Source organism: Tursiops truncatus, chromosome 8 (genome assembly GCF_011762595.2).
Source record: "Tursiops truncatus isolate mTurTru1 chromosome 8, mTurTru1.mat.Y, whole genome shotgun sequence".
Taxonomy (NCBI): Eukaryota; Metazoa; Chordata; class Mammalia; order Artiodactyla; family Delphinidae; genus Tursiops; species Tursiops truncatus.
Window position 1 is genome coordinate 7441206 of NC_047041.1, and position 243793 is coordinate 7684998.

A 243793-nucleotide genomic window follows, 5' to 3' on the forward strand; every position below is an offset into this window, starting at 1 on the left:
CCTCACTCCCCAGTGCGGAGCTGCGTGCTCCCTCCTCTGCTCTCGGCCCTGGAGGACACCGCCCCGGTCCTGCCTGCAGGGGGCGTGTGTTCGCAGGTCCTGAGCTCCTTGAAAGAATTTACCGTCTCCTTCACCTTTGTATTTCTTCCAACATCTCTTTCCATCCCAATATCTACAGGAATGTGTGTATCATATTGCTTCAACATTGGAGCAAGGAGGGGGGAAGGAGAGAGAGAGGGAAGCGGGGAAGGAGGGAGAGAGGAAAGGCAAGGAGGAAGTGGGTGTGGAGTGAGACAAAGGCAAAGAACCCTGTTCTGCTGAGGGTCACTAGGGGCCTGGACCAGCAGTGCCTCTGCCTTCCCAAGTGCCCAGCCCCTCACACACACACAGCCAACCTGCTACCTCTTTCCATTCTTCAGGGGTGCAGATGACTAATGAATAGCAAAGCAAAGTGATTAGGTGGCCTTTACAAGCTTCAATACCTCCCAGGGTATCTATAAGTCACTCTGACATCATAAATGCCTTCTCGGAAAATGTAAACAAAAGAGGAGACCCACACAAAAAATGAATGTAATTCTAAAGTGCTTTCTCTCTCTCTCCCTCTCTCTCTCTTTTTTGTTTTGTTGTCTGTTTGGTTTGGGTTTTTTGTTTGTTTGTTTGTTTGATCACCAGTGAGTAAAGTTAGACTTGCCTGGTAGGGGATTAAAGGATTCTGAGCCCAATTCCAACATTGGCATTTGGGAGGGGAGGTTCCCACACCACCACCAATTCTCTGCGGCCCCAGCCGGGGGTCCTCACTCCATTCTGACACTCTGCACAGAGACAGCATCCGACCCCACAGGTTAAGGGCTCAGTCCCACAGACCACCCCCCACTTTAGATGCCCACTGCAAGCAGTATGTCCCCAGTTACCCACAGCTTCTGTCTGACTTGGCCATGCGTCGGAGATTCCCACGACCCCCTCCTCACGTTTGATTAATTAGTCTCACAGCACTCAGTGAGACACCTGCTCATATTTACTAGTGTATTAGAGGATATGATAAAGGATACAGATGGATAGCCAGATGCAGAGATACAAAGGGTGAGACCTGGGAGGGTCCCAAGCCTAGGAGCTTCTGACACCATGGCCGTGAGATGCATCACCTTCCTGGATGTGGATGTGTTCACCCACCAGGGAGCTCTCCAAACGCCCTGCTATTGGGATTTTGATGGAGGCTTCATCATGTAGGCTGATCCATCATTAACTCCATTTTTTCCACTTCTCTCTTCTCAAGAGAATGAGGGTTTAGGGCAGATAATCCCAAGCTTCTAATCATGGCTGTGTCTTTCTGGTGGCTGGCCCTCATCCAGGAGCCACCCAGACTCACCTCGTTAGAACAAAGGACGCTCCTATCGCCCAGGAAATTACAAGGGTTTCAGAAGCCCTGTGTCAGGAACGGGGGTAACAACCAAATGTTAGAACAAAAGGTGCTCTTAACATGTAGGAAATTACAAGGGTTTTAGGAGCCCTGTGCCCGGAACCAGGAACAGAGACCAATGTATATTTTTTCTATTGTCTCACAGGGATGTTCACCCAAATAATGAAGGGACACAATTGGTCAGATGAAGTCATACAGTATTAGATGCAATTTACGCTGATCGTTTCCCCAGTATTTCCCCAGAGCCCTGAGGTTTCATGAAGGTGCCTTAGGACAATTTTGAGTTTGGGGGAAAGTACGTTCAATCGGTAAGTTTTGCCTCCATATGCTTTTATGTAACAGCTCTTTGTGTAGATCTGATTTGTGAAAAGAACTCTTCTATTTAAAATAACAGCAACCTGGGAATTCCCCAGCAATCCAGTGGTTAGGGCTCCAGGCTTTCACTGCCGAGGGGCCAGGTTCAATCCGTGGTCTGGGAACTAAGATCCCACAAGCCACGTGGCACGGCCAAAAAAAAAAAAAAGTAAAATTACAGCAACTTGGAAATCCCTGATCTCATCCAATTCCCTGTTTTAGAGCAGAGGAAATAGGTCCCCAAGGTCAGGGGAATCCCACAGCTGGCCGGTGGCAGAGCTGGGCAAGGAGGCCACATCTGCTGACTCCAGCCCTGGCTCTTTCCACTGCATCACACACTCCCTTCCCCTCGGCCCTGCGCCGTCCATGTCCTGATCCAGGGCTCTGAGCAGCCCGGCCTGAGGCCTCTCCCCGTAAGGGGTCCCACTCACCAGGCATCATGTTCATGCCGGCCCAGGCTGTGGGCAGAGGCCCAGAACCGAACCCTGGGCTCGGGCTCCCATCACCCTGGGAAGGACCTGCGAGGCCCAGAAAGGGACCGGGCAGGAATCACCTTGGGATCCGGTAGACCAACCACAGACCACGGTTGTCTGGGGCCCAGCCAGTGTTTCAAGAACGCATCTTGTTTCTACTCCGAAAGCAAGTTGACCTCCTGAGAGAGAGAGGGCTGCCAGTCCTGCTGAAGGGAGCCTAATTGGAGATTTCGCTGCTCGTAGACAAAACAGAAAAGGGGCTGATGTCAGCACTCCTATTTTCAGCTCCTGTTCTTCAGACCCACTCTCCTGGGTCTCTGTGGTCCCTGTGCTCCACAGCTAGCATGCTAGCTCGTCAGTAACATTGCTCAAACACGACGGTGCGTCAGGCCATGCACTGAGAGCATTACTTACCGAATCTTCTGTTATCCTCCCAACACCTCTTCAGGACAGATACCATCGTGCTTCCCATTTTGCAGAGAAGAAACAGAGGTTTCGAGAGGCCTGGTGACTTGCCCAAAGTCACATAGAGACCCTGTCTGCAAAAACCTCTGTATGCCCCAGACCCCCGGCTCTGAGTCAGATCCAGAAGTTTTTCCCCGTGTGGACCGCAGCTATTTGGGGGAACTCTCCTGATGTAACGTAGTCTGTCATACTTACAAACCATCCAACCATCTCAACATTCCAGTGCTTTAGCATCCCATTTCTGTCTCTCAGATTCAGTTCATGCCCTTGGAAGCAGCTCCAAGAACACTTGTCCCACCCTCTGTCCCAGTTTTGGGGTCGGAAAATTTGGGTCACAGTACCCACATGATACAGATCAAAGGGCTTGACTCTGATTCTCATCTCTAAAAATATCTCATGGAAATATACCTGAAATTCTATCATGAGTTCTATTCTCTCTCTCTGTCTCTTTTTTGTTATCTTCAACATTAACCGCTCCTGCATTATTTTCTTAAAATACCAATACCCCTGAAGCGTAACATGGTAACTTCATAGCATCTTAGGATGATTCAGTATGCCAGGTTTCCTATCCTCTCTGCGAAGACTGATGAAGTAAATCACCACTCAGAGATCATCACTCGTTGGTAGGAAAGGACCCGAAAGAGGAGTGGGAGGAAAAAGCAAACACTGATGTTCTCTGTCTCACCAGGAGCTGGGCCAGATGCTTTGTGCCCATCTCAGTTTATTCCTCACAGCAAGCACATTTTACAGATGAGGGCAGTGTGATTCCAAGAGGCTATGATACCTGCCAGTGTCACCCATTCCAAGCTAGAAAGAAGAGAAGGTGACTGTGGGGCTGGAAGAGATGTTTCACAACTACCAGCGCATGACTGTGTGTCTTGCAGACCCCGCGGGTCTAGTGCCTGGAATTTGCGCACGCCCTCCACGCTGGTTTGTGCCACCCGCTCTTTCTTCTCTTGGGTTCTGGTGACCTTTTCAGTGGTTAGGGGGAGGAATATTTTATTGCTTTGCATCAACTAATAGATAACAAAGAACTTTAAATCTGGGAACAACTGAAGATTTATTCCAATTTTGACATCTGGTCTCCTGATTCCCAAACTAATATTTCCTTTCTTCCTATGAGATGGTATGATGTTTGAAATCTAATGTGTAAAAGAACTCTGAACAGTCTTTCTATGGCATGATTTCATTTTTTTAAAAGGTACATTTGATTTGCTTGCAATGTGTTTCTTGTCTGTCGGGACCTGGGATGCTGAAAAGCAGAGTCCTCAGGAATACTGATCCAATAGTATTAGCCTTACAGTTGCCTTGAAGCACAAAGGAACAGGAGTGGGATTAACATTAAAAGAAATTCAATTAAACAAATAGTGACTGAACACCTACTATGTGTGAGGCACTGCACTAATCCCGGCGACAATTTGCAAAGCTCAGGCATCAACCTCCATGTTATATCACTGATCACGTGTGTGTGTGCGTGTGTGTGCACAAGCGTCTCTTTGTGCACACATTCCCTTGGGCACGTGCAGTTCTCCACTTTTCCCATGGTGAATGGAAATAAATAAATCCCCATAAACTGCCCCCCTCATGAGCAACCTTGGAAATAAGTCCTATTTACAAATATCTCATCAGCCCCCTACTTCCAGCCCCATGTTCCCCTGATGACTGTAGGCAATAACATGAATAAAACTCAGAACGATTTCCTTCTACTGGGCATCAATCCTCGCTTTCCTGGGCAGATAGGTAAATGATTCAGTACCAGGCAACCTGGAGGCATTAGGGAACGTCTGCAAACTCTACAACTCTGGAGCTTGGACCCTAGATAGCCTAGCTAGGGAGAGAATAAGCTGGATCCAAGCGGGGCACCAGGGGCACCTTTGGATGGCCCTGACGTTATTTCTCCCATTTTACCACCTAGGAGGGAGCTACAAGTCCCTTCAGTCATTGCTGCAGAAAAACATTTTGACACGAACTCTCATACATCATGACGGAGGTTACCAAAATGCACACATTTGCCTTAGCCGGTTTCATTTACTACCCTTTAAATTATTCCTCAGCCTTGCAAATCTTGCTGTGACAGACAGAGCAGGGGGTGGGGCGGGGGAACGACTAAGTGTTCATTTTTCACATAATATATTCCAATCCTGTTAGGTCGTGCTGCTGAAGGTAATACTTCTGGCATTCATTTAGTGAAATTGACATTGATGAATGGTTAATTATACAAATTACATTCTTATTAAATCCCCTAGAATCGGTGCCTTAAAATTTTCTAGCTATGGGCTTCTTATGGTTGATAACGCTTTTTTTTGCTCCGAGTAGCTCCTCTGTTGGCTCTGTTGTTAAGACTCACTCTGCATATTTTTCCTCCTCTAAGAAACTTTGAAAAAGCATTAAGAACCCCCTAGTTAAGGCAATTACCGCAGATAAGTTAATCTGCATGGGATGTTTAAAGCCCAGTTCTTGCATATGTTTATTCTGAGTTTTTTTCCCTCTCTAGACAGTGTCTGCCCTGGAGGTGGTAGAAAAGAGGGAAAATCTCTGACTCCTGCTGAATAAGGGTCTGAGGGGCTGGGAGGGGAGAGAATCAGCTGCATAGACAACTCCCTCAACTGGCTGCTGGCTATGCATATACCTGATAAAGTAGATGGTGCGCGTTGGGCTGGTGGGAAAGAATCAATAAGTGGTCCCTCGCATTCGAAGTTATCACTCTGAGATGTGTTACACTGAGAGCAGCCTGCTTCTTGCCCTTTCACTGGGGAATAGAAGGATGAATCGTATCGTTAAGAGAACGTTTCTTTCTGTCACCCGGACTGGTCACCAGACAACTGATAATCTGCTAGGCAGCCGTACTGAGTAGGCACTCGGGGGAATTGGGAACAGTCTCAAGGAGTTCACACGTTTGGGGGACATTCTTGTCAAAGGACAAATGCAAACTTGGATTGTTTCCTCCAACCAGAAGAAGCAACAGAAAGAAGTGTTGCTGGGAGGACCAGACCCGGTTTTCAAAAAGCCATCGTAATCTTTCTCAGTTTTCAAACGCCATGAAGAAGCTGCTTCCTGCTGTGGACTCACAGATAGGAGGGGGGCTCCGCTGGGCTCCACCGGCTCAGCTGGGGGGCTTCTTACTCCAGGGCTCTCTCTGGGGACATTTCTTCTCCTTGAATCCACGTCACTCTGACCATCAAGTTGGCTGGGGCAGGTTAGGTTCTTTTGCCTAATTTCAACCTGTAAGTAAACGTGGCTTGTGTGGACTGTTTGTGGTAGGCTGGGGCAGGGGGGAGTAGGCTGTGTCAGATCAGCAGTTAGACTGAAGCTCACCTTGTTTCAGTGGGTCATGTGGGCAAAACTTGGTTTACTCTGAGTCCTAAGTCAGCCAGACTTTAAGCAACACTCATTCCCAGGCATCGGTGCTCAAGTGAAGCATCTGCAAAGTCACAGAGCATAATGGTTAATAGTAGTAACTCTCTAGAGTCAGAAAGATGGGTTCAAATCCAGACTCTACTCCTTCCTGGCTGTGTGACCTTAATACACTTAAACTCAGTGTCCTTATCTACAAAATGGAGGTAATAAGAGCACCTGCTTCAAAGGGATGTTGAGAAGCTTCCTAACGATGTAAAACACCAAAAGCATGTGCAGCAGCTCAATAAGCGAGAGTCATTTATATTAGATAGGAATGTGTTTTCAGCTGCAAGTAACACGACACCCTTCTGACTGCGGCTTAAACCATAAGGACGTATACAGGAAGCTTAACAAAAAGTCCATGACTAGATGGTGTCAGAGGTGATCTGCCAGCTGAGCTGACTGAGAACCCAGTCTCCCTCTATTTTACTATTCTACCATCCAGAGCATGTTACCTCTTTGGTTTTTTTCTTGGAAAAATACTGTATTTTTAAATTTTTTTTAATTGAAGTGTAGTTGATTTACAATGCTGTGTTAATGTGTGCCATACAGCAAACTGACTCAGTTATACATATATGTACATTCATTTTTCATTTTCTTTTCCATTATGGTTTATCCCAGACTATTGAATATAATTCCCTGTGTTTTGCAGTAGGACCTTGTTGTTTATCCGTTCTCTGTGTAATAGCTTTTAACAAACGTTATTTTTTAGAATAGTTTTGGGCTCACAGGAAAAGTGAGTGAAGGTGCAGATGTTTCACCTATACCCTCTGCGCCCACACACGCACTTGCCCCCCTATTATCAACGTCCACATGTTACCTTTTCATCCTCATTCTCACAAGATGGCTGCCAACGTTTCAAGCATCACAACCACATTCAATGCAGGAGGAAGGAGGAAGGGGCAACACCAGCAAACCTTTATAACCTGCATTTCCTTTTGCTTCAGAAAGAAAAATATCTTTCCTAGACACCCCTCAGCAGATTTCGTTTTCCATCTCATTAGTCAGAACTTGGCCATCTGCCCAGCTCTTTGCTACTGGGTGGGCAAGAGGGCAGGAAGTCAGGAGTGGCTTTTGAGTAGGTCTACCATCAGTATCATCTAATTCAACCTCCCGCCTTCCCGTCCTAGGACATGAAGCTAGGCCCAGCCATCTTTCTTTCTGCTCTTTAAGGGGTGCGTGGCCACCTCCACTGAGACCCTCTCTCTGTGCAGGTTTTGCCACTCTCCTGCTGGAAGGCGTGGGAATGGATAAGACCAGGCAAAGGACCCAGAAGGGTCCTTACTCCTAGAGTCTATTCACTTCTGAAAGGTCACTTCCTTAGAAGCAGAACAACTCTACCACCATGACTCGGAGAGAAAAGTGCCTCTGCACTTCTTGTCTTTGATCGGTATGGCCTCAGATCCCATCCCCATCTCTGCTGGAGTCCGCTCATACAACCACGCGTTACGATTTTAATTGTACAGCAAGGAGGGAGATGGGACATGTTAATCAGGTATGCAAGCTCAGAGAGTGAATGTAATAAATAGACTATTAAGTTAACCAAGTTTTCGCCTTCACTAGTGAAAGCCGCCATCTATCTTGCGTGGTTTTCTGCATGCTTCATTACCACATATAACCGTACTGAAAAAATATGCCTTCTCCTTTGTAATGAGATGATAAATTCTCCACGGCGGGGGTAGCAGAGCCTTGACTCTAAAGGTCCACGAAGCTGGAGCATGGGGAGGGGGTGTCTGTCTGTGTCCCAGGGCCTGACACTGATGCCGGTGACAGGGCAGGGCTTTGGTGGTGACAACAGCCTGAATCCAGTCCTGAACATTCCCAGGGCACCAGGGTGCCTGGGGGCTCAGATCCTGCCACTCCCTCCCCCCTCACAGAGAAGCAGTAAAACAGGGAATTTCACCCCAACCCCGGGCAAACATCAAGTTGTTGCTGGAATCAGCTTCACCTTGATCTGGTCCAGCAGGTCCCATGGGCATCATTCTGGGAGTCCCACTCATGCGACTGCTGGTGGACTCTTTGTCTTCTCTCCCTGACCCATCCTGCCTGCAGCACTTAGCAACTCAGTAGATGTCCATCCCGTCTCTACCGCTCACGGTCTCGGGGGCCTTGGCCAATCCACTTAATCTCTCTAACTTTAGCTCTCTCATCTATAAAATGGGGTTAATACAGCTACCTTTCTGGAGAAGTGGAGAAAATTAAATGAGAAAATGGAAAAGCACCCAGCCCTGTGCTTGATGCCAATATCCTTCGTCCAGAGTGAAGATTCAGTTATCAGATAAGATAATGAAATCTCTTTGACAGTTACAGTAAACCACATATTACATGGTTCCATTCCTATGCAATGTTCAGAACAGGGAAATCTAAAGAAACAGAAAGTAGGGTAGTGGTTGCCTAGGGCTGGGGAGAGGGGGCTGAAGCCAAGTCTAAAGGGTTAGGAAGGCTACAGCGAAAGAATGTAGGGCTTCTTTTGGGGGTGATGAACATATTCTAAAACAGACTGAGTTGGTAGTCATATATATTTGTGAATATACTAAAAAACATTGAATTATACACTTTAAATGGGAGAATTGTATGGTATGAGAACTACTTCTCAATGTAACTATTAGAAAAGAACCATTCACTCTAACCAGGACATGGGAGCAACCTAAATGTCCATCAATGGAGGAATGGATAAAGAAGATGTGGTACATATACACAATGGACTATTACTCAGCCATAAAAAAGAACAAAAGTGGGCCATTTGCAGAGGCGTGGATGGACCTAGAGACTGTCACGCAGAGTGTGCAAGCAAATATTCTATATTAATGCATATATGTGGTATTTAGAAAAACGGTATGGATGAACTTATTTGCAAAGCAGAAATAGAGACACAGATGTAGAGAACAAACATATGGATACCAAGGTGGGGGGTGGGGAGGTGAGATGAATTGGGAGATTGGGATTGACATATACACACTACTATGTGTAAAATAGAGAACTAATGAGAACAGAGTGTATAGCACAGGGAACTCTACTCAATGCTCTGTGGTGACCTAAATGGGAAGGAAATCCAAGGAAGAGGGGATACATGTATATGTATAGCTGATTCACTTTGCTGTACAGCAGAAACTAACACAACATTGTAAAGCAACTGTACTCCAATAAAAAAAAAAAACCTCAATACCTTTAGAGTTGGTAATAAAACATATTTGAAGCGCAAAAGAAGAAAGAAAGAAAACATTATAGTAGCAAAAATGGTACCATGTGGTAGCATGTGGCTGCCTACGGGCCTGAGACATATCTCTGGTCCAGGCACACGGAGTCCAGGACCACATCAGATAATCTTGAACTTGAGAACTCAAAGGCCCCTCAGAATATGTATCCCCAGACTATCAGGGGAAGCTATTTAGAGAACTCTCAGCACCTTTCCCAAACCCCCCAAAACCAACAAACAAGAAAAAATACATGTAGAGTCACTAGTTTGAGAGACTCAGGTCTAAGAGCAGCATGGTGGGGGTCATTCTCCAGAGCCAGCCCAGCAGCCCCAGGGGGCAGGAGAAGCCCCAGGATGGGCGGGGATTCCCCCATGACTGAAAGAGGATGCAGAGGACGGACGTGACGCAATTCCCTCCAGGATATTAATGGCATTTGCTCGGGCTTCTCACCTCCTGGAACTCCCTGGCTCCGCCTGCCCCTTAGACGCTGTGCCCCGACACTGTGTGTTCCTTTTCTGAGGTGAACTCACCTTTGCCCATGAGATCCACTCTCACCCTGATGCTGAATACACCCCCATCTGTAGCTCCAATCAGGTCTCTCTCCAGAGTTCCACACAGAGACCTAGACCCACACCCCATCTCCAATCCAGTCTGCCCCAAACAACACCTGTCATCCTCTCCCGTTCTCAAGCTTCCTTCTCCTACTGGATTTCTTATTCTAGTTTTATCATCATCCATATATTTCTCAAACCAAAAGCATGGAGTTGTCCTCAACACCTTCCTCTCCTTCTGTCTCTCGGTTAACAAGTTCATTCCATTCTGCCTACAAAATAGCTTCCTCTTCTTTGCTTGGCTTACCTCTGTGGCCTCTAAGTAGTTTCCAAGCCTCCAGTCTCTCCTCATTAACCCATTACCCAGACAGCTGCTGAAGTGATCATTTGCCTGCCTTGAATGGCTTCCTGTTGCCTACAGAGTAGAGTTCAGTCCCCCGTGTGTGGCTTACAAAAACCTTTCATGAACTGAGCCTGTGAGTGCATTCTTTCACTCCCCACCTCTGCCATGATGCACTCCCAGTCAGCCAGGAAGCAGCCTCTTTGTTCCTGGGAGTGACAAAGACAGCCGGTGGGCATTGGGATGCCCCCGCAGTACCTGCTGGTGATTGACCCCTTTGTCCCCACCACCTGCAGACCCCCAACTAGAGAAAAACGGTCGAATACTGCTGCCTGCAGGCTTCAATCCCATGACATCCAACTCCTCTCCCAACTCTCCTCCTCCACCCCTAACCCCTACATGAAAGCAGATGTAGGCCAAAGCTAAAAGTTTTTTGTAGTAGCCTCCATCCAAACTTGAGGGCTTTTGACATACAGAATTGAGCCGTAATTAAAAATATGCCGAGTGCATAATCACAGAGCAAAGCAAAGACGGCCCAGCCCGTTAGGTCAGACGTGCTGAGTGCTGTGGAAGAGCAGAAATCCACTTCTAAAGTCATGAACAGTAGCTGGAAAAGTAAAAGGTCAGATCACTGGCTCAGTGGACTTGATTATATGAAACGAGTGTGGAGATAAAGCCCCCAAAGCTGGGATGGTGTGTTTAAGAGATAAATGAAACCGGCAGGAGAGGGGCGATGCTGATGTCATCCCTCAGAGGATCTGAGAGGCCAGCTGGAGTGGGCAGACAGCAAGCCTGGAGGTGAGGGCCTTCCACAGACGCTGAACTTGGGAGTGACCTAGTGGAGCCAGGTGCACCTACCTCCTCTTGACCAGAGGCAGACCCCTTCATGTGTGCACTGGTTGACATCACCTGCACCACTGCAGTCGGCCCCCTACTTTTTTTCGAGTAGAAATAAAACTCACTCCATCTCCTCAAGCCACCCAGTAGTAGAGACAAGAGGGACATGTTTTTATTGCCATCCAGGCTCGGGGGCTGGGGAAGCGTTCAGAGAAAGCAGATCAGCTTCTTAGAATCCATTGATTGTGACCATCTCTGAAATAGAAGTTAAAATTCTTAGCCCCCAAGCAAAGCTCCTGCCATCCTTTCCCACTAACCCCTTCAAATACTCTTCCCTTGAAATTTGGAAGAGAAACAAAAAGACTGTTTTCCTTTTGTGGGTCCCCAAGCAGTACATGGGCTTGGGTGACTGCGTGATTTCTTGTGTGAGCTCAGGAAGGAGGGTGGGTACTGGGCCCCAGTAACCTGTGCAGCAGCACTCCCCATAGCGGTGGCCACCTGAGCTTGTTCAAGCCCCTCCCTGGTGCCATTGCTTTGTCTGGACGTCTCACCATGGAATCAGGACTTACAGGCAAGGGTCTGGTGCTTGGTAGGTGCATAAGAGGAACTTGCAAAGGCCGTGAAATTCTGGACAGAGATTACTTAGCATGCTTGTGACATCCCATCCCCTTGAGATAGAGATTGGGGATCAATCTGACAAAAAAAGGTAAAATATAGAGTCTTTGAAGTTCTTTGCAAGCTACAGAATTCCAAAATATTGCTCAGAAAAGAACTGTCCTTCCCTTCTTTCTATAACATTACAGCAGAGCCAGACCATCCCCAATGCAGACCCTTATAAGCATTGAAGATTAGAGTTTGAAAGGGCCCTTGAAGTCCTCTCATTTGAGCCTCTCCGTTAACGAGTGAGGACGTGGGGACCCAGAAAGGGTTCACCCAAGATCACACAGTTAGTTAAGGGCAGAGCCATGACCAGAAGTAGCTCCATTCCCAGAGAAGCCTCCAAATAGATGAGCCTTACTGGTGTATGCTCTGTTAACCCCCAGCCCTTCCATAGTTAACTCATGGAAAAACCTAAGTGTGGAGGGAGGGAAATACACCCTGGTGTTTAGAGCTTCTTTACATGCTTCTATGAGCAGAGCAAGGATTAATCAATTTCCCAGTGGAGGAAGATCTTACTAACCCCAACCCAGAATTCTTCCTGGATTGGGAGAATATTCCAAAAACTCCTCACTGTTCTGCTTTGGAAATCTCACATAGACACATATGTGATGAGGAAGGCCCTGGGCTCCCATTTGTTTTTCCCTGCCCAGTCCCTGTGCCAGCCCCAACTGTGGCGATGAGTGAAAACACAGATGAATTTTGGAAACATATTAAGAAGCAATTATAGATTCCTTGCATTTAGATGCTTCCTCCTTCCCCTTGGGTCCCAAGAATTAACATAAATGCCTTAGTCAGGAGAAGCTATGAAAATACTACCCATCTGGATCTAATTTTCAGAGCTGCTGGGCTACAAAGCGACCAGAGCTAAAGGTCTATTCATAAATTTTCCTCTTGGTGTCGCCTGCCTGAGCCCAAACTCTGCCGGCAACCCACCTGTCCTGACCAGATAACAGATGGGACCAGCTCAGATTCTGCACACGCAGCACAGCGCTCTGGCTGACCAAGCTCTCTCTCTGCCCTACCCAGCCAAATGTGGCCTTGTTTCCTTGAACTTCGTTTGTCTGGGTCATCTGCTTTCCTGTACATCTTTGCGAGTGTGGCTGTCCAAATCAGCTGAATACAAGTACTCATTGTCTGGACTTGCTTCTCCTTTGGCTATTCAAGCCCTTGACTGCATTGCCCCTTCCTGGACCCAGCTGCACACCTGGGGACCATTTCTTTTTTTTCTTTTTTTTTTTTTTTTAAGATTTTTTGATGTGGACCATTTTTTTAAGTCTTTATTGAATTTGTTACAATATTGCTTCTGTTTTATGTTTTGTTCTTTTGGCCCCGAGGCATGTGGGATCTTAGCTCCCCGACCAGGGATCGAACCTGCACCCCCTGCATTGGAAGGTAAAGTCTTAACCCCTGGACCACCAGGGAAGTCCCATGGGGACCACTTCTATCTTTACTACTTTCCCAGGAGAGCAAGGAGGGCTAGGAGAGGAGGAAACTCAAGCCTGTTTATTATATTACTTTCTGTAATTTGATGAAGAGCAGATTACTAAAAATTGGCTAAAATACAAAGTTTGAGACTTCGAGGTTAACTCAGAGCAATTGGGACACAAAACAATGATTCAAATAGGAATGAGAGAGTTCACTGCCTAACTAGTTAGCTGGTTTGTTAGTTTAGTTAGGTGACAAGTAAGGGAGGAACTCATTGCTATAGATACAAGGAAAGAAATACTCCACCAGTTATCTGGCTAGATAGTAAATTCCCTAGGTACTCTTAGGACTGTTTTTATTATCTTTGTATCCTCCTAGCTATGTGCCTTAAAATTCCCTGTGCTTCACCTATTCAACCCTCTCCTCTACCCAAGCCTTTGGTAACTACTTATCTGTTTACTCTTTCCATAGATTTGCCTTTTCCAGTGTCATATAAATGAAATCAAACTGTATGTAGTTTTTGCAGACTGGCTTCTTTCACTCAGCATTATGTATCTAAGATTCATCCATATATGGACTGATACCTCATTTCTTTTTATCACTGAATCATATTCCATTATATGGATTTACCCAAGTTTGTTTATCTCTTCAACTATTGCTACGAGTTTTTAATGGTTATGAATAAACTTGCTAGAAGCATTCACACATTTTTATGCCCACATGCGTTTTCAAATCAGTTGGGTAAATCCTAGAATTACAATTACTTGATCATATGGTAAGCGTATGTTTAGCTTTGTAAGAAACTCCCAAACTGTCCTCCAAAGTACCATTTGCATTTCCACCAGCAATGAATGAGTGTTCCCATGGCTCCAGATCTTTGCATTGTCTTGTCAGCTTTTACGATTTTAGCCATTCTTATAAGCGTGTAGAAGTATCTCATTGTATTTTTAATTTGCATTTCCCTAATGGCAGATGATATCGAGTATCTTTTCATATACTTACTTGCCATCTGTATATGTTCTTTGGTGAAGTGTCTGTTTGGATCTTTTGCTCAATTTTTAATTGGGCTGTTTGTTTTCTTATTGTGGAGTTTTAAGTGTTCTTTGTATGCTTTGAATACAAGTTCTTTACCTGATATGTGATTTGCAAATATGTTCTCCCAGTCATTGCTGATTTGCTTTCAAAAGATCACTGTTGCCTGCTATGTGGGGCATTTTTAGGGCATTTTAGAGAGACCAGTTGGGTCCACACAAGGGCTGATGGTGGCTTGGACTAGAATGGCAGCAGGTAAGAGAAGTGAAGAGATTCTAGATGCATTCTGGATCGAGCACCCATAGGACTTTCTGGCGTGTTGAATACAGAGGGAGAAGGAAAGGGAGGAATCAAGACAAACTTTTAGATATGAGGCTTGAGCCACTGGCTGGATGGTGTTACAGTGTACCAGCAAGCCAAAGACTGGAAGAGAAACAGACTGGGGGTTGAGGGGTAGGAGTTACAAGCCTGTTTCGGATATGTTATAGTTTTCAATAAGTATCAGACCTCCAAAAAGAGATTCAAAAAGACAGTGGAATAAACAAGGCTGGAGCTCAGAGGGTAGGTCAGGGCTGGATTTATAATTTCAAAAATTGTCTGTATAATGGTATTTAAAGCCTTGGAATTTCATGCAATTACCCTGGGAGAAAAATTGAAGTGGAGAAGAGGGGAAAGCTCACAGCCAAGCCCTGGTGTCCTCCAACATTTGCTGGCTGGTTGGGTAACCCAACTCATAGGAGGGCTTGAGTGAGTCATGCAGAGTTAGCAAGTATTCAGAGCGTGCCACTGAGACCTGTAGCCTTGTGCCAGAAAAGATGGATTGATTCCAAACCAGGAGTTAAAAGTCTAGCCACCCACAATTAACAAAGACACCCTGAGATGCGCATAAGCTATTACGATAATTAACTACAGATACGAAAAGGTTGAGGAATATACTAGTGGGTTAAAAACAGATGGGGTTCAAGAGGGGAAAGTTTCCTGGAGGAGGTGGTCTAAGATCTGAAAGCTAAAGAAGAGACAAGTGCCCAAGAAGCAGAAAGACCATGTAAGCATTTGAAACCACCTTGGGACCCTGGACCTAGAGGCGCCCTTTACTTTCACCTGTTCAGTGCGTCCAGTGACTTCCCAGAGTAACCAAAAATGGGCAGTCCTGCAAAAACAAACAAAAGAAAGATCTACATACCCATGCAGGGGAAGCCAAGCAATAAAGAGCAAGCGAGTTTGGGTGAGACATTTCTCTAGTTAGCTCCGCACTGGGAGTGGGGATGGAAAATCCTAACAGGTGGAGAAAGCTTCAGGACGTCGCTGGAAACCCCTTCCTTTGGCAGAACGTTCCTACTCTGTACACACAACCTCAACCATGGGCGAGAAGGGGAGGGCTGACATTTTTGTTAATTCTACAATAACCGAATGCCCACAGGAATAGACTCTCCGTTGCACACTCAGGGCTGCGGGGTTTTAAATGGACCTGAAAATTATTAAAACCCCAGGTGAACCACCTGGGGCAGTTAAATTTTTGAAAAACGAATGGCCTGCCCACAGCTCTTTATAGATTTGAGACGGCAAATGGCACGGTATTAGCTGACTCTCAGCCATAATGAAAACCAAGCAGGGGCCCTTCTGTCATCTGGGGGAGTCGGGAAGGAACTAATGAGGAGGGGCAGGAGGAAAGGCCCCCATGCTGCCCGGGGTCCAGTGGACAGGCCTCTTCTTCCTGGAAGAGGCAGGAAGCTCCCCAAGCTTGGGCAGCCCGTCCGACCGTGGGGGAAGGGAGGCAGTCTGGGGAGAGGAAAGTCCAGCGTCTTTCTGTAGCCATTGCTTCTGTATCACGCCTTCAGGAGGTGCTGAGGTTTTTCTGAGACAAGCTTCCCCGTATTTGTCATCACGCGTGAGTGTGACCAAACAGTCCTGTCCCGCACCCTGGAGAAAAGAAGCTTCAGGGTTTCTCTCCAGGATGCAGGGAGTCCAGGATTTTAACTGCGTTGTCCCAAGATCAGGAAACAGCAAACCTTCCCAGACCGGCCAGATCCAGGACCTGAGGTCTTTTGTGAAGTGTTCATAGGGTCACTGCACTCCTGCCCAAAGTGAGCAGGTTTCCCTAAATATCATTGGCCTTGTTTGTCCCTGAAAAGAGTGCCACACGCGCACACGCACGCGTGTACTGACACACACATGCACACTCATGCACTTCTCAGAAATGTTAGTTGTGAACATCCCAAATGAGGTCCCAGGAGGGGTCTCAGAATCCAGGTAGGACAACGGTTCCTCTGGGCAGCTTCACTTGAGATTCTCTCTGGGAGCAGAAGCACGGGCTCACTTGTTTGCCGAATCCATCACAGCAAAGTCGAAGTCATTACAGCCATGGCCCTCCAGGGAAAACAGGTGATGAAGAGGCTGCGTTTCTCTCTGTATTCTCCCCCAATCTTCCCTCCACCTCACATTTGGAGTTGAAAACTCATCCTTAAAACACTGCTGCCTTCCAGGCAATTCCCTTCTGCAAAAGTCCATTAAACACATCAGCTACACCTATGTGCAAACAGCCCAGCTCTCTCGAAAGCCACATTATTGTTGTTCGAGAAGCACTTCTAGGCAGGCAGTTCTGAACCAAAATATTTGTCAAGCAACTTAATATTCAACCTTGTGCATACAGTGCTTCTGAACAGTATTTGCAGGTGGAAATTGTTTGTCTAGAATTCAAGAGAATGGAAATGGACTTCCGCAGTGATTGAACTCATTAGAGGCACATTTTCTGACTGTTTTTTTCATTTCTCATAACTCCCAACTTTCAAAGTTATTTCCTTGAGATGCTTTGTCCTACGACATGGAGTCATTTGGAGCTTTTTTTTCTCTTTGCTGTTGGGTTTTTTTTTTTTAAACGTAGAGTGATGTCTTTCCCTGAAATAAATTGGACAAAAAGATAACAGAGCTATTGACAAATAAAAATGCCTTGTTGAACAGGTTTCCTGGTCACGACAGCATTTCCTAGGATGGACGTCAGGTATCTGAACCTTGTAAGACTGGGGGGGAACCCTGACCCCAAGGCTGTCGGTCAGGACCTCTCCCTCCCCAGGAATCCTTCAACAGTTATTCTCCCATTCCAGACCCAAAGTGCATATACCCACACAAGCACTGTTCATTGATCAGCACATCAGCTCAGTGACTGGCTCCTCAAGAACATGGGCTTTCTTATTCCCCTGATGAAAGACCTCACAGTCGATCCAAATAAAAATGGGAAAAGCAAAAACCCCACCAGAGAGAAAAAGAGAGCTGTATTCAGCTCTAAGCGTTAATATCACAGGGCGAGAAAATGAACCGTGTTGGGAGGGAGACCCTGTTGGATAACCAGGCAGCACAAATCACTCCTATTGTTTTCCCTGTGCCATGGAAGTGAGAAAAGTGTTTCTTCATTGTTCCTAAGCGAAGGAAATGGGTTGTTGTTCAATCAGCTTGGCTGTAACTTTCTTCTCATTAGATTTGTCCCATCTTGGTAAACCCTTGGAAGGCTCAGCAGCCCCGGAAGAGCGCTAAGGGCACTCGGCTGTCTATTCCTCAGGAGCTGGTTAGGCAGTGGGTGGATCACACACACGCACACTTTCCTTCTTCCCTTCCCTGCTCTCAAGATCTTCCTTGATCACTCATCGCCGCAGGAAGAGGAAGCTGGTACCCGGACAGGAGCTGGAACCCAAGGCTGTCCGTTGTAGATAGAGCGAGAAGGAAGATAGCAAGATGACTTGAAATGAATTGCCAGGGAGAATTGGATTCCAGGAATCCATGATCTTCCTGATTAGCCAAGATCCCACTGCACTTCTTTATTTTTGATTAAATGTTTCCTCAACTTCTATAAAAAAAAGAAGACAGATGGCTCTGAACCAAGGGTGCAAATCAGCAACTCCTGAGCAGCTCTTTCAAAATAAAAATGCCCAGATCTTCCCAATCCGGGGACTCTGATTCAGTGACAACAAAAACAATAGCATGTACGTGCTCATACTTACATAGCATGAGTAGAAAATTCTAAATTCTTTATATAAATTACTTCATGTAATCCTCAAAACAGCCCTAGGAGACAGGTTCTATTATGGCCCCCATTTTACAAATGGGAAGAAATGGACACACATAGAGTTTAAGAAACCTTCCCAGGGTCACACAGCTGATGAGTGCTGGAGGTATAGGCCTCAAACCCATGTAGGAAGTTTCCAGACTCTATGCTGTTTACCATTAGGGTTTTCTTATATTTCTACTAGAATATCTCCTGAAATGCATACCTGGCTAAGAGCCGCTGTACTAAAACTGATTTTAGATATTCTCATAGTACAACGTTTCCCTCAGAACTTGCAGCTTCAGGTGGCAAAACATACATGTGACACAAAAACAACATCCCACAAACATCACTTGCAGATGGCATGAGCTGTGTTTGGATTTTCTTGTTAATGCACGTCTTATTGGTTTGTGACTACCGATGACTAGGCTCACATCGGAAGGACGTTTACCACAATACAACAAAGTTTTACAAGGAACTACTCTGCTACTTTCCCTGCACATAATACAGAGGATACGTGCTGAGCAAAATATGGTCTCTGCTTACCGTGTGAAGGGGAAAAGAGACACACCCCAAATAATCATAATATCATCAATAACATATGGAAGGCCGTGGAAACCTAGAGTATGATCACAGTTAATTCTGCCTGGAGGGGACAGCATGAGGGCCTTCAAGCTGGACACAAGGGATGAGCTTCAATACCTGCGGGTGAATGTTCTACCCAGGACATTCCTGTCGAGAACATAGTGTTCATGGACCAGGAAGCAGTACCCTGTGGCTGCAGCTAAGGATGGAAAGGGATGCAGTTCAGCCAAGTGTCATTGAATCAACCTTTGAGGGACCTGAAACAAGGGAACCAGTTTCCCAGATGCCTTGCAGGGTGTTTGGTCCTGTCCCAAACATCCAAATGTCTGCTGACCAGATGCTCTGCCGGACATTTGGTCCTGTCCAAAACTCGATAAGATATTTGGTCTATGCCAAAGGGGCCTTGAATTTGGTCCTGTCCAAAATATCTGTGAGCATATTTGGTCCATGCCAAATGGTTTTGGACAGGACCAAATACCAAGGACCTTTCGGAGTAGACCAAATGTCTCCATGGACATTTTGGACAGGACCAAATATGACCAGATATCTGAGGACCTTTTGGAATGGACCAAACATCTTATGGACATTTTTGGACAGGACCAAATGGTCCTCCAAATATAAAGGACCTTTTGGCTTGGACCAAATGCCTTATGGACCAAATGTCTCCTGGATGTTTTGGGCAGGACCAAATGTCTGCCAACCCCAAGGGAACAACAGTGGGCATCTCCAAGAGCTAATTGGCCTTGGGGCAGAGAAGGGGCACAGTAGAGCTGGTAGAGGTGGAGATACTCTGAGTAGCTCTTATATAGAAACGACCCCAAGAGGGTGAATTCCTTAGTCCCTTTCAGCATCCCCAGCCTCCACAGAAGACCTGCTGCCTTCCCTCTCTCTGAAGCTGCTGTACTCCTGTCTCATTTGGAGTAGGCGGTGGGGGGAAGAAGAAGCTTTTCTCAATGCTGAAAAGTGAAGTCCAGCCCATGAGGTTTCATGACTTCCCTCTCCACCTCAGCATAGTTCCGTTTTTATTCATTTCCTGTCTGTCACGTCGGACAAGTGTAGGTTCTCTGTGACCCTCTTTGTACTTTGCCTGCTACGTATAATAGGTGCCGGGGGTGATGATAATAGTGATGGAAAAATGCACATGGTCCCAGAAAAAGTACACATCCTCCCTCTGACCCTTAGATTGGTAATAGAGGCTGGAAGGTGCACTAGGGTTATTTCCACTCAACTTGCTCTAAACGGCTCCAGTATTAATGGAAATTTTAATGAAAAACTAAGCCTTGATTAGGTTGCGATGCAGAATTCCCCCACTAGGCAGAGTCTGGTTAATTTCCCTTGTGCCGGGGGCATGGGTTCACATAACACACACACACATACACACACACACTCAGCAAACTCCCTCCAATCTCCAGGCCAGTGACCCTCATGCTTTCTTCTGCTAGCTTAACCCTCGGGTTTTATACAGGATTGCGGTGGCTCTCCCATGCCTATCATTGGAGCAGGTTCAGAGGTTAGGAATTGCCAGGGAACTCCAGAGGGAACGTCCAAGTTCTCTCAACCTCCTTCAGCTGCTCACATGGAATCTTGAAGTGGCTACAGGGATCAATAGGTTCAGAGGTAGAAATCCAAGGGGCGGCTAGGTGCTGTGCCCCTCTCTTTCTGGGCAGCCCTGGAGTGCCACTCCTCACTTCCCTGGGTACCAGCTATTTTTACAGCTTCCTGAGAAACTCCGAAGCATACACTCCCAGGAGATGTTTTAATGATGACAGGCAGCTCCATCTATCCCTGTGCAGTAGAAACCAGCACCTCCCTAGGGAGAACCAGGAGTTGTAGGAGAGAAGCAGCCAATGGCTTTGTCTTGCTAAAGCCAGACACGATGTGGAAACTTCCTTCACGGCCCCCTGCCGCGTCCAGGCATAGGCCACACTCCAGATCCTCATGTGTCCCATGGGCGGGTGGGCAGGAGCAGTGAGGCACCAGCACTCTTCCCACTGCTTCTTCTTAGTCCAGACCTGAGCAGCACCCTGACACCTGTTCAAGAGCATCTCTGCCAAGGAGAGACCGGTGAACAGGGAGAGTGGATTCCTGACTCCTGTTCTGAGTAGAAATACATGAGTAAGAAGAGAGATGGAACAAAGAAGGGAAAAAGAAAAAAGGAACAAGTAAAATGCAATACTCTAGACAGCTAAAGAGCCTGCTGTTAAGAACCCATTTGAAGCAAAGGTGGTGCACTGGGCCTCTTCTTATTCTCCTCCCTGGAAGTCCCTTCCTTGATAAGTCGCACTCTGCTTTGCCATTTCCAGCTTCACCGCCTTCTGCAAGGGGCCTGCCCCCTTTTCTGGTTTCTTTGCTGGTCAACGGGTAGATTCCCCAAAGCCCCCGGCAGTTGTTAAGGTTATGGGCTCTTGGTCATAGCAGGACGCTTTTTCTTTTATTAGTCCCTAATGCTGCCGTTCACCAGTTGCCCGACTCCTCTGTGATTGCTGATGGAAATACTAAATTTTCCTAAATGATAACTCTTTTCGGGGGTAAGAATAAACACAGCTTTCACCTTTCAGACGCTGGTTGCAAAAAAAACTATTCAGGGAAAATCAATCCTATTTCTCTTCTCTCAATAGGCTTTTGGCTCTCTCTGTGTTTCTCTCTTCCCTTCCTATTCGCACCTCCCTCCCCCGGCTGCCGTTTATTTGCTGGCATCCTAAGGATGAAAAATCCTCTTTCAAAGGCTGGATTTGGTCCTCAGCTTTGTGAATTGAACCAGGGCCTCCTGTTTTCTCGCATATCACAGTAGAGACCTTTGCTCAGGTTTTCTCAACCCTAGTTGCGCATAGAATCTCCAAGGTACTTTTTAAAATTACCCACATTGTGGGCCCACCTTGGACCAATTAGATCAGAATCTTTAGAGGTGGAGCCTGGGTGTTTATTTTTTATGCTACCCCGGGTCATCTTAACGTGCAGCCAGCAGTGAAAACCACTATGTCTGGCGCCACCCCCAAAGCCATAGACAGTTGTCCTCAGAACCCTGTACGTGTAAACCTCACAGCTCACATCCTTTGGTTTTGTTAAGGGTTGGGGTCAGGGTTGACCTGCCAGAAACACAGTCAGCAGACCCTCTGGCTGATTGCGAACCCACTGAAAAGACCTCGTGAATACAGATTGACCCCAGACATAGGCTCTCTGACCTACCGAGTAATGTACCTCCTCCTTCAATTACCTTTCAACCTAGATAATTCATTTCTCATTATTATTTTGGACAGAATACAGACTTGTAAAAGTTGTAGGGGACCCCCTCATGATTCTTGCAAAAGGCAGCTCATGAGCCTGTGTGACAATGGTATCTGTTCTCTTTGTGATAAACAGCATACCACCAAACAATGCTTATCAGAAAACCACATGAGGCATGCCCCACTGCTAGTTGCTATTTATTCTAAGAGACAGAGTCTGTGCCATTTGGGAGCTTATGTCATAAGAAAAATGACACCATCCAAAACACAGTTGCCCGGAAGGCAGTTACAACTCTGTGCTGTCTTTTTTCTTTTTTCTCTTTCTTTTTCTTTTTTTCTTAGGATGTTTTGGTTTTGAGATCTATTTGGAGTATTTCACCAAGATGTTAAATGACAGAAGAGTGTGTCTGTGACACGTAAACAGCGGTGGTTTCTTTGGAGTCTTGGTTTCTACAGAGGCTTATTCCTTCCAAGCCTTTCATCTGGTCTCACACGATTTCCCCATCTCAAATGCGGTCTCTGTCTCATCCTTGCTATGCAAAAGCCAGAGCAAAGCAGAGTCGTTTGCCAAACCCCATCCCCTGTAGCTTCCTGGATGGTGTTAATATACAGCCCAAGGAAAACCATATTGCATCTTTTATTGGTTCTTGGAATGGCTTCATCCTTTACTAACCAAGCCTCATCTGTCTCAGAGTCGGTGCATGTTCTAGCTGTGGGACAGTTTTATGGTTTACTGCCTTGGCAATCAATGTGACATGCTGAACAAGATTCCTTTCTCTAGCCTGGTAACAGTCAGGTCATCCTCAAAAGTTTGCTGCTCCTCCAATGGGCATCTGCCTGAGGTTTCCATCCACTTCCGTGGCTCTCTCGGGAGCTCTTATCATCCAGACAATGGGTTCCCTTCTTGGAAATGGTCCAAAGCACACAGTCAGTTCTCAATTGGCCATGCTAATGAAGGCGAGCAGTGGTGCAGATAATCCGAAGTAGCAGATTATCTGAAAATCGCTTGTATCGGCTTGGGAACAAAGGCAATGATGCAGTGCACGTAAGTGTGTATGCAGGAGTGTGTTTCCCAGCAGCGTCACATTTTCCATGGGTTGTCTGTGTCTTATATGCAGCAGAGTTTGCATTCCCTAAGGTAACATCATTTGGAAGCGAGAGTGAGCCTCCCACCTGTATCACGAGTAACAGAGGGAAGCCAGCCTGGAGTTACAGATGCCCCTGAAGGTATCTCCAGAGGTGACCAAGAGGGCCATGGGCCTCTGTTTCAGTAGTTTTATGGGTATCACCGGGCTAGTCCCTTCCCACCAGGGACCCTGCTTTGCCCTCCATACCCGCCATGGGGTGGCTGGTGTCCACTCTCTGTTCCAGATCCTGGCAGGGCTGTTGGGAGTTACTCCCAGCCACTCTCTCTACAGACTGCACAATTACCCCTGCTTGGTGGCCACACTGAATTTTGATTGCCCCCTTCAACCCTGGGATGCCACCTGGGATGTAGAGCCTGTTCGATGCTGCTGCAGAGTAAGCATCTCACAACCCCAGCCTTTCTTGGAAGTTGATTGCAAGTTCCTAAGGGTCAGCTTGAAAGGAACCACATGGTGGGAAGTGGTTCTCAAATGTTATTGAACATAAAAATCACCAAGGAGCTTGTTTTAATTGCGCATATCTGGGCTCTACTCACAAAAATTCTAGTTCACATGCCTGGGGTGGATCCTTCGGTTTGCATTGTTGTCAAGCATATCACCCTTTGAGAGACTCCCTCTGAGAATCTCTGTTTACAGGACCATCTGACTCTGCTTCTGATTGACAGTGGGCAGTGGCTTGAGTGAAGATGAACATCGGCCTTTTCAGGGTCTTTTCTTCCACAAACCATTATGTTTTCGTCAGAGTTTGACTTGTGATGGGCCAGTAGAGACCATATATGCAGGGTGGGGCAACCCAGTGGGCTGGGCAAAGTGTCCAGACACTTGGGTCAGTGCACCTTCTTCCCAGCCTGACCATGCACAAGCCACAGAGCCTTCTTAAATGATGCAATAATAATAGCTACTGTTTATTGAGTACTTATGAGTTAGCCAGCATTATTGTAAATGTTCCACATGAATTTTCTCATTGAATTCCTTTAATCCTAAGAGGTGTTATTCTTATTTGGGGAGGACCTGTGGAGAAGCTATCTCAGTCTTTGTAGAGCCAATTTTAAAATAAGAGAAAAAAATAAATAAACCCAGCATGTTTGAGATTCTTGAAGGAAAGACAGCATGTAAATCAACTAATTATCATTAACATTCATAACTATATCCTTGCAGGCAAGAGGGGAAAAGTATGATTTTCTGTAGCTTTCTAAGAGATGGTTAAGACTAGAGCAATTAGCTAACTAATTGGCCAGTTGAAATGGTTTTCTGTGATCCTCTTGACAGATGCCCACTGGCCTATTCTCCTTGTGAGATATAAGGGTTAGGTCAATCCAACAGCTGTGACCAACTGCCTAAAATGGGGTTGTCACTCTGGACAATTTCCCATGCTTCAAAGATCTGGGTGGACAGAGTAACAGGTCCAATGGTTTATTTGATCACTGACTTTCTAAAATAAACAGTAAGATTCATGGTCTCCTAAAGAACCCTACTCCTGGTAGATAAACCAAATGTTGTCAGTCTCGAGACAGAACCAAGCAGGGTATAATGGAGAAGCAGGCAGTAAAATAAGGCCCAGAGGCAACAAGAAGAGAAAGCTGTTGACATGGAGCCCTAAAGACAAAGGAAAGGTCTTAACAAGATGCAAATCCCATTCAGGAAAGCTCTCCGACTCAGTAATTAGTCTACCCAGGAATGTAGGGCTGGTGAAGTATAAAAGATCAATAGGTTAAATACTTTAAGTTGTTTAATCAGATACTTAACACAAATCAAATATTACCTTATTGAGGTTATAAGGCTAAATGAGGGCACCGTGGTGGTGAACATTCATTACTGAGATGCCAGTGGATCATGAAAATAGCAAGATACATCCCTGAGTCACCTCCAGCCCTGAGATGAGGAATTAGATCAGAAAGCCTGTGCAAGACTAAAGTGGCATCTGTGCTTTTTCTTTAGGAATAGCTCAGGGAGTTGGGGTTATGAGTTTCCCCAGAGAATTAAAGGTGCCAAGTCCTGACATGTATAAAAATGTATTTTAAAAAATTCCTTGAAGCTGGATACAACTACTGATGTGCAAAAGTGAGGCAGGCATCCACAGTATTCAGGACCATGGAAAGTTCCCCTGTTCTTGTAAGACAGAGCCTTGTCATTCCATGCATTACCATGACAGACAAGGCAGTGTTAGGGTATGAAGCTGCGAGTCAGTCATAGAAACACTTCTCTGAGAAGGGATCCCATGGGGATAAGGGGTCTACCAGACCCGTCCAGAAGTGGGAGAGCTGTGACTGAGCCACAAAGGAGCTGAGTGATCCTCAGGCTTTGGAGATACCGATCTTCACTGTTAAATTCATGGGCATCCAGTGGTGAGAGCTTTGTAGATTGATCATTACCTGTGCTCTGCCAACTTTGCTGGCCTTGATCTAGTCAAATTAAGTCCTTGTCTTTTCCAGCAGATAGTGGTAAAGCCAAGATGGAATTTTACTGAAAACTAAGAGGAAGCAAAAGGGAAAGGAACAATAGAATTATGAATGTATTACCATCACTAAACACAGGGTTCTGTATCGACACAGTCAGATTGCACAGCTCCACCTGACCCCATCTGCAGAAACCCCCACTGGTTCCCACTCCTTCCCAGAGCTGACACAGAGCCGTCTGTGGGGTGGAGACAGACAGTCTCTGTCTTATTGTCCCTCTCCTTTTACTCCACCTCAACGCCCATTCATCTGCAAGCCCTGGATTTCCACAATTCCTGGCCCCTCTCCGGGTGAGAAAAGGAAAAGAGCTCTGCCCATTCTCTTCCAAAGAGTACATCCCTGGGCATCAGTTTCACCATCTCTCACCTGGCAAATCTGTGTCCTGCCCTACCTGGAGGCTTCCCCTGATCACCTCTCTCTGGCTTGGTTTTCTTGGTTCACCAAAACATGTTAACTAGCAGGGTATTAAGCTGGACTCTACTTTTTTGGAAACAAACCATCATTTCTCTTATATTCTAAACCTTTGGTTTTCTAACTGGGGCCCTCAGAGCCTTGGATTCCAGGAAAGTCCAAATTGCCTGTACAATCAATAGGGAGGCTGAGCAAGCAAGGCCCAGGACCCCACCACCCCTTGACACCCACTGCCTGGTACCTTACTGATACCAATTTTATATGTTGAGATCCCATGTAAAACCTCATCTGAAAAAAAAATCTACTACTTAAGAAAAAGAAATTGGCAGCCATTATCCAAAGATTTCTAGAGACTCCAGTGATAGCATCTTTTATTCTACTTCCTTCCCAAAAGATAACAAAACAATCATAATAATAACTAGCAATTGTTGAAGGCTTGTTGTGAGCCAAGGCTTTTCAATGCACTGTCTGATTTAAACCTTTCTGCAAATGAAAAAACTTCCTTCTGCACATGAGGAAGCATAAAGACGATGGTGAGAAAGCAGTGGAAGACCTCACAGGTACGAATGGCAGAAGCAACAAGCATCTCTCCAAACTCTTGGTCCTTCCGACCTCACTCAGCAAACATTGCTCTCATGAGCACCTGCTGTTTCTGGCTCCAGAGACATCTCCAGTTTTTGATTCCTTGGTGGAGCATAGATAATTGACAGCCCAGAGTCCAGGGAACCCACAGGACTTCCCGGCTCAGGTTCTCATCTCTGCCCACTTCTGGAGGATTCTAATTAGCTTCCAACACCTCCTCCACTCTTTCCTGGGTCCCACCCACCGTTTAGAGTCACACTGTTTTATAATGACAACACCTGAGTCAGTAACAAAATGTTAGGGAAAAAAAGAGCAGGAGGAAGTTAATTTTGGCCTCAAAAGCCAAACAAGAGCTAATGTTTGCTATTGCTGCTACTCTGGTTCCCCCCACTTTAGCAGAGTGGGCGGGATTTCCATCACAGTATTACCACCTAGAGACCTCAGCCCAGACAGGACTAAGGAGATCAGGCCACCAGGACTTTCCCCCTCATTCTGTGCCTACTGAAACAGCTTTGACACAGCCTTCATACAGCTCTCCAGGGCAGCCTGCCACCCCCTGCTCCGGAGATGACAAGTGTGTCGTGAAAATTGTACCTCCACTCTCTTCTCAAAGTGGCTTCCCATCCCCAGAGTGAGAGCACGGTAGCTCCCTTCCCTGGGTAGCTCCCTCCTCTGGGTAGCTCCCTTCCCTGGGTAGCTCCCTTCTCTGGGTAGCTCCCTTCCCTGGGTAGCTCCCTTCCCTGGGTAGCTCCCTTCCCTGGGTAGGAAGGAAAACAACTCGAGAGGAGGAGGAAGAGCTTTTGAGTTGACAAGTGAAGTGATTTTTAACCTTCCAAGTTCAGTTGTTTGCGGGGGGTGGGGGGGCGAGGAAGGTATGGGGGGGAAGGTGAAGGAGAAAAGAGGCAGGCATGATTGCTTCAGCAAGTCAGACTTTTCAGAGAAACAAAGAAGGCATTTGTCAGAGCAGAGAGCTGTATAAAGCCACCGAGAATTCAGGCAGTTAGCACCTTGGCAAGCCCCTGCCTTTGCAAGCTGTGACCTAATTTCAAGAGATACCACCTACATTGTCTCCCAGATAAATGCAGGCAACAGTAAAAGCTCTCCTGGATGAGGCTCTGACATCAGGAAAGATTATCCCAACTCAAGTGACTAATCCCCTTTCTTACCCTTTTCCCCATAACCCAACCCTGTCCCCTTCGCTCTCCCTTTCACAAATCTTTGTCAGAGCTACCAGATCACAATCTGCTAACACAAAGAGACAGACAGATGTGCTCCACCACCACCTGTCCACGGTGGGTGAGACCCGTGTTTAATGCAGCCTTGGCCAGTGGGTGAGCGAGGAACGCCTCTCAACATCTTCTTCCATCCTAATTAAAATCTGGCAGCTTGGGCTGTCTTTTTAAAGCCAGGAAAGACCAAGGAGTTACCTCTGGGGTGAATGAATGGCCCTCTGCAGACCCCTGACCTATTACCTAATAGGTTACTAATAAAAGTTAGGGAGAGGAGGCAAGGGCTTTAAAGAAGCAAATCCTTAAAATACTCATGGTTTAGTATAAAATTGAAAAATACTGAGGCAGTGTGGAAGGGAAAGGGTGTAGAGGTTTAGATACACAAGTTTACATTGAGTCCAAGTGTCTGTGATTCTCAGGGGCTGAGACCTCCTGTGGTGTCAGGCTATGTGGCTGCAGTTGGAGAGGTCTGGAGTGATGTGGTCCAAGCTCAATGCCCCCTCCAGACAGATGTGGAAGGGGCTTTCATGGCCATTATGTTGTTAGGTGGGGTGAGGGGTGAAAGATGAGCATCTATCTGAAACAAGGGAGCTTCCTAGATCATACACACTCCCCTTCATCTTTGAGTTAACAGTAGGAAACGCCTTTCTTGGAGGTCTTCCCAGAAAGACCAAGCCTGTCTCCATCTTCAGTATTTTAGAGGCAGATGCATGGAGGTAGGAAAAAGGGACAAAGTATTCACTTATAATTCCTTTCAGTTTAAGTATTCTAGATCCATCTTCTTGGGATTGATTCTTCATCTTATCACTGAAATGGAAAAAGTCCTGGATGTGATGGAGAAAACTCATCCTTTAGCAGCTTTTAGTGATAAAATCAGTATCCCCAGTAGAGCAGGGGCCCTCCACCCTCTGTCCCGGTATCCTAGCCGTGAGCCCTCCTTCATCAGCCTAATGAGACTGAATGCAGAGATCGAAGTCAAAGAGATTCTCAAAGTAGAAATGAACGCATCCAGGCTTCTCTTGGAACCAGAGGTCGACGGTGGGGAGATTCAAGGATGTTGAACTCTAGAATTGAGGGCTGTGGCCTCGCTGTGACTAAGACTGGGATGTGTGCTAGCTTTGGGTCTGGTGTGGTGGAGAATAATAGAGAAGTAAAAGACTCAGCCATGCCCTCCAGGTGGTTCTGTGTAGGGAGAAGTTGGGGGATCTCCCCCTGGATCTCCACATAGGCATTTGCAAGGTATTTTTTCAATTACCCTTTATGGTGCGACTGAGTATGGCTATAATAGAATGGCGTTGTCATTTTCTATATGATAGCACAAGAGACAGGAGAAACTTCAAGAGCCTCCTGCCCCTTCCTACTTCCCTTTGCCGGGTCTCACTGTGCTCCCCCTGTGCAATGTCAGGGAAGCTTCCGGATCAGTTGTAGTCTTACCACATCCTGCCCAGCTTCTCCCACTAGGCACACGGGCTCCGCTCACTGCCCTGGCAAGCAACGTGTCACCCTGAATGCTGCCAGGACAGAGCTGGGACTAATTGTCCAGGTGAGCTAGAATGGAACTCAAAGTGAGGCACCTGGAGATTTCTGTTTATAGGATGCCTGCCTCTGTGGTTGCTTTTCTCACGCGCTATCTGGCGTTTGGATTGCACTTGACATCTTTCAGAGCAGTTCTATATCCATTTCCCTATTTGAATGTCATGACCACCCTGTGAAGTATCTTCATCTTACAGCAAAGAACTGAGACACTAGAGAGAGATTCCCTCAAGGTCAAACACCTAATTACTACCTGAGACCTGGAGCCTGGCTTTCTCACTGGGTCCAGCTGGTGCCCCTTCTGCCATCCTGTTTCTGCCCATCTTTCAAAGAGCAATTCACATCCCACTCCCTCTAGGAAGCCTTCCAGGACCTCGCCAGGCCCAGTGCTGTCTCCTTCTGACTGTACAAAGCTCACTGTCTGCATCTCACTTGCCTGGTATTCAATCACTCTCTTATTTACTTAACTTTTCAGGTGTGTACATATATTCTTCCAAGAAAATTATAAACAAGGTGTCTGGCATACGCTTTATTATACCTGCTCCCTCTCTCCCTTCCCCCGTAACAAAACCCAATTAAGAGTGTAGGAGACATTTAACAAATACCAGCTGCTGAATGCATGAATGAATGGCTTTTTTAATCAGATATAAATTAAACTGGTGTCTCATCCAAAGCAAAACTTCTTTTTTGCATTAACCCCTGTGGAGCTTTTGCTAATGGCAGTAGAAGACCAGGGAGGTGGCTGGTCCTTTTGTAGCTGCTCCACAGAAGGGAACCTGAGGGAGGGAAATCTGAAGACCTCTGACCTGGTGGATTTCCTGTGGAGTAAAAATTTGGTATTAAGATTTCAAAAAAGAATAACTCTTCAAAGTTCCCCATTTGGGGTGGTAATAATAGGGGTAGCACTAATGAGGTTATAATAACATCCCAGATGTTTGGGAGACAGTGGGGAATACAGGAGGCTGTACTGCATAGTGATTAAGTGCAGGGCTTCAGAATCAGACGTCCCCAGAGCCCCAGCCCTGCTGCTTACTGGTTGAATGAATGACTTTGGGCAAGTTACATGACCTCTTGTCCAAAGTTCCCTGACCTGTGAAGTGGAGATAATAATAGTATCTATACCATAGGGGCTGTTATGAGGATGCAATGGTATATTGTATATAAACTGGCAACCACACTGCCTGACATTTAGCATCTGCCCAGTGTACGGTAGCTATTGTTACTATGACCATAGACTCCCTGGGTGAGCTTGGACTGGGCCCCTTCCTGCCCAGGCTCATTGGTCAGAAGGTGCCAATTCCACATTAAAAAAAAAAAGAAGAAGTAGAAGATCCTGGGGCCCCTATCCAAAGAAGCCCATCCTTTTCTTCTGAGGGGCTGAAATCTCAGCTTTCAAGTGACCCCCCAGAAGAACGGGTTCTTCTTAAAGGAATTCTCTGAACGGGTCAGAGACCACGTGTGCCTGTCTCCCTCCTGGCTCAGAGTTAACAAGCCCCCACCATCTCATCTTTTCCCCTTCTGTTAGAACAAGGTCGAACTCCCCTTTTCACCTCCTCCTCCAGTTGGTGTAATTACTTCCTCCACCTTGTCTTAAATATCTGAATTCAAAAACGTTAATTAGGGACTTCCCGCCATTTTATGGAGGTGTCATGATTAGACCTATTATTACCATCCCAAATGGGAAAATTGAACATCGACTGCTTTATGAACACTTTATCACAATTAATGCTGTCTGCAAAGCTTCCCATTTATTGGGTTCCCTGGTATAATCATTCCTTATATGTGATTCAAGACCTTGTACAAGTACAAATAATTTAAACTAATTAGCTTATTATAAAAAAGGAATGAAAACAAATGGCACATGAATGAATTGTGAGGTTTCATATGGAATTAATATCTCCCTAATACCCACAAATTTGGTAAATTCCTTATGCATCTATAATCAAACCTGATGAGTCCCCTAGATAATTCAGAAGTAATTATGCATGAACTGCTGCCACTTATTTTAAAGTGCTACCAAAATAAAAGATTTATCCTCAAGATCCAGTTAGGCTCCAGGATAACTAGCAGTAACCAGACATGTCCCGTCAAAATCAGCCATATAAAAATTACATTGGCTTTGCCTCCCCCCGATGCCTGCACTGACATCTGTAAAAAGCAGACGCGAGCCTCCAAAACATGGAGTTGAGTTTTCATTGGGATTTGTTTGTGAGATTTGGGGTGATGAGAAGGGATCCCCAGTTGGAAAAGCCACCAGGGCCCAATGAAACACTGCACACAGTACGTGATCACCAGCTCCCAAGAGCCAGTCTTGATCTAGTTGAGGGGTCTTGTAACAGGGAACCATTTTCTCCTTTCAACATCGATTGCAGTTTTTTTGGTTTTTTTTTTCTAATACTACATACCCGTAGTGAAATCAGAGGCCTAATTTTAGCAGGCTTATTCAACCAGGTAAAATGAAATTTTCTACCCTTTGAACTACCATAGCTTTTTATTTATTTCCAGCTTTCTTAAAATATAGCTCATTATTTATTTTCAGACATAGCTCCTGTTTGACTGTATGTTTCTTAAAGACTAGGACAGTGCTATTTATTACATATAGTCATGACATATATGTGTGTACATATATATAATAACTATTTACTAAATATCTCTGTGCTAGGCACTGATATATCAATAAGTAAAAGAGACAATATCTAAGCCTTCACAGACTTGACATTCTAGTGGGGGAGACATAAAATAAACAAAAAACTGAGATAAATAATATGTCCGATGGGGATAAGCACTCCAGAGAAAAATAAAGTCAGGAAAGGGATGTGGAGAAAGGGATACAGTAAAAGAGTGGGGTGCAAATTTTAAATAAGGTGGTCAGTCCCTGAGAAGCTGACAACTGAGCAATGTCCTGAAGGAAGTGAGGGATTGAGCCATGTGGGTCACTTAAGGGCAGGACGTCTCAGGCAGAGGCAACAGCTAGTGCAAAGGCCCTGAGGCAGAAGCGTGCCTGATATGCTCAGGGAACAGCAAAGAGGCCACAGTGACTGGAGCAGAGTCAGAAAACGGATGAGTAGGGGATGAAGTTAAAGAGAAAACAAGGAGGCAAGACCAGGTACGATGCTGTAAATCATGAAAGGGGTTTCGGGTTTTATTCTGAGACGGTTAGGGATGGAGAAATAACACCATCTGACTTCAGTTTTTAAAAGCGTCGCCCAGGGCTTCCCTGGTGGCGCAAGTGGTTGAGAGTCTGCCTGCCGATGCAGGGGACACGGGTTCGTGCCCCGGTCCAGGAAGATCCCACATACCGCGGAGCGGCTGGGCCCGTGAGCCATGGCCACTGAGCCTGCACTTCCGGGGCCTGTGCAAAAAAGCCTCGCCCAGACTACGCCGTTGAGAGTGTAGGACAGCAAGAGCAGCAGCGGGGAGACCAGTTAGGAGGCTCTGGAAAGAATCTAGGTGCAGGCTCGTCGTAACTTGGCCTAGGGTGTAGCAGTGGGGAGTGAGAACAGTCAGAGTCTGAGCTTGAACACTTTGAAGAAAGAGCCGACAGGATCTGCTGACAGATTCGATCGTCTTTGTAAACTTTTCGGCTCCCAGAAGCATACTATATACCTAGACGGTGCTGAGAAATGTTTGCTGAATGAGTAGACTAAACACATGTGTAAATTATTCAAATAATTTGGACCTCATCGCCGGGTGGGGGGAGGTGGGTGGAAGGGGGTTTGGGTTGAATTTGATTTGATTAGAGGGAAAAGAACACACCACATACCCCTCAGTCTCTCTCCCAGGGCTGAGTTGTCTTACCTAGTAGACACTCATTAAATATTTGTTGAGTAAGTGAATAAACTAGTTAATTAAAATGGGTGTGCAAAACCTGGGACCTTGTTCTGATTTCCAGCTGAAACCCCAGCAGATAGGCCCTGCGTCAAGGGGGGGCTTCTTTCTCTGGCCCCTGGCAGAGTTGCAGGGGTAAGTCTGGGCTTCATAAATATTGCAAAACGGAGCCGAGGCAGAGCTGCCCAGAAAAGTGCCTGAAATGATCATCTGGCCTCCTGTTTGTCAGTGGTGGGAAACGAGAAATACTTTCTAAGTGCTTAAATGTCATCATCATTACTAAATTGCTGTAGGAATAAAAATTCAGTTTATACTATTGAGGATCATTAAACTCTCTTCTGAATCTGATACCAAAATTGAAATAATTGGCTCGTCGATGGTACAACACGGAATAGAACTATATCGGCTTGTCAGGGGAAGCATTATCTCAACATGAAGGATGGGACAGGAACTTGAGTAGGTAGATCGGTTTGGTTGGCAGAGGGTTGCTGTGTGGCAATTACAATTGACAGCCCAGATCATGATTTAAAATACTTGGAGCACAAATTTAGAGTTACAGGAAAATAAATGGATTTTGCAATTAAACCAGAGTTTGAAATCCATTGGCTTTTCCAAGGCATGGTTAAATTCTGTTTCAGGAGGTCAAGTGCAGATCTGACATACCGATACTCAGTGAAGGGAAGGTACCAAATAAGAACAAAATAAATAATAATAATAACAGATTGAGCTACAGTCCAAGAACAAAGCTGTGTTTTAAATGAACATTATTACTCACAGATGCCGGAGCACAAACCCAGACCAATTCAGTGCTGACTCTAAGGTAGAGAGAGACCCACTGGGCGCTCATATCTTAACCTGCAGATGCTCATGCTGACCTGTGAGGGGAGGGGCAAGTTAATTAGCTGCTGGTTGTAAAGCATTATTGCTTTGCTGAGTATTATTATTTTAATAAAAGAGGCTCATGAAAACGTCTCTGGTGGTAACTCATGAAGAATCATTTCGAGGACAAGAGTACTCATACATCATTCTGAGTGCCGCCTATGTATCTGAGTATCAACAGAAAATTTACTGTTTAAACATAAATCTCTGGAAGAAGTTGAAGTTAATTAAAAAGGTTTAACAGCATATGCATTAGTATTAGCCCTGGCCCTCTTTAGCATGGAAGGAAGGGAAGGAAATAAAACAAGGTATGTGAAGAAGTAGTCAATGTAGGCATTTAATTAAATGTGGTCCAAAGCGTAGGCAAAGATACCACTTTATCTGCCATTCAGAGCCAGGAAAGAGAATGGGAGGCAGGGAATGTTCCCTGAAGAGCGATATCATGTTTTTAATTAACAGAGGCTTTGAGCGTCCTTCCTACATTTTTTTCTTTTGAAACCTAGAATTTCATCTTGTGCCATGATGCTTCTGTTCAGATGGGGGAGGCCTCTGGCCAACAACTGTAGCCCAGTTTAAGTACACATCTTCTGATTTCTGCCCAGCTATTGCTCACCGATTGGTTCATTTATGCCACAAATATCTGTAGAGCTCTGCATGACCCACGGAGCGCTATAAACTGAGGGGCCTGCCGAGATGGGCTGGTCTCTGCGCTCCGATGGCTCACGGTAGAGAAAGACTGGCATGCCAACCAAGAGCACCACGTGGTAAATGCTGAGAGAGACACACATTCCAAATGTGGGATCACAGATGAGAACGTCTGGGTCCATGTAAAAACTGCATGCTTAAGTTGGCCCAAGCCTGTGACTGCAGGAAAACCAACTTGGGAATATTTCGTTGCTTTTGTATTCTCATACCATCAGTCTGCCTGCCTCCATTTTCTGGTTCCACTCTCATTCCTTTGTCCTTCCTAACTCCCAGCCTGCATCCCTCCAATGCTAGCCTCAGGATATGCTACATTCATTCCACTTCTGCTCAGTTATTCTCTCACCTATTGTTCAACATTCTTACCCCATCCCTCGAGGTTCACCCCAAGTCCACCTCTTCCATGACGTGTATCTTGACTCTCCTGAGCTGCAGGGGTGCATAGTAGGAGTTGGAATGTTTGCCATTTGTCAAGAGGGCTGGTCAGAGCACCAGAATCAAACTTTGTGTGGCCAGCACCACACACTGTAGCACTTAAAATAGTTGATGTCTTTATAATCTCTTGCTTATTACTTGATTCAAAGATATCTCTTGACCCTCCGACTTAAGACTTTAAGGCATTTATAAGAAATCAACAAATTTATCCTTTATAGTGCTTTGCCCAGGCTCACTTCAATTTGATCTCTTTGCCCCAATAATTCCATCCATTATAACATCTGTCCATCCTTCTCACCTCATCTACAAGCTTTCTGGACACGACCCCATCTTCCTCTAGGATTTTCGCACCAGGTTCTCAGCCCTCTCCTCTCTTTCTCGTCACCTCCTTCATCCTTGGTGACTTCTGATCCTTCCAAGCCCCTGACCCCTTCAGTTTCACGGCCGCTTCACTCCAGTGACCTCTGTCTCTACCTCTTCTGCATTTTGAAACTCACAACTCAGAATTACTAAACATTCAGATTTTCAATTGTCAGAACCTCTCTCTATCCTTACCCATTTTGTCACTCCCTCCCAACCTACTATCTGGTTTTCCCATAGCCTTCCATCTTTTCCATCTTTTCCTGTTTTCCCACCGCCCTCCCTGGCTTCACTCAGTCTGAACACAACGACCACACATTTTACCTCTACTATTGCTAACATTCCAGAATTTCTCAACTTTTTGTCCTTCTACCTGCTTGACTTTGCAGCCCCCTATTCTCAGGACCCACTGGATCCACTACAATTCAAGCACGCTCATCCCCAAACTAAGAGTTCCTTTATCCCCTTCTCGCTCACACCCTTCCCCACGCTTTCAGTCATCACCCCTAAGAAGATGATTCCACATCCTTACCTCCAGTTCTAGACCATGCCTGGCCTTCAGGTGCATAGTTCTGGCTATATATTGAACATCTGTACCCGGGTTTCCTGCAAGATTTCTAACTGACCACCTAGAGCATAGCTTACCTTCCTTCAAAACCTCTTACCTTTTTCTGTGTTGCATGAACTATAGTTGATGTCATGGTCTTCTCATTTATCTTTCCCTAAAGGTTCAGGGTCAGGTTTAAACCTCCCTCTCCCTTATTCTCTACATCCCATTGGTCACCAGCTCCTATTGACTCTGTTTCTCTTTCCTTTGCTTCTATTATCACTAGCCTTGTTAAGCTCCTCATTTAATCTCACTGCCTCCAAACTCATCTCGCTGTCTCCAATTAATCTCCAGTATAATCCTACTCCTTTGCTTGCCATATTGATTTTCCTAAAATATTGCCACTCCTTTCTCTAACATCTCTAATAATTTACTGTTGCCCAAGGTTCAAGTCCATACTCCTGAGCATAGCAATCATACGCCACAGTAGACCCTAAACTATATCTTTGGTCTTATTTCCCACTAGTCCTTGCCTCTCTGGTGTGACCTACTCTTTTCCACTTCAGTGTTCATGCTGTTCCCTCTGTCTGAAATAGCTTTCATCTACACCTGTCGAAATCCTCTTCACCCTTCAAGATCATCTCAGATACTGTCCCTCCCAGCTATTGGTGAGCTTTCCTCTGTTTCCCTAACATTTTCTTTATTTATAATTCATTCATTCAACTAATATTTATTAAGCATCTACTATGTGCAAAGAACTTAAATATACATTATCTTATTTCATCCTTACGCTAATCCTGTGAGGGAGATATCATTAATATTCTCCTTCTATAAATAAGAAAACCAAAGCTAAGTGAGTTTAAATTTCCTGCCCAATATCATAAAGTCAGTACGGGTGGAGCAGGTTTGCAAACCTAATTCTAATGCTCTTCACATCAGCCCGGAGTTACCATTCCTTTAGTACAATCTGCCTTGCATTGTATGGGAAAAAGAAAGAGAGAGAGAGAGAGAGAGAGAGAGAGAGAGAAATGGAAGGGAGGGATTGGAGACCGTGGTCACCCAAGGAAATCAGACGTGTTCTTCTTAGACTGAGATCTTGCTTGGAAAGGGCAGAGGAGAGGGAGACAACAGAAAGAGGAGGACAGAGTTCACATTGCTGTGAGTCTAGCTTGAGCTTGGCCACGTGGTAATCTGCTCTCACAGAGAGGCAGTTTCATTCCCCTCCTGCTCCCAGTAGGAGTCCAGAAGCAAGCTCAGTGTTATCTCCCAGGAATGCTTTGCCTCATGTGGGTGCAGCCACAGTATTTATAGGGAAACCTGGCACAAACAGAGCCTCTTACTGGTCTCCAAAGAGGGAACAGTGAGAACAAATCACCAACCCTGGTGAGACCAGTGCAGGAAAGAGTTTGAAACCAGGACTAAAAGGCAGGGGAGCATCTGTGAAATCTGTTACTTAACCTGCTAACGAGATTATTGGTGCGCCCTCTGTTCCCATGGGTGGTGGAGATCTACCCTTTCTGGGGGCCTTTGGCTCTCCATGAACAGCCCAGCGGCTGCCCACTGGGACCTGAGCTCCGTCTGCAGCATCCAAGGACATCTGCACATTTCACAGGGAGGCTCCTCCCCACGGGACACCTGTGGTGAGGGGTATCATGAGCATCGCTGCATGGGTCCACGCGGCACCTGGAGTAGCAGGACTGAGCCAGGGAACTCTGAGGTCAAAAGTCAAGGAGGGGAGGAGAAAACAGCAGGGAGAAGAGGTCTGTGACCCAGGGGAAGATGAAAGGAGGGGAACCCAGGAATATTCTTTCTTGCTTGCCTGTCTCAGGGGCTACTCCTCGCACTGAGCTGGGCATCCCTAAACACAAAGGTCCCCGTGGTTCACCCTGAGATTCAGGAAGAATTCAGCAAGAGGATGCCTCTTTAAGACCAAGTTGTGTGGTTCAGACGAAGTGTGACGGAGTGTGTTTATCTGACTCTTGGACCCACCTAGCCACACTTTTCAGGTGCAGGCAGCCCAGAAGGAAAAGCTGGCTTAATTCAGAGGCCAAAGTCTTCCCTCGATCTATGCACGTAACATATGCAGCGAGCAGACTGGAATGATTTTGATGTGGATAATCTGACCTGACAGTCTTGTCTGCTAGTTCCAGATGAGGACATCTTTCAATACTCTGTGTGTCTGTATGTGTGTGTGCGCGCGCGTGTGCGTGTGCGTGTGTGTGTGTGTGTGCGTGTGTGGTGTGTTCCATCAGTCTTGACAGCCTTCTTTCCCAAACCAAAGTGGGACCCCAGGACCCCCACCCCTCCACTGGCCATGGCGGTTCCTCCAGGTGGCCCAAGCCAGTCTCCAGGCTACAAATGACAGGAGCTCTCAGGGACCACTCAGCAGCTGAAGGGAAGTGATGGGCTCAGAAAAATCATAGAACGTCTATGCCTTGTCTTTCTTAGCACAGTGCGGGGAGAAATAAAGCAGTAGTGGCTTGGGAAGGTGGGAGATTAATTGTCTTCTCTGGGCACATTCATTTCATATTCATTGTCACAGTACTGATCGTAATGAAGTTACTTAGTATTCATGCAGATGTCACGTCAAGTTCCTCCATAGATGTTTTACTGTAATTTAGCATAAGTTAATGGATATCTGTATCAAAGTGTTCCCAATTAAGCCAATGGCCTTTCTAGTTTACAGGCCAGATTGGATTGGATAGCCATGAAGTGTAAGCAAACTAAACCTCCCCAGGTCCCAGCTTCAGAGGTCAAATCTGAAATGAGTTTAGCTCCTTCTTGTGTCTGTTTCACAAGAATCCTAGTGGCTCAAATATAGCTTTGTAATTGACTGATCCAGACAGATGAGCTGGAACGTGGGTGGTTGATGGGCCCAATATATTTGAGCAACATCAACACTGGGGAGAATACTAATTACACAAGTCAGGCCAGCCAGCAGAGCGGACACAAGAATAGAGTCAGGATTAGCGAGTCGCATCTCCAGCCCACAGAGCCCCGAGACTTGCGGGAACTGTCCTGGGATGCAACTGGTGGTCATTTAGCATCTGTCTTTGAACTCTCCTAGATTAGAAGCTGCCACGTTAGAAATGGCTTATTGCAGTCAGCGGAGGTACTTTTCAAGGCTTTTCAAGGGATTGGGTTCCATTAAAAAAAATACAAACAACTTTTAAATGAGGTTTGGTCAAGCAAAGGAACTTTTTTTTCTTTTTTCCTTTATGCTTACCCAGAAGTAGAAAAAGAAAAGGACCAAAACATTCAAACAGAAATACAAATAGCTGTCTACACCTTCACTGGAGATAGGACTGATTCAGTTAATATATAAGGTTTCTTTTTTTTTAAATGTTATCAAAAGGTCAGAGCCAGTGGCCTTTGAAGGCAAATCTCATCTGACAGAGGTGGCCCTCCAGAGCTTAAGTCTCCAGATCCGTTAGCACTGAAGCGTTCCTTCTGAGTGGGCTTTTGGATGGTTGGGGCCCAGCCAAGTCACAAAGAAACTGTGGACTTTGGCAACACAGCCCAGGACTAAGAGACACCAGCGGGACCAGTGGAGATTCCTCACACATTACTTGAGAATCTTAGTTCATCCAACAAGAAATTATTAAATGGCACTCTTCCAGGCCCTGGGGACACAGTGGTGAGCAAAACAGAGCTTACTCATTCTAGAAAAGGAAGTGGGTAATAAGTCCATATCCAGACACTCCGCCTTCTGTCTGCGGAGAAACTGGGAGATGCGTCAGCACCTGGCTCTTCAAGACTGAGGTTCTTTGGAACAGTGGTCCCCTCATAGCAACAGCTTTCTCAGCAAGCTTCCTACACTCAATTAATTTCAAGCCCTCAGCCTGGACTTCCGGTCACCAAGGCTGATCCTTGATCAGGACTGGCTGTCCTGGCTGCAGGACATGACTGCAGTTATGAGAAAGTATAGGATGAGTCAGGGGAAAATAAAGAAGAGGGAATTATCATTGGACCACGGGGCTATCCTCCCAGGCCATCTACGGCAAGACAGCTGCCCCACATCTGAGTGATTCTGCTTGAATCGACAGTGCCCCCCATCCATACAGTAATTGTTTCTGCTTATGTACACTCTGGGAGCCCAGGCCAGACCCAGCACAGAATATAGGACAACTCTCATAGCTTTGAGAGCCTAGTTGAAAAGGAGAGTTGGTGAAACATTGGAGGAATTTCTGGCTCTCCTAAGGAGATCAACTTTAGTTGCAGCCAGAGAACAGACAAGTAGGTTTTTCCAGCAACAGGAGATGGTGGAATGAAAGAGAAACATGGTGGAGCTTTGGATTCTTTAAGAACAAGAGAGGTGATTCTATTCCCATCTCTCTGGCAGGGTTTTCTTTTAGGAAAATCCTGTCAAGAGGAAGTCACATTACCTAAATGTTCTGAGTTCTCTGATTCCAAAGCGAAGTCGGTTATTGTTCTTGTCCTGAGCTCCCCATTCTCAGGACATTACAATTCTCCCCACACGTTGGAGCAGGTGTAAGTTTTGTAAAGATTCTGGAGCTTACTGATCCTGGTACCACACGTGTGCCAATGAAAGTGAACACTGCAAAGCTCAATTCTCTTCATTCCTTGATCTTTAATTCAAGTGTGCCCTTCTTCAGAGCAGCTGTCCCTTTCTGCCCCTGACCCAGATGTCTCTCCTCAGGCTCCCATGTATCACACTGTACAGTGATCTCAGTTTAATTCCCAGTCTTCCCACCATCATCTGTGTGTCCCCAAAGCCGGGCTAGGCTTGGTACACTGTAGACACTCTGCAAGTATTATTAAATGAATAACCGGATGGATGGATGGATAGACAGATGTTGGAGTCACTGATTATTAGCTTCTGCTAGCCAAATCTTTCTCCGCACTTCTATCCTTTTTTAAGTGACCGACCTTCAAAGGTAGCCAGCCTGAGGGAGAAAAATAGGTCCCCATTTTCCAAGTAGGATTTTTATCAGCCCAGACAGCACTAAGCCATATTTTTAATCAGGATTTAGACCTGGTTCTTTTTTTTTTCTTTTCTTTTTTTCCAGGAGTAGGAATTGAAATAAACCCATAGGTAGGATTTGCAAGAGGACAAGCTAGCTAAGTGTGCCTGCTGGTTCTGAGCAAACGGGTAGGCAGAGGCAAGGGTAGACAAACGGGTAGGCAGACAAGAGGCTGGAGAAGAGAAAAGAGGAGGCTGCCCGGAGACTGACCCATATAGTGCTAAACAGGGAATGTGGCATCTGCAGTGGGAACATGAGGCCAAAGGCCATATGAGGAGCAGACATTGTTACAAATGCATCTGGAGCCTTTGCATTCAGAGCAAAAGAGAGAAGAAGTGACAAGAGGGTGGTTGCAACATGATTCACCCATGCTGCCACTGCTAATTACTGAAATTTCCCAGGTACTCTGAAATCAGCCCATATGGAAGTCAAAACAGCACACCCATGAGGAAGTTCTGTCCTCCACCCCGGAAAACATGTGCAGCTAAAAATCTTCCTTTAGGCTGGATCTAGGTTTTCCAGAATATAATGAGGAGGTATCATGATGCAGCGAGGGATGAGGAGTAAGGGCTGAGTCGTCTTGGAGGGGGGGCCATCTCACCACCCTGCCTTCCTCCCCTCCCCTAAACAGGCTTCAAGGCCGGGGAAATAAGCGGAAGAAGGGAGGTAACCTGGTATTTACGAAGTACCTATCCTCCTAGGTGCTTTGACACATCATCTCTTTTTATCCCTCCGTAATGCAGTGTAATAGGTGTCACTCTCATTGTACCGATGAGGACACAGACTCGATGACATCAAGCGACTTGCCTAAGGTCACATGGTAAGTAGTTAAACCAGGATTCAAATTCAAGCTCAGATGATCTGGACTCCCTGTGGGAGTCACCCCACTGTCACCCCTGTCACCCCACTCTGAGGAGGCACAAAGAGCTCAGCCCACTGTCACCCCTGTCACCCCACTCTGAGGAGGCACCCCACTGTCACCCCTGTCACCCCACTCTGAGGAGGCACCCCACTGTCACCCCTGTCACCCCACTCTGAGGAGGCACAAAGAGCTCAGCCCGTCCGGCTGAGACCATAAAGAGCAGCAGAGCAAGGACCCCAGGCGGACACTGAGAGTGCTGCAAGAGCGCGCTGTAAGGGGTGTGGAAGCACCACAGACAGTAGTGCTGGGTCCAGGAGGGCGACACGGAAGACCAGAAACCAGCAGAGAAACCGGAGGGCACAGAGATCTGGGAGGCAGGAGGAGGGGCCAACACTCGACATTCTGTTTGTGAGTATAAAAGCGGAGCTGCCACATACCCCGTGGCTTCATACACTTCTCCTGTCAGGGCCCATTCTAAGGTCTGAGCATCACTGAGCCCTCTCCTCACTGATCCTCACAGCTCTCTGAAATGGGTACTCTCTCCCAATTAAGCAAAGATGCTTAGCTCAAGAATCAAATAACAACAAGGTCCACATTTATTAAGTACCTAGTACATGCCATACCTGTGTATACCTGTATATCCCTTATCCCATAACTCTATGAATATCTAAGGATAATTCTATTACCATTCCTGTTTTTACAAATGAGAAAGCTGAAATTTGGAGTTTTCTGTGATTTCCCTAAGATCCTAAAAATAATAAGCAGCAGAGCGGAGATGTCTTCCCGTGTCTGTCACACGAGGGGGCGGGACTTGAGAGCTGATTTTGACTCAGGGAGATCCGAGTCTCATAGGAAATACATCACTTCCTTCGCTGATCCCTCCCACTTCCTGCAGGCCTGTCGAGCCTTCCCGTGACTTAAAAATAGCAAAGTTAGTCACAGAATTCTTTAGTGTTTTCCCACTGGGAATGAGAAACCAGGGAGGAGGTCTCAGGGGAGAAGGCAGGGCCTCTCCTTCACCCCTCATGCCTGGGATACACTCAGCTGTTTATAAGGTATTTTCATACCTGTTGGCTCTTCAGACTCTCACAAAAACCTAAGGTAGGTAGAGCAGGTATTTCCATCCCCATTTTACAGATGAGGAAGCTGAGGCCCCAAAAGGTTTTGCAGCCTGACCAGATATCCAGTTGGCATTAAAGCCACATCCTTGGCCTACGTCTCTCTGGCTCCTGACCCAAGACCTCTGCTCCTTCTGACCTGGCAGGGGTGCTCATCCCTGGGACACACAGTGACCAGCTGAGAATGCAGCCCAGCCTCCAGCCGTCTCCACACTCCCAGTCCCTTTCCTTCCAGCCATCTCCAGCACCAGGCCTTTGACCACTGTTCAGCCCCAGCCCCACTGTTCCGTGGCCCAGGAGCCTGGAGGTGCTAAGGGCCTTGGAGCCCCTCAGTCACATTGGCCCTTTTAATGAGGAAGCTTCTCTGCTCCTGCTAAGCCTTAATGTAACCCTCAAGTCCAACCTCTGTGGGACCAGGGAGGAAAAAAGTGGGGACAGTGATTTGCTCTGGACCAGGAGGGGATATACCTCTACCTTTGAGACTTAGAGGATTTTTGTTTTTGTTTTTTTGTTTTCCAAACCACCACACAGCTTTTTTTTTTTAATAAGCAGATATTCATTATTTATTTATTTATTTATTTATTTATTTATTTATTTATTTATTTATTTCTGGCTGTGTTGGGTCTTCGTTTCTGTGTGAGGGCTTTCTCCAGTTGCGGCGAGCGGGGGCCACTCTTCATCGCGGTGCGCGGGCCTCTCACTATCGCGGCCTCTCTTGTTGCAGAGCACAGGCTCCAGACGCGCAGGCTCAGTAGTTGTGGATCACGAGCCTAGTTGCTCCGCGGCATGTGGGATCTTCCCAGACCAGGGCTCGTGTCCCTGCATCGGCAGGCGGATTCTCAGCCACTGCGCCACCAGGGAAGCCCCTGAGACTTAGAGGTTTTTTAAGGCCAATCCTTAAAAGAAAAAGTGTTTGTTGTGCTCAGTCTCAGACTTAGCATTATTCCTGATCTAGGAGAAGTTTAGGGTCAAGTAGGGCCCAGAAGCTGGAACTGGCCACATTTCCTAACCGAGTACAGCAACTAATACTCTGGGCTACATGAGAGGCTGTTCTGGCTTTCTTCCCTGGATGCACAGACCCTCTCCCCTCCGCTCCCCATAGAGCAATGAGCCCCTCCTGAAGACCAGAGAGGCAAGAGGTATAATGAAAAGAACACTAGCCAGGGCCGCCGTACCCAAGAGGAGCCAGACCTGTCGCCCAGGGCTGAGAGTGCCTTTTTTTTGGAAATCTGATTCTTTACTGAACAGGGAGCAAGTGATACTGACTGGGGGCTGGAAATGGGGTGTGAGGAGGGCTGGATGAGGGAGACTGTGATCCCCCAACACATTCCTGCCAGGTATACCCAGAGCCAGGCTAACCGAAGACACCTGGTTCCCTTTGGTACTTTTTTGAGAAGAAAGACCCAAGAATCAAGCCTTATTTCCAACACAAAGCCCCCCAGCCTCTCCAGCCCAGTGGTCTTTCCTCTCAACTCCAGAGTTGTTCCAGCCCAGCCATTTTACCTGCCCTGTGAGCCATCACCTGCTTCACCTTGATGAGGCCCATCTGTGTCCCAGGCATCAGGAGTGAGGCCAGCATTCACCCAGGCAGGCCAGCAACTACAGTACTGTGACAAGCACAGGCTTGAGTGGAGTCTCCTGGCTTGTGCCTAACCAGCTGTAAAATAGGGAGGAAAGAGGGCACCTTCCTCATTCAATTATTATGAAGACTAAGTGGAATCATTCATGTCAAGTGCTTATCACAGAGTCTGACATAAAGTACATGCTCAGCTGGGAGTACTCACCACTCTTTCTCGGGGAAAGCAAAGTCAGGTCCAAGCCACCTACTCGTTGGCAGAGCAGAATAGGCAACTCATGCAAATCAGCCTTCTACACTGGACCAGAAAAAGAGACTCTTCTCCCTTCAAATAGGTGCCTTGGGGGAAACTAAGCCAGATCACCAAACCAGCTCTCCAGAGCAAGAGGAAAGGGCTCCCGGCGGCCAGGCCTGCTTCACTTGGAGTGGACTGTACTTCAGTCCACTGAAGGAGGCTGGAAACGCATCTGAACAGGGACACTGTGGCAGGAACGTGACTGAACCATGTGAAACAAGGTCTCTGTCGGATACAGCCATCCTTCCTGTCCTTTCCCTATCTACGCCGTAGATAAATTGTTAGCACTCGGGTTCTGCCTAAATAAATATATTGCTGGTACAAAAGTATGCTCTGATGGGTGATGAAAAAGGAAGACAAGATAGTATGAATTTTACCATCTGAGGAATAATTCCTTAAAACATATTTAGACCCCAAGTGGCATAGGAAAAAAGGATCGGTGAGGGGTTAAGTATATTCCTCACACAGGCAGCCAATCTGCAGCTGAGGAGGCTGAAAGAAAACAGAGAGCAGCCCTTAGCAAGCTGGGAGCTGTCCGAGGTGCTGACAACAACCGTCTGTAGCCTGCGTGCCCAGAGCACCAGGAGGCAGAAAGGCGGGGCTCAGATGAGTAACATGTTTCCCCAGAACTGGCCAGCTGGAGACAGAAGCTGATTCAGAAGGATTAAAAGGGGTATAAAATAGGAAACGTAGAGATTCCTACCTCAGCAGGATGCATCGCCCCGTCACAACACTGCAACAGCAGCTGCGTCCCTGTATTGCCTGTGTGTCCAGGTCAGCTCACACCTGTCATGAAGCAGACAGCTGAGCTGTAGTGCACTGCCCCTGAGTGGACGTACAGGTACCTGGAAGAAATGGAAGACAAGGGAGGGTCCAGGGAACAACGTGAACAAGGGTTCAAGCAAGTCCTACAAGGGCTCCAGCCAGGTTGGCCGAGGGGCCTGGACATGCTGCTCTCCCCTGTCTCCTGGGACCCACGGCCCGGCACCGCCGTGCCCCTCCACAGGTCTGCTCTGTAGGCAGAACAGAGAAAAAGTGGCACAGGAACGGGGCTGGCAACAGGGAGTGCGGTGAGCAAGAAAGAAGCAGACACAAGAAAGTAACTGCTCAGTGCTGAGAGCGCGGGGGGGATGGGGGAGAAGGTAATCTGTGTAATTGCCAATGTGTCAGTCACAATTACTCACCAGCAAGAAAAGTAATAAAGTTTCATTATTCACACCTTACGTGGAACAAGCTATTCAATGCTGCCTCCCTCTGAGCCAAATAATGTGATAATTTTGGAGATCATAACTTAGTTGAACAAGGAATTAATAATCTCACGTGTGGACATTTTCCTTTCGTGTGTGTGAACCAAATCCCGAGGTTTTCTTCCCATTCTCTGGGCCACAGAGCAGTCAGTCACGGAAGCAAGACGCAGGCAGATTTCTCACCTCAGGGAGAGACCCACAAGGTGAAGTCTCTCTTTGTCTGGGGTTTCTTTAGCCCAGAATATGAGCCTTGGTGAGAGAAATCCAGTTAAATATCCATAAGACACTGCTTGATATTAGTGGTTCTCGAAGTGCGTGGTCCCCAGTCCACCAGCACGAGCATCACCTGGGAACCTGTTAGGAATGCAGATTCTTGGGCCTCCCAGACCTCCTAAACCAGACACTCTAGGGCGGGGCCCAGAAATCTGTCTGATAGCCTTCCAGGTGGTTCTGATGCCCAGTAAAATTTGAGAACCACTGTTTTATATAGTCTAGGTGGCCTGGAACCCAAGAATGAAGGGTTTCTGGGAGTCTGGGCAGCCAGCCCTTCCCACAAATGGCTCCAAATCAGAAAGTGATGAAGAAGAAAGTGAGGCATGTTGCACAGACCATAAGACCAGGGGTCAGGGACCCAGGTTTTCATCCAGGATCCCCAACTTGGGGCAAATTACATAACCTCACTGAGCCCGTTCGTCTGCAAAATAAGGATAACAATTCCTGCCTCTTCACAATATTGCTGTGGGCATAAAATGAGCTAATGGATTTGAAAGTGTTGTGAAAACTACAAAGTGCTACACAAAATTGAGGGATTGTTATTGTGTCAATACAGGAAGAGGCTGTGACAGCATGACACGTACTCCCTTCTGCTACGGATGCAAATCATTTCAGGGTGAACTGGCTCCGCCTGCACCGCCTCCTTCCCACGCTTCTCCCTCAGGTTTTCTCGCCTCGTCTCTTTCCAGCTCCCTTTTTGCACACACAGTCATACCTGCTCTGAGCAGAGCCCGTGGAAGTGTGACTTGGGGAAGGGGGAGAGAGGGGATCTGCTCAGGACCTTCTACTTTTACATATGAAGGATTTCCAACTGTCTGTGAATAGAAATATTGTGCTGAGGCTTGAGAGTTCACGTGCTTGTAGCATACTACCTGCTTCAAACCCTGGCTCCACCATTTACCCGCTGTGTGGCCCTCAGCAAGCTGCTTAGTCACTCTTTGACTCAGTTTCCTCCTGTGTAAAATGACAATAATAATAGATCATAGCTGAGGAATTCCCTGGCGGTCCAGTGGTTAGGATTCCACACTTCCACTACAGGGGACGTAGGTTTGATCCCTGGTCAGGGAACTAAGATCCCACATGCTGCGCGGCACAGCCAATCAATCAATCAATCAATCAATCAATCAATACGTCATAGCTGATAGAGACATGTGAGGATGCTCAATAAAGAGCAGAAAGGATGAAGGAATGAACAGATGAATGAGTATTAACTGGATGCACAGACAGGTGAATAAAGAGTGAAAATGAAGTAGCCACTGTGTCATATACGAGAAGAAAGTTCTGTTCCATCTATACAAGCAGAAAGGTCCATTCCATATATATAAGAAGAAAGGTCCATTCCATACTTGGGTGTGGGGAACACTGGGCAGGGGTGGAAGCTGACATTTCAGGCAGGACACGTCAAGGAGAGAGCGCCTGTCTCCCAGTCGGTCAGGGGCCTCAGAGTGGAGTAGAGTGGAGTGGAGTGGAATGGAAAGTGAGGTATGTCAAGGGATAATCAGACCAGCAGTGCGGCTGGTCACAAGGTCAGGTCAAGGGCAGGCTCACCTTTTGGGGCCTCTGTGTGTGATAGCACTAACAGGAGTCCGGGACCTGGTGGGGAAGAACACCAACCCAAACCATCAGGCAAAAAGACCAATCAGGAGTCAAAGAAGAGCTCCTTGACTGGGGGCAGGGCACGCATCTCAAAGTTCACCTGTGTGAGGTGAGGCGAGGCACCTGTAGGAGGAAGCCAGGCAGCTAAGCCAAAATCAGAAACCCTACTCAGGGGCCAGCTCCAGAGAGAGGCAGGGAGGTAAATCATCACTGGATAAGAAGGATCCTGGGGACCTGGCTAAGGGACTGTATCTCAGTGGAGTCCTCTCTAGCTCTGGGTCAATGCCCTACTCACTTTCCAGCAAAATCTTTGAAATGAGTCTTCACAGCCAACAGAGAGCAGATAAAAGATGGAAGGACTGAAAGACGGAGAGGTTCCCATCAATTACTAGAATACCTGCTTCAATTCTTTGCTAAATATTAGAGAGAGCACGCCCCTTAAATTCTTGTCTAGTTACTCAACTGCAGTGGCCTTATCTATAAATAAGAATAGCACCTGCATAAGACATCTGGGGAGGAATGAACCCCACCCCCGCCTTGCCCCATATACACACACACAAAGGGCTTCTATTCCACCCTACACAGACTTTCAGATAAGTTTAAGGACTATCATTGGGTCCTGGGAAGCTAACTCACTACCCCTTTTCCAAACCCACTTATCTACCTTGAAATGGGGACGTTTATCATCCACAAAACTTTACATTCTGTTCCATATCAAAGCTGGCACCCCAGGAATAACCTGATGCCAACAGGATCCTTCCGACCATGTGTCCAGTGGGAAGGATGGCCCTGGAAGAGAACAAGGCAAAAAAAAAAAAAAAAAAAAAAAAACAGATGACACACTTGAATGGGGTAATCTGGAGAGTTTAATAAAGGGACTGTTTGCAAGACTGTGTTCAGGAAGTAACACAAGAAAAAAAGAGCCTGGGCCCTTACCGCCCCTGCCTATGGGAACGAGGTGCGGGAGTGTGAGAACCAGGGGTGAGTAGAGGGAGTGGTTAGAGGGAGGGGAGACCGAGGAAAGAGAGCACCTCCTAGAGTAGCCGCCTTAACAAGGAACTGCGAACTCCAGTCAAGAGACAGACCAGCCCCAATGATCTCACAGAGAGAGCTGGAGGAGGAACTGGTTCAACCTTGTTCAACCTCTGATGTCCTGCTGAGGCCTCCTCATTGGCCAGACCCAATCCAAAGCCTATGGCGAGGAAGTCTGCTGATGGAGTCCACACACTTCAGATTCCCAGGGCAAAGGAGCAAACAGGCAGTTACTTTCCAGCACAGCAGTCACTCCATCCCCAGAGAAACAGGGCAAAGCCCTTTCTCACAGCTGCCTTTGCTCTCCACTCCATTTAGCCATTTGGAAAGAAAAGTGTCATGAGTGACCCAAGAAACACCCCTTTGGCCCAGAGGTCCCTCAGCTGGTCCCTGAGCCCTCACCCCAGAGCTTCACCCAGGAAGCTCGGGAGGCTGGAAGCTGCCACTCATTCACGAGCCCATGTGGATCCCCGCTGCGCTTCCCAGGGTGTGGACACCTGCCTGGCTCCTGCGAGCACAGCCCTGACGCACCCCCACCCACATGTGCGTGTCCCCTGTCAAACCAAGTCTGCGTGGCGGGCCCATGCTAGAGAAGAGCGCTACGTCCCCCAGAGAGCAGCTCGGTAGAAGGACATATGAGACACACACCTTTTGCACAGGCCTGTTCCAGAAGTAAGAAATATGCCTCATGGGTGGGGGGTGGGGGCAGGTGCTAAGGAGGGGCAGAGAGGAAAGGGGAAAACTAAAAAAAGAGAAGCCTTGGAATTAGCATCTTCATCCTGCCTCCCGTGGCCAGCCTTCCTGGCTCTCCCCTAGGATGTGCCCTTTAAATGCTCATTACCAGTGATTCACAAATGGTGTGGTTCTGATGCCTCTGCTGAGTCATCAAAGTTTGCCTCCCTGCGACAATTAGACACTTTGACAACATCCTCAGCCGCTCAGATTTTACCCAGGAGCAAGGAGTCCCAACGGGGCAATGGAAAGCCCTGGAAAGACAGGTGAGGTGTGTTCCGAGAAACACCATGGGACTGACCTCGCCTGAGCAAAGAATGCTCCCCGACGTCCCCAGGTTAGAACCATGTTATGGTCTGGTTATATCATAGTATTGTGGGGTTTTATCCCTCAGAATTTCCATTTTCTCATTAGACCCACTCAACAAGCCTGCGAGGTAGGTAGGGCTGCTACCATCCCCATTTTCATAAAGGAGCCTGGGCCCTCGTCTTAAGTCCATTTGGGCCGCTATACAACTTACCCCAGACCAACCTTGTGGCTGCAGCCGCAGGCACGGTTCTGCAGGCTGGAAGGCTGAGATTAGGGCGCCAGCGTGGTTGGATTCTCGGTGAGGACCCTATTCCTGGTCATGGCCTCACATGGCCTTTCCTTGGGCTGTGCAGAGAGATCTTGTCTCTTCCTCTTTTTATAAGGACACTAATCCCATCATGGGGGCTCCACCCTCACGACCTCCTCTAAATCGAATTACCTTCCCAAATTCTACCTCATAATACCATCACAGTGAGGATTACAACTCCAGCCTGCACATTTGGGGCAGGGGGACACCCAGCCTTGCCAGGTGGTGGGAGAGATAGCGTGAGGATCCAGGCCTCCTGATTCCTGACCACACTGCCACCCACCCTGTCCTGTCGCTACACCAAAGAGAAGAGCCCTCCACTGGGCCCCGCGAGTGCTCTCTGATCATCTGACATCCCTCTTATCCTGCCAACAGCCCCCAAAAAGAACATTCCTCCCCCCTGCCCGGCCGCCAATGCCATCTCCCTCCTCTTGAGCTAATGAGGCAGCAGGCCCCACTCGGTGTCCCAGTGACAGCTGCTAGGAGCATGTTTACCAACGCCAACCGCTGGACCTGACAAGATGTGTTAATTAGGAGATGATGTAGCGCGGTAGGACACATCGGCCTCATGGCAGCTGGACGGGCAGCGTCAGTCACCATGGAGCCAAGGAGGCTGCCACGACATCCCTAATTAAGGCGAAGCTTGTCCCCCTCACCAAGTGACAGCCCCAGACTTGGCGAAGTTGGTACCGCTGGTTGTCCCAGCAAGGGCCACCCCGAAACCTGCCCGACCAATAAGCTTTGGCTACAGGGCTGCCTGTGGGACCACAGACAGGATAACAATGCTTCCACCAGGCTTCCAAGGCCCTTAGCAATCTGGCTTCAATCCTGCCACTCCTTCTTGTGCCCCCAGTGATTCTAAGCATCGTGCAATCCATCACCTTTCCCAAGCAGGCCCACTCACACATCTGTCAACTCATTCAGTTCTAAGGCCTGAAATTCTCTGCTCTCCACCTCCTTCTCCTTGTATGGAAATAAAACTAAAACTTAGGGACTTCCCTCGTGGCACAGTGGTTAAGAATCCGCCTGCCAATGCAGTGAACACGGGTTTGAGCCCTGGTCCGGGAAGATCCCACACGCCGCAAAGCAACTAAGCCCGTGCGCCACAACTACTGAGCCCACGTGCCTAGAGCCCGTGCTCCGCAACAAGAGAAGCCACCGCAATGAGAAGCTTGTGCACCGCAAGGAAGAGTAGCCCCCGCTCGCCGCAACTAGAGAAAACCCGCGCACAGCAACAGAGACCCAACAGAGCCAAAAATAATAAATAAACTAATTTTTAAAAAGACAAAGAGTTACTTTAAATTTAAAAAAAAACTAAAACTTAGAGGTTCAGCTCAAATACTGCCTTCTTATAAAAGCTTTGCCTCATTCCTTCACACACACGTACAAGTACACACACACACACACACACACACCCCTCCCTTTGAAGGTGGGTTCAAAATTTTTGTTATTCTTTTTTTTTTATTTTTTATTGAAGTAAAGTCGATTTACATTGTTGTGTTAGTTTCAGGTGTACAGCAAAGTGATTCGGTTATATACATATATAACTGAGTATATATATATATATATATATATATATATATATATATATATATATATATTCTTTTTCAGATTCTTTTCCCATATAAATTATTACAAAATATTAAGTAGAGTTCCCTGTGCTATACAGTAGGTCCTTGTTGTTTATTTTATATATATAGTAATGTGTATATGTTACTCCCAAATTTCTAATTTATCTCCCCCCCCCCCACCTTTTCCCCTTTGGTAACCATAAGTTTGTTTTCTGTGTCTGTGAGTCTGTTTCCATGTGTAAATAAGTTCATTCATATCATTGTTTTAGATTCCACATATAAGTGATATCATGTGATATTTGTCTTGCTCTGTCTGACTTACTTAGTATGATAATCTCTAGGTCCATTCTTGTTGCTGCAAATGGCATATTTCATTCTTTTTTATGACTGAGTAGTATTCCATTGTGTATATATACCACATCTTCTTTATCCAAAAAATTGTGTTATTCTTTAATGAGACATCAGCAGGCTGATATGCACCAGTACAGCATTACCAGGGCCAGTTGTTAAAATACTGGAATGTTTTCATACTGACAGATAAGGAGCTGCTGGCCCAAGCCCCCTCACCCAAGCTGCTTCTACTATTCCCAGACCCTCTTCCATGGCACCTCTAACTGTCCAGCCCCTAAAGGGTTAATTCTTGGAACAAAGGGCTCTGCTTTAGCCCTGTGGCCTGTGTCCATTCTGATTGGTCAATACACTTGCCCTGTCAGTTATTAAATATTTGAATATTAACCCCACTCATCAGTCTGCAGGATTGATATTCAGTCTACATCAAAGCAGGGTGTGCTCTTTCTTCCATTAGAATGTCAGTCTCTATTCCCCTAGGGGTCCATGGTTACACATATGCCCAGGGCCACTGTTTTCAAAGAACTTGGTGGTAAAAAGGCACACATACACACCCTAAAATCCCCAAAATGCTACGGAGTTGAGGTTCTGCTTTTCTGCCTCTAGGTCTCAATTCCACGACGGTCCATCCTTAGACCCAAGGCTGCAGAAATATGTCGGACAGGGCCAATGTGTGTGCCCTAAACCCGACTGATGGCTCCCACCCCACAGCTTTCTTTCTGTTCCAGAACACAGTCCCCCATTCATTGGATAAGCACATAGAGAATACCTACTGTGTGCCCAGAAGTGGGATATAGAAATGAAAGGGGCACATGCCCTCACCACAGAAGTTCAAACTGCACTGGGTATAGACAAGAAAACAAACACAGTACAACAGGAAGGCTGTTATAATAGAGATAAAATAAAGGCTGAGCTGTGTCCTGTGGAGTCTCAGAGGAGGAACTGCTCCTAATTCTGCACAGAGAGGCAGGGGTGGTTCTCAGAGTGGGAGAGAAGAGCTGGCTCTCTTTAAGGATGGGAAGGAATTTCCCAGGCAGCAGATGGGGGAAGATGTTGAAGACACAGGGAATTTCGTGTACAAAATATACAGAGGATACGAGGACACAGAAGGATCAGCAATGACCAGAGTGGCTAGGAACAGGAGGGGCAGGACATCAGCCTGAAGACGGTGGGGGGTGGGGGGTGAGATTGAGGACTGTGCCAACGAGTTTATCCTGTCTGCAGAAGGGGCTGATGGAGGTCTTTACGCCAGGAAGTGACAAGATCAGATTCATCCTGTAGCAAGATAATGTGAGTAACAATATGGAGACTGAATTGGAATGTAGAAAGTTTGGGCAGCCTGCAGAATTTGACTGAAATGGGATTTGTTTGCGAGTAATTGATTTCTTACAATTGCTCTGAGGTTTTTTACAGAGCCTTTTTAGAAGGAAATATCACTTGTTTCAGGTCATATATTCAAATAGCTTGCATCAGTCTACCTAAAGGTAACCGAGAGTAGACCTGGGTAAGAAATTCTGAGACCTAGGTTCTAGCCCAGGCCATGAATACCTCACTGTGTGACCTTGAATAAGAAACTTAACCTCTCTAAAAGCAGTCACTGGGATCATACACTTAAAGCAGTCCCGTGCTCAGATCACAGGGCACGGGGTAGGAGCTGCTACCCAGGGCCCCCTGCTGCAGGACTAAAGGCATTATGTTTCAGTACTATCAGGGGCATGTAGTGCTTCTGGCTGAAGAGGTGGGAAAACCTACCCTATTCTCTGCAACAGGCTAGGGTCTGACTTCCCAGGGCCTGGCAAGCTTTCAAGATAAGAGTGTAGGATACCTGTGCTTTCTAATCATCGGTGACCTTTGTGATGAGTCACTAGGAAATACTGTCATTTCCTAGTGAAATGAACAGTCACCTCTGCTTCACCACCACTACCCTATCCCACCCCAATTCCCAGCATCCTTACCTTGGTAGGTCTTGACAAAGTACAGGCCACCTCCCTAAGCCCTGGATCAGTATCCAAGGGCCCCTTCCGGCAGCCCCGCCCTCATGGTTGGCCTGAAGTCAAGCATCTTGTGGTTGCCCCGCATTACATCATGACAGACGTTATTGATGCCTGGGAATTACTCAGCCCTTTGAAAAATCACAGCCACTATATTTGTCTCCATTAATATCCATGGCAGCACTTCAGTGAATCAATAGGATACTTAATGCTGAATTACACGACATGCCCAGGCAGGCTGCCTCTGTGGAGCATAATCTGCCAGGTGAAGCGCATGGGAGAGTGTTCCAAGCCCAGTGTGACCACACCCAGACTAGGAAGCGGCGACCTGGCATACATATGCATGTGTTTATCTGCTAGAAATGAACCACATTTCTTGGTCTTTCCAATTATAATTGGTTTTTTAAGCCCCTGATTGTGCTTTTCTTTCCTTTCTTGTTTAAGTGAATCATGCTTTGTGGTATGAGAAAGACCTGGAGATTGGCTTTTTTCCTACTAGAAATCAGAGGAGAAGAAGAGAATCACCTGTTTAGGGAAAATAACAGATGACCCAGCTGCACAAACGTACCCCCATTCTCTGATTCCCCCCCAGTGTTCAGGACAGGGCCAACGTATGTGCCCTAAACCCGACTGATGGCTCTTCTACTATTGATTTGACCCACGGTGCCATTTTCCTCGTTAGTAGCCTGACCTGTCCTCCAGGGATCTCCAAGCTCTACATCACCGTCCATCACCAGTGAGGACAGTCCTTCCCAGGCTACGGTTATTGCAGATGAAGGGAAGGGTAGCTCTTCTGTCCTCCTCATTTCAGTGTCTGCCTCTTCGATTCGGACCAGTTCAAGTATATTATTTATTGAATTCAGACAACTGCTCACTTATTTTCTCAATAGGCTAAAATAACTACCTGCCAGCCCCTCCTGAACTGAGGGGAAACAGGGGCATAACTTTTATTGCTGGGTTCAACACAGGCCCCGCTTCACGGCAAAGGACTTTTCCAGTTGGTTGGTTCATTTTCTTGAGGGCCTAGAATTTCACCATACATCTTTGTCTGCTAGACTGATATTTAGTCAGTGACTTTCTCCTTGCCTCCTTTGGCTGCTATGCTCTTTTATTTTAAGAAAGCAAAAGGAATGTCCTGCACACAGCCTAGCCCTGACCCCAGGCACCCTTTCTATCCTTTCTGGCCTATCCCTTAATGCCCCTTTTACCTTCCTTCTCACTCTAGTCTGATGTATCCTTCTTCTTCCTGATTGAAGGTTCACACAGATGCTTGTCTGATCATTCCAGTGGCTGCAAAATCTCATCAGCGCATCAGGCGGCCAACATCACAAAATACCAACGCGGTCCCTTCAAAGACCTTGAAATCATAGTACAGGAGCAACAAACTGAGAAGAGCACATTGGAGGGAGTGCCCATGGAGATGCGAGAGAGGGAAGATGCGTCGTCTTCCCCGCCCCCCGCCCCCGCTTTATCCATTTGCACAGAATCCAGGCTGAGTCCATTTGCTTTGGGGACGCTGCTCCCCGAGGGGCTTGGCTCGTACACTACCAAGGAGGGGGCGTGTTTTCTGGCGAGGCAGACTGCGCATGTGCAGAGAGCCTTGGCTTCCCTTCCACGTGACACATTATTCCATCTTCCACCCTGGAGGTGGGTTTTAGAGAGGGAGAGAGGAAGCAGGCTGTCCCACTAGCAGGTTTTGGCTATATCACCGTAGACAAATGACTACCTACTTCTGTTTTCTTATCTCTAAACTGGAACAGAGGTTGTCAGGAAGATCAAATGAGATAGTTAGTGGGTAAGACTTTATAAATTATAAATGTGATATAAATGGACTCTGAGAGTCACACTGCCTGGGTTTGAATTCTGCACCCACCTCCCTAGTTGTGTGACCTTGTGCAAAACAACCTCTCAGTGCTTCAGTCTCCTCATTGTAAAGCGGGACCCAGATAGTGCCTGCCTTGTGAGATCTGTTGTACGGATTAAAAGCGGTAATAGAGATAAAGCACTTGCAACAGTTTCTGGCATGTACTTAGCACTCTAGAGAGCGTGGCTGCTGTTATTATTTTCCCCTTTTAGAATTCTACCTCCTGGGAGTCAGGATCTAGCCTCCCCTAAAGTGTAATGAAAGTGCCAAGTTAACCGCCTAGGGACCTGATAAGGGTGTGTGAGCTCTTGTGGTGGTCACAGAGGGCACCGATTGCTGTCCTGCCGAGGGGTTATCAGTAGCGGCCCTTCCTCCAGAGAGACCAGGAGTATCATCACTCAAAAGCCAGACCCCGCTGCGCTCCTTCCACCTTCACCAAGATCCTCGTCCAGAGAACGGAAACTCAAGGTTCAATGTGAGATGAAATACGTCACCACTTTTAACAACATTTAGAAGGTGCCTCTGAAGAAGAGTAATTAAAACAGCACCCATATTTGTGATAACTTTTTCTCTAAGAACACAGGGTTCTCCACTGGCCGGTTTAGCACGTGAACAATTACTGTATGCAGAGTACCTTAAAGACGCAATATGAACCACAACTCCCAAGAGAGGTTAGCAACTATAGCAAAATAGTGACACAGACGCAATCCCAGATATGTCCTCTAATCTGTGCTGAGACCCTGATTCCCACACCTGCCAGTGCCCGGCCAGCACATGGACAGTACCTCAGAGCTGTCTACTCCAGAAAAAACACAACTGACAGCCCCAGGGACTGCAACCCCAGGTCCCCAACTCCGCAGCCAAAAAAAGAGCATTTTCCACCCGTGTTGGACAAGATAATTATCTTCATAAAGTTTAAGAAACATGATAATGGATCTCATCTTATATAGCACATTAAGTTTAGAATTTAGTGCAAGACAGTAAAACAAATCTAAAAATATAAGGCACTACAGTAGAATCAATAGGGATTGTTAGGAGCAGAGTGTTATATCGGAGGCGATAAAGCCTTGGAAATCCAAGAAAACAATGTTCTAGTAAAACTACGATAAATGACTGATTTAATTACTTGGTACATAAGTTGGTATCTCTATGGGTTTTATAGTTTCATGGGATAAAAAACATGCACATCAGGGATCCATCCAAGATAATTCTTATAAAGAGCATATCCAAGAGTAGTATCATTTTGGCAATTCATGCTTTTAAATAATAGTATATTATTTTCTTCATAGACCTACTTCTTTTAAGATTTCACTTACCATTAGATGATCACTCTGAAGTTTCTCAAGTCTTTGAGCACATGAAATTACATCACCCGTGCCCTTCTCCTACTTCATAGAACAGCCAGGCTCGGGAATTCCCACGGGAACTTGATATTCCGAACTCTTTTTCATTTAGCTGGGTATAATTCCAAATGTTGGTTTAGAAAAATAGGAAACCATTTTACCTGAAGTTCTTCTCCCCTGTTCAGATAAACCAAACCGAAAGGGGCTCTCCCCATCCCCGCCTCAGAGCTGTTCTGAATAGTCAAACAAAGATTAAACTCTTGATTTAAGTAGCTATATCTGAGCAGTAATTAACATGAACATCAATTTTTTTTTCCTTTGATATGATGTGGTACTGGAATGTAAACCCTGATGAAGGTGCCAAAATTAACTGCAATGGGAAATGAATAATAATTATTTTAAGATGACTTTGCCCTTGGCACTAGCTCACATGGAGCCCTTTTCCAGACTGTGCTCTGCCCTTAAGAAATCTGCAAGTCAGGCACACAGGTCAGTTCCAAGGATCTATGAGTCCAAGGGGAAAAAAGGAAAAACCTCGGCTCTATGCCCGTGTCTCTATAGGTTCTCACCCCTGTTAGTTGGACACACTCGTCTCTTCCCTAAGAAAAAAGCAGAGGTTGTCTTCTCTGGGTTTGGATGATTTATAAGAAGTTAAGGAAGGAATTTCAAGTGGGGTGTGAGGCAGGAAGAAGACATCGAGACCTGTATAGGCATTTGAAGCAGGAGGGAAGAGGATGAATGTGGAACCAGAGAAGGGACTAATTGTAGCTTCTCCTCAGTGTAAACATCCGTTGATTTAACTTCCTAGGGCAGTGGTTCTCTATTTCTGAGAGCAATGAAAATTTGAGACCTGAATGAAAGCCCCGGGCTCACTTCCCAGAAGCGCGCACACAACACACCTGTGCACACACGTAAGGACACCATTGTGTCTGGGGTGTGTGGACCCATCCAAGGGCCCAGAAGCCCCACATTGAGAACTCCTGTACGCTAAGGACTTAGTCTAATACTCTTACTTAGTGACTGTCCATGGAATTAACAGCACCTCTGAATCCTGGGCTTGTCAAAATTATGGGTTTTTTAGATCTCATCCAATTTCCCTTTTATGTACGAGCAATATTTTGCAAACGTTAGTTTTCTGCTTCCCTTCTATTTGTCATATCCATTTACCATGTCCATGCCACAGTACAATACCTGTACTACTACTGACAAAGTTTTTCTTCAAACTAACTTATTCTCCAAAAGAATGTTTGATACTGGATACCGCATTTCGAAAAGGCCGCGGACATGCAGGCTATTATGGTGCAGATCTGGTGGCACAGCTCCAAGAGGCCCATAGTGAAGGCAGTACAACTGCTGGGCTGGATACGAAGGAAGGTACCGTTGGAAATATGGTGATACTGCACATAACAGAAAGTTTCCAAGTGAAGTGACAAGTTCTTTTAAGTGCAGCTGAAGCAGCAGAGGTGATTCTACGTGTGGACAACATCATCAAGGCAGCACCAAGGAAACGTGTCCCTGATCACCACCCCCGTTAAGCATTCCCATATGCTATTGAGCCCTGGACCAGTTCATAGTAAAGTTGTGTTTGAAAGACTTCGACCTCCTGAAAGAAGACTATAGAATTGAAGTTTACCTGTGACTGTTATATCCTTAAGATTGGACATTTAACTGACCTTCTATCTGAACATGGGTCTAATTTATTTGCTATTTCATTTTCCATAAAATTCAGTTGATTTAAAAGTTCATATCTCATACTGTGCATCAAAGTAAAAATTTGAACAGTTAAAAAAAGAAAAGGGGCTTCCCTGGTGGCGCAGTGGTTGGGAGTCTGCCTGCCGATGCAGGGGACACGGGTTCGTGCCCCGGTCCGGGAAGATCCCACATGCCACGGAGCGGCTGGGCCCATGAGCCATGGCCGCTGAGCCTGCGCGTGCGGAGCCTGTGCTCGGAAACGGGAGAGGCCACAACAGTGAGAGGCCCGCATACCGCAGAAAAAAATAATAATAATTAATTAATTAAAAAAGAAAAAAAAGAAAAGGTCATGTATAAACAAGAGATCAGCCAATGAAGAATGACCAGGTGAGGAGGAGTCTAGAATCCAAAGTACTAATTGAAATAATAGGGAAAGTTTAGAAAGAACTAAAGGTAAATAAAACAGCTGATAACAAAAATTCCAAGCGGGAAGTAGCCTTGTTTTGGGTTTCGTGTTGGTTTTTGGTGCAGGAGTCATTACTAGAAGAACCAAGTGTGAACAGTAGGAAAGGGAATAATCTTCCCAACAGTTAGGAGTGCCTCCTTGCCATCCAGTCTCCACATAGTATCTTTTTAAAATATGAACCATATTATGTCACCTTCCCATTCAAGCCCATCTGATGGCTTCCCACCATACCTGGAATAAAATCCAAAGCCCTCACTATGGCAGGTGGGCCCTACACCATCTGGCTCCCACCTTCCTCTCTAGGTTCATCTTCTCCCCATCTTCCTCCAGCTTGATTGTTCTCCAGGCCACTGGCCTTCTTTCATGTGACAAGCTCATCTCAAAGCCTTGCCATGTCCTGTTTCCTCTGCTTCAGATGCTCTTCCCTGGATCTTGGGAAGATGGATCCTTCTTATCTTTTAGATCTCAGCTCAGCTGTCAGGTCTTTAGCAAGCTCTTCCCTAACTGTTCAATCTCAAGTGGTCCCCACACCCAGGCACCCTCTGCCACTGTTTCATTGTCTCCAATGCATTTGTCAGCACCCGAAACTCCTGTTCATTTACTTTTTATTTTCTAATACTTGTTTCCCCTGCCAGAAATCAAGATCCATGAGGACCGGCCCTTGTCTGGCTTGCCAGCTTCTGGAATAGTGTCTGACACAAAGTAGGCATTTATTAAATATTCCTTGGGTGGACCGATGAGGAGTCAAACAGCATAACTTCCTTGTGAAGTGATTCATGAGTCTTCCATCAGTAGAGGTGGGTGAATCCAGTCACAGCCCTTATCAGGGATGCTCTGAGAAGCTCCTAGCATTGAGTAGGTAAATGAGTTGAACTCTAATTTTCAGTGCTGAGGTTTGCATATTTCATAGGCTCACGTCACAGAGGGGAAAGAGCATGACCAAGTCCGACGGGCCTGGGATTAAGTCTTAGTGTTGCTACGTATGCATGGGGGACTCTGGGCAAGTCACTTGATCTCCCTGGACTTCAGTGTACTCCTCATCTGAAAAATGCAAATAACGAGACCTGTCTTGCTGGGCTGTGGGGCGTATTTAAGAAGATAACACGTGTGATGTACCGAACTTGGTGTCATGTGCCTACTTGGGATGCAGCAGAGTTATGCTGCACAGCTTCCTCCACAACCTGTCGACCTTTGACAAGAAGCCTGATTTGTTGGCAATATTCAAGCTGGAAGAATTTGTGGAGGGCATCTTCTTTTCCTGAGAAAATAATATGCCGCTTCAAATTCTTTTTGAAAGTAAATAAGTGTCAATTCTGAAAGACAGACATCAAAATGAATGTGTGGCCTTGTATCTCTGACCCAAAAAAACAGTTTAACCATGGTATTGATGTAGCTCTGAATTTCTCTGTGGTGGGTCTGGGGGTTCTCTCTTCTCTCACTCCTCCCCTGAGGGTTAAATGACAGACAGGGCTATGTTTCTCCCTGACCCACCATCTAATTGCTCATGGACCAAATCCACATCTGTTTGATGATGAGAGCACCCTTCCAACCTGCAAGAGACCCAGATCCACCCATCCTGTGGGCTGAGACTGTGGCCTCAACCTGGGCAGGCCAGGAGGACCTGCTCCCAGAATTCACTTGGTAAATCAGGGTTATTAGCCCAGGAAAGCCTCCTCAGAGGGCATTCTCCTAAGTCCCCAACTTTAGTCCAGACAGCCCTCAGGTATCCCTTCTGGAAGACAGCACGATATAGTGAAATGAACACAAAGGGTTAAGTCATGCTGAGATAAGACTCATTCGCTCTAGTTTCTTATTTCATCTTCAAACCCCCGACTCGAGCCTCAGTTTCCTCATCTGTAATATGGGAACCCTATCACCTGTCCCATATGTTGATCAGCAACTAATGGGATAGTGTATGTTCAGTGCCCAATTCTCGAATGTTTGCACCCGTCCTTCTCCTTACCATCTCATCACCACCTCCCCGCAACCCCTCCAGAGAAAGGGTGACGCCTCTATGCCTAAGAAACTTAACAGGAGGGTAGTCACGGCAGCCAACTAAATCCCCCCTTTCCACGTGAAGTTTGATTTTGGCCATGTTTAAGAAGAATGCCACGACCTTTAATACTATGCACCCTGAGTTAAAGGAATCCCCAAACCCAGCAACGTGTCCCCCCCCCTTTCCTTTTCCTGCCTCTCCTCGCCCTGTGAGGGCCCCTCCCATCCGTTCTCCCAAGCCCCCATTTCACAGTGCTCCTTGTAGCCTTCTGCTAATTGGCAGTGCCATCAGGAGTATTATGTCTCTGCCTTTGGCTATGCCGTCACTTTGAAGAAAGAATTCCTGGGAGCACTCCCTCCTTCATCTGCTGCTTCCACCCCTCCGACTCAGAGCCTGAGCCCCGCGGTAATGCAATCACTGTGTCTATGAGACATGAGCGAAGAAGTAGCACAATGTTTCATGGCCAAAGCAGTTATGCATCTCCCCACCAAGACCCAGGACTAGTGTCTCCATTCTGTCCTGTCACCAGGGACATACAAAGGAGTCTGATTCCCGGACACGTGACCATGGGCCTTAATGAGAAATGCAGGTGGTGGCAAAAGAGACCACAACATCCATTACCTGGAGATGACCACACCTGCCAAGAGAGCATTCCATCCTAGAGCCTGTGCGGCCCAGGTAGTGAGGCTCTCCCTCTGGACCAGACCAACACCTTGCTTGTTGGTGGAGTCTGGGTAGAAGGCGGATGGGAGCAGTAACCAGGTGACCTAGGACTTTAAATATCCGCCTCCTCTGGCCCCATTATCATCTGGGACCAGCCTAGCTCAATCTGTACTCACTGCCGTGGTATCATCAGTTCACCCAAATAGTTGTGTATCTTCAACCTGAGCACCTCTGGGACTGGGGAGCCCTCTATCCCCCAAAACAGCCCACCCAGGGTGCTGGCAGGCAGGGTAACACAAAAGTTAGGAGCAAAGGTTTTGAGTCAGACAGGCTTGAGTTCCCAGCCTGCCTCTGCTACATGCTGGTGGTAACTTTGCACATTACTTGACCACCCTAAGCTCTGGTTTCCTTTACTCTAGACTGGGGTAATAAATAGACCTACCTCTTAAAGCATTGGAAGAATTAAAGGAAATAAGAAGAAAAGTGCTTTGCCTAGTGGGCATTAAAGACAGTCATGAACCATCATAGAAATAATAATAAACATTTGTTGAAGACTGTGTCAGGAAGTGGATCAGGTGCTAGGAATACGGGGTGACAAAGACATGGTCTCAAGGTAGAGAAGACGGTCATAAAAGCAGGTGACAGAGAGTATGGGACCATAGCTCTATATTACAGTTCTTCCTCATAATGCAACAAAATCAGTGTCCCTGACTCTCTACTCACTGGCTCAAGTTCAGCCCCCCAGAACATCTAAAACTCACTCCAAACCCTCTTCCACATGACAGCCTTTAACCTCCTGAAGACCACAAATCATGTCCCCCTAAGTCCCCTCTTTTCTAGGCTAAACAGTCCTAGTTCCCCTCTAAAAATAATAAGCCTGGCTTATCTTTCTACATGCCTTTCTCCAAGGAACAAAAGGCATTTTACCAGCCCCAGCTCATTCATCCTCTCAGCACAATGGGCCCACAAAGAAAGGAAGATTTACCTGCCCTAGCCAGGCCTGATACCAAGAGAAATTTAATTCCATTTGGGATCCCTCCAGGGTCCTTCAGCTGAGACACGTCAGACCCCAGCTCAGAGGCACTATCCAGTGATTGTGACCTTCTTTTCTATTTCACCAGCTTTGGCTGGTGAGACATCACTGCCCAGCTCACAGCATCAGGCAACCAGAAACCCAGAGGAACCTTTGAGATCATCTGGGCCAGGGGTTATCTGCCTGGGCTTCATCATAGACTCTCCTGGGGAATGTTTAATAAAGACACTATTGGACAGCCCCATTCACCCACAAGAAATTCTTTTTTTTTTTTTTTTTCCTGGTCGCACCGCGTGGCATGCGGGATCTTAGTTCCCTGACTGGGGATCAAACCCACGCCCCCTGCACGGGAAACCTGGAGTCTTAACCACTGGTCTGCCAGGGAAGTCCCAAGAAATTCTGATTTAATTGATCTAAGGGCCTAGGCATCAAAATAGTTTCCAAAGCTCCCCACGGCATTCTAATACACAGCCAGGATTAAAAATCCACCCGTCTAGCTCACCATTTCCTTTTGCACTTGAGAAAATTGTCCAAAGAGTAGACATGATCTGTCCAAGGTCACAAACTAGTTAGAGGAGAAGGCAGGATTAGAAGTCCTGGCTCCTGCTTCCCAATCTAGTATCTTTTCCACTAGGCTATCTGGAGGTTAACATCCTGACTTCAAACTAGAATCCAGGAGGTGTGTGCCATGAGATGCTATAGAGAAGTAGACAATGCACCTTACTCTTCCAAGCCCTAAACCCACCGTGTTAATCCCGCCCTCTTTTCTAAGTCTTTCTTCTCCTCCCTCACCTCTGTACTCCAGTCTTAAAATGTGTTGTCAAAGTGACATCCACAAAGGGAGAGCTCTATTCAGTTTTCAGCCAAAAGAATTACACAGGAAAGAACCTCATCGTAAATCAAAAGCCAAAAGCAATTCTTAAAACCAAATTAAGGTCCTAAGCGTTCAGCAAAGCCTCTTTAGAAATCAACCCTTCAGGGTCAGTCCTCTGCTAGAAAAAGGCTATGCAGGGGTGGGGGAAGAAAAGAAACAGTATTAAAATTCCAGAAATGTAACCTGAAATAAATAAGTGATATTTTCTGGCCAAGGTAATGCCAGGGTTTTAGTTTCCAATGTGATAGAGCTACTTTACATTTTAATAAATGCACATTGAGAAAATAATATTATTGCTCTGATATTGGGAGATTATTTGTGAACATAAAATATTAGAACTTGTCAGGAAGGCATTTATTTTCTTTTTCCTTCTTTCTCTACTGCAATATTCTTTCACCTAATGAAAGATGATTGCAAAAATAATTATATCAAACAGTAGCCAACACACACAAAATAAATGGGGGAAAAAAAGAAGGTTATCTGGCACTGGATTGCAAACACAAGAAGGGAAAAGCGTGTGTCAGAGCAAGGGGGGATAATTGCACATCAATCTGATGATTACAGAGTGGGTGGAAAAAATTAAGGCAACTGGTTGGCTGCTGAATGTTCAGTTCCCAGATGGAAATCAGAACATGGATCAGAACTCATTAGTCAAATTATCCATTTCCTGTATCCATGTGGAAAAGCCAAAAATGTAGATGGAGTTCTGTGTTTGAGAAAATACTCTAACCTTAAAATGCTGCCACGTGTGAGCCCGTAATCATGGAACTTTGAGGTCCATAGCCAGTTTCCGATGGCTCTTGAACCCCTGAAATTATGTATATTCATACATACACACTTACCTGGAGAGAGATTCTATGGTTTTCAATATACTTCTAAAAAAGCTGTTTATCAAAAATAATTAAGAACCACTGAACTGCTCTATCCCCTTCATTTGAAAAATAAAATAAAAATAAAACTGTTCCCAGAAAATAGCTGGGGAGTTCTACAAAAAGTTAAACATAGAGTTACTCTGTGACCCAACAATTCCACCTCTAAGTTTGTACCCAAGAGAACTAAACACCTATGTTCACACAAAAACTTCACACAAATGTTCACAGCAGCTTTAGTCATAATAGCCAAAAGATAGAAACTCAAATGTCCATCTAATGCTGAATAAATAAACAAAATATGGTATGTCCTTCATACATGGAGTATTATTCAGCCATAAAAAAGAATGAAGCACTGATACAGGCTACAATATGGATAAATGTTGAAACCCTTATGCTAAGTGACAGAAGGCAGTCACAGAAGGCCACATATTGTATGATTCCATTTATATGAAATGTCCAAAATGGTCTTTTTTTTTTTTTTTTTTGGCTATGCCGTCTGTCTTGCAGGATCTCAGTTCCCTGACCGGGGATTGAACCCGGGCCCTGGCAGTAAAAGCACTGAGTCCTAACCACTAGACCACTAGGGAATTCCCCAACAATAATCAAATTCATAAAGACAGAAAGTGGATTAGTGGTTGCTGGCGGGTGGGTTGGGGATTGGAAGTGACTGCTACAGGGTACAGGGTTTATTTTTAGGGTGATGAAAATGTTCCAGACTTAGCTAATGATAATGGTTTCAAAATGATGTAAATATACTTAAAACCCACTGCACCGTACATTTTAAAAGGGTGAATTTTATGTTAGGTGAACTATACCTCATTTTTTTGAGTGTCCAAAACAAAAACTTATGCACAAGTTCTCCAAGCAGTAGCAGAGCCAGGTCATAGGAGAGCACACTGAGAGCGCGCAGGAGATAAGGAAGATTAACCCAAATTGATGTCATGTGTATTTATTCACTCAAATATTGATGGATGCTCATTATTTATACATGCCAGCACACCTGGGCCCTGCCGACCCCAACTCCATAGTGAAGCAATAGACGTACGCCTAGTCTCTTGGACTGACATTCTAGTGGGAGGGAGATAGCCCACCAAACTCACAACAAATTGTGTAATTACAATAGTGGTGCAAGATGTGAAGGAGAAGCACAGGTGACATGAGTGTGTAACAGACCAGACAGGGCAGGGGGCAGGAGGCCTCCTTGAGCAGGTGGGTCTAAGAGGGTAGGAGCCCAGCACATTTAAGGAACTAAAGGAGATCCATGTGGCCAAGGGCACCAGAGAAGGGCAGAGGGGTGTGTCAGGGTCTAGAGAGACAGCAGTGGCCTCTAGACCAGATAAAGGGTTTGGGTTTTGAGCCTAAGCTGATGGGTCTAGCTGAGACGTGATCTGTTCCTAAAGCATCAGACTGGCCAATCAGGGGAGAACGGATGGAGAGAGGCAGCATCATTGTACGGAGGGCAGTTGGGAGGCTACTGTGGTCTTGTCAGCCAGAAAAAGGGTCCAGGGCCAATGTACCCAACATGCATGCAGGCTGGAGGGTACTGATGGAAAGGAACCAGGAAAACCAATTTGTGCAAATGCTGTTACAACATCTGGGCTCTGCCACACCTTCAGGAAAGATATGAGGACTGCACATAGGAAAGTGAAAAGTGGAGTTGATGAGGTGGGAAACGTGAAGATGCTCGGTTATCCGCAAAGTCCAGTTTGAAGAAGCACAGGCTGAAAGGGAGGTAGCTTCCGTGTATGTGTGCTCACCAGAGGTGAACAGAGACCGTGGAGTGAGTTGAATAGAGAACCACCCTTGACGTTTGAAAGAAGCCTAAACCTGCAAAAGATGTTATCCCTGAAAGGTGTTAGAAGTTGAAAATGTATGTCGGTTATAGAAGGAAAGTAATGAGAAGGTTTCGAAGGTGGTAGTAACAATAACAGTAATAATAGCTAGTACTCACTGAGCATTTCGAGAGAAGAACTGGGCCAAACAGGTCACACGTGTTATCTCACTTAATTTTCCCCCGGGGACCTCCACGTGAGGGATGTCCTGTTACTATGGTCACCTCTCAGATGGAGCCACTGGGACTTCAGTGATGTCACTTTCCCGAGGTCGCAGGCCTAGGAAGAAGGGGAGCCAGACATTCACATGGCAGCCTGCCTCCCGCACTGCCCTCTCGGCCCCTAAGGCCAATGACCTAGTCCTCCCATCTGGGCCTCCATCACAGGTGGGAGAGGCTATCAGATTCCTCCTGAATCTTAGAGATTATGGCTAAGAGTCCCAGCCTTCAGCCCCTGCCCAAGTCAGGCTACGAAGGCCAAGAGGACCTTAGGCTCTGTGAGGACCTGGTATTCCCTGAGGCCAAAGCTCCTGCCAGGCCTGCAGGGACCCGGCAACCAACGAAACTGCTCTCAGGGAGACGGAGAGCCCTCCAAGTGACCACAGAGAAGCGGATTTCTCCAGCAAGTCCTGCTTCCCCTTTGCCCCATCTGCAGTCCAGGCCCTTCCAGGCTCTCCTTGTCTCCCCCGACCCCACTGGCTTATAGGGCCGGAGCCTCACACTTGCTTTACAGCCTGTAGCCCTTCTGTCTACCGTGAGTAGACAGAATAGACAAGGTCAGCATCTCATTACCATGACCACCCGTTATCCTAGGGATGCCCCCTTTGCCCTTGGACCCAAAGGTTCATTTGTTAGTACGAAGCATCACTTAGGGAATTGTTTAACAAGATTCTCTTCCAGATGGGACCTCAAAATGCCCCACCCTCTTGCCACCTTTCCAACGACCTTCTGAAGGGGATGTAAAGTGGCCTAACCGTCTAGGAGCGCAGGCTTTGGAGTCAGACCTAGATTTGCAGCTGAATAAATGAGTGACCTTGGGTCGATTTATTTAACCTCCTTGAGCCTCAGTTTCTTTGTCTGCAAAATAGAAATAATAATAGCATCTTCCAACAACGTTGGGCTGTTCTAAGGTTTCCCTGAAACTACCTACATAAGATCTTACCTCTGTGCCTGTCACATAGTAATACTCAATGAATGTTCGCTGCTCTTGTTAGTAATGGTTAACAGAATAAAGGATCACGATAGGGGGGAGTTAGAACAGCGATTCTGTGTGTTAGACTCGCCTAGGGAGCTTCTAAACCACTCAGTGGGAGCTGCACCCCATACCAATTAAGTCGGAACCTCTGGTGAGGGAACCAGTTGTCAGGGTCTGTCAAAGCTCTCGGATGGGGCTTCCCTGGTGGCGCAGTGGTTGAGAGTCCGCCTGCCGATGCAGGGGACGCAGGTTCGTGCCCCTGTCCGGGAAGATCCCACATGCCGCGGAGCGGCTGGGCCCGTGAGTCATGGCCGCTGAGCCTGCGCGTCCGGAGCCTGTGCTCCGCAACGGGAGGGGCCACAGCAGTGAGAGGCCCGCGTACCGAAAAAAAAAAAAAAAAAAAAAAAAGCTCTCAGATGATTCCAATATGCAGCCAAAGTTGAGGACCCCCAGAACAGGATGACCCGCGATCCCGTTCCCCCCCAGCTCTACCCAGATGAATGTAAGTCAAGTGAGCACCGGAGAGCAGAGGTTCCCCCAGAATGCCCAGAAGGTGCTGAGCTGAAAGTGAAGTCTCCCCTTACTCTAGTTTCAGACACACCCACCCACCTGTCTCTCCGAGCCGCTCTGGGCCTCAAAGTCACTTCAGGTAGGTTGGGAAGGAGACCTTCCTCACACGTCTCCCAAGGCAGGAAAAACTCTAGTCAGCCAGCCATGTTGTCCCTCTAGGATAGACCAAAGAAAATCATAAGTAAGAGATGCTACATAAACAGTGTGCAATTAACCCTCCACCAGCCCCGGGGAAGACACGCGTTAGCTGTCTTGGCACAAGGCTAAGCTGAGACCCGAAGGAAGCCACCTGGGGTTGCACAAGAGTGGCAGCTAAACCTCAGTCCTTCAGAAGCTGCCCCTCCCTCCCAGCCGCCTTCCTGGGGTCCCGGCCTCAGCAGGTGGATGGACGGCTGTCAATTTAGCCCAAGTAAATGTGGAGTTAGAGTTGGCGGTAACTTTAGCCCCATCTCCATCTCCACGCAAGGTCTTTCTTGTTCTCCTACAACACTAATGGCATTTCTCTTCTATAACCGCCCCTCTGGCTGAGTGCTACCCGCCCCGACAGTGATCATTTGTTTCTCAGGGGCTCAACGCATCCTCAGCCTGTCTCAGGAGCTGCCCTGCTGGCTCCCTACCGTCCTGCCCCAGGCTTCACATCCTCACTGTGCATCCTCATGGCCCATGTCGGCCTCAGAAGCACACTCCCTGCACCAGCGCAGTGAGGCCCCAGGAAACTGCAAATCACATGTGCTAGTTACCAGCTGACAAGCTCGCGGGGTACCCTACCTCTGGACCAGCCTCCCCTACCGGTTGAACTCCCGGCCCCTCCCGCCACCGCCATCCCCTTAGGCAGGAGGGCTGAGGAGGGGCCTGTCCTTCGTGGCTGGATCGTCCTGAATGATTACAGGCTGAGAAAGGAGCTCTGTGATTAAGGAAGCCATTTGGGGGAGGGGAGAGGAGGTGCGATCCTAAAACACCTGCCTGGGACCCACTCAAGTAAGGGCAGATGTGCGCCTCCCACAGACAGAGGAAGGGCTCCAGGGGCTAAGCGCAGTTGAAAAGCAAGGTTAGTGAATTTAATGAGGTGATGTTAAGCAGCTTAATGCAGCTCGATAGCCTGGGGCTAGAGGAGGGGCCATAGCAGAAAGTCAGAAGTTAAGGCTGTAGTAATTAGATTTCACAAATGCCATTGTTATTGAGCCTGCCAGGTGGAAGGGAGGCTCCCCGAGGCCGCTTCTGAGACGCCCCACCCAGCTGCCTCCCACCTCTCTCTCCCACCCGGCCCGCCCACCCTCACCCCAGCACCGGTCCTGGACCCGCACCCGGCTCAGACCGCCCCCCCCCGCCCGCCCCTTGGGGTGGTAAAGGGTGTCGGGGGAGCGGCAGCTACCACTCTTCCTCCTGGTGGTAAGAGGCCGGCATGGCAGGCCCGTCAGGCGGCAGAATGTCTCAGGGGACATCATGCCCTGGTCACTGTGACAAGGTGTCAGTCCCCAGCCTTGCAGGGCTTACCCAGCGGTGACTGTCCTGAGCTGAGTGGCGATTGGCCTCAGGGCTCCTATTGGTAGCAGCGCCCTCGCTCTTCACCTGTGCACCCTGCAGAGCTAGGATGCAGAGAGGAAGTGGCCGGAAGGGAAGGGAAGGGAAGGGAGGGGTGGCCCGCCGTGGAAGGATTTGGCCTTCAAGCAAGCAATGGAGGGCTCAGTTTCTCCATCTGTAAAATGGCTCATTGCACAAGGCCCCAGGATGTAGACTGCAGTAGTGAAGGCTCATGTTGACCTTGCTGCTGGAGGTTTAGTGCTCTGAGGACAGGGGAAGCCACCGGGTGCCCACGCGGTAACAGGGAGCCATTAATACTGGCTGTGATAGTTCTTGAACCAGGAAAGCTACTTACCTCCGGGCGGGCGAGAGGGAGCTGAGTTCCTGCTCCCAAGGGACAGCCCCACCTGTGGAGAGGCTGCTCCCTCCAGTGGAAGGCAATGGTTATGGTCAGCGAGCTCGGCCCCCTCTCCCCTCCCTTCCGATCTCGTCTTCAACCCTTCCTCTCCCAGCCTGGAGCTTCACATCCCCACCAGAGAGCAATCCCAACCATCACAGACTCACAGGATCTGACACCAAAATTTGACAAAGGGAGTTGAGTTGATTGCCTCGGTTTCCTTTCCTGTAAAAGGAGGCAATGGGCCCACCTCAGCCCTCCTACCCCATTGTTCCCCTGTGCTGGGGGAGCCAGAACCCCACCTCCTGATGGCCTCCTGGCGGGGCTGGTACTCCTGAGCCCGTGACAAGCCCTGTGGCGGGTTCACAGCCGCCCGCCTGCCTGCCCCTGCTGGGAGAGCCCCCTTGGAAGCGAGCAACTGCTTAATGAGGTAAACACGCGCGTGAAATTACAAAGCTCTGGGATCCAGGCAGGTTCTCAAGCGGCTTATTTCAGCTAGAAATTACCTGCAGCCTGCCCCCTCCCGACACATCCGGGGCCCTCCCCCAGCCCCCAAATCCCTCCCTTCTTTGCTCAGTCTAAGCTTTTAGAGGAGAAAAAAAAGGTGTGGAGGAAAGCAAGCCTGTTGATGCATGGCAGTTCGGGCAAGTTTTAAGGCCTCTGCAGAGTTTGAGAATGTCGCTGGAATGTTAAACATGCCGCTGGGTTCCCTCCGCCACTGCCTTGAGCCAAGTCCTGGGGACTGGGACTCTGCAGCAGCCTTCCCTGCTGCCTATGCTGGAATGTCTAGGGCCTCAGGCTGGCATCAATCCGGGATGCGTAGGGCCTCCTGGGATGTGGCCCTGTGACCAACCGAAGCTGGTGAAATGTGGAAGATGGTTTCCAGGGAGCCTGGACTCTCCTCCCCTGTGGCCCTGTGAAATTGACAATGATGATGGTAATAATCTCTAATGTTTCTTGAATCATTCATGTCTCAGACCCTGTTCTAAAGGATTTGCACATCCTAACTTGTTCGATGCCCACGACAACCCTATGAGACAGGTATTATTATTTCCCTGTATTTTACACATGAGGAAACTGGGACACAGAAAGGTAAGATAAAGTGACTTCTCTAACATCAGAGCCAGTAAGCAACAGACCCGAAATCTGAACCCAGGAATTCTGGCTCCAGAGCCCGCGCTCATAAATACTATGCTAAGTTGTTTCTTCATAAAAATAGTATTTTTAAATTAGTATGACTGGCTCTGATTTGAGCACTTTCATGCTGGACACTGTGCAAAGACCTTGGCGTACCTCACGTCAGGGAATGCTCTCAACAGCCCTACAAGGCAGATGCTATGAACTCCTTTTCCAGATGAAGCATTGGAGGCTCAGAGAGATTAAGTAAGTAGGCCAAAGTCACACAGGTGGTGAGTAGATGAAGGGGATGCCTTCCCGAGTTTGTCTGAATTCACAGCCCGAGCCCACTTGGAGACAGTACCTCCCAGTGCTCCCTTCCAAAGGGGACAGTCTGAGTGCCTCTTTCTCCTGAGCTGAAGAATGAACGCAGGGTCTCTGGGTGTCCCTCTGCCTATGTGCCTCTGATCTGACTCTGGAGAAAAAGTGCAATGAGAGAAATCTCTGCTTAACTCCCAAGAGGAACCAGGTCCCCTGCCCTCCCAGCCCTTGGCTCTCCACCGATATGCCCTGTGCTTGTCACCCTCATCCTTTCCCCCAGCCCCCAGCATCCCTGCTCAACCCAAGCAGGGATGTGCAGTTCCAGGCAAGCATGACGGAAATGTATGGCCAAGAATGGTGATGTATTTATTAAGTGAATCCAACAACTTTCATTAACCCAAGCAGACATTATTAAAACATGCCGGTTGTCTCTGGGAGGGGAAGTGCCCCGTGCAGGCTGCGAGCCAAGCCCCTGCTTGTATGCTCCAAGCCACTGAGTGTGGGCTGGGCCTCCCTCCTGACATCCTGCATCTCATCCATCGCTTTCCATGAGGTGGGCCCCATCCTGAGCCCCCACGGTACTCCCTTACAGCAGTCATCACAGGACACCTCCGTCTGGCATCCCTCTGAGACAGGCATCCTAGACCCAGGCGGCCTGAGGCCCAGAGACCACAGGTACTCCATCCCTCCCCCTGCCTGCACCTGAAGATGGAGCTGCCTCGGGGCCCCTGGGCGGCTACACTAAATGCAGCACAGTAAACCTGACCAGAGTCCCGGCAGCGGCTGAGGAGGCACCACTGGACATGTGGTTTGGGGTGGTCCCCACTTTCTGGCCCACTAGGTAGAGTTATCCCTGGGGGCCCAGTAGGGGCAGGTGGGAAAGCAGGGGTGCCAGAGAAGATGCAAGAGGATGGAGAGGAACCGAGCAGAAAGAGCAGGACCAAGAAAGGCGGGAGACAGGCTGTTGGGACGGGACCTCCCCTGCCCTGTGCGCCGCCTGTGATCATGGGTCTTTGCTGAGGTGCAGGAAGTAGTAATAATCCACGATGCAATTTACAGTGTGCTGTTTTCATAGGCCATCTCCTCTGCTCCTCATAAGTCCTGCTGGGAGGGTGATAGATCGGCCTGGTTTCCCTCGTGTGCCGAGGGTGAGAGGAAGCTCAGAGAGGTTAAGTGACGCAGGCGAGGTTGCGAAGTTGCTAAGTGGCAGCTCCGGGACGGTGCCCAGGCCTCCAACCCGGCATCCAGCCTTGTTTCACGGCCTCACCTCGCAGACGGCTCCTTTTACTGAGTTCCAAACTCTGGTGTCTGGCAGAGTCGAGACACTGTTCGGAGTCCGCCGTTCTGCACAACCTCAGAACCACGCGCTGTGCTCCAGGCGCTCGGGCCACATGCTGTGCACACCTGCCCACCCACAGGAGCTCAGGCCACAAGGCCAGCAAGGACCGTGCTACCCTGACTGGTCACCCGGCTCTCCATCACCTTATCTACACAGTGAATTCTCTACAGGCCCGTGGAGGAGACTAGCTAAACGCTGTGCACGTGTCCAGCACAGCCTGGCACACAGTAGGTGTTCAGCAAGCAACGGCTCCTGGCGTTCTGCTAAAAGACCAGGGCAAAACCTATGCAGTGCGGCCAGGATTTATTGACCGCTCTGGTCTCATCCTGGTTTGGGAACAGCGTGTTGCAGACTTTCAGGGATGGTCTCCTCCCATAAGTACACTCACCCTTGTCACCTCCATGTCCTTGTTTTTGGTTGAGAAATGCAGTCGTCATAATACTGGACACCCTGAGGAGACAGCACAAGGATGGGGCTGTAGCTTATTCATCTTTTATTCCCACTGCCTAGCATCTTTCCTGATGTGACGGATTATCGATACATGTTAACAGGTGGATAGAAGGGAGGGAGGAAGAAAAACTGCCCAGTGAACAGAAAGCGGATGGATGATAAGAATCTTGACATTCTGTGGCTGCTCTACCATCTCAACAGATTCAGTCGCCTCTTCACAACAGGACAGCGCAGGTGCTGCTTGGTCTCCGAGTCAGTGGGGAGAGGGGTATCCAGCTGGGGGACATGGGTAAAAGCCTTGTGCTGGGGAGAATGGGTCCTATGCCTACTCCCTGGCCTGTACCACATTTCTCTTCCCATCAGCAGGCCTGGCCAACCCAGAGCTGCCAGCCCTCCAGAGCCAGGAAAGGTGACGGCCACAGCTCCCCTGCCAGCACGGTGGCTGCCTGACGTCAGGCAGCGCCCAGGGAGCGGCAGGGCTGAGCTGCTAGCAGCAGGCGCCGCCACCTTAATGCTCTGATGCCTGGCCCAGCACAGCTGCACAGGCGGCAGAGACCCGCACCCATTTCTTCCCTCTCAGCTTGTCTGTGGAGAGGAGGTAACAGAGGGGGGCTCCCCCCTACTTCCACACCCCTCTCTGCCTTGGCAGGGCTCCTGTCCCCACCCCACCCCTTCCTCCCGTGACCTCTCCTTCTCTAGGCTCCGGGGCCACTGCGGCTCCCTTATTTATGGGGAACCAGGGCTCTCGCCACAGGGGAGGGGAATATTTCTCTCCAAACCAGCTGCTATGAAATACTGCCAGGAGGGAGCCAGAGCTGGCTGGAGTCCTTACCTGCCTGCTCATTGGTAATCGCTGTGAATTTACTGTTTTAATCAAAGCACTAAGTGAAACAGGGAGCTCCGGTATCCTCACCCTGGCACGGTGGGGATCGGCAGCCGTGGAAATCTGTAGAGGATTCTCAACATTACGGCCCATCCAATGCAAAATGGATTCCCTACTCGGAGTGTGGCCAGAGCCCTCCCCCGCTGGGCAGCAGCGTGATGTAGCTTGTAGAGAAAGGATCTCAGGCTGGTCTCTAGGTCTCAACCACCCAGACTCAGTAATTATGTACTGAGACCCCTGCAGACACAGCCGAGTGAGAGAGGCCTGCATCTCCCTTGGCCACGCTTCCTCGGGCTGCCCCTCGCCGTGGCCTTAACCTTTCCCAGAGCAGTTCTCGAAAAGCTCATTCTCTCTTACTTGTCTTTCTAGCCCACAAGGACTGCCCCAGAACAGAACAGCAAGCTCAGGGTAAACGGGCTTATCAAGACCATGGTTCCCAGGTCCAGCGGAGGGTCCCAAATCGGAACCCCATTGAATGACTCAGGTCCAAGGCCAGGTGGAGGCTTCACGCTGGTGGTGGAGCCACAGTCCTGTGATGGAACCGTGAAGCCAAAACACCTGGATGCAGGCCCTGAGTCAGTCACTTACGAGCTGTGTGACTTCAGGCAAAGCGCTTGCCTCTCTGAGCCTGTCCCACGTGGCCAGATGAGGATGGCTTCGCAGGACGGTTGTGAGGATGATCAAATGAAATAATGTACGTAGATGTCCTGTGTAATCCATGAGGCGTTTGACCGAGGCACGTTGTTATTGTGGCATCGCTGGCGCGGGTACAGAGGGCCCCAGGCCAGGCCTCGGAGAGCGGAGTTGGAAGGCCTGCTTCCTCCCCAGTAACCCCACGCACCACAGGCTCCCAGACCTAGAAAGCTCAGAGGGCTAAGGTCTCCCTGCTGGAGCCGCCTCTGATGGCACACACACAATGCTCCCCTCACCCAGAGCGGCGGCTTCACCGTGCATCAAAAGGCAAACAGAAAGGCTACTGGGGCTGACCTCTCTGTCACCGCTCCTGGGGAAAGACTTTGTTTTGTGAGGAGGGAGGGGAGCCAGTCCCCATCTCGGTAAACAAACTCAGCCTTTCAATTAGCTCCTGTGCGGTGTTGATCCTGCAACGGGAGAGGCCACTGCCCTGCCGGGCCTCGCCAGGCCTCGCTGGTTGCTTCTGTGACTTTGCCAGGAGAATCAAAGAGGCAGCCTTGGGTAACCTTGTTTCATCTCAGATGCTTACAGGATCCCTTGTCTCCTGAAACGCATGCTGTCCTGTGTGCACAGCTCTCGGGCTGAGATGTCCACTTTTAATACAGAGGCCTTAAGGAGAGCCAGATCCTGAGGAAAGAAAGATGGAGCTGGGAGGGAAGGATCTGGCCTTCGTCCAGAGCATCCCGTGTGCCAGTGTGGAGACCGCGCTGAGGGGGACGGCGTGGGCCACCCGCTGGCTATGCCTCGTTCTCTGCTCTTTCCTCTGAATTCAAACATCTCGCATGGGCATCTCGAGCGCGCTATTTTAGAAGATGGGTCACATTTCGGGGGGACATCGGGAACAGAACTCCAAAAACAAGCCTAGCGGCAGAGGTTGTGGTTTGGGACTGAGCAGGAGACTCCAAAGTGGTGTCCAGGACGTTAAGGGGGCAGGATGAATGGCATTGCAGAAGGACAGAGAAGAATGGACGGGCAGCGCAGACAAGGTGGGGAAGACCGGAAAAGGGCAGGCCTGCTTTCCCAGATTATCCTTGGCGCCTGGGGTAGAAGGACTGGCTGAGCAGTGAGGTAGAAGGCTTCTGTTTACAGCCATCTATCTCCCATAATTAGCCATTTAGGAAGAAAATAGCCTTCAGATTCAAAGGTAAATTGACTTACATTGGGATAATAACGTTTGATTGAGCACGGGAAGTTCATCTTTAGAGTATGAGAGCAAACAAATTGCTTTTCTTCCCTGGTGCTTGGGAAGGAACAAGATGAGATTGCAGGTGCTCCCAGACCTGTGTTCCCATCTCCTATAGGCATTATCTGGCCCAGGGCTCGGCCACTGAACCGAGGGTGCCCACGGCTCAGTCCCCGCTGGTTGTTTCCTGATCCTTGTTTTGGAGGGTTTTTAGACTATATTGCATCACACTGATGCAGCAATCCCTTACGATTGTCTACAAGAGCATGAAGAGACATGAATTCCCTCCCTTAGACAGAGGCTGGTTCATAAATACATTTCCTTATTGCTTCCTAGATTGGAGAAATGGCTGTGAGCTTTGGCTTCCGGGAACACAGTGGGAGCAGGGGGAGGGAGGCAAAGGTTTTTAAACTTTGCTTCCGACTCTGGTTGTGAAATCTTGGGTGATTTTCTGTAGACGTCACTGCATTCTGAGCTTCTTAGGATGGAGGATTAGGGAAGGGATGAGAAAGTGAGGAGGGAGCGTATACATCCTGAAAATATGTATCTGATATAGATACAAACTGACTGGGACTCACGGAATAGGAACGCTCCCTGGAGAAGTCAGGTAGTTTTTTGGTTTTTTTTTTCCAGAGGAAGAAAGTTTGAGTCAGGCTTCGAAAGGTAAGCGTGGAAGTGAATTATCAGAGATACACACAGACCCCCAGGGCCTCGTTGGTCAGGCCGCTTCTGGCACTTTGGTTTCTGGCAGAAATTCAGATTATACTTAGGTTACTAAGAGAAACCAGGAATCACCTCAGTAGAGCTTCATCTCAGCTATGTCTTTCTTCCACTTATTCTGATGATGTATTTTTAGAATAGGGGTAAAGGGATGTGAACAGCCCCTAGATTAGAGCGTGTGTGCAGATATGGGTATGTGTGTGTGTGTGTGTGTGTGTGTGTGTGTGCACACGCATGAATGCACTACTACAAGTGGATGTGAAAGGTTTAAGTCCTTGAGTCTAAACATGGAGGAGCAAAATAAAGAAACACATTTTTAGGCTAATAGAGACCTGGGCTTGTAATCTACTACTGTGGAACGAAGTACCCCCAAATTAGCAGCTTAACGCAGTACACACTCCTTACCTCAAAATCTCTGTGGCTCAGCTGGGTCCTCAGCTTCCGTGGAAGCCAAGCCTGCAGTCAAGGTATCGGCCGGGCCTGCCGTCACCTCAAGGCTCTCCTGGGGGAGGATCTGTTTCCACGCTGAGTCCCGTGCCTGTTGACCCCATTCAGGCCTCCGCAGGCTGTCGGATTGACGGCCTCCACTCCTCGCTGGATGTTGGCCAAAGACCAACCTCAGTTCTTGCCCCATGGGCCTCTCCAACAGGGTGGCTTTCTGCTGCAAAGCAAACCTCAAGAAGACAAGACAAAGAGTGTGTGTGCCACCTAGACACACCCAGAAGTTACAGTCCTTTACGACTGAGTTATAGCTGTGACCTCTCACCACTCTGGCCATATTCTCTTCACTAGAAACAAGGCACTAGGCCCAGCCCACACTCGAGTGGTGGGAGTACACATGGGCTCGAAAACCAGGAAACAGGATCATTGGGACCCTGACTTGGTCACACAGGCCCTGGGCTTCCAAGTCAAAACCCCTGAATGTGGACCGGGACAAGGCAAGCCCAGCCAGGGGTTGAATTCAGGAACAGAGCCCCAGTCTTCTGGTTCTCTCCCCACAGCCTTTTCAACTGCAGAGAAGATCACACATGAGAACGGTGGTCAGTGGATGGGCTGGAGCCAGGGGAGTGTCCTGGAGAAGACCACCCAAAGCTTATCTACTCAACAGCTGAAGTAGGTCCCCTGCAGAGGACCGTGGCGATCCCAGAAGTCTTCCCCAGGCTTGACAACCCCCTAGAGGTTTTCATATGAAGGAAAAAAGAGGTTTTCTTTTGGAAAAAAAGTGGGCCTCAGTTTCTACACAGGTCCCTGTCTGCCTGACCCAGATCCAGCCAGATGCCAGGAGAGAAGGGGTGAAGCAGAGAGCCACAAAGGGGGTATAGAGGAATCAACAGCCCAAGAAGAGTGGCCACCTTTTCACTCTAAGAATTCAGGCAACAGAGGAGAGTCAGGGGATGAAATCGCAGGCGCAGCAGAAAGCGCCTGCCTTGGAGAGAGCCGCCAGGGGCCAAGACACCAAGCTGGAAGAATGCAGCTGAGACAATGGACGCGCTGAAAAGCCCTGGAAATAGGGCGCACAGAGTCCCGCTGCTGGGACGTCGTCACAGATTAATAAGGTTTTTGAGGATTTCCGAAAACGTTTCTATGAGTCAGAGCCTAAGAGGGGCCAATGTGGGGCTCTTTGAAGCGTCCTTTTCAGCAGCTTGAAACGGCAAATGTCTCTGCACCCAGCAAGGAGGGGCAAGGCCTGGGCGAGCCAGGAAAAGCTATTGTGTCTCTAGAAAATGGGAGCCCACAAGGGGACTTTATAACAGCCCCGAGCAAGCCATTGAACTTGGAAGGCGGGCACATGCCTTAGCCCGGGAACAATCCACCCCAACAATGCGAGGGAGGCCGCCACTGCTCAGATGCAGAAAATCCATGATCTTCAGACTGAGGGGGATGGCATGCTCAGAAGCCTAGAGTAGGCCCCAGAAGTCTGAGATAATGTTTACAAGGCAAAGCAAGAATTATTATTCCCACTGTAGAGGTACAGAAACTGAAGCTCAAAGACATTTCATGATTTATCCAAAGTCTCAGGAATAAATGATAGAACAGGCAATCATTCTGTATCGTTGGCATTCAATAGTTAGTAGCAGATATCCAAAGCACCAGTGGCATAAGCAAGCTAGGGGTTAATTTTTCTCTCACATAACATGAAGTTTGGAGGTAAGTAGGCAGCCCATCCTTAGCACTGGCTTCCATACTTGGTTTATACCTCATGGTCCTAAAACGGCTGCTGAAGCTCCAGCTATGGCTCCACATTTCAGGCAGGAAGGAAAAAGAAGAGGAAAAAACGAAATAGATGTACCGTCCCAGGTAAATCAGCCATCTTTAAAGAATGGTTTCTGATTATATCTCATTAGCCACCTCTAGCCGTTCAAGGGGGGCTAGGAAATTCATATTTTTTAGTTTAGTTACATTTCCTCCTCAACACTATAAGGATTCTGATGGTAAATAAATGGGAGAATGTATATTAGATAGGCAAATTTTTTTGCTGTAAGATCCAAATTTCCTGAATCTAAATCCAAAATTCTGTCCACTACCTACACTGCCTGTGGTGACCATGGACAGAATGGCCCAGACTACTGACTAATACCATGTCCCCTGACTCTAACACAAAATCAGTGGCTGCACTGAACTATCCAGCACCCAGAGCATTCCGCTGCCCAGCACTGGTGTTGCACGAAGGACCCCAGGAAAATATGACTGTGCCCCCTAAATCCTGGCCCCATTAGCTGTGGGCCAGCCCAGATCTCCTCCCGAAGAGGTGCCGTCTCCTCCACTCGAATGAACTCATATCTCTACTTCTGAACCAGGCACAGGCCTTTGCTGCCGCAGGAGGAATATTGTGGGATGCTGTGGAGGAATGAAGTAGCTGTTGTGTTCCACTCTAGACAGAGCTGGATTTCCAAGTGATAACGGTATCGGACAAGTTACATAGAAACGTGTATGCCGGCATCAGAGCAGAAGAATGGCAGTCAGTTGCATATATGTTTATTAATTCCCCAGCGATCGGGGCAAGCTGCCACGTTCTGCCCCATTGATACCAACTTGTATTCCATGTCAGGGAAGACAAGGGTCCCATTTTTCACTCATGCAGCAAACAGAGAGCCCATAACCAGTCATGGGGGTAGGAACGTGAGCGAGCAGAGTGGGGCCACTTTGAGACCGAAACAGTTTGGAGCTCCCACTGGAAACAGTGACTCTGACGGGAGGACAATGTGACAGGGTCATTCTTCCCACCAGCTTCCTCTTCCCCCAATTCCAAATTTCTCCCTATGACATTTCAAGTTGCAAGGCTCCCATCTCAGAACTTTGACTTTGAATGCCTTTTCATACTGGCCTTGAAGAAGATGGTGTCACCAGTGACCTTTGTAAAAGACCACGGGGACTTAATTAAAACCCAAACTTGGCCACTTAATTCAGACGATCCTGTCGACTCCTGGGTGCTGGAGGGAACTCAGGCTCGTCAGCTTGCAGCCGGCTGCTGGCACTGCCCCTTGGTGTCCCCACGTTGTGGAGCTGCAGAGTGACAGGCAGGCTCTGGCCCAGGCCCCAGGACCACTGATGCCACTCTTGGCGAGAGCGGGGCCCAGCCACTGAGAGCTGAGGGGCTCTGTGGAGAAGGGGAGGAGCCCATCGGGGAGACCGAGGCATCTGTGCAGGGAAAGGGCCTCAGAGGAAGAGATTGGGGGTCACACGGGCTTCCGGTGACGGCGAGTCTAGAGCAAGGGCATTCCTCCTATGTCCTAGCTTTCCTCTGAGTGACTCAGCGGAGGGACTGGAATGCATATAATGACCCCATCCTGCTCCCTCCTCCTGCTTTGAAGATTCCAGCGATGAGCAGATGACTGTGCCCACACGTGTCCCCTGGGCCCTGGAAACAGTACCCTGGGCTCTGCCTCTCTCTCCCAGAACCCATCCCCAGAGGCCACGAACTCATCTGGAAGGCCAGGTTGGATGTAGTTTCTGCTTTTTATACTTTATTGGTACTGGCTTTTATTCCTGCTTCCCAAAAGACGAAAGCAGGGCGCGTGGTGCGAGAGATGCTGTGAGGAGCTGTGTGCTCCTAGGAGAGAGTGGGTGGAAGCATCTTCTCACCACAGCCAGTGTGTGCCTGCCGGGAGATGGGAGGCAAGATCCTTTCCAACCACATCCAATAACTGCATACTCAATGCAACTAAGAAACATGGAAAGAACTTCTCAGAGGTCAAATCAGCTGCTTGATCCTAGGTCCAAGGTCCTCACGTTCCCATCTCTCCCCCTACAGAAGGAAGAGCGTGTAGGGAAAGGAGACCTCAATTCCGGTACTTCTCCCACCACTAACTGTCTGTGCAACCTTGGACACATTACTTAAGCTCTCTGGCCCTCAGGTGCCACCTCTGTAAAGTACAGTGAATAATATTCTGCAGGTGATGAGCTTCTAGGTTTTGTTGCACTTAATTCATTCATTTGAGAGTTTGCTAAGCATCTAGCATATGCCAGGCACTCATTAGATCTGAGCGTAAGACAGTGAACAGAGCATTCTTGCTACACTCCTTCATGGACATAGATGCTGGACGTCAGAGTTACTGGGACTTTCTGGAAGGGAACCCTTGAACTTGGTGAACAGCTTCTGGAGAAGACAGCTCAGCCCCGAGGCGGGATCCGCCACCACTGCTTCAATGGCTTTCCCTGTGGTCCATCAGAGCCTAGGGCAGAGGGATTCATCCTGGGAGGTTTTCCTGCCTTTCTAGGGGCCAAGACCTCGGCTGCTTCCCCCAGCTCCTAAAGGAAGAAACCCTTTGCCAGTCTATGGCTCTGGCTCTTAAATCATAGCTTATTACAATTCTTTATGACCACGCACACACCAAAGAAAGCTTTGGAAAAGCAGGTGGTGCCTGTGCCTGGAGAAGCTTCTGGGAAGAAGCTCCTGGCTCACTCTGTTACTACCCGTCACCTAAGGCTTTGTCATTTCTTGTCATTCCCCTGTCACTCTCAAGGGGGCAGTGTGGCCTGGCTGAGGGGACTGAAGGGCGGGTGGTCAACGAGGTCTTTGGGAAAGGAAACCTCATTCTAGTCCTGTCTTTGTCACATACTGGCCGTGTGACCTTGGGCAAAGCACTTAAGCTCTCGAGTCACAGCAGCGTCATCCATAGATGGTACCAACAGCATATACCTCTCAGGTTGTGGTGGAGATGAAATGAGATGATTTACGTAAATGCTTGGTAACTTAATGAGGCTCAAATCAAAGGTCAAGTGTTAACGATAGGAAGACCCTGACAAGGGAGAAAGAGGCCGAGACTCAAGTCATCAGCTGAGCAGGTATCTATCCAAGGCCTCCCCGTCCGGGTGTCACTTCCTGCATATTCCTGTCCCTGTGTCCTCCCACCAGGCACGGCTGGACTTGGCTCCTCCCAGGGGCTCTGCAGCTGCCCCTGCCCTGTCCCCACCTCCAGTCTCTGGGGGCCAAAGAGGAGGCTAACTTGGGCTCCTTTGTCTGCCCGCAGCGGGCGTCCATTCCTGTCAGGCCCCTCCTCCCTGCTCGAGTGGGTTAAGTGACTTGGAGGGAGAAGAGGAGGTCGATGGCGTAGCTCTCGAGTGCTCTCCAGCCGGGCTGGCGGCCCGCAGACCTTGTCATGGGGGCCACAGCTGCGGGGACACAGTGCCACGGGCAGCCGGGGGGACCCTGCGTCCACGTGCAGTGCCTGCTTGGGAACCACGTGCTACGACCAGGTTCTACAACGGGTCGACCAGGCGCTACGATCCGTTGGGCCCAGGGTCCCAGAGCAGCTGCAAAGTGGCTTTTGCCAGGAAACACCTCTCCCCCAGAACCCCACCCCGCTGGCCCGGAGGGCTGAGAACTGCACGGCGGAAGGCTTGCAGAAAACACCGCGTAGACCCTAAATGCAAGTTCCTTCTCTGTGGCTTCAGAATTCTACATGATCTTTAGGACAATGATTTTTTTTTTCCTAGGTTCTAGTCAGGGCCTCTCTCTTTCTATGAGGACCCCTGGCTAGACAGAGAAGGGGAGTTAGCCAGGAGGATGTGTTAGAAATCAGAGAATTGTAGAGCTGGCAGGGGCCTTAGAGAGTTTCTGCTGCTGCTTCTTTCTACCCTTAAAAGTCCCAGTCATGAGGCCTCTGGGGCCCAGAGAGGTCAGACGACTGGCCCAGACCCTCCAGCGGTGGACAGCCGGGAAGAAAGGACTCTCCCCGCCCTGTAGGGCTGAGCCCTACCCTTCACCTTCCTCCTTAGCTTTTAGCAACTCCCCATCCCTCCCAGCCCACTCCTCTGTCTTCCTCCTTCCCCAGGTAGAGGAGTCCCACGTCCTGGTATGTGGGACACTGCACTGCACAGCCCTGTGCCCGGCATGGGGGTGGGGACTTGGGAGTGGAAGGGACACACACTGTGCCAACACAAGATGGAGGGAAAGGAGTCGAGGGATATGAGTTCTTTTCCCCTTTAAGGCAGAAGGAAAGACAGAGCTCTGCACATGAGCCACTCCTCCATCTCTCCCTGTGATTTGCCTGTCAGTCGATGAGCAAACACCTGCCCATCTACAGGGCACAGGTGATGAAGTGAGGACCTGGCCTTTTCCTCCAGAGGAGGACAGTCAGATTGCATCTCCTGATGCCGCAAGTACCACTGCGATGATGACAAACAGTCCAGTGGGTCAACCTGCACAGCTTCCAGGGGAGACGGATGGGACCGATGACTTCCCAGCTTTTGCCGGGGGGGTGGGGGGGCGGTCAAAAATCCCTCTGAGAATCTGCTAAAAGCTATGGAGACGATCGTTCTCCCTCCCTAAAGCTTTTATGCACATTCACTCAAAATTAAGAAATTGCACGAGTCCTGCAAATCACCCCATCTGTGCGTGCCCAGACCCCAGCTGAGGACGCTGTTCTAGATTGTCTCGCGCATACAGGGCAGTGTGGCCACAGGGAAATGACCAGCAGGCACGCAAGTGGGGCTGACAGACAGCAGGGAGCAGGCCAGGCGGGAGTTCCACTGCCCATCCTGAGCCCAGAGGGGAAGCGGCAGCCTGGCAAGTGCGGGTCTGCTGCTGCGTCCACTTAGCACCCTGCCCTGCTGCCCCCATGAGCAGTAGGGGCTGCGGCTGGGGCCGGGGACAGTGTGACACTCGGCCCGCTGCCGTCAGCCAGAGAGAGCTAGCAGAGTGGAAATGCCGGCGCCCCTGCAGCCCCCCAGGTAACGGTGCTAAATAAAGGTAATTTTCACGTCACCAGCTAGCAATGGCTGAGCGCACGAGCAGTGGCCACAGAGTCAGTCACTCACTGGGCTTGCTGTCGGGCAAGCGCTCTGAAGAGCCACCTGGCCCATGGTCCGTGTCCACACAAGGATAACCTGCAGAGAACAGCATCTTGGTGCCATGGAAAGCCTAGCCCACAACATCTGCTTCTTCAAAGCCCTGGCGCTTTTCCTGTCGGAGAACCGTTCTCCGCAGAAAGGGTGGGCTCCACGGGCTTCTGGCCGAGGAGCCGTTTGTGCAAGCGTCCTAACGTGGCTGGACCACATGCCGCCTCCCCTCGGCCCCTCCTGGCTCCTAGGCACCCACAAGGAAGGCCTGCCAGGCCCTCTGCTCTAGCCAACAGCCCGCTTCTCATTATTTCAGGCCCTTTGCCCCTGTGGCCACACCCAGCTCCCCACAGCAGCTTTCACTCCCCGGAGCGCACACGGCTCAACCTGGGACTGGTTCCAAACGCATTTCCTCCCCGAGGCCTCCACAGATGGACCTGCCAGGCCTAACTGCCCTGGTTCGTTTGGCCCTGACCCAAACAAAAGGGCTACTTACGCCCAGCCCCAGGGAGCACTGCTTCCTGTGCGGTAGGCTCACCTGCCATGATTTCTTTGCCATGGTCCTTCCCATCCTCATGTGCTCTGTCTTTTTCACTGAACCAGACTCCTCAAGGAAACTGCCTCTTCTAGACCCCAGTCTTCTGTGGGAGGCCACACAGTGTAGGGGAAGGATCATGACCTTTGGAATCAGCTGAGACTGTCAAATCCTGGCTCCCCCGCTTCTTAGCTGTGCGACTTCAGACTTTGCTTCGGTTTTCTCATCCCTAGAAAGGAAACGAGGATGCCTGCTTCACTGTGTCCTTTACAAGGAGTAAAACAATAACTGTTGGGAAAATACCTGGAACAGGGTCTGAGACATCATAGGTGCCTAGCTCACTTAAGTCCCCATCCAAGGGGCCTGACAGCAGTTCTAGAATTTTATTCCATGGCCCACCCAGGGCTGCAGACAAGCCCTTAGCCATCGCAGGGACTCATCTCTGGAGAGTCCAAGGCAAAGAGCCCCCAGCTCTAGCATGCAGGCCCCAGAATCTGTCAGTGCCCTGAGGAGATGGAAGGGGAGGGGGTCTCTTGGCCCAGCAAGGGGCCTGGGGCTGCTTGGGCTCCAGGAATGGTGAGCTGTGTGACCTTGGGCAAGACACAGAACATCTCTGAGCTTCCTTTTCCTCATCCTAAGGAAAATCACCCTGTCAACTTCAAGCATTATTGTGAGGAACAATGTCAAGTGGGGCGGTGTCCCGGGCCATATAACCAGTTGGGGTTTACCCTGCCCAGACTCGCTCCCTGCCAGAACGCATGGAAGGTCACCCTGGGATTTATGCCTGGAGGTTAAGGAATTCTCTTGTTAAAGTGTTTATACCCTTGGGTTACGGCTGGTTCCAAGCGTCAAGCCAATTGCTAGAGTTGAACACCTTAATACCATATTAATGTATTAGATCACTTTCTAATAAGGCAAGTGCCCCAGGAGGTGGGGTAAAATGAGACACACAGGACAAGCAAACTGTGGTGAGAGAAGACACAGGGAGAACAGGGGAGGAAGAACCTGGGTGGCGTACCCAGCTAGAGAGGGTCCTGAGAAGCCTGAGCTCCGGGCTCTCTGGTAGGTGGAGAGAGGGGACGAGGTGGAGACCGAAGCCAGGGAGATGACAGGGCAAGAGAAGGTTTTACTCCCTTGAAAACTTTTCTGGCCATATGTCCTGCTTCACTCCGTCCCCATCTTCCTCTCATCCCCCACTCCACCTACACACTCCCGGGGAACATCACGATCTTCAGTTACCGGGTGCAAAAGCCCTGGTTGCTACTTCTTCTCCCCCGTGGACGTGGACAAGCAGGCACACTCCTCCCCCCTGCCCGGGATGACAGAGACTACGGTCTGTGTCCCCAGCTTCCTTGAGCTGGGGACAGCAGCCCCCGCCCCCCAGGCACAGCTCAGGTCCTAATTACACCCTCCATCACTTTCCCACTGAGGCTGAAATGGGGACAGATCGCTCACCAAGCAGTGGCAGCGACCTTCACAGGCCGCTTCACCTCCATCCAGCCCCCGACTCCCCCGGGACCAAGTTCTCTTTCATCTGGAGCGTTCTCTCTGTGCCACAGCAAAGCCAAGTGCAGCCATCAGAGACTAGGGGGCAGGAAAGGTGGGCTTTGGCCACACAAGAGGGCAACGAAAAGGGCTTTACCCACAGTGGCTCATTTCTGGAAGACCTGGGGACTTAGGACTGGCTGATAGTTGCCAACCCGGGGACTTGGGGACCAAGAAAAGTGAGTGCAATCTTAGACTGCATTAATTGCAAAATGATGCTCAAAACGTAGGGACGTGACGTGTCCCTCGGCTTTGTTCGGTCAGGCCACATCTGGAATTTTGCATTCAGTTCTAGAAGTCGGTTTGAAAAGGGATGTTAACAAAACAGACCAGGGTGGTTTAGGTTGAAGGATCATGTCATATGAGGAAGAGGCAGGATATATGCAGTGGTTGAGAACGCAGATCTCCAGAGTCAGCTTCCTGGGCTCACATCTGAGATTCAATAAATGCTCAACAAATAAACCAGCATTAGTATTAGTATGAGTAATTACTATGAGTATTATTATTTGTACCTGTATCAGTATTAATATTTGTATTTGTATTCATACTCATGTTGGTACTGGTGTTAGTGTGGTCACCCAAGGATACTCTGTGCTGCAGTTGGACCCTGGTCGGTATTCGGGGGGAGCCCCGCGCGGAGGATGAGGTGCAGTAGAGAGAGGGGCTCTGGGCTGTAACTGAAACAGGACTCAGCTGGCAGCAGGGCCCAGGGATGGCACCTGCCCAAGCCCGGCGGGGTGAGGACACGGGCAAGGTGAGGCGAGGCGGCGGGACACAGTGGGCCGAGGTGCAGGGCGTTTCTGCAGAGCACAGGTAGCGGGTGCCCCAGTCAGGAACCTGAGGCTGGGGGGTCAGGGGCTGCACTCTCACCCTCCAGGGAGTGTCCACACCACTCGGGGCCCAGAGAGGACACGTGTGCTTTAAGTTCAGAGACGTGGGAGTTCTTCCCCCAGCACTGCCACTTAATGAGCTGTGTGACCCAGTGCAAATTACTCCTCCTCCCTGAGTTCCCGTTTCCTCATCTGAAACTGAGAGTGGATGCTTCAGGGGGCTGTGCGGAAGGGGAGGCACTTAACAGGACCCGCGCACGGCACCGTGATGGAGTGCCAGCTCCCTTTGCACGGCAAGGAGGGAGGAGCCCGAGCCGTCGGCGGTACAGCTGATGCTGCCCCCACCTGCAGGCCCTGCCGCCTTGGCCAGAGTGACGCTGGTCATGGACAAAGCGGCCTGAAAGTCCTGCAAGAGTCAGAGGACAGCTGCGCACCCCACGCGGGCTGGTGCGTCGGTTCCCTCCACGCAGACCCAGCCTAGGCTCTTCAGCTCTGGAGGGCTTGGAGGGCCCTTCATCTGCCGCTGGGTTATTTGTGGTCCCTGTTGTCACGAGGAACAGAAGAGAAATATTGTCTCCAGCTGGAACCGCAGGAGGCAGACACCTCAAGAGGCATCGGCTCGGGGCGGCAGTAATTGCTCTGATTGGAAGGCGTTTCGTCAGGTTGCTAGGAGGGACGGGGAGGCGCAGCCAGGTTGCCGGTGCCCAGGGATTCTGGGAAAATCCTGGGGGCCTGTGGCTCCCTTGAAGAATGGGCGCCGGGCTCCACGCACCAAATTGCTGTTATTTCTTTCTGCCTGCAGCAAACTCCCTGCTGGAGTGACGGATGCCCTGGGTTTCCTGGGCCTCCCTCACCTCAGTTATCTCAGGAGACAGAATTCTAGCCCCGCTCATAAATCCAGTCACTGGACACATATATCCTGAGTGCCTACTAATTGCCAAGTTGCATTCTAGGTGCTTGGGACGTGCCAGAGAACAAAACAGATCCCTGAACCAAGGAGACAGACTCTAAACAAAACATAATAGATAAGTAAATTATATAGAATGCTGCAGTGTGTTAGGTGATGGGATACAGGGTAGACAGAGCAAAATAAGCTGGTGCGAGAGCGCCAGGGCAGGGCACCCCAAGGGAAACGTTCCACGGGGCTCCTCTCCTTCCCCTCCCCAGCCAGGGACGCCCAGCAAGTTTCCACCAAACCACTTCTGGTTGCTGTTTCAGGGAAGGAGAGCCCCGGCCTCCTCCAGACTGCTGTTCCCACCCCGACCTGCCAGGGCAGCCCTCCCAGGTGGCTTACATTTTACAAAGCACTTTCAACATGGAAACTCCCATTTAATCCTCTCCCTAAGGACACCCGAGGCCAAGGGTGCTTATTCCCATTTTGTGGATTAGGAGACAGGGGCTCCCAGAAGCTGAGTAACAAAGACCAAGGTCACACAGGTGTAGTAAGTGGTGTTGCCCAAATATGGCCAGGACGTGGACTCACGTCCCAGCTCTCGGCCACCCTGCAGCGTGGCTCTCACTCCCCGATCTCGTGCCACCCAGAACAATCCCATGAGTCAGGAATAATAAAGCCCATTTTGCTGATGGGAAACTAAGACTCAGAGAGTCTAAGCAACCTGTCTTAAGTCACACAGCAAAGCAAATGGCAGAGCCAGGACTTTTCCCAGATCTGCCTCCAATCCCAGGGCTCTCTCCCTGCCCCACAGATCCTACAGCTTCTTACATCAGCTTGTCCTTCCCTTCTCCGAGCCGTCTCTGCACCCAGACCCTGGCTCTCTTTGCATTCAATCACCCCCATGAACACTAAAAAAAAAAAAAAAGAAAGATGGCAATAAGAATTGTGTTCAACTATTTTACTTAAGTCATAATCATTCCTAATCTAAATTTGCAGGAATGTATTACACAGTCTAATCATTCACATATATTGTACTGCAGTTTCAATTTAGTGAAAAGTGAAATCCATTCAGAAGGCAGAAATACGTTCAATGAACATCGCCCAGATTACAGTCCTGCAGTTGATAAAGCACAGCTGGGTTTTTTTGACTCAGGGGTTGGTGCTGTCTGCTCTGGTTTGGGAGCGTTTCCAGAAGCTCCGCCATGTACGGTTAAAGGCTGAGGGAGTCCAGAGCAAGGTGGACGCTCCAGGCTGTGGGGTCAGGGCAAGGAAACGGCTGTGGGTTTGGACTCACCGCCCCTGATGGCCCAGACACCCGGCTGGGGTGTGCTAACCACTGAGCATCACCACCCCACCCCACCACTGTCCCTCCAGCTCTGCTCCAGTCCAGACTAAACGTGCCTTCACCTGAACAGAACATGCTCTTTCTGACCGCCGGGCCTTTGCACGTGTCATTTCCTGAGCTGGGAACACTCTGCAGGCCCATCTTATCTGCCCGTCTCCCATTTGTCCCTCGAGTTTCAGCTTAGATGTCATGTCCTCTGTGAACCTTCTCCAAGAACCACTGTATCTGGTGGTGACTCTCCTGCACATCATCATGGTGCCAGGCTCCTGTCATCAGAGCAGTGGCCACTCTCTATCTGGCCGCTGTCTGGCTGTCTCTCCCACTAGACCACCAGCTCCCTCATGGCAGGGACTCTGTCTTGTCCCTAAGCCTAGTCCTGGTAGGAGCTCAGTGAATATTCATGGGGGGTGGGGGGGATCAACAGTCCTGAGCCTTTGCACACCGATTCGCCCTCCTCCGACACTTTCAGAGACCTGGCCACACGCCTGCCTCGAGACTTCCCTGTGAGCTCGGCTGGGTGTCCTCCTTGTCTGACCGATGGACCTCAATAAGCCCCCAGCAGGTCAGTGGCCAAGTGATGTGAAAGCCGGGCCTAACCACTGGCTCCGAGCCTCCCCCTGCACTGCCTTGTGATCGTTGCCTGTCAAGACGGGGAAGGGGCAGCGGCCAAGTCCGCACGGCCCAGAAAGGGTGGGAAGGCTAGATGTGGCATCATAAAAATTGACTTGGAGGCCAAAAGACCCGAGTTCAACTCCCGCTTCTGCTTCATCTGTCGCGTGACTCTGAACAAGTCATCTGATTAATCTCTGAGCCTCTATTGTCAGGTTTATAAAAAGGAATGACAATACCTGCTACCTGTCTCCAAGGGTTGTATAAAGATCGAATGACAGGCAAAGGGGGAGGAGGGTTACATGTTTCAACATGGCAGTGCCCGTGTGAGCATAGAAGCCACAAGACACCCCCCAACTCATGTACAACAAGGGGGGCTCAGCCGGACAACCTTGTACTTGATCGTGAATCTCCAGCTCCAGTCAGGTTACCTAGTTGCCCAGTTGCTCCATAAAGATTTAGACCAGGGAGGTGGCAGTGCTCAGCAACGTGAGTCTTACTGATTTGGGCTCTGAGTCCCTCACGAACTGGGACACATGCACGGGGGCCCCTCTGATTCAAGACCTTCAGGTGCCTCTTCCGGGCCAAACATCTTGCTGTGTTTTCCCAAACACGCACTGTCACCTGAGCTCATCCCTCACTTCCCATCATTGAAATGCGGCCCCATCGGGCAGGGATCCTGGGGCTGAAAGATGCTCTCCAACAGAGAGTTTGTTTTTAAAGAGAGGAAGTAATGAATAATGTTCCTGTTCCAAGCTGCTGAGGGAATTGGGAAGGCAGACGGCCATTACTCAGGCCGGAGTCTTGCCAGGCCTTATGATATCATATTTATTTGCCAAGAAAAACACCTCCCTCACATCTCTCAGCCAGTGAGGGGGCGCCAAGGCCCGACCAGTCATGGTTTGGGCGGAAGGTTGAAGACACACAGACCTCGTGGCCTCGTGATAACGGCAGCCATTTCATTAATAAAGTACTGTTTAGCTGGATGGACCCCCAGAGTTTGCCTTGCCAAGCATTGCGGACAGCTGAACAGACGGGCACGAAGGACTAGGCCCAGATCCCTTCCTTCCCTCGAGCCCTTTTTGCCATTTGGCGTGAAGGTGGAAAATCAAGCAGTTTCCTACCCAGTCCTCTGCTTCTAAACACTGTTAAGAAAAATGGGACAGATGAACCTATTTGCAAAGTAGAAATAGAGACGCAGAGGTAGAGAACAAACATATGGACACCACGGGGGGAAAGGGGGAGTGGGATGAACTGGGAGATTGGGATTGACATACATACACTATTGATACTATGTATAAAATAGATAACTAATGAGAACCTGCTGTATAGCACAGGGAACTCTACTCAATGCTCTGTGGTGACCTAAATGGGAAGGAAATCCAAAAAAAGGGGATATTTGCATACATATAGCTGATTCACTTTGCTGTACAGTACAAACTAGCACAACATTGTAAAGCAACTATACTCCAATAAAAAAAAAATAGATCGCAGAAAAAATAAAAAGGATAAAAGCACATCCTGTGAATAAAGGTCCACAGACTGTCTTGGTAAGTGTGCATTCCTTTATGACACACTCCCAGGACCCACACAAAAAATGAGTCCAGAGTTGCCTGATAGCTGATGTATTGAGTTCAGTGGCCGTTACTGGGGTCTGGCCCCCTGCTGGTTGTGAGACGCTCGTGGGACAGACATCTGACCTGCAGCTGTAACTAAGTCATGATGAGGAAGCTCTTCCCAGATCTTAACCAAACCCCTCCTACATCAGCTTCCGTCCAGTGGGAGGGAACGGGGAGAGCTGGTAAGGCCGAATCTGTTATCCTGAGCACGTGGTACCAGAGGAGAGTTGAGCCCATGTGGAATATTTGGAAGAGGCACCTTTGCTGTACTGTATTCTGCTGCCTGGACGGCAAGACTGGGCCAAGCCCGCGATGGGGGCCAAGCCAGAGAAACATATACAAAATGGGTTTTCAGGCCCCTGGGGACCGCGTAATGGGAAGGGAGGAAGTGGGTCATCTGAGAGTCCAGGAGCGTGAGTTTTGACAAGCTCCAGGGTCAGCAGGAAGGGAGACCATCAGTAGGAGTTGCCCGGACCGCGTAGACCTCTTGTACAGGATCTAGATCTGGGCAGCAAAGGGGCGGGAACCCCAGTGCCTGGGCTCTGGACCACAGGCTGGATACGCTCTCCCTAGTAGCCAGACCGTGCTCCCAGGGTCCATGTGTATTATTTTTTTGCCTCTCTTGAGCACACAGCCCATGCCTGCAAGCGTGCACCGGACGCCCTGACCCCCGCCAATCTGCGGTTCTCGAATTTCTGTCACGAGGACGGCTTGGTGGCGGTTACACCATCTCATTTTCCTGGAGGTCCTGAGGGGCAGCCACCAGTTTGCACACGCTAAATGTCAGCTACGTTAAACTAACACATTCACATCATTGGAAAACCCTGTTTACACATAATAAACATGGGGATAGACGCCACAGAGGAAATAATAGAGTATTGATTAAAACAATGGCCTGTAATGCCTTCTGAAAGGCTGGCGATCCCCAGCAGCTTCCGCAGCGGCCCTGCTCACTGGCAGCCTCCCTCCCGGGCAGCCTCTGGCCGCCACTCCCCAGACGGAGGAGGTGGGCGTTTCCGTGGGCCCTCCCCTGAGGAGCCCTCGCTGCAGGCCGGGCACTGTGCTCAGTGATTGATCTCGTTTTATCCCCATAGCAGCTCCTCAGGTGGGTGGTATTGTTATTTTCATTTTCCAAAGAAGGAAGACGAGAAGTTAAATGTCTTGCCTGGGGTTGTGCAATTAATAAATGGCGGGGCTGGGAGTTGAAGCTGGGTCTGCTAAGTCCATAGCACATCCTATCCACATTAATTTAGCCTCCTTTGTGTATTGGTTTTATATCTAAGTATGTAGGTACGTAGACGGGAGTGAGGGAGAAGTGCCTTGTGTTAGGCCGTACATTAGGCGCTGGGGGTCTGGACAAGACTGTTATCGCTGACTTGGCAGTGTAGGTGGCACGGCGGTCTGTGAGCAGCTCCACCTTAGCTATGATCCCAGGTCTCCTGGGCTGGGAGGAAGGCCGGCAGTTTGGCAAACCTGGAGGTCTCAGAATCTCAGAAATGGAAAATCTCATTTTAGAACGGTAACTCGTTGCCCTAGAGCGGCTGGCAAGCCGAGGGCAAGGGCGTATTTTCCCTGGTAACCACAAACCCCCCAGCGCCGAAGGAGTCCACAGCCAGCTGAGGACAGCAGGAGGGTCTGTGACCACAGGTCGGTGGGGCAGATGGAGGAGGCTCCCGCCGAGAGGGCACGGAGCAGGCCAGAGGTGTCAGGGTTGTTTTCCATGATGACGAGTAGCTGGTGTTGGGCAGCGGAAGATGGGGGTGTCTGGTGGCCAAGAATGGACAGCAGTATCCCCCTCACCCCCCGTCAGGCATCAGAAGCTCTTCTCTGTGCTGTCATTTACTGATTGTGTGACTTTGGGCAAGTCACTGACACTGTATGTGCCTCAGACCAGGAATAGGGATAATCCTACTTCTTTGTCAATGTTGTAAGGACTTAGTAGGGAAATGAATGTGACCGCAAGAGGTGCTGACCTGTCGTGCGGTCAGCTCTCGATGGACCTGAGTGCAGAAGGGTTGCTCGGTCCTCATGGGACCCAGGCCTGTGGAGACCCCAGAGACCTCTCTGCATTCAGCTTCCCCCTTCCCCACCTGACCCGGAGCTGAGGGTGTCCGCCTGTCCCTGCCGAGCGGCTGGATTTGGAAAGTAAATGCACAGCGTTTGCATCTGCTGAAATCCTTGCTTCGCAGTGTTTTGCTTTCTTCTGCTGTAGCGGAGGATTTCCACTAAACCCTTCAACTGGGTCTGGATTATTGCTTCCGGCAGCATCAGGGGAGCGCGTTCTGATACCAGCTCACACAGGCAAAACACGGAAAGCAGAAACACAAACCGGGGCTTAGGGAGGCTGGTGAAGGCGGCCACGGGGGCAGCTGGCAACACTCAGCAGCCTCGCAAACAGGCATCCGCAGAGCGGGCAGTCATCGGGAAGGAACCCTCGTGTGACCCGAGCAGGGAGGTCACGGAGAGCTCAACCCCTGGTTGGAGAGATGAGAAGCCTGAAGTTCAGGGAGGTTCAGTGATTTGGTCAAGGTCACCTGGTAAGGCCAGATGAGGGCCAAATAAAGGGGAGAAGTCTGGCTTTGGAATCAGACAGACTTGGGTTACAACCCTTCTGCCACTTAGCTGTGTGACCTTAGGCAGTTTGCTGAGTCCCGAGAATCTGCTTCCCCATTTGTGAAATGAGGCTATGAATACGTACCTCATAGGACCAGGGGGCCACAGGCCAGGTCTGGTCTATCATAGGCCCTCAGTAAGTGGGAGCCCTTTTCCAGCACACTCTCCCCTCTCCCTTGGGGTGTCTCTGCCGCATCAGGACACCAGCAGCTCTCCGTGTGAGATGCTAAGTGTCTTACTCTGGTCCTGAGGCCCAGTCCTGGCTCAAGAGGAGACTCCTGGGTTAGGCCCTGGCCAGGTGAGCTCTGGCACTGAGACCTCCGCTGGTGACCGAATCATGGTGGCTGTGCTGGGGGACAAGCACTGGCTTTGGGTTTGATCCAGATCTGGGTCTCCTGCCCTCTGGCTGTGTGGCCCCAGACAATGGTGCCCCTTTGCCGATCCTCAGTGCTATCCGAGTTAATGGAGATAAATTGCATGAAAAGAACGCAAGGGTACAAACGTGCTCGTGGATGTGGCTGTCCCTTTCCTTCTCAGAGTCAGTAAGCCCAGACCCACTGGGATACGAGAGGCTGGAACTTTCACAGTTTCTAAAGCGTGGGCCTGTTTTAGAGACAGAAGAAGCAGGACATGTGCAGTCCGAGGTGTAGAAGGCTGCAGGGCAGGAGCAGTTTGTCACTGAATGCAGAGGACCCTCCCCGGGGTGGGTGGGTGGGGCAGCGGATTCTGGGCCACAGGAGCATCATTACAGCCCCTCCCCCAGGGCTTGAGAGCAGCAGACACATGTGCACACGTGCTCACTCACACACCCGCACACTCTCACACATGCGAGACACTCACTGTTCACTGCGTGTCCACCCCACAGGGACACGCGTGCCTATCTTCCCAGCCATCCTCCCCTCACGGAGGTGCACACACACACTCCCCCTGTGTGAGATGCCCAGGTGGAGGTCACACCAAGGTCAGATCACCGTCTTTCCTCTCCTACACGTGTGAAGCAAGGATTCCTCCGGGGAACTCCCATTTCGCCCTCCTCCTTCTTCTTGAGATGCTGAGGAAGGAGTAGTGAGTGAAAACAGGGCCCTGAATGTGCAGAGAGGCCAGGGAGCCCTTCCTGGGCTGCTAGCATCCCAGGTCCCAAACTCCCAAGGGTTGTTTCTCTTGCAGAAGAGAAAGACCGTCTGCTCAACTTCTGAGTAGTCAGTTGGAAATGTGATTGGCCTTGTTCTGTGTGGCCCTGGGGGCAGATGTGGGATGAATGAGTCACAGCTGCAGGGCAGTGGAAGACATTTAAGCTAAATATAAAGGAACTTTAAAATGATTTTAGTTTTCCAAAAATGAAAAGCACAGCCTTGCAAAGTAATGAGCTGCCTGTCACCAAAAGGATCCAAGGGGAAACCATGGGACTACTCCTCAGAGTTGCTATAGAGGGGTTCCTGCACCTGCTGTGAGGGTGAAGCTGAGTGACCTCAAAGGCAAGGAGTCATCACTCAGCATCTTGCCCAGCTAGTCTCCCTGAAGGCAAGATTGAAGCCTAGAACAGAGGAAGGACGGCCAGTTTCTAGGATGCTGGGCTCCAGTAAGACCCTCCCCCACCCTGGGTATTGGACCCTCACTGATCAACAGGTGGCCCAGACCTTCTTCTTCCCTGGGTTCTGCCCCCTGTCCCCTGCCATCGACCTGAGTGCAGAAGTCCAGAGACTGAATCTGTTCCAGGGGATGAAATTTTGATGAATTTATACCCAAACTCCCTCAGCTTATTGATCCTAGAGAAAACGTTCATCCTTTAAAGACCACCCAGCTGCGTACTTAATCCATGGGCCACACACCAGCTCGACAGGAAATGCTGCGAAGGCAAACATGTTGCAAATCTTTATGGAAAAGGAGCTTTACGACATTCAGGTCCGCTCTTCCCTCCAGCCGGCAGGACCTCCCTGACACGTGGGGAAGTGCCCACAGAGGCCGAGGGGCGATTAGAGGCGGTCACGGCTTCTGAGCCCACTTGGCTGCTGGCTGCTGACAGCTGTAGGACTGGTAACTAGCATTTACCTGCCCTGAGCCTTAGTTTTCTCCTCTGAGAAATGGCAGACTAACAGAGCCCTCACCAGTTCTGTGTGGAGTAAATGACCTAACTGTGTGTCACGGCGCCCGGCGCACGGAGCAGCTCGCTAAGCCTGGTGCCTCGTCCTCTGGTTTACGTTCCAGCTCAGAAAACCTCATCTGTGGCTCAGAAGTCTCTGGCACCGCACCTCAGCTGATTAAAAGGCCCCAGAAACAAAGCAAGCGGGAAGAGAGGAAGCAGACTGACCAGCACGCATGTGCGTGTGCGCCCACATTCAGCCCAGCGGCCACTCCGGCCCCAGCCTCACACAGGGCCAGGTGTGGTGCCTGACACACACCCTGCCAACGTGAGGTCAGCTCTACGGACAGCATTTTGCAGGTGGTGTTGCTGAGGCCCAGTGACTGGTCCAAGTGATGTGACACTTCCTACCACTAAGTGATGCGTCTGAAACAGAAGCTCGGGAGGGCAAAGCATTGACTGTCTGTTCACCACAACATCAACAGCAAGCAAAACCGACTCAGAGTGAACGCTCAACAGATGTGGAAGGAAGGAATGAGTGAATGAATGGTGGATAGAAAAAAGAATCAGAGATGAAATTCTGAATGACTTGAAACTTAGCCACATAAGTCTGACCTCCATGTAAGGCTGATTCGGGCACGTTTCTGAAAAAGGAAGGGCCAGTGAAGGAAGAAGATGCACAGAGTCCTGTTCTCAAACCACCAAACAAACTCTCAGACCTAAGACCTCCCCTCGGCCCCCAAGACATAAGGGTAGATAGTCCCAACCATTTAAGTCACTCGTATGTGTTTATTGAGTGCCTACTCTGTGCCAAGCTCTGTGCTAGGTAGTAGACTTGCAAGGATCGATGGAGATGGTCCCCACCTACAGCCAACATGGGTGGTACAAAAGATAATACAGCATCCTTGCTTCCACACAAGTCTCATAACTACAGTACTTGCAAGGTAGAGGGGTGCCCAGCTGCATGAATGGGTGAGAGAGGGCCACATGGAGAGGGAGTTCCCTGTGGGAGGTCTTGAACTATAAGTGGGACGGGACAGATGTTTGCAGGGAGTACAGGAATCCCTAGTGGAAGGAACAGCGAGGTCCAAGGCACAGAACTAGTCATCACAACTAGCCCTTTGGTGGAGGAGAGGGCAGGTCAGGAAGCAAGACTGGGGAGGGACACAGGGGTGAGCATCCCCGCCATCCAGGACTGAATGACGCAGCCCTGCCCCTGGTGGCTCTGGGCTGGTCACTCCCCTCCTCTGAGCGTAGGTTTCCTCCTCCATACAAGGTTGAAGGGGGTGATTTCCAAGTTCCCTTCCGGTTCTAACATTCTATGACATTTCTGACTAATGCACAAGATCAAATAGGTACACAAGACCAAAGGCATAAGAAAATACACAAAGAAACGTGGGTTAATCTAGTGCAAACAGAGTAAGACCCGAATAGCGTGGCTACGCTGGCAACTCCTGTTATACCTGTGGAGTCCTCCCCCAGGTGTACATTCTAGTTCCCAGAACCCCGTGGTCCCTCCCCAGCCCTCAAGGAAGGGGAGGTTCCCAGTTGTCCCCTGGGAAGTCTCACCCATGTGAGCCAGATGCCCCCAGTTGGTGGCACAGAAAGAAGCAGTCAGGAGGGCCCCGCCCTCTTCGTGTTTGGCCAGGGGCAGGTGCTGAAAGTACACCTCAGCCCACAGGGCTCCTGACACTGAGAAAACAAGGCTTCGGTCAAGAGTAGTGGAACACTTTCATAGCCCTCAGTTCCCTAGGGTCCGCATCAGTTCTAAGCTACAGTCTCCAAGGAAGGGGCGGTCTTCAGACTCAACAAAGCCAGAGCGCTCTTAGGGACCCCTTTGGTGAGAGGTTATTAGTTTGGACGGGAAAGCACCAGCCCCTTGGACAATGCATGAAAGCCACAGTTTTCTCCCCAGAAAAAATGTCTGCTTACACCTCCAGAAGAGTGTAAGAGCCCCTGATGGAGGTCCCCGTGAGGTCCTCAGACACCAGGTTAAGTCTCCTATCCTAGTTCAAACTCTGTATTTTGCAAATGAGAAAATTGAGGCCCAGAGAGAGTAGGTGACTCACCCAATATCACCCAGCTAATTAGAACAAAGCCAGATCCCCAGGAAAATTGGGCCAGCGTCTGCCCCAAGCAGGGAGGCTCCCAGCAGGGCACAGCATCACTGGCACCTGACCTGGAGCTGGACCCCTAGCAGAGGCCACGGCTCAACTCTGGCAGGCAGCCGAGGAGAGGGGACCACCAGTCTCCCCGGTGGGCAGGTGCTCTCCTCTGGGTATTGGCCAGTCCCCAGAGCTTTTGGCTTCTGCTGCCTCTCTGTCTGTGGTCTTCCCTGTGGCCCCAGGCAGGAGAAGGGACTTGGGCCACGGCTCCCTGGCTCGGCACCCTCCAAGTATCCAAGTGTCCAGCAGGCTCCATCCCACTCTGCACACAGAATGCTCCTTAGGCAAAACCGAGAGAACTGCATCTCCTTGCTGGCATTTGCAGAGCTAGCTGCCCGCATCCCCCATAGTGTGAGCAGGAGACCTGGGCTTGTGAGTGCTAAAATGCTATGGGGTGGGGGTAAGGCGGGGTGGGGACAAGATTTAATAGAACTCAGGCTGTGAAGTCAGACAGACCCAGATTCAAACCCTGGCTCAGCCACTATATAGATGAGCTGATATCTGGCAAGTTATTTAACCCCTCCAAGCCTCAGCATTCTCATCTGTACAATAGGATCACGATGGTACCTCTTCAGAGGAACGGTGTAAGAATTAAAGGAGATAATTTATATAAAGTACTTAACACCATGCCTGGTAAAACATTTTTCTGCTTTTATCACACTTCCCAAGGGGTCCCCAGTGTTGCAGAGCCCCACCTTCAGAACCTCACACCCAGCTACTGGCTGACACCCTGGTGACAAGGGTAGGGAGAAATTCCCCCTTCCCGCTCTTCCAAGTATTTGCTAAAGAGTGCAGCGGGAGGCCTCCACAGAAGGCTGGGAAGAACTTGCCACCCATTGAGAGGTCGTGAGTTTGCACCTACCCTTGGAGATTTCAAAGCAAGTCAGTCCTGACCTTTCCGGAACGGTCAACTGGCAGTCCCGCCAGGTGGCGAGAGAGCGAACACATGGTCTCCCATGGCCCTCTGCCATGTGTTTCTCTGCCTGGACCCGGCAGCCTCGGCTCAATGGTCAGCCAACACAGGATGAGGCCTGGAGGTGTGGTGACTCCCCTGAAATGAATCGGAAACCACAGGTGGAGGCCCTCAGTCACATCTATGAAAGGCCTGGAAGCCAGAAACAGGGTAGACAGCCCTCTCCTCAAATGTTAAGTCTCCGCCGGTGGTGAGCTGGTGACCCTGTTCCCGGGAAGGAGAGTGGGCGGGGGAAGAGCCCTGATGGCCCCTCTGCCGATTGCCCCGGTGTGAATACTCCCCCCGTGGCCGATTTGAGGCTGCCTCTGTGGCATCATGGAACACAGTTGTCAGTGAAAAAAGTGTTGCCTGCCATACCAGTAAACAAAGGATGTTGCAACCATCAAGCCATCCCATTACAGCTGCCCCTACAGTGAGCCCTGAGGGAACTCAGGATGGAAACGTGATGCCCACCATCTAGCAGTCAGCCGCGGCAGTCCTCCCCGACGGTGCGCCCTGGGCATACTCAGGAGGAGACAGCACAGGATATGGGCCTCATGGAGCTGAGGTGCATATCAAAGGAATGAGCCCAGACTTTTGCATCTTCCCATAGAGAGAAAACCAGAAAAGTACTAAATTCCTTAACTTGAGATGTCTGGTTTCCTTTAACTTACTGTAATCTTTTGATGTTCAGACTACCTGGTCTTTTTTGCAAAAACTCCTATCTATACTGGCTCCCCACCAGCCTCTTCCGAGCAGTCTCTCAGAGCTATCTGAAGGGCTGCATCTCAGGTTTAAATCTTCAGTTTTGTCTGCCAAATAAAACGTAATCCTCAACTTTTCTGTCGTGCATTCTTTTCAGTCAACGCAATCATGGGAAGAGATACCCACGTCGTCCCTCCCAAGCTGGTGCTCGGTCCCCACTCCACCGGCTGAATGCAGCCTATATCCCAGGCACACAGGACAGGCCAGGGGACTAGGGTCCTGGGCTCTGGTCCCACCTGAGTCCTTGTGAAGAACAGGCCCTGGGCAGCTTGCCCTGAGACCAGTTCTTCCTTCTACTGAGTTGCCACCTGCCTCCCTGTAATCTGCACCCGCGTCCGACCTCTTGCCAAAGCCCTGCGATCAGTCTCCTCTCTCCGACCTGCCCGATCCCAATCCCCACCTGTGCCTCTTTCGGCCAGGCTTCTAGTCCCTGGCTGGCCTGGCACCAGCCTCCAGGTGCTCCCAGCTTTGCCTGTGTGCCCCTTAAAGGAGGGCTTAGAGAGCTGCGTGCCACCTTCCCTGTGTTCTGAGCGGTGCCAGGTGGAAACTTCCATCCTCTGCTTGCACTGGATGTGTCGTGAGAGGCTTTTTATCTGGGTCTGTCTGAATATTTGTTCTGACTCCTGACTAGTTTCGAAGACCCCCGAGAGCGGGTCTTAACCTCCTTTCCCTGCCCAGTTCCTAGTATTCACCCTGCACTCACTCTGCAGTTACTCACAGCAGCTGGCGAGGTTGGCAATGACCGTCTTCAGGCCTTTTGCTCTTCTGATTCTGCACAGCACCAGCCTGGGACCTACACTACCATGCCAGCCAGGAGTGGCCGCCCCATCAGGACCACCACGACCCAGGGAGCTGGACACAGCCGCCCCCGAGCTGCTATGGGCATCATCTTTACAACAGTTTGGAAGAAGCCTTGATTCAAACTACAGAACCAGAGCCCTCAGGCAAACCTCCTGCCTAGAAAAGTTTATTTTTTTTTTTAATATTTATTTGTTTATTTGGCTGCATCAGGTCTCGGTTACGGCACGTGGGATCTTCATTGCAGCACGCAGGCTTCTCTCTAGTTATGGTACATGGACTCTAGAGTGCACGGGCTTAGTTACCCTGTGGCACGTGGGACCTCAGTTCCCCAGCCAGGGATCAAACCCACGTCCCCTGGGTTGGAAGGAGATTTTTAACCACTGGACCACCAGGGAAGTCCCTAGAGAATGTTATCATTGTCTTGACTTGTAGCACACCCCTGCTCTTTTTTTTTTTTTGGCCATGTTGCGCAGCATGTGGGATTTTAGTCCCCCGACCAGGGATCGAACCTGTGCCCCTGCATTGGAAGCACAGAGTCCGAGCCACTGGACCACCAGGGAAGTCCGCCCCTGCTCTTTATAATGGTATATTATGTTACTGTTCTAACTAACTCTCATGTATGGGGCACTTGCAAGGCACCCAGCCTTGGTTGCGTGCCTTTGGACAGGTAATAGGGACACACCTCTCCTTACCTCCCAGCGCTCTGCATCAGTCTCCAGTCCTCACCACAGACCAGGAGGTCTGCATTCCACAGATCAAGGAAACAATGAAGGTGGACCCTCAGATCAAGAGCCCAGGGACAGCGGAAGGCTCCACACTACTGTGTGACAAGTCTCACAGACCGTGGGGTCAATGGTCCAAGCTTCCTGGGCTGGCTTCCCTTTGTCTCAGGAGCAGGGAGATGACCTGGCTGTCCCGTCCAAAGACTTCCTGCTCAGCAGGCCCCTGGGTTTAAAGGCCCCTCTGTGTCTTAGACTAGCCCACCTCACTGTGCCCTCCAGCCAGAGAACCTTCTCCAGGTTAATCAGAGGTATAAATCCTCCTGCAGGTCAGATCTGAGCCACCAGCCTCCTTCCCATGGCTGTGATGTCCTCTGTGGACTGGCCGGAGCCCGAGTCAAGGTCCCTGGTGGTTTCTTATGGGCAACAGGTCACACCTGTTGGGATCATGGATCCCACCGCCCACGTGTACTGAAACTTCTGAGCTCCATTGCCCCCAGACAAAGGAGGAGTGGTCCAGGTCTTTCCTGGTACCACCCATGCCTGCTCCCAGAAGTAGTAAACAGCCCACGGGTGACCCAGCCAGCAGGTGGTGAACAAATACCATTTTCTCTTGAGGGGAGAATGGTTTAGGTGTCAGCTGGAGTCTGGAATTCCTTCCCATTCTCCCACCGTGATATGCAAGCATGCGCCTTCCTCTCCCTCTCTCACACCGTCCCAGCGACCGCGCCCTCTGCCCTGGCAGGGCAGGGTTGCCAAGTTGATAGCCCCGAATAGGGTCACCTCTCCGGGGCTTGGCTACTGACGTGTGCAGAGCTCTAGCAGCCCCTGGCACGCCTATTAGCAATCAGCCTCCTGCTTGGGCTGGCCTCGTGATAAATAAACTTTCATGTTCTTACTAAGTGATGGCTGGTGGTTCAAAATCGCTACCCTGGAATTGTTTGAGGTTGATTCCTTAATCAAAGCTCTCAGGCTCTCCTCCACCCCCTCACTGCTGAAAGGTTATCATTAAAGAGAAGAAAGGCGCTTTGATTTCTGTTGCTGGGCTGCCAGCTTGGAGCTGGGGCTCTTGGGGGAGGTGGGGAGGCTTGGTTTTACCCCAAGCCTTGTGTGCAAATCTTAGCTCTGCCAGCACCAGCTGGGCAACTTGGGGCAAGTTGCAGAGCCTCTCTGATCCTCTGTACCCTCCTCTGGGGCTGTCTCAGGTATGGTGAGGCTCAAGGAGACCTTGTGTCTGACGGGTGCTTCTAAGCCTGCCAAGCCCTGTAAGTGTGTTAGTCCTGATACCCAGTCACAGCCATATTCTCAGACCCATGTTCAAGTCCCTTAGGGGCAAGGGGCTTCCATGGAGCTTTCTGGAAATAGTGGACCTTCCATAAGGCACCTTGGACAAGAACATGGGATTAGAACCAGCCCATGGCATTCACCCTAACCCACTCCCAGAGGTATCCCCCAGAAAGAGCTCAGCCGGTGGACCTGCCTCACTCTGTCTTCCTCGCCTGCCCCTCTCCTGTCCACATCTGTGCTTTTTGACGGCAAGAGAAACACGGGGCTAGGGCCCCCATGTAGCTAGATAAATAATTACTAAAGAAATAAATGAATAAAAATAAACAAAGAAAGCCTCCAGGGAGCTAGAATTGCTGCCATGCTGACAGGTAACTGGCAGATTCGATTTCATTATAAGATACAGAGCTGTAATGGGGTGTGTGGAGCTCAAGGAGGATTGCAGTAAAGGGAGGACAGCAGCGTTCCCTGCCGTCCCCGCCGGCTCCTCTACAGACCCCACCATCCACTTTCCTGCCTCGCCGGGTGGGCGGGAAACTGGACACTGCCCTGGGGGACGAGGTCTGGCCAAGGCTGGCCCTCCCCTCCTCGCCAGCCTCATCCGCAAAACGGCCCAAGTCACGATGCGCTAGTGGACAGCCCTAGGTCGGAAGTGTGGACGGAGGGGCAGAGTCAGGAGGGCTACACACTCACCCACACTCTCCTCCTCTGCCCCAGGGGAAGGTGTGCAGCTTCTGAATGGACACAGCCCACGCAGCCAGGCACGGCATGGTGACCGGACTGTGAACAAGGCAGCTGTGACTGGCCTGGCCTGGGGACAATAACGTGCCACCACCTGGCCTCCCTCCTGTCCTGCTTTTCTACCCAGAAAGTGGAGGAAGCGCCCTCTAGCTCACCGAGGCTTAGTCTACCCCCTTCCATCCCAAAGACCCTAAAAGACCCTCCCCTCCCCGCACTCCTCGGACACATTTCCCTTCTCTCTGCCCTCTTCCCTTGGGCCAGGTAAGAACTGACGTCTCCCTCCACCCCAGCCCTGTCCAGTGGGTTGTGGGCTTGAGGACAAAGCCTGGCCATCCCCACCTGACTCCAGTGAGAAATGCTTTAAATCCAGCTCATGGCCTTTATGGGACCCTCCTGGTTCTTCCTCAGCCTTTATGATTTTATTTGGGCTATAAATGGGTGACAAGGGGGGGGTTGTAAGCACAAAACTAAACAGCAGCACTGCTCCTGCCGTCCCCCACCCCCACTCCCACCCCTCCATGCTTCCCTGCCCTACCCTCGCCCCCTGCCTCTCTGGAGGCCACCCTTCCTTCTCCAGGCACGGACTCCCCAGGGACCCGGCTCCCACGGGGGCTTCTCAGAGCCCCCCGACCACCTGGCAGTTCTGACCTAATTGGCCAGCACCCTCTGGACACACGTGGTCGCCTTCCTCCCACTGGGGTCTGTGCGGGTCACCTGAGCTGTGTGTGCAGCATCTAGGCTACATCCTGGCAGAAGGGCACAGCCTGGGCTCTGGGATCAAATGCACCTGGATTTTAATCCTGACTCCTCCCCTTCCCAGGTGTGTGACTTCGGAAAAATTACTAACTTTCCTGAGCCCCACCTGATCAATGGGGCTACGAACCTGTGTGAATAGCAAACCACAAATCAGTCTTACATTCACAGCCTCTTATGGGGGCTCTGCCTTCTGGCTTTAGATCTGGTATTGAAGAGAAGGGCAGGGGACGGGGTGGGAGCACGTGGACGTGGGGAGACCTTGCAGGCCTCCCACTGCCCTCAGTCTTAGTCACTGGGGACTTTTTTGGTCCTACTAGAAAAAGGAGAGGAGAGATGCCCTCTTTCTGCCTGGCCTCCCAGCGTAATTAACTGCATGTACCAGGCTGAGCATACCCAGGGGCAGGGCCACAGCTCTCGAGCATCTGCCCCGTTCAATCATTAGTCACCAACCCCCAACTTGCTCTTAGGAAAAGTCTAAAAGCCTTCCAGGCCTATGGCCTTCAGCAGTCCCCGTTCCTCACAGGATAAGTAGACTGATGGCAGGCCAGGGCGTGGAGGGGTGGCCTTCATCATCTCGTTTCTCTGTCACGCTCCTCCACGGAGCAATTAAGCACTGGGATTAGATATCCTAAATCAGAGATGGCTGAGGTTTTCTTGTACATGTGATAAAACTGCTTCCCATAAAACTTCTCCACCAACATTATTAAACTTCCCCCAATTCCCTGCACCTCTCACAAAAAGATTAGACTAGTAGCGCGAAGAACCTCGTTTATCGTCAGTTTTCTTGGCCTCCACATTTACTAGCTGTTTGACCCTGAGTGAATATTTAATCTTTTGGATTACCAGTTTCCTATTATTAGGAACAATAATAGTACTTACCTTACAGAATTTTTACGATAGAAAATAATGCATGCAAAGTACTCAGCCCAGAGACTAAGCAATCGTAAGTAATCAGTAAATGGCAACTTTAATTGCACTGGTGAATGAAGTGAGCTTGGCCCCACGGTGGGTGATACCAGCCAGTGGAGAGGGGCAAGGCGAGGCCACGTCCAGCCCCCAGGGGAGGGGTGGGCAGCCAGTGTCCCAATTCCAGGGTGCAGAGGGGTGTGGTGGACTCTGCTGACCCTGGGGGCTGCACTGATGCCCAAGTGGCCCAGAGGAAGGCCACGTCCGGAGTCAGCTGGTGGCCGCGTTGGAACTCTAAGCAATTAATCAGCTGGGAAAGACCCCCAGGCAGCATCTGAGGGTAGGTGAGAAGTCGTATCTCACAGAGAAGGGAGACCAGCATGGAAGCCACCAGGCACGGAGTCAGGCACACAGGTGTGCCCAAGCTTCACCACTCACAGCTGAGGGACCCTGGCAAACTCCTTACCCATCTAAAATGTCCAGTTCTTTATAAACAAAGACAGGAATAATAATACCTAGCTTCATAACGTCTGTGTGAGGGTGAAACAAGAAGAGGAAAGTAAATGCCCAGGGCTGTCTTTTTCCTGCCCACGAGGTACAGACTCGGGGCAGTGAGCAGAGATTTGGAGAAGCCGGAGGATTGGGGACCACATGGGACCCTGCGGACACATGGGATCTGGGGCCAGGAACAACACAGACAGTCATGGGCCCCACAGCTGGTGGTGAGGAATTTGCGGATATGCTGCCTGCCTTGGCCACACTGGGGTAGGGCCATGCCAGGCAGTAAATGGCACGGCTGTGGCAGCTGAGAAGGCGGGGGCTGGCAAAGGGCTGCCGCGATGCTGGTCCTTGCTATTGTAGGGAGCCGCAAGGCGCTTACCATCTGGGACCTGAAGGAGCCTTGCTCCCTGCAGGAGGTAGTGAGGATGGGCTGGTGGCCACAAAAATTTTTTGGAATTATCACAACGATTGCCAACTCTTCCTAAAAGAGGATCACTAGATGTGAGCTTTTTTTTGCGGTACGCGGGCCTCTCACTGTTGTGGCCTCTCCTGATGCGGAGCACAGGCTCCAGACGCGCAGGCTCAGCGGCCATGGCTCATGGGCCTAACTGCTCCGCGGCATGTGGGATCTTCCCGGACCGGGGCACGAACCCGTGTCCCCTGCATCGGCAGGCGGACTCTCAACCACTGCGCCACCAGGGAAGCCTTAGATGTGAGCTTTTTCTGTAATTCGTTGTTTTAAAAAATTTAATTTAAGACCACGTGTGTTTCAGATTTCTCTTAGAAGAATTTAATTGGTATGTAATAGCATAGTTAATTAAATACAAATCAATTGTTTAAGAGAACTAATTGATACTTAACATGGACAGTGAAAAACTTAGTTCTAATATAATTAACTCATTAAACAAGCAATGAAAGAGCAATTATGTCTTTACAACAATGTAAAGTTTATAGTGCTTTAATAAACTTAGCATTAGCAAGCAATGCAATTCAAAAATTATGAAACAGGTATTATTGGTCTATTAAACATTTATTACTTGTCCTAGAGGCCCCGAGCCACGCACTAGACAGGATTAATAAACCTTTACTATCCCACTCTTCAGGACTCTTTCCTAGAGAGGTTGATCAGAAAACTGTGATCTTTGCATGATTTATGGGCACCCTTATTGCCTGGGATGTGAGTAATTATGCTGAAAACAGGACTAGGCAGACCCAATGCAGAAAGCAGTTTAGCAGAATCATAGTGAGAACTCGCCAAACGTGAGACTCCAGCATCCTGCCACCAGGGGGCTACCACCGGGCAGAACACATATGAGAGAGGCCATGGGTACAGACACCCAACCAAGGCAAACCCCAGACAAATCTGCAGCCCCCCAGGTCCTGTAGGAGGCCCACCCCACCACCTGAGCTCCTTTTTCCTCGTCGGGACCCCTACAGCCATTATTGCCGTTCATGTAGAAATGACTCCAGCCCTGCCTCATGACGCTTCTCTAACTGAACCATTGCTTGTCTTTGACGCTACCTTTTCACAGGTGTGTGCCTTACATAACCAACTGGATCATAATCTCATTGGGAGAGGAAGCTTGTGTTACATATTTTCGTCTTGAGCATCGTGCCTCTCGAGTGTTCGTGGGTTGGGTTTTATAGCTGCTGCATATTGTAAATACTTGCTGGTTATGGAGGGGTGGTAGCCGTACTATAGCAGAGGTTACCTGTATCATCCCACTGCTTTTTACATAATTCATCACATTACGAATTGGTCTACAGACCAAGATATTTGCTCTCCGAGGTCAGTGAAGCTGGTTAAAAATGTATTTCTTCAGATCTGAACTTGTGCTCATGTAATCAACCAGGACCTGTTCACTTGGGGATCCTTCAAATACAGAAGTCCAAAATGCACCGTCGTCACATGTAACCTCATAGGCTTCCTTTGTCAATCACTTCCTTTTTTTTTTTTTTTTGGCTACTTTGGGTCATCGTTGTGGCGTGTGGGTTTTCTCTAGTTGCAGTGAGCAGGACTACCCTTCGTTGCAGTGCACGGGCTCTAGGCACGTGGGCTCAGTAGTTGCAGCATGCAGGCTCTAGTGTGCAGGCTCAGTAGTTGTGGCTCACAGGCTCTAGAGTGCAGGCTCAGTAGTTGTGGCACGCGGGTTTAGTTGCTCCGCAGCATGTGGGAATCTTCCCGGACCAGGGATCGAACCGGTGTCCCCTGCGTTGGCAGGCGGGTTCTTAACCGCTGAGCCACCAAGGAAGCCCTGTCAATCACTTCTGACCCAGCCCCCTCACTTCCTGCAGTCTTCCCCACTAAAGACCTTGTGGTTGCCATTGTCCCCTTCCTCTGCCTAAGCCACTCTGATGCTTAGCCCCATTGTCTCGGTCAAGAACATCTCTCCGAGTCGCCATTTCCTCTCAGTCGCCAGCACCTCTGGTCCTGTGGCCTCGCCTGTGACACCCCCTGGCTGGTCCTCCTGACTCACTTCACTCCTCCAGCCCAGCTGACTTACCTCTGCCACACTGACCTTCAAAGATGCCACCTAACAGCTCATTATATCACCTTGGACAGGGTATTTCACCTCCCTGAGTCTCCCCTTTCATAGCTGTTTAAAAAAAAAGAAAAAAAAGAGGGTAAGGAAGGGGATTTGATGATCTCTAAACCCCAGTCTGATATTCTGTTTCTGTTTCCTGAACTCTCGCTCATCAGTACTTCATTCGAGGAGGCCCTTTTCATCAAATGCTGTCTCCTTGGATTTGCATGGCAACCATGTGAGAAGGGTTTTACTACCAGTATCCATATTTCGTAGATGAGAAAACTGAAGCCCGGAGAAGCCTGAGGACTGTTAAGGGCTGAAGCGAGGCTCCAGCCAGCAGTGGTGGTTTTACAGCACACGTGGCCTCCCCTACCCCCCAGGGCTCCCCTGTGACTCCAGCCAGGTCCAGCTGACGTCTTCTCCACCTGCTCTCTGGAACTATCTGGGGAGCTATTTTCAGCCCCTGCACTGCTCTCCTGTGTCAAGGTGGCGGGGATGTGGAAGCTCTGAATGTCCCTCTGAGAAGCCCAGGGTCCTTTCACCTGCTTTCTCCTCTCAGGCTGTCTTGGGAGAGCAGGAAGAGGGGGCACATGTCATCCCATCGCCTCCTGCCAGGAGTGTTCCACAGTTTCCCAGCTGCGCTCCCTTGTCTGGTCTTACCTTCTCCCAGCCACATCTGCCCCAGTGCTAATATGGTCTTTATAAGACGCAAGTCTGGCCTTTCTTCTGCTAAGCATTCTGTAGGAAAAGTCCAGACTCCTAGGCAAGGCTCACCAGGTCCTCCAGGTCCGGTCCCTGACTCTGTCTCCTGCCTCGTCTCACTTTCTCGTCTCCCGAAATCTTTGCTGTATCCACACCAAACTGCCTGCCCATCATGCTCTATTCTTGTTAGGTCGGCTTCTGGGGACCTGCTCCATCTAACAGCTTCAGGTGGTAAAGGGTTAGTCCTCAGCAGGCACCCCTGAACCACTGTGACTGGGCACGTTGGGGACAGAAGGGCCCCCAGATGCACCGAATAGCCTCAGAAATGATGAGGGATAGCCATAAAAGAGGACAAAATAATGCCATTTGCAGCAACATGGACGGACCTAGAGATTGTCATACTGAGTGTTATCGCTTATATGTGGAATCTAAAAAAAAGGGTACAAATGAACTTATCTACAAAACAGAAATAGAGTTACAGATGTAGAAAACAAACTTATGGTTACGAGGAGGTAAAGGGAGGGAGGGATAAATTGGGAGATTGGGATGGACACACACACACACACACTGCTATATATAAAATGGATAACTAATAAGGACCTACTGTATAGCACAGGGAACTCTACTCAATCCTCTGTAATGGCCTATATGGAAAAGAATCTAAAAAAGAGTGGGTATATGTATAACTGATTCACTTTGCTGTACACCTGAAACTAACACAACATTGGAAATCAACTCTACTCCGATAAAAATTTAAAAACAGAAAGAAAGAAATGGTGAGGGAGAAGGACGTGGTACCTGTCCATTGTCACCAGCTCGATCCGTGGTCACTTCACAGCTCATTTGTTTCTGGCTGGGGCAATAAGCAAACACTCTTCTAGCCAATGTCATCCTCACGCTGGCAGCAGGGATGCTCACAGCATCCTGGGTTGCCACCAAGACCCACAGCTGCCCTCCCTCCCCACCTGCCCTGTTTCCCATCATCTCTTGTGCCACCACCCCCATTGTCCCACCTTAGCAGCCCCTCTGGCCGCTCTCCAATCAGTTGGTGCCTCTCACAAGGCTTCTGAGTGGTCGTGCAATGCTGCTCCCTGCATCCCCTGTGACCAAGGGATGGGAGTCAGAGTCTTGGCCAATGGAAATAGCCAGGTTCTATAAAAGACCAGCTTCTCCCCTCTTCCTGTCTATGTTAGCTTGCTAGGGCTGACGTGACAAAGAGCCACAGACTGGGTGGCTTAAACATCAAAAATGTATTGCCTAACAGTTCTGGAGGCTAGAAGTCCACAGAAGATGTTGGCAGAGTTGGGTCCTTCTGAAGGCTGTGAGGAAAGGCTCTGTTCTAGGCCTCCCTTCTTGGCTCATTGATGGCCGTCTCCATGTTTATATGTGTGTCTGTCCCAAATTTCCCCTGTTTATGAAGACATCTGTCATATTGGATTAGGGCTCCCCATTGACCATTGTAACTTGACTACCTTGGTAGAGTCTCTTTGTCCAGATAAAGGCACATTCTGAGGTATTGAGGTTACGACTTCAACATTGGATTTGGGGGGACACAGTTCACCCCACAGTCCCAGCCAGGACCACTGATCTCTGCTGTCTCTTCTCTGTCTTGAATCATGGCATCAGCAGCCCTGGGATCCCGGAACCTACCCTAAGAATTAGCCAGAAATCAGACCTGGATTCTAGCCTGAGCACTGTCACCAACTGTGCTTTGGCCTTGAGTTGTCATTTTACTTCTCTGAGCCTGTTTCTGAAACCAAAACGGAGGAAATCATTTCCTCCTTGCGTGCTTCACAGAGCTACTGTGAACACCCAATAAGATAGTGAATATGACAGCATCGTGAAAAAATAAGTATCCCACAAATGTGAGGTAATATCACTGCACTATCATTATGATTACTCGTAAGAATAAAGGAATCCTTGGGCTAGAAAAAGTCCCATCCTCACCCTCTGAAACTGAAGGAAAACCATTCCATTTAGGAAGCCATCCCTCTTTATTCCTCCTGAGAGGAAACCTCACGCTTCCCAGACTCCTGTTCTGATGAATTACAATGTTCATTCACTTCAGACCATCTGCATCTACCTAATCCACTGTGCCAGGGTTAAGCCCTCCTGATTCCATTCTGGCCCGGGTCGGGGAGAACTGATTACTACCCATTAAGTCAGACTTTTCCTGATCCGTTGCCACGTGCCAGGCACTGTGCTTAGGGCTAAGGACTCTGAGCCTAAAAAGGCACTATCCTCACCCTTCTGTTGCTCAGTCTAGAGGCCGGGAGTTCCTGGGGTGCAATCTGGACTTCTCCCTAAGAAACACACCGCTTCCCAGGGAATGTTTCATTGTGTAGCAGCATTCCCTAATTCTTTGTCCTCCTGAGACAGCGGCCTCCACATCCCCATCTGCAGGTGACACTGGCCTTCTTTGCTCTGAACTGTCCTTTAAGCCGGGATGACTCCATTCGCGTCCATCATTTCCCATGGGTACCTTCGGTGCATCTGGTGGTTCTGCTACTGATTAGTCCTCAGGCAAAGGCTGCAGCCCCAAAGTCTACGTGGAGAAGACCCCATCATCTTGCTGTTCTAAAATACGCATCTAGGACCCTGACTCCACCATCGGTCCCATGCCATGTGACAAGGAAGGTCGCAGTCTGGTGGCTGGTCTAGATCACAAAGCGAATGATGGATTCACTTTTGATTGATTGACAATCATTGATTCACCATGATTGTTCAACAATGATTGTTCTTTCTATCACATTCTTTCATCTCTCCCGTAATAGCCTGGTTGATCTGGCTTGGTGACGTTTTCCCAAGAGGATGCCATAGGTTCCTGCTTCCCCCCAGCTCTCTCTCTGGTCAGTATCTTTGACCACACCCATCCTCCACACCTGTGTTTCTAGATTCTCCTCCCCTCGCTCACTTTGGCCCCTGGCCTGCTTCCTCATGTGGAAACAATGACCTCTAATTTAGCTCTGCAATATCTCTCCCAAGAACACCCCAAATTTTCATATATGGATAGCTAGATAATTCCCACTTCGCTGATCCCCCAACCTGCTCTTTCTTGCAAAGATCCCAGTGGCTTCTCCCCACTTCTCAGTAAAGACTCAGTCAGAGAGCCCTCTCACTTAATACATTTCTGCAGTGTGCTTATTAGGGCCTTGTAATGTAGACGCCTAAATAATTAAGACTAACCCACAAGTGTCAAATTAAATGAGCCAAATACATTGAGAAATTGCCTGGTCCTCCATTTCTTTTATTAATCAGGTTTTTTTAAAAAACTTCTTTTCCTGCTCATTTGCAAAAGTCAGACATGGTCAGTGAGACTCTTACTTATAATAACCGTGCGTATGTGCAGCCTCTTTCCCTGGGCGATTCCCCCGGGGGCATATTATATATGACATAGGACAGGGTCGGTTGCAGTGGCAGAGACAGCCAGCCCAGATAACACAGAGTCAACAGGTTGTCCCCGGTCTCGAAATCTTTAGGAGAATCGTGCTTCTTCCATTTCCTTGAGAGTCGAGGGGACTGTCCAGGAAGCCCAGCACGAACACGGGTCAAAATCCATCCAGCATCTGCCGCCCTCCACCCCTCAGTGCTCACCTGGGCTCGTTCCTGGACTCAATGCAAGAACCCAGGCTCCGTTTCTCATTAGGAGCTGCTACAGATGTGCTTCAGATGAGCATAAGAAGTCAGTGGAAAATAGAATAGGAATCATCAGCAATTGTATCATTGTGATGATGAACAATATGCATGCAATTATAATGGGCTGGTTAACTCTGCCTGTCGTCAGCATGTTGAGGTTTCAATACAGCGCCAGGCAAGAGGCTATTGTCTGCTGGAGCTCAGAGCCTCCTCACAGCTTGGGCTTCCGCTGGCCCCCTCCTGGCATGCCGAATTCCTGCCTCTTGAAGGTGGTTGTTAGAAAGGATCCACAAATATAGTAAGTAAACATCAAAGGGCCTTTGATCCGCACGGCTTTCAACAGAGAAGGAGCCCCTGAAGAAAGGGCCAAGGCCTTGGATGAGGGAACTTAACATCGTCAATTTGAGCGCCCGAGATGTAAGGCTGTTTGAAGTGAGGGCGTTTTGGCCGTGCCTTCAGACAAGCGTGGAGGGAAAGGAAGAGAAGTGAGTGCCTTTGGAAAAGGCACGCTCAGATCTGCTTCTCTGCTCTTTACTGATAGTCAATAAACCCCTTTAAAGAATCAGGAGATCAAAGCCTGCGACCTCCTTGGGCCATGGCTTCTGCCACCGCCCACCACACTTTGTTTTCCTCTGGGGCTGGAGCCCCTGAGCTCGACTTAGCCGTGTCTCTTGGGCCCTTTCATCCTGCTGCCCAGAGAGGCTGGGCCTGGGCCACAAGAGGTGGGTGGAGGGGTAGTGGGCAGAAAGAGCCCAGCCTCTCTATGCTCTGACAGCCTAGATGCAGACTGTCTAGGGCTCAGAGGAACACCCAGTGTCGTGGGAGAAGCTGCTGTGACACACCCCTCAGGGGGAACCTCCTTCTCTAAGAAACCGATGGAGAGAGTATCTGGGCGTCCAGAAAGCTAGCAAAGCCTGGAAGGAGCTGCAGGCACGTCCCCACCTCCAGAAATCATACCCCTTATCCATTTACCCAGTTTATGGCAGCTGCCACATTTGTACGACTCCAAAGCAAAGAGGGAGGGGCAGGGAGTCTACAATAATCATGGGTAGTCACTTAACATCTTTGAACTTCAATTTTCTCATCTGCGTAATGTGAATAGTAATAACCGATCTGCCTACCTCATGCAGTTGTTGTGAGGGTCAAAAGAGAAACTTGGTGTGGAATTGCTTCAAAGCCCACAAGTGCTGAAGACAGGTGAGGAAGAAAGGATAAATACCAGAGAGGAAATCTTGCCCGGTTGGCTGAGGTACTCCAGTCCAACGCTCACACACAACGAGCACTGATTTACAAAATATCGTAGGGGAGAAAACGGTCTCTTGCTTTCGCTACCTGGAATTGTTGTTCTAACCTCTTGTTCCATTGGGTCAAAGTCTTGTGGGACCAGAGTCTATGTCTTACGTCTCTCAGCCATCCCCACCCCTGCACTCTACACTGTGTTTACACCTCATAAGTGCCGGATGACAATGCTGAATTGCGCCTGAATATAAGGATGAACAGGGATCCCCAGCCCCAGAAATTCACTCTCTCCCAAAAGATAGACTCCTTCTACCTACACCTTGACCCCTGTGTCTTCTTCCAAATTTACCCATCACTCCTTTGGCCACTGTGTCTAGTTGTACTGTTCCATCCTGGACACCGCTGGCTGGACTCTGCCTCTTCTCTGGCTTGACAACAATCTCGGTGTGATCAGAGCATAGTCCCTATGCCTGGGATATATAGGGCCTCGTGAACCTATAGAGTAACGGTTATGAACATGGACGCTGGAGTCAGGCTGCCTGTGTTCAAAATCCCGGCTGTGCCACCTACCAGCTCTTTCACCTAAGGCTGCCTGCTTAATATGCCTGTAAATGGGGATAACAATGGCGTATACCTCATAGGGCTGTTGTGAGGATCAAATGATGAAATTATTGGTCTTATATTATGTCTGGACCATAGTAAGTGCTTTCTAAATGTTTGTTAAGTAATTAAGTAGCCCTGTTTATAAGAGCAACAAGTTTTACATCCCTTGCACTGACCCCTGGCCCATTCCTACCTCACCGACCTCTGCTTTTCTTCCAGAGCTGGGGCTCCAGAAGAGAGGATGCTGTCTGGTGCTGGGCTACATGGCCAAGGACAAGTTTCGGAGAATGAATGAAGGTCAGTGAGAACCCGTCCTCTCAGGGGAAATGGGGAGGGAAGAAGTTATGCCCTACAACTACGGTACCAGGAAAAAGAGCCTGGGCCATTTCAGAAAGGACAGTGGACACATCCGTTTGGTTTCCATGAAGCTGTTCAGCTAGTAACATGGGGAAGAGGACCTAATGCCTGAAGCACTGTATGCTGATTCGCGAGCATGCTTCATGTGCTATCTTCCCTCCTCCCTTGTGCCCCCTCCTTCTCTTCCTCTCTCTTTGTTTCCTTTTGGTCCTCAGCTACCCACCCAGTGCAATTAAATCTGCTTCTATTATCTTTTCTAATCCAGACCTCTCTGCCCTTTTCCTTAATCATTTACATGTCTTGGACGCTTATTGAATTAACGGCACCTCACGGGGCATTTGGGAGGATACTATACAAGAATAAGGCAGAGCTTTGATTCTCAAAGAACTTCCCCTCGAAAAACTGCCCTCTTTTCCAACTCCATCGGCCCTACCTCTCCCACTTACTCATAGGCCATTCTGCCTTCCTCTAGCACTGGGTCTTTCCTCTGAGGTTTGACTGGGCCACAGAAGGCTGGAGGAAGGTATTGACATTGATGTGGAGGCTAGGATGTGAGAGGAGTGCTGTCACTGACGGGCCTGCTGTAATAAAGAGCCAATCTCCTCATCCCCAGCCATCTGTCTCCATGCAGTTCATAAGCCTTTCCATCAGATGCCACAGACTGTCAGGCTTCAAAAGTAGGTAAGCAATGGCTGGGGAGGCCATTTATTCAATAAAGTCAGACAAATGAAACCCTGGCTTCTCACCAGCCCAGCTTGCCATGAGCTGGGCCCCTCTCCACTCAAGGACCAGGGTCCCTGTAGCCTCATTCCCATTCCAGGCATGAAAAAGGCAGCTCACCTGTACCATCTTAGCCATCTTCCTATGCTCTTCCTTAACATCTTCCTTATGCTCCTTAGCTTCCTATGCTCTTCCTTAGCTCTTCCTATGCTCTTCCTTCGCATCTTCCTATGCTCCTTAGCTGGCTCTCCTCCCAGCCCACAGACCATGACACCCACAACCCCATGTGCTCCCCAGACCTAATGCCTCACCCGCTGTAGGTTTGTTGCCAGCACACATCATACTGACAGTTTGACAGCCGTTAAGCCAGCACAATTAAACATAAAGACTATCACCTCCCCCGTTTCAATGCCTGTCTGTGTAAGAAGGCAACAGCCTCAAGAAGCTACTTCCTCTTTGTCGGAGCTCCGTGGCTGAGCACAGCCAGGGTTGAGGGCTGCATTTTCTGCATCCAACCAGTCAGTATCCCTTCCTGACTTTTCTCTTTCGCAGCGTACCCCTCCCTTCCCAACACCACGTTCTTGAGAGCCGAGGCAGTAACATCTAATTTGTAGAAACTGACAGCATGCCTCTGTCCATGGTGCTGAATAGACACATTCTCTTGCTGGCAATGCTCATTAGAGAAGCTGAAATGAGGGTCACAGGGAACAGGGGTGCCAAAAAGTCAGGACTTGGACTGGATTTGAAAGCTCAAGCTCTGAGTGCCTGACCTCAGTAGAAGGATACTGACTCAAGATCTTGGGGCCTAAAAAAAATCATATCACAAGGCTGATGAACACGATTTGACTCCCTCCAAATTTTCACAAGTGACTTGGGCTGCCATAACAAAATACCATAGACTGGCTTAAACTCAGAAATTTATTTTCTCACAGTTCTGGAGACTAGAAGTCCAAGATCAGGGTGCCAGCATGGTCAGGGAGAGAGAGAGAGAGAGAAAGCGCTCTGGTGTCTCTTCTTACAAAGACGCTAATCCTATCAGATCAGGGCCCTACCCTTATGACCTTATTTAACCTTAACACTTTTGTAAAGGCCGTATCTCCAAATACAGTCACAATTAGGGGTTAGGGTTTCAACATAGGAGCAGTGGGGGTGGGGGTGCAGCAGGGGAACACAATTCAATCCATTTCTTTGCCATAGCAGAAATGTACGATGGTAATACTCTGAACCAGAGGTTAGGAAAATGGTAAGAAAAATAAATGCAGCCTTAATATCTCCTTAGACTTTGGTCAAGTAAAGAAGGAAGGAAGAAAGTCAGGGAGGACTAGAGGAGGACTTGGAAACACGACCAGCACCAGATGACTTCTGAGGACAGTTAGCCTTACTTTGTGCAACAACTAAGCTGAGGCGGCATTTTAAACTGTTTTTTTCTTGTTAAAAAGGGAAGATGCCAGAACAATGCCTCTTCTCTCTAAGTGCCCTCTTCAAACACACACAATCCATATAAACGGGTTATTCCTTTCAACTGACTGTGGTCGACCTGGTTAGGAATGCTCTACCCCAATCTATACCCTCCGCCAGTGAAGACAAACTGAGAATCAAGGAAAAGGCAACAGAGACAACGGCAATAGCCAGGAAGTAACAGAACGGCTAAGCCCCAGCCCCGCCTTCCTCTGTGCCTGTGATTCTCACCCCTCCCAAATGCCCCCCCCGCCCCGCACACATTCAGGCTCACACACAACAGCACATACAGTAGCTGCTGCTGCTTCTGGGTAAACGAGGAGACAAGGGGGTGGTAAGCAAGTGAAACCACCATGTGTGAGGAGTTACAAATCTCCGCTAACAGAGGAGACAGGATAGGAGGCGGGTGAGTCACTGGGGCAGAAGGAGGGATGCCGGGGGTGGGGGGGGTAAGCTTTGGCTCTGGAGGGGTGGGAGGCTTGAGGAGGGGAGGCGGGAGGGGCCTGGAAAGGAAAAGAATGTTTCTCTGCTCCCACTTCAGCCAGGCTTACTGCCCCGAGTGCCATATTATACATTTTTTTCTCTTTTCTCAAACTCCAACATGTTTGCACATAAGAAAAAAGCATCGGCAAGCATGGGGAGCTGTTTTATGGTTTATAATTATCTTGTTCCAATACTCAAAATGATTATAACTTCCACATATTAATAATTGAACTGGAATCGCAGCTGTGACATAGATCAAGAAACAGACATCTCTGTCCCCGCTGCACTACACTCCTTGCTGTAAACTGAACAATTGGTAGAAGAGTTTTAAAAATGATAATTTTTTCTCCCGGGTGTTAGAATTAGTGAGACATTGGAACAATTAGCTGCCTCTTCCATCAAAGATAAGGCGGTGAGCATTATATTTGCAATTTAGAATAAAAATAAAAGACCAACTAGTGCTGTATTAAAGCACGTTTGTTCTGTTTAACAGTATCTAACAGGGTGTCTGTCACCCGGGGAGAAGTCGTCCCCTATTTCATTTGTTTCCTTAATTTGGTATCTTTTTATTTTCTTTTCCTTCCACTCTCTCCTCCTCACTACACTCCCCCCAAAAATAACAGCTTGAGAAGAAGCAAGAGAAAAATAATGAATGAACAGGAACTTTATAGATCTGGGGTTTCTCATAAGCTAGAGTAAACGCAACTGGTGCCGTTAAACTACAAAAAGCAATACAAAGAAAACACTATTCAAAGATCATTTAAGGGACTCCCCTGGTGGCGCAGTGGTTGAGAGTCCGCCTGCCGATGCAGGGGACGCGGGTTCGTGCCCCGGTCCGGGAAGATCCCACATGCCGCGGAGCGGCTGGGCCCGTGAGCCATGGCCGCTGAGCCTGCGCGTCCGGAGCCTGTGCTCCGCAACGGGAGAGGCCACAGCAGTGAGAGGCCCGCGTACCGCAAAAAAAAAAAAAAAAAATCATTTAAGGAGGCATGTGATAGCTAATGAGAGGTTTGCTCTATTTAGGAGCACGTAATAGCTTCTCGGGTAGAATCTGCAGCATTTGCAGGAATGGAGGTGGTTGGTAAAACATGTGTGTGTGTGTCCTTTCCTGTTTGGACTCAACACATCTGAGGCGTCAAATGGAGATATGGACAAAAATCAATGAAGGGCTGTCAAGAAAGGTGCAAATAAAGACAGACTAGGCATGGGACTATTCAATTTGTTTGACATAATTATCTTCATGTGATTAAGTACATGGTGCTTTAAGTAGGAACAGCTGGAAGGAGATCATTTATTTATTCATCAAACTTTCAAAGAATACCCACCATAAAAATAATACCAATCTTTCATAGTAAGTGCCAGCCACTGTTCTAAGCACTGGAGCTTTAAAAGTAAATAAGACACAGCCCCTGCCCTCTCGCTCCCAATAGAAACACACAGGCGCATCTCAGTGTTCCTGTCACCTCCACAGGGGGTCCTGCCAGACCACCTTACCTAAAGCAGATACCTCTCTTGCCCCCACCATTGTGCTCCATTGTGACAACCAGCCTATTTACTTTGTGGCACTTACTCCATTAGACTGTCCCACCTAAGAGTTAGCTTCAGGAAGGCAACGGTCCTGCTCCCTCATTTCCTTGCCAGTCCCTGGGCCTTAGCCCAGTGTCTCGCACATAGGGAGTAATCAATTTCAATTTAAGTAATTAATGAGTGCCAGGAGTGGCAATGGAGGAATACCCAAAGCCACCCACAAGGGTAAGGTGGGTCTGGAGAAGGAGCTCAGGAGGCAGAGCATCCTGACGTAGAGCACGAGTCTCCACATCCCCAGCAATTCCATAAGCCTTACCTCTCAGCCTCTCCTCCGAGGCCAGTGCTACAGTCCCTCCGGGGAGGCTGGGACCCGGGCAGGTCAGCCAAGCGGAGGGCTAGGAGGTGAGGCCACCAGTGGGGTTGTCTGTCCTGTACCCACCTGCCCTCCTTCCTCACCCCTCCTACTGCTGGGCCACCTTGTCATCTGGGGCATCACTAGGCAGGTATTTCCCATCAGATATGCAAGGGGAAGTGCCCTAACATGACACACACACACCCCATTCCCTTTCCTCTTTCCATCCTCCCCCGATTACCTGATTACCCATTTCTCCTGAAGAGCCCAGAACCACTCACCTGCTCAATGCACGTTGCTTACCCAGGGCGGATCCTATCCAAGGGCAGAATAGGAAGCTCTCGCGTAGTGTCAGATGAGGGGCTCTGCTTGCCTCTCAGAAAGCCCAGTACTCCTCTCTGTTAGAACCGTGAGCAACTCTAGCGACTGTAGCACAGCCCACCCCCTCAGGGAGATCTGGGACCATGGAGGGACTCGCCCAGGGTCAGTAGGAAGTTGCTGGAAGAGCCAGGACTACAGCCCAGCTCTCCTGACATCCAGTCCAGCCCTCGTTGAATTTGGAAAGAGGAGGCTGAGGCCATGATCGGAGGGAAAGCCCCTAAGGCTTTGACTTGAAAATACAGAGAAAGTGGAAGGGGCAGGAGAAAACGGGGGCAGAAGACAGGAAACTCCCCAGCTGATGTGGGAGAAAATCAGGAAAGACGTGGGGAGGGAGACACAGGCCAGGGAAGACCCTTTCTTTCTATGCAACCAGAAAAGGCTACTGGGCCCTAGGACTCTTGAAGGGGGAAATGAAGGGGAAGTAAGGAAGAGGATGCTTAAAGGAGGAGAGGGGAAGCCGTGAAGCCCTGGCCTCCCTGCCCGGGTGTCCCTTCAAGGCCAAGGTGGGCCTGCCCATGAGGCTCTCGTCCTCTCTCCTCCGGCTGCGCATCTGGTGGGCAGCAGAGTCCCCAGACCTTCAGAGTCACAGGGACCGGCTGCTTCTCCCGGCTCAGTGAAGGGAAAGCAGATATGCCTCCCAGCACTGTCACTTTCATCTTCCCAGAAAGAAACAAGTGCAAGTGATTAGCAAAGGCAGCTTCGTTGACTGGGGGTGGGCCACTGCGGGAGGGGCGGGAGGGGCGGGAGGGGCCGAGGAAGGAGAAGGCCTGCTCCATGGCCACTGGTCCACACAGGCTCAGGCTGCAGCACAGCCCCTGGGGGCACCATCCTCCTAGGCCAGACTCTGCATGCCAACGTCCTTGCCTTTCAGCCTGTGAGGGAGACAGAGCCCTGGAGGATGAGAACCCAGGCATCTTGAGCAGCTCGGAAGTTCTTTGGGATGGCAGGGGCACCCATCCTCTCCTCCTGCACCCCTGTTCCCTAATCCTTAAGAATGAGTCTAACACGTCCACTGCTCCCCGTCTGTCCCCTCACAGAGTGATAATGAGTAGAGGTGCCCCATGGGCATGTGTATGGCCTGGGGCAGATCCCTAAACCCCGGGATGATAGATAACCTCTTAGTGGGCAAAACTGGGTAATGTTGGATATGATCTCCGTTCCGTCTTTGAAATGTGATGATTCAAAAATCTACCCCGGCTCTCAACACCCTGCCACACCCTCTTCTCACCCCCCACCCCATAATTTTAAATGCTTTGGTCACCAAAGAAACCAGCACTAGGAAATTCAGCAGATGTATGTCTGTTTCTGTCTGTCCTTAGAGAATGAATTTGGGCCCGTGTCAGCTGGACCCTGGGTGGGTGGGAGGCCGTCGCGCTGGCCTGCAGGACAAGCTGCACTTTCTTTTTTGGCGGCGTGGGCAGGAGTCCGGTGGTCTGGACTTGGCCCGGGGACCTGACCCGGGGGAGGGTGGGTCGGCTGACACTCGAGCTCCTGGCCCTCTGCCTGTCGTCCCCCAGAGTCTGGCTCATGCCGAGGGCCCACCATCATTTTCCTGAGACAGTCCCTTCACCGCCTGCCAGGGCACCCCGGATACTGGCTAATACCGTCATTTTGTTAGTTGGAGCTTTTGGGTGCATTTCTTCTTATTTCATTTTTCTTACTGATGTGTTTTCTTCCACTGGGGCTGCAAAGCTCATTATTTGTATAACGTGCCTGTTTATTATTTATGGCAAGACTCAGGTTTCCAGGGCGCCTTATGATTGTTATTTAATTAGCTCGGCGCCTTGGAACAAGGAGCCCACCATTTCCATTCTCCTGCCTCCATCTGACGGTGGATTTCGGAGCTTTTCCCCAGACCTGTTCCTCCAGCCACCAGCCCTCCCTGCTGCTCTAAGGCGAGCTGGGGGCCATCTAGACCACAGACCCTGCCAGGCTCCTTTTCAGACTTCAGTTTCCCTCACACCCCTCTCCAATCCTCCGCAAGACCTAGAAATGTTACCTCCCGACTGTCTTTTGAATCCGTCCACCTCTGCCCATCTGACGGCCAGCGCCCTTACCCATCGCCAACGCCCCCTGACCAGGACTGCAGCTGTGCTCTCCTAACTGGTTCCTTGTGTCCATCAAGCTCAGCCCCTTCCCTCCCAGTTCTTCTTCCATCCTTTAGCCACAGCAATAGTTCAAAATGCAAATCTGAAAATGTCACTTTCCTCTTGAAAATATTTCAATAGCTTTCTATTGCCGGTAGGGAAAATACCTAAATGCTCGGCATGTTTTATAAGGCTCTCTGTGACCTAGTTCCTACCAACCCCTTTGGCCTCATGTTGCCCCCTTAATACTCTGTACTCCAGTCACATCAGCGTGCTTTTGGCTCCTCCAACAGGGCATATTCCCGCCTGCCATACAGCCTTTGTCTACACTGGTCCCCCTTCTTAGGATACTGGCCACGCTCGCCACACCCCATCCCCAAACCCTTCACATAGTGACCCCTGCTCAACTTTCAGATCTCAGCTGAAGTGTCACTTCTCCAGTGAGGCATCCTCAGACCCACCCCTCCCCAGTCTCGATCAAGTTTCTGTGTTACATGGTCTCATATTTCTTTCCTTCCAAGGGCTTAGCTCAGTCTGTACATAGAAGTGCATTTTGCAATTATTTAGCTCAGACCTGTTTCCCTTCCCAAGTCTGTAAGTTCTGCTTGGTCTCCATTATCTCCCAGGATAATATTTCATGGCATCATGTTTGCACAAAGTAGACAATGAAAGAAGAGCAAGGACAGTGAACTTCTCTGCCCCTGGGCAGTGGCTCCCAAGATGCTGGGACTGGGCAACTTGAGAATCACAGAGGAAACATTAGAAATCACCTGGAAAAGAGGAAGCCGAGACTCAGAACAGGGATGGGCTTGCCCAGAACAGCACAGCTGGCGAGCGGTACAGCGAAGGCTTGAACCCAGACTCCTGAGCCTAAGTCCACTCCCCTCCCAGGTCTTCCATTTTTATTTTAGGCATTCAAGCTTTGCTGCCTAGAGCTTATGTTTACTTTATAGGTAAAGAACTCTCATTTTCTTGGACCACTTCTGGGGGTGGGGGTGGACCATGTTTTGAAAGAGACAAGAAGCAAGGACCTCTGGAGAAAAGGAAGGGAAGTAGGTTTTTTTGATACAGGGGTATGTTTTGACATGAAACGTATTCCTATGAGCCCAGTACTGTGCCGGGTACAGGAGCTTCAGAGGCTGGATACAGCCTCCGTCCTCAGGAACTTCATCCTCCACTTGGAGAGATTAGACATATTTCATGTCAAGTTGATTTTGGGGTTGTTTTGGTTTTGTTTTTTCTCTTTAGCCTTGTGGTTAGTATGCTTAATGGTTAAGCACTGTGGCTTGGGAGACACAGAAATTTAGGTATCGTCAGGTTTAGAACCATATCTGCAGGTTTAGAACCATATCATCAGAGATTCTCAAGGCCAGAAGGGACCCAAGGTCATCTAGTCTACACCCTCTTCTGATGGCTCAATATCGCTGCCAAGTACCAATCCACGTAAATACTTTTGAGTACTGTGTTGCTGCGTGCTCATTCATTCACCAACCACGTATCAAGTGCTAACTCCATGCCCAGCACTGTGCTGGGCCCTTGGCATGTAAAGACACAGTCCCTGTCCCAAGGGTATCACAGCAATTACAACACAGCGTCCTAATGGCTGTAACCCGGTGTGTAAAGAGCTATGGGAGCAGAGAAGAGGAATCCAGTCAAACTGTAGGCCAGGTGAGCAGGGCCCAGGAAAGCCTCCTGGAGAAAGTGATACCTGAGCCCTGGGAACAAATTTTATTCTAAGAGGCTATTGTAATACCTGCACCCCAATGTTCACAGCAGCACTATTTACAATAGCCAGGACATGGAGGCAACCTAAGTGTCCATCGATAGATGAATGGATAAAGAAGATGTGGTTCATATATACAACGGGATATTACTCAGCCATAAAAAGGAATAATAATAACGCCACTTGCAGCAACATGATTCGACCTAGAGATTGTCGCACAGTGAAGTTAAGTCAGGCAAAGAAAGACAAATACCGTATGACATCACTTATAGGTAGAATCTAAAAAATGATACAAATGAACTTATGTACAAAACAGAAACAGACTCACGGACATAGAAAACAAACTGTGGTTTCCAAAGGGGAAGGGGGGGAGGGATAAGCTGGGAGATTGGGATTAACAAATACACTCCACTATATAAAATAGATAAACAACGAGGACCTACTGTATAGCATAGGGAATTCTACTTAATACTCTGTAATGGCCGATAAGGGAATAGAATCTAAAAAAAGAGCTCATATATGTATACGTATAACTGATCACTTTGCTGTACACCTGAAACTAGCGCAACATTGTAAATAACTATACTTTAGTAAAAACTTAAAAAAAAATAAGAGGTCATTGCAGCCTATGCTTGAATCCCTCCAAAGACAGGAAACTCACTGCCTACCAAGGCCATGGGCAGCTCCTCGGCCAGGCTCTTATAAAGGAGTTTCAAATAGAAAACACCCCTTCAACCCCGAGAGTCTACAGTTTTGTCATTCTGGCTGCACTGGGGACAATGGGACCGAGGGACAGGTAGCAGCCACTGGCCAAAATCCCGGGGTCTCACCCCACGCTACCTATGCCCTAAGTAGGCATCCTTTCCTCTCTCTGCCTCCCCTTGCCCATCCTCAGCCAGCCCCAGAGGCTGCATCACTGAATCCTGAGACCCTCCCTCCACCCTCCTCCCCAGGGAGGGACAGTCTGAATAAATGAGGGTGCCTAACGGCCTGCGGTACCATAAAGTTTTAGAGCTGTGTGCCGGAATGAGCAGGTTCAGGCCGAGATGAATTATCCAGACCTTTTATCAAAGGAGAGTCAATAAAAACCTGACTCAGAGTGGCCGTGTCACACCACCGAGCCCCGTGCTCTGGAAATAGTAATCGGCGGGTGCGTCTCCCCCCAGTCCATCTGCTTTCTTCCCTATACCTTTCCTTCTCCAAAGTATTCGTTTCCATGGTAACTGTGTTGTTACGGGTGTGGGAGGAGTTTAATGACATTCAGAAGTACCAGATCAAGTCCATTTATATAATGGTTTGAAATACACATAATGGCCTGTGGCATATAGGGCACGGTGACAGTTTCAGTAACTGCGTACAGACTGTGGGATAAATAGAGCCATGTGACACTCCCCCCAACCCCCAAATCAAACGTACCAGGAGTAACCACTATTCTTAGTACAAGAGCAGAACTTCTCAACCATTACTCAGGAAAGGGTCTCAAAACACAACACCGAGCTGTTCTCTCGTTGAGGAAGGATGCTGGCCAGACTGTGGGTCCTCTGCACCTGCCAAGGTTTGACCAAGTGTCAGGTGGGGCAGGTGCAGAGGAGAGGAAGTAGCAGCCGTCCTGCCCTGGGAGCCCCGGGCACCCGCCTTGGCCAGCCCGCGCTAGGACATGGGCTTCAGGTGCCTGTGCTTATGGTTCCTTTCTGTCTGATTCAGAAAAGACTCATCAGACACCCACTGTGTGCCTGGCGCTAAGGGTGATGTGGTGATGAAAAACACGTAGCTCGGGTTCCCCCAGAAGCAGACCCTAAGCACGGACTCATCCAGGAGGTGCCGACAGCGCCAGAAGGACGGTAGGGCATTGACAAGAGAAAGGGAAGGCGTCCAAAACAGAGGGTACCATCAGGTCCCTGAACGGGGGGCAGCTGGAGCCTCATCCCAGTGGGAGGCTCTGGGAGGTGCTGTGGAATCCATGCCTCACAGTCAGGCCACCCGAGGATCAGGCTTATCTACAGAGCACTCTTGCCAGTAACCGGCTGAGGACTGCTCGGGTCGGGGTGTTCGCTCCCTGGCACATCTGTCCTGCTCTTTGCAAGGACAGGGTGGCCTCTGCAGCTGAAGAGGAAGAGACCTCAGGAGAAGGGCAGCAGATGCTGGCAGCTGGGAGTCGGCCTGAGGGATACAGGTGGGGCACTGGCAGAGTCGGCTACAGCCCCCGGGGAATTTTGAGTCCAATGGGGAGACAGGCACATAATGAAATAACAGGAGGCAGAGTGGTGGGAGAGCTAGAACCATTGCAGGTGAGATGCTCTTGGAGCACAGAGGTGGCGGGAGCCATTTGTCTGACTGCAGTAAGACTGGAGGGACTTGGGGAGAGCGGCAGAAGGGAGGGGGCAGCTAGCCCGCAAAGCTGTGGGGCTAGAGAGGCACCTTCACACACATGTCGTTAGTCCTCATGACATCACAAAGTGGGTGGTGTTAGCTCCATTTTGAGGACAAAGCAAGTGAGGCTCAGAGAGATTAAGTCATCTACCAAAGGCACAGAGCTAAGATTCAAACCCTGGTCTTCCTACGCCTACTCTGCTTCGGGGAGCTTTGTGTATTTGAGGAGATGGGGATGGGGTAATTCCCTCCGTCACCGTCAAAGGCAGACGTGACCAGAGCCTGTTGTGTATCCGTGTAGATTTCTCCCCTTGGCCATGGACTGCCCACTCCCGTATCTCCCCTCATTGCACTGTCCATGGACCCACACTCAACCAGTCAGACAGCCCCTCTGATCCCGCCCCAGATGTAAGCAGGACTGACTGTACCTAATATTGAGTGAATTATCTGGAACTCACAGCCCTGCGGGTACAGGAAAGAGAAGAGGCAGCCTGAGGGGAGGGCTTCAGCTCTAACGGCCCCGCGAGCATGTCTGCTGCCTGTCGCCCTCCCAGCCCTGCTCCAAACTCCACTGCCTCAGGAAATACGGCGAGGAGGGATCACCGTACACGCATTTCCCTGGAGCAGCATATCTGTAGCAGGTTAATAGTTTTTCTGTGAAATAGAGTCTGCATAGTTAAATAAGGTGGGCAGAGGCTGGGTTAACCCTCATTAAAGAAGTCTCTCCTACTGAACCTCTCAGAGCCTTTACTATGCCAAAGGGCCTGGTGAACCCCCAAAAGGAGGATATGGTTCTCGGAGTTTCCCAAACTTACTTGACCACAAAACACTTTCCCTAGAGCACGTTTTAGGACTAGGATTTCTTGGAATCCACTTTGGGACAGAATGGTTTAAGGCCAGCTCTGCCACTGAGCTTTGTCAAGTAAGAATAAATGAAGCTGCCTCATGAGGACCAGTAAAACCACAGGGATGAAAACCCTTTACAAACTATAAAGGAAATGGTGCTACTGTTTATTCACATAAAGCAAACACACTGAGTTTCCCAGAGAACATTTCATTCGGAGTCCAAAAGAATAGTAATAATAATAATTAATAATGTTTTTTAAGTAATAAGTTCTGCTCCTGACTAGGCATGTGACCTTGACCTTGATCTCTCTTGACCTATGTTTTCTCATCTGCAAAATGGGTGTACTCGCGATGCCAGCCCTCTTTCCTCCGTGAATTTGTTGCAATGATAAAATACGCACAATGGTTGTACGGGTGCTTTGAGAAGGCATAAAGCACCATAAAATGCAAGGCATTATTATTAGTGTTCCAGGTTAATACCCTCAATTCAGTCCCACTTGTGCTCAGACCAAAACAGGAGACGTGTTGGGGGAGGGGATCGGCTAGTGGGAGACATAACAATGACTAATCATTTTCATCCATATTTGTGATGTTAGGAGCCTTGTATGAGCATGTCGCTGAGGGGAGAGAATGAATATTTCATGAGTGGGCACTAAATGTAGTATTAAGATGAGATGGACAGAAAGAGCCCCGCTTGCCTCCGCCTCCAGGTGCAGCTGGGAAGTCAGCACAGGTCCAGGCTCATGAGTGGCTCTGGGGAGCAGGGCACCCAGTCAGGAGGGAAGAGCACAGCCCTCAGCACAGATGGGGAGCCGTCCAGCTCGGACTGGCCAGGGGACTCCTGTCCGGGGAAGCAGGAGAGCCAGCGCCCAGTCCATATTCCAGGTGGGTAGCCTTGGGCAAGTGACTGTCACCAGCCTGGGCCTCCACTTCCACACTGTAAAATGGGGTGATAAGATCAGCCCTGCACAGCTGCAAGGTCTCAATCCAAGCTCGATTGTTTGGAAGACGGCTTTGCAATGCACTCAGGTGGGAAGTGTTATTATTCATGGATTCACTCGGCCACAGCCATTGAACACCTACCATGTGCCAACCACTGCCACTGTCACAAACACTGTTGGCACCATGTGCCAACCACTGCCACTGTCTAAACACTGCGTTCATCACTTTATACACGTCACCTGGTTTAATCATCACCACGATCCTGAGAGGTATCTGTTACTACTCCCATTTTCTACGTGAGGAAAGAAAACCTGGGAAAGATAAATAACTTGCCCAAAACCCTACAGCTAGTAAATGGCAGAGTCCGGGGTGGTATGAAGCCAAAACCCTTCATTCTACACCGACGGCCCATCTTTGTCTGGACTTCTGCAGAACTGGTAGGTACTCAGCCTCCACCCGCCAGCAATTCCCTATTCCATTCATGCCTTGTGCTCCCCCTACCTGCCTCGCCATCCCCTCTTGGCCCTCCAGGATACCCTCCCTTTGTTTTCCAACCCCTACTCCCTTTATCCAAGTCTCTTTTAAAAGGTCTGTCTCCCATACGGTGGTCACCCTGAGGTTCTAATTTCCGTCCCCATCCATCAAGACCTTTGCCTCCCAAGACCCTGGGCAGCCTGTATCTCTTATCTGGACCAGCCATCGAGTGGTGTAAAGATTGAACACCTCCCCCTTAAATGCCCTCAGAAGATGAAGCAAGGATAGATGGGGCCTTGCCAGGGATAAACCCAGCCAAGTCTTCCCCGCCTCCTGACGGATGCCTCTGGAGGAGGCTCCTGGCTCTCTCCATCCGCCCCACAGCATGAGGACTCCACCATCCCTGCAAATCGCTTCCCTATAGGGCATAACTTCCGTGTTATCTCGGCTCAGCCCTCCTCCAGAGATGAAGAGATTGTTTTAAACCTGCCACTCCACTACCTCTGCTTCTGGCTTCCAACGTCATTAAGTTTCATTATAACGAATAAACACCACAATGACATTTATAAGTTACCACTGAGCACAGAAGCACAAATATGAAGCAGATAAACTGGACGTGATCCAAATAATTACTGCAGGCAATACTGGGCTTAGTTTGAGCTGGCAGCCAGGTACCGAGTAATTTATTAGATTGCGTAAGGCAGTGTTGCACGTTGCGTTTTTCATTATTGTGTCTCTTCCCCTCTCCGCGGTCTAAATAGGTTAGAGGAGTTTAGACAGTGCACTGCTGAACAAAGACAGAATTTGCTCAAGCAGATGGAGGCTGGGAAGTGTCCAGGAACGGCTGCTTCCTGACCAGCACAGCACTTGCGAGAGAAGAGAGGGTTTCAGATGATCTCGATTCTGCCAGCCAAGGACAGTTCCCTCTACCCGGCACCCACTGGCCCAGATACAGAAAGAGGCCCAGTGGAGGGAATAAATGGAAGGACTGGATGGAGCCCCCAGGACACCAGGCCTGGTTCCTGCTGCTGGCTTCCTGCTGAGTTCCTATGTGTTCATCCAAAGACCCTCTCTACCAAAAGGCCCTCCAGAGCCCTGGGCAGCCCCGGGCAGCCGCAGGGCCCAGTCCCAGACCTCTCCTGCTACAAAGAAAGGGGAAGGAAGCAGTCTGCCAGCCAACTCTGAGAAACAAAGCAACGAGAGCTGGCTACCAGCTGCCACCTCCCTGCCAAACCCAAACTCATAAAGTTTGATTCAAGGGGTTACGATACCTCCTATTCAGAGTCCCTCCTGCCCCATATTCTCCAGGCTTAGTAAATTAGCCAATAAGCAGCAAGGACCTGTCGTTATTGTGCAGTTAAATGGTATTTGCCCAGTAAATCCTGAGTAGAGTACTAACGGTGATATACAGGAACTAATTACGGACAGGAATTCTCTCCCCAAGACACCAAGTGGTACCGGATATTGTTACATTTCGGGGAGGGGGCTTGAAAGCTGCTCTGTTCTCTCCAGTGAAGCCATGAGTAGCTCTCCTATCAGAGGAGTCGGCCCCTCCAGGGGCACTTCAGGTTGGAAACAGAGACGTCCTGGGAGAGCCTTCTCCCAGAAAGACTCCCATTCGCTGCCCCCAATCCCGTGCCCAGTAGAAGGCTGGGCACCACCTGGTCTTCCTTGGGTCACCTTTACAACAGAGAAGACGCTCCACGTCACAGCGGCTGTTTCAAAGGCCCGAAGCTCCAGCCCTGTAGGACATGGAAGTCATTCCTCACACGGCCCTGGATTGCGCTAAGAAAGCTATTTCAGGGGGTCGGCCTATGCAAAGGGCTTCTGAACAAGGATGCAGCAGGGTGGCCCATGCCTCTGCCTGGGTGTGAATGACTTTTGCCCTAAACTGTCGTTTATGGAGCTGATCTCAGGCCCAGGGGCTCCCCGGGAGGATCAGAGGTTTCTTGGCTGACTGTGGTCTGCAGGTGGGACAGGGCCTGTGACCAGCAGCGAGAAGCAGATGTCCCTTCAGCTTCCTGTGTGTTTTGGGAGCACAGCTGGGGGCAGCTGGAGGACACAGTAGCCAGCCTCTGCTTTCTGAAGAGGAAACCACACAGCTCAAACACTCTCAGGGCTTACCGGGGACTGTCTAGTAAACAAAGGCCCATAACTGGAGTCAGATGGTTCAGACACCAGCCCTCCAGTGCACATGGTGACCTTGGATGGGTTTCTTAACCTCTCTGAGCTTCCGTTTCCTAATCCGTAAAGTGGGATTGATTCTCTCAACCCCTCGGGATTACTGATGTGAAAATATCTTGCCTGCAATTGAGGCTACTGCTTCCAAGGAGTAGCCCATCCCACCCCATCCTTCTGCAACGCCTGGGCTCAGTGACCCAGCCTCAGCCTCCTGGAAAGGAAGACAAGCCCTCAGCCCATCTGGCACCCCCAGCAGCCTGCACACTCCCTCGCCTTCCTCTCAAGGTGCTTCCAGCACAAAATCTCTCCTTTACCAACATCTCCACTTCAAACAATCAAAACAAAGACAGGGCAGTAACTGCAAGTTAGTTTTATTTTGTTTCCTTTGCTGCTGCATTCTCAGGGTTGAAGCAGATAATCGGAGCCCTTCCCAGGGCCACTGTTAGGCGGTGACAGGAGAGGCCGTGTGACACAGAAGAGGGCTGGCATGGGGCATACACTTGCATTAGGACCTTGGCTGTCATCACTTTGAACCTCGACATTCAAGTGTCTACATCAGGACTGATGATAGAATCTTTTTGACAGGATGTCAGGGGAGTAGGTTAAGTAAAATAATGTAAGTGAAGAGCTTTGTGATGTATGAAGCATATACAAGAGTTAGTTGTGGTTAATATCCTAGAGCAGCCAGAAGACAAGACCCAGAATCCCAGGGCTGTGAGAAGAATCGCCTTTTTAATTAGACACATATATAGTCAGCTCTCAGGTATCTTTGGCAAATATCCCCATTCCTGGCACATGCTCTCACGAAGATGCTTAATGAAGTCCTCTGTTAACATTTCACAGCTTCTTATTTTTTTCTTATTTGCATGCAGCCCAAAGGGAATGAAAGTCCTTTAAAGGCAAAATCAGCTAAGATCTCCATCCCCTCCTGAAGAAAGTGTGAGCCATAAAGACAGCAAGCTGGGGAGGGTGAGTGGACGAGTACCAGGGGTGATGTTTTCCACCCAGCTGAGCAGGAGGCCAGAGGGAGCTTCATCGCTGGGTTTTTGTGGCTTTTCATAAGTATTAAAAATTCCCTGGGGCTCCCCTGGTGGCGCAGTGGTTGAGAGTCCGCCTGCCGATGCAGGGGACACGGGTTCGTGCCCTGGTCCGGGAAGATCCCACATGCCGCGGAGCGGCTGGGCCCGTGAGCCATGGCCGCTGAGCCTGCGCGTCCGGAGCCTGTGCTCCGCAATGGGAGAGGCCACAGCAGGGAGAGGCCCGCGTAATGAAAAAAAAAAAAAAAAAAAAAAATTCCCAGGATATCAAACACATCCATATTCAAACATGAATACCAAAATGCATTCCAACGTTGAAAATAAACGTCACTTAGGATTATTCATTATTTTGAAATGTCCATCATTTTGGATTATTCACACCTTCGCTCCTCTCCATTAACAAAGATCATGAAGAGTAGATTGTCAAATCTACAATGAGGTACCAACTCACATCAGTCAGAATGGCCATCCTTAAAAAGTCTACAGATAACAAAGGCTGGAGAGGGCGTGGAGAAAAGGGAACTCTCCTACACTGTTGGTGGGGACGTAAGTTGGTACAGCCACTGTGGAGAACAATACGGAGGTTCCTCAGAAAATTAAAAATAGAATTACCATATGATCCAGCAATCCCACTCCTGGGCACATATCTGGACAAAACTATAATGCAAAAAGATACATGCACCCCTATGTTCACAGCAGCACTATTCACAATAGTCAAGACATGGAAACAACCTAAGTGTCCATCCACAGAAGAATGTATAAAGAAGACATGGTATATATGCACAATGGAATACTAGTCAGCCATAAAAAAGGAACGAAATAATGCCATTTGCAGCAACATGGATGAAACCAGAGATTATCATACTAAGTGAAGGAAGTCAGAAAGATAAAGGCAAATACAATATGATATCACTTATCGTGGAATCTAAAATATGACACAAACGAACCTATCTACAAAGCAGCAACTGACTCATAGACATAGAGAATAGACTTGTGGTTGCCAAGGGCGAGGTGGGTGGCAGGGGGATTGGGGGAGGGATGGACTGGGATTTGGGGTTAGTAGATGCAAACTATTACGTATAGAATGGATGGACAAGAAGGTCCCACTGTACAGCACAGGGAACTATATACACTGTCCTGGGATAAACCGTAACGGAAAAGAATATAAAAAAGAATGTATATATGTGTGTAACTGAGTCACTTTGCTGTACAGCAGAAATGAACACAACATTGTAAATCAACTATACTTCAATTTAAAAAAACAAGAAGAGTGGATTGTATTTGGACTCTAAGAGGGCACAAATTCAGGACATTGCACTGAGATGATCTGCTTCCAATCAGGAAGGTCTTCAGCAGTCAAAAGAAGATTCTCCCATAAACACCAGGTCTGAGTTGTTGTCGCTAATGCAGTGTTTAGTGAGTGACCCAGAAGTAACCCGTGCTTCAAGGCCAGGCTGCCTCAGCCACAGTGTCCCCTGGATCCCCAGGCCTGCTTTGCACCTGTCAGTGGGACACAGCAATGTTACCCTTCCTGGAACACCTGGAGACCAGCAAAACTGCCCAGGTCCTTCTGATTCCGGGAACATTTAACAGAGGGACCTTGGGGTCCACTGCAGGGGCCCAAGGGGCCAGACTCTGTCCTTCCATCTCCACCCCAGTTCTGTCTCCAACCACGTTATACACTGAGGTTCCACACAAGATTCCATCAACAAAAGGGCATGTGCACTAAGAAAAGTGTGGGAGCTACTGACCTCATCCAGGATCTTCACTGTGCAGCTGAGAAAACGACGGGATGCTCAGAGACAGACAGCAGCTTGACCAAGGCCACACAGGGACAGAGCCAAGATGGGAAAGGATGCAGTCCCTCTGAGCCTGGGCTGTTTGCCTACAAAAGTGCTTCTCAGATGTGGACCAAAAACCACCTGGGAAGCTGTGAAAATCCAGATTCCTTGGTCCAGCTCAGACCCACCATCTTGAAATCTCTGGCTTGATGCCCAGGAAACTGTATTTTTAGCAAGTTCCCCAGGTGATTCTCATGCATACAGAAGTTTTAGAACAACCCGCAACTGGCAAGGCCTATACCAACATACAAATGATTTTTTTAAGATGTTTGTTTTTTAAAAAATGGTTTAGGGGTCTCCCTGGTGGTGCAGTGGTTAAGAATCCGCCTGCCAGTGCAGGGGACACGGGTTCGAGCCCTGGTCCGGGAAGATCCCACATGCCACGGAGCAACTAAGCCCGTGCGCCACAACTACTGAGCCTGCGCTCTAGAGGCCATGAGCTACACCTACTGAGTCCATGCTCCGCAACAAGAGAAACCACCACAATGAGAAGCCCATGCAATGCAATGAAGAGTAGCCCCCGCTCGCTGCAACTAGAGGAAGCCAGCGTGCAGCAACAAAGACCCAACACAGCCAAAAATAAATAAAAATAAAAATAAATTTTAAAAAGTGATTTAGGACATAGATATTCCCCAAATAGACCAAATGGTCTTAGGAGATTTGCTTTTACTTCCTTGTGCCTCAGTTTCATTCTTTTGGGCCTTAGCACCCACCCACACACACACAAAATAAGACTTTGGGTAAATCAGAACACAGAACATTAGGGTTGAAAGGGGGAACCTAAGGGATTGACTTCTAGTCTAAACCCTGCATTTACAGATGGGAGTTGAGTCTCAGAGATGGGAAGGGTCAGGCCCCAGAGCACACAGCTAAGAGGTGGCAGATGCAGCACCAAACTGGTACCTTCTGGGCCTGGGTGCTCACAGCTTCCTATGTCCGGACAGCATCTCTTATAAAAGGGAACAGGACTCGCTGGACTTCCTAGGGCAGGATCCGTGGCCCCGCCTCCAGCCGAAGCCGGTGGCTCCCAAGCTGCTGTGCTCTAAGAGGGCACCATAGGAGCTCTGTCTGCCTGTAACTGATGCCCGCAGCTACCTCTCGGGCTAATGACCATCACTGCTCTTCAGCCCCACTTTCTTTATTTCATGCTACTCCCTGAACCCAACAATGGTTCAGTGAGCACATATTCCAATCCCAAAGACACAAGAGCCCGAGACTCAGAGAAATAAGCGGGCTTAGCCTGGGCCCCTGACCAGCCAGCAGGAGGCCTGAGATGTCCTCCAGTGTCCTGGCCTTCAGAGGCTGCCCGAGTGTCTCCCATCTCTACCCTCCCCCATCGCCACCACCTAGGCGCACACTGCTCTGCCCTTCCCATCTCGGTCAGACTCCAGGACGACCGCAGGCAGGGATGGACGGGCTGCTTCACAGGCACCGACGCGCCAGTATTTCCAGCAGCCCATATCAGTGTCTTCTTGGCATCCAGAACTTGGCTAAATGGATGGGGGGCCACCTCTCCCAGCCACTAATGAACTCAGGGCAGGCTCGGGCTGGGGCTACAGGCTGAAAATCAGGAGGCGAAGGATTTATAGTGCCTTTGGAGTCACCCTGCCTCGGCCAGCCCCATTGTTTTTCATTAGAGCCCCACGCTGTCCAGGATAACCTTGGCAGACTGCGTGTCCTAGGGAGAGCCGTGTGAGGTTGGGAGAATCCCAGGCTGCCCGGCTGCCCCAGCTCAGGCAAGGAACGAGGTGGGAGAACGTGCCCACCGTACTTCTGCCCCTCATCCAGCCCGGGGAAGAGTAGTCACTCTCTCCCGTGTAAGCCCCAATAAAAATTCAGCACAATTTTTGGAACGTTCATGATATTGGCAAGCTTCCCCTCACCCGTGTTTCAGAGTCAAGGCTACCAACAGCTGCAAATGGCAATGCTGGGGTTGAAAGTGCGTCCCAGCCTCTCTCCCAGCAGAGGTCCAGGAGAAACAGACAACGGAGAGAAGGCTTGTCTTCCACCCCTGCCTATTCTTCTGGCTTCTCTGTATTTCCAATCCTGGTCCAAAGGAAGGAGATTGACCTCTTTCCATCCCAACAGGGCTCTAAGCCTGTGCAGACCTTGACAGGAGTTAGACGTGCCACCCGAGGCAGTTGCCCCCTATACTCCCAGCCTGGAGCAACCGTGTCCCTCTTAGCCACATCAACACCTGTAACTTTCCAGATTTGCAGATGAGTTCTCAGGTCAACACCCAATGAGAGGACACGTAGCGAAAACCCTTCTCCCACTGCCTGAGCCATAGTGATGCTCAGTAAGTGTGAGTGAATCCCACCTCCTTCCACCAGACACAAGGATCCAACTCCAACCAGGACATCTTCTCTCTTCTCCTGAGTGATTCCGGGCCCCTCTCCACAAACATATTTACAACTGAGCTCACTGCCCTCCCCCAAACCTGCTTCTTCCCCTGAGACAGCAGTGGTTCCAGCAGTCACCCATTCACCCCGTTCTGCAGGCCAGGGAGAGGGGGGCCTTTAGCCCTCTATCCTCCTCGTCCCACATTAAGTGGTATCAACTCTACCTCCGTCGGTTCCTAAATCCATTTCCTTCTTTCCACGGCTGCCGCTTCAGCCTGAGCCCTTAGGAGCAAAACCCTCCTCCTCAGTCTTCCTGCCTTCAGTTTATCCTTCCTCATCCACCCTTCTCACTGTGGCCACTGTGATCATTCTCAAACTCAGGCCTGAGCCTGTGGGTCAAAACCAGTAATGGGGGCTTCCCTGGTGGTGCAGTGGTTGAGAGTCCGCCTGCCGATGCAGAGGACACAGGTTCGTGCTCCGGTCCGGGAAGATCCCACATGCCACAGAGCGGCTGGGCCCATGAGCCATGGCCACTGAGCCTGCGTGTCCGGAGCCTGTGCTCTGCAATGGGAGAGGCCACAACAGTGAGAGGCCCGCGTACCGCAAAAAAAAAAAAAAAGAGTAATGATTTCTCATTAGTGCAAACTTCTTACTGTGCATCCCAGGGCCTACGCAGCTGGACCTACCACGTTCTCTCGATACACATCCTACATGCACAGAGGCCACGCGCCCATCACACCAGGCTCGCAGTGAGAGGGCATGCAGGACCCTGTGCGCTTTCCTCACAGCGTCCTGTTCATTCTCACAGACAACCCAGCAAGCATGATTACCATCCTATGGGGAAACTGAGGTTCAGAGTAACTAAGAAATTTGCCCAGGGTCGCACAGCTGTAACAGCACAGCCAGAGATCACGCCTGGACCGTGTGACGGCCGTGCTTTTATTCCCTGAACGCGTTCTGACCTCCTCGCTTTCCTTACACCGTCCCCATCCCAGGGAACGTTTCCTCCTTGCCCTCATCTTGCTTACCCTTCCAGGCCATTTCCAAAGCCAGCCCTTCGGCAACTCCTTTCCCCATTCTCCCAGAAGGAAAAATCTTTCTTCCTTGGGACTTTCTTTTTTTATTATTATTATATAAGTTTCAGGGGAACACATAGTGATTCACAATTTTTTTATTATTATTAGTTTATTTATTTATTTATTTTTGGCTGCACTGGGTCTTCGTTGCTGTGCACAGGCTCTCTCTAGTTGCGGCGAGTGGGCGCTACTCTTCATTCCGTTTCGTGGGCTTATTGCAGTGGCTTCTCTTATTGCGAAGCATGGACTCTAGGCGTGCAGGTCTCAGTAGTTGTAGCACATGGGCTCAGTAGTGTGGCTCGCAGGCCCTAGAGCGCAGGCTCAGTAGTTGTGACGCATGGGGCTTAGATGCTCCGAGGCATGTGGGATCTTCCTGGACCAGGGCTCGAACCCGTGTCCCCTGCCTTGGCAGGCAGATTCTTAACCACTGCGCCACCAGGGAAGCCCTAGTGAGCCACAATTTTTAAAGGTTATACTCCATTTATAATTATTAAAGAATGTTGACTCTGTCCTCTGTGTTGTAGAGTACATCCCTGCAGCTTACTTACCTTATCCACAGTAGTTCGCACCTCTTAATCCCCTCCCCCTCTCTTGCCCCTCCCCCCTTTGCTCTCCCTACTGGTAACCAATAGTTTGTTCTCTGTATCTGTGAGTCTGTTTCCAGTCTGTGATATTCTTAGGACTTTATACCTCACTTGCGGCACCTTTTATTTTAGTTCCCTGTGCACATATTTGTCGCCTCCAGACACTAAGCTCCTTGTGCAAAATACATCAGTCCCTCCTCTGCATCCCCACACCTGGCCAGGGGTCTTGGAGATTGATGGGGTGGGACCTGCCCCTATGTGTGTGGCCAACAGCACATCCCTGGTACCATTACACCCCGTAATGATCAGTCTTATTATTAGTCAGGGAGCTAGGACATAACCCCATAACCCCCAATTCCGCTCCCCTGAGTAGGTCACAACAGGGCATTCCAGAAATTCCCCAAAACGCATTGTCCTGCATTAAGAGCTGGCCCTGTGCTGAGCCACAGGATAGCAGCAGAAGTCAAGACTTGGGCCGCCAGGCACGGTCTGAGCCACCTGCCCTGGTCCTTTCCCACCTGCCGGGCACTGCTGGTGTCAGCTGAGCGCTGGGCTGGCTCCTGCCTCCCCTCCCTTCCACCCATCTGTTCGCTTCTTGGACCCTGTGCAGCTTCCCTTAATCTCATAAGAGGCAATTTGCGTGCTCCGGGCTGGGAAAAACCTGGCAACAAATAATCCCCGGTACAAGTATTCTTAAGCCTTCCCCAATTGGTCACTAATAGCAGAACAGACGGTGACATTTGCACCTTTTCTGCATGGTTGACCAGGTAGCTCTGGGAGGCTGAAACCAGTAAAGGCAGGGCTGCAGGAGGCTCAGATGCTCACCGCTCTCACCTGCGTGACTCATGGGAAGAAGCAGATTCTAATCGGTCCAACTTCAGATTTGCAAAGCCTCCTTTCCCATCCCTGGGACCCCTCGTGGCTCCGGTTTTAATAGTCCTGGGCTCAGGGAAGACTCACGAATAGTGATGAAAATTAGAACAAACCTTTATGAAACACCTTGTGTGTGCCCAGATCATTTACACACGTGGCCCCTCAGCCTCACGGCAGCTTTGCAAAGTAGGTGTGTCACCCCCATTTTATAAATGGGGAAACTAAGGCTTAGAGTGGGTGAGGAATGTGCCCCACATCATACTGCTAGTGACAGGGCTGGAGTTCCTTCCCAGGCCCACCTGGTTCTGTGTTTTTTCCACTGTCCAGGACCCAGACCCTGGCAGGTGACCCGTTAGGCACTCAAAGTGGGTCCCTGAGGTTACCCGTCACTCACACCTTTGCTTGTAGTTTCCCTGCCACAGAAGGACATCTTTCTTCCATCACATCCCCATACCCTGATTCCTCCTCCAGGAAGCCCCTCTGTTTCTTCTCCCCACCCCTACGCTTGCGGCAGGCCTTTCTTAAAGCCCCAAAGAACTTTACGTGACCCCTTGAGGAGACCCATCACCTTCTCCCTCACAGTCTAGCAACTTGGGTCAAGTGCAGCCATGCACAGACTCTCAGTAAGTGTCGCTGAATGTCCTGGGAGTTGCAGCAAGCAGGACTTCAGCCGGGCTGCCCCCGCATTCAGGAACAGGGGTGGCAGTGACGCCCCCCAGGGCATCACAGGAGTCCTCACTCCACCTGCCCCTGGACCCCAGGGCATCCTCGGGGCATCACTCAGCCTCTCCCTCCTTGCCGTTCCCTCCCCGCTGAAGGAGCAAGTGAGGCTGTGCACTGGGCTCCACAGAAGCCAGGCAAGCTTACCAGGTGGTCCTGACATTCCTGTCCAGGTCTGGCTGGGATTAACGCTAAGGGCAGTGGTCGCCTCCCCTCCACCTGCTACTGGAGCAAAGGCCTGGCCAAAGTGCCCAGAGAGACGGGAGGAAGAGGGTGAGCACACTCCACACCATCTCCCAAGGGGGGTGCAGGGGATATGGGGACATCAGCACCCCTGCTCCCCGCATCAGGCTTCAGTGCAGAGTTTGCCCCGAGGCTGTCTCTCCTGTTACACTAACTAACCCCACAGCCCTTGCTCTCTGCACTAGTGCCTGCGGACCCCACAGAGAGCTGCCTCTCATACCAGCATGGGACCACCTGACCACCAGATCAGTGACTGGGGAGAGGCACAGACTCAGATACCTGTAGGTGTGGCCACAGACTTACGACACTGCAGTACCAGAACGTGTCCCCAGAAGACCTGGGGTTGACAATTATCGGAGGAAGGGATGGGTGAGCGCCATGGTCCCTCTGAGCCTGGCAGGGAGGACCCCGGCCACCTTGGGTGTGGCTCACTGGGCCCTCTTTCTGCCTGTTCCACACACACACACACACACACACACACACACACGCACACACAGGCACAGCCAGAGTCAGGCCGCAGCACCACGAGCTCCTGGAACCATAAAGCCTTAAAGATTGTCCAGACCACAGTCCCTTCCAGGGGTCTCTACAGTGACCCTGACAGCAGAGGGAGGCCTTGGCCTTCTCAGCCTACGTTTTAGTCCCAGAAAAAATTCCACCACGCCCCCCCGCAGAATTCTAAACCAGAGGCTTTCAAAGATTCTGAAAGAATAAGAAGAGTTTGTTCAAGCAAAAGTTTAAGTGGTTGACAAGGAACAGAAGCAGAAAAGGTCTGGCTGGAGAAGGGGTGAGGCCTACAAGTCAATTCATTCAGCCCCCCCCCCCCCACACACACACACACACGTGCATACACCATGGCAGCCAGGCCCCCGGAGCGCGGCTGTAAAGGCATCGCTCAGGGTAATCTGGCCCTTATAACCTCAGCCAGCAAAGTGCCTCTTCCCTCCCCAGGAAGTAACTGGGAATTGCGGGGGGACCTCAGATCGGAGGCCAGGGGTGTGTGAGCTCATAGAGCCTCACGGGGTCTTCAGCGTTTTAAATGTTTTCCTGGAAGACGGTGGGGACCTCCCCAAGCCCGATGGTGATGGTTCACTCCATGCCAAGGTGTGCTGCGGGTCCCCAGAAGAAGACTGAGGCGAGGGGCTAGGCGGTCAGGGGCGGCCCCTTCGGAGAGCCTGGTGGGCTGAAGGAGGCGAGGCAGGGAGCCGGGGGTGGGGCGCTTTGGAGAACAGTCTAGAGAAGTCAGAGAGAGGCGCTGAGCAGAAAGCAGCGGGCAGGGAGCAGCCGGCAGCAGGACAGGTTTGAAGAGAATCTACGCAAGATACTGCCCAGGAGGTTATAGAAAAGGATCATTTGCCTTTCACCTCTCTAGACTGGAAAGCAGGAAGTGAGGGAACCGGTGAGGAGATTCTCTGGACAAGAGCCTGCCCCCGTGGTGGCACGCCGCATCCCCAAGGGCTCCTGAGCCCAAAGAGGAGGCCTCAGGGCCTGTCCCACTGGGCCATCCCTCCACCTCCTCTCCATCCTCTTGCACTGCAGCCTTCATCTCCTCTAGAAGTGACACCTGACTTAGGTTCTGCTTGAGAAAAGCACCTCATGGACTCGAAAGAGAAAAGTGTTTAGTGGCTCGTATTTAATGCACAGAAGTTAACAGTATGCTGGGGACTTCCCTGGCCGTCCAGTGGTTAGGACTCCATGCTTCCACTGCCGGGGGTACGGGATCAATCCCTGTCGGGGAGCTGAGATTCCGCATGCCGCCAGGTGCACTCACTACGCCCGCCCCCCACATAATTTGCCAACCATGTCCTCTGGGGCAGCTTTATGAGACTATCCAGTGAGCCTGTGTCCCTCCAGAAACATTCTTTCCATAGAAAAGCCGAGGGGATGCAAACGAACACAATGTGAAAGCCGAGAAGTCTCTCTGAAGCCTGCTAGGCTGCGTCGGGAGACTAGTCCCCTCGAGGCCGGCTCCTACCTCCCTGCCCCCCAGGCTCCCTTCCATCGGCCCCCACCCCAACTCCTGGCTCTGAGGCAGCCTCCAGGGTGAAATAGTGACCACTTAGTGTCCACCTGCACGCCTGCTTCTGACAACCTCTCCTCCCAGCCCCTCCAGAGCCCGGTTTCCATGGTGACAGCCCCTCTTCTCCCTGGGACACTGCCACACCCGTCACCCTTGGGCTCCTCACCCTCGCCCCAGCCCGCACCTTGGTCTGGGGATGCTTCCTGCACTCCAGCTCTCCGGGTACCCTCACCGACACCAAGAGGAAGCGGGACTGCGGTGGGGTGGCGGGGAGACCAGCCCAGTTCCCACCGCAGGCCTCCCTATTCAGGGGCATTCTGGGGGCTCAGGCTCCACTGCTGAGAGCCAGCTTATCCCAGCCCCCGGCTCTCAGCTGACAACCCGATGCTTCTCTCCGATCACACAATCTTCCGCAGCTACTGCTGCTGTCTTGACACTGTCCTTGCAAGGAAGATGCTGAGACAGAAGAATGCGCTGTGAAATCATCATTAGAGCCTGGAGAAGGAGGCTGGGAGAGGACCGGTCTCCCGCTCACTCATCCTCTCTGCATCCCAGCGTCTCCCGCTCCTCTTCCTCCTCCTGTTCTCCCTCTGCCTTCTCTCCATCTCTCTCTTCCTCTCCACTCCTGCTCTCCTGCTCTCCTCACTCCCCTCCCTCTCTCGCTCCTTCTCTGGTCTCTCCCTCCCTTTCTCCTCTCATCTCTTCCCTCCTTCTCTCTCTTGTTTTGGTGCCAGAAACAGTCTAATTACAACAGGGAACTTGAAGAGACAGAAAGGAAGAAAAAAAAAAATCCCACCCCACCACACATAGCTGATGATAATGTCCTATGAAATCTAATTTATAAAGCTCAAATCAGAATCAAAAGTGTTACTCTCACAATTCAGGGCCGATTTGATTTTTAATGAGATCCCTCAGAGACCCAGCCAAGATCTCATCAGGTTGAAAACTCAGCTACCTTCCCGCCTGCCACAAACTCTCCAGTGTGGACCTCTGTCTCTCCTCCACTGCCACCCCCGGTGCCCCTCGGAGGCACACGCCAGGGGCTCCCTTCTTAGGACCGTCTGCTGCTGAGAGCTTGGCCCTAACCGTGGTCGAAGCCTGGGGCTCTGTGTCCCCAAGTTGGACAGCAGCCAGTGTCCAGGACCTCTGTGGCCACCTCTGACTCTCTCCAGGTGGAGGGGCAGCCTGCCCACCAGGTCCTGTGTATCTGCATCTGCAGAGCAGGGGGTAGGAAAGAATACAGGCTTAGACGTCATGAGCCCCAGGTCAAACCCCACTCATTAGCTGTGTGACCTTGGGCAGGTCACTTTCCCTCTCTGGTCTGGGTGTCTTTACTATAAAATGGGACTAGTCCTGCTCTGAAGTGTAACTACATGGGTACAGGAGGGACAGCATGGGAAGCCCAGATGGTACTGTGGGCCGGGAGCTCAGTGGATGTCAATGTCCCATGTCGTGTTGTCCATTCAGCTGTGGCCTCCCAGGGAACGTGGGTCACATCACCCCCCTTCTTCAGCAATCCCTCCAGGATGAGACATAGGGACCTGCATGCAGTAGATGAGAACATGGTCCTTAGAGCCAGAGAGTCTTGGATTCACTGCCCTGGTCCTGTCACTAGATGCTCCCTGGACAATTTAGTTAACCTCTAAGGCTCAGTGTGCTGAGTGCCTGTGAAAAGGGGTTAATAAGGCTCCACACAAGTGTTGCGGGGATGTGACGGCCACAGAGAAGGCCCACAGGGCACGTGGTGAGTCACTAACAGGCGCAGCTCCTGTTACTAATTTTTTACCTCCTTGGGCCTCATTTCCTCATCTGAAAAATGGGGATAAAAATAGTACCTGCCTCATAGGTTGTTAGGAGGATGAAAATATTAACAGGCTAATATTTGTAAATCTTGGAACAAAGGCTGGCATATTGTACCCAATGTGGGTGTCTCTGTTTAATAAAATATGAACTGCCTACCTTAGATGGTTCAGGGAGGTGTGTATGGGCAGGTGTGGGTTCACACTGATGATTTGCTCCCAGTGACAGAGAGGCTGGCGCAGGGTCTGCTGCAGAAAAGAAAGAGACAGGAGACGATTACCTGCTCACTCAACCCCACCATCCCTCACACTACACCACCCCTCATCCCGCCAAATTTGGCCCTAGTCCCATCCTGGGAATCACTAAAACTATGATATTATTGGTATTTCTTGGATTCTCAGGTTTAACCAAAGCACACCACGCCCTACGCCTGTTGCCCTCTTGAAGCACACCCCGCCCCCCCAGAGTGCTTCCAACTGGCGGTCTGTCTCCTGCCTCTGCCCCCTTGTGGAAGTAGGCACCAGGAAGTGGCGTTAAGGGGGAATAACACGTGCCAAGTGCAGTAGCACATGGCCCGTTTTGGGGGCTGGAGGATGGCTGGACCACAGCGTGAGTGTGCTGGGGATTGATGGGCAGGGAGCCTGCAGCCGGGGCCAGCTCCTACAAGCAGGGGATGGAGCTGGGGGCAGTGAAGAAGCCACAGCTGGGCCCCAGGCAGGTAGGGAGGTGCTCTGGGGGTCCTTGTCCCCCAGGGCAGCCTGGGCTCTGCTTCCATAGCTCGAGGGGAAGCCCTTCCGGCAAGTAACTGACCGTTGCATTCGTTTCCTTCCTAGGTCAAGTGTACTCCTTCAGCCAGCAGCCCCAGGACCAGGCTGTGGTATCGGGGCAGCCGGTGACACTGCTGTGCGCCATCCCTGAATACGATGGCTTCGTTCTGTGGATCAAAGACGGCTTGGCTCTGGGCGTGGGCAGGGACCTCTCAAGTGAGTATCCCCAGACCTCCCCAGGAAGGCCTAGAACCCGCCCCTGCCCTACCCACCCACCCACCCCCTCCTAGGGAACCCCATCTTCAGAGGCATTTGGGGATTAAATCTCAGCTTTCATTGCAGATCCCACGGGCAGAGGCAGGCAAGGCAGGCCCTGGGTCCAGGATGCATGGGACTTTGCGGGCCCCTCTGACTCCTGGGGATGAATTATGAGTAAACCCTCAATTCGGGCGGTCAGTCCTAAACTTAACACAGTGTTGCCCTGGAGGGTCCATTCCAAAGTCAAACATGATTCACATAAAGTCAGTTTTCCAGAAGTAAAGTGTTCCTTTTCCTTGGTCCAACATGTGTTCCCCACTTAAGTCACAAGTTAAGTGTTGTTCTTCCCTCCTTCCAACCATTAAAGGGAGCCAAGTAGATGGAAAACGCGAAGAAACCTGGTTGGGTTTAGGGGTCATCATGTGATGGGGAGAAAAGAAAACCAGTGTTTAAAATAAATTCCAAGCCTCGTTCAGCCCACCACCCAGGCTGGTATTCAGCAAAGATGCGCTGGTGGGCTCCCATGGTTGTTGATGGCTGACGTCTGTGCTGCCTGGTTGGTGCCCACGCCCCATCACCTGTTAACTATTGTAAATGTCAACGCTTAAGCCCACACAGACGTTTTTCCAATCCATCCTCTCCTCTGGGAGAAAAAAGAATGAAATCATCCTCCTGGTCACTCACCCATCAGCCATTATTATTCTCCCCTGAGGAGGGTAGGCATGTGGTTGTTTGCTAGCTTAGCATAAACTGTAAAATGCAGAACGAGGAATGTGGGTATCCCTGCGGTTGGGGAGTGTCTGGGGGTGGAGAAGGAGAGAAGAATATGTGTTCAACTGAGAAGTAGCTTGGCCTCTCTCATGGTGTTCAGCTGCAGGAAAATAAAAATCGAAGTGCACTCAGGAACATGATGGTTGGGAAGTTAATATTTTAAAATGTGAGTTATGTCTTGCCAAAAATGTGTATTGAAACATTATAGCAATGGTCAATAGTATCACAGGGTTTGAGTGCTGCAGCCCAGCTGAGCATGGATAAAATACACAATCACATCTCCAAAATATACTGTGCTGCCCTAAAATTTAAGTATTGTGGGAACCAGCCAATTTCAGGGACTCTGAACCCCCTTACCGCAGAGGAACTGGGGGAATAATACGATCTTCCCAAACCGAGTCCTTCACGCTCCACGAGGCTCTGAGCTGGCCCAGCACTGCTGCTGGTTAAGGAAGCTCTCTGGGTTCCCGGTCAGTGGTTTTCAGCTTCCATCAGGGACTGGGGGCTTGTTGGGTCGGTGAAGAGGAAGCCCCAGGTCACCATGGATGGTTCATAGAAGGGTCATCGCTGCATGGATAACTGACCCTCTGGCATCCACTTCCATGAATGTCTTTCTGGGATCCAGCATTGGGTCCTTCTAAGTGCTGGAAGGCAATGGGATCTGATGAACTGGGATCCTTTTCCTCTCCAACTTGACTCCATTGATAGAAAGAAGGTCAGCCCTCTCCTTGCAGAGCCAATAAACTCAAACTCTTGGTAACGTGTTTTCTCTGTATTTGATCACTTGTCCCAAAATAGCATCATGACAATAATGACAAACGTATGCTCAATAAACACTGTTTGCTTGCCTGATAAGAAAGTGGGTGTAATAGATCTCAGTTCAGTTCAGGAAGTATTTGCCGAGCACCTAACACCGTGGGGGAACTGGGGCCCGTGTTACGGGGTTTCAGCCTGCTTCAGCTCTGCCGGCTTCTATTTTAAATGTGTGGCCCCATCCAGTCTACCAGAAACGATGCCTTAACTGAAGGCCTCACTACCTTTCTGGTCACCAAAGCTGGAAAAAACAGTCGAAGGAAGTGATTTACAAATACACTCCCTCATACTGATGGAACATTTTTCTTCTAAGAAGCTCAAATATTTCTCAGACATTATCTCATAAATCTACAATCATCCACGGGTAGAAAAAGAAGGCTTTTCCCCTTTATTTGGCAGGTAAATAAAATCACAGCTGAGAAAGAAATTGATTCAAACAAATACCCAATCCCAATGCATGGGACCCTGGCTCCTAACCCCAAAAGTCCTTATACCCTCCTCAAAACAGGGACCTCTCTGGCTACCCTACGTCATTGTTATGTTCATTTAAACTAGCATTTATAGACTACTTACTGAATGCCAGGTACTTTACATAGATTATCCTATCTGATCTTCACCATAACTCTGTGAGATACGAGCATTGTCTCCACTTTACTGACAAGGAAATGGAAAGGCAGAGGAGTTAAAGTAACTCACCCAAGACAACAGAGCTAGGCAGCGATAGAGCTGACGTTGGAACCCAGGCAATTTGTCTGTAGAACCCAGACTTCCAATAACCTTGCCTCCCCTGGGAGTAGCGAGAGAGTATTGATGCTGTGGAAGGAGCTAGAACTTCCTCAGAATCTGTGCTTCTGGGCCTGTGCTTTGCGAAGATACTGCCGTCTTTGGGATAGCATCACGGCTGGCTGCCTAATTATGCAAATACAAACAAACCCATCACTGATGTTTTCAGCAGCTTATGAGAGCGGAAGCCTGCTGTTGACGGCTTGCAAGTCAACAAAAACACAAGCTCCGGCCAAGATGCCTGCAGCAGACCAGGGGCTAATCACAGGACAGTGGGATCCAGAGGCTGGGCTGGAGCGCCTGGGGCAGTGAGCCAGCTACGTTGAGCACAGCCGCAGCAGGGTGAGAGCTGGACTAGGACCCACTTCCAGCCCCTCACCCGGCCCCAGGGAGAGCCAACTTAACTTACCCGGGCTCCTTCCCAAAGCCCAGCAGAGGGCAGGCAGGGCAGGCAGGGGGGTGGCCAGGCTCTTGCGGGTACAGCTGACAGCCTTGTAGCATCTCCAGCCAGGCCTGAACAGCTGTGGAGGGCAAGACCACTTGATGGCATGACGGGGACAATGCTAGTCGTGAAAACGTGAGCCTGAAAGGCTCAACCGCACAGGAGGCACCCCAAAAGCATACTGGGGAGTCTGGTGGAGGATCACAGCTACCTCCACTGACCAGAAATGGGTGCTGCTTAACAGCCCACCCCCAGGGAGCCCTGCCCCACCTCTGGAAGACCCTTAGGTTATGGGGGGTAAAAGGGGCCTAAGAGCACCAACACTTCATCCAGGGTAGAAATCTCCTCTGCAGTATTCCTGACAGGCAATCATCCCATGTATGCTTGAATACAGCCAGTGATGGGGACCTCACTACCACCTCTGGCAGCCCAGATCTTTGTTGGACACCAGTAAATTGTTAACAATATTCTAAAGTATTTCCCCACGTTCATTCTGACCCTTGGTCCTAATGCCGTCCTTGGGAGCTACATGAACACATCTAACCCCCACTAAGAGACTTGGAAATATTTGAAGAGAGCTATGGCACGTCTCTCTGTCTCTGCTTCTGTCTCGTAAGCACTAGTCTTCTCTTTAAAAGGCCAAATGTGGGCTTCCCTGGTGGTGCAGTGGTTGAGAGTCCGCCTGCCAATGCAGGGGACACGGGTTCGTGCCCCGGTCCGGGAGGATCCCACATGCCGCGGAGCGGCTGGGCCCGTGAGCCATGGCCACTGAGCCTGCGAGTCCGGAGCCTGTGCTCCGCAACGGGAGGGGCCACAACAGAGAGAGGCCCGCGTACCGCAAAAAAAAAAAAAAAAAAAAAAAGGCCGAATGTGCCCAATTCCCTCCTCCTATGGCACGTTTCTGAGAACTCACTCTGCCCTAGCGAAAGCCCTTCAGAAAGAGGAGCAGTTTGGGGCTGCTGGAGGCTGGATGGGCCTCTGAGGGGAAGAAGGACCCTGTAAGGCACTGGTGGGGGGAAAGCAGAGCTCTGGGAAGAGGACTGATGGAAAACAGGTCCTGCTGGGAGAAACTAAGGAGGTCGAGGGTCCAAGACCCGGGAGAGAAAGGCTCTGCCCGTCCCAGCAGCCACGACTCACGTTGACATTTACATTCAACCCGCAGAGCGTCAGGAAAGCCACTTAAGGATTTATCATTCTCAAGCTTTTATTTCTCTGTTATTCATTGCCCATGGTGTAAGAGGCCCCAAACTTTTAAGTATCCCGAGTGCCTCCTAAGTGTTTAATCAGGCCCTGGGGTTCAGGGGGTCGTAGTAGGAATGACCAGAAAAGAGCCACTTACAGTTCCAAGTGACCAGAGGTTCCTGGGAACTGGTGGGTGGGCCTCGGTTTCTACTTCCTGTCCATCCTGAAACTAAAGTTTTCCCCAAAATGACTCCTGATCCTTTCCAAGTTTTTTTTTCCTTCTTCTCTCTCCTGACTCTGTCTTCTCGGTTTCTACATCTCAGCCTGGGTCTCTGTCTCTCTGTGTGTCTCCTTATTAGGCTGCATGTCTGCTTTGCAAACCACAATACCCAGCCCCCTGCTTTCCAGGGTGACAGCCCGCTGTGTCTGTCCACATTTAGCATCCCTATCTCTACTGTCTCCTTCCCACTCAATAATAGCTTCCCCAGCATTCCTAAACTTAAAACCTACAGTACCCTTGTACACACACACACACACACACACACACACACACACGCTGCCCCAGCCCCCTGGGGAAACTCTCTTTTGTGCTCCTTATACTGAGGTCAGGGCCCTGTGCAGTCACCTCCTGCTCTGCCAGCCCCTAGGACCAGCCCCGGCTCGGGTGTCTCCCCCGTCCCCCGCTGTGCTTGTCTGTCATGCCTGGCTCTCCACCCCCGCCCCAGCCCTCCTGATATGCTGATATGCCTGCCGTCTCCACAGGTTACCCACAGTACCTGGTGGTAGGGAACCACCTGTCAGGGGAACATCACCTGAAGATCCTGCGGGCAGAGCTGCAAGACGATGCTGTGTACGAATGCCAGGCCATCCAGGCCGCCATCCGGTCCCGCCCCGCACGCCTCACCGTCCTAGGTAAGAACCGTCCGTACGCTGGGCTGAGGATGCTATGGGAAGCACCCTGGGCTCAGCTCCAGAAGCCAGGGGCCAGGCTGGAGGGGCCTCCCCACTGGACAAAGCCCCCCGGCATCGTCCCACAGGGCTCTGACCACTGCTGCCCCACTGTGTCAGTCCCTCCCCACCCAAAGGGGGAAAATGAAAGTTCCTGCCCTGGACACCAGAAGGCCAGCACCAGCTGACCTCTGACTTTGCCCAACCCCAGCGTGTTTGACTGCCACTTAGGGAGTTAAAAAGGGCTCCTGGGTGCTTATTTATTGAATCAGGAAGCACGTTCTGCACACGTGATCCATGTGAGGTCCTGTGCTCGGTGACGGAGACCCAGAGAAGAAGGGGACACATCCTCGAGTGCCTTCTTTCTGAATTGCCCTCCCCTGGTGCTGACAAAGCCCCATCTAAAACCCTCCCCTGTCAGACTCAGCATGGAGCTCAGTTCTCTCCATGATTTCAGCGTCCATAGGGACCACCCCGACCCTGCTCCTCCCCATCTTTGCTGCTCCCTGGGAATCCCGGCTCTCCGGTGGAGGCCCGGGCTGCCTACGTCATCCCCAGGAAAAGCCATTTCAGGTTCTTATGCTAAATCACAGCTTTACCCCTTGGTCGTTCTCCATCTTGGCTTCCCAGGAGCCCAGCACCCCTGGGACATCCTCCTGAAGAGGTCCCCGCTCCTGACTCGGGCACACCTGCCTGAGACCAGGGGACGGGCTCATCTACCTCTCCAGCTGCGTCATCCCAGTTTAGAGTTCAGCCCCTGTCAACTGCCTCCTCCGGCCAGATGTTAGCCAGGAGGCAGGCCCTCTGGGAACCACGCCGGCACATAAGTTATAATAGCTCACGTTTGCATAGCGCTGCACAGCAGACCTCTCAGCACCTCCACTTATGTTACCGCGCCTGTTCCGCCCCCGGCCTGCGGGACGGGGACTGTGGCCCCCGGGGGAGGGTCTGAGGCTCAGAGAAGCAAAGGACACGCATGGGGGACGGCACACAGGCAGCCAGAAGAGGGAAGTCCCTCCCACCCCCGCCTCCTGCAGCTGTTGTGAAGTTTGACAACAGGGTCGGCAGCTGGGGTGCTGCCTCCTGGCCGCCGGCTGCTCAGAGATGAAATATTTACGAGGGTGTCAGGTTATCTTCAGATCTACACGGGCAGCGCACGGGGTAGACTGTCTCAAGCACAGCAGCAGACTGACCCTGGAGGACCACTTACCGGGCTCAGAGCTTGGCTTCTTGAGACGGGAAGGAGGAACCGGGGGCCAACCTCAGAAGCCCCCTCCCACCTCTCAGTTTCCCCCCACCTGCGATGGAAGGAATGAGAAAAATAAACCTGCTCTGGAGGGTCAGCAAGTTGGGATTGATCAGGAAGTGGGCCTCCTGTGTTAGAAGGAGAGGCTGCCACCTTCATCTCTCCTGAGATGTGGCTAAAATGGGACCCGGTCTGTAATCGCTGTGGGGATTGAGGGAGGAGAGAGGAGGATTTAGTGCCTAATATATTTTCTGATCTTTAAGGATTGCAAAAGGCCATATAGATTTGCTAAGTGGAATTGCAGAGTCTTCACCCCTTCCCTTGTACCCCTTCTAGAGGGTCCCAGAGATGCTAAAATGAGAGGAACCTGAGCAGTGCCCACTCCTGACTTCACACAGGACGGAAAACAGATGGAGACTTCTCTGGTTCTTAAGTTCACATCCTGATATTAGAGCTTCAACCTGGTCATACCCAGCCTGTCACAGCCTCCTTTCCTCTCTACTATCTCAGGTGACAAAGTCCACATTATCCCAAATGTTTTACAGATAAGGAAGTTGAGGCTCAGAGAGGCAAAGGCTCTCATGGGAGGTCACACAGCTTTATTAGCCCTCAAAATAGACCCCAGATTTTCCAACTCCAAACCACTTATGTTACCTCGCCTCTTCCGATGCCAGCCTGAGGGATGGGGATTGTGGCCCCAAATGAGGGTCTGAGGCTCAGAGAAGCAAAGGGTGCTCTCTGCCCGGTCTCCACATCCCTAAATGCCCTGAGGATTGCCTTTGTCTGGCTGGTTAAGAGCCAGGCTTCTGAGAGCAGGGCCTCTGGTTCTGATCCGAACAGACTTAATTTTGTCTTGGGTCATATCTAAAAGGCATTCACTCCCCAGTCTCCCTCTCCAGAGGCCTGACCTGGCACTGGCTTCTGGCGGTTTGGGGTGGGAAATGTTTCACAAGTCTGGAGATCAGTTGAAGAGGGGGGAGGCAGAGTTTCCAGGAGACCCTAGCAGGATGGCCTGGGTAGAATTCCTGAGGCCAGAAAGGGAGACTGAGCTGGCATTTGTCCATCAGCCTTCCGTAAGGTCGCCACAAAAACCACTCCTCAAGCTTCCCCAGGCTCTGCTACATTCCCCCCTGACTCCTCAAGGCTACCCTAAGTCCCTACCCCCGAGTGGTCCTGTGGGTCCCAGCCCTGGCCTGGCCCTGCAGGACTCTAGCTGAGTTTCTCCATGGTATACAGCCCCACCTACTGCCCTGGAGGGAAGCCCTACAGGCAGAAGCTGTCCCAGGCTTCTGGAAAGGGAGCCTGGTCTATTCATGGTGGTGGATAGACAGGGCTTCTCCTGTCCCAGCAGAGAGAGGGCTGTTTCTACCCTGGGCAGCCAGCTTCCCAGCCAAGATCCCATCTGCTTGGCCGTGACATCTCAGCCTGGAAAACTGTCCCAGCCATTTCCCCAAGGGGGCCGCTGCTTTCCCTGTGTTCCAGGAATGAGAGAGCTTTCTTAATTTAGTCCGTATTTGGCCTGAGATAGATGTTTAATTAAATAAAGTAAGAGCCTGATTAGAACCTGCAGAAGTTGTAAGAGCAGAATCGGATGGTCTTCCAGCAAAATTGCAAAGCAAACACTTTGGCTGGAACAGAGGGAGACCCCCAGGGGTCTTCCATCAAAGCACCAAGTGAGAAGGGCAAATACGACAGATTATATAGCCAACAGATGTGCACTGTTAAAATATGCAACTGCCGGCAGCCTGCTTAGAGAAGTCAGAGGGCCAGCTCAGAGTCTGCCATGCTCCGGGGAGGGCATGGGGACCCGGGCCCGGCAGCCAAGTCTAGAGTCACAGACACATTAATTAGCCTTGTGTTCCCAGCTCTCAGATGCAATCAGGCAAGGAGCAACTGTGAGCTGAGCATTTGCTACCTCAGGGAGACAGAGGGAAGGAGCCAGGGGACATAGAGGAAAAGGGGGAAGGGACAGATGCTGTGAAGTTGAGCGAGGCAAGGACTGGGTGCCCTTCCACCCCACAGAGCACCTCTGGAGTCATGGTGTCAGGGGCAGAGCCACAGGCTTGGAGGCAGCAGTCATGGTCCTGCCATTAACCAGCTGTGTGACCTTGTTACTCAGCCTCTCTGGTCCCAGTGTCCTCATCTGTAAAATAAAGATGGTGATAACTAAGAGGACCTATGACTATGAAGAACCAACCAGCTCCCAGAACGCAACGACTTCTGCAATAAGGAGCCCAACTTGCTCTACCAGCTATTTTCGGAAAATCCCCCACTGGAACCCGAATTCACGTGGTGCCTGAGTCATAGACAGTAACTGATGAGGGTATTTTAGGCAACATCCCACTTTGAGGCTACAGAAAGGACCTTTCAAAGTCCTGCCCAGTGCTGGGATTCTGGCTGTACACCTTAGCCCCAGAGCCCGCCTCCACATCCAGCTTCCATGCACACCCAGCCAGCTCTGCCGGGACGCTGCCCGGGACCCCCAGCACGTGTGCAGAGCTGTGGTGCAAGGGGAAGAGGCGGCGCCGAGAACCAGAATACCTGCCTGCCGCTTACTCACTGTGTGACCTTGGGCAAGGTCCTCAGAGCTCCTTCTGGGCCTCTGGTTCAACTCTATAACCAGTACTTAGTACAGGGTAGATACTCAGTAACGTTGGGGATTTTTAAGGAATGAGTGAATGAACGAATGAGTGATTGAATGAATGGATGGAGTTTCTGGTTCTTCATCTATAAAGTGGGGATAATAAAAATACCAATCTCCGAGAATTGTTGCGAGCAGGAAACTAACACACATGCCACTAAGTGGCATGCACTTTCAAGTTACACACCCATGCACACTGCTGCTTCTCCCACCTGCTGGAACCCCTGAGTGGAAAAATACCACAACGGTTCCAGGGCCAGAGCTGTAAGGGTGATATTGCATGATGTGATCCTTCTAACTTCCTGAAAACCCGGAAGGCAGGGATTTGGGGGACCCAGAGCAGGAAGACACGAGCACCAAGGATTTGATCGACACATATTATGTGCCAGGCACTCGAGATTCATTAGTAAATGAGAGAGAAAAGCACCCCTGCCCCGGTGGAGCTCGTGTTCTAGCAGAGAGAGAGAGACAGTCGATAATAATAAACATTAAGCAAGTACGTTGTGTAGCTGTGTAGGATATCAGATGGTAACAAGTGCTATGAAAATGAGAAAGCAGAGCAGAGTAAGAGGGATTGGAAGTGGGGGGGGAGGATAGTGGATGTCAGGTTAATTATTAAAAAGGGGATTTTCCCAGTATTCCTATCCTATTTCCCTCTTCTTCCTGGTCTGTTCTAATATTAACTCAGCTGTCTTGTGGCTCCCATTAGAAATAAAGCTTCTTACAACTTAAGTGTCCAGCGACAGATGAATGGATAAAGATGTGTCACATATATACAATGGAATATTACTCAGCCATAAAAAGAAATGAAATTGGGTTATTTGTAGCGAGGTGCATGGACCTAGAGTCTGTCATACAGAGGAAAGTAAGTCAGAAAGAGAAAAACAAATACCGTATGCTAACACATATATGGAATCTAAAAAAAAAAAAAATGGTTCTGAAGAACCTAGGGGCAGGGCAGGAATAAAGACGCAGACGTAGAGAATGGACTTGAGGATATGGGGAGGGGGAAGGGTAAGCTGGGACGAAGTGAGAGAGTGGCATGGACATATATACACTACCAAACGTAAAATAGATAGCTAGTGGGAAGCAGCCGCATAGCACAGGGAGATCAGCTCGGTGCTTTGTGACCACCTAGAGGGGTGGGATAGGGAGGATGGGAGGGAGACACAAGAGGGAGGAGATAAGGGGATATATGTATACATATAGCTGATTCACTTTGTTATACAGCAGAAACTAGCACACCATTGTAAAGCAATTATACTCCAATAAAGATGTTTAAAAAAAAAAGAAAGAAAGAAAGCTTCCTAAGTCAACATGAATTATTTAACTCTGATGGAGAGTAAGTCAGTTTAAATGAAGAAAGCATCTTTAGAATGACGTCAAACCCCAAATACTTTGGGCAAATGAATAAGGTCCAAATGTGTCTTCACTTTGTGGGTTTTTCAAAGCCACAAGTGCTGTCTGCAACTCTTTCAGCAGGGGAGCTGCAGGGCAAGGTCTCTAAGTCCACACTGCTGGCAGCATCCCCCAATTCCCAATCCCCTAACCTTCTGGGTAGATGGGTGCAGAGAGAGACGGTACGTAACTCAGGTCCTGCAGCAAGGGAAGGCAGAGCTGAAACAGAGCCCAAGAGCACTGGCTTCTAAATTCATTCTTCCAGAAGTTGGTGGTGAGAAAGCCACCCGGTCACACTTTCAGTAGGGGATGGTCTGAGTGGCTCTTCACGGGTGAGGAAGCATCTCCACAGAACAAAGCCCAAGCTCCCTCCGTGGCACGCAGGCCCTCTGAGGCCTCCCCTCGGCTTACTCTCCAGCCCCCGCTCCAGGATAATGACCAGCTCGCAGCGGCCTCCACTCACCACACTCCTCCCTCCACTCACATGTGCTTCTGCCTGGAGCGCACTTCCCACCTTTCTTCCGTTGGCTGACTCTTGCTCACCTAATAGGATTCATCTTAGATATCACCTCCTCCAGGAAGCCCTCCCTGAACCCCACATGGCCCAACCATCCCGCTCTGCACTCCTTAGCCGTCCATCCACCTCAATCACAAAGCTCGGCACATTACATTGAAAGTCACTGTTCACACGTCTGTCTCCCCCACTGAGTGTCTAGGAGGCAGTGAGCAGCCCTCACGCCAGCACAGCTCAGACACATACCAGGGGTTCAGTAAGTGTCCATCGAGGGACTGTAGTGATAGGGGTGGGGCTGACTAGGGGGATTACACAAAGAACCGTACCTGGCAGACAGTACGCCCTCGATACATGGGAGAGTTGTGTTGTGCTGTGCTGTGTTCACAGAAGCAACACGGCTTCATGGTTAAGAGCCCAGACTCTGATAGCCAGCTTGCCTGCACTTTAAACCTGTGGCGTGACCTTGGACCGTTATTCAGGCACTCTGTGCCTCAGTTTCCTCGTGTGTAAAATGGGGGAATCGTTGTACCTGCCCCCTTAGTGGTATGGAGAAGATTTCATAAAATAATACATGTAAGGCCTTTCTCACAACAGTGCCTGGTGTGCAGTAAGGCATGCAAGTGTTGGCTGTTGTCATTATCCCTCTCGTTGTTGTTGTTACTATTATTCCTGCAACGTTAAGAGACACCAACAAGCAACTCCTCCTTCCTGGGGGATCAGGTTCCGTTTTCTAGAGAAGTTTTCCATCCAATACAAAGGCAGAAATCCACGAATCCTGCAGGCCTCTCATAGCTCGCGTGCCTGGGAAGACAAGCAGAATTGATTTCCTTATCTCCTCATTAAGCCTGCTTTTCCTGGGGCCCAGCCTGGTCTTAGGTGCCGTGTCACATTTCTGCTGTGTGCCTGTTTCCTGCCACATTCATTACCCTGCAATCACCCGCCAACTGGGGCAGCAAACAAGCCAGAGATGGGAGAGAGTAACAGAAAAAAGCATCCTTATCTCCCAAATTTCCAGATGGGAGATGTGGCTGAGCCGCTGTGCACCTCACCCCATGCACACCTGCCCCTGCCGCCGGCTCTTTCCTCTCCCTTCCTGCTCCTCTGCCCTCTCAGGGACCCAGGCCACCCCCAAGGTCCCCTGGGCCAGAAGCGGATTCCACCCTTCCCCCTCTTTTTGGCCAGTGCCCGCCCCTCTTTGATTTCTTGGTTTAACTCTGTGCCCACCTGCTCGCGTAGCTTACGTGGTGGGCGTGGCTTGGGGTCATTGAGTTACCTGGAGCTGACAAATGGTCCCTCTCTTCCAAATTATATTATAAGCTCCCTGAGGGTGGGGTTCTGGTCTCTGAGGTCCACACTTGGGTTCAATGCCATATGGCCTCCGCGTGGCTGCCCATAGCCGTTGTTGATGGGGGATCAGGGGAGATGGAGGATATTCCTGGAGCCCCCTGGAGCCATTGAGTGGAGGTGCATTGACTTCGGAGCTGAGTCACGATGGACCCTCCCTCCTGCTGTGAGCTCACACCGTCACCACCGCACCACCGACAGTCTCCCTGTTCCTCTAATCGTCCATGTTGTGTGGAGAGGAATGGCCTCTCTGCCCACCCCCATCTCCCTGTTCTTCATGTCAGCCTCAGTAGGATGTCAGGAGAGGCCGCTGCTCCCTAGGCAGGGCCCAGCCATCATGGTGGCAAGTGCGGGGTAGAAGGAGACTCACAGATGCTGGGCGACTCCCAAGGCTCCAGAGGGGATGGGGACCCATCAGGGACGGAGGCGAGCTCAGCACTTCCCCTCCTGGCCTGAATGTAGGTGGCAGGGGGTAGGCAGGGGCCTCTCCGAGAAGGAGGAGACCTGATACAAGGACGAGCATCCCCCACCTCACCCCACCCGCCATCGCCAAGGGCAGCTGGAACAGACTCAGCCAATGATGGGAGAGCTAAGTGGTCCAAGTCAGTGGCCTTGCCGAGGTGGCCCAGATGCCCGACACGACCTTGGGAAGTGCTCAGCGCTCAAAGCACCCACACGACCACCCCAGGGCCAGCCCCTCCCCTCCCTGTTCCAGCATCTCTTGCTTTCAACAGCAGCACAAGGGAAGGCAGGGAAGTTGGCAGGAGGCCCAGGTCTGCTGTATGCAAGGCTCTCAGCCCCCTGCTCCTGGCCCTCCACCACTCCATTTCTAGTTCTGCTGACCCTCCCCTCAAGTCCCCCACCATCATTAAGCGACTTAGGCTGTCCAGGGCAGCCCTGCAGTCCTGAAGGTGCCTCCACCATGTCCAGGGCACTGCCACTTCTCCAGGTCCAAGCCAGACAAGGGCTCTGGCCTGGAAGTCAGGAAACGAGCATCGTTGCCCCAGTCCTGCCACGGAGCAGCCGTGAGACCTGGGACCGCGCTGCTTAACCTCTCGGGACCCACTTTCCTCCTCCTTGGGAAAAGCAGGAGCTGGAAGGATGGCATGCAGATCCACTCCACAGTTTGTGCTTCTCCCTCATTCCGTCATGGTTTAGGGATCATTGTTCCCTGAGTTTCTTCCCCTGCTCCTATAGTGAGCGAGGGAAGAAGGACTCAGGGAACAATGATCTTTTTTTGACTGAGGTCAAAAAAGCAAATACACTGGAGCAAGGATAATATGTCCTTCCGCTGCTGTAACCAAGCATGACCCTGGGAGACGCTGAACAGGCTCCAGCGCTCAGCAAAGGGGAGCGTGGGCTCAGACCATGGAGATTTGCGAAAGTCAGGACCTTGATCCTCTGGTGTCAGCCCTTTAGCATGGAACCACCCGCTCCATGGCTACGCATGAAATTCCAGCCACTTCCCTGTAACTTTCAGAATGCAGCTGCCTTGAGGAGGCCCTCACCAGCTCTGCCATCACAGGGCTGCGTCCTCTGACCTGGGCGTGGCCTCCAACATCCCTCCCACCTGGAAAAGCACAAGCAAGAGCCCACCTGTCTCCGGGTGCCCCCCTGGGTCTTCAGTCAGGAAGTCCAGCTGGCCACTGGCCATTTACCAGGCTCCCTGTTTATGCATCCAGACACACTATGACACCGTGCATCAAGGACAAATGCACTGGTGTGCGCGTGTGCGCGCACACACACACACACACACACACAAAGTTCAGAGCTTGGCAGATTCATCAGTGCCTCCACGGTGAAAAGACACAAGAACCCTCAATCAACACAATAGTAACTGTTGGGAAATAGACAAATCTCGGTGACCCCGCTGCTCCTCAGGCCCAGAAAAGAATGGAGTAGGCGAAGCATGACACCCCCAGCAGGAGGCCCACTTCTCCCCTGCTTCCCCTAATGAGGAATGAAGCAGAGGGAGGAGTCACAGCCAACTGAGAGGGGCGAACCCAGCCAGGCCCCCAGGAGCGAAGGGCCTTCTCCTGGCTCCAACCTGTGGGGCAGCATGGCTGTCACCCCCAGGACTCTGCCCGAGGCCAGCCCTGGGGAGAGGCTGGGGTGGACACGGGGACCTTGAAAGGGTAAGAAGAGCCACCATTTCTCCTCTCCGACCTCAGCCCAGGCCCGGGACGAGGGTTTCATGGCCAATTATGGGTTTAAAACTAGCAATGAATCTCCATTATAGCATGAAATGAGAAAGAAAATGCCACTAAGTGGAAGCCTTCCCCCAGCAGCCAATGGGCAAGGGAGGTTAGAGGTGAGGTCACACAACCCAAGGCAGACTCACGGGGGCGCTGTCAAGAGAACCCGCATCCCGGGCCAGCAGAGGAGCCCACAGTGACGGGATGCGATGCCGGCCAGCAGAAGCCGGGAGCCAGTCTCTCCCTGCAGGCAGTTTTCTGCAGAGGAAGGATGCCCAGAGCCACCTTGGGACTGGGAACGGCCAGAGCTTTGTTATTTTGCCGCTGTGCTGGGATGAGCCCTTTGTTGTAGGTCCAGCTAGAGAGGAGCATTTCGGGAATCTTCACCCTCTCCGTCATCCACACAGGGACCTTTTTTAAAATTCTCACCATCTCTGGCAGGCAGGCCCGAGGTCTCCTTTTCGAGATGACACCCAAGAGGCCCATTCACTTGCCCCGGGTCACACCACAACAAAGAAAAAGAGCTAGAACCTGAACTTGGGTCTTTCTGGCTCAAAAACCCTTGCCCTTTCTGCTGTCATGCCCCGCCCCTTTCCCAAAACTCTGTTCACAGTTACTGCTGCCTGACTCCCCCCCTTAGGATCACAAGTCTCTGTCCAGCCCCAGGGAGCTCCAGGAGCCCTGTCTGAGCCCTCTCACTGCCCAGGCCCCCAGAGGCAAAGAGGCAGCCTGCACAACAAACCAATGGCTCCAGAAAACCTGTCCCGACCTGTCCCGGCAGCCCTGTTCTCCAGATGTGCCATGGGAGCCAGGGCCCCTGGACCCGCAGCACCCATTTTCCATCCCCGTAAGTCTCATCGTCAGGGGACTGCCCGCTGCTTCTTTTCCTGTCGCCCTGGGCCTCTAAGTTATTCTGTGCCTGTGGAGGAGGTTTGCCTAAGTGGGAGGTTCGTAGGCACCCAGAAGCCCACACAGCTGCCTCTGTCTCGCAAAAATCAATAGCTGAGCCCTACAGCCCACGAAGGCCGGCTTCCAAAAGAGTTTCACATTTTCACAAGTCCATCAAGGTGTTTGTAAATGTTTGTAGGAAGGGAGAACTTTCCATATGTAAATATGTCAGGAAAGGTGTCAGCAGCTGAGAAATCACCCAGTGCCAGGAACACCACTGCAGCCTCCTGGGTGGAAGGGAAGAAACAGGGGAGCGGGCTGGTGGTCCCACAGCCATCCTCCCGGAAGAGCTGGCCACGCTCTGGCCGCAAACACGCCCTCTACTCGCTTCCCCTCTGTCTACACACAGAGAAAGACACACGTTCAATAAGGTGATCAGGAAAACTTGTTTTGCAGATGGGTCGACTGAGGTCAAAAAAAGAAATAAACTGGAGGCTGCACGATGCCTGGGAAGAGAAAACTAGTCCTTTCTGACTCTGCAAGACAGAGAATGGCGGGCTTTGAGCAAGGGTCACCTGGGACTGCCCTGTCCCTCCTCCAGCCCCAGCCTCAAATACCAACTTGACCTGGGCAACAGTTCTACTAAGGACCAAGAGAAGCTCCCCCAAAACCAAACCTTGATTAGAGAATATTAGAGATATAAGTGTTACCAAAAGTGGTATCTAGCTGCTCGCTGCTCGAAAGCTAATACTCAAGAGGCAAGATTGGCGGAAAGGAAAGTTTGCTTTATTCCAGAGGCCGGCAAATGGGGGAGAGGGCAGACTCTTGTCCAAAGGTCGACTCCCCCCTGTCAATCGGTGGGCAAGAGCTTCTAAAGGGGAGTTTCCAGCATTTATAGGCAGAGGGAGGGGGCTACATGTAGAAACGGCACAGTCAGCTCTGACACTCATCTTGAAATTGGTCATGCGGTCATCTGGTCAGTGTCATCTTGACTGTCTTAAGCACAATTAGTCTTCAGTTCCAGGGTCGGTTTGTTCCCATTTCTTTGAGGCCAGTTCTCAGAATTGTGGCAGCTTATGTCATGACTACAGTCTGGTCACCATGCAGTTAACTTCTTCCACCTGGTGGAGGTTTCAGTATCGACCAGACACCTCACAGAATATGTCTCAGAATATTATCTATAGCCTTTGAGGAGGAATGAAAGGTCCTTAACTTTGCTTAGTGACTAAACTATTATTATTTTGTCCTGTTTGGCTGTTTCCCTTTGCTTCCGCATTTTCTCACTTCTCTGATTAAACTTCTTCTTTGGCTAAAGTTTATCTACAGACAAAGGGCAGGCGGAGGACATGGTGGGGAAGGACCACAGGGTCCTTCTCCGTTTCAGAAGGAACCTGCCAATCAAGCCTTCTTCCCTCATTACGTTTTTCAACATACATCTGTGTACCTTCTGCACACCTGGCACTGTCCTAGGCATGGGAAATATACGTCAGTAATCAAAACAGACTAAAATCTCCTGACTCCGTGGAACTTCTATTCTAGCAAAGAGTTCATCAATCAAAAATAAATACAAGAAGAAAATGTTATAGTTTATTAAAGGTGGTAAATGCTATCAAAAAATGTAGAGCAGTGTATAAGGAGTGGGGTTTCCTGGGGAAAAGAGCAGGGTGAGCACTCAGGGTAGACTTCCCAGAGGAAGTGTCCTTTTTCACCTTCCCCTTTATTTTTTTAAGAGCTTTATTGAGGTATAATTTATATACCATTAAATCCACCCATTTTAAGTGCACAACTCAATGATTTTTAGTAGATAGAGTTATGCAACCATCACCGTAATCCAGTATTAGGTCATTTCCTAGAACGATCCCTTGTCCACCTCTGCTCCCACCTCCAGACCCAGCAACCACCGATCAGCTTTGTGTCTTCATAGGTTTGCCTTTTCTGGATATTTCATATAAATAGACTCAAAATACGCGGCCTTTGTGTCCGGCTCCTTCAGTTAGCATCATGTTTTTGAGATTCATCTGTGTTGTAGCAAGTGTCCCTAGTTCACTTCTGTTTAGTATCCCATTGTATGGTTCGACACATTTTGTTTATTCCTTCATCACATGATGGACATTTGGACTGTTTCCAGTTTGAGGCTGTTACGAATCGTGCTGCTGTGAGCACTCACATGCAAGTCCAAGTGTATGTATGTGTTTTCAGTTTTCATGGGTAGATTCCTAGGAAGTGGACTAGCTAGGCCGTGTGGAAAGTTTATAATTAACTTTTTCTAAAAAGTGCCAAAGTGGCACCAACCTTGAATTCCTGGGGAAAATCCCACTGGGTCATGGTGTATAATCTTTTTTTACGTTGCTGCATTCAGTTTGCTAAGTTGAGGTTGAGGGCTTTCAAAGTTTCCAAAGTGACTGCATCATTTTACTCTGTTCCCACCAGCAGTGTATGAGAGTTCCAGTTTTTCTACATCCTCATCAACACTGGGTGTTGTTTGACTTTTCTGTTATAACCAATCTAGTGGGTCAAAGTGGTGTTCCACTATGCTTTCAATTTGCATTCGCCTAATGACTCATGTGTTAAGCATCTTTGGATCTGATACTTATCCATTTTTAATTTTCTTTGCTGTGTTTATACAAATCTTTTGCCGTCTTATTATTATTGTGTTGTAAGAGTTCTTTACACACTCTGGATACAAGTCCTTTATCAGATATATAATTTGTGAATATTTTCTCTCAGTTTGTGGCTTGCTTCTTCATCTTCTTAATGGTATCTTTTGAAGCACAGAAGCTTTTAATGTTAAGCCCAATTTAGTATTTTTTTTCTTTTATGGATTGTGCTTTTGATATTCTATCTGAGAACTCTGACTAACCCAAGGTCACAAAAATTTACCACTATATTTTCTTTACAAGTTTTACAGTTTTAGCTCTTACATCTAGTCTATGATTCATTTTAAGTTAATTTCTAGGTAATTTGTGAGGTAAGGAACTAAATTCATCATTTTTGCATAAAGCTATCCAGTTGTTCCCCAGCATTGTTTGTTGAAAAAGACTACGCTTTCCCCCACCAAATTGCCTTTGTCAAAAATCAACTGACCGGAACTTCCCTGGTGGTGCGGTGGTTAAGAATCCGCCTGCCAATGCAGGGGACACGGGTTCGAGCCCTGGTCCAGGAAGATCCCACATGCCACAGAGCAACTAAGCCCGTGCGCCACAACTACTGAGCCTGAGCTCTAGAGCCCGCGAGCCACAACTACTGAGCCCGTGTGCCACAACTACTGAAGCCCACGTGCCTAGAGCCCATGCTCTGCAACAAGAGAAGCCACTGCAGTGAGAAGCCTGTGCACCGCAGCAAAGAGTAGCCCCCGCTCACCACAACTAGAGAAAGCCCGCACACAGCAACAAAGACCCGATGCAGCCCAAAATAAGTAAATAAATAAATAAATAAAATATTAAGAAATTTTTTTAAAAAATTAATTGACCAAAAATGTAAGGGTTTATTTCTCAAGTCTCAATTATGATACATTGATCTATATGTCTATTCTTATGTGAGTCCCACACTGTCTTAATTACTAATAGCTTTATTTTAAATTTTGAAGCCAGGAAAGGAAGGTCCTACAATTTTGTTCTTTTTCAAAATGATATTAGCTATTTTGAGTTCCTTGTATTTCCACATAAATTTTAGGATCAACTTGTCAATTTCTGCAAAACGGTTGCTGGAATTTTTATAGAAATTGTGCTAAAGCTACAGACCAATTTGAGGAAGATTGTCATCTTCACAATATTGAGTCTTCCAATCCATGAACATAGAATACGTCTCCATTTAATTAGCTCTCTAGTTTTTCCCAGCAACATTTTATGGTTTTCAGTGTATGTCTTATATTTCTTTTGGTACATTTATTCCTAAGTATTTTATTCTTTTTGATGCTATTCTGAATGGAATTGTTTTCTTAATTTTACTTTCAGATTTTTCATTGCCAATATATAGAAACATGATTGATTTTTACATATGGATCTTGGATCCTGTAACCTTGCTGGACTCATTTTTTAGGTTTTAATAATTTTTGTGAATTTCTTAAGATTTTCTGCGTGCAGTATCATTTTGTCTAAGAATAAAAATAGATTTACTTTTTCTTTTCCAATCTGATGCCTTTTTTAAATTATTGGACTGGCTAGAACTTCCAGTACAAAGTTGAACAGAAGTGGTGAGAGCAGACATCCTGGCTTTATTGCCAGTCTTAGAAGAAAGCATGAAGTCTCTCACCATAAAGTATAATGTTAGCTCTACTTTCTTCATAGATGCCGTTTATCAGGTTGAGGAAGTTTCCATCTGTTCCTACCTTGTTAAGAGCTTTTACCATGAATGGTATTGGGTTTGGTGAAATGCTTTCACTGTATCAATTGAGATGGTCATGTGGTTTTTGTTCTCTATTCTATTAATATGGATTATATTAATTGATTTTCAAATGTCAAACCAACCTTGAATTCCTGGGGAAAATCCCATTTGGTCATGGTGTATAATCTTTTTTATGTTGCTGCATTCAGTTTGCTAATTTTGGGTTGAGGGCTTTTAACTATATTCACAATGGACAATGGTCTGTAGTTATTTTGTGATGTCTTTGTCTGGCTTTAGTATCAGAGTAACAGTGGACTTGTAGAATGAGTCAAGAAGCGTTCCCTCCTCCTCTACTTTCTGGAAGATTTTGTGAAGGATTGATAATATTTATTCTATAAATATTTGATAGAATTCACCAGTGAAGTTGTCTGGGCCTGGGGTTTTCTTTGTGGGAAGATTTTTCATTGTTAATTCAATTTTTTTACTTGACATAGTTCTATTCAGATTTTCTCTGTAGAAGGTGGCTTCTGAACAGACTTGAGAGGTGAAGAATTTAGCTGTGAATCTTGGGGGAAAATCTCTACTTGAAGTGAAAAAGCAGAGTCATTGAAGGATTCTAAAAAGAAGAGTGACATGATCTGACTTACATTTTAAAAGCCCCACCCTGGCTGCTGGATTGAGACCAGACTGTAAGAGGACCAGGGAAGGAGACCTGTGAGAGACTCTTGCAGTGATACAGATGAGAGGTGAGGGGACTCGGACCAGGATGGTAGCAGTGGAAGCAGTGGACCGCAGTAGAAGAGAACAGCAGGAACCAAGGGCAATGCCAAGGATTTGGGAGTGAAGTCTTTTATCCTTATACAACTGGATGCAAATTCCTGAATGAAGATGTGCGTTTCCAGGGAGAGGTTTCACATGTTCAAAGGAGTCAGTCAATAAGCTCCCCAAAACTTAAGAATGGCTAATCTAGACCAAGATCTTCATTTTTAAGAAACTATGGCTCAGAGCAGTTGGGTTATTTCCCCAAGGCCACTCAGCAAACTAGCAGTAAAGCTAGGGCTATCCCAGCTGCCTTGCCCACCACCTCGGGAGTTTACCTAATGGTATGTGTAATCAGAACCTCTCCCCACCAGTCCAATGAGACCCATTCACTCCTGCCTAGGGGCACCTATGGGAGAGAGAAGGAGTACAGAAACGGCCCCTCCTCTGTGCCCAGCTTCTGGTGCTCGCCTGCCTCCCAGGCCAGTGTGCCCTTCCCAGTGCCCACGTCTGCCTTCACAGTCACCTGCCCTCCTTGCCCACAGCCATTGGTCCATCCAGGATCCGCAGGCTCAGAAACCGGCCCCCAGGAAGATATGAGAGAAAGCGTTTCTGCCACTCCCAGCTCCCTTCCCACACAGAATCGCAGAAAATCAGCAGCTTACCTGCCTAAGAGAATGAGAGCCCTTGGTTTTTATCTGTGCAGGAATCTTACCTGAACAGGTTCAGATGACAAGAGTGAGAGAGAAGAAGAATTAAGGGCGAGGCGGGTGAAATGTTGACGTTATTATTACTTAAGTACTGTGACGCTTTTAGTTCATGTTTTTATACCTGTGACACCCAGTGAGGGGAAATCAGCTTGGCCCGTTATCTGAGCCACACACCCACCACCTATAAATCTTATTAAAAGGGTTCCATTGGCGAGACAGAAAAATAATTAAGGCAAAGGGAGGTTCATTGTTGATGTTATTATTGTAATACAACAGTCTGTTCAGTTTCTACACCAATGAAATGCAGCTGAGGGACATCACTTTTCAAGATTACGTTTCCGAGATGCAAATCGGAGCGCAGAAAGCTGGGCTTACAGACGAGCGAGTCAAACCAGGAAACATTTCCAAGGCTGTGGCAGACTCTTAGGGGCTTTTAAGCTCACAATTTACCTTTTGACTGCATTCTATTTTCTTGTGAATCCTTTATTTCCCACTTATTTACTGACCAGAGATACAGCACCAAAAGGAAAAAAAAGGAGAGTGATTCTCCAGCCCCTGGTCCTAAAAATCAATAGCAGATGGTTCTCTGGAGGGAGGATGTTAGCACTCGCCACTGTGAACGGTGCTTAGTTGAATCGCTTTCCCTCCGAGGTGTGCCCGCCCAGAGGGGATGGATTCTTCTAATGGCCACCGGACAGAGGAGTTGCCACATCTTACCCTGCCCCAGGGAGTGGGCTGGGTGCTGTGGGCAGCATTCCCAGGACAGTGCCCTGGGCCTCGCACACATGAGGAGTCTGGAACTCTGTCCAGCAAGATGCGTCAGATGCCTCCTCTGTGTGAGGCGGCGTGGCGTAGGCCAAAGAATGAGAGATATCAGAGTGGGCAGGGACCCTAAGACTCGCTGAGCCCAGGCTCACGAGTGGCAGCTGGCAGGCCAGATCCGGCACACAGCCGCATCTGGTTGGCTCCCAAAGCATCTTTCGAGTTTCTTAAATTCATCGCCAACATTTCAGGTTCTGAAGGGTTATGTATTAAAGATACAGATCCTGGCTTCTCTTGCAAAGGCCCGGCAACATCAGGCCCATTCGCCTGCTTGGCAACATGTGGGATGGCTGCTCCCTTTGGGGCGGTGCAGCTGCCAGCCCCCGCTCACCTGGGGCGCTCCATGCATCCCATTACCTGCACTGAATCTGTCGCCCCTGATCCTGCCAATCCCAGACCTGCCTTCAGGGAGCTCACAGGGAGAATCGAAGGTTAAAGGAGAAACAGGAACGGGAAAGGAGAGGAAGCAAGGCAGGCCAGCCGCACCCAGTCGTGCCAGGGGAGTCACCAAGGGCAGGGTTGAACCCGTTTTAGGTGAGGTTTCAAGTGTGAGAAGAGTTTGGACAATTCAATCAGTTTGGCCTAGAAGAGTAGAAGCCTATTCCTTCCCTGCTAACAGAGGATCTCTTGTAAAGAGCCCAGAGCTTGGAGCTGAACTCTCTTTGCCCCTCACTGCCTGGTATGGAAATGCCCCGTATAGGGTGGGGCTCAGAAACAGGACCCAGGATGGGCTGGAGCGGGGTCTGCTCCACAGGCAGTGAACTAAGCAAAATGACTCATGTTCCTCAACATGGCCAAGGAGAGGCTCTTCCCCGGTTAAGCTTGCATTCCAGTTAATAGAGTTATCATCAACATCATACCCAAATCAGCACCGAAAAAGTAAGAATGCATTAAAAATAGATCCCATTCTCAATTGAATGAATGTGAGTCACCAGAATAACTTGTGAGCAACCTCGTTTGATCCCAAATGGGCTTTGGTTCCAGGCCCTTCGTGCTGCCCTGGACGATGGGTCTCTGAGGACTCCCAGTGGAGCCTCTAGATCTTGCTGTCCCACATGGCCGCCACCAGCCACAAGTGGCTATTTAATTTCCAATTAATTAAAATTAAATAAAACTAAAACTACAGTTCCTCAGTGGCACTAGACCCACTTCAAGTGCCCAATAGCCACATGGGGCTCTGGGAAGGCTCGTTTAAACAGGACTCGGGCGTTCCTGGCCAAAGGCCATCCAATCCTGCCCCCAAAACCCCACAGCATCCAACAGTAGACACAGGTTCAAAGACTTGGACCTGGAGGCGTAGAGGTCAGCTTCCCATCACCATTTGCATTGATGTCATAATGCAGCCAGTGAGTGGAAGCTTCTCATTAATTCACTCACTGCTTTACTCACCAAGTCTTTATTAAATTCCTACTATGTGTAAAGGCATCATGTAGATGCAAAGGGGAGGTATAAACACCGTCTCTGCCCTCAAGGAGTTTATCACCATGGGAAAGAGAAAACATACAAACGATCTAGCAATCATACACAGCAGAAGGAAAGAAGTGTTTGCGTGTGTAAACAAAATACAGAGAAAGTTCGTTTCAACTGAGAAAGTCTGGCAGGCCTTTGTGAGGAAGTGACTATTGAACTCTCCCTTGGAAGAATGAGTAGAATTTTAGTAGACTAATTATTTAAATTACTTGGTAGATTATTTAAAAATAATCAGGGGGCTTCCCTGGTGGCGCAGTGGTTGAGAGTCCGCCTGCCGATGCAGGGGACACGGGTTCGTGCCCCGGTCCGGGAAGATCCCACATGCCGCGGAGCGGCTGGGCCCGTGAGCCATGGCCGCTGAGCCTGCGCATCCGGAGCCTGTGCTCCGCAACGGAAGAGGCCACAACAGTGAGAGGTCCGCGTACCGCAAAAAAAAAAAAAAAAATCAGGGAATTCCCTGGTGGTCCAGTGGTTAGGACACCGCACTTTCACTGCCGAGGACGCAGGCTCAGTCCCTGGTCGGGGAAGTGAGATCCCGCAGGCCACGTGATGCGGCCATAAATAAATAAATAAATAAATAAAAAGACATACAAACTTGAGAACATCTGCTGAGACTGGGAAACTAGAAAGAGTGATGTTGCTTAAAAGAAATAATCATAAGCGGGGAGCCATGGCAGGCGCTTGAGGAAGTTCATCACCAAGTCTGATGGCCCCAAGGAAGAGAACCACACGGTGTACAGGGCATGGACCTGGCAGGGAGGCACTGGCTACTTAGATCCTGGTCAACAGAAGGTAGGACAACCAAGACTTTGCCAAAGCCCTCGCTAGAGACAAAGAAGAAAGAAGTGCCCAGAGAGAGGGCACCGAAGTGGGGGTGAGAGTCACCCCCCTCGATTTCCGTTAGCCAGGGAACTCCTATGAAAGCCTTTCATCCCATTCAATTCAACTATGATTTTAACAGTACATATCCCGTGATGCCTAAGCCATGTACAGTCTCTTTAATGATCCAGAAGTTTCCATGCCGGGCTCCTGAGCCCCTCACTAATTGGCATTTGCTGCACACCCACTGAGGGCAGCCCTGTGGGGTGAGAGACCTCAGCCTCCGATGTGCGGGGAAAAGTGCCACCACAGGTGCCAGGTGACCCGGATGCCAGTCGGGCTCTGTCCCCATGGGTCCACCCACCTCCTGGCCTCTGAGCCACGAGTTCCTCTGAGTCTCTTTACTCAATGGAAGCTCAGAGGATGAAAACCACGGATGTGAGGTCGCCCACTCCTCACAAGCCCCTTCCCCTGTGTCTGTGGCTCCCAGCAGCCCCGGGGGCTGTTAGCACCTCCCTGGGAATATTTAACTGAAAACAATTTCTAGTCAGGAGCTGTTATAATTACTAAGTAGATCTGATTATAATTACCTCTTGCTGCCATCCCTTACCTGGCGCATAAGGTAGGACTGGGCCTAGTGACAATTAACGGCGAGGCTTTCCTGACACACTGGCCGATTAGGAACACAATTGCGGGGTCGAGGGGAAGAGCCTGGCTTATTGGAGGGAGACTGCTCTTTACCGAGGAATGTCACGATCAAATTAGATTAGAATTAACGCGGGGGGAACGCGGAGTGCAGAAATGCACATTTTTTCCCTCAACCATCTCCTTTGTGTCTCAGCTGATGACATCATTTGGAGGAAGAAGCTGAACTCCCTGCTGTGCTCCCCTTCTTCCCCCATCTCGGGTTTTCGGGTTTCAAAGGCCACCCCCACTGCCCAGAGTGACGCAGCAGACATGATCAAAAGACACTAGTGTGTGACTTTGCGAAAATCACCTGAACCCCCTGAGCCTCAGCTTCCTCATCTGTGAAACGGGGACAACGCTTGTCTCTGAGTCAGACACCTGCCGTTACCTGCAGGGCTCTGGGGCTGGGGGCTCACTGTGAGCCAGAGACCACGGCTTAATCATCTGGGAATCTCCAGGCTCAGCCCCAGGCTTGGCTCACAGAACATGCTGGTCACTGAAGGAGGAGCCACAGTGAAGTCCTATCCAGGACCCATGGCGGGGGCGTCTCCCTCCCCAAGAGCGGCAGGCACCGCCAGGAGAAGAAAGGCCAGCGGAGACAGGGTTACGCGCTGCTGGACACTCTCACCCATGCACTCGGCCGCTTCCTTCACCTGCTTAATAAAGTGACACCTTCTTTGAGTGGTTCACCGTGAAGAGAGGAAATCTGGGCTTGAGTATCTTCATCCAAGAAGAGTCTTCTAGGCTCCCTGAGCAGAGACGCTCTAACAGCCCTGGAAGAGTGCAGTGTGGCCACTACACGATCAATCTGGTGGCTTGGGCTGGTGCCCTGGGGAGACCCGAATGATTTTTTTTGAATCTCCCGAATTACCAGGCGGGTCCACCCTCGACCTGCTCTATGCGGGTGAGAGACGGCAGAGGCGCCAGGCCCACAGAAGACAGCCCCTCTTGTTGTTTCGGCAAGAGGGGGACACTCGTACACGCACACACACGAGCACACACACAGCCAAACAGGCCCTAAGCTCAGGTACCTGCAGAGGTCAGCCCCGCCCCATGTAAAGTAAAGTAGTTTATGCAGCTGGTCCGGCTAAGTATTTGACTTGCTACCTGAAAGGATTCTCAGGGGAATCCAGGAGTGCTTGCCTCTGCCGTCACCCCAGCTCCAAGAGTGGGCCCTCTGCTCCCTCCTCCCTCGGTTCCTCACCAGCAGGACCCCTCCACCCTCTCGGGCCCCCAAGAAGGAGCTGGGGATGATCGTGGCACTGGGGTGAGGGCAACCCCCGCTCCCGGGGGGTCCAGACAGAGTTTCCTGGACTTTGGATCTGTGTCTGTCCCCCTTGGCTGACCCCTGCTTCTGCAGCCTGGATACCCATGCCTACCACCCCCAACTTTTCTAAAGGCTCCCTTTCAGGGTGCTGACTTGGAGGACATGGGAGTCCAAGGCTAGCCCTCGGGCCCTTGATATCCACCCTGGATTAACCTCCTTTTCCAGGAACGGCCCCCGTTCACCCAACCTCCCCAGAGTCCTTCCTTCCTGCTGCCTCCATCACACCCACCCTCACTCCGAGCTTGGCCGAAGACTTGGGTTCCCACGTGGTGAGCAGTGAGTTGGAACGGAGACATGAGTGGTAGAGAAAGCATGGACTTATTATCAGATCCCTAAGCCCTAGTACCGCCTGCCCTTGTCCGCATCGCTCGGACTCTCTGACCCTCGGTTTCTCATCTATAAAATGAGGATTAAGAGTACTGCCCTACCAGCCTTCTGGGTTATCGCAGAGAGAAAGGTGACTGTGTACAGGCAAGCCCGTGCCGAGCAGCTCGGGGCCTCGTGATGTTCTGAGCGCAGACATCCCTGCGAAGTCTCTGCCAGGTCTCTATGGCTACATAACAAGTCATCCCCAAACCCAGGGGCTTAAAACAGCAGGCATCAGTTACTAGACGCTCGCAGTTTCTGCAGGTCAAGAAGCTAAACCCAGCTCGGCCGGTCTGTTCTGGCTCCGGCTGTGTCATGGCCACAGAGCCCAGTGGGGCTGGGTCATCTCAAAGTCTTCTCGATTTGCATGTCTGGTGCCTGGGCTGGGAATATGTGAGCATCAGGGGGCTGGAATGCCAGCTCCTTGGCCCCTCTCTCCATCTCTGTGTGGTCTCTCCACGTGGTCTCTCCAGCACAGTGGCCTCAGGGCAGTGAAGTTCTTACACAGCTGCTTAGGGCTCCAAAGCACATGTCCCACCCCCAGTGGCAAATGCACCAGAAGTGCCCTGTTGCCCTGGGGCACCCAGAGCAGGGTGGGGTCTCAGCCACCTGGCCCTTGGTCAGCCATCTGCATGGGGAGCCCGTCTCCCTGACACACAGCCTGCCCCGCGGGCTCCCACCGGCCATGGCATCCTGTGGCCAGAAGCCACGTGTGGGTACCTGCCGACCACACACCAGCCCTGCCCTCTGCGGGGAGTTGCTCTGGGGCTGGGGGCAGGGAAGGCAGGGCAACAGACACCTTTTCTGCCTCCAGTGGGTTCAAGGGAGCCGGGATTTAAGGCCGGCAAATAGGAGGTCAGTTTCTCAGGACCCCAAACCCAAACACGGCTTTGACGGGCTGACCAGGCTGGCATCTACCTCATGCTGCTCCAGATTCTCATAGCAAACTCACAGAGTCTGAGCACGCTCAGGGGACACAGCAGGAGCGGCAGAGCTGCAAAGGCACTGGGGACCAGGAGTGTCCGGCTGAGGACCCGCCTCCCTCCAGCCCCCGCTCTCCCCACTGCACGGTTCCCCCTCACTCATCCTCTCCCAAGAGTTAATCACACGATTCTCTCTCTTCCTCTGTGTGGAAGACGCCTCTCCTCGCTCTTCTCCACCCCACGTGCCACCCAGGCCCCTCCAGGCCTCGGCCTTCCCCGGCCTCTGATTTAGGGTCCCTTCTAGGTTCCCATGCGTCCTACGCTCCCCGTGACAGCCCTCACCACACAGTCCTGTGCTGTATGGATGTCTTCCCACCTGGACTGCGTGTCTCCAGTGGTCAGGGCCTGGTCTCCCTGCCCTCTGCTCCCAGCACCGAGCCCGGGCCCAGCACATGACAGCTGTCAGTAGAGTCCGCAGAACAGATGGATGACCACCAAGGTCACCTATTAGCTAAGGGGGTTTACCTTCCACTGCAACTGCCAGGTCAGCTCGGACTGAGGGAGGAGCGGCCAGAGGACTAAACCAGGCAGGGTGCCCTCCGCTCCTTTCCCTCCCGGCTGCCCTGCCTCAGCTTGGCCAGCATTCCCAGCAGGGACACGTAGCCCTCCCCTCCTACCTTGAACAAATGAGTTCATCTCTGAGCCCCAGTTTTCTCGTCTGATAAATGGGCATAAGAATAGCTGCCCATCTCAAAGGTTGTTATGAAAATCAGACGAGTACTGAATGTGAGCATGAACTGTGAAGGTCTGAAGAGAAGCTCAGGGCTCTCACCCTGGCACAGTGCATGCTGCCCAGAAGAGGGGTTGGCGGACGTCTCTTCCCAGCTCTGCATCCAGGGACGACATGTCGGCAGCTTGTAACTGGCCATAACGGGAGGATTTATACCCTAGAAATGGCCAAACATTACAATCAGGGTTTGTTTGGTGTGTTGTGTAGTGTTTGGAGAGCAGGGTTTACAGATGCCGTTGCCCTGGCCCCTCCCCTGTCTTAATCTGTAAAGTAGGAACAAGTATTCTTGTCTGTGCTCACTATTCAAAGAGGCTATTTGAAATGAATGGAAGCGCTCTGGGCTCTTCAGCAAAACCAGGCTGGAGAAGCCCCAAGAGTGAGCCATTATTTCCTGTAATTAATGTCCCTTAGTATAATCACCCTTCATCATGAAACAGGCAAGAGCAGTGACAGAGCTGTGACTCACATCGGGAACCAGGCCCGGACTGGAGGGGCTGAGGATTGCTCAGCAGCCTCCCCAGGGGCTGGCCTGGATGTGGCCCCCAGAGATCACTCATGATTCAGGCCACAGGCCACCCCAGAGGGCTGGGATGATGAGGCTGAGCCCCAGGGGGCATGCCTCTGCCCCAGGGTCTACCCCTCACTCATAGGTGACCTCAGGCATCTCACTTTACCACTTGAGCCTCCAGGGATGGGCAAGAAGATGAAACGAGATCCTGTGTTGAAAGCCATTGGAAAAGTACAAAGTGCCAACCTAATGCAAAGTAGGGACCATGGGTGCAGAGGGGGCCTTCCAGCAGAGCATGAGAGCTGGACGTGGCCTGATGGGATGCAAGTCCATCCACCCATCTGCAGATGGGAGAACTTTATCCCCCATCATATGCAGCTAGTAGGCGGTAAGCCGTTCGGATAAGCACCTACTGTGTGCCATTGCTTTTCTGAGCACTAAAGATACAAGAGTGACAAAACAGAAAAAGTCACTCTTCTCCTGGAGTTCCCACCAGGGTAAGGAGACAGACAAACAAATACTGTAACGTCCTGAGTGTCATAAAGCAAAACGAAACAGGAGGAAGAAGAGGAGAGGGGTGGAGCAGAGGTGCAATTTTATATGGAGGACCAGGGAGGGCCTATTTGAGGGAGTAACGTATAACCAAAGGCCTGGAGAAAGCGAGGGAGCTAGCCAAGAAGACATTTGGAGAAAAAGCATTCCAGACCTGGGGAGGGCAGAGGTGGGTACAGCAAAGGCCCTGAGGCGGGAGCATTCTTGTCATCTTCCAGGAACAGCGAGGAGGCCTGCATGGCTGACTCAGAGTGAATAAAGGAGAGAGCCATGGAGATGGGGTCAGAGGGAGCCAGATCTTGTGGGATCTTGTAGATCACAGTAACGATCTCAGAGTTTACTCTGCTTAAGGTAGGAACCAGCAGAAGCTTCGAGGAGGGGGAGACATAATGCAAAGAGGATCGTCCTGGCCGCTATTTTGAGAAGAGATCATGGGGGACTGGGGGCGGGGAGGAAGCAAGAATGGATGCAGAAAACCCATTAAGAAGCCACTGTGTGGTCCAGGTGTCCCGTCCTGCTGAGCTGACTGGGATAGCAGTAGTGCAGGTGTGAGAAGGGATGAGATCTGTGTATATTGCGACGGCGGAGCCACAGCAGTTGGAATGTGAGACACAGAGCAAAGTCAAGGGCACACAGAGGTGTCCGGCCTGAGCTGCTGGTAGGGGACAGTTGCCATTTGCTGAGACATTGGGAGGAGAATCCAGTGTCCCACGCCTCAGGCAGTGATGTCTTCTGTCAGGAGAACCCCGAGAGGGGTGGAGGCTCCCACACAGGCTCACGGGGGGACCAGAGCTCCACCAGCCTGACCGGGACCCTGCTGGAGCCCTCCCTCAGCAGCCACCCCTGCCTGCACCCTCTGCACAATTTGAGAGCCACGGGCCTGCGAGCATTCACAGGGTTGTCTCACCCCCAGACATTGCTGCCAGCACGTGCGAGGCTCTGAGAAAGGACCCCGGGTATAAGCCATCGTCCAGGCCCTCAGAAAATTCAGAGTCTGCTGGGGGAGGCAACTTATGCACCCGTGAGATGGCTCCACACAGAAACGAGGCCAGCAAGAACCAGTGGGACAGTGCGGACAGTCAGGGAAGGCTTCGGAGAGGACGCAGAACTTGGGTCTGGAGGAGGAACCGTTGCGGGGTCAGCCGGAGAGGGTGGAGGGCCCTGCAGGTGGGCAGCAGAGAGGGGGTTCATGTGGAGGACCTTTGGTGGCTCGGAGGGCAGGAGAGGGTGGGGCTGCTCGTTCAGCCCTGTTCTGCAGGCGGGGGGCCCCCCAGAGGTCTGAGCAGGCAGACGAGGGTGTGCAGGCCACCGCTAAGCTGTCTGCCTCCACACGCGTCCACTTCCCCCGCTCTCTCCCCACACTCCCTCCCAGCCCCCAGCCCTGCCGGGGTCTGAGCAGCAGGGCGGAGGCCTGCCTGCAAGATGGGCGGTAAGAGGGGCCAGACCAAGTACGCAGCACCCCTTGGAACCGGTCAGTGCCCAGCCCGGCCCCCCTGGCTGAACCTCACCCCTTCCAGGCACCAGCTCAGAGCCTGCAGGAGCCCTCTGCCCACTTGGCTTCTTCCTGCCTCCCTGTTCCTGAAACCTGGGGCCTCCGGGCCTGACTAGGGTGAGTGTCACTGCACTGGGAACCTGATGGATGGCCTCGGGAATGGACGCTCGTCTCTGTCTGTAGAGCCTCAGAGCCCATCCATCTTCCCTTGGCAGCCTGTTCCCGCCCCAGTGCTCACCTTCCCGGGGACTATTCCAGGCCTAGGTGGGTCCCAAGAGCCCGAGGGGTTGGGCTGTGTCTTGTTCCCACCAGGGACAGGAAAGAAGGGCAACTTCGCTCCCTGCAGAGCATCAAAACAGGTCCAAGGTTGGGGCGATGCACAGAATGTAAGGGGCATCCAAAACCTCAGTGATCTAGATGGTATTTTAAGGCAATATTTTAAAAAATCAAAGTTAATGCAAAAAAATTAATTTCTGAAAAAAGTATCAAAATATTGAATAAAGACAGGAAACCGTAGCAACACCAAGCCTAGACATACTGGAGCCTGAGGCAAAAGGAAACAATGTGTGCCCCTAACTCCATGATTCCCTGTATTTTTAAATAGTTAATTTTCTTTTCAGAACATTAAAGTACTTGAAAAAATATTGAAACATTTAAAAGTAGATGTATTTAAACTCACAACGTTATTTTATTTACAGTAGAAACAGAGTTTACTTGGCTTTGATGGAAGCAAATATATCAATAATGATAATAATCTATTTCCCTTTGCTTCTCTCATTTTTCAGTTGAAAAAAAATGGCCATGTTTGATCATTTCTCATGACCAAGTGACCATCTTCTGTCATTTTAAATTAATTTCAGCTTCACGATCCTGTCTTTATTTAAAATCGTGATAGTTTGTGCATCATGAATACTTTTGCATTTGTCTTGGTAATTTTTTTTTTTTAATTTTCATTCAATTATAATTTATCTCCATTTCTGAGGTTTGGGGCACACCCATAAACTTCACGCCCGGCCTTGAGTTAGAGCAGAGGTATTGGACCACCTGCCCCCAGCCTGAAACAGAAAAGGGTTCCAGGACCCGGGGCTGGGGGAAGGGGCACTAGGAATAGGCCAGTTCTGGGGCAGCCAGCAGTCACCGTGCATCTGTCCAGGCGAGGCCAGCTAGGGATGGTGAGTTCAAATTTTGGGTGGCTGCAGGGTGAGGTGCCGTAGGGAAATCTTTCTGGACCTGAAGTTCAGTTTCCAGCTCAGATTCCCGCTGTGTGATGTCGGGCAACTCTCTGATCCCTGCTGGGCTCTTTGCTCCTGAGTCCCAGAGGGCTGTTGAGACCTGCCCTGTCTGCCCACCTCTCTGGGTCATGGTGAGGTTCAAGGTAAATAATACTAATGATCGCCCCGTGCTGGGCAGCCAGGGCACCCGAGGCTATTCCACAGCCTCTCTGGTCACTCAGCACAGTGTCAGAAAGTTCTGCTTCATGTCTGACTTAATTCCTCCACCCTCCCTCCCTGGTCCATCTCTTCTGGAAGACCAGCCTAGAGCTCCCTATTCAGTTCTGCAGCCATTGGCTCCCGGCTGGGGCTCCGAGGCAGCCACCTGAATACCCCTGTCCTGAGCATCAGAGAGGGGGTCCTGGGGGCTCAGAGCAGTAAGAGGCCAGAGTCTCCCCTGCACAAACCGCCTCACAGCCGCCTTCAGCACCTAGATACTTCACACCGTGAACAGCTGGGAGGCATAAATCACTTGAAGGAAAGGCCCTTTCAGAGTCAATTTATCAAAGTTTGATAGGAAGCTGTAAACATTGCCTGGCCGCTGTTCCCCCTCCAGACCCCGGCCCTCCCCACCCCCAGTCCGGCCCCCTCCCTCCCCAGCCCTCGGCCCCTGCTCTCCGCTCCCTTCGTCAGAGAACCGGAGGGGCAGAGGCTAATTGGGGGCAGGGAAGAAACTCCCCTGGCTGTGGGCAAACTAATGAGCAAGGCTGGGAGCGGACACAGCCCACAGGGGCTTTGGGAAGCCATCAGGTCCACCGTCTGCCTCGGGGCCATGCCGCCACACGTATGCAACTCATCCCAGACAAGGGAAGACCAAAAACAAAAAACAGTCTCCGGCCATTAAAAAGAATGAAATCATTCCATTTGCAGCAACATGGATGGACCTAGACATGATCCTGCTAAGTGAAGTAAGTCAGACAGAGAAAGACAAATATCATATGATATCACTTATAGGCGGAATCTAAAGAAAATGATACAAATGAACTTATTTACAAAACAGAAACAGACTCACAGACTTAGAGAATGAACTTATGGTTACCTGGGGTGGAAGGGTCAGGGGGAAGGACAGATTGGGAGTTGAGGATTGACATGTACACACTGCTATATTTAAAATAGATAACCAACAAGGACCTACTGTAGAGCACAGGGAACTCTGCTCAATACTTTGTAATAACCTAAATGGGAAAAGAATTTGAAAAAGGATAGATACATGTATGTGTATAACTGAATCACTTTGCTGTACACCTGAAACTAACACAACATTTTTAATCAACTATGCTCCAATATAAAATTTTAAAAAATGTTTTTTATGTATAAAAAGAAAAACAGGCTCTGGAGAAAGAGAGAGAAGCCCCCTCTCCCCTCCCTAGTTCAGTGCTTCCTCATGTCTAACCTCACTCCCTCAGGCTGCACTTGAGCCCCTCTTCCCTTTAAGTGCAGATGGAGAACATATACAGGCCATCCTCTATGTATCGATGACCTCTCTGTTACTGAACGTCCATTGTAAGTTATCCTCATATATGATAAGCCCCAGGAAACTGAGTCAAGCAAGGATGGGAGCCACTGGGCTCATTTAAGGCAACTAAGAAAATAAAAAGTCCGGATTCTGAAATCACCCTTTCCAAAAAAAACCACATCTGCGCTGCAGGGCACCCAGAGAGATGGGTGCTGGTAACCAAGACCACAATTTAATGCCAGGTGTAACTCCAAAAACAGCCCTGCCTCCCTGGCCCAGTGGCCCATCCACGGAGGCAGTGTCTTAGCCCCCAGGAGTTCTGAGCACCTGCGAATCCCATGCCCCACCTCGTGAACAAGTCCAGGCTGAGGGCTGCTTCGTGCAGGGAAAGCCCTGCCCACCTCTCCCGGGACTGCATCCAGTGAATGCAAATTAACTCTAACTGGAGTCTAAAGTAAACATGGTCAAAAAGGAAAGCCACCTTCCTCCCCTACACACACACACACACGCACACGCACACGCACACACTCACACTCACAGTGTGTTCCAAAGTCAAATGCAAGTGATACTTTCAATTATATACCAAATTTGGACAATCCGTGCCTCTGGCCACGAATGTTAGTGGCCATCACAGAAGCCGACTGTGGCTTTAAGACACATCCAATACATTTCACCCCAAATCCTCACTGAACACCTCACCCCAACCGCTCCTCTGAGCAGTGGATGGGCTGTTCCCCAGCAGCACGTATATATGCAGCACTGACACCCCAGATTCCTTCACAGTAACAGTGATGTAGATCTGAGCTGAAACCCATACATTCCGATCCCAGGACGCTCCCAGCAACTCGGTGCTGTCCTGTCTCTTTTTACAGAGTATACACCGTGCTCAGAACCCTTTCCACAGTGAGTCAATTGCTAATCAAAGGAAAGGGGAAGCCTTAGAAGGGAGCCGGTGAAAAGAAGGATCCAAGGGTAGCTAGGCGTAGCTAACAGGTCCCAGAGAGAAGTGTGGTTGAAGGTGGAGAGTGGGGAACACAGAAGTTAAAAGACTTGTCCGAGGTCTCAAGAAATCCAGGGGACACCAGCTGTCCTGGGTCCCATTTGGTGACTCAAATCCCTGTAGCCAACTCCAAACTAGCAATGCCCTAAACTGGCCTGTGAGTCCCACATGGAGTGCCAATGGGACCAAAGGGGACCTTCTGGAACAAAGTAGGTCCTCGATACATCTTAGTGTTTATTAATGTTTCTAGATCTGCTCCTCTCTAAGCATCTCCATCTGGAGGCTTTGTTTTTTCTACCCAACCCCGCTTCGTGCGCATCTCTTCCTACCTTTCACTCGTTTACTCCACGCTCACCTCTTGAGCACTGGCTCTGTGCAAGCTCTCGGCTGGGGCCGGAGAGACAAGGAGGAAAACGACAGGGCTGCTCCCCTCAGGAAGTCACCCCCAGTCAGGCTCCTGGACTCAGCCACCTGCAAGGTGCAGGAGCTCTGCAGGAGCGAAGGGGAGGCTCTCAGCCAGCTCAGCCCCACGGCACCGGCAGAGGTACCGGGTCACACAGGGATGAGCCTGTCCCCTGCCCCCACCAGCACCCAGCCACAGTGTAGTGGGGGTCACATGGGAGGCACTTCAGCAGAGCTTGCAGGTCACATAGGTGCCCACAAGTCAGAAAAGAAGGATGGGTGTTCCAGGAAGAGAGAGCCGCCCCCTAGGGACGTGAGGGCGACCACGCAATGGGGTAACTGCAGGCAGGGAACCCAGCGCAGTGGCTGCACCTCGGAGGTGTCGGGGCAGTGATGCAGAAGGACTCACACACCCCAGAGGAGGGCCCCGCTGCAGGGCCAGCAGGGGTGAGGGGGGCCAAAGGAGACGGGGAGGAAAACATCACTCAGACTCGGAATAAAGAGAATCTATCTTCCAGCTGAGGTCCGGGCACATACCAGTGAGTGGGATTTTTTCATCCTGAGGGTTCCATCAGGATCACCTTCCCCAAAGGGTGGAAGGGGTCTGAGTGGACTCCGGGGGGTCGAGGAGAGTGGGAACCTGTGGGGTCCAGGCTGGAAGGAGACTGAGGAGTGCATCAGAATCAGGGCCGGGAGACAGCTGGCCCAGGAGGCTACCACCCAGCACGGGGGCGGGGGGGGCGGCCCTCCATCCTGGGGCCAGGGTACCTGAGCCCTCACACTGCCCCAGGCTGCCCAGCCCCTGCTGAGGAGCTGCCAGGTGGAAAGGTCTCTAGACTTGAGGTCAGAAAGGTGAGATTAAAATCCTCCTTCTTCCACTAAAAAGCTCTGAGGCCTGGACACCAGCTCTGATCCCACATCCCTGGAACGGCACCCCTCACCCACCTCTTAGGGACGTCACCCAGTGGGTGACTAAGGCTGCACCTCGTAGGTTTGTAATAATTGACATTGTAAGGTAGAAAGTTAGTCTAAATGTTAGGAATGTCTGGGGAGCAGCCTTCTCCATCCCAGGCCAGAGCACCACCCAATTCTGCACCTTGTCACACTTACCTGCCCCGTACGGCTTTCTGGGCAGATCTGATAAGTCTGTCCATGGCCATTGTCACCATGAGACATCAGGGCTCTTTCCCCGTTGCTTCCCTTACCTTGCACATAGCATTTTACTTGACCTTTTTTTCCCCAACTTTATTGAGATATAATTGACTTATAATAATACGTGAGTTTAAGGTACACAGTGCATTGATTTGATACATTCATATATTGCCTGTGATTACCACCACTGCGTTAGCTAACACCTCCATCCCATCACATAATTACCAATTCTTTTTAGTGGTGAGACATTTATGATCTACTCTGGTGGCAATATTAAAATGTATAATACAGTGCAATTAGCTATAATCACCATGCTCTACGTTAGATCCCCAAAACGTGTTAACCTTATAACTGGAAGTTTGTACCCTTCGACCAACATCTCCCCATTTTTCTCACCCTCAGCCCCTCGTAACCACCACTCTACTGTCTGTTTCTCAGAGTTCAGCCTTTTTCAGATTCCACATACGTGATATCATACAGTATTTGTCTTTCTCTAACTTATTTCACTTAGCATAACGCCCTCAAGTTTCATCCACGTTGTTACGAATGGAAAAATCTCCTTCCTCGTGGCTGAATGGTGTTCCATTTTACATAGATATATATATCTTCTTTCTCTATATTGAAAACGTTTTGCAAACCACATATCTGACTTGAGCTTAGCTGGCACCCTGCCTCAACCCCAGGGAGCACCCCACAAATCAGGAGAGAGGGCAGCCGACCTCAACCTTAGCCGACCCAGCTCACGGCCACCCCTGCCAAGGACCTGCTACAACCCGCGCCGTTCGTGTGCTCCCTCGCTCAGTCCTGCACCACGAGAAGCCCATATTGGCTCCACTTTACAGATGAGGAAACTGAAGCTCGGGAAATTTAGAAACTTGCCCAAGGTCACCACGTAAGGAGGTTCCCAGGTCTGTCTGAGAGCAAAGACGGTGCCCACTCTTCACCCTGACACTGCTTCCCTGGGGCCAGAGAGGCAGGGGTTGGGTGGTCCCAAACCCAGCCCACCGACACCAGCAAACACAAGCTGTGGGCGTGACCAGAGGCAGATGGGGAGGCCTTCCCGGCCCCACCGTGAATCGAACCCAGAGCACAGAGCAGGGCCAACATCTTCTCCTGGACAACTACCCAGCTCTCCTCCGAAAGGGCGGTATTCTGATACAGAGCACACTGGGGCCAAAACCACCCCACGCCGCCGCAATTTCATGAGGAAGAGGGGGCCGCTCTGGGAGAAGAGGCGGCGCCCCCCTCCTGTGCACACCGCCTGCAGTGCACGCTGTGATGGCCGCCTCCACTTCCCTTCCCCCTTCCAGCAGAAGGACTCCTTGCCTCAGCTGCTGGGCTGTCGGGTGGCCAGCTCTCCGCTGAGTCCTCTCTGGGGATTACCTGCGGCCCTAGGGGAGGAAGTCCACTGCCAGTGACTGGGCCCTGCAGGGCACAAAGGCCAGCCTGCCCTCCCGGTTTCATAGCTTCCTGTTGGGTCCGCTGAGATCTTCAAGGTGCCACCACCGCAGTCCAGACTGGCCCCTCTGTCCAGTGCCACCTCCCCGGTTCCCATCAGGGGTGATCCAGAGAGGCCTCCCCACTAAGCGTCCTGAGGGCTCTATCTCAGGCTTGGCCTACAGGACCCCAGTCTGCACCGCCCCCTCCTGCACCCTCCCCAGGACGAGCATGGCCTGATTTCCCTCCGGTTGCAAAGAGGCCTCAGCCTTGTCACGTTCCACATCGCAGCATCCTGGCAGATTGTAAAGAGAGAATGTTCACCTGGAAAGTGTGCCCTCTCCGTAGAAAATGCCATGCAGCGCTCACCAGTTTCTGAGGAGAAATGTGCTCTCTCTCTCTGTGAAAAATGAGGAAGATGCGAGACTTTAAAAATATCTATAATGCTAAAGTACGGAGGAGCGGTGAAGCGCTTTTGCAAGGAATTCTAAAAGAATTGCCCTTTTTCAAATTTAGAGACTTGTGCTTTTCCAAAAACAGGCTCAGAGCAGAAAAAAAAAAACCTTGACTTTCTCCTCTTAAGGATGCTGGCAGATACTGGGTTTGGTAAATTTGCATAAAGTTGAAAGGTACGTTTAGCGGTTTTCTGGGATTCCCTGAAATGAATTTTTGTGGCGAGAAGCCCAGAGAAAGCGTTTTGCTTTTTTCCTTGCCTGGCGCACTGCTTTACAGCTCCCCGTGACGAGGGACAGTGTGTTCTGTCTGCTCCCGTTTACCATTTTCCCGAGTGGATGACTTGCCCATCGCTCAGCTCTGTCTCTTCTCGTCCCGCCTGTCTGACCCTGCGTGTCCCCCTCCCTGAACTCTCTCTGTCACTTCTCCATCCTTCCCTGCGCTTCCTCAACCAGCTACCACAGGGAATAAACACACATTTTTATAATGCAAAAATCAGTGTTGCTAGTGTCTCACGTTAAAAGCCAATTATTAGGATTTCATGTGTTTATTTTTTAAGCCCCTTAAAGAGGCGACCTTTTCCCCGTGCCCCTCAGTCTTTGTGAGACTCCTGAGGCCCCAGGTGTTGGTCGGGGAGGTTCCACCAGCCTCACTTCCCTCCTGAGTGAAGCCACGGAGCCTCTTGAGGACCCGGATTTGACAGATGGGCGCCTGTTGCAAAACCGACCATATCAGTTCTGCTTTCTATTTCCGGGACCGACCCAGACACTCCCGAGTCTCGCGGTGTTCCGCTGGGTCAGGATGGCCTCCTTGAAGCTGTTAACGAGACAAAGACCCCGAGACAGCTTCTCGCACAGTTGCAGCCAGACAGCACTGAGGTTAGGAGAGCGCCGCCAGGCCCCCAGGCGCCTGAGCCAGACTCCTGGGCCCCTCACCGTGAGTTGTATCCCTTGTTCCAAGTGGATCTGCCGCTTTGTGCCTCGGTTTCCCCATCTGTAGAATAAGGCATGAGGTTACTGTGAGGTTGAAACCAGTAAACGGCAACCCACGCCACCACACTAGACTTCTCCCCCGGACCCAGCCATGTTGGACAGGAGAACCCCAACGTCAAGGTCAGGACGAGCCGGAGAGCTTTGGGAGGTGCTGCGAAGCAGATATTGACCTGAGAAGGGCATTCAGCCCGCCCTGTGGCCATCTGCACGGCAGCCGAGCTGGAGAGGGAGAAGTCCCTTCCTCCGCAGGATGACCCACCTCCCACGTGGCAGGAGGGATGTCCTCCCCTGCCTGCCCTCCCGCTCCCCCGCCTGCCCCAGGGTTCCACGTGCTCTCCCACCCCACCCTGTTCTCCTTGCTGCTGCTCTTCTCACAGGTCGCCCTTTCCCATCTGGTTTCTCCCTCTGGCCACCAAAGGGTGCTACACCTGCTCTCCACACACCATCACACATCACCCACCTGCGCCGTGAACACACACACAGACGCGCACACACACACACAGCCCTCTGCCTGCGTGGAGCCCGCCATCTGCGCCCTCCCCCTCCCCCTTATCTCTCCTTCCCTCTGCTCTGCACACATCCTGTGATACATTTGTGTACTTGGGATTAAGGAAGCATCCGTCTCCTCACAGACAGCGCCTCACTGATGAGATGGCTCAGACCCTTTCAGGGTTTCATCGGAAATAAACAGAGTGCACACCCTTCCTCATTTGAGGGGCGAAGCAAGTGACTTTGTTTGACTTTGCCCCTACAGCATCTGTCTCCCTTGCCGCATCTCTCCTCCCTGGGGGCCCTGCCCATCCTGGCCTCTTACCTCCTGCTGTCGCCGTCACCATGGTGATGGCTTTGTTAGTGCTTTGAGGCAAGGTGCTGACCAGGCCACCTAGGGAGGCTGAGGCCAGGGTGCAACACAAGGAGGTAACAGAGCAGGAGGTTGAAACGAGCAATTTCACATGTAACTGCTGCTCTCCGTGTCCACTTATTGAACAGACAGTAATCGTATCGGGAGCTAATGAGGGCTGAGTTCTTACTGTGGTGTCAAGCTCTGGGACAAAGCACTTGTATTAACCCATTTCATCAGCACACAGCCCTGTGAGATAGATACTGTAATATCCATGCCATCCATGCTATCTTGCCCACAGTCACGCAGCCAGGAGCCAGGAGCGGGGCACCTGCCGCCCATCTTTTCCCTGCATAACAGGAGCTCCAGGTGAAGCGCGGACTTCCCAGTGTCCGGACCTTTGCAAGTCGCTGGAGTCAGGGACCCCTGAGCTCAGCTAGTCCAGGGCCCCCCAGGCTGGGGGCAGGGCCAGAGCTGAAATGCAGCCTCCAGCCCCCTCTCCTCCTGTCCTTCTGCCCCCAACCTCCCAGGAAAAGTGTCTGGGCAATGGTGCCACAGAATCTGTGGATGACACATCTTAAAAAGACCCTATTTGCATCTTACCCCAAATCTTCTTTAGGTAGACCTGACTGGGAGTGGAGACGGTCTGAAGAGGGGGGAAGGCACTCACATTTATTAAATTACATATACCTAATTAACACATGTATAGCATTGCCAGGTAAAATGCAGGATGCCAGTTACATTTGAATTTCAGATAAACATACTAAAAATTATTTGCAGTTTATCTGAAATTCTAATTTATCTGGGCGTTCTGTACTTTTATTTACTAAATGTGACAAACCCTGCACGTCTCCCAACTCCACTGCTTACTAGCTGCGTGACACGGGGCAAGAAACCTAACTGCTTTGTGCCTCCATTTCCTTGTCTCTAAAATATGCATGACCACGTCTACCTGTATAGCGTTGTTGTGAGGATTAAATGACTACTTTTATGGCACTGGAAGAGCTCTGGAGTTCGGGCTGTTAACCATATTATTATTATTTGTTGTTGTTGTATTCTTATTACTACACCCAAGGTAATACGCTAGGAGGTGGTAAAAATGCAAAGATGTATTAAGACTCCACCTGGAGCTGTAGGGAACCTGAAACAGGTCCACAGGTCAAGTAACATGGACCACGGTGGGTGTCAGCATGAAAGACTAGTGCTAAGGGAGCAGGGGATGTTTGCTTCCAGCTCAGTGGGATCAGACAAGGCAACAGCTAACCAAGATTTATTGAGGGTCACTCTGAGCTGCACACGGTACTAAGTACTGGGATAGAAAGAAGAACCCGGCAAGGGCCAGCCCTCAAGGCGCTCACAGCGGTCGGGCAGCCGACGGCAATGGCACCAAGGGCCACACGAGCTCATGGAGATGGCACATGGTCTCAGGGCAAGGGCTGAGATTGACAGAGGGCTTCCTGGAGGAGGTGACAGTAAAGAATGACCAAGAGTTAACAAGGCAAAGGTGGCCTTTGAGCTGCTTGGAGAGAGGATGGTATTCCAGCCTGTTAAGAATCGGGATGAGGACATTCTCGGCAGAGGGAACTTCACAGACCCAAGCATGTGGTTGTAAAGGTCAGGCTATCCTTGCAGAGAGGTGAACAGACCCGTCCAAGGAAAGCACACGAGAAAGAGCTGGAGAAAGAAGGCCTAGCTGGAGAGAGCCTTGGACGCGCTCCATGCGGATGAACTGGGTTTTATCCCGGAGCAGCAGGGAGTGATGGACATTGTGAGTAGCAGAGATGGAGCCTGTGGGACTGTCCCCGACCATCACGGAGGTGGAAAGGGCTGGAGCGGAGCGGAGAGGGTCGCGGCCATGGGCCCAGTGCTGGGACTACTACAGGAGCCCAGAGCTCCGAGCCATCTTTCAGGAGCAAACCGGACAGTCGGTTACTACTGAGTGCATCGGTTAGCTTTTGCAAACTTAATGATTCTGTAAGCCAGCGATTTGGCCGAGCCCAGAGGAGATGCTCATCTCGACTCCACACGGGGTCAGCGGCACACGCACGCCTTTGCAGCCGTCTAGCATAACGGCCTCACTCTCATGGGCACAGGATGTGGGGAGACTGGAGAGGGAAGGGGGCCAAGCAGGCAGGGCAGAAGATCACCCCTGGGGAGCAGCAGGGTCTTCACCCCGCGTCTGGTGAGGACAGGGCAGGGAAAGCGGAGAGAGACCTCTGCTTCCCCAAGGAAACAGAGCACCAGACTCACAAGCCCCAGGAACTCTGCCCACCATCTTTCAAGGGAATGAGCCCAGTCTGCTTGAAGAACAAATAACCTCTCTACAACACTGGACCATTGATAAAGTGTTTTCCCACACTGCATCTCACTTGATCCTGGGAGCTACACAGCAAATCTGGTTTTATTATATAGTCTGTTCTACAAATGAGGAAACTGAGGCACAGAAAGGCTAAGAAAGTTGGCCATGGCCACATGCTAGTAAGTGTAGGGCTCAGCATGTGAGCCCAAGCTGCCTGACTTTCGAGTTAGCCAAGGAAAGGGAAAGTGACAATTGGGGAAGAGTGACTTATTCCAGGAGTTGCAGGTGATTCTTATCCATAAGAACAAATTAGAAGTGATGGAAAATGAAGCAGAAGGGATTGGCGAGAGCCACGAAGTTCAGACTTTATCCAGATGGCAGTGGGGGACCTTTGGAAGACTGTAAACAGAGGACTGCTAGAAATGCAGCAAATGGTGAGTGAATGGATGACTGAGTGGATGGGTGAATATCAAACCTTTGCAAAGATCACTCTGGAACAGTGTGGAGGGTAGAGCAGGGGGTGTTAGGTATTGTAACCCAAGTAAGAAACGATGAGGGCCTGAGACAGGAAGACTGCTGGGGATGGAAAGGGAGAGACAAATCTGAGAGAGATTTCAGAGAATTAACCAGGATGGTTCGTAATGCCGGATGCAGGAGAGTGGAATTCGGAAAGACGTGCAGATTTCTAGCTTCAGTCATTGAATGGCGGTGCCGATCCCCCAAATAGAAGTTCTGCCTATTGGGGATTTATCAACGCGCAGATGTTGGCGGCGTCCACAGGAAAGCCATGTGCTTCTCCACGGCTAGTGCACAGAAGGACGTATGCAGGCCTGAGAATCCCTGGGGAAGAACACCAGTTACGGGTGGGAAGAAGACAGAAAGTAGCATCCAGAGAGGATGGGAGAAAACCAGAAGAGGATCCTAGAGGCCAGTTTAGGATTTCTCTATTCCCCCACTTGGTCTTTTTTTTCCTTAGTACTTACTACCAACCAACATTGTATTATGTATTTACCCGTTTATTGTCTGTCTCTCCCACTGGAATATAAACTCCACCAAGGCAGGAGTTTTGCGTCCCCGCTGCTTTGAGCAGGGCCTGGCACATAGTAGATACTCAACATAGATTTTCTGAATACATGTCTAGTGAGCTGGGCCTGAGAAGCCAACCCTTAAAAGCAGGCGCATCCCGGTCGTGTCTTTACAGACTGCGGTTCTGCACTTTGGCCATTAGGTGGCGCATCAAAGTGAGCGAGGAAGCTGGAGGCTGGGATCGCATGGGGCCCAGAACCTGACAACGGGGCAGAATGACAAAAGTGAGCAAAGCGTGGATCTGAACGGCAGAAATCATTCCTCCTCTCCCTTAGCAGACATCTTTCTCCAACACAAACAGCAAGTCAGGCTCGTGCGTCATCGAGCCGTCGGAAATCAGGTTGGGGGACGGGAGTGCGGGGTCTGAATGCATAGGGATAAAGAGTCAGGACTGGGGCAGGAGGGTTGACGGGACGGGCTGTGAGGCACAGCCCCAGCTTCACGGGCGGCTCTGCGTGCTGCTCTGATGCTGGCAGAACATATCACAGGGGAAAACAAACCTGGGTCTCAATCCCAACCCTACCCCTTACCTGCTGTGTTAACCCAGCTAAGTAATTGGCCCTCCCTGAGCCCCAGTTTCCTAGTCTATAAAATGGAGGTCCTAAGAGCACCCGTTTCGAGGAAAACTGAGAATGAAACAAGAGGGCCCTTGGCCCAGTGCCGTCCACATAAACAAAACTAAATGTCATTCTTAAAAATTGAACCTGATAGGGCTTCCCTGGTGGCGCAGTGGTTGAGAGTCCGCCTGCCGATGCAGGGGACACGGGTTCGTGCCCCGGTCCGGGAGGATCCCACATGCCGCGGAGCGGCTGGGCCCGTGAGCCATGGCCACTGCGCCTGCGCGTCCGGAGCCTGTGCTCTGCAACGGGAGAGGCTACAACAGTGAGAGGCCCGCGTACCGCAAAAGAAAAAAAAAAAAAAAAAATTGGGCCTGATAATCAATATTTGTCTAGCCGTTTACAAAGCTCCCTCCTCATTCTTCATATCATAAAGGTAATCCTCAAAACAGCCTGCAGGTATCTTTATCACCCCACTTCCCAGACAAGAGGGCAAACATTATCGGATTACATATGTAATACAGCTTGTAAAGGGATGGACTCGAGCCAGGTTCAGCTCAGCAAACATACATGGGATAACCCTGGAGCGTCAGGTGCTCTGCCAGGTGACGAGGACGGGTGAGGTTGCAGTCTAGGGAAAGACAAACACACTCAGATCATTTCCATAGAAGAGGTTAGATACTGAGACAGAAGGATGCCCAGGATGCTATAGGATCATAGACAAAAGCCACTTGGTCCAACCTGGAGATCCAGAAAGACCTCATGGACTGAGCAACCCCTTAGCTATATCTGGAAGGCTGGGTAAGAATGATCCAGGAGAAGAAGGACCCCAGCATTCCAAGGTAAAGAACTGCCCAAGCAAAAGAACCTGTTATTTTTATTTTTTCAATGCGTTGGGTCTTTGTTGCTGCACGTGGGCTTTTTCTCTAGTTGTGGCGAGCAGGGGCTACTCCTCTCAGAGGTGTAAGGGCTTCTCATTGCGGTGGCTTCTCTTGTTGCAGAGCACAGGCGCACGGGCTTCAGTAGTTGTGGTGCTCAGGCTCAGTAGTTGTGGCTCGCAGGCTCTAGAGCGCGGGCTCCGTAGTTGTGGCGCACGGGCTTAGTTGCTCCACAGCACGTGGGATCTTCCCACACCAGGGCTCGAACCCGTGTCCCCTGCATTGGCAGGTGGATTCTTAACCACTGCGCCACCAGGGAAGTCCCAAAGGGACCTGTAATGAAACACATCCATACTGGGGTCCACCTCTAAATCTAGTGTCTAGTGAGCAGGACGCTACCCCCAGGAAGTCATGGAGGGAAAGGCACCAACCAGCACAGAGGTCCCCACACGTGTTCTCACTGTCCAATGAGCCTTTTCTTCAAAGCACTTATCGGTTTGTAATCATCCTAGGAGCCCTCCAGAGCAGTGTTCCTCAGACTTTAACGTACATACCAGTTATCTGGGTCGTTTCTAAGCGCAGATCCAGATTCAGGAGCTCTTGAGGTGAAGCACAAGCCTGCGTTTCTAACAAGCTCCCGGGTGATGTGGAGGCTGCAGCTCCGACCCGGGAACACGCTCTGAGTAACAAAGTTCACCCTACCGGCTCAAGAGGGCAGGCTGGGTCTGGCTTTACTCAACCAGTATGGGCTCAGATTGGGGTGTGAAAGAGGCTGAAAGAAAGACGTGGAAACATCAATTTCAGGAGGGAAGGAAGGAATGCTGGCCGTGCACCCGGGACACTGGGAGGAAAGAAGGTTCTGGAGTGTGGGAGGTGCTGGTTAGGATGAGCTCGGAGGCCCCTGGGGGTCCTCCCTCCCCTCCAGTCAGCTCCCCCCACTCCCAGCACAAACTCAGTCCGCTCCCTTCCTGACTCCCTGGGGCCTGGGGCTGAACACTGACCCCTAAAAGCAGAGAAAAGCACCATGGAAGGCACACCTCATCTTCCCTCCAAGCCAGAAGCCCTCCGAGCTGCCACCCTGCTTGCAGCAGACCTCTCCCTAGCCTATGATCCAGAGAAATCAGACGGGGGTCCCTCCTCGACCGAGGGGTCTGGTGCTACCGAGAAAACAAGCCGAGAACCCCACCACCCCAAGCCCTCCCGCCTGGGCTCCTCCTTTCCAGAAACGGCAGGAAGCAACCACTCCCCAAGGTCCCACCATAGGGAGTTCCTGTCCGTGCAAGGGGTGGGAGGCACCTCCTCTTTGCCCGCCACCCCAACTCTACCCACCGCCATACACACACGGCATAGAAACTGCTGGCCTCGGAAGCAAACGCCCATGCCAGACCCCTCACCCAGGGATCTTTCATTTATTCATTCAACAAACATTTACTGAGCACCTACTGTGTGCCAGGCACTGATCTAGTGACCAAGAGAGACAAGGTCTTTCTTTGCTGTCAGGCAGCCTCCTTTCCATAAGGGGAGATACAAATGAACCCAGTGATAAAGAAGCAAGGGGGCTGGTGTGACAGAGAGTCATGAGGGGCTGTTACACAGGGTGGCCAGGCCTCGAAGAGGACGTGGCATTTAAGCTGCACCATCACTGACGAGGAGAAGCCAGCAAGACAAAGACACAGAAAAGAACATTCCAGACGGAAAGGCCCTGGGGCGGGGCGTGGTGAGGGCCGAGTGGCTGAGTGGAAGGAAGCCAGGTCCCAGAGGGAGGCCAGGACCAGGGGTGCAGGTGCTTATAGACAACAGAGATGATTTCAAATTACGTTCCAGGGACAGTGCAGAGGCCCCAGAGAGCTTGGAGCAGAGCAGTGACCCAACCAGACTGTGTTTGAACAGCCCACTTGTGGAGAAGGCACTGCACATGAGTTGAACAGGACCCGGGCCTGCCCTCCAGAAAGCTTAGCGTCTACGAGGTGCTCCCGGTACTGATGGGGGTGGGGGGATGGCCCGCTGACCGCCCCACCTCTGCCCCTGGCAACATAAGCTCCGTGTCCGGGCTGCTGGCCTCTGCTGGCAGATGTGTCCCATCCCCCATCTCTGGGGACCAACCATCTGGGCTGACAGAGCATCTGGGGAACCCTGGAAGCCCAGCGGGCTGGAGGGGGCCACTTAGGTGACCAACTGGACTTTGGAGGAGACCCCAGAGCGCTGCCCATGGCCTGACACCAAGAGAATTTTCCCAGCCTGTTCGGGCAAAGTTGACCAACCGGGCAGACCAAGACCAAGGAGTCAAATGAGCTGGGCACAGAGTCAGTGAGCAGTTCCAGAATGAGGCGGAAGCCCTCTAACCCAGCTCCACTCTGCTCTCTGTCCAGCCGATGTCCTGCAGGAAGGAGAGTCAGATGGTCACCCCTAGCACATGCTCTAGTGCAGGAGGCCTTCTGATCATAGGAGCACGTCTTAGAGATAGCTGTGGGGCTGGGGATCGGTCCCATACAACTTTTAGCCACAGAATCTCTTGTTGCTGTAAAATGGTATAAAGAACCCTAGTACCTAAAACAGGTGAAAGCTTTACCGCCCAGGTGGAGCCAGGCTGCACTTCCCCATCCCCTCTTACCCTCGCTCCCTGTGACTCTGGGCAGCCACCATGCTCTCTGGCCTCATACACATCCCCTGTGCCTCCCTGCCCGCCGCTCCACTGAAGCCCGCTTGCTCTGGGCAGCAGAGTTGGGATAAATTCCTCAGGGGCTCCCTCCCACAGAGGGAGCGCGGGTCCTCCACACTGTACACCCACACACGTGGCACTGTCTACACGGCTGATGGCCAGAGATGGGCAGAGCAAGGAGGAAGGCCCCCAGCCGCCTGCCCAAAGCCCGGATGACAGAAGGGTAAATGGCAAAGAGCCAGGCCCCCCCCCCCCCCCGCGACTGTAGAACCCTAATTCGCATGATGTGCCCCTTTCAAATGCAGCGCCCCAGAGCCAGCCCCTGTCCCAGGGAGGGTGTGACCCCCGGGCTGCCTTCCAGCTCCCGGCACCCGCTCTGCCCGGGCTCAAGTCCTCCCAGGTCTCAGTCACCCAACAGCTAATGCACTTTTCCTGACTGACAACAAGCTCAACACCAAAACCGTCAACTATTTTTATCTCCGGATTAATCACAAAAGGTTAACGCTTCCACCTTCCCTGTGATTAAAAAATTAGGAGACCAAGCTCTATAGTGGTTCAGGATAATAACGAATCCTGGGAGGGGGATGGATGAATAATGCATCTCTAGGCTCGGGCTGCTCGAGACTCTCTCCCCTCCTGGCCCCCCAGGTCCGGGCCCGGGTCTGAATGGAGAGGTAATGAGTCACCCCCCTCCTGTCAGGACCACAGCTGCCAGGAGGGAGCGACTGTTGATTTCTATTCAGCCTGCGGGCCCCAAACCTCCCCCCTCCTCCCCCTCCCCCCCTCCCCCGCCCCAGCCCCCATCCACACCCCTCCTACCCCATCTGGTGTGCACCGAGGCGAGGGCCAATCCCTAATGCATGGTTACGTGAACGACTGGCGTGATAACCACTTACTTGGGAAGATGTGTGCACACGCACACGTGCACCTAAGCATCGCACGGCACAGTCCCACTCCCCTCTCCCCTCCTCTAACCCGACATTCCAAACGCAGCACTAGCCGTGATCACAGGTGGTTACACTGAGCAAAGGCCCAGAGACACTATGTTCTCAAACCCGGTCACACAGCAGAATCCTCTGCGAGCTTTAAAATGCCCTGATGCTCTGGTCTACCCCCTGAAATGGGGATTCAACTGGTCAGGGTGTGGCCTGGCGATGGGACGTTTAAAACCTCCCCCGGAATATTGTAAACTGCAGCGAGAACCACTGTCTCGGGCCCAACAAATGTCAGTGCTGGAGGAACGTTCCAGATCCCCTGTTGTACTTTCACACTTTATATCTGAGGAAATAAAACCGGGCAAGGGACTGCCTTCCCGCTTCGGCCTCTGATTTAGGGCACTTCCACGATCTCGCCCCCTTGGCTCAGCACTGGGGATGGCCAGGTGTTGATTCTGTTCCGGAAGCTTCTTTCCAGTCTCCCTGGCCTTCAGCAAGCTCTGCCTGAGCACATCCATCGAATCGAAAGCCGCCACCCGGAGGGAGGGGCCCGGAGCCCAGCGCAGCCCTCCCTGCTGGAAGGGCAGCACTATAAGGCCCTCCTTAGCCTCCCTGGGGCTCTCTGGCCCACAGCACCAAGGAGGCCTCTGGCACTAATGAGGGGGTAAAGGGTGGGCGGGGTAGGAGGCTGTCTTTACTGTCCGGCCCACACCTACCGTCTACCTGCACCCAGGTCCCCCTAGGAGGCTGGGCAGGGCTGAATGAGGCCGACTTTCTCCCTGGGCCAGGATCACAGTGGAGTCCTGGGGCTGACGAGAGCAACTTGGAAGCCGGGAGGGTTTTTTTTCCCTTAGGAAATAGAAACTTGGGGGATGGCACTCGCCAGGGCTGTAGTTCTGAACCAGGCGTCCTGGAGGCCGGAAAGGGAGGGGGCAGAGCCGCTAGCTGGAGGCGTGCTGCTTCAAGTACTCACCTGGCCCCAGGGTCTCCTGGAGTTTCCTGAGGAGCCTGGCAGGTGCCAGGGCAGGGATGGGCCCTGGGGAGTGGAGGGAAGCCAGCAGGTTGCTGGGGGTGCCCTGGGTGGGGAGGGGCTGGAAGGCAGAGCTGCTGGGTCTGGACGTGCCTCCACTGCCTGGACAGGCTGCCTTCCTGCCCACGGGCCCAGAAGGTCGCACAGGGCCTGGCTGGAAGGATGGACTTTCTCTGGCTACTGGGCAAAGAAGGCCCTTTGCGTGAGGACCCCAACTCTCACCTAATGACCCATTCACTGAGCAAACATGCAGCTCAGCCCTCCTGACCAGCCCCGCCTTGGGGAAGAAGGCCAGGGATTCCTCAGGTGGTCTCCAAGGAGCCCTGCCCCTTCTGGTTTGTCCAGGAAGGAGAGACAGGGAAAGCAGAGGCCTGAGACCCTCGTGCGTCCACAAGCACAAACCTCAGAAGAGGCTCTGTGACCTTAGGCCAGTCACTTAACTTCTCTGGGCCTCTTCTCCCAACAATGGTCATCCATCATCATAACTGCCCATCCCACATCCCATGGTCGTCATGGGGATCAAAGGCGTGACTGCACTGGAGTTAGCAAACGCGTATGGCGCTTCCGCCAGGCACCAGGCCCTGTGCCGGGCGCTACGGGAGGCATCACTCTCCCCCTGGCAGTCCCCGTCTCGTGGCGGGGACCACGCTGCTATGAAATGGGGTGGAAGGACCAGGCAAGAGAGATTCATTCTGACTCTGGGATGAGGGAGAGTAAAGTGCTAAGGAGATGCCCAGCCCTCTGAAACACTGTCTCAGCCTTGAAAGGTCGCCTGTCACCTGTCCCCTGCAGGGGAAGCAACCAGCCTGGTGCTCCAAGTGTCAGGGGACCTGCTTCCAGCCCTGGCTCTGCTACTCATGCACTGTGTGACCTTGAGCAAGTCACTTGGTCTTGCTGAGCCTCGGTTTCCAGATCTGTGTAATTGGGATAATAATGTTTACCTCGCAAGATGGTTGTGAGGACTAAATCAGACGACAGATGTGACATTGCTTTGTTTTAAAAGAGGGAGAGAGAAGTTAAAAAGAATGATCTGGGCTTCCCTGGTGGCGCAGTGGTTGAGAGTCCGCCTGCCGATGCAGGGGACACGGGTTCGTGCCCCGGTCCGGGAAGATCCCACACGCCGCGGAGCGGCTGGGCCCGTGAGCCATGGCCGCTGAGCCTGCGCATCTGGAGCCTGTGCTCCGCAACGGGAGAGGCCACAGCAGTGAGAGGCCCGCGTACCGCAAAAAAAAAAAAAAAAAAAAGCAATCCAGGCAGCCGTGCCGTGCTTCCCGATCTGCAAATCATAGCTAATGACACCTGCCCTGTCCCCTCACGGGCTGCCGCACGCGGGATGAAATGATGACATGAGAGTCCTCTGCAAATAAACACGCGATGCCTGTGTCAGGATTACCGCTGTTGTTGCTGTTATTGTTATCCTACAAGGGGATTATACATTTTATTAAAGAATGATAATTACTGTTGGTCATCAACTCCATAAAGTCCACCCAGCCCTGCCCGAGGGGAGGGGCGCCCTCAGCCTGACCTCTCCCCTCCTCTCCCCGCAGTGCCACCTGACGACCCCGTCATCCTGGGGGGGCCTGTCATCAGCCTGCGGGCCGGGGACCCCCTCAACCTCACCTGCCATGCAGACAACGCCAAGCCTGCAGCCTCCATCATCTGGCTGAGGAAGGGAGAGGTGATCAATGGAGCCACCTACTCCAAGGTGAGGCGGGGTGGAGGGAGGGGAGGGGCTGCAGGAGGGGCCGGCTCTCCCCATCTCTCTGCAGCTCTTGCTCTGCCTGTATGATTTTCTGTCACCTTTTGTTCCTGGCTCGTTGTCTCTCTCTCTCTGTCTTTTCTCTCGTGCGCGCACTGTCACTTTGTCTCTCTTTTTCTCTCTCGTGCTCTGCCTCTATTTATCTGACCTTTTCTGTCTCTCCTCCACTTTCTCTCTTTCCTGGGGTAATCGCTGAGCTTGGTCACCCTAAGAATAGAGTATGGTCAGAGGAGAGGACTCAGGGACACAGGTGGCCAGGGCTGAGGGTTGCCAGATAAAATACAGGATGTCCAGTTAAACGTGAATCTCAGGTAAACAATAAATAACTTTTCAGTGTAGGTATGTCCCAAATATTACATGGGCCACACTATGGGCCATACTTATACTAAAGATTATGCACTGTTTATCTGAAATTCAAAGTTAACTGATGTCTGTATTTCTATTAGTCGATCTGCCCACCCTCCCAGAGCTGCAAGGTGAGGCTCTTTAGGTTCCTTCCTGTCCCAGGTGCCTGGCTTGGGGTGGGGGAGGGGTGCTGAATCCAGCCCATAATCCCTTACCAAGCCCTGCATCTGCTGTACCTACCGGCTGAGGTGCTTTTCTCTAATTTACACAAGGTGCCAGGAGCTGGAAGGGCCCTGAACTGGCCCCTGTATTTGTCATGTTTTTATTTTCTATATTTCATGATGCTTTGACATCTTGTAGTTGAGGAGGGACGGTCCCTCCTAGGGTTCGCTAATCCCTAGAGAGCAAACACCTGGGAACAGGCCTCTACTATGCAAACCAAAGCACCCTGGGTCCACAGCCTCACCCCCTCCTCTATCAGGCTCTTGCGGTCCCAGGCTCTCTCCCCCTACCCTAAGTCACTGCAGAGCTGGATACCAGGTAACCAGAGACCACCCCTATAGCCTAGAGCCCGCGGAAATTATTCTAACCCTCCAACCCTAGACCTGTTCAGCTGCTTACTCTGCCTCGTCCATTCTTTCCCACAGAAACCACAGTAAAGGCTTGCACCCGTGCTTTCCCCTCGCTCCCTCTGCCTCCTGACTGACCAGGTGCCTCCTGGCGGGGCCAGTGCTGTACGTGGAGTCGTGTGCCCCCTCCTCTAGGGAGCTGAGTAACAAACTACCTTTTCTTTTTTCCTTTTTTGGCCATGCCGTATGGCTTGTGGGATCTCAGTTCCCCAGCCAGGGACTGAACCCACAACCTCGGCAGTGAAGCCCGGAGTCCTAACCACTGGACCGCCAGGGAATTCCCCAAACTACCTTTTCAATGGCCACCTTCTCCTGATCTGTCAGCCTCACCAACCCTGAATAAAAACAAAATCCTCGGCACGTTTTAAAACAGCTCCCACCAAACTCCACTCCAGGATGCTGTGAGTAGAGTTCCAGGCGGCACTGACATACCCCGGAGCCGTTAAAGGTGAACGGGACCTTGGGGAGGGCTGGTCCGACTCCCTGATCTACAGACGAGGGAAGTGACGGCCCTTCTCACCTGATGACGGTCCTCCCAACGGCGGGCCTACTCCTCCTCTCCGGGCAGCCTCAGACACATGCGCAGCTGCTCAGAGACTGGATCAGGCTCTGAGGCAGGAGACCCAGGCCTCCAGAACCGTGGCTCTCCTTTCCCCTTGGCCCTCCTTGGCCTCAGAGAGCAGGAGGGGCACGGCCTGCTGCCCACTCCCAGTGCACCAACTTCCTGGGCCCCGGAAAGATGAGCACGGCCTCCACCATCCACGGCGGATACGAGATAGGATGTCCCTCCTCTGAGGGAGTGTCCTTCCTGTCCAAAGCCGAAAACCCAGCCAAGGAATCAGCTCCAAACCTGCAGATAGAGGCCTGGGCCCCTGCCCCCTACCCAGAGCTGGTGCCAGACCCAGGACAAATGCCTTCCCTCGGGCACGAGTCCATCCAGGGGGAAACTGCTTTACTGTGAGAGAAATCTCGCACCCACATCCGGAGCGGGAGCCACCCTGCTGTGTTAGGAAATACAAAAATATGACACAGGGATGGATCACCCAGATGATGAAGGAAAGTGCTGCTCCTTCAGTCTGGGCATCTGTCCAGTCCCTCCCTGAAGCTGGACCAGCCTGGCCCCTGCCAAGATTTCTGCCCTCAGAGGACATGCCCCCATCTGGGGAAGAGAAAGGTCCGGGTCACTGCTGGACCTTGCCCCCAGCACGTTGGCCTCGTCCATGAGGGGAAGGCCCCTCCGAGAGCCCAGCCCCGTGCCCCTGCAGACCAGAGCAGGGAGGCCACGCTCCACCCTCTGTCCCACCCGACCCTGTCACCCTCCCGCCGGCCCACGGCCCACGACAGGAACTATAGCACCACCAGCCAGGGTCCTGGGATCCATCCCTACTGTGTAACTTCAGGAAAGTCACTCCCTGAGCCTCAGGCTCCTGTGTGTAAAGCAAAGGGGCTGGATCAGACACTCTGTATTAGTCTGTTTGGGCTGCCATAATAAAATACTACAGACCAGTGGCTTAAACAACAGACATGCATTTCTCACAGTTCTGGAGGCTGGAAGTCCAAGATCAAGGTGCCAGTGAGGTTGCTTTCTGGTGAGACCTCTCTTCCTGGCTTCCTATAGACAGCGGTCTTCTCACCGTATCCTCACATGGCCTTTCCTCTGCGTGTTCAGAGACAGAGAGAGAGAGAGAGAGAGAGATCTCTGGTGTCTCTACCTCTTCTCATAAGGACTCCAGTCCTATTGGATTAGGGCCCCACCCTTATGACCTCATTTAACCTTAACTACCTCTTTAAAGGCCCTATGTCCAAATATGTGCCATTGGCGGTCAGAGCTTCACCATATGAGTTCGGGGGTGGGGCGGACACAATTCACATATAGCAGGGACCTGCCAGGTCTGACAAGCTATAACCTGTGACTTGGGGTACACGGAGAAGGCTGGATCCTCCAGCCATACTCATATGGCATCTGCTCTGGGGGCTGCCAGAGCCCAGCCCTCTGCTGCCCCCTCTTTCCCCAGGACTGCACGTGCCATTGACCTAGGAACTTCTGAAGTCCCAAAGGCAGGGCAGCCCCAGACAGGCTATGCAAGAGAAGGGGCCAGGGACATGAGCATCTGAGAGAGAGACAGAGACAGAGAGACAGGGAGAGAGAGAGGTTGAGAGGACACACGAGTACACAAAGTCAAGGAGGGTCCACCGTCTACAGAAAAAAATCCCACAGGGTGGCCCTGAAAGCCCTCATAGCTGAAGCCTCCGTATTTACCACATGGTGGGTGGTTAAGCCCGTGGACCCAGGGGGCTGGGAAGCCTGAATCCAGGCTCTGCCTCCTTCTAGCTCTGTGACCACGGGCAAGCTCCCTAACCTTGCTGTGCCTGAGAGTCCCCATCTCTACCATGGGAGCCACGGCACCTGCCTCAAAGGCTGGTCGCGAGGCTTGAATGAGCAGAGTGCCGGGCAGAGGGAAGCAAGGCTGTTAGGATCACTGCCTTCCCTCACTTGATCCGCAAGGGCCCCATGGTGCACCCTGCCATCCACATTTCCTGGGCGAGTGTGACAGTGTCATAGTAGAGCAGGCCCCACGATCCTACCAACTTGGTTCAGACCTGAGCCCCATCACATATTATGGTAACTTCAGCTCTCCGCCTCAGCTTCCCCATCTGCAAAACGGGAGGATGATAACTGCGGACCCCTGTTAGGATTGCTTTGAGACGTAGAGAGAATAATGCGTTGAAAGCACTGGGTAAAGTGCCTGGTGTAGAGTCAGGGCTTCGTAAAACGTTCGCTGTTATTACTGGGCCCTTCCTCCCAGAGCCCCGTCTGGCTCACCCTGTTCTCCCTCCCCAGAGGTCACACAGCAGCCCAGGTTTCGTGGGGTGTTCATTTTGCTCCTCCACCGTGTGGCCAGCAGGGGAAGGATGGGCTGGTGGGACTGAGGATGGCATCACAGAGGATGGCTAAGTCCCTCGCCCTGGGAGAATCCTCGGGAAGAGGATGCAGCAGCACAGGCTGTGGAGCCTCTCCCTGGACCCACGGCCGCCAGAGCCCTCGCGGCCCGGGTGCTTGGGTGAGGGCCCGCAGCTCCCAGCAGGTGTCTGGCTGCAGAAGCAGGGGAGAGGATGGCGGGGCCTCTCTCCAAGTCCTCTCTTCCTGGACACCCAGCCTCAGGCCGTCTTCTCCGGGCCTGGCACCAGAATGGAGGCCACCTGGCATTCATCGGGAAGGCAGACCAGGGGACGCAGGACAGGTTGTGGAAGAGGAGAGGAGACAGTCTGGGCTGAGGCCAGAGAGAAGTCTTCCATGGGAGCCAGATCCCTGCCCCATCTGCTACTACCCAGCAGCAGCCACATTGGGGGATGAGACCTTGACCCGGGTGCGCACAACAGGGTCGCTTGGTCTTAGGATGTACAGTCGTGTATATCTCTACCCTTGAAGCCCCTACCCTCCAGCCCTACCCCACTGCTTCCTCCAGCTTCAGACTGCTGCCTGCCCAAGGGGCCACCCACCCACCCCCAGGACCAATGAGCCTCATTAGGTTCCACGCTGGGCCCTCACTGGAGCCCAGCTCTGCAATCTCTCCCCTCCAGTCACCCCAGTACCCCCCATCTCATCTGTCCGTCTTAGGGGCCAAGAGTCTCTACTCGGTGTGCAGCTGCCGCTCATCCTGGCCTTCTTTGTGAAGAGCATCCTTCCTGGCCCCAGGGAACAAAACTGGGGGTTGGTCCCTGAAGACACAGGGTCTGGGGCAAAAGGCCCCGTGCAAACCTCCACCTTCCCTGACAGCCCTCATTCAAACCACATGACAGGCACCAATGGAGTCCCCAGGCAGCTATAAGAAGGGGAGGCAAAGAGATGATTAAAAAAACTTGAGGGACATGGCAGGTGGGCGAGGTGAGTGAGGAGGGAGAAGAGAGGAGGCCTTGTTGCCAGGCAATCAGGCCGGTTCAAGCCCTTTCCAGGCTGTTTGCATATCAATGAACATCCTATATTCAGCACCAGGTTTGGGCCACCCACCCAATGCATTCCCTCCAAACCTCCATCCTCCCTCAACTGTGCTCACGAGGCCTCCCAGCTCTTGGGGCTCAGCCTGGCTCTCCACTGCCCAGCTGAGGCTCCAGGGGCTTTGGAAAGAGCAGAGTGGTGGCAGCTGCCCACACTGGATAACCTCACACAGGGTGCAGTCTGCCCCTGGCCAGCCCAGCTCCCCCACTACCGCTGCCAACTGAATGCCAAGTGCCTGCCCTCAGGGGTGGGACAGGGGGGCTGGATGCACAGACAGGAAGCAGCACAGCACAGGCAGGGGCCAGAGATGAGCCCTAAGCCTCCCGCAGACACTGGGACAGTCAGGAAGGCTCTTTGGAAGCAGTTAGTGGACCAGAGGCCGGTGGACACGCACACAGGCCCTGGCATGTTCACCCCTGTGCAGGTGAGGTATATAGGCCCCGCTCCTGGTCCACATCTGCACACACAGGTGGCACCCGCAGGAGAGGCCATCAGGGTCACACTAGTGCCCACCAAGCTGGAGGGAACGCTGCCCCAGGCCTTGGAGGTGGCGACCCCAGAAACAGTGATTCACCGCTAATAACCCACTTACCCTCCTGAAGCTGAGTGCGTGCTTACGACCGTTTCTCAAGCAGAAGGTGGCGGCCTGGAGGTGCGTCTCCAGAGCCAAGTTCAGAGGAGGGAAGGGGCAGGGAGGACGGGGAAGTGACAAGAATCAGCAAATGAGAGAGTGTCCACCTGGCCTGGACCTGGAGGCCACAAAGTCCCAGGGTTTCATTTGCATGTGAGAACAGTGGAGGTTTATAAGAGAGGAATGATGGAAAAGAAAAGAGAAAGAAAGGAGAGGTGAGGAGATGCAGAAGGAAAGAACGAGGGAAGGAGGAAAACCAGGGTGAGAAGACCAAGGCCCCCTCTTCGCCCTGCGCTCGGCTCCCTCCCCAGGAACGCGTTGTGGCCTCGCCTTCACACCCCCAAGCGGCCCGTGGGGAGCGGGCGCTGAGCTCTCCCCCGGTTTAATGAACACATCTCCCCTTCTCTAATTAGGCGGAACAAACAACTTGAACCAGAATTTTTATTTCCCAGAAAAGCACACGCCCGGACACAGTAAATATGTCATTAATCATCATTCTGGGCGAGGAGCGCCCTGGGTGCGGGGAGCGGGCAGCAGTCAGGGGCCTAATTAGCTCGGCCCCCGGCTCCCCTCCCACCGGCCCTGCACCCCTCAAGTAGATCAACCTGAGGGGTGCCTGCAGAGTAAAATTTATGTAAATGCCCCTCGTTAGCACCACGAAAAAGTAAAGAAAAAGAGAGGAGGAAGAACAATACGATCTCCCTCCCTCCTCAACCCCAACCCCGAGGTCTTCTTTTCATCCAGGAAATTGTTGATTATCGCTTGGTTATTTATAGACGCGGGAGGTCAGCAGAGCCGGAGCCAGCAGGTTACGTTGGTGCGGCCGCAGCTCCCTGCTCCGGCTGGGCGGGGCTACACCGCCCGCGCGCCAAGCCCTACCCCCGGGGGCCGGCCTCCAGGTTAGCGCCCTGGCCCTGAGGCTGAGCTCAAGACCCTTACCCCACCGGCTCCTGGGACTGACCGTAGCACCCTCCCCCAGCCCCTCTCCAAGATCCCTCTGCCCAGGGCTGAGACCATCACCCCACGTCCCAGGAGAGAATATGGACGGGAACAGGCCTGCGCCCAGGCCGTTCTACAGCAGAGGAGAAACAGGCCGGGACTACTGCCCTGCTCTGCAGATCTCTCCGGCATCTGAGTCTGGCTTTGTCTACAGCAGGACGCGCCGTTCTGGACCGAAGCTCCCGTCCTGTTCTCCTAGTGTTGGAGGGTACTGAACTGAGGACCTAGAGGCAGGGTCCAGCCGCCTGCATGTCACTGCTAAACTCGGAAGCTACTTAATTATCTAACTGTTCCCACCTTTAAGTGGGGATCACACCACCCGGCTTCCAGGTCCTCAGGAAGCTGCAGTGGGAGGGTCATGGGCTCAGGGCTCACCATTCTCAAGTGCAAATCCCAGCCCTGCCCAGCAAGTTCCTGACTCACTTTGAACTCAGTTTTCTCTTCCGTTATTTAGGAGACAAGGCTCCCTTCCTTCCAGGGTCCTGTGAGGATTAGAGAGGATGTCATGGTTATTCTCAGGGAGGTTTTGAGGAAGTAGAGTCTGTCCATCTATTCCTTGGCTCCAGTCATGGCAAAGTAAGACTGCATCCGGCACCCCCTGCTGCAGGATCAAGTTCCTTCCTGGGGTGTACTGAGCAAGTCCAGTCTCCCCACCTTGTCCCCTGAAGTGACCCTCCTGCACACTGCACCTCCCCAGTATGCACCCACCTTCGTGGGCCACCAGGGAGCTCAGGGTTCGGGGCAGTAAACGGCTGCGGAAGTAGCTGGAAGGGGGCTCAGAGGAGGGAGGGGGTAGCGGCAATGATGGGAAACAGCAGCTGTGAGGAATGACCTCGTGGTCACGGGGAAGACAGGAGACCTTTAGGCTTGCGTTAGTTTCTAGGGCCACGGTAACCAAGTACCACAACTTGGTTCTTCAAACAACCAAAATGTGTTGTCTCACACTTGTAGAGGCGAAAAATCAAGGTGTGGGCAGGGCTGTGCTTCCTCCAAAGGCCCCAGAGGGAGGATCTTCCTGCCTCTTCCAGCTCCTGGGGGCTCCTGGCTTCCTGCCTCTTCCAGTTCCTGGGGGCTCCTGGCTTTCCTTCCAGTTCCTGGGGGCTCCTGGCTTCCTGCCTCTTCCAGGTCCTGGTGGCTCCTGGCTTTCCTTGGCTTGTGACATCATCATTCCAATCTCTGCCTCCTTCTCGCCATGGCCCCCTTCCTTGTTTCTCCCTGTGTCTTTTCCTCCTCTTACAAGGACACCAGTCACTCGATTTGGGGCCCACTCTACATCCAGGTTGATCTTGTCTCAAGATCCTTAACTAATTACTAGTTACTTAACCAAGTTGTGAAGGCCCTATTTCCAAATAAGGTCACAGTCTGAGGTTCTGGGTGAAGATGAATTGGGGGGATACTATTCAACTCACTCCAAGACCCTCTTACTTATATTATCACCAACTTGAAGTGAGTTTGGTCAAGCTCCGTAGCCTCTCTTGATCACACCTGTTTTCTCACCTGTCAAATGAAAGACGATGGCATCTGTCCCGCCTGTGGCTTGGTCCGAGCTCTAATGAGGTCAGGAAGTGAAACGATTGAAACGTTGAAAGGGTTTGTACAGGTAAAGTAATGAAATGGTCAGTGTGCGTTGATTCTGCCCACATCCCTCCCAGCCCCGCCCTTACCCCCACCCCCCAAACTGCACCCCCTTCTACAGCCTGCGGCATCCCCAGGGGCCACAGCACCTGCATGTAGCCCCCCACCTCAGAGCTTCCTGCAGACCCAGAGACACCCCCAGGCCAGAGGCAGAATAGTCACAAGTTCATTTCTACATAGAAGCTGGTTTCCGTCAGGCCCAGCCTGGCTTCTTTTATGTGTCAGGGTGGGCAAGTCCAGGCTGATTTTCACACATGCTGGAAAACTTTCCAGTTCCTTGTTCCAGCCGAAGCCCAGCACACATCTGGGCCAGGGAGCCAACGGTAACCCCTGGCTCTGCATGGAGACGGGCTCCCCTGGGTGTGCTGAGCTGACCCACCTCCATCCACAGGGCTCCCTCCTCCTCTCCAAGACTGGCACGTGACCCACCCAGGCCACCCCAGCTGAGTGACAAGTGACAAGGGCCTTCTCTCCCCCCGCAGACCTTGCTTCGCGACGGCAAGCGTGAGAGCATTGTGAGTACCCTCTTCATCTCCCCCGGCGACGTGGAGAACGGGCAGAGCATCGTGTGCCGAGCCACCAACAAAGCCATCCCCGGAGGAAAGGAGACCTCGGTCACCATCGACATCCAGCGTGAGTACTGACCCAGCCCCACCCCTGCCCGGAGCACGGGTGGGGGGAGGTAGCCAGGCCAGAGCCATACCCCTGCAGGAGGGCTGGAGACAGGACCTGGGTCAGTCAACCCCAGGGGCACCCAAAGGACCATCTTGTCCTTCTTCCTGTCAGAGATGAGGGTGACAATCTTCTTAAAAACATCACTGGGGACTTTGCTGGCGGTCCAGTGATTAAGACTCTGCGCTTCCACTGCAGCGGGCACGGGATCGATCCCTGGTCAGGAAACTAAGATTCCGCCTGCCACGCAGCGCGGCCAAAAAACAAACAAACAAACAAAAGAAAACATCACCGATGAGGGTCCTTTACAAGCGACAAGTTGAAGCCCCATTTCCATACCTGTAGGAGGTAGAACTTCCACACCGACAAATAGGGTGGTCAGCCGTGGCAGTGCCAGCCCAGCCGGGCGGCCTCACACCCTCCCTTGGAGAGGAAGCCAGAGCAGAGGTGCTGGGAGCAGAAGGGGCACCCAGGGCTCCAGAGTGGAGGCACGGCACCAGGCCCTGTCTTGGCAGCGTCGGTCAGGGAGAGAAGAGGAAGAGGAAGAGGAATCATCGCTCAGTCAGCTCGTACTTTGCCCGTATTATCTCATGTAATCTTTTTATTTATTTCTTTTTGGCTGCATTGGGTCTTCATTGCCGCGCGCCGGCTTTCTCTAGTTGCAGCGAGCGGGGGCTACTCTTCGTTGTGGTGCGTGGGCTTCTCATTGCAGTGACTTCTCTTGTTGCGGAGCACGGGCTCTACGCACACGGGCTTCAGTAGTTGTGGCTCGTGGGCTCAGTAGTTGTGGCTCGCGGGTTCAGTAGTTGTGGCTCGCAGACTCTAGAGCGCAGGCTCAGTAGTTGTGGCGCACGGGCTTAGTTGCTCCGCGGCATGTGGGATCTTCCCGGACCAGGGTACGACTGCGGTCCCTATCTGGGAAACCGAGGGCCCCCAGGCCGCACGGGTTTCTGAGGTGGGCATCCAGCTCTCCAGAGCCCACGCTGGGAACTCTTCTTGTAGACGTCCACACCAGGAGCCCTCAGCCAGGGTCAGTTATTACGACGAGCATGAACAGTGACACTTTAAATCTCCTCCAGCATTGCATTCCCAAAGTCCCTAAAGGAGACCCCTGAAGGTCTAAAATCTCTCTACGGTACCCGTCGGCCTCCGCGAACAAAGGTGAGCTCAACACAGGGCCCCAGCAGCTTTGCTCTCCATACTGGACTGACTTAGGTTGGAAGTGTCAGCCCCCGGAAGTCGACTCTTCTTCTCTTAAACCCCCCTCCCTGCCACAGAGCATGAGGCCACCATGAGCTGGTGGCTTTGGTTGGAGTCTCTGAAGGACAAGCCCAGAGCTGTAGGTTGGCATTTGTTTCTTCCTTGCCATTTTACTCATTTTAATTCAAATCCACCTAGAAACACCTCCCAACAGCCCTGGCTCATCTAAGTGTCTGCATTCTGTGCTCCACGTGGCTCTCCAGGGATCTGGGGTCTGCAGGGGCCATGTCCTGGGGCTTCCAGGGCCCGCCTTGGGAGCCAGAGAGCAGACTTCTCCCAGTGTCTGGAATCCTGGCAGGTGACCTTTAGGTTCCAGAGGGCGGAAGAAACTGTTGAAACCCTCACATGGGCTTGCTCCGGACACCTAGACACAACAGCTGAGGCCTTGGAGAAGGTTTTGTATTTGCCATTTTGACCAGCTGTTAACACCCCCCCACCCCCACCTGTACCAGGCAGAGGACTCTGGCCAGGTCTAGGACCAGGGCGATGGGAGGGAGGCCCTCGCTCTGAGGGTCATGTAAGTTCAGGGTCACGCTGAGAGGGATGCCTCCCTCCCCAACCCCAGTCCAGGCCTTGGCTGTCCACAGCCGCCTGCTTCCTCCATGCAGCAGGCGTGGCATCTAGCAGCAGGCCCAGCTACAGAAAGGAAGCGAGATGCTGGAGGATGGAGTGGTCCACATCCAGAGAGGCTCCACCACCCACGAGCCATGCGGGCCTAAGCTGGACACCTCACCGCAGACATGCCCGTTCCTTGTCTGATCTGATCGAATGACATCCGAGTTCTCTTTTCGCCCTGAGATTGACCGTGAATCAGAGCTCTCTCAAGATACAAGCCAAATCTGAGAGGAATGAGGGTGGGAGACACAGACATCCAAGCCTCCTATAACAGGCTGCCAGTCGTGGCCACTGTGCAGCGCCTCCCTCCTTCGCCCACCAACCCCCCAGCTGGTCAGGAGACCTATGCCAGCCACGGAACCCTCACAAAAGAACCACCTGGGCGGCTCCTGGGCCCTGGCAGGAGAGACCCAGGGCAAGGGGTGTTCCTGCTTCCTCCAGTCCGCTATCCGTCACACAGCAGAACCTCTTCTGTCAACAAGAAAGTCATCATCATGACAACAGCCCACCAACTACTAAAACACATTCCTCTAAACACACTCTAATGAGATGATCAATTTACCAGGGCACGCAGATGACAGTCTGCACGGGAGGAGGTCGCCGGCCTTGCCAGGTCTCTGGACTTTGCTGGCCTTCTTTCCAGGAACAACTCAGCCACCTGAGGGGGGAGGCATCGGGAATGAGGTCGGGCTGAGGTTGAGAACCCAGGTGCCCGGTTTCCTAGGTGGGCCCCGTCCAAGGCAGTCTAGCGTCGTGGTTAAACCCATAGCATCCTTCCTGGTTTGAATTCTGGCTCTGCCACTTACTGAGTGATGCCGACCTGGTCATTTGACCTCCTTGTGCCTCGGTTTCCTCATCTGTGCGTGGAGGTAGCAGCGCTTGGCTCACCTGCTGGCTGCGAGGATTACATTAAACCATTCGGGTGGTGACCCTAGCACAGCGCCCGGCACCTGTCAGCTGCTGTTACCGTGCACAGTCCTGGGGGTGCAGCTGCCCCTCCCCGATGCCCCCAGCCCCAACAGGGGGAGGTCTGCATCCATTTGTCCCCTCTCCTGAAGGTGTCTGCGTGCGCCTGCCGAGCAAGAGAGCACGCTCTCGCCACGCCCTCCCTCCTGCTCTCCCCCTGCCCCCGCGTATCCCTTTGTTCATTCAGTAAGCATCCAGCTGTTCACTGTGGACACCACGGGCTGGATCAGAGCTGCCTTTCCAAACCTGCTCATTTTCTCAGTCAACCAAGAAGCAACGAAACTCAGCAAAAACACATTTGTTGTTTGTTTCCCTTGGTCTTTAGATGTTACCCAACGGAAGACAAAGCCCCCAGATTGAGTAATGGGAGAGAAAGCTTAACACCCCCAAAGCCTTGCTACATCTGGACTCTGCGTACAGCTGCCAAGTTGCAAATGGATGTGCTGTACAATCACTGAATCACGGAGTTTCTCACCCCCTCCTCGATGTAATACTTCCCCTGAAAACACACACACACACATACACACACACACACACACACACACACACACACACACACGGGCAGGTTGCTGATGGAAACACTAAAAGACTCTCAGCTGTGACATCTGTTCAATGCGATCTCAGTTCCACCAGCTACATCAAAGCTGCCCCCTGCAAGTTATTCAGCTGACATCACAAATGGGATTAAAATCGTGTTTAATAGTTGGATATGACATAAACTATTTATACCTCTGGAGCCCGGTAGACTACTGAGACTTCACATCCTGCGCGTGCAGAGGAGAGGGGTGGAGAGACGAGCACGGGCACCTCTGGGCCTCGGGTGGGAGCACAGGTGAGACTGGCAAGTGTGGAAGCTTCCCAGGGCCTGTTCGCTGGGGTACCGAGCATGTTGCAGAGAGGTAGGGAAGCTGCAGGAGAGGGGTGCTCACAGGATAAACTGAGAAGGGCAGCTCTGTGGTGGAGGAGGGGAGCAGGCAGCCCGAAGGGGGTCCTCCATCAGGTGTGCGCCCCATCTCCCTGCCACCAAAGCCTCATCACTTTATAAAGCACATCCAGGTGAGGGCAGACCTCCTGGAACTACCCCGCAAGTTCTGTGGCGGGTTTCTAGAGGCCATTGAACTAGCCCTGGAAGCCGGTGGTCCTCGGCTGGGTGGGCCGGCATCAGGGTGACGGGCAGAAGCCGGGGAGAGGCTGCAGGGTTCTGGGGGTGCAGCTCTCCTGGGAGGTGTGGGGAGAGCTGTCACGGAGAGTCCTGGCCACACATCTTTGGGACCACTGGAATTACGCTTTAGAAACCAAGATTGAGATCACTGAAGTACTTCCCCGGTAATTAACTCTCCAGAAAAAGGCAGACAAGCCAGCTGTTCCAGTAGCAGAAGCTCGTGGTCCCCAACCAGAACCCGGGGATAATGTGGGGAGAACAGCCCCAGCTCAGTCTCCACCTGCTGCTCAGGAACCAGCGTTCTCTCCCGTGTCTTAACAAGCTGTCTGCAGACCCCAGCACAGCCCCTGTGGGTCATCTCCCTGGGCCCGGTGCCCCAGCACTGGCAGCTTGAGCACCAGCAGGGCACAGGGAGGCCGAGTGGCCAAAGGATCCCAACTCCGGGGTGGGTGAGCTCCGTCCACGGCTGGGCGACTGCACAGATGACTCTCTGAGGGGCTCGGGGACCACCCTGCCGTCTCAGCCAGGAGCTGGGCCAGGCGGCTGGGGTCTCGCTCCCCCGGTGGTGCCCTTCACATGCACGCAGAGGGGTCAGCATTTTCTCGGTGGTCTCTGAGAAACCGACCTCCTCACTTCTTTTTCTGAAAATGGGCTGAACCCCTGGAAAGTTCTCATGCCCTTCCAGCACATTGCCGTGCTTACTGGTGAGGTCGGGCTAGAAGACGTGGCCGCGGGGCCTGGCTAGGACGCAGGGACCAAGCTGCCCTCTTCACTCAGCCTGGAGCCGAACTCCAGCCGGACCTCCAGGACCCGACAAGGAAGAAGGGCAGGCACTGGCTGTCATCGCCCCTCCCCTGAAGCGCAGATGCCTGGGGTGCTGGGGCCTGGGCGCGTGCCCAGGAGCTCGAGGATGCCCAGCTTTTAGAGCAGGTCCCGAGGCTGCTTCCCTGGAGCTCAGGAGGGCCAGGCCGCCTTGGGGCCTCTCTCTGGGCTGATTCCCCGCCTCTTATCTCTGCTGTCGATCCCTCCTCCTCTTGTTCCCATCTCTAGGTCACTCCGCGTCTGTTTCTCCCTCTTTTCTCAGTTTCTCATTATTTTGTTTGGTCTTTCTCCCCAGCACCCTATCATTTTCTGTCTCCATCTGTTTAGTCTCCCTTGGTCTTTCTGCCTTAAGTCTAAATTTTTTGTCTGATTGTGTGTCTCTGTGTACATGTCAGTCTCTCTCTGAACCTGTCCATCTCTGCTCTCTGCTTCTCTGGGTTTCTGCCTCTTTTTCTTAGTCTGCCTCTGCACTTTCTCTCTCTCTCTCCCTCTCTCTGTGTCTCTCTCTCTCTCTGTGTATGTCTCCCTCTCTCTATGTCTCTCTCTCTCCCTCCCTCATCTCCATGTCTCTCCTATGTAGGCATCTCTCTGCCTGTCCCCCCCCTCTCTTCGGCACGGATCTGTGTGTCCTTGTGTCTCCCCGTCTCTCTCCCCCTCTCTGACTTCTGTCTCCGCTACCTCCGACCATTTCACACTTCAGAGCTGGGCTTCTCGTCATGTTGAGTGAGAAAGACGAGCCAGGCCTGGGGAGCTGAGGGCTGGGTGACACCAGTCAGCACTCAGCAGAGATGATTAGGCTGATGAAAGGGTGTAAATGCCACTTTCAAGGCAACAGATGCACCAGAACCTTTACACAAAGAGACACGAAACAGATACTTCAGAGACAGAAAGTTAGTATTTAAAGGGGCTTAGTGTCCACATCCCCCTCTGGCCTCTGCAGCCCCTCTTCCCACCTCTCCTTTCTGCAGTGGTTAGTACTCCCAAAGCTGGAAGGTGGACAGTACGCTCTGAGGCCCAGGCAGCCCTGCTTCCTGGCTGACCGTTCGTTTAAACACCGGCCTTGAATCCACAGCGGGAGCCCTGACCCCACCGCCAGACGGCCTGAAATCCGGCACTTCCAGGGAGGCAGGGAGCCCCCTGCCAAGGCCCCCAACTTTCTGGGGACCCCCAGGGGAGTGGCTGCTCTGAGAGTCCCAGGTGGTGGAATCACTGGCCTTTACCCTCATGTTCTCCCGGGGATTCAGCCCCCAAACCGTGAACGCAGCTCCCCGTCTGCAAGGACACCCCTTTCTCTCTGCAGACCCCCCGCTTGTCAACCTGTCGGTGGAGCCACAGCCAGTGCTGGAGGACAACGTGGTCACGTTTCACTGCTCTGCAAAGGCCAACCCCGCCGTCACCCAGTACAGGTAAGAGCCCTGCTGGGGAGGCCCAGACCGTGGCGCCCTGCACACCCCTCCTTGTCACAGGGGCATCACCTGTGGTCCTGGTCGGTGCCTGCACGGTGCCTGGTCCACTGTGGGTGTGCTCAGCACACCCGTTCACCCCTGGCCAGGTGGACTTCTCCTTTCCTTCATGAGCACACACTCCCCTCCTCTGAGGCAGAAGATTTCACTCCTTCTGTTTGAACAGCTTGTTTACCCCTTATTTCTGAAAGGAGGGAAAGAGGCTCAGGGAAAAAAAAGCTGAAACAGCCAGGAGAACGAGCATGATCAATCAGCATCTGGATTCTAGTCCTGTGCTCACCAAACCGTTCTCCTGGGGGCGTCGGGTCTCCGGGGCAGCCAGCCCTGAGCGGCGGGTACCCGGAATCCATCATACCCGCCGCCCCTGTGCAGCCTTTGCTCACCACACTGATAAAAGCGTCACTTCTTTGCGCACGCCTGTCTTTCCCTGTGGACTGAGCTTCTTGAAGGCGGGCCCGCAGTTCGGTCACCTAACAGCTCTCAGTGGAGCACTTGTGTAGCACGCACTCGGTGCTCCAGGACATTAGCTCGCAGACTCCGTAAACACGTAGAGCAGCCCTCTCTGGGCACCCTCCTGCCCGGGCACCATCACCACCCAAGACTTCCAGACACAGAGCGGCCTCAGAGGTGCTCCGGGGTCTGACTCAGACACTCCCCTCCTTGAGGCATCTGTGCAACTCACCATAGCCCTCACTCTGCCCCGTCCCTTCCCCCAGCCCACACCTGATGGAAGAGCCTGGTGTCGCCTCCACTGTCGAGATGGGCTATGAAGCCCCAGCATGAGCCAGTGCCAGGAATGGTCCCAGACTAGGAAACAAGCCTGCCAGTGGGAGTGGAGGACAGGGGAGATGAGAGGCAGTGCGGCCCCAGAGGGCAGAACTCGAGGAAATGGGCCAGAGGGGCAGCCAGAGATTCAGGCTGGACATAGGTGGTGCCCCTGCAGTGCAGATAATTAACGCTGGAACCGGAAACCCAGGAAAAGCTCAGAGTCTTTATCCTTGAGATAAAGGATGGGAGGAAAACCCATCCGTCCTGTCGATTTCACCAGTCACTGGGCTAGAGGCAGGAGAAAGGGCAGACGACCTTCAGGCACCCTGGAGTCCTACAGCCCCTTAGGTCCAGGGGGCAGGTCTGGTTTGACTGGGACAAGTGACAAAGGTGCAGAAGGAGATGCACAAAGAGTCTCTGTTTTTTTCTGAGCTTCCACCCTGCACCTGCAAGACCTGGGCTCCATCCACAGGTGGGCTTCTCTCTGTTGTCTGCTCTCTGCTCGCAAGCACTAAACACCGGCACCATCTGCCCAGAAAAGACCTCTAACGCCAGTTTCCCTGGGCAGGCCTTCTCTCCCACTGACCCCCCCGGGCAGGCACACCCACATTCACCCTCACATCGTTGACAATAATAAGGTATAAATCTACGTATGGAGAGGTCATCAGAAAGCAAATGTGGCAAGATACTAACAACAGGTGGATCTAGGTGAAGGGAATATGGCAGGTACTTGGGCCATTCTGGTGACTTTTCTATAACTACAAAGTTATATTTAGCTTCCAAACTAAAAAGTGAATGAGCCAGGACGTGCGGGTTTCCCCAGGCTCTGGGCACCTGTGGTTCCCCTCCATCCGCATCCTTCCCTGCAGCTCAGAGCCTGGGTCAGCTCATCACACACAGAGGAGGAGCCAGAGGTTCAGGCAGGCCCCCTGCAGATATGCACCTATCCTTACTTGCCACCTTTCCTCCTGAGCTTCCGATTAGCCATAGGCCCCAAAAAGGCTTTGGTGCGAATCAGGCTCCCTCCAGGACTCCAGAGGCTCTCAGGGAGCCCTTCTGGCCTCCAGAAAAATGTGGGAGAGCTGGGGTGGCCCGGGAGGAAGGGGGTGCAGGGGCCATGGCAAGCGGAGGCAGACGTCTGTGCCCACCCCCAACTGGCTCAGCCCCTTGGCCTGGGGAAGGGCTCACCCAGCAGGCAGATGGTCCTTCTAGACGTGGTGTTGGGATCCGAGAGCAAAAGCCTTGAGCAGGTCTTGGCACCTAGGCACATCGATTTTTCCCAACTGACTTTGACAAGACTAAGGGGTCTTTGTTTCTTAACTTCCTTTGGTCTTATTGCTTCCTCCTGTTCCGCATAAGAGGCTGTAATCTTGGAAATTAGAGATACGCCCTCGTCCACCCCAGCACCCAGCAAGGGGCCCTGGGGGGGGGCAGGGGAGCCCATCCATCTGGACTCAGCAGTCACTTCGGCTGCCCCACTGGACCAGCGGCCCCGGGGCGAGCAGAACAGGCCCACACGCACCTGAAGCGCATCTCTTCCGGCCTCTCTGCTCCCCTCTGAGGCTTTGAGGGCCACCCCACCCGGGCAGGTGACAGGGCGGGTCCCACCGCCCAGAGTGAAAGGCAGGGCTATTGAGAACAGCCTGTCAGCCTTGACACACCAGCCTCCCGATTGTGTGATATAAATAATGAATCCTCTTACATTCGCTCTCGCCAAATTAGACATTGATTGGGAAAGGTTTAATCTGACGCCCGTCTCGAGGCAGTGACAGCAGCAGTGGCAGCAGGGGCGTAGGTGGGTGGTGGGAGAGGGAAGGGACAGGAGGAAAGAGGAGAAGGAGGAAGTGAAGCTGAAGGAGGAAGTGAAGCTGGAAGTGAAGCTGGAAAGCTTCACTGGAAAAGTGAAGCTGGAAAAGTGAAGAGAGATGGGAGGGGAGACGGGAGCGGGCGGGACTTGCATCCCGGCTCACCCCTGGTCGTGTGACCAGCTGCTTCAGTGAGTGGTTTGAGCTTCTGGAAGGGATGCCTACGAGGGACTTTCTGGTGTGGGAGGGGAGTAAACATGGGGAAGAGAAAGACTGGCTGAGTGGGATGTGAGCAGGGCACTGTGGGGCGCCCCCCAAGGCTCTGCCCCACAGCTGGCCTCCTGTGGCCCTGGGAGAAGACGGCATAAGACTTCCTTCTGCCCCCCCTTCACCTCCAAGGTGGAGACGGGCCCTGGGGGCTGAGAGCCGCAGCCACACAGCCATCCGGCATCCCTGAAGTCTCCCTTCTTTGGCTCTGAGAGGGCAGGCCAGCCTGCTCTGGGGAAGAGGAGACCCGTGTGGCCGGGACCACTGGGCTCCGGGCCTGAGGATGCCCCAGCAGCTCTGAGATCCTCAGGGCCCCAGTGGCGGAGCTTTCGCCCTTCTTACGCTATGAGAGGACCCAGACAGGTGGGGAGAAAGCCCCCTTTGCCCCAGGAACCCCCCAATAATGGAAGAGGACTGCCCAGCAGAGCCTGCTCGCTGGGGCCAAGCCCACCCCTGCCCCAGCATCTGGAGCTGTGGGCAGGCAAGAGCAGGGGTCCGGGCAGGGCAGGAGGGGCTCACCTGCCTCCCCCCAGCCCAGCCAGCTGCCTGCCCCACCCCCCAGCATCCCACCGCCTAAATCTTCACTGCAGCAGGGTAGATGGAGTAGGGGCTGGACACCGACCCCCGACCGTGTGTCTGGGACTGAACTCAGCCACCCCAGGCGGGAGCTGTACCTGACTATTAAGTCTGGTCATTAAATTAAAGTTAGAGATTGAAATGGTTCATGAATAATTCATAATAGTTTGTTGGGAAGCTCCTTCGGCTCTCGGGGAGCTATGGTTCGCTCTGTTGTTAAACTATAATTGTTATTATTGTCTTCTGAATAACGACCTCATGTTAATTTGAGATAATAACCGCATGGTGCCAGCCTGATGCTCCCTGCTGTGCCGGGAGACGGGCAGCCTCCGGCCAGACGGGCAGGCTGAGTGGGGGCCGGTGGAGGGAAGGGCAGGAAGGGCAGGAGACGGGCCTCTGTGGCCCCAGGAAAGGCTCCAGGAATGTGGTTACAGGGGACTGTGTCCCCAGGGTAACGACTACAGGGCCAAGGTACCTGCCCAGCTCTGGTAAAGACATGCACCCCAAAACAGGCCTGAGCCACAGTAGGAAGAGCCTGGTCGGAAGTTCTGTGATTTTAAAAAAGTCTTATCCGCAACAGGAGTAAACCAGGGGAAGCTCTGAACTCTCTCTCCTAAGGCATCTGTAAGGAAACCCCAGCCTCACGCACACAGGCACACCCCCCCCACCCCGGCCGCACTGCCCCACAGGTAGCAGGCTGCCCAGCTACCGGTCCAACGCAGTGATCACCGCCCCTGAGCCGGGTCCAAGACACAGATCAGCCAATTGGCCCAGCAAAGAAGTCAGCACAGCTGTCTTCCCATCCCCCCTCCCCCGCCCCCATCAAACCAGTGCTGATGGAGCCCAGGCCTCTGAGGGGCGGATCCTGGGTGGGAGGCAGAGGCTGGGCAGGAAACAGAGCAAGTACCATGGGGCAGGCTGAAAGGACTTTCAGAGACAGAGGGACACCATGAGGGGACCGCGCCCCGCCCCGCCCCCAGGGACAGGAGTCAGGACAGGGGGGCGGAGAGAGCTGACCGAGCTGGGGAGGGAGCAGTCAGGACCACTGCTCACACCTCTCCATCAGCTTCTCGCCTTGTCTGGAAATCGAGCTTCCAGAGCCCCACGCGTGTGTGCAGGAGTGCGTGTGTGTGCAGGAGTGCACGCGTGTGTGGGCACACACCATTAGACCTGGGCCTCTTCGGTCATGGATTTGGCTTCCTTCTTTTCCAATGTGGCCCAGGACGGTCCCCCGCCACCCCCGAGAGAGCTCAGAGCAGCAAGAGGGCCAAGCGGTTTGGGGACTGACAGCTGGGTTAGCCATCACCTGGCCCGCCAGGTGCGCTGACCCACTGAATAGTCAACCCACCTCCCTCCAGAATAACCCACTAGTCGAGTGCTGCCGGCTGCCTGGTGACCCACGGACCAGAAACCACTGCCCCCGTCACCAACCCCACACCCCTAGCCCTGGGAGTAACCCCTCTGCAGAGGGTTCCCCTGAGGGACCGCTCGGGGGCCTGCCCCACGCCGCCCCTCCCTGGGCCTCGTTTTTCTGCGGGATGGATGCGTCCGGCTCCCAGAGAGAAGAGCCCCCCGGGCGGGAAGGACGCCCTTGCCACCGGAGGTCCACATCAGCCCGGGCGCCTGCGTTGCAGGTGGGCCAAGCGGGGCCAGATCATCAAGGAAGCCTCCGGGGAGGTGTACCGGACCACCGTGGACTACACGTACTTCTCCGAGCCCATCTCCTGCGAGGCGACCAATGCCCTAGGCAGCACCAACATCAGCCGCAATGTCGACGTCTATTGTGAGTGGCTGTTTAGGGGCTTCCCGGGCGCACGCGCACTGGCTGGGCGCTGCTCGCGGCAGGGGGAACCGCCGTGGCCTCGTTGCACGTGACATAAGAGTGCCTCACAGGCTCGTAATCCGTGCGCTTTACGAAAAGCTTCCCTCGTGTTTATCTCCACCCTCATAGTCACCGAGGGAGGGGACCTGCCTGGCGGTCCAGTGGTTAGGACCCTGCACGTTCACTGCCGAGGGCGCAGGTTCAATCCCCGGTCAGAGAACTAAGATCCCACAAGCCAGGCGGCGTGGCCAAAAAAAAAAACTACTAAAAAAAAAAAAAAATCACCCGGGGAGGCTGGACTTCTTCTTCCCAGTACCCAGATGAGGGGATGGAGGCCCAAGGTCACGCAGCGAGTAAGTGGCAGAATGAGGACTGAAGAGGGTCCGCCTCTCATCAGGGCCTCCCCCTCTTCCCCAGTGGCCAGGAAGGGACCCTCGGGGAAACAGCCCACAGCTGTGGTCACAGCGTTGCGCATCAGCTCATCCACTGCCCTTTACAGATTTAGAAGCACTTTTGCAAACTTTATGCCTGACCTGACCGCCCCCTCGCCCGTCCGGGCCTCAGCAGAAAGTGCTACGACTCCCTTTTTGCACCAAGGGACTCATCTGGGTCTCCTGACCCTGATTTCACACCTTCTGCTCCCTGAAAACAGCTGTCTGCACACCCTCCCGTCACCACCCCTGAAATCCCAGGGCTGCACCCACTCTGGGAAGCAAGGCTTGGTCTGCAGGGGACTCGGGTTAGGGCGGGTGTAGGGCAACAGAGCCAAAGGCCACCTGCTTGGTGGATTGAAAAGGAGGTGGGGCGGGGCTGGACTAGAGAGTTACCTGGGAGGGCGGCCGGCGCGGGGGGGGCACCTCCAGGAGGCCTGGCCTCCCCACTCCTTATCTCAGAGCCCTGCAGTGGCCCTGCGGGGCCCTGGGTGGGCCCAGGGAGCTCGGCCAGACGCACGGGTACCTTGACTCCCGGTCACAAGGCTGAGGCCTGCAGGAGGTGGCCAGTTGACTTGAAGGCAGACACAGAGAGATTCTGGGCTGGGGGAAGGACCCTCTGCCCCCACACTGGGGTCAGGGGGGCTTCCTGGGACCAGGACAGAGGGAACGGGATGGGAGAGCCCTTGGGGGCAAGTCCAGGCAGAAATGGGACCAGAGCCGCTTTTTGGGGCTGGTTGGTGCTGCCTACCCCCATGGTGGGCCCGAGGGAGGCTGGACTGGGGGAGAGGGGTCTCCTGCTTACTGCCCAGACCCGGGCCCAGATCGGTAGAGGACTGACGCGGAACGGAAGGCAATGGGCCGGAGTGGAGGGTCGTGGCACCAGTGGTTCCCCCTCCCCCAACCAGAATGGGGCAGGGGAGGCAGCAGCAAGGAGGGTCCCCAGAGCTCCCAGCCCACGAGAGCCCTGTCTCCTCCTTCCTCCCATCGCAGTCGGGCCCAGAATGACCACGGAACCCCAATCCCTGCTCGTGGATCTGGGCTCCGACGCCGTCTTCAGCTGCGCCTGGACAGGCAACCCATCCCTGACCATCGTCTGGATGAAGCGGGGCTCTGGCGTGGTGAGTCCGCAGCTCAGACCCTGGAGGGCCCTGGAGGGGTGCGGGGTCCACAGTCCAGGAGGGAACTGCCTCCCATGGCCCCTCTCACTCTTAGATTGGGGACGTTAGCCTCCCATGAGAACTGAAGGAAGGAAGGCCCCAGAAGGAGGAGAGGGAGCCCCAGGTACCCACACGTACCCACCTTGGGTCTAAACACATTCAGCCGGTGCAGTTCTGCTTTATCCTGAGCCTTGTAAGAAAAGCAGGTGGTCCCCAAGATGCTGGGGCGAAAAGTCACTAGAAAGGCTTTTTCGCTTGCCCCAAATAGTTGTTACCCTTTAACTTTGGGGTTAAGCCTTGCTTTCTTCCTGTGTTCCCCTTTTAAAGTGTATGTGTTCTTTAGTGTGCCTAGGAGTTTCAGACATCCCTCCTCCCAGGAGGACCAGTGAGAGCCTTGGGCAGGGAAGCAGGGGGAGAAGCAGCAGAAAAGTGGCTTCTGTGTGCCCTACTGTGTGCCGAACACCGCCCTGTCCTCTGAGTGTCACTGCGCCCATTACAGGGATAAGGAGAGAGCCTCCAAGAAGATCATTAACACCCAAAGCCACACAAGCAGGCACCGCTGACGCCGGGATTCCCACTCAGAGCAGCTGTTGCCAAAGCCTGTTTTCTTTTCATCACGCCAAACCTCATCCCAAAGGGATATTGCAAATGACTCAGGAAAGACAGATCTGGGACCCTCAGAGATGCTCAGCGGCAGGATAGCTTCACCCCTGGCCAGCCTGGTACGGGCTGGTTGGCAGACCCCCTGGATGAGGAAGCCCTGGGGGCCCCAGCCAGGGAGGCCCCCTCCTTCTCTCTCACCCCCACTTTGCGTTCCCACCCTTCAGGGCTGCCGCTGGGGCGGAGCTGTTTCAGCCTCACGGGGTGCTCTGTGCCGTGGTCTCCCGCACCCGCCAGCCCGCCGGGCACACTGTGTAAGAAGACTTCCGGCTCCCACCCCACCCCCTGTTGTTGCTGAGATGCTGGAGACTGTGTACCCTGCCACCCGGCCTGCCTCTCAGCCTTTCTGGTTCTGAGACAGAGAGCGTGGCCCCTGCCCTCGGGGTCTGACCCTCCCCACTCCTCCTAGGTCCTGAGCAATGAGAAGACCCTGACCCTCAAAACCGTCCGCCAGGAGGACGCGGGGAAGTACGTGTGCCGAGCTGTGGTGCCCCGGGTAGGGGCCGGGGAGCGAGAGGTGACCCTAACTGTCAATGGTAAGACCCCACTCATGCCAGGGCAGGGCTGGAAGGGGGCCAAGAGGGTCCCTGGTGTTGCCCCAAGGGGCACACGTGGGTTCTGGGCCTCACATCCACCTCCAACTGTGGGTCCATAGTGATTACATCCACCTGTTCCAGTCCGTGTCAGAGCCCAGCCCTGGGGTGACAAAGGACCTGGGTGGTTCTCTGGTCACCTCCCTCCTCTGTGTTCCTTCTAAGGGGTCTCAGCCCTGAAAGTGATGGCTGATGAATTTATTCCTGGCCAGGAAAAAGAGTTCGAGAGCTACTGGGCAACCAACATAGATCCCATATCTACGCTTCAACCATGACCTGGGCCCCGGTGGAGAATTTAAGGGGGCATCTCCATGACTCCTCGTCTGCCTCTTCCCATTTTTAGAGCCACTCAGTGAGGAAGACCTGCCACCATCCCCACAGGGCCAAGTTCAGGGGGGGGGGGGGTCCCCTGAGGGCAGGGAACTTGTCTTATTATACGTAATAAGATCACCACAGCAGGAGAGTATTGCCATCTCTCTCCAAGAACACAGTGTGAGTTACCAGATGACTGGTACATGAGACATTCAGGGGACGGGGCCTGGTTGATGGGATGTAGGAGGTCCCAGAGAAGCTGGGACCTAGCTCAGGTCAGACCCGAGAAGGCTGTGGCACCAGGGCGGAAATTCGATGTCCCTGCCTTTATGTGTGCGTGGGCCACGCCGGCAACCGACGCAGCTGGTCTGAGAGGGTGAGGATGCTAAGACAGCTCCCTCTGTGTTTCGAAACGTCCTCCTTCCGCTGGGTTTCGGTTTCCTTGTGAGGCCTCTGCTCCCGCATAGTCTGTCTCCCGATCAAGGCTCTGAGCCCCAAGAGGAACCAAGCCACAGACCCACGTCTGTAAGGCCTCTGCTTCCTGTTCCAGACCAGGGCCCTAGTGAGGGGCTGAGCCAGGGTCCAGAAATCAGCCCAGGTGGCACACAGCTTCCTCTAGTCTCTGCTTTGCTAGAAACTAAAACCAGCTTGGTGCGGTCCCCATGAGCCAGCCCCCTCCATCTCTTTCTTTGCCTCCCCCCTCGCCAAGAGTCGTGGCAGCCCCAGAGGGAGGGTGAATCTGCTGAGACCCCGGAGCCGTCTGTCCAGGGCAGATCCCTGACTCGGAAGCCTTCCTGCCTTTCCTACGTGTCCCCAGGACGCCACCAATAAATTGGCGCTGCAGGGCTAAAAATAACAGCATCTGATCGCACCTCCATATATCCATGGCAACATGGGCTGCAGCCTTTTCTTGCCGGCTCCTGTGTCTGACACTCGGCTCAGGCGCTAGGCCCTGGTGAAATCAGCGGCCTCCCCGGCTACCCGCCACCCGCTCTGGGAGGGCGCTGGGAGTCGTGCTGGCCCATGACTACGGCCAGCTCCGCTCCGATGGCCCTGTGACCAGCCGGGCTGGGGACCCTCAGACTCACGTGTGGCCCCCGGGGTCCCCAAGCCTGAAGCTTTGAAATGAGCATCCTCATTGCTGGGGAAAACACGACGGATAAAGGAAGGACTAAAATCCGTTGTCACTTTAGACTTCCAAGCATTTCCCAACAGGGATTCAAAGCAGCTTCTTGAGGAGGGAATGCACACCTCAAAGGGACACTCCTCTTGGATGGGACACCCCAGCCTGGGCCCTGGTGTCTATCCAGGGTTTAATCTGCACTCTCCAGGGTCGTTCTTTCCAACCCCCCGCCTGTGCCTCCAATCCTCTGACACAAGCTCCCCTAGGCTGCTAGGAAGAGAAACACCCAAGAGGTTGGAGTGAAGCGAGGAGGCAGTTTGCTTGTTTCTGAATGAGGGTCATCATGCCCTGAGGCAGGAGGATGCAGGAAGTGGCCCACAGAGAGGAGCCTGCCAGCCGGCACGTGCGTGGACTTGGGAATGGACTTGTCTATACCTGTGTCTGGAGAATAGGTGGGGAGGGGTGGTGAAGCCCTTTGGGCAGGCCTGGACTAGGCTGAAGGAATCAACACTATGAACAAATCCAAAATGAGATGAGGTTCTCATCAAAATGCATCCCGGCCGGGAGATGACTGCTGGCCATCGCCCTTTGGGGAATAAACTGGCCCATGATTTGGCTCAAACCCGGGATTTGCAGGAAGGGGGAGATAAACCGTACTACTGCTGTGTTCTGCCTCTCCCACCCCACTCTACCCTTACCCCGATTCGTGTTTTCTTTTAAGAAGCCCTTAAATGTGTATGCATTTACCTGATCGTTTTTAGAACAGCTGATGACACCGTCCCCCCCCCACCCCCACCCCAGGGAAATCCTAGCTCCTGGGGAGTGAAGGGGAAAAGGTTTTACAGGATCATCACTTTCAGCCCGCAAGCGCCAACCAAGGTCCTAAAGCATGAAGCCTTCCTGGCCAAAGGCTTCTTGGAGCTAAGGTTCCTAAGAGAGGAACTCTGAAGGCCCCCTGAGGGTGGAAGCCCTTATCTTGAGGGTCCCTCATGTCTGCCTCTCCCATCTCCAAGACGTTTCCCTTCCCAGCCTAAATGCAGTCATTTGGGTTAGTTAACAGGCAGAACTGGCCAGGAAGCACTGCTGGAATCCTGGTGGACCCTCCAGGCTGTCCGAGGTGGTACATGAGCCAGGTGTCCCCAGAGACATCCATAAACATGACCCACGCACGCACGCCCGGGCGGGATAGGATAATGTCAGGGTCAGCTTTGGAGCTGTGGTCCCACCTGGGCTGGCCAGGTATGTATGTGGCGTGCAAAGCGATGAACTAAGGGATCTCCTGAGACACATGTGAGATGAAGTCCGTGAAGGTGCCCAGCCCAAGCCATGTATGCCAGGTGGGTGGGGGGGTGATTCCCCGCTTCGCCGCTTCGTGGAGGAACATCTTTTACTTCCCTTCCTGCCTGGTTTTCCTGTCCTGCCGAGGACACCGGTTTGTTAGGCAAGCGCGCCCTCTACTGGAGATACAAGGGAATGGTTTGAAATCCAACAGCTGGCTGAGGTGGAGGTGACATTACATTCCTTCCTCCCTGACACCTCCCCCACTCCCTTCGCAGTGTACCGCCTTCTTCATAAAGGTTTCCCCACCTGCCGGGTAGAGTTCTCTCTCCTGTGAAGTCGGTTAGCACTTTGCCTGGTGCTCACCTCCCCACCTCCTGTGACAGCTCTTGATGTCTCTGGGCGTCCTGACCTAGAGGCACTCACTCACGATCCCTTGAGACGTTTATGACTGAAGGTTCATCTATCTCTGAGTCCCCTGTCTCGCCCGTCACCTTGCATATACAGGCCTCCAGTAACTGTTTGCTGAACGACTGAATGAATGTATAAACTTCTGAACTTGCCAAGAGGGGCCCAGCCAGGGCCCACCCCCTCCCGAATCCCTGATGTGATGCTGTCTCCCCAACAGGACCCCCCATCATCTCCAGCACCCAGACCCAGCACGCCCTCCACGGGGAGAAGGGCCAAATCAAGTGCTTCATCCGGAGCACGCCGCCACCCGACCGCATCGTGAGTGCCCCGGGGCGAGCAGGGAGGGCCAGTGGCACGGCCCCCAGGCTGGGCAGCCTGGTGGGTCATCTGTGCCTGCAGCCGCTCCACCACCCGGCTGGTCAGTCTTGCCTCTGCACTGCCTTTCCCCGTCGGGGAAAACTATTCCTGCCTTGTGTCTCTTGGAAAGGCATCACGAAGACAAAAATCATGGGCAGTCTCCTTTCTCAGGACAGGCTGTGCTCCTCGCCTGCGGGTGTATTTAACTCTTCTCTGCCTCTCAGCTGTGTGCCAACACAAATGGTTCCGACCAAATTCTGCATCTTGGGGGCAGAGGGCAAGTGAGGGCAGCAGAAGGGGAAAAATGATTTCTTACCTTTCCTGGGTTCAAGGCCAGCCTTTAGCAAAGTTGCAAATAGGATGCAGCTTAGAGTCAGCAGACCTCTCTCTGCGCCTCCACAGCCCTCCTCTGCTTCGATGCCGTGGAGAGTGCTGCCCCGGTTAGCAAGTTTCCCTCTGAAAGCGTCACTCCCTTCTCCCCGCCCCTCCCCGCAGTGCAGCTTGGGCCGCCTGACGGGCTCACATGTAGCCCTCCCAGATATTTGCATTTGTAGAAGTGGGGGTCTCCCACCCAGGTTCCGCTGACACTGGTAGAAGCTGGGGCGGGAAAACAGAGAGAGGTGAGCATCTCCCCGCACTGTTGGGTGTCGGGGGAGGGGTGGAGACACTGTTGTCTGCAAGCCCAGTGCCCAGGCGGTCCTGCCGAAAGGCCGCCCAGGTCCAGTTCACAGGGCAGTCTCACCTTTCCCCAGGGCGGCAGCACCTGAAGGGGCGTGGGAGGCACACGCCAACAGCTAAGGTGTCACCCTGTAGATGAAGTCCTTGTTAGAGCACTGGTGCGTTACACACTTCCTCAGGCATTCAGTTCATTCACTGTCTGAGTCACACAGAAAGGGCAAGGGTCCACGCGTAGAACTAATGCCTACGCCTCCCTCTTCCCTTCACTCTAATCTTTTTGAAGTGTAAGTGTAACACGTGCTGGTGTCGATAATATCCTGTTCACAGTCACACTGTCTTCCTCTTCGTGGAAATGGAACTCTAGGCCAGGGGTTCTCAACCTGGGCGGTTCTGCCCCCAGGGGACATTTGGCGACACCTGGAGACATTGTAGGGTGCAGCTAAACACCCCACAGAGCCCAGGGCAACATGGTGGGGCAGGCGGTGACAGTGTACGGGAAAGGGCTCTGAGAAGAGGTAAACGCTCACCGGCCGAAACCAAGCTGCACTAAGGTTCTCACAAACGCAGCTCTCAGAGCGTAACGTTTGTACAAAGACACGCACGAAGTAACCAAACCAGACTCAGTCAGCCTGGGGCTGGCCTTCACCACCATCTGTCAGGGGCCCCAGCTGACGGAGGGGCTCCCATCGCCGCCCCAGAGCCCCTGCTTGCCTGGGAATATGTTCCAGCAAAAAGCCGCGTAAGGCCCCGTGTCGATGGAAATACCCTCTGAGGTGGCCCAGCCTGTGTGTGTGTACGTGTGTGTGTGCTACGTGTGGGGCGGTAGGTGTACCCGTGTTGTGACATGTGTGTGTGCTGTGTGCACACGTGTCTGTGCTGTGTGTTGGGACGTGGGCGTACTGGCGTGTGCACGTGTTGGCACTGTGGGTGGGACGGTAGGTGTACCCATGATGTGACGTGTGTTTGCGGGTGCAGTGCTGTGCACACACCTGTTGTGGCGTGTTTGCGGGCGCTGTGCTGTGTGCACACGTGTTGTGGCGTGCGCGTCGACCTGTGCCGTGTGGCGGTGAGCGTGAGCGCGGGCCTGGCAGCGTCCACCCAGGAGCAGGGAGGCGGCACGGTGGTCCTGGCGGGGCGGCTCTGGCAGGATGTCCTCCTAATTCTGCGCACCTGGGCAGGCCTGGTCCTGGAAGGAGAACGTGCTGGAGTCGGGGACATCGGGCCGCTACACGGTGGAGACGGTCAGCACCGAGGAGGGCGTCATCTCCACGCTGACCATCAGCAGCATCGTGCGGGCCGATTTCCAGACCATCTACAACTGCACCGCCTGGAACAGCTTCGGCTCTGACACGGAGATCATCCGGCTCAAGGAGCAAGGTGGGGCTCCCCGCGAGGGCAGGGCCCCAGGCAAGGTCCTCCGGGGCCCTGGGGGGGACAGAGCGCCTACACTTGCGGGCGGGCAGGAGGCCCTTCCTCACCTGCCACGCAGCCGCTGCCGGTCGGCCGGCCCCCCGAGCCCAGGGGCACTGGCCTGCACCAGAACAAGAGGAGGACAGCTGCCCAGGTGCCGGCCCCTCAGCAGGCGCCGCGTTGCCAAAGGCCCTGGCTGCCCCGCTCTCAGCGGTTCCCTGGGGCCCTCTGGGGGCGTGATCGCTGAGCCGTGTCCCCACGGGGATGCACCAGGATGGGCGTATTGGGGAACCTGGCCCAGCCCGTTAAGCCAACAAGCCAGTCCAGTTGCCCCAAACCTGAGGGTGCCCGTGCTAAGCTAAGGAGTGGCACTTGAGCTGTCCAATCCCTGGTGTGCAGGGGACTGGCCTCAGGCTGCCTGCAGCTCCCCATGGGGACACAGGAGACACTTGGAGCGCTGTGCTCTGAAGGAGACCCCAGCCAGCAGGGCAGCGCCGGGCAGAAGGGCTCAGAGCTCGGAAGGACTCAGGCTCGGAGGGCGGGGAGCCTCAGAGGGGCATGGAGGGGGTTCCAGAGAAGTGAGGCAGCCAGCCAGTGGCACACCAGGTCCTGAGATGGGCTGCGGATCTAGCCCCTTGGCCAGCGGGGGTTCGTCCAAGACAGGAACGGTCCAGGGGGCCTCGGCCCTGGCAGTCTCCGACCCCTCCAAGCTTAAGGCCCACCCACAGGCTGTCAGGCCTTGGAAGAGATTCTGGGCCAAGCAGGTGGTCTCAGCTGGGCCCCTGGGGCTGCAGTGCTGCCCTGTGGACCGCGCATTGCTCCCAACGCCTCTTCCCTAATAAGTGCTGCTTTGCTAATGCTTTGCACATAATTTGCATAATATCATCCACACGTCATCCCAACCCTCCCGGTCCACTGTTGCCTCCCCTCCATGTCTTCCCCTCAGTGCCCCACCCCTCTACCCGCCCCTTAGTGTTCTCACCCCCGCTCCTCAGAGCCAACTCCCACCCCAGCCTTGACCTCTCTCTCTGGTCCCACCCGTCTGGAGTCCCTAAGTCAGTCTGAACGAACTCCGGGTTCAGTTCGGCCAGCCCAGATCTGTGGGGCATCCTGGAGATGTGATGCAGGAGGGAGCCCCCAACCACTCCAGAGCCTCCAGAGGGCCGCCCCCGCCCCCAATCCCACCCCACCCTGGCCAGCCAGGCCCTGGCTGTGGACTCTTGCTTTATTTCCAAACAGGTTCGGAAATGAAGTCGGGAGCCGGGCTGGAAGCAGGTACGAAGGAGACATGAGACTCCCCGGGATGGGGGAAGGGGCTGCTGGGCTAGAGGGGGAGGGAGCCCAAAGTGTGGGTCGGGAGGCCAGGGCAGCCGCTAACTTCTCTGCCCTCCCCCATCTTGAGACTTTAGTGCAGTCAGAGCAGCAGGGAGAGAGCCTCCAGGCAGCACGGGTCTAGAGACCCCGAGACCTGTCTCCACTGTTGCTGCCCCCCGCAGGCTCCTGGCAGCCCAGGGCACTTGCTCCTCCCCCGTCTTTCCTCCCACCCCTCCTCTTCTGAAGCCCTGACTCCTCCCCCTGGGGTCAGCTCCCCCCCACCTGACTCCGCTTCTCACCATCACCACCAGCTTGGCCATCGCTTCCAAGAACACCTGGGCCGCCCAGCCCGGCTGTGGCCTGCGTAATCCATGCTGACCCCGTGCTTTCTGCTGGCTGCCTCCTTCCCGCACTCCTGCATTCCCCGTGGAGCTGTCATCTCACCACCGGGCTGAGGCCGCTGGGCAGTGCCTCTCTACCCGGGGACTCAGCAGCAAAAGGGGTCACCAGGCTCCCTGGGTTGAGTTGCTCTCTCTTGGGACCCCACAGGAGACAACTGCCCCCCACCCTCCAGGGAGAAACCCAGAAAAGAGAATCAGGACATGGCAAGCCAGACCCTACAGGGTCGGCAAAGGCCATGACGAAGATGAGGGGTCCCCTGCCCTAGTTCTCCCGCCACACCGGCCCAGGAGGCGCTTCAGCAAGTCCCTGGTGGGTCCCGCTCAGCCCCTCCCCTCTGGGCGGACGGCCCCTTAAAGAGCAACAGGCCGGGCACAGGCCAGCACAAGGTGGGCACACAATATCAACTCCTGCTGTGTTCTCCCTGACGCCCCTCAGGGCCACTCCTCGTGCTGAGCTGGTGTCACCCTCTGTCTCCATCTCTTCTGTGCCTGCACCCTGGGTCCCCCGCCCAGGACCCTCTCCCTCTGCCCCCGCCCACCCACTCAGGACAGTCCTCCAGATAAGATGGCTACCACCACGACCCCCCAGCTGTTAACAACTTAAGGAAATGTGGACGCCAGAGGCACAGCTGCCTTAAATACCGCTTCCCTGGTTCTCTGGTTTCACAGACCTTGAGGCCCAGAGAGGTTAAGGACCCTTCCACCGTCATCCTTTGGCTCTGAGCTCAGCTGAGACAAGACCCGAGTTTTCCAAGGAAATGCCCTAGGAATCTCGGAGAAACTGAATTCAACTCAAATCAATAAAATTCAAAAGCATGGAAGCAACGAACTTCCAACGCGGCTTTCCTTTCCTAGAGGAATTCAAACCTAGAGACAGGGCCGTCTCACTGTCAGAGCAAGCTCGCAGGGCTGGCGAGGTCAGGTCCATTGTCTCACCCCTGACTGTTGAGACCAGCCCAAACGCCTCCCATTTTCAGTCCCCGAGTGTTTGGTGTTTGTCGCACCCACCTCCTCCCCGTCGCCTCCCCTGCGCTCCCTACAGGGCTCCAGTAGGCAGGTGATGAATGCACCAGTGTGCCAATCCTGGGCTGGAAGGAGAGCCCCAGCCTGACGGCCAACACTGCCAACCGTTGGACACGCGCTCCTTCCGTGAGAGGGACCACACCCCCTCCCAGCAGCGTCTCCAGGGGCCAGGGTCTGCGGGGTTCTTCCTTTCTTTTGCTCTTTAAAGAAAACGACAGCGAGAGGCGAGAGGCCAACCTCCAGCTCAGGACAGATACCTGGAGTCCCCAGTCATCCACACTGAGAGCGTGGGGTAGGGGCAGCAGCTGAGTCTCAAAAAGGGGCTTTCCTATCCTTGTATCTGCTGCGGTCCTCCTTCCCACACAGACACGAGGGCAAAGGCTGGGATCGGTTTGGGTGCCAGGCTCTGTGCCAGCCTTTACCTGCCTGCATTCACCCATCTAAACCCCAGACCCGCCCCTGAGGCAGGCACTGTAATTATCCTATTTTACAGGTAAAGAAAAGAGAGGGTAAAGTACGATGCTCTGGGCTGTACAGAGGACGTGAGATTTGTAGGATGCCATGGGACGCAGTGTGCGGAGCTGGGCAGGATGAGGGGGGTGGATAAGAGGAGACGTGGATTTGCACTGGCTCTACTGTAGCTGTGTGTCCTTAACCAAGTCACTTGACATCCCTGGACCTCAAGGTTTCCATCTATAAATGGGAGGCTTGGACTCTCTGAGCCCTAAGCTCTCCTGCCCCTGCATTCTCTAGTTCTAACCCGCCATGGACTACTCAGGGCCCCACGTCATATGCTCAGGCCCCCTCTGCAGACACAGAAGGGTCAGGACTGTCTGGAAGAGCGCCCACACCAGCCTAACATCACCCTCCCCACCCCCATCTCTACTTGGCTAGGGCAGGAGACAGAGTACAGGAACTCAGCAGGGAGGGAAGCTTTGCCTAGCTGGAGTTCCAGGTGCCTCTCTGGCGGGGTGGGGTGCCGGGATTCCTGCCCAGAGGACTGGCCCAGGAGAGGAGGGGGCAGGACTGGGCATCTCTCCTTAAAGAGGTGGGGGGAAGGACTTCCCTGGCGGTCCAGTGGTTAGGACTCCGCGCTTCCACTGCAGGGGGCACAGGTTCGATCCCTGGTTGGGGAAGTGCATGCCATGCAGCGCGACCAAAAAAAAAAAAAAAGAAAGAGGTGGAGGGAGCTGTGATCCTGCCCTCCGGCCCCTACGACGTGGCCCCTGGCTGTTACCACCTGTGATGCCCAGGTCTGGAGGGGAAGTTGCCTCAGACCTGAAAACTCTCTAAAAGCTGCTTGTCCATTGTCCACCCTCTGCACCTGGGAAAGGGAAGAGAAGGAAAAAGCGAAGCGAACGAACAGCGGCAGTGACCCTGGTCATTTTCCAAAGAAAAGCCAGGACTTAACGACTCTCCTGGTGTATCACCTCGGAGAGCTCAGCGTACCAGCCTTGCCTCTCACCTCCCACGTTCCCCTCCCCTCCCTGTGTCTGCGTGCCTCTCTGCCCCCACCACTGCTGCCATCTTTCCCAGGTCTGCCCGCCCTCTCCGCCACACCGTGTCCCGCCCGAGCTGACCCCTGTTGGACTGTGCCCGCGCCTGCGCAGGCCCCCGTGGCCTTTCCCCGGAGCGCCCACGCGCCGTGGTCTGGCCCCAGCTCGGCAGGGGCTGTGCCCAAGGAACTGGGTGAGATCTGGGGGGAGAGAACGGGCTGCCCCAGCTCCCTCATCAGCCTGCTTGCTTCTCTCCCACAGAGGCTGTGCCGATGGCCGTCATCATCGGGGTGGCCGTAGGAGCTGGCGTGGCCTTCCTCGTCCTTCTGGCAACCATTGTGGCCTTCTGCTGTGCCCGCTCCCAGAGAAGTACGGGAGGGAGACCCGGGAGCTCAGGGAGGGGGGCAGAGAAAGAGGCCAGCTTAGACTGCCCCGGAGTAACAGCAGGAGTACAGCAAACAGGGCCCTACCAGGGCTGTGAGCTGCTGGGGCAGGGACGGGCCTCCCGCATCTTTTCACATGCGGTGCTTTGCGGCATCTGCTACAGAGCGGGCGCCCCACTGCTGCTGAGCTGGACGGAAGTGAACTTCATGCACCTCAGATTGAACATACACGGCACTCTCCACCCATCGGGAACTGTACTGAAACCCGGGGGTGGGGGGGTGGGGGGAGGTGACCTTTGCCCTCCAAGATCTGCTAGTCGAACCAGAAAAGCAGGTCACTCACACAGGAAAAAAAAGGGGGTTCAGGGAATTGCTTTGGGGGGACTCCTAAAGGTCTTTTAGTTGTTAGCCATAAAGTGCTGGGGTTGCGCTTTTTTTTTTTTTAACATCTTGTTGGAGTATAATTGCTTTACAAAGGTGTGTTAGTTTCTGCTTTATAACAAAGTGAATCAGTTATACATATACATGTGTTCCCATATCTCTTCCCCCTTGCGTCTCCCTCCCTCCCACCCTCCCTATCCCACCCCTCCAGGCGGTCACAAAGCACCAAGCTGATCTCCCTGTGCCATGCTGCTGCTTCCCACTAGCTAGCTACCTTACGTTTGGTAGTGTATATATGTCCATGCCTCTCTCTCGCTTTGTCACAGCTTACCGTTCCCCCTCCCCATATCCTCAAGTCCATTCTCTAGTAGGTCTGTGTCTTTATTCCCGTCTTACCCCTAGGTTCTTCATAACCTTTTTTTTTTTCTTAGATTCCATATATATGTGTTAGCATACGGTATTTGTTTCTCTTTCTGACTTACTTCACTCTGTATGACAGTCTCTAGGTCCATCCACCTCACTATAAATAACTCAGTTTTGTTCCTTTTTATGGCTGAGTAATATTCCGTTGTATATATGTGCCACGTCCTCTTTATGCATTCATCTGTTGATGGACACCTCGGTTGCTTCCATGTCCTGGCTATTGTAAACAGAGCTGCAGTGATGCACTCTTCACTTGTGTGTGCCTGGAGTCTCCGTCCTGGGCGTAGCTCTGAAGTTACATGTGCTAGACAGACACGTGGAAGGGTAAATGGGATGGTGGAGACGGTGGGAACAATAGAGACTGTCTTGTGGCCCCGCCTCTTCCACCCCGTGACCCTGGGCAAGCCACAGCCACTCCAGGCCTCGGTTCTCTCCTGTGTAATAGCAAGGGGTCGGCTGATGTGACTTTCGGGGCCCCACCCGGCTCTGACATTCTATGAGCGGAAGGCACAAAAAGAATAATCAGGGTAAGCCTGCTCCCTCCTCTGCTTGGCAGCCTTCACGTGTTGAAAGAAAGTTGCGTGTGTCCTCCCCTCCGAGCTGAGCAGCCTTGCTCTCTTGAGGGCCCCCAGTGATGCGGTCTCAGGCCCTCCCTCACCACCCGCTCAGTGGACATCATGGGGGAGCATATTTCAGCAGGAGTTTTCTAACAGAGCTCTCCAGGTATAAATCGGCTTCTTCCTCTAGAAGCCGTAAGCTCTCCATTACGGAAGCTGGACCACTAGTGCAGGGACGTTTCTGCTTTGGGTGGGAGGTTGACCATGGGATCTCAAGGTCCTTTCTAACAGATGTGTGATTCTCTGAACAGAGAGATCAGAGCCCGGTAGAGTAGGTCAGGGAAGACTTCTAGAAGGAGGTGAGAACTTAGTAGGATGACCAGGTGGCCGAATGGTTGGGGATGACCACCCACGCCACGGGAGAGGCAGGGAAAGGCTGAGGGTCGTGCAACCAGGAGCCAGCAGAGAAAGTACTCTGAGGTCCCAACAGCCCACGGCACGTCCAGACAGGTTCTGTTACCAGGTGGGCCCTGAAACTGCTGAGTTCAGGGGCTGGAGGGGAGGGGAGAGCTTGACATCTCAGGCCCTAATGCCTGAGATGACAACTGATTCTGTCGTCTACACTTTCCTATTTTATGGCCAGATCTCAAAGGTGTCGTGTCAGCCAGGAATGACATCCGGGTGGAGATTGTCCACAAGGAGCCTGCCTCTGGCCGGGAGGCTGAGGAACAGCCCACCATCAAGCAGCTGATGGTGAGAATGTCATCTTATCCCCGCCCCACCCCGACCTCTGCGCCCTGAAGCTCCCAGAACCAGAGGCTTCCTGATGCTCTAGATGCTCCTGACAAGCAAAGCATCAGGCAAGATGTGCTTCCCCCCCATAACAGGCCAGGCACCTCCAGGCAGACCTAGGAGACACTGTGGGTTGGGTTCCAGACCGCAGTAAAGCTAGTCACGTGGAATTTTTGGTTTCCAGTACATGCAGAAGTTATGTTTATCCTATATCCTGTAGTCTATGAAGTGTGCAATAGCATTATGTCTTTAAAAAGGTACCTATCTTAATTAAAAAATACGTTATTGCTAAAAACTGGTAACCATCATCTGAGCCTTCAGTGAATAGTAACATCAAAGATCACTGATCACAGGGACGGTCCAGTGGTTAAGACTCCGCGCTTCCACTGCAGGGGGTGTGGGATCCCACGTGCCGTGAGGCGTGGCCAAAAAGAAAAAAAAAAAAAGATCACTGATCACAGATCCCCATAACAAAGATGATAATAATGACAAAGTCTTAAATTCTCAAGAATGACCAAAATGTGACACAGAGACACAAAGTGAGCAGCAGATGCTCTTGGGAAAATGGTGCCAAAGGACTTGTCCTCTGCAGGGTTGCCACAAGCCTTGGATTTATAAAACATGAGATATTTGTGAAGCGCAATAAAACGAAGCGTGCTCGTATTCTCAGCCAACAAAGATTTATTGTGTGTCTACTATATTGTGCTTGGGGTTCTTGGAGACTCAAAGGCATCTAAGATGCAGTCCCAGCTTTCAAGGGACCCATTGTCCAGTAGGGAGAGAAGATGTGCATAATTGCCGTAAGATGTTGTGATATAACATATAATCCCCCACACATAGGTATTATCAACATCCAGTACATGCCCTGCTCCCCCCATCTCCCCAGAAGTCTGCAACAAGCATAGGTTCCTCTTTGGGGACTGGATGGCTTTAAACTCATAATTTCTTCTCCTCCCGAGCCCCCTCGATGGACCGTCACCCATCCATCTGTCCAAACAAAATCCCGGAAAACTCTGCTAGAAAACTCTGGTGCCTACTGTGTCACGGTTATAATATGTTGGAGTAGCAGCTGCAAGCAGGTCGGTCAAGAGCATGGGCCTCTCTGTGCTTCAGTCTCCTCTTCTAGGATAGGATGAAGGTCATGGTACATGGGGTCGGGGTGAGGGCTCAGTGGATGAACCCCTGAAGAGGCTGGAGCCAGTGGAACACAGTGAGGGCTCAAGGAACGGTCGCTATTTGCTTTGCTGTGAAATCACCTGTTTCCTTATCTGTCTCCACTAGACGGTGAGCAAGCTGCCTTACTCATCCCTGTGTCCCCAGAGCCTTCCACGGTCCCTGGGAGATGCTCACCAACGTTTAGTGAATTGAAATGACGTTTTCTCTGCTGCTCGTCTTCTATCCAGTTGATTTTCAGGTCCCGACAATTCCACTTCAGAATCTTTTCAGAGCTGTGCCCCTGCCTCTTCTCCACTATAACTCCTAAGTGCAGGCCTCACCACGGCTCCCCTGATCCATGACAGCCTCCTCCCAAGTGGTCCCACATTCTAATCTTTCACCACTTTACTCTCCACCCTCCAGAGTCCCACAAAGGGTCCTTCTAAGATGCAAATCTGATCCTGTTACCGTCCTACTTAAAGACCCTCGGTGGCTCCAGACCTACCTGATATTCCAGCAGCAGGCGGGTCATCAAGACCCTTCAGCAGGAAGCGGCTTCCGACCTGTCCAGCCCCGTCTTCCTGCCAAATGCATCCAGCCCTCCAACACCCCAGAGAACTTGCAGTTCCCAGCCCTCGAGTCTTTTATACCTCGGAGGCTTTGCACTGCTGTTCCCTCGGCCTGTTGATTTTGTCTGTTGAATTTCACATTCTCCTTCGAGAGTCAGCTCAAGTGTCACCTCCTCCACAATTTTCCAGGCTTGCTCCACCGTGGCTGGCAGAGCTCTGCACTTCCTGGTGCTCTCCCCAAACACTCTGCATGTTCCTCTTTCATAGTGCATTTCTCTAATTACACGTCAGCCTCCCCAAGTATCCCAGCGTTCCTCAAAGACAAAGAGACAAATGTCTACTTCGCCCAGACCTAACATAGTGTCTGACACAGATGAACGGTCAGTCTTACAAGGGAGGGGACCACAGTCCAGACCTGGGCAGGAATGGACGTCTCTGTTGATGAGATTGATTGAGTCTAGTGTGAAAATACCCACGCCTGTCCTTCATCCCCTGGGGACCTTGCATTCCCTCTCACTGGGATATTCTGACTGCCTCTGACCGTTTCCACACCATTCTCCAGTCCAGACCCTCAGGGAAGGGGGGGGGTCACTCAGTCGTCAGTTAAGAGTGGGAGATAAGAAGAACCCGCTGAGGGCTCCCCTTGGGGAGACCTTCGTCCAGCCACTCCCTTCACCCCCGGCACCGATACAGCCCCAACACTGAGGAGAGGCGGGCTGAGAAGCTGAATCTGGAGGAAGAGAAGAACTCAATCCAGATAGAGCCACAGCACTTACTGGAAAATGAAAAAAGCAGCATTAGTGGGGAAGTGACAGGATGGAAGCACGCTGGCTGATTCTGTGGGGCTCCAAAAAGAGATCAGGAAAGTGAGTCACAAGGGAGAAGACACAGCCCCGTTCTGAGAGTGGGTGGGAACCTGGCCCAGATCATGTCATGTGCAGAAGGGATACATGGGAAGAACATTCTGTGCCACAGGACAAGAACCACTGTGGCTGTTCACATTCATAATAACCCCACTGTGTGCCAAGCGTGCTTTACTTTTCACCTTAAGTCTAATTATTTTTTTAATTTCCAGTAGTTTAGCGCCTTGCCGCTTCATTCATTCATCCGACATAAACATAACAATTGTGACAGTCCTACTGTATGGCACGCGCCACGCCGGGCACCGGCCAATCAAAGAATGAATAAAACACAATTAAATATGATTCCACTCCGGAAGGATTTTGGTCGATGACCACAGTGTGTAAGGCGCTGCACCAGGTGTGCTGGAGAACCAAAGAGAAACAGGAAATGATCTTGTCCCCAGGCTCTCTGGCCTCTGTTCGGGAAGATAACTTCGAATAATCTAAGTCCTTGCTGTGAATGGCAGGTGAGGCCCTAGTTGCCAGCACCTCAGAGGTGGTTATTCACTGATTCCTTCTCAAGGCCGTCATGAAGCCTAGCCCCGCAGAGGAGCTGCGGGGCCCCGACCCCTGCCCAGAGGTTCTGCAGTTATTTATCTACAAGCCCAGCTCCCTGATGAGCACAGCTGTTCTGTAATGTCTCCTGACCTCTGTTTGCCTGGCCCTGAGCACAATGCCTGGCCTGAAGTCAATAAAGGCTCACTGAATTGAACCGAATCAAAGCAAGATCTCTGGAGGAGATAACCGTAGCCCACGGGAAGGAAGACGGTGGTGGGTCTTAGAGACCTGCCCTGCACCCACCCACCTCTGGGTCTCCGGCTCTCAGGAGGGGTGGGGCTAGGGGTCCAAGAACAACAGTGAGATCTGGAATCTCCTCCAGGCTCTTGTCACCTGCCTCCAGGGGCCAGGCAGTGAGAGGTGGCGGGGAGGGGAGGCACAGATGGCAAGCATCTTTTGAGTGCATTTCTCCGGCTTTTCCTTGGGGGAAGTGGACGATTAGCCCACCTCCTACCCACTGAGCAGCGATTTCTGGGTTGTAGATGGACCGGGGTGAATTCCAGCAAGACTCAGTCCTGAAGCAGCTGGAGGTGCTCAAAGAAGAGGAGAAGGAGTTTCAGAACCTGAAGGTAAGAAGGGCCCTGGGTTACGACACGCCTGGTCTTCAGCTCTGATGACCCAGGCCCCAGATCCAGGCACAGATAGAAGGGACAGTCCCCCACAAAGCCACCTGCTCTCTCGCCCCAACACCAAGGGGCTGAGAGAGTTAAGGTTGAGCTCTCACGGTTCTCCCCTCCCACGACCTCTTCACCAATAACGTTTTTAATACCGTTTCCAAGTTCCGGACTAAAACAAAAAACAATGAAAGCCTGGCTTTCACATGGCCTTGAGCTGCCCTGAAATAACAAAACGTACCGGTCAAGACCCCACTTGAACACCTGCCAGCATCCTGCCCGGGCTGACCCTCCCGACCGCCCCCACCAACGCCTCTCCCGCTGTCCCCTTCCTCCTGTCTGTCCCTGGCCCTCCCCATGGACGGTGGGACTGGCTCCCGTCCGGTGCTGTGACGCCGCTCTCCCCCCGGCCCCCCAGGACCCTACCAATGGCTACTACAGCGTCAACACCTTCAAGGAGCACCACTCGACCCCCGCCATCTCGCTGTCCGGCTGCCAGCCGGACCTGCGCCCCGCGGGCAAGCAGCGAGTGCCCACGGGCATGTCCTTCACCAACATCTACAGCACGCTGAGCGGCCAGGGCCGCCTCTACGACTACGGGCAGAGGTTCGTGCTGGGCACGGGCAGCTCATCCATCGAGCTCTGTGAGCGGGAGTTCCAGCGGGGCTCGCTCAGCGACAGCAGCTCCTTCCTGGACACGCAGTGTGACAGCAGCGTCAGCAGCAGCGGCAAGCAGGACGGCTACGTGCAGTTCGATAAGGCGAGCAAGGCCTCGGCCTCCTCCTCCCACCATTCCCAGTCCTCTTCCCAGAACTCCGACCCCAGCCGGCCCCTGCAGCGGCGGATGCAGACTCACGTCTGAGGATCCCCGGCCGAGGGCGGGAGGGCCGGGGAGGGCGGGGCCTCGGCCTGGCTCTGCAGAGACTTTGCAGAGGACCCCGGAAGCAGCCGCCTCCACCACCCTCCTGGCAACCCCGATCAAGCACAAATGCGGGCCCAGCTGCCGGGCATCGGGGCGTGGAGGTGGGGACGTGGTCAGAGGATGCCGCTGAGCGCAGTGTGCTCCGTGCTGGCCGCCCTCGGCCCCCGGCCCTTTCCTGGCGGCCCCTCCTCTACCTGCCCCTCCCACAGGCTCCAGAGGCAGCTATAACTCTGCTTTCATGAAACTGCCGTCCACGCTCCGGGCTTCGGAGGAGCTCTGCCCCTTGCCGCCCGCAAGCCCTCCCCCGACTCCCACCGTGCCTGTGCTCCTGTACAGCCCCGGGGAGCAGGGCGTCAAGTGCTTGCCGGCACGGAGCTGCCCCAGAGACCTCAGCGCCCCCTGCCCCTCCTGGTCCAGACTCCAGAGGCTGAGAAGCCAGAACGGCCCTGGCTGACACACTGGCCCGGAGCCCACCCCCAGTTTGTTCGGTGTTTTGTGTCCATACCCTTACAGTTCTGTCCTTGGACTGGATGCCTCTCAACTCTGAGGTGGGACTGGCCCAATCAGAGACTGGTGTTTGGGAGGGAGGGGGAGGGAAGGAGGGGGGAACGTGACACTCGGGGACCCCTCGCCAGGCTGTGCGACTCAGAGCCTCCCCACGCGCCCCTGCTTCGTGTACTCCCCTCCTCCCCTCTGCACATTCGGAGTCAATATAAGGAGTGTGAGCCTCTCTGGTCAGGGTTCTTTAAACAGCCGTTGGAGAGACTGTGTCCCAGGATCTGTGGGGTTTGAGGGGACTAGGGGGCAGGCCTTTAAGGTGATGAGACTCACCTTCTCAGCTGAGCCTAGATTCACACAAGGAACCATGGTCCTGTCCTCAGTAAGGCTCCTGGGGCAAGAGAGAAAGCATATCTGCACCTCACTCCTGCCTGCCACCTGAGAATAAAGGTGAGGGGTCCTTCCTCCAACAGATGCGTTCTACTCTTTTGTTCCTGCAGAGTCACAGCAAGACCCCAAGAGCTCAGAGGATGCTTTGGGAACGCAGGGTTCCTTGCCCTGCTTTGATTTGGTTTTCCCAGACAGTGGAGAGCTCTGGTCATGGTGACAATAGGACCTATGGGCAGACTCCTCTCCTTGCAGATGTGCCCAACCCAGAGGGCGCACGAAACCAACCACCTGACTCACGCCAAATACAGCTCAGGGGCAAAGGGGTCAGACTGCACATTGGAGGGGTCCTTCTAGGCCTTTCTCTCAGCAATATTCTGCAAGGGTGGCTCCCTCTGTTGGGGGTTCAGGGGAGGAGGCCCTCTTCAAAGAGCCTGTGCCACCAGGCAGCCCAACGCTCTGAGACTCAAATGATGTTCTACGGATGGCTTTGTCTGGGTGGAAAGCTTGACGTGGTGCTGGCGGACAGGCTGGGCTGGATAAACAGGGCCAAGTTAGGATGCAACCTCTGCAAGTAGGATTCAAACAGAACTCCGGAGAACCCACACTGTCCCAAAGGTTGGAAGTTCCTCCCCAGATTTAGACCCTTCTCCTCCAACCTTCCCTGGGAGTCCTTACCCACCATGGGAACCTTCATCACAAAAGCCTGTGCTTCTTTCCTCCACTGATGCCTTGGATGGCCCCAACCCACAGATGGTATACATAGCCTTCCTAGAGCCTCCACCCAGAGGATGTTTCTGCTTCCACCATATTTCCTATTGCTTCAAAACCCTCCACCTCCTTAGATATCTTCCTTTGCAGCACCCAAGCCTGAGGTAGTAGAAACTGATGAGAAATGTAAGTGTACATCCCAGCCCCACATCCTGCTCCTGGTACCATTTCTGGCCCAGCACAGATGCCTGTGGGCTCCAGGTTAATCTTGACAAGTTCTCTTCCTTCCCATACACGTTTTGCCTTTGCCAGCAAGGAGTAAGGGTCTAAGATCAGATGCAAAATGCCTTGGTGTGCTAGAATAAGGAAGAGGATGACCTAAGAGGATCTGTCCATTCATTTCTCCTAGCCTTCCCCACCTTGGAGGTGGGCGGGACATCTCCTTCCTAAGCCTCACCACAGCCTACCTTGCCCCTCACCCCCTGCCCACATCCTCCCCCCGTCACACACAGCACTTATAATAGGATGGAGGTACCCATTCTTTCTTGGAACCCAAGGTTATGGCACAGAATAACCTGGAGAACAGGGAAGAAATCTGATCTCCTGGAGAACAGAACCCTCTTCTCCCTTGGGAACCTCAGACACTCCCAGGGTGGGAACGTGGACATCACGGAAGATGGGGCTGCACAGTCAAGACTCGGCTACACGGGGCCCACTCCCTGAGCTCTCTCCGAGGCACAAACACAGCAAAGAATTGCCGAAAGGGTAGGAGATCACAAGTAAGGCCCTGGTGAAAGAGATGAACATAGGCAGGGGAAATCAGTAGGCTCTGGTGGCCTCTGGACCGTTGAGGCACTGAGAAGGATGCTGGACTGAGCAGTGTGCATTCTTCAACCCCTCTGACTCCATTTACTTCTCACGTAGGAGTGAGGGGACAAGAAAGCTGGTAAAGGGAAGTGTTAAAAAAAAAAAATTAAGGCAGTGGGAAGCCCTGAATTTCCCTGTAGGTGATTTCAAGTTAACTGAAATGAGTGCTTCACGTTTGTCATCATTTAATTCTCACAATTCTACCAAGTATTACCGTTTTGCAGACGAGGGAGTGAACTTAAAGAAGACCGGCCCAAGGTCACAGAGCTAACAAGTGACAGCACGAGATGTAAACATATGATTTCCTCTGTGAAACGTTTCCATTCTACAGTGCAAACCCAAGGCCACTTTCATCCTAGAATAAGATGAAAACGGCCGACGCTGAAGGCCATGAGCTGGGACCCACTCGGGGGCAGGCTGAGCAAGGACAGGCCACAGCTCCAGTAGGAAAACAGGACAGGCATCCTCCACCGCCACTCCCCAAATGACCTGGAAAGACCACGACTCCCTGGGAAAGCTCGTCTGTGTATCAAATCACCCCCACCCCTCCCAAGGCCAGGATCCAGTTTTCTGATAGCTTTACAATTCGTTACTGGCTCCGAGTCACTGGATGGGGGCCCAGTTTCTGACTCTCAGGCTCACTATCAGTCTGGGAAGGCCAGGGTTATTTCCATCACGTCTTCAACTTTCATGGAACAGGAAATGGTCTCATACAAAGCACTAGAGCACCACAGCAAATCCACCTCTGATGGAGACTACTGAAACAGTGCTCTAAAGGAATAGGCCTTGAAGCTGCCTTTGAGCTTCCGGAGTAGAGAGGAACAGGGGGAAATAACAGCAAATGTGAAGCAGCCCTTGGGAGATTTCTCAGAACAGGAGAAAAGAGCCAACAGGAATTCTGCTTCTCGCTTCCTATATGGGGGCGGCATACACGAGGCACCGTGGCCTTTGCTATTACGGGATCAGAACTGAAATCGCCAGGTACACACTCCAGGAGTCCCATCAGCCCTTCCCAGGTATTGTACTCTGTTTATGATGGCGCCAGAAAAAAAAGACGAGGGGGAGTCCTGTGATCAGTCTCTTCTCTAGTAAGTTTCCCTACAAAATCAACCCTTGATTAAAATAAAGGTATAAATATTTAAATAAAAACTATCCTAATTTGCATAGAGATTTTTATTTAAAATACCACTTGGGGTGCCTGCTTTAAAGAAACATGAATGTTTAGACATAAACTGATGACATCTCAACTAAATCTTGATGTTTACTTTCCCTTTAAAAAAGCCTTTTAGAAGCCTCTTATGGAAGCTGTTTTTAGGAGCTGTAACCACAGGCCAGCTTCAGCATCGAAACTACAAGCGATCTCTGAGAGTCACTGATAAAACATTCCCTTGCTCTGACAGTTACTTCTTACACCCAGTAAGGCTGTAATCATCTTTTCCCCAACCCGCTATGTTTCCACCTTCCTAATTAGGTCATAAACTGGGAAAAAACAAGTAAGGATTTGTTTTCCTGGATGAATCCACTTGTGTTTTAGGGAGAGGACCGCCCACTCTTGCCCTCTCTAGCTGCTGTTCTTCCTGGATCTGTCTCCTCCTTCTCTTTATTGGCAAAGTCTTGGACATACACGAAAGCTTTCGGACCACAGGCCCTGTGGTTTCATGCCTACCCCAGCCCTCATCTTTAAAAGGCCTTCTGTGAACACATGCCATTCACAGGATCCATTGTTGAGTTTTGGTCTACATCCCGGGTGCCCGTATCTGCCTGCCATTCCATGCTCCCAGAGCTCCTCTCTGGACCTCTGCTCGGCCCACCCACAGGGCCGGAACAGCCGCAAACCTCGGGCCAAAAGCCTCCCTTGAGCTCACTGATCAGGGAGCCCCGGTCACACAAAGGAATCTCCTTCCACTGCTTCTCAATCTGTGACCCTTGGAAATTTCTTGGAATGCTACGAGAACATTCATATAATGCTCCTTAATAGCTGTCTTCTTTGTGGTGAATCTAAAGTATTCATGTTCAAAGACAAGGTATGTGAAGTCTCAGGAAACAGGTCTTCTTAGGGAGAAGTGGGGTCTTATTAAATAGACCTTCTCTGAAATCTACTCCCCATTATGCAAGAGGAAAAGTGCTACTCAGGATAGGAGCTGAATCTAGGGATTCATTCCCCCTGAATGGATTCATCTCCCCTCAACTAGGCAAAGAAAAGTTCAAGGGGACTGAGCTCAAGATACCACCTTCACCACCTTTGTAAAGAAATTAAAGGGCCACAGCCTTGCTGCCCAAGGACTAGAAAACAAATTCATGACACTAATGGGAGAAATATGGAATGAAGAAGGCATTAGAGATAAAATGATACAGATAAGGATTCAGGACTTCTACAGCAGAATTTTCAGATGAGAATTTCCTGAGTTTTATTTAAAAGTTTCCCTAGCTCTCTTGCCATGGAGGGCTGCAAGTGGAACGGAAATCGACAGAGAAAAAGAACAGAACTGGAGAGAATCTCCCTACCGGACTTGCCCTCTTGTGATATTTTTCCTCAGGAGAGAAACACATTTTTAAGCAAGTGAAGACACTCCTTAAGTGTTAAAGTTGGTGATGTACATAAGTAGTGTTTTAGGAAACCTCAGAATAACAGCTTAGTTCAGTAATTCCAACTTCGACTCCCCTGGGGTGATTTCTCTCATTCACTCCGCCAGCTCCACCCTCCCAGCCTTGCAAGATTCTCCAGAGGAAACAGCGCCTCTGTTGAGGGGTGCAGTACTTTCAACTGGTCTTCCCCGGGAACCTGAAATCTGGCTCCCAAAGTTCAGTTTTCCCTAAAAACTTCTGTCAGATCCTCTGTGCTGACCCTCCTAGACAGGACTGTGGTCTTCCCAACCTGCTCCCAGCAATCCCTTTACTTTAAGAGGTGGAGCCCTCCAATACATTTGGGCTCCCCCCAAATCTGACATTTAATGAGACCCAAGGTTCATCTCCCCGCTTCATTTCCCGGGTGCAGGATCTCCACAAACTCTAACAAGAGAGGGAAGGTCCCTGAGGAAGAACTGGACAGGAAAACAGGCTATACCTACTGACATACACACACATAGATCCCTCCTCAAACTTTTAAGTTGGGAAGATTTCCTGGAACCACGTCTGGTACAAAACCATGGAAATGCTCAAAACGAACAACAAATAGTTTTCTGAAGCTATAATTAAGACATCAAAACGGTCGGATGGTTTAGCGGAGAGCTTACCAACCCTGAAGATGTACTTCTCAACTTTAGTTTAGGAACCTACCCTGGTATGCTGCATGCCATGGAAACGGGATAATGCCACCCAAGAAATCCCTTTCTCCAAAAACCCCTAAGAGCATCTGACTTCAACTTGAAAGCCACTGCCAGAGAGCCGTTTGAACTCACAGTTCTTTGTTGGATTCTGCAAAGCCTGCATTTGAGTCCTCTCACCCATGTCTTAACCTTCCTCTCCTTAGCTTGTGGGTGACTTGAAGACAAAGACTTTTCTGTAATTAGCCATACCTGGGCGGACGTTTGGCTCTTCAGATGGACCTCAGTTGTTCCATATGCTTTCCGGTATTTTCCATTATGCAAGGTAGCTTTCCAATCTAATATTTATGTCATACTTTACAGTCTACACAATGTTCTTCCAGACATATTCCCACTAGATCCTTAAAACTTCATTGTGAGACAGGCATGCGTAATCACTAGTTTACAGATTACGTGGCAGAGCACGGCTGTGTATGCGCTTACACCTAACTGCCTCACGGACAGAACTGCTTCCGAGTTCAAACTTTTCGCAGGCTGGCCAGTCTCTGGGGTAAGGCAGTTGGATGTATTCATGTCCTCGGAAAGTGTAAATAAAACCCGAAGTGTTCAAAATTATGACACGCCACTTGATGTGAATATAGAATATCATTTCAATGTGTTCCTGGTCTAGATAAAGACCTAAACTCTGTCTTGCCCAGCTAGGTGGTCGCGCTGGGAGTCCCGCGTCTTCTCCAGGCCTCTGTGGAGGAGAGAGATGGACCTCACAGTCTACACTGCACGGAGCAGATATCCTCCGATCCCTCCCAGTCCTAGTCTGTTTCACCCCCGCCCCTGCGGTGAAGTCAACGTAAGTCACGTGACCGAGGCCCAGCGGGAGCTCAGAGGAGCCCAGGGAGACACCCGCTGGGAAAACCGCGGCTCCGCTGCAAACCGGGCAGACGGGCGAGGCCTCAGCGGCCGTTGCCAGGCCCGGAACCGGTTGCCAAGGAGGCGCCGGCCTCTCAGCGCGCCGAGAGCTTCCCGGGCGCTCCGCGCTGGAGCGCCGCTCTGAAGGGGCCAATCCCGCGCCCGCGCGGACGACGCATGCGCGTCCCCGCCTCCGCCCCCGCCCGCCGGAAAAAACCGCGCGTGCGCCTAATTAACGCGGCTCAAGGGCTCCGGGGATTAGGCTGGGCTGTACACGCAGACTGTTGAGTTGGAAGAGGTTCGTGAGATCATCCTGTAGTCTAGACGACCGAAGCAGTGGTTGTGGGTGCTTGTTAGAATTCCAGATTCCTGGGCCGTACCCGCAGCGGCCTGGGTAAGACCCGAGAATCTCCATTCTTAGATTATGCCCAGATAATTCCGGCAGAGGTGGTCCTCATTGGCTGGACCCTCCCTCTTGTTTCAAGGGATGTAGGAATTGGAGCAGAGACGTGGAGAAGTGATCAGCCCAGGGTCGTCCAGAATTAAGTGACAGAGCCCGGTGGAGGACCCGGATTTGTGGACTTGCACCCAAGTGCCTTCCCTCTGCTGTGCCCTGCTTCCCCACCTGTCTCCTTTTCGGGGCACGGTTTAATCAGGACCAGACAGGCTGGCTGGCAGGCGGTTCATTCACGTCGGTCGGGCTAACTGAAGAATGAAAGTTCCTTTCTCAGACCGCCAAAAAGTGCCACCCAGCAAGTCCACATCAAAGCTCCACTGCCTGCTCCTTAGCTGAGCGATGCTGCCTCCATCCGCCTAGATTGGGGCAACCTGGAGAATGCACACCCCCCAGGGAGCAATGGCCAGTCTGGGGAGTATAACCCCCTCCCCATACACACTCCTGTGTGGATGTGATTAGTCTGCATGTGGTATCACAGGCTTCACGCAAGAATGTCAACCGCTCCTGTGTCTGCATGCGTGTGTGTGGAGTTTGGGGCGGGGGTATGAGTTTGGATTCTGGCTCGAGTTTAGGCACATTCAGTAACAGGCAGTGGCCCCAGTCCAGCTGGATCATATGTGCTGACAGCCACTTTCAGTGGCCTGGACGGGGAACTGGACACTCCCATGCATACCCTTACGAGAAGCAGCTGGAGAAGCATCAGGAATCAGCAGAGCTGAGATCCCCGAACATACTCACGCCTGTGACGCCTGTCGGAGTCAGCAAGGCCCCCCAGGACAAAGCCTGGGGGACGAAGCTGGCCCGTGTGGTGGAGAGGGGAGGGGGCTTGGGGCTGCAGCCCAATCTGCTTTCAGAATCCCCTGTCTCCCCTGGGGGGAGAGCAGCTAGCAAAAGTGTTCTGCCAGGCTTCTGCCCATCCATTGCAATGGGTCCTCTGTTGCTCCCAAATCTCTGCCCCTCTTTATCTGTCCT

The 243793-nt window shown here is 51.6% G+C and overlaps 1 protein-coding gene and 2 long non-coding RNA genes across 3 annotated transcripts; 1 reads left to right on the plus strand and 2 right to left on the minus strand.

Annotated features, from left to right (window-relative positions):
• The first annotated feature begins 90331 nt into the window (after positions 1–90331).
• Positions 90332–236997, plus strand: KIRREL3 (kirre like nephrin family adhesion molecule 3). The gene is made up of 17 exons (XM_073807948.1): positions 90332–90356; positions 115233–115310; positions 144284–144433; positions 149229–149378; positions 195184–195341; positions 204114–204264; positions 210429–210534; positions 215642–215790; positions 217254–217381; positions 218490–218616; positions 222015–222115; positions 224011–224209; positions 225482–225517; positions 228738–228845; positions 230864–230973; positions 234679–234765; positions 235229–236997. Exons 1-17 carry the CDS (start codon positions 90332–90334, stop codon positions 235670–235672), a joined length of 2307 nt encoding a protein of 768 aa, XP_073664049.1. The 3' UTR covers positions 235673–236997.
• LOC117313359 (uncharacterized) lies at positions 144511–149134 on the minus strand. The gene is made up of 4 exons (XR_004527791.2): positions 148624–149134; positions 147252–147363; positions 146756–146968; positions 144511–145890 (listed from the first exon to the last, which is right to left on the minus strand). It is a non-coding gene; the product is annotated as an uncharacterized lncRNA (long non-coding RNA).
• Positions 180561–189555, minus strand: LOC141279299 (uncharacterized). The gene is made up of 3 exons (XR_012333268.1): positions 189003–189555; positions 188282–188765; positions 180561–183352 (listed from the first exon to the last, which is right to left on the minus strand). It is a non-coding gene; the product is annotated as an uncharacterized lncRNA (long non-coding RNA).
• Positions 236998–243793: the final 6796 nt, after the last annotated feature.

Bases quoted from the DNA above. Each gene is read 5' to 3' on its own strand.
- KIRREL3 (XM_073807948.1), top strand. From the start codon at position 90,332: ATGGACCTCAATAAGCCCCCAGCAG. The intron at 222,116-224,010 runs GTGAGTGCCCCG...GCACCTGGGCAG, and splicing joins CGCCGCCACCCGACCGCATC to GCCTGGTCCTGGAAGGAGAA. The intron at 224,210-225,481 runs GTGGGGCTCCCC...ATTTCCAAACAG, and splicing joins CATCCGGCTCAAGGAGCAAG to GTTCGGAAATGAAGTCGGGA.